General features: G+C 41.1%; 5 protein-coding genes and 1 long non-coding RNA gene across 10 annotated transcripts; 3 read left to right on the top strand and 3 right to left on the bottom strand.

Annotated features, from left to right (window-relative positions):
• The first annotated feature begins 623 nt into the window (after positions 1-623).
• On the top strand, positions 624-15,619 carry trmt1 (tRNA methyltransferase 1). 2 transcript variants are annotated; one of them, XM_088303271.1, is made up of 16 exons: positions 624-784; positions 1,927-2,235; positions 3,241-3,430; positions 3,715-3,902; positions 4,753-4,868; positions 4,944-5,056; positions 6,763-6,911; positions 10,377-10,460; positions 10,535-10,604; positions 11,537-11,671; positions 11,742-11,827; positions 12,734-12,842; positions 14,245-14,321; positions 14,388-14,507; positions 14,601-14,715; positions 15,254-15,619. In XM_088303271.1, exons 2-16 carry the CDS (start codon positions 1,940-1,942, stop codon positions 15,323-15,325), a joined length of 1,920 nt encoding a protein of 639 aa, XP_088159397.1. In that variant the 5' UTR covers positions 624-784; positions 1,927-1,939; the 3' UTR covers positions 15,326-15,619. The 2 variants fall into 2 exon arrangements, with proteins under 2 accessions (XP_088159397.1, XP_088159395.1); XM_088303269.1 differs by having other exon boundaries at positions 624-805; positions 15,254-15,617.
• On the bottom strand, positions 15,553-28,234 carry man2b1 (mannosidase, alpha, class 2B, member 1). Of its 2 annotated transcripts, none has more exons than XM_088303267.1 (22): positions 28,088-28,234; positions 27,202-27,304; positions 26,622-26,795; positions 26,340-26,533; positions 25,595-25,727; positions 25,204-25,349; positions 24,001-24,200; positions 23,816-23,936; positions 23,670-23,748; positions 23,501-23,610; positions 23,091-23,198; positions 22,731-23,030; positions 21,855-21,952; positions 21,654-21,774; positions 20,777-20,895; positions 20,610-20,711; positions 20,229-20,316; positions 18,278-18,358; positions 16,843-17,067; positions 16,518-16,667; positions 16,285-16,387; positions 15,553-16,118 (listed from the first exon to the last, which is right to left on the bottom strand). In XM_088303267.1, the coding sequence occupies exons 1-22, from the start codon at positions 28,199-28,201 to the stop codon at positions 16,015-16,017; spliced, it is 2,973 nt and encodes a 990-aa protein (XP_088159393.1). In that variant the 5' UTR covers positions 28,202-28,234; the 3' UTR covers positions 15,553-16,014. The 2 variants fall into 2 exon arrangements, with proteins under 2 accessions (XP_088159393.1, XP_088159394.1); XM_088303268.1 differs by having other exon boundaries at positions 16,285-16,366.
• A 1,619-nt stretch (positions 28,235-29,853) lies between these two features.
• LOC148331803 (E3 ubiquitin/ISG15 ligase TRIM25-like) lies at positions 29,854-41,631 on the bottom strand. The gene is made up of 10 exons (XM_088303803.1): positions 40,579-41,631; positions 39,576-39,671; positions 38,491-38,571; positions 37,960-38,112; positions 37,154-37,316; positions 36,505-36,543; positions 35,745-35,819; positions 35,551-35,628; positions 30,916-31,144; positions 29,854-30,823 (listed from the first exon to the last, which is right to left on the bottom strand). The coding sequence occupies exons 1-10, from the start codon at positions 41,203-41,205 to the stop codon at positions 30,502-30,504; spliced, it is 1,863 nt and encodes a 620-aa protein (XP_088159929.1). The 5' UTR covers positions 41,206-41,631; the 3' UTR covers positions 29,854-30,501.
• Positions 41,632-42,487: 856 nt separating this feature from the next.
• Positions 42,488-49,530, top strand: mfng (MFNG O-fucosylpeptide 3-beta-N-acetylglucosaminyltransferase). 3 transcript variants are annotated; one of them, XM_088303806.1, is made up of 8 exons: positions 42,488-43,219; positions 44,472-44,517; positions 46,663-46,732; positions 47,131-47,299; positions 48,104-48,189; positions 48,263-48,428; positions 49,113-49,198; positions 49,271-49,530. In XM_088303806.1, the coding sequence occupies exons 1-8, from the start codon at positions 42,887-42,889 to the stop codon at positions 49,320-49,322; spliced, it is 1,008 nt and encodes a 335-aa protein (XP_088159932.1). In that variant the 5' UTR covers positions 42,488-42,886; the 3' UTR covers positions 49,323-49,530. The 3 variants fall into 3 exon arrangements, with proteins under 3 accessions (XP_088159932.1, XP_088159930.1, XP_088159931.1); XM_088303804.1 differs by having other exon boundaries at positions 42,492-43,219; positions 46,630-46,732; XM_088303805.1 differs by having other exon boundaries at positions 42,575-43,219; positions 46,630-46,732; positions 47,131-47,284.
• Positions 49,531-50,489: 959 nt separating this feature from the next.
• LOC148331801 (uncharacterized) lies at positions 50,490-56,694 on the bottom strand. The gene is made up of 4 exons (XR_015844762.1): positions 56,284-56,694; positions 55,813-56,174; positions 54,094-54,175; positions 50,490-50,509 (listed from the first exon to the last, which is right to left on the bottom strand). It is a non-coding gene; the product is annotated as an uncharacterized LOC148331801 (long non-coding RNA).
• Positions 53,734-188,468, top strand: LOC148331800 (protein phosphatase 1 regulatory subunit 29-like). Its single transcript, XM_088303802.1, has 8 exons — positions 53,734-53,789; positions 58,356-58,495; positions 94,421-94,506; positions 126,843-126,896; positions 174,373-174,772; positions 175,429-175,578; positions 175,653-176,647; positions 176,755-188,468. The coding sequence occupies exons 5-8, from the start codon at positions 174,602-174,604 to the stop codon at positions 178,298-178,300; spliced, it is 2,862 nt and encodes a 953-aa protein (XP_088159928.1). The 5' UTR covers positions 53,734-53,789; positions 58,356-58,495; positions 94,421-94,506; positions 126,843-126,896; positions 174,373-174,601; the 3' UTR covers positions 178,301-188,468.
• Positions 188,469-223,354: the final 34,886 nt, after the last annotated feature.

Below are 223,354 nucleotides of genomic sequence, written 5' to 3'. Positions count from 1 at the left end.
CCTCGTGGTAATGAGCAGTATGGCCACTGCCTCCTCGCCTCCCTCACGACAGGGATCGATCACAATTTATCCATTCAAAGTCATTGTAAATACGTCTAATAATGTCAAAATAACAGGACCAGCCGGCCGCAAAATGTATGTGGACATCTCTAGTTAGGCCCACTTCAATTTCTAAAAACATCACAAAATGATTAGCCTTTCCATGGCTGATTTATGAGCAAGAAATGAGCAGCCTATCTGCAGCTTTGGTGCAGTTTTTGTCACACTGTGTTCCGAATGGTTTTTACGTGAGCTGAATTGCTGATAGGTCGTTATATATTGTATTTAAGTCTGTGTTAGCTTGACTTACTTTTCCCCTATGTCCACCTCTGTCTTTGAGGTACTCCCTTTTTTTGCATTGTTTGATGGGCTAAATTTTGAACGACTAGCCCCCCCCCAATATTTGCACCTTCCCTCTCCAATTCAATCGAGGTTAATTCCAACTATACACTCTATTTAAACGTTAATCCGCCTGTTTTTTTGCCGATACGACTTTTGATAATTCATTGTAGAAGGTTGATAAAATTTCCAGGCTTTTTACGGTGACAGAATGCCGGAGGTAAGGAAGAGAAGAGTAAGGAGACTGCGCTCCTCCTCCCGCTGCGCGGGCTTCCGTAGGCCAGCCCACTAACATGGCGGCGCCCTTATGCTAACGCGAGAGCACTTTCTGCTGCATCGAGGAGGCAAAACGGTGGGGGGGAAAGAAATCCCCGCTTGCGTTCAGAGTATCACGAAAGTCTTATCGGTAGGAGAAGCACGTTCTTTGGTGAGATTTATTCGGCGACGGCAACCAGACAATGTGGCGGTGGCATTTTGTGGCCATAATGATGACATGTTGACAAGTTAACCAGGTGTCAAGAAACACGTGAAAATTGGTCCAAATTGTGACATTTAGAAGGAACATCTACCAACACCTCGCTAATTCTGCATTTTCTTAGCGTTTTAACTGGCGCGTGGAATGCTTTTCACCGAACAATGTTGACAAGATTTTTGTCAGGGTCATTTATTTTCACATCCAGGAATGTGTTTTGGCGTAAACATTAGTTGTCTTTATCTAAACGTGCTCAATCCTTCAGGTATGTTCGGTAGTGTCCGAGTTTGTACTTGAACTGTCACCTAATACATCTTGATTGTGTCCTCCATTTTTTTTAAGTCTCAATGGGAAATGTAACCCTAAAAACCATGGCGCCAAAACAATCTAATATCATTTTAAAAATATTACACAAGATGATACTTACAAATGAATGACTTAAAGATGATTTTGATATAAAAAATGCACAGAAGGTGCAAAGTCACTAAGCAACCTGTATAAAATAACAGTTACTACTTTACTATTACACATTTAGAACTACATATATGGTAAATAACTCACTAGTCCATGTTTAGTTGTTAACTGCTGTTAACTTCCACCCCTGCCAATTGTGATCCAGGCCTTTCGTTTCTTTGCATTGTCTTGAGAAGTTTACCTCTCTGATTTTTCCAGTGGGCCCACTTCACTTTGGGCTTATAAAAGATGCTAAAACTAATTCAATATGCTTGAGGTCCTAATACAGTAACACATATTTCAAGTAGGCGGCACGGTGGTCTCCTGGTTAGTACAGCCTGTGTGGAGTTTGCATGTTCTCCCTTTGCCTGTGTGGATTTTCTCCCAGCACTCCAGTTTCCTCATGCATGGTAGGTTGTTTGAACACTCTAAATTGTCCCTAGGTGTGATTGAGGAGCACGGATGGTTGTTTGTCTTTGTGTGCCCTGTGATGGGCTGACAACCAGTCCAGGGTGTACTCTGACTACTGCCGGAAGACAGCTGGGATATGCTCCAGCACGCCCGCAAGTTTGTCTGGATTCAGTGTACCTATGTTCTAGTGTTTTGTTTTTTCACCTCCCCAGGTGTTATATCTCTATGCTGGTGCGGGCTGCCCGGCTGTTCCTGATCAAGATAACCAATCATCGCAAGCACCCGCCCCCAGCAGCGTGTCGGTGGTGTGCGGGTTGTACTATGGAACCCCCAAAAACTGCCAATCCAGACCTTGCTGTGACCGCCGCCGAGCCAACGGCGGTGAAGAAGCAGGAGGAGTCACCTCTTGTTGGCCTTCTACCGGGAGAGACGGTGGTGAAGGAGGGCAAGGCGTCCATCTTGTTTCCCAGTGCCAATGAGGTGTTTTACAACCCGGTCCAGGAGTTTAATAGGGATTTAACGTAAGTATAAGTAGGTGATATTTTTATGAGCCTACATCCATCTTCGATGTTGCTTATACACTCATTTCCGCAACTATAATGACTCAAGTCAGCTGCAGTATTATTTTGAATTTGAAAAGCGAACAAACTCAAAATAAAATAACTGATTACTCATTATTTATTTTGTAAAGACACTAGAGCCACAGCACATGAATTGAAGAATCACTTGCGGCCCTTTGCTGAAATTGTTATCGCGGATGCAACTTTAAGGCCCAATTTGTTAGCCTGTTAGTCTGTGGCATTTGCACTTTGTATTAGTATTAAGATAGCAGACTTTCGCAAGTAATGTAGTTTAAGTAAACTCATTCGTTATCAGACTTTTTAGAGCATTTTGACATTTTCAAGACCCACAAGATATTGTTTTCAGTTATAAAATAATAGATTATCTCTATTTACCAGAAAAAAAGTATAATTACCAGTAGAATCAAAGATGCAGCTGTTTCTCCCAGTTGACTCACAAACTCTTCTGATCTCATATCTAAAATGGGCCGTCGATGTCATCTATTAGTGGTTGTTCATCAGTTTAGATGTTCCAAGTTTTACATTTGTAGCATCAGACACTTCCACATCCGTCCCCGTTCCAAAAACAATTGACAATGGCAGTGAATTGAATGACATTATCTGTAGTTAAACTCACTGGAAGTGGCAATAAACAGTGTGAAGCACTTCAGCAAACATATGCCACATTTTGTAAAAATGAAAGACAATTTAGTCTTCATTATACCTAACATACACATTTCTGTAAAAATCACTAACACTTTTTGTATTAATTTTTAACAAGCATGTTTTTGTTCAAAGACAATTAAGGGTCTTTAATTAACCTAACAAATTATGATGTAAATGTCAAAGATAATTTAATCTTCAATGAACTGAAGGTGGATGGTTTAAAAAAAAAAATATAAATATTTTTTTTTTCTTCTTTTTTTTGTAAAAATCACAGACAATTCATCTTCTTTTCTTCTCCAGATGTGCAGTAATCACTCAGTTCTCTAGAGAAGTGCTGGCTCAGCGCGGCGTTAAGGTTCTGGTGCCCGGTGAGAAAGAGCGAGTTGTGGTGTCGCTGTCAGACGAACCCAGCGAAGCTGACACGCAAGACAGGAAGAGCAACGTCCAGGGGGACATAGTTGTCACAGCGACAGCAGGGCAGAAATGCGAGGTAATTGCAATCAACCCACTCTAAAGACCTGCCATGAATAGACGATGCCTCCTGTAAAAATGTTTCTAATTGCTTTTATTAATTATTTAAACACCAAATTGTATGATGTTCGTTTGTGTCATGCAGACTCAACCTGACTTGCTTGATTTTTGCCGCAATCACTTGGAACTTGCTTGAAACGCGAACATTTAAGACTCGAGACTTCAGACTTGCATGTTTGTGAAATTGTCCCACTTCGGGTTTACTGTGTATGGGCTTTCGCCATTTTGGTGTTTTGTTTGCAGCACGGTCTTCGTATCCTAGAGGGTTTAGCTGCGTCAGGTCTGCGCTCGGTGCGTTTTGCACTGGAAGTGCCAGGCCTTCAGAGCATCACCGCCAACGACTTCTCCCAGAAAGCCGCCGCCCTCATTGCCAGAAATGCCGAGTACAACAAGGTGGGCGAACTCCTCCAAGCCAGCTGCAAGGACGCCAGGTAGGCTCGCCTGTTACTGACTCGGTCCTTTTGTTGGTCAGTTTTTAGGAACTATGTGATATTTATTTCACATTGTGTTCACATTATGTAGAAAGTTATGTGTTTCTGTTCCAGGTTTTCTTTCGGTCATTAAAAAGCATAAAAACTCATTACATGGGTTTTGGGGAAAATGAAGACCTTAAATTACATTAAAAGGCATACAATACAATACGACTATGATTTCCAGAAGCATCAACTAAATGAATACATCTTTGCTGGTTAGCAGGTAGCACCGGACTAGGTTGCTACAACTTTCAAAGGGGTCTGTATGAGCACTCCCAGACCCCTTTGGGAGACAAGAGCAGAGTGAACGACAACGCACGTCAGTATAAATCTTAAGTAAATAAAGGCATACAATTGAGTCACGATAACACAATTTACATATAATACATGTGCTTAAAATATGCATGTAATTTTAGAGTCTACTTTACAAAGGAATAAAACATTCATATTCCAATTAATTTGCTCTTAATTTGAAAAGAAAAATGCACTGTTCCTGTCACCAATGTCGAACATGAAATGCTGATGCCACGTAGTGGCATAAAAATGACCTAAAAAAATCTGACTCAATGCTTTACTGTCCTTTTTGCTTTTTTGTATATCCCTTTTAATTTCGAATAACTCAGTATAAATTACTGTAAGAATACTTAATTCATGAACTAAAAGATACAACCATACCTCTATTACAAACTACATCTAATTATCTCTTTGGTATTTTGTCTTCATGACATCATTACTCACCTGCCACACAGAATTTCTGATGGAAATAGCATTTATAGCTACTTTTTATTTCTTTCTCAATTGTATGCAGCATGCTTATGTATGAGATGCGAGGGAAAAATGATCGCTACGACGTCATCGATCTTGATCCTTATGGCAGCCCTGCTTCATTCCTGGACGCCGCAGTGCAGTCTGTCGGCGAGGGAGGTAGTGATCGTTTATTATTTGAATTCATGGTAATGATGAAGAATCATTATGTAAACAAATGATTTTGTCTGGCAGGCCTGTTATGCATCACTTGCACTGACATGGCCGTCTTAGCTGGGAACAGCAGCGAGACATGTTATAGCAAATATGGCTCAGTTTCCATCAAAGCCAAGTACTGTCATGAGCTGGTGAGTGTCAGTGTCAAAAAGTGAGTGTTGTTATTGTACTGAACGCTGAAAGTTTTTTTTCCGGGCAATTCCAGTGTTGTTTTCGTCGATGATGACGAAAATTTTCATTATAACCCCCTTTTTTTTCCATGACAATAACGAGACGATGACGAGCTCAGCGTGGCCCTTTGATGACGAAAACCTGACGAGACGTACATGAATTTTCGTTGACGAGACGAGACAGGACGAAATTGTCAGTGTGTGGTCCGTCAGACGTTCAAAATTGATGACATCCCTTTCTATTGTACTTGTAATCTGTCTTTCAAAAAATGCAATGCCGGTGCAACCTATTCTTCGTTTGGGCACGCCGACCAACACGCAAGGGCGCATGCGCCTCACAAACACCGGCGCTCTCACCGGCGCAAGAAAACACGAACACGTCTGCCGTTATTCGTCTCGGCTCACACACCGACACGCTTTACTTTGCCGGACCATGGCGACAATGACTCTCGGTAGGCAACTTGGTTCTGATAACAGCAAGCTGTTACAAGTAAAAAATACATATATTTTATATTATATTATTATTATTATTATTATATTATACATATTTATATTATATAACTTTGTGCTCGTGCTACTGTATTAGAATAAGTCTGTGATGTTAAAACATTTTTCTTTTATGTTGATTTAAGTGAAAAAAAAGCCACAACAGTTGCCAAATAAAATGTTTTGGTTCTCGGCTTATTTTGGAGCAATGAGCATTGATTCCACTGTTACCACTTTATCTGTTAGTAATGCATAATCCTTAGCAGTCAATCAAAAAGTCTTTGCTATTGGGTGGAAACCTTCTATGCCTATTTTTAACTGAAACGGTCTAAAACCTTTTTGTGTTTTCGTCGAATACATTTACGAAAAGTGGACGAAAACCTTTTTTGCTTTTGCGTCAACTAAAACTAGACTAAAACCTTTTTTGAGTTTTCGTCGACTAAAACTAGACTAAAACTGGATATCAAACCGTTTCCCAACATGATTTCTAACCTAAAATAAATTTATAAAATTTGACATAATTTCATCATTGCTCTCTTTTCTAGCCTTAAATGCATGTTTATTTTTTTAAATTGATTAAACATTTTTAATTGAATGTGTTTAATTCTGTATTTAAATATATCTATTTTTAATCTTGCAGTATTTTTTGTTGAAAATTGCATTTCTTTCAACACAGCAGACATAACACATTAATTTCAACCTTTCACTAAACCACATTTTAATTCACTGTACTTTTCTCTGACTTGAAGTTTTCGATATCTGTTTTATATTTCACAAGTGTTGTATTTTCGTGTGTTACGAATGTGGGTCTTTGAAGTCAGAAGTCTGCAAAATTTTGTAGTACATAATAATACCTCATAATGACAGAAAATATTCTTTTACATATAAAAGAAACCCCAAAGCATTTTGGTTCCGTAATTTTATTTACATTTATAAATTGGATTAATTTCCCAACTTACTTTTTAACCTAAAAGACATTTTGTGTGGTTATCCCCACCAACATATTCTATTATACAATATCAACTATTAATAAAGTATATTCTTATCTTGCACTGAGTGTTACAGTCCTTGACTGTAAGCCTACAGCCATTTTTCAAATTTTGTTTGAATTTGTGAAACAAAAATGATCACTTCACGTATGTCAGAACATAAACCATCCAAGAGCATCTTGTTTTCTGCAGGCTCTGCGGATCATCCTGCACAGTTTGGACCAGCGGGCCAACGTGTACCAGCGATACATTCAGCCGCTACTATCTGTCAGCGTGGACTTCTATATTCGGGTATTTGTACGCGTCTTCACCGGACAAGCTACTGTTAAGAACTCAGCCAGGTACGTATATTTCTGGTCCATTACACAATCAATATGAGGTGTACACTAATAAAATAAGCAATGTGGATAGCCCAAGTCAGTGCCGTTAATACGAGGCATGTTGCAGCTTTTGTAACCGCAGTTATCCTCTTGTGAAAGGCAAAGTCACTGGAAACAACTGAGACCTGCAAAATATCTGTCAAGTTTTGACTTAGTTAACAAAAACTATTGTAGTTGCTTAATTTATTTTGAACAGAGAAGTGTTATATGCTGATTTTTCAGTTTCGTAAGAACCTTTTGACATCTTCAAGACAAAAATTGTATATATATATATATATTTTTTTTTTTTAAATTTAATTTTATTTTTTTTAAGCATTTTTGAAGGTGCGCCACTACTTCGCACCTATATATATATATATATATATATATATAGGTGCGAAGTATATATATAAGTATTTTATTTATTTATTTATTTTTTTTTTGAAGGTGCGCCGCTACTTCGCGGATTTTCAGTTTTCGCGGGTGGTCTCGGTCCCCATTAACCGCGATAACCGTGGTATTACTGTATATATATATATATATATATATATGTATATATATATATATATATACGGGTAGAGAGAGAGAGAGTGAAATTCATGTTATAACAAAAAAAAAATTATGATTAAAACTTATTATTTTTTTATTCCCCAGCCATTATTTTTGTATTTATTCAATTATTTCTTTTTGTATTTATTTAATTACTTCGACTTTTACCTGCTGGTACGCCGTCCAGTGTGCCCTGTGAAATGAAAGGTGGCATTCTTCATTTATTTATTTATTCATTCATAACTGACAGCCTCACACTCCGCTCGTGCCCGGGCGGAAGAGGTGCTCCTCTTCGGCTTAATTGTCACGCACGCCGGACCTGCTCCCCCGAAGCGTGTCTCCGTTCGGTTGAACTCGGTTTCATTTCGCCCCGCCCGTGCCCCGGGGAAGGTGCTCCTATTCGGCTTAACTGTGACACACGCCCGCCCTCCTCCTCCGGAGCTTCCATTCGGTTAAACTTAGGGGCCGCTTGACACCGCCCGTGCCCGGGGAAGGTGCTCCTATTCGGCGTAACTGTCACGCACGCCGGCCGGCCTCCTCCGGAGCTCTCGTACGGTCCGAACCACGCGAAACGTTGCCCCAAATCGTGCCCGGGGGAACGTGCTCTTCTTCGTCCACTCCCCTCTTCGCCCACGCTCTTCTTCGGCGGACGCCGGCCGTCTAACCGCTCCAGCGCCCCGTCGTGCCGCTCGGCGAAACTACAATGCCCCCGAATATTTTTTAGACCCGCGAAGCACTGAACCCGCGAAAGGTGAACCGCGAAGTAGCGAGGGTTCACTGTACTGTAATGGTAAACAAAATACATCATTGGTCAACATTTAAGTACATCATTGGCTGAAAGTACAGTAGTAGTGTATATTGCATCCTAGGACTGCACAATTGGACAGAGACAGAGCTGGCCCTCCTCACTAGTTTGTCCAGTCTCTTTTTGTCCCGGCCCGAGATGCCTCCTGCCCAGGAGACCACTCCATAGAAGATGACTGAAACCACCGAGTCATAGAAGTTCCTGAGGAGTGTTCCCCGAACGCCAAAGGACCTCAGCCTCCTGAGTAGGAAGAGTCTGCTCTGACCCTTCCTATAGAGAGCGTCTGTGTTGTCGCTCCAGTCCAGTTTATTGTTCAGATGAACACCCAGGTACTTGTAAGTTGAGACCCTCTCAACGTCTGTTCCCTGGATATTCACTGGTGCAGGTGGAGAGTGCCGACGCTTGCGGAAATCCACCACCAGCTCTTTGGATTTCCCAGCGTTGATTTGGAGGCGGTTCTGCTGACACCAGTCCACGAAACCCTGCGTAACCCCTCTGTACTCCCGATCGTCATCGTCAGTGATGAGGCCGACAATCGCAGAGTCATCAGAGAACTTCTGCAGGTGACAGGTTGTGGAATTGTATTTGTAGTCCGAGGTGTAGAGGGTGAACAGGAAGGGAGCCAGCACAGTTCCCTGCGGCGCTCCCGTGCTGCAGAGGAGCACGTCAGACACACAGTCTTGTGTTCTCACGTACTGTGGCCGGTTTGTGAGGTAGTCGTGAATCCATGTGATGAGGTGGTGGGCCACTCCCGCCTGCTCCAGCTTGTCTCCCAATAAGGCGGGCTAGATGGTGTTGAAAGCACTTGAGAAATCAAACAACATGATCCTCACCGTGCCCCCCGCCTTCTCCAGGTGGGAGAGTGAAGTGTGGAGCAGGTAGATGATGGCATCATCCACACTGATGCCAGGCTGGTATGTAAACTGGAGTGGGTCCATTGAGGAGCTGACCAGGGGGCGCAGATGGACGAGGACCAGTCTCTCCAGGGTCTTCATCAGATGAGACGTCAGCGCCACTGGTCTGAAGTTGTTGAGCTCCTTCGGATGGGGTGTCTTTGGAACCGGAACCAGGCAGGATGTTTTCCACAGCTGGGGGACTCTGCCCAGCTTCAGGCTCAGGTTGAACATGTGCTGGACGATTCCACACAGCTGGTCTGCGCAGGATTTGAGGAGCTGGGAGCTAATCCCATCTGGGCCTGCTGCCTTCCTCGCCTTCATCTTCCTCAGCTGGTTCTTCACCTGAGATGTTGTGAGGAACAAGGCTGAGCAAGAGGAAGTGGTGGTTGTCTGATGAGGCTGGGAACTGGAGCCTGTGGAGAGAGAGGAGAGAAAGAGGGGAGAGAGAGGGGGAGAGAGGGTCTCGTTCGCAGTGGCAGGAGTGGTTGGTGGGGGCTGCAGCAGGGGAGCCTGAGCGGGGTCAGGCATTTGATCAAACCTATTGAAAAATAGGTTCAACTCATTTGCCCACTTAAGCCCCCCCTTCTTACCTGGTTGTCCGTGGCCTGAGATGGTCTTCAGGCCCCTCCAGACATCCCTGGCATTGTTCTGCTGCAGTTGTTCCTCCATCCGCATCCTGTAGGACTTTTTCCCCTCTCGGATCCTCCTTCTCAGCTGACGCTGCACTCTCTTCAGCTCGTCCTTGTCGCCTGACACAAAAGCCCTCTTTTTCTCCTTCAGGAGAGCTTTAATGTCCGGTGTGATCCAGGGTTTGTTGTTGGAGAAACATCTTACAGTCCTGGTGGGAATGGTGTTCTCCATGCAGAAGTTAATATAGTCTGTAATTGTGTCTGTTAGACCATTAATGTCCTCACCGTGGGCTTCGCTGAATACCTCCCACACAGTTGTGTTGAAACAATCCCCCGGCAGTGCCATTAATATGAAGTGTGACTCGATGTGGTTTGTTGCAAATGCAATTATCAATCTGTGGGAAAAAGATGTCGTCGTGAATGGCCAGTGTGTCGCCAATGGACGGCAGAGGTCCTTGAAAAATATTCAGAGGCTTTTCTCCTCTATGCACACACGCTGTCATGAAGTTCAAAGTGGAAAAAAGGGAAACTGAATGTCCAAGTTAAAAAGCAAACTGATGTGTTGCAGCAAACAGGCTCTGATCTACAACTGTGTCGGCTGCGGTTCGTTCCACTTGCAGAGGATGGGCAGGAGGACCAACAATGGCAAACAGTGAGACATCATGGAACTTTTGACTTGATCTTTTTGTCATGTTTCCTTGGCTGACTGTGATTTGTTGATTTCAGTATGAAGTATTCGGCAGCCACTGGCCCACCGGTGGGACCAACATGCGAGCACTGTGGGCAGAGACATCAGGTAAAGTTATTTATATATTAAAATCACTCATTTTTAAAAACAAGACTGCTTTTGTACACGTCACTCAAATGGATCATAATAGTGATCAGTGAATTGTGATACACATAACGAGAACAAATGAAATGTCACAGTCAGCATCTGCTGGAATGGGTGTTTGTGCAAATTTTATTCCAAATTGACTAAAAAAATGTCATTTGTCTTTTTGGGAATATTTTAGTTAATTTAAAAAGTTGTATAATTCCATTTTGTTATCCTCCAGTGTGATTTACCAAATGTGTTAGCTTAAAATTCATTTTGTTTTATGTAGTTTTGCATTTTGTGTAACTTTTTAATTTTTTTTTTATCTCCTTATCTAATCTTTACACTGTTTTCAAACAATTTCAGCGAAGTTTGGCATTTAGAAATTTGAAATTTTCAATGAAACATTTATTCAATCATCTCATTTGTAAAATGTACATATTTCATTTTCCCCAAAACATGATTTTTGTAAAAGCTTTTGACAAAAAAGGTTTTATAATGATTTACATACTTAGTTTTTCAATTTTGAGTACATTTTATTGAAATGTATTACTATTTTAATATTTTTTTACAAGATACAAAAATTTGTATTTTTCCAAAAACAATTTTTAACCAAAAATTAATTTAGCGCAATGTCTTTTTACATTTTGTTATTAATTGTGATTTTTTTTTTGTTGTCTGCAACCCAAAATAGATTTTCTGTGGTTAATTTTTCAAATCTAATTTTACTTATTTGGATTGATTTGCTTAATTTTATTAATGCATTTCTTATTTTGCCGCGCGATAGAAAAATATTTTTGGATTTGATTTCCATACTTATTTTTTATCATTATTCTTAATATTTTGGATGAAATTATGGAACTACATCATATACCCACACTTGGTTCTTCATCTTGTGCGTGTGGTCTTCTCAGATGGGCGGTCCAATCTGGGCAGAAGCAATCCACGACCGGGCCTTTGTCCAGAAAGTTCTGAGCGCCGTTTCTGGCAACCCGTCTCGCTTTGGGACGTCCAAGCGCATTGAGGGTATTCTGAGTATGGTGACTGAGGTAAGATTTACCTTCCTTAGTTCTCAACCCTCTGTTGGGGTGATGCTACATGGTTGTTTGTTGTACACAGGAACTGGAGGACACGCCCCTTTACTACACAGTGGACAGTTTGAGTAGCACCATCCACTGCAATACACCACCGCTGCTACAGTTCAGGTACGCATGTCTCCCAAGATTTGGCTTACCCGTGTGATGGAGTGTCAATCTACCTGAGGTATATGAGTATGGAAGTAATTGCTTACTTGTCAAAATCATTCCAGCAAGATTTAAAAATGGTCAATGATAATGATTAAAGCCCTAGTGTGAATTAAGTTCGGTAAATGCTAAATTAAATCTTTTTGTATCACAAGTAATTACACTTACTGTAATAAAAATAATAAAGAATGAAAAAAATTATTTTTATTTGTTATATAAGACAAAATAATTGTTTTCCCCAAGATAGATTCTGCCGAGCAACAAACCTGGAAGTGTGACGTTATTTCGAGACAACTATGGCAGAGCTCAACATAGAAAGTGTATTAAACGAGTCAGAAATTGACTCACATAGCGAAATCTCAAACGTATCTGAAGTAATCAAGGGACCGTATTTTCACGACCATTAGACACACTTTAAAGTCCCAAATATTCCCCAAACCTGACGAGGCGCCCTGTGCGCCCTGTAATGAGAAACGCCTTGTGTATAGACTGTGACCCATAGATATGTATACGTGTTATTCTCTCGAGTAACGGGTCTGATCCCCCGAGACTTCAGTGCGCAGAATTGACTGTGATAAATAAATTCTGTGAACACTATTGTTGGTGATGGTTTAAGACAATCAGTTAGGACAGACCAGTATGTACGTGCAGGAGAAAGCTGGACAAAAGGGCAGCTGTCCACGATGTCGTAGTCTGTCTCATCATTTATGTTATTGCCAGTAAAATTATATTTGAAATTAAAGGTAATACTAAACTAAAACATAGGATCTTCCCCCCAAAAAACAAATAAAAGTGAAAAGATATGTAAAAACTAAGTTTAAAAAAACAATAGTCAAAATGACATAAAAACTAACTTCTTGTGTTCAGGTCTGCTCTGCTGCACGCTGGTCATAGAGTTTCCCAATCGCATGCCTGCAAAAACGCCATCAAGACGGACGCGCCTCCCGCCGCCATCTGGGACATTATGCGCTGCTGGGTGAGGTGCTCTCTAGTGTACTTCCATTTAAACTTTACTGAGCCATAGCACATAGTTTACATTAGAAAAGTCTCACAGCACGCAACCATTCACCTGTTAGTGTTTTTGGGGGGGTTATCTTATCCTCTTTTATCCGTTGAATAATTAAAATATTCTCAACTTTGAGGTGTTATTTTTTTACATTCTTCATAATGCCCAAAGTTCCTACAAGACGGCGCCTGGATAATAGGAACAATGTAATTGGTGTCAAGGATGTACTGTTCTTTGTATGTGAGAAGACGACAAGTTAAGCTCCAGTTGTTATTCTGAGTCTTCAACACGTTTGTTTGTTTTTTTGCTCCACTGAAATCAAATCATCCATAAGCCATCCATTTTTAAGAGTAATGTATGATATGGGTGAAATGATATTAAAGAGTTTTGGAATCAGTTTTTGTCAGGGTCAGCAAACATTTTAAAGCTCAGAGCTACGTCTTGGCTAACTGATTAGTTTGATGGGCTACCATTTTGATACACACTTCTGAAATAACGAACATGCTCAAATTGTTTAATCAAATGTTATTACTACTATATGTTGTTATCTAGACTGGGAAGAAAACCATCTAACTCTACTAAGGCGACTCGTGAAAAAAATTCCTGCCCAAAAGGTTGAGCAGTGCGATTAACCAAGTAATAGATGGAATAATAATAAATAATCCATTTTAATAAGATTTGTATAGTGACGCTCTAGTTATTATTAATAATAATAGCAATCATTTATGTGAAGACACTTATCTTGTTAATGTTTTACCTCAATAATTAGGAAACATTTTTTTTTTCGATAAATCTCTTTCGTTGATTACATTTTCAAATAATTATTTTTTCAACATTCCTCGAAAATCACAATGCCCTTCATTGGTGTGCTGTATTGGCCACAAGGCCACTCATGTGGTCCCCGGTCCCACGTTGGTGTCCCCTTATTTGTGGTACAGTACCGTATATACGCCTTGTTTATTTTTTATCATAACTATTGATAGAAGCAATTTTAAACAACTTTGAAGGGGGCGCCAATTAATCACGATTTTGAGTTCCTTTCAGAGGTTTCCTGTGCTGAAATAATAATGGTCTCGTGAAATCTAGGCATGGATCCTGTTGTATGAACGACAAAAGGTGGATGCGCGGGTCAATGGTACGTTTTGCCATCTAACTGAAGAGCATTAAATTCTTCCGCCTAGTCACCATACCTAGCTGGCACAGATAGTTGGATGAACAAAGATACATTAGTAGGAAATAATAATTGGGAGAAAATTTAAATAGAATCTTTTTCCATATAGTGGTTGGAAATCATTTCTCTAGTCTCCCTTGAGGCTTAAGCTTTGGCAGAGGACTTTTTCTTTTTTTTAGTTAACTTGCTCCCTACCTACAGGAGAAGAGCAACCCGGTGAAGCGGGAGAAACTCTCGGAAATGACGCCCGCCTTTAAGATCCTTTCCACCGAGCCTAGGTGAGATGAACTTCCCTTCGCTTTTGCTTTATCTGTCATTTTGTTTACTGTGTTTTTTGTTTCTAGCTTTGAAGCTTGTTTCACCGTGCGGGACGACGCCAACCCTCAGTCCCGTCAGCGCCACCTGACTCGCTTCCAGGAGAACCCGCAGGCCTTCTGGGGACCCAAATCCAGAGCAAAAGCCAGGTTAGAAAACAATTCTTATCCACTATATTAGTATTACAAGGTGTACCCAAAAAGTAGAATCTTTATACATTGCTTTATATTTGCGCCCCCTAGTGGTGGCATCTCTGACAACCTGCAGCAGAAGCGCATGAAGAACCAGAACAAACGCAAGGGCCAGATCACAGACTCGTCTCAGGTCAAGAGCTTCCCCTGCAAAAAGTTCAAACAGGTCGGTACTCCTGTCTCCAAGATTGATTTGCCTGTGCCTTTCACACAGAACCCGGCCAAGGGGGTGTTGTGTGCCACATCATAAAGTGACACGACATCCTGCACTCAGATAATGCGGCTCTGATACTACCTCCAAAGTCGGAAAATTGTCAGATCGACTTTAGTGCAGCGGTGTAAAACATACGGCCTGCAGCATAATTTTGAAGGGCAAAAAATGCATTTGGAGTTTGGCAAAATGTTGGGAATTGTTATACTAATGTAGAAAATGGAGTGAAAATAATTCCTAGATCCTCAGTCACTATTACTGCAATATAGAATGACATTTATATGTTATATAATGTGGTGGTGGTGGTGGTGGTGGGGGAGGGGGGATAGCTCATTGCATAATTTGTAAAATACTCGATTCGAAAAAATATTCAATGATAATGAAAAAGCTGTTGCATAGTGGCAGTCATCGCTGGGTTCTGTTCGAAAGCAATAGTCGAATCCACTTTTAAGAGCGCTGCTATTAAAACGTCTTGTTTTCTCTTTGGTTCCAGGGCACGTGCACATACGGCGACAAATGCTCATACTCGCACGACCCCGACTGCACCACTGAGGAAATGGAATAAATTAACCCTTTTTTTTGTTGTTGTTGTATTTTAGTTATTTTAGAGGAGCGGCTAAGTCAGCTGTGTTTCACAATCTAGTTTTTCTTTAAGTTACTATTGCTTAGTGGGGGGGGGCTTTGACTGTTGTAGCGGTCCAATATAAATATAAACATATAACACAAAATAATTTCTGTGTGGTAATTTGGGGGATACTGCATTGGGTAACATTGCACAAGCAAATACAAAAATCATGCCATTGCAAAAATGTTATTTCTCAGTTTACATTTACATAGAGGTACAGATTAAAATATTATTTTTAAATTTAAGTACACAGTAAAATAAAGGTAAACTTTTTGGTTCTCATTTAATTGTGCAGATGTTTCTAAATAGTTTCCCGTGAGTATGATGTACATCTTCCATCTAATCCGTTTTCAAATGTGTAATTAAAAAAAGTGCAATGTTAGACAGCTAACAAGAAAGAATGATTGACTTTTTTTGCCACATTGCATTTTTTGATCAATATAAAAATCAATATAAAAGTATATATCACATCAAGTGAAAAATTCTTTTTTAGCTCATGTCACTTTCATTCAAGTGTCCCAAGTGGTTTTGTGGTGGTGGATTTTTTTCCTAGCTTCAAGGCTCCGGAGTTGCTGGAAAATAGCCGCCACTTCTTCATCTTGACCAAAGCAAAGCTGGAGTGTGATTGGCTATTTGAGGTTCACTCTGAGCAGGAAGGTTCGGATTTGCATCGGGCGTAAGGTGACCTCCCACGCAGAGGGGTCCTTCAAATTCTTTTTCTGCTGCCTTTCAACTAGAAGGGGAAAAAAAAACTTGGTCTCCGGTATTTTATAATGTTTTAATGTCAATTTTTGGACCTTGACTTGGAAGCAAAAATATTAAATTTGAGTGTCGTATGATAGAAGTGAACTGAAGGCTTCAAAGAGGCTAAGATTGACTCAAGTCATGCTGCTGCGTACCAGTCTGCGGTGTCCAATCAAAACGCTTCATCTCTTCTTTCCACTGATTGGCCGACAGGTTGAGTTCCGACACGCCCAGCACCTCCAGGGTGGAAAACAGCTTCTGCACGAAACAAAATCACTAAATGGTCCTATAAAATTGGGCTTTCAGAATTCAGAGTTTCCGAACATAAATGGTGTTCATTGTTTCAATGTTGAAAATTAATGTCAGATTTTGTGAAGTGGTAAATAACCTGCAGGTCCACCGTGACTGGCTGTGAGTTGGTTTTACTTTCCCAGCTCTGGAACTGATGCTCTAACCTGAGCAGAACCAACTCGTCGTCCCACTGGCTTAGTGTCAGCAGGTGAACAGCAGGGGGCAGCACAGCCTGTAGTCCTGAGAACTATAGAGTAGATTTTTGAGACCCCCCCAACCTTTTTTTTTTTTTTTTTTTACTTTTAGTTGAAATAAAAGTGAAAAGGGGGTGGGGTCTAAAATCACACTTATGTTTAAAAACTAATAAATCTGTGACTCCATGGACGATTTTACATGTGACATGCAACAATTCTATCACTCACCTCCAGTCTAGTATTTGGGTGCAGGTGGCCCTGAGTGAATGTGAGCAGCGGTTGCAGTACCACCTCCTCCGCTAGGGGGCGGTGCATGTCTGCGGCGCGGGCCGGGCGGTCCAGCGAGAGCAGCAGGCAGCCGCGGACAACAAGACCGTCTGGGAAGACGTTGGAGGTCTCGTTAAGGGGTTCGGCCACTCCGCGGACGTCGTCGTACAGCAGCCGGCGGTGAAGCTGTTGTTGGGGGAACACGAGTAAATGTACGGAACGTGTGCGATTGTCTTTATTTATTTTCTTTTAATTGGATGATTTATTTTTTTTGGGGTGGGGGGGGTTGAGTGTTTATTTTGCGTGCATGTGATTTTGTTTACAAGTGTCTTTAATTACTTACGTATTTACATGTGTTTTTGATTGCACTTCTGTGTTTGTTTTTGTGTGTAATGCGTGTTTTTGTATGCGTGTGCTTGTGCTTGTATCTTGTTAACGCGCCTGTTTACGTTAGTCTTTGTGTCTGTTTACTGTGTATGTCTGTTTCATTTTCTGTGGTTACAGGTGTGTGTTTGATTACGTGAGTGTTTTCTTGTTTCCCCCCCCCCCCATTTACTTACATGAAATACATTTGCTTACATGTTTGTTTTTGTTCTAATGCAGGTGTGGGCAAACTACGGCCCGGGGGCCACATGCGGCCCGTTAAACGTTTTAAGTCGGCCCGCTGAATTTGAACGAAATTAAATGAATAAACCCCGTTTATTTTCTAAATACTGTGGTTTTTCAAAGACCTATATATTGTTGTAATGCTTTTATTCAGCGGCACGGTGGCCGACTGGTTAGCACGATGGCCTCACAGTGAGAGACAGCATCGGGCGTGGGTTCGATCCCGGCGCCGGCCATCCTGTGTGGAGTTTGCATGTTCTCCCCGTGCTTGCGTGGGTTTCCTCCGGGTACTCCGGTTTCCTCCCACATTCCAAAAACATGCATGGCAGCTTGATTGGACACTCTAAATTGCCCCTAGGTATGAGTGTGAGCGCGGATGGTTGTTTGTCTCTGTGTGCCCTGCAATTGGCTGGCAACCAGTTCAGGGTCTCCAGCACCCCCCGCGACCCTTGTGAGGAGAAGCGGTACAGAAGATGGATGGATGGATGCTTTTGTTCACTTTTATTTCAAATTAAATGTATTTTTTTTTTCTCCGATGAGGTGAGGTTACCAAAACACTCCATCCATCTGCTACTGGTCCCACCCCTCTGTCAAATTTTCAAACCCATTGTGGCCCGCGAGTCAAAAAGTTTGCCCACCCCTGTTCTAAATTGTATCAGTTTTTTTTAGGTGTGTTACATGCCTATTCATCCGAGTCTTTGTCTAAGTGGTCTTGGATGTTTGTCTTTGTGGTAGTGTTTGAGTATCTACATGTTTTTAGTAATGTGTTAATGCGTGTGTTGAATCCGACCATGATCTCCAGGGAGCCGTTTTGGATGCTGCCTCCACCTTGAGAGCGATCTGTCACCACAGTGAATTGGTCATTGTCGTCCTGGCAACACACACATATGCACATACACGTTTATACAAAGTTTTCCAAACTATTGTGCCTGAACTATCCGCACGCCTCATAAGAAAACGTTATCTTGAGTTCAGGTCAGCTCCGCTTTCTTTAAAGCGATTTTCACATTGGCACTTATATAATAGGTATACACGTAAAAATTACGTCAGAGCGAAAATTCACCCACCTAAAAGACTCTGTAGTGATTTAAGTTTTTGCTTTTTGTGATGAGAGCTATAATAAATTGACACACCCGCTTTTGGAGCTCGGCATGTTATTTTTATCTGTCGCAGCTGACAACGGCACTGCAGGGAGGCAAGTGAGGTAATATTCAGAATCAGAATCATTATGACCATTATTGTCATTGTACACAGTGTACAACGAGATTGGAGAACTCCCCTCTCCAGTGCAATATAACAAATAATTGAATTAAACATATCAATTGAATTCATTAAAGATTAAATAATAAATACATATGAAATAAAATAATCTAAACACATTATGCTGCAGTTCTACATCTACTAATATTGCTCGCTTTGTCAGTTCCGCCTAAAACGGCAAACGATCGTCACCAAAATGCAAACGCACATTACTACTCTTGCCCACTTCAACCTGTGAAAGTAGAAAAGCGTTCCACACAACAGTTTGGATTTATTGACATCAAACATGAGCTCATGTGATCACGTCCACAAAATCAAAAATACCATGCTGATCGCTTCTCCAGTTACACAAGCTGAAGCGGACAAGAACATGAACCCCAGTCGGTAGCCAGGCATGGATGTTTACACCCCACCTCCCGTAACAAACTGTAGGTGCTGCTTTTGGCCACTAAACAGATGACGTTAGCACAACAAAGTTGTTGATTTTAGGCTTGAAATGCATGCTTTTACAAAAAGCTCACTAGCTCGGGTTATTTCCCCCAGTAATTAAAATGTTGATGAAATGTAGACATTTTCTAATGCTGATCGCTGAAGAATGGAAAAAGTCTAATCTTTCTTCTGGTACGCGCCATGATTTTATAGTGTTCGAACACAATATTCTGTGGGCTTTGAAAATTCAGTCCAAATCCAGAAAAACTCTGGAATTGAGGGGGCTGCGCCAGTGAAACTGGCTGGGATTGTATGAGTTAAATCAGCCATGGAAAGGCAAATCATTTTGTGATGTTCACAGAGAATGAAGTGGGCCGAAATAGAACTATCAGCAAACATTTTGGGGCCGGTTGGTCCCGTAATTTTTTACAAATTTAAGTTGTAATTATTAGCGACGTATTTACACTGATTTGTAATGGCAAAATTGTGATCGGTCCCTCCCGAGACTCCCAACGAAGGGAGGAGGGAGCAGATGGGGCGTGGCCATATCATATCCATCCATCCATTATCTATACCGCTCGCTCCACACTAGGGTTGCGGGGGGCGCTGGAGCCTATCCCAGCTATCTTTGGGCAGTAGGCAGGGGACACCTTGAATTAGTTGCCAGCCAATCGCAGGGTACACAGAGACGAACAACCATCCGCGCTCACACTCATACCTAGGGGCAATTTAGAGTGTTCAATCGGCCTGCCATGCATGTTTTTTGGAATGTGGGAGGAAACCGGAGTACCCGGAGGAAACCCACGCAGGCACGGGGAGAACATGCAAACTCTACACAGGATAGCCGGAGCCGGGATTGAACCCGCGCCCGATGCTGTCTCTCACTGTGAGGCTATCATGCTAACCAGTCTGCCACCATGCCGCCGCCATATCAGATGTCAGGTTTTACTTAGTCACTGATAAATTGATGAAATAGAAAAGGCATATATTGAGCTTGTTATTGAAAAATGGATCATCTAGCCCTTTAACATTCTGAAACACATGCAAAGCACCTTGATGAAAGCACGGGAGTTTACAGGGTAGTAGTTCCCAGCGATGGGCTCTGATTGCTTCAGGTTCCAAGTGGGTCGGAGGTCTTTCCTGCGGGTACACAACAGGAGTCACGGTTAGCAGAATTGAACTTGTTTGCTTTGACGCGTTTACATGTAGTCTGGCGGTTGCTTGAAAATGACAGTTGTTTACACCCAACCTGGTTGCCTCATCATGCGCAGCAAAACTGTCGGAGAGGTTTTAAGTAATTTCAGCACCAGGTGTGATTCATAGACATTCATCAAATATCATTCAGCATTTGTAGAACATGTATTTACGAAATCTGTAAGGAACTAGAAATGCTTAAAAATATGAAATATATTGTTTTCAATGTAACTACATACTTCCTCTGTAGAACTTCTCTCCCATTAGAGTCGGTGTAGAATATTCCTGAAGACTTGATGTCAGTGTCCAATCGAGTGATCACCTCCTTGCCCAAATCGTCACTGATGGAAAGATGATGACGTGATTTACTGGATGATCCAACGGTCCCAAATTCAGGCACACTCACTCGATGGGAATTGGGCCCACGGTCCACTCCAGCTCCAGAACCCGACTGTTGCTATGGAGACGAACCACTTGAGATGCCCACGGTGCGAACCACTGCCTCACTTCTTGCATTACCGACGTCTGAGAAGAGGACAGACCACGCCATTAAAACTTGAGCTAAACTACGTTGCTGTTATTTTATTTTATTTTTTTCGCCATGTGTTCCAGAGACTCTTTATGGGACTGTTCTTGATTGAGATGCCTACCAAACAGCAGTGATGCCAGTAACGTATTACTAAGTAACTAGTTTTGGTGGTTTCATTTTCCCCAAAAGACTCATATGGGAATGTCTAAAAATACAAATATCAAGTTTCACCAAATTGAACCTTCAAACCACAAAGCCAGACTCCTTTTTTTTTTTTTCAGTGATCGCTTGTTGAGACTTTTTTGTAGGTCTACTCATAACAGATAGGCCTACGAACTATTATGTTGCTAAGTGAAACTGGCTTTAGGGGCTATATTTTCCAAAATGTGCCAGCAAGACCTTTTGTGGAATTCTGTATTTTATTTCAAGTCATTGAACTTTGCTGCCAGGCTCCACCCACACGCAATGACAAAAATAATTATTACCTAATCTAGTATTACCAATAGGGTATGTACATTTGGTGACTATTCTGGTGGCCGTTTAAAAAGAAAAAAATCCCAACAAGTTCAAATTTGAGGTGAGCCTGGAAAAATGGCTAAATTTGCTTTTTAAAATTGTTGATTCAAATCAAAATGTCAGACTTCCTGTGTCTTTTCTTGAGACTTTGCTGTGGGTCTAATCATAGCAAGCGTGTCCACCACATTTCGTGTCGCTGCACAAAACTGGTTTCAGAGGCTGAATTTTCAATCCGTGCCTGTATTGTCTCCGTCTTGGCTATCTCGCTGATGACAAACGGCGTGGACGAGTTGGGTCGGAAGATGTACGCCCCGGAGGGCTGCTTGCTATTTAAGTTGTTGCCGTCACTGGCGTTGTACCTAAAAGCATTAAAGTGACACAAATATTAATAATTCGGTCAATTGATGATGATGATGATGATGAGCTTTCAGAGACTAACCAGTAGAAGTTCTGTTTCAGGCTGATGCTCTGCTTGGTCTCCAAGTTTTCCAGGCCGCTCAGGAGGCCTGTCTCTGGGTCAAAGGTCACTCGTAGATACTGTCAATAATCAGAGAACGTGTTGTTTTGGCTGGCCTATATCAACATCCTGCACTCAAGTTCATGATAGGTGGCCCGCAAAACTAAAATGATAAATGAAAAAAATGCGGGTTAGAATTGACCCCTTTTGGCATTCAGGTGGTCCTGGTACTGGTTTGGAGCTCCAGCCAAAATGAGCACCTGTTTTCTTCATGTACATTAAAAACTAAGGCAACAACCATTTCCACGCACGGTAAAAAAAAAAAATAAATAAGCATGAAGCACATCAAAAACCAATACAAGTTGAAAATCAGGCCAAGAAAAAACAAGAACCAAGTAAAAAAAGAGACGCATATTAAATAAAAAAACAAAGACCACATTAAAAAATCCATATCAAGAGCTAGGCTCTTTAAAAGATGGCAAAAAACAAGTAAAGAACGGTTCAAAACCAAATATTAAAATTTAAGTTAATACCAATCAAAAATCTAATCAAAGACCAAGTCAAGAAGCAATTTAAAAAGTGTTGAAAACCAAATAAAACAACAAACCACAACCAAGAACCACATTAAGAATCAAGTCAAGAACCAAGTCACAGCTACTGTAGGTCTCCACACGGAGCAGGTGTCAGTGCCGGTTGCGAGCCGGACGCTAAATTTGCAGTGGCTCTTTCGAGTTCCTGTCGTTTACATTCTGTGATAGGACTGTAGGGCATTATTGTGGGGCAGTTACGGTATTGAAGATTTATGGGCTGGATGTTGAAAAAAAAAAATCCATGCAGGACTCTAGTGTGACCTCATACCTCGTTCCAGATGGATTTGGGCACATGGTAGTGCGTGGAGGCCAAAGGAGGCCCATCCTGGATCTGGGACACTGAGTAGGTGCTGAAGCCCAGTGGCGGGGCCCGGGCGTGGAAGAGGAGCTCGTTGACAGCATAGCCACGGTTCCTCCTCACGTCCCGCGTGGTCAGTGAGACTGGAACCACCTCGCAGTCCACAGACTTGCCATTAGCGTCAGAAACCAAGTACGCTGTGCCGTTGACCGGAAGCCTGACGGGCCACGAGACGGGCCGAGCGAGGGGGTTGAAGACATTAACAGAGAACTGGAGGAGGAGAAGTTGTGCATCAATGTGATGGCAAGATCTTTAATGGATGCTTTTTACCTTTGTGCTGGATTCGGTGATCGGACACACGCTAATGTTTAGGCTGTCGCAGTACACTCGCTCGGCGCTGGAGCCACTCAAAGCAGCGAGACTGTTGCTGACCACAACCTGGAGACAGGAAAAACTGTCAAGTCACTTTCCGCAAAATTGACGCAACAGAGAATATAACTGTAGTTACAGCACATAAAGTAGACAGAACCTGAAGCCTGAAATCCACAGCTTCACTGGTTCAAGATGCACAAAACCTCACTCAGATATACTACGCCAGCGCCTTTCGGACTGAACAGCGAAACAGGCAAAAGCTGGAGAATTTACAGCTTTACTGCATATGATACACTTGACTTCTCACAGACATGATTGGTAACGATGGAAGGTCGGCATACATTCCTGCTATGTGAAGTTTACCGTACCTGGCAATGTTGCCAGCCCTTGGCAAGTCTGCGGGCGTAGTCGTTGGCGACATGCTGCTTTTCGGTGCCTGACACGGCGTCGTGGTGCTGAGCAACCGCCATGGCTCTTTCTGGACCAGGAAGAATGAGTGTCGATTCGGTGGAGGGGGAAGAAATCATTTTAACTTACTCAAGGTGAGACTGTCGCCCTCGCCGAAGGGTCCACTTGTAGAAGCCCGGCCGCCAAGAACCTCCAGCTGTTTACACGTCTATAACACACACACACATTTTAGTGGTTAACAGTTTACCGCATCTGGATTTGATCCAGGAACCTACCTGCAGGTTGCTGTTGCTGAGCCTCTCGTAGCGTTTCAGTGCTGGTCTGCTGCTGAAGTAGCCCGTCCAGAAATCGTGGGCGTCGTCCGCATACGGGAAGAAGTCATCAGTCTTGAGGGCCCTGTTGTGGAAATCCAGAAGGGTTCTACTTGGTCCCTGCCTGTGGACTTGTCTTTGGATCCTACCAGGAGAGGTTGGCTCGGTGAAGCTCTTGGAGGTAACAGGAGGGAGTGGAGTAGAGGACGTTGACCAAGCTTCCGTTGGACTGCCGGGCGTTGACGTAACGGATCAGCTTGTCCAAGTTCTTGTACCACAAGTTGGCGTTTTCGTACTGGAAGTCCGAGCCCATGGTCATAATGATGTGATTGGATTTGTACACCAGAGACTGAAGCGGAAGAAAGACAAAATCAGTCAAAAGAGGTCTCCACACGTGTGTAAGGCAGAGGTTCTCACACTGGAGTCTGCAAGCTGCAGCTTGAGGATCCGTCAAAAAAAAATTATTTGAAAAAGCGGCAGCCTCCGTAGAGCCAATAAAACTAACTTATTAAACCAAGTACACCTCCCTACTGGAGCTTTTAGCCAATTAAAAGCCATTTTACAGCCAGAACAAAAGGCATAATATAACGATAATACTTCCGAATATATATATATTTTTTAAAATCACTCGTTAAAATTTGACATATTGAGAGTTCACTATGAACTCCTTGAGAATCGAAAATCCACAAGTACTTGACGCCGCCACTAAAAAGGTTTGTAATTGCCAATAGAAGCCACAAGGTGGCATCACAGCGCTTTAGTTGCGGTGGAGAATGGGTGGTGGGGTGGGGGGCGCGAATTGTTTTCTTGCTAGGGGGTGCAGAAAATAATTGAGAAGCAGTTTGTCTCAACAAAGCTCCTCAACCAACTGCATAATTTCTTGTCACTATACCAACAAAGCCATATTGGTCCTGCTTTAGCCTACGCACAAGTGGGAGTTTTGCAGAAAAGAACTGAGGATGGGTTGCCCAAAGTCCTAATTTTTTAAAAAAGTAAAAGGAGGAATATCACAACAATAATGTTGTATTTTTTAAATTAACTTGTAAAATATGACTTCCTTCCTTCATTTATCATATTACAAGTTTACCTTTCTGAAAATGGCTTTACTTGTCGACATTCTTGTAAAGCTTTTTTTCCTTAAAAAATACGACTTTAAAATCTAAGACTAAAAAAAAAAGGGGCGGGGATTTGTTATCGTAACATTGCTCTTTTTATCCAAAATAAGCAACTTTTGCATTCCTGCGTCATCCAGTAGTAGTAGCTTTGACTGGCATTAAGAATTATGAGAGAGCCCTTCAAAAAAATTCCTCCGATGCAGGAAGTTTGTGAAGCCCTGCTTCAACTGATCTCACCTGACTATTTGCGATGTTGAGAAAGCGTTCCACCACATCATTCACGTTGTAGTCCTCCAGGTCTGGATCATCCCTGATGGGGGGGTCGTCGCAAGACTGGTCCCAGCAGAAGCCCTTGGGGGGGTTGTACCCATTGGGAAGGATTCCTGTCAGGAATGGGGTGGGGGGAGGCAGTGGAAGACCAGGAGTGACAAACTAGTTATGGTTGTCCTCAGATCAGTTATAAAGGTCAAACCACATAATTGTAGCATCTTAAATCACAGTTCAGTACGTACACTCCCTCTGATTTATGCTCATAGTTCAAGTCTCATTGGGCACAGTAAGGAAACAAAATGCCTGGCGTTTGATTGTTATTATTTGAAAGCTGTGGAGGGCGAGTTTGTTCCATTACCGGTGAAGAGGTCAGCCATTGGTGGAGTGAGGCTGTCAGACGCCCTCCACAGCAGTTCCTGCTCCTTGGCCTGCATCCGCCTGGACCGGTCCTGGTAGTCCACTCGGCCAAAGAAAAAGCCATCGTAGCCCATCTGGAGTAGGACACGCTCGACTTTGTGAGGTTGACTTTTGGTTTGATCTCAAATTGAGGTAGAGATGGTACCATTTTCATTGGCCACTTGTTATTGCATTTTTCGATTGCTATTGGTATTGCCGTCATCTCAAGACACTTTAAAGGTAGAGTTTGCTATGTTTTATATAAAAAAGAACTTGCTGCATATAGATGCAACCTTTAAGTTAAGTTGATCATGTCATGATTTAATAGATTGATTGGACATTTAGAAAAAACACATCAAACTGGTAACATTTCGTTTTTGGCACAAGACGATCATGTAGTCAAGTCAGGGTAGCGACGTAGCTATCTGCCTTGGTGTTTCTTGTTTCGCTCAGCAGAAACACGGGAGGAGTGAAGTGAGGCTACATCAACACCGCATACTCGATCTTCAAGATATGTGATGTTATTATTTTTTTTTTTTAAACTGCAAACTCGCTTGAAAAAAGTTTCAAAATGATTTTGCTTGGTGTATTTTTTTTAATATCACAAAACCTTGGTATTTCAACAGGGGTGTGTAGACTTTTTAGATCCACTGGATGTGGTTTTTTTTTTTTTTTATATGTTGAATTCAGTATTTTGGTAAATCTACCTGTGCAAACATGGAGGCGTGTTCACGGGCGTGCCCAAACGGATCAATGTGCCAGGCCACCCGAGGCCGGCCGCAAGGCCCAAAGGTCTGGTTGAGGAACCGAAGGCCCATGGTCATCTGGTCCAGAACGGCGCTGTAGTGGGTGGTGGCCTCGTCGCTCATGCACCAGCCGCCGTTGACAAATTCTAGCCGGCCTGGGATGAGGGAGAGCCCACAAAGTGGGACAGGGCAAGAGGTGGTTCACATGGTTCACCAGTTGAGGGAATCCAAGCAGGGACACACCTTGGTTGACCAGCTGCTTGACCGTCTGCTGCATGTCGGAGCTCTGGCGGCGCCACCATCGGTAGAAGAAGGCCGTCTCCACATAGATGAACCTGCGGTCGGGGTTCTGCAGAAGCTGCTCCACCACAGAGTCCAGAATGTACTGCACGCCAGCGTGCTGGATGTCGTTACGGTCTACACAAGGACATCACTCTATTGGGAACAACTTTCAAATTAAAGTTGAAGAAAACACATTTTTTTTCCACTTTTCCAATTATAGTGTCAATACGATACAATGCTGCCACACAGATGCTGTTTTCGACATTTGTTCATTTTTAAAATGTATTTTTTTTAACATTCCACATGGAGGTGGCGGACAACGAGCTTGGTGTGCACATCTATACACTGTGTAATGCAAAGTTGTGTAAGTGTACTTATCTGAGGACTAACGTTCTGCTGATGTAGCAGAAACGATACAAATGCAAAACAATACGACGGTCACATGACGGTGAGACATTACCTGTTACGCACACAATAACGACCGTTTTATTGTTTTGTTTTGCCTTTTAAAACAAGGGTGAGCTCGTGTGCGGGTTCAGACCTCCATAGTAGTACTGGTCCACGGTCTTGAGCCAGCCCACGTCGTCGTGCGTGTGCGGAACCAGATGGACATTCAGCATGGCCGCCTTTGTAGCGTGACATGACTACAAACAAACACACGTATAACATAAATGGTAATACTACCCAAACAACTAGTTGAGTGAAACCCCTGAATTAAAACACCTCTTCACAACATTGCTTGTTTTTATTAGCTCCCAAAGGGTGAATCTTAACTTATGTTTACACTTGTACACTAATCATCTGTACTGACGAACAAGGACTTTGTCCCTACAGTTGGAGTGACTCTACAATATCAACAAACATCCAAATTGAGCAACATGATTGGTTTATTTATCTCATGTAATGCTAGAGGGACAGGGTTTATTAAGTTTGACTTTTTTTTTTTCTCCTTTTCAGACTGACACGGCGTGGTGTTTTATGGGATATTTAAATGTTGCACATTTTATTTATGTATATTTTACTGCATGTTTGAAACAATGTATGTAATCAATCAATCAATATAATGTATGCAATAGTGCAGTCATAGTGATCAATAACAGAATTATGCAAATGATAACGAGTGAAGGTTGTGTTCGAGGTTCCCACTTTTTCTATTCAATTTAAAAATGTAACTCAAAATTAAAAAAAAAATCGGGTTTACATAAAAATATCATCCACGATACCTTACAATATGGTGTAAATAAAATCGTTAGAACTAATAGGGACAAAATTTAATTGTGCGTCTAATTAATCAATAGTTATTATTCAGAATGCTTGAACGGCTGTTTTGAATCAGACTTAAACGTCGATTCTTTTCTGTTTCCTTTCAAACACGTGGGCCTTGGACGCGACATGACGTGAGGAAAAAGCGTCCAGATATGACTGACCTGATAGCCACACTGGTCGTCTTGTTGTTCCTCGAGGCGGTCGACTGGCAAACTTAAACAAGTTTCACTGAGGAGGAAGACGAGTAAAAGGAGCCAACACCAGCCCGCCGCCATGTTGGCAAATAAAAGTGAAAGTCATGTGACGCGTGTTTACTTCACAAGCGTCATGTGATTCACAAGCGTCATGTGATCCACAATGTTTGCCCCTCAATACTATCTGACAGGCTCAAGTCGGTCCATTATTGACGGCAATTCATTGATTTTTTTTAAATACACTTTCTACATTTGAATTTCACGTACATATTATATGTGGCTCAGATAATATGAATAGATGGTTTCACGTTCATTGATGTTTAATAATATGAATAGTGTAATTCACACGAGTTATATTTTTTAAAACGAAAAGTCGGAATTGTAACAATAAAAACGTTGGAAATAATGGATAAACGTGAATTTATTAAATAATTAAGAATTATCTCAGTATTTAATAAGAAAACGTTCTATTTTTCAAGAAACAGGTGTACTGTAAATTACAAGGCAGAAATTGTACTTTTTAGGTAAAATGTGTTATCACAATTTTTTGAGAAAACAAGAACAAAGTTGAGCGGTTCATTTTCTTTTTATCTACAGAAAAAAAACCATACCTCGATAAAATCCAACTTTATTTATGTAATATCGGTACTTTGTTCAAGAAAAAAGCCTGTATTCTCGTGGTAGTCTCGTATTTTACTTGAAAACTTTCAATAACAGATATCAGCCAACATATACTAACATAAGGAGTATAACTGAATAATTGCTTGATAGTGTGTATAACTATCGCACTTAAAATAACGTCAAGTTTTATAATGTTACTTGGACCATCAATAAACATTAAGAATTAACAAAAGTTACATTTGAGGCATCTGTGGATCTTTTTATTAGTATAAGTTGTCAACAACATTAAAACATACAACAAACTTTCCATCCAAAATATGACACTTTAGTGCAAGTAAGCCGAAAAAAGGTAGTTTAGGAAAGCTAAAGTAATGCACTTGACGGCGTGTTTTAAGCGTTGCTGACTTTGGCTTCCAGTTCACATGAGCAAAATAAATATCTAATAAGCAACATGCTGTACAATGAATACAAATCCATTTGGAATAATGTGTCACATAGCTCCCGTATTAGATCTCAAAGTGGCTAGTAAACGTAAATGCTACGGATGAATGTGGAATAATTGCATATTTTCTGGATTTTGACATGCATATATAGATTTCATAGACCGTTTAAGCGCCATTTTTATCGTTCAAAGGCATCACTCAGTGCTCAGACATGCCATCTCAGTCTCCGGAGCGTTACATGTACCTGAGCATTTAAATTTTTTTTTTTGTCAAAATACATCAAAACACTTAAAAATAAATCTTCTGGAATGAAAAATAATTTGAGATTATAATAAATAGAAACGTCAGAATTTCTTGAGAAAAAAAAAGATTTTAGCGCGGACAAGTTGTTTTCTAATTTTTTTTTTAAGGGACAAAATTGTAACAAAGGTTAAATGCAACTCATATTTTTTTAGAAGAAACAGTGGATTGTTTTAATTGTTATAAATCATAACCTCGTGAGAATAAATTTGCGCATTAAATCAATATTGTAATTTACCATAATTTTTTCCCCAGAAAAAAAAGTCGGAATATTTAGAGAACTAAAATAATACTTAAAGGTGTAATTTGTCTATCAAGTCAGACACGTATGATAAAAAAAAATGTTTTTTTTGTTGTTTTTTTGTGGAGGGGGGGGGGGGGTTTAGCCTATTCCCCGAATAATTTCCATCACTTTTTTCCCTTAAAAAGAAATTACAAGATTAAAGTCATACTTTTTTGACAAATTGCTAATGCGAATGGTGATAGTTGGCTTTAGCGGTGAACGCGAGTACGATTCTTTTGCAATAAAAGTCGCAAAAATAAGAAAAGGAAAAAAGTTCAAGAAGGACATATTAACGGAAAAAGGCATATTTTTTATTTGTTCTTATTAGCGGAAGAAAATAGTCAGAATTTTGTCTGACCTCAGCATTGGATTCAGAGGTTCCACTGAACTCGGCAGATGAATAGACATGTTTTGGGTTTTAATTTGAAGTGACCCCTTGCTATTTGGGGGACCGAGCTCACGGTGAAAAGCAAAAAACACGCAAGTAATTGACGCCTACCTAAAAAGGTTTGTAATGGTCTATAAATACCACAATATGGCAGCAAAGCATTTGTCTCTATTAGACAAGGCTAAGTGAAACTCCTCCTCCTCGGGTCAATAGTTGCTTTGCACCAAGTTGCCACCAGATAGGGCCAAAGAATTTCTTTTGTAATATATGACATGCCAAACTGCAACTGTGGGGCTTTACCGTATTTTAAAAAATAAAAATTTGCGAGAGAGAACGTCATTGCCGTTTAGTGCACCGGAGAAGGAGCACCCTGAGAGCAGAGGAGGAGAGTGGAGTCCAGGTCGAGGCGGAAGGCTGGGTAGATGGGTTGCGAGAAGGCACATCTGAAGGTGTGCAGGAGCACCATGCTGTCGGACACGCTGTAAAAGGACAGCGCCCCCTTGTGGCGTTCCAGGAAGACGCCGATGCGGGGGCACGGCGGCGCGGCCACGGTGGTCTTGCGGTTGTCGTGCCAGGCGGCATAACCGGTATGCGTGCAGCGAAGTCGCCACGAGTTCTCATTGCGACCCAGCAGGCACGGTTTTCCACCCCCTTTGCGCCCGATTCGCCTGGAAATAAGGTTGCAAAATTCCACATCTTAACCTCCAATGGAAATTTACCGGAGACTTTCTGGAAATATTCCACCCCTTAACAAGCCTACCTGTAGGTGGCGCCGATGTCGATCCATCCGCCGCCCCGCCACTCAACCTCCCAGTAGCTGGCGTCCCCAAATTGACCCTGTTGGCACAGGACCTGAGCCACTGAGTCAAAGCGCTGGGGGTGCGTCGGGTACAACTGAAGCTCCTCGCCGCAGTGAGCACCCTGGCCACCGTCGAACAGGACTAGGGTGGGATGGGCCGTGTCCGGGTCCAACGACAGGTGACAGGATACTGAGATAACCAACAAACGAAATGATCAAACAGGAAGTAACCACAACAAGAACCCGACCCATTTAATGCAAAAACAACCCAAAAGCAAAACATCAACTAACCTAGACCCAAGAACCTTAACGCCAACACTAACGCAAAGCCTAACAAGACTCCAACAAGAACTCTACCCCAAAAAGTTCCATAGCCTTGACAAGAAGCCTAAAACCAAGCCTAACTCAAAGTTAAAACTTAAGGAGAACGGCAAAAAAACAACTTTAACAAACTCCAACAAGAACCCAAACCCTGACAGCAAACATTGAGTTAACTCAGTGCTTCTCAAATAGTGTGGCGCACCCCACTGTTAGGACAAGAACGCCCGCTGGGCGTTTCTGTCAGAGTTTAGTCGACCAATGAAAAGGATCCAGTTAGAACTGGGGTGTTCCCAATACGACAGTGTCGCGCAGTGGGCCTTGGTGATATGATCGACCTATTTTATGGCGTTAGACTTATGCCACAACTACGTAAGCACAATGTCAAATTCTGTGTACAAAAACATGTTTTGTGCATTCAAAAATGTGTTTTGCGTGTAAAAGACCCTCCAAGTGTCCGTACAAAATACGTTTTATGCTTACGGCTTCTCTCTCCTCTATGCATACAACACGCTGATTCACGCTTGCAATGCAGGCGTGACAATTGTGCCACAATTCTTCAATCAGGAGTCGGACACTAGAGCAGTTTCTGATTGGCTGTTACAGTCCAACCGTAACCCAGAGGTGGGGTAAAAAAATACAATCAAACTTTATTCATATAGCGCATTTCACAACAGCTGGAGCTGTAACAAAGCGCTTTCCATGTGGTCAAATATAAATGTGAATAGAACGGCGTGGCGCTATTGCAAAAACAACTACCATGGCGACATCTAATGAAGATGCAAATGGAGAACTCAGAGAGGTGATTTGTGATTATAAAAACAAAGACAAATAAAACGAACAGAAAAACGTTTATAGAAGAACATAGAACTAAAGGGCAATAAGGTTAAGCCAATCAAAGATATTTGAAAAAAAAAGAATTATTACCAAAACAACAAGAACAGCGTGTTAGAATGCGACTGTTTGTGTTTGAGGTATTTGACGCTTACGTAATTGTGGCATAAATCTAACGCCATAGAGAATAGCCGACACCGGACGTGGGCCTTGGTGTGAGGGGGCGTTCCCGTTGTCAGAACGGGACATTCCCGGTAAAAAACGGGAACACCCATTTGCGGCTGCAGCTGGACCATATTGCTAGTTCACGCAGTAGGTCTCGCAGTACTGATTTAAAAAAAAAAAAAAGTGTTGCCCTGTCGCTCGTTGTCCCAGGAGTAATTTCTTTTGCCGCTACTTGAATGATAGCCGCCAAGCTATCAGCAGTATGAGCTTTATTTGTACTATTTCTAAGTCCGTCCACAGCAGCAGCAACGAGCTGCGCGATGACAAATAAACGACCCCACTATCAAGTAGCCTTCTAAACGAGGAGGCAAACGAGGGGGCGCTAAGTGTGCTAATTACTGAGTAATAAGTGCTTCGATGTACGCTCGACTTTTAACTCATTCACGACCAGTCGAGTAAAAAAAAAAAATCTTTGACGTCTTTTGCCGTCAATGGTAGTCAATGAGTAAAGAAGTCTGACTTGAACTGCTTTTGTACAGAGAGCCAGCAGCTATGAACAGAAATGTTGTATTGCAACCATTACGTATCGAAACATAAAATAAGACAAGGGCAACGTTAGCAATTCATCAGACGCTCTCAAACCGGAACACGGAAACGGATGACATCACAACAAAGAGGTTCAATGTCAAACGTTTATTAAATATTTAGCATGTCATCAATAATATTTGTACCACAGAGTACTGAGTTTCGAGATCCTCACAATAATAGTTCTCAAAATTGTATTTCTTATCAATTTGGCTTTGCTGAGGGAGATTTTATTGACATAATCTAACATCAATATAAAAAGAAAATGTACATGAGTACAAAATGTAAAAAAATTGGTGGTGGGGGGGTGCAAATTGTTTTCTTCATGGTAGGGGGGAATGACAGAAAATAAATGAGAAGCACTGAGTTAACTCAAACAACAACTCTGACTCTAAACCAGGAATATCCAGATCCGGTCTTGTACTGCGTGTTCAATGTCTCCCTACTCCAACGCACCGGATTAAAATTATCAGATCATCAGCAAGCGCTGAGAAAGCTGATAACAATCCGGATCACTTGAATCAGGTGTGTTGGAAGAAAAACAAAGGGATTGAGGCTCTCAAGCATGGAACTCGGGCAACCCCTGCCCTAAAACATGAAACAAGAACCCTCTCCCCTAATTTAACAATCCTAACCCAGACACTATCAAGATACCAAATCCTAACCTAACCATAGGGAAGACTAGTTTTGATTTGATTTGAAAAAAAGTTGCAAAAGTTTGACTTGACAACTGAACTTCTGAGCATCAAGATGTAAATTTAGTCTCGTTCTCAGAGACTCAGTGACTATGGTTTTAAAATATTGTGTCAAAGCACCCGGGTCAATTTAACTCTGGCCATATCACGAGGTCCAAACAATGCAGTGAGGGGGCGGCGTGCATTTCACACCCGGGCCTTCAGGGAAGTCCGACTTAGTCCGACTTAAAATGAATCCCCCTCATAATAGCATCATTTATGACACCATGGCTGGACAAATGATCGACAGAAACACACTTACACAGTATTGAGTGAGTGTTGGACGACCTAACTTCTCTTGAAAGGTCTGTCTTGAAAATGGCCTCGCAAGTGCATTAAATCCACACTTTTCCCCCCTTTGGCAAATTGTGGTTTAAAAAAGCAAGAATATATTTTAGATTTTTGAACGGTCGCCAGCTACGACTTCCAGTGTGTTGATTCCACATAGCGCAGCCCCCTCACGAGTGAGTATCCAATCACAAAATGCATTCATCACCTTCAGCGCAAGGCCAGCAAGAAGGCTCACTGTAACAACTCGCGATCTGATTGGCTATCACAACTGTCTATCAACAGTAAAAGGCCCCTTGAGACACAGAACAAATGCCCGCACGGTTTTATCTGATGGCCTCAGACGAATAGTGCGTGCTACTGGTATTGTGAAATCTGCCTGGCACCAAGAGCTAGCAGAATTCTGATTGGATTAAGAACTCACCTAAAATTACAACACTAGAATATAATATGACATGACATCAATGTGAAGAATATGATCACGATTTCTTGATTATGTTAGAGAAGGCCTTGACCGCCCACCATTGAAACAACGTGCCCTCAGTCTTTTTACCATATAAAAGCAAATGATTTAAATACATCCTTTGTCTGTCCAAAACATTCAAGCTGTTCTAAACATTTTGTCGTGCGAGTACATTTGCGTATAACTAGAAATAAGATGTTTTCATAAGACTACAAAGAAAATCATAGGCCCAAGATTGAAGCCTTGTGGCACTTCAGAACTTTGAGGGGCGGCATCGGAATCAGCAGCCTCAACACAAACACCACATTTTGTACGGGTGAGGTAAGGCTAAAACCACTGCCTTGAATATGCACGCAGATCTCCAGCTCACACAGGAGAATCTGATGCCTCACTCTGACCTTTAAGAACAAGCCTGACCACAACAATAACAGGAACCCTAACCCAAACAACAACCGTAACGGCAACCTGAGAAACCTAACCCCAACTCCCACAAGTTCATCAACAACAACACGAAGCCCAAACCTGAAAAAAATCCCAACCCTGAACCTTTAAAGAAGCCAAACCCATACCAAGTGGTCAATCCTCCGTCTGGTGACCAGACAAGACGGCATAACCCTAAAAATACGGATTGGCAAATCTTTTTTTATTCCCAAACCTTATGAGGACCCAATGAGGTGAGAACCTGTGGCATTGAGGGGGACAAATGACACCAGCTCTGTAATCAATTATTGATGAGCAACAAGGTGTTGGATGTTGTCATCCTATCAGCACAAATGCTGAGTGACATTCATTAATCCAGACAAGCCATTCTCGGGTTTCCTGCGCTATGTTCAGTGTGGTTAACTACTGGATAGTTTCTCTTTCCAGTGGCAGGCATCCTACAAAAGGAGGCCACAGACAACCTTTAAAAATAATTAGCGGTGTATTAGTGATACACAAAGCAAAGTAATATTGAGTTATAAACACGCTATAAACAGGCGTTTTAAACAAACTGTCGGAAAGAGTCGGCTAGTCTTAAACCAGCACACAATGCAAACCGCGATAGATTAGCAAACCAAACTAGCAACCTTCCTCTGCTAGCTATAGCATTTAAGCAACAGATATTTGTCCACAAACAGTGCAGCAACACATGTAGAAAGACAGTACAACAATAAAATAATAATCACAGTCTTTCATTATTTCTGTGTGATGAAAAAGAGGACAACTTACACCTGAGGAAGACAGCTCTCATTCTTTGGTCAGCTGGCTGCAGAGGCAGCGAAGACGGAGAGAACAAAGACGTGAATGCTAAACACACACAGACACGCACACCCCCACACACCCCCACACACACACATGAGGAAAAGTTATGCGGTTTTTGAAAAAAATAAAATGCTAATGTTAGAGCGCACAGCAGCACTCACCCTGTGTCTCATCTTGTCGTGAATGTCGAGGGGAATATTGAGGCTTCAAGTTCTCGGCAGCCGTATTTTCCGTGCCTTTAAAACACACGAACGACATTTTCAGTCAGTGCTCATTTCAACCCTTAATTTGAAACTCCAGCCTTTGTTTAAAGCCCTAATTCAAGTTTCAAAAGCTAACTGGAAATTTGAAACATGGTGCAAAACTCCAATGTTAAACCTGAACCCTTGTGTGAACCCCTAACCCTGGCTAGAAACCCTAATTTGATAAGCTAACAGGAATCCTTCATTAACGTTTTAAATCGGAACCCAGTCTTGAAACCGCAACCCTAGGATGAAACCACAATTCTAAGACCTAAACGTTTGAAATAAGAAAATGAGGCTTGAAACAGTACTTTGAAACTCTCTTTAAAACCCTTACCCAAATTTGAGAAAATGGAAATGTATTTTTATTTTAATTTATGCATTGTAACCGTGACGTTAAACCTTTACTCTATTTTGAAATCCAAACATGAAATGCTACCCGTTTGAAACTCTAACCCAAGTTTGGAACCATTATTCAAACTCCAACTCCAAACTTGAAACAGGTTGTTGAAACCCTAACCTATGTTTAAAAAACCTAATTTGAAAAGCAACTCTAATTTGAAATGCCAATCAAGGCTCCCAAACCAAATTTGAAACCCTCACCCTTGTTTGAAATGCTAACAGCGGCTTGACACCCTATTTGAAACCTTAACCCACACTGTCCAAAAAGTGAGCTCACCTTTCACGACTTCGCCACCTGAAGTGTTGTTCTCGTTCACTGCAAGACAAACACAATCAAAGTGTGTGAGTGTATTTCATGGGTTGCCCTACAACATTTTTCTTTGTTTTTGTCGTGGACACTGAGAGGATGAAGGCCGAGAGAATGTCACAAGCTCACTTTCCCCACCATCCAACCCGCTCATCCAATCACTTTCAGACACCATTCACTGTCTCGCAGAGAGTCGGAACTTCTCAAACTGGAGCACCAATTCATATAACACAACTCCAAGAGCACTACTTGCTTCAATACTATAACAAAAGAAATCCCAGGAAGAGAGCTGTTATTAGAGGGCAATTGCGACTATTTGCAAGGAAGTGAATGTGTCTCGTTTTCAGTTAAATATGTCCACACGCTTGAAACTTCGCAGCAAGTTTGCTGTGCTGGTCGACCACCTGTTGACTGACACATGTTTCCGACTGTCTTTGCAACAGTGAAGGTGTCCAAAGTGTGGTTTAATTTTCAGTAAAATATTTCCAAATGCTTCAGACTGCAAATGACCACATGTTGATTTCTGTGAGGCGTCCGTGTTATTAACATCAAAACAAATGAATCTCTAACTGTAATTGTGAAGTGGTAAAGTCAACTAGTTGGTTGGCCATGTTTTTACCCGCCCTGCTGATGGAGTCCACTTCCTCTCTGCAGACTTCCTCCAGGCGGCTGCGTAGTCTGCCCAGGGCCCTTCTTGCCCCACTGAATGCCTCAGCGGGGGGGCCGGACGTCACCGAGGGTCTAGCAGCAACCGGGACAGGAAGGCACAGCAGCGGCGCCGCCTAGTGGAGACAGTGCGACACTTGCATGGAGATACAACAACAGCTGACTTGACTGTGTGGGATGGGGTTAGGGTCTCGAGGGTCCGGGTGATACAGTAGGGAAAAATGTTCGTGCTCAGGGACCACATTTGAATTTTTTCTCTTTGAAGGGTTTTATTTGGCCAGTCATTTGTAGATAAATAAATACAATTGAAAATGTACATTATTATTATTATTATTATTATTTTAATTATTTAAAAAACTTACGTTTATCATATTATTTATTATTCACATATAATTAATTTGAACACTCATAACTAATAAAACAAATATGTAAAGTAAAATAATTAGAAAGTTCATGGGAAAATCATATTTATAATAAAATAAACTTGTAATCAACAATTAATGCCATAAAATAAATAATATGTATATGCAAAATCTGCATAAACATGCATTTTTATTATCAGAAATAGGCACTTTGGCCTATTTTGCCTGTCCGGCCTTGACCCGAGCACTCTTCCGTCATTGTCCCTCTGTCCTTATCCTTAAAATAATCCTCCTGCATCCCTGTGTGTCCTCGTCCTTTTCAAGTACATCAGTCCTTACATGTCTCTCCCACTGGCCCAAATAATAATAATAAAAAAAGTGAGGGCTATGACGTCACCTGCAGAAAGTGTCCGTTGTCCTGGGTCTGAAGAAGTTGTCCAATCTCCTGGTTTCGCCTCCGAAGTTCTTCAAGATCTTTCTCCAGCGTCTCAGCGTCCCGCTCAGCGCGACACACCAATGCTCGCTCACGAGCCTCCACACAAGCTCGCACCTTTGGCCATCAGGCAAGGATGTCACTGTGACAAACCCTACTTGGAAACCCTAACCCTTGTTATAAAACCGTAAACTAGCCTTGAATACCTAATTTGAAACCATTATGGCAGGTCCTAATCCTTAATTTGAAACCCAAGCCCTAGTTAACAGTAATTTAAAATCCTAACCCAAGATTCATACCGGAGCTACCGTGATTTGAAAACCTACTTTAAAAGTTCAACCCTTGTTTGTAACCATATCCAACACTTGAAACACCACTTTAAAAGCATATGCTCTTTGTTGAACTCCAAACCGAGGCTTCGTTACAACTAATTTGAAAGCCAAATTTGGATTCCGAACGTTGCTTTTTTTTTCGCACGTATTTCTGACAATTCACCTCAGCCTTGGTCTTCTCCAGTCGTATCGCCATGTCAGCAAAAAGCGCCTCACTGTCCTCCAAAACAGCCGATGCCGACACCTGACATGTACACGCACACACAGGTACAATAATTAGTAACACTTCAGGATAAGTACATACTAATAAGCATTAGCTACGCATTTGTGAATACTGAAGTTATCATTTATGACAAGTTTCTGACATTTTCTTTTTTATCTGGACAGCAAAGAAACACCGTGATGGTGCATTCGGTAGACTGATTAGAGACTTTTCGAAAAAGTACAAATAGTCATATGCAGTCACTGTAACCAGTGTTGGCAAGAATTACCATCTCTGTGAGAGATGGCTAAATTCCAATTAGTCTGTTTTCGCAGTCATGATATTGCATTTAATGTACTATTTTATAATGACTACATTTATCGTATCTGTCGCAAATAATGTTGAGTTTTCTTTCCGTTTAATCATAACTGCAATAGTTTAAAAAAAATTATGTTGAAAATTTTTTTCATCAAATATTTTATTGATGTTTTATTTGTACTTGGTGTTGGTGAGTTTTTATGTGGCCATACCCTTGTTCATACTATAAATATAATAAATAAATAAATAAATAAATAAAATGATGTTCTGCACCCCTTCGTGTTGTGTCTTTCGTTTGTTTGTCTGTTAAGATAACAAATTTAAGTGAGTCTTTCGTCTTTGTCAACCTTTAAATGCCATTTAAAAATCCTAAATGTAAATGGCTAGTGATGCAATACATTATCTAGTAATGTTGACTCTGACAATTATAGTATGGAAATGCAATCATTAAGCATGTTGGGGATTATATTATTAATAATTAATAAACCATTTGTAACTGTTTATTAACTACATACTAATGATTATTCATGTCAGAATCATGTTTTCAAAATGATGACTTCAATATTTACAAATGCTTATCTAATGCTTATTAGTCTGTACTTATTGTAAAGAGTTACCCAATAATTTACTACTTTAAGGGCCGGGGCACTGCAGCACTGCATGAGAAAACCTCACTGTAACGTTTTTTTTTTCCCCCTAAAAAAATTTCAAAGTTCTAAAATACGCACCTTGAGGGACTCCAAACTCTGCTGGAACTCCTCCAGGTCTCGCTCGCAACTTCGGATTTTGCTCTGAACCGTCCTCTGGGACTCCTGAAGCTGAACCTGGATGCCACACGGACAATTTGGTGGCTCATTCAAATTATCTTGGATACTAATTTCAACCTGGCAAGAATTGCCACATTTTAAAACAAGAATTATTGTTTTTTCCACAACAAAATGATCACATCAAGATATATAACACATATAACACATTATTTCTTCCTTTTTCCTTGTTTCAATTCAAACCATTCTAACATCAAAATATTCAGCTCATTCAATACATCTTGGGAACAACTATACTATTCCTAATTTTTAAAACTTCCGGGTTATATTTGCCTCCAACCTGTTAAAAAACACAATTCCAGGGACGCTCATTGTAGTGATATCGGCATTAAGCGTTTTCCATGAAACATGGGAGTCAGCTTCTAAGAAAAAAAATAAAAATAAATTATAGGCAGGGGAAACTTAAAGGGTATTTAATTGACCAAAATCAAAAAAGGCAAACAAGGAACTTGGGGGGAAAAAAAACAAAAATACCAAAAAGAGCAAGACAACAGGGACCAACGAAAAATAATGACTTGACGAGACAGGCAGGAAGAAAGCGGACTTGGACACTGACAGGGACATCTGACACGGACAAAAACAAGGGCAATGCACTGACAAGAACTGAAAGAAAACAGGGTACTGAATACAAACAAACTGACCAGACAACGAAGAGCACCTGGACAAGACACAAAGGGGTGGAAGGACCTGAGTGGTTAACTCTTGGGCTTGGATGGACAAACACAGGAGGAAACAACCAACACACAAACAACGACTATACGGGGGTCAACTGTATTCACGTCAGCTGAAATTGCAATATAGATTTTCATAATTTATTGTCATTCCAGCACCCAGCAGCTTTTAGTATTCACGCATTTTTATTTGATTCAATTGCATTTTTTCTTGTATTGTGGTCCGGCAAACGTACCTGTCTCCGCGCCCTCTGAGCCTCCCCGGGATGCACCTCCTCCCGGTCGGCCTCGCACAGCAGACAGTCACCGCTCCACTCCACCGCGGCCTCGTCCGGCTCGTCGTCCCCGCCGGCTAACGGCTGCAGTCCGAGGCGGTGCTGCGCGCACAGCCGCTCGGCCGGACACTCCACGGCGGCCACCAGCTTGTGACGCCGCAAGGTGCCCACTTCCCGGTGGGGCAGCACATGAGCTTCGCAGAAGGAGGCCAGGCACACCAGGCACGACTTGGCCGCTGCCAGCTTGCTTTCTGGCGGGCAGAAGTCGCACGGCACCTGCCCTCCGACGCCCAGGAAGAGCTCCGGTGCCGCAGAGAGGTCCGACGCAGAGGCTTCTCTCGGCTTGAGCTTTGCCACCACCTCGGCCAGCACGGTGTTCCGGCGGAGCACCGGCCGGGGGCTGAACGCCTCACGGCACTGCGGGCAGCTGAAGTGCGCCGGCGGCTCGGCCCGGTCCCAGTAGCCGTCAATGCACGCCATGCAGTAGGTGTGTCCGCACGGAATGGACACCGGGTCTTGTAGGACGTCCAGGCAGATGGGACAGCGGAACTGGCTCTCCGTCACCGAGATGTTGGCGTGGTGGGCCATCGCCGCCAGACCGGGGCGGCTTGCTAGTTGGAGTCCGACTTTCGGTCACGCTCTCCGGGTTTGTTTTGACCTAACTGGAGGGGTCGGACTAGCCCATTTGGATCAGCTATTGTCCTAAAATAACTCTTCCGGTCTGTCATCCAGTCAGTGAAATATGAGACTAAATTCGTCCCCATTGTTGACTGGCAGGTACGTGATTATGAATTGGCATTTTTAACAGCCAGAACCAATTCATTTTTAAATGTTTCTTTTTTGTATTAGACTTATTATCTATAAATAAGATGCGAAATGTCACAATGAGCGTTTACACGCTTGAGTCATCAGGTGCATCACGTCATTTGAGGTCATGTTGCCATCTGGTGTCGACGCTCTTGAGAGCGCACTTGATGAATTTCGTTATTTGCCCGCATTTTTTATTGGATTATTTCCAATCTTTGTGTTTTTGTTGTATTTCTGTTGTGCAAGGTGACAGTTGTGATTAATACTACAGTAAGGAGATGTCATACCATTAATTGAACATAGACTGCCCACACTTTACTACATTGTACAAAAATAATTAAATGCGAAAGTTGTTTTTAAATTTGGCCAAAAAATAGGCCATTTTCTGCGAATTTTTCTCTGTGCTGTAAAGTTAAATACTAAAAGACCAAGTATTGTAAAGCAGTTACATGTTTCGCATGTAATTCATATCTATAGTTTAAGCATTAAAAGGGACAGAGACCAAGTTATTTTATTCAATATGTATTTTTAAGTTGAATCGGCTGATGAATCAGTTATCGGAACTTTATTGTGGTAAATATCGGAATCGGCATCAGCCTTAAAAATGCCATCAGGGTCGGACCGTGTTTTATTAATTTTTTTACTTTGTGGATTATTTTGAGTCACCATTAGATTTATTTCTGCCCTAATCATCACCTAACTTTTTTTCATGCCATTGTTCTATAAAAAACACTTTTTTCAACTTTATGGAACTAATAGTTGTAGACCAATGGTGTAGCAACACATGTTGACAGACCGATTTTCCGTACTCGCAGGCATGTATTTTTTATTATCTGAAAAAAAAATGATTACTATTATATCGGCTTGCTGGATCACTTACCTTAGTTTAATTCTCCATGACTGTGTTTATACTGCGCCCAGTGGCCAAGTTGCAAGTTGTTGTTTTTTAAGGGCAGGCTGGAACATGAAAAGCTGTCAGTGCTCCAGCAAAAGCACAAATATTAAACACATTGTTGAATGTGTACTCTTCAATCTTTTTTTCCTGCGGCAGATGAAGCGAGTCACTTCCTGTCTGCAATGATTTGACACGGAGTATGTCACAAAGACAAACTTTTCCGATTTAGTTTTGTGACGTAAATGACATTTTAATTTGATTTCCATTAATGTATTTATAGCTTACACTTATTGACTTATTACTGGGCGCCCACTCTACGCCTTTGTAGTTTGACTTTTAGTCCACGTTCAGGAAATTGAAAATGCACACGCACACTCACTCACAAACACGCGCACACTCACAATATTTTTTACTCTTAGTATAATTTGGTCAAGAAGCGCGTGTGATGACGTCACCGACGAAGAACGCAAGCTGAAAGAGGAAGGCGATGAAATGATACCACTTGTCACAATGGTTCATTCGAATTCTTTGTGATTGATTTTTCTTCTTTTGACTTGAAACTGTGCCATGAAGAAGCGATGGCTTAGTCGCAGGTTGCCACTCTTCATCCTCGCCCTCTTCGTGGTTCTTTACGCCGACTTTGAGTGGGACGCCAGCCGCCTCTGCAAGCTCTTTCCAGCGGCAGGTAATCCTCGCCCCGCTCCGGTGTTCGAAGCCCTCCGGCGGACACCCCAATCCGCCACCCGCGACGCAGGACCCGCTGCCGCCGGACCGGGGAACCGCCGAGGATCCGGGCTGCAGCTGGAGGACATCTTCATCGCGGTCAAGACCACTGGAAGGTTCCATGCGACGCGCCTGGCCCTCCTTTTAGAGACCTGGATCTCCACAACCAAGTCGCACGTGAGTTTTATTAGAGCTAAAGTATGTATTAAAAATACATGTGCAGCGCCTGACTTATGTGGAAGCGATCTATCCCGCATACCATCAACAAAGATTGCATCATTTGCTTGAGAGAAGTAAACAAATCCAACAAGATCAACTATTGATTTGAATAAATACCTATTATATATTAATATATAATACATTTACGCTTATTCATATATGTCACAAAATGTAATTCATACAATTTCTAAAAGTAATTAATGTAAGTCCTATATACAGGGTTTGAGCTGGCATGTATGCCAATATGTTTGTCACAAATTGAAAATGACAATTTTGAAAAAAATAAAAAAATAAGGCAAGACCATATTAAAAACATTTTACTATTCATTCGTGATACATTTTCTGAATTCAATTTAATTTCAACTTTAAAACTTAATAACTCTCAAAGTTGTAAAATTGGATGTATCCAAACGTTCAATTCATTAAATGAAATACTCACAGCCTTAAATGAAACAAAACAACTCAATAGAAAAGTTGAAAAAATGACTATAGTAAAAATAACTGTTATCTACCATATATTAATCATACATAATTCTGTTTTGTTTTAAGTAAAGTAGAAGGTAGGTTTCTAATTGGCAATGTCGTAAAATGCAAATGTACTGATAGTCATTCAAATAAATAATTACTAATAGCCTCAAACTACATAAATGAGCATCATTAGAAAGCGTGAAATAAGTTAATATGCATCATTTTTCACAATAAGTCTTGTCAGAGGTGTTTGTCAACAGCTAAAAATGTCAGTTTCCAAGTATTCATTCAAATGAAATGAATAGACTGTGAAGACAAAAATAATAAGAATTTAAAATATTAGTGAAGTAATCAGCTTCCTCTCAAATTTGTCACGTTGATTTGAGAACACTGTCACAAGACCATGTTAGCTGACTCGCGCACACACACACACACACACACACACACCCCATACACGGATACACACACATACACACCCCCACACACCCTTACACACACACACACACACACACACACCTACACCCCCCCGCCCCCCACACACACACACACAGGAAGTGGTGTCCGGGCTTCACAGGAAGCAGAGCCTCTTAACAATATGTGAAGCGGAAGTGCAGAACAGGAAGTTAAGAAGCAGATTACACAAGTGAACACACTCTTCTCAATCATTTCACATGGAGCGGCATCATATAATATGCAATATTCATTCCATATGGCATCATATTTTCTCCTTTTCCTCTTGCAGACGTTCATTTTTACAGACACGGATGATGACCACCTCAAGGCTGAAGGTACGAGAGGGAGCTAGAAAGAGTAGCTTCTGTCAAAAAGTGACACATTTGTGTGGGGGATTTATGATATCCACCACCGCTACCCCAATAAACTCATAAACCTGTCAGACATCGAAGAATAAATTATGGAAAAATATAAACCAAAAAAGCACATCCGTAAGCAATAAGATTCACATCAGAGATTTTACGCCATCTTGTAAATAATAAAAAATACACCTGCAGTCAATCAAATCCATACCAGGTTTTTTGAAGACGGCGGCACAGTGGCCGACTGGTTAGCACGATGGCCTCACGATGAGAGACAGCATCGGGCGCGGGTTCGATCCCGGCTCCGGCCATCCTGTGTGGAGTTTGCATGTTCTCCCCATGCTTGCGTGGTTTTCCTCCAGGTACTCCGGTTTCCTCCCACATTCCAAAAACATGCATGGCAGGCCGATTGAACACTCTAAATTGCCCCTAGGTATGAGTGTGAGTGCGGATGGTTGTTCGTCTCTGTGTGCCCTGCAATTGGCTGGCAGCCAGTTCAGGGTGTCCCCCGCCTACTGCCCGAAGATAGCTGGGATAGGCTCCAGCACCCCCTGTGACCCTAGTGAGGCGAAGCGGTATAGAAGATGGATGGATGGATGGAATTTTGAAGACATCGGATGTCGACATCAAAGGGAATTTTTTTTATCAAACATCGTAAAACAATAAAAAAAAAGCACAACAACAAGCACTGAAATTGTTTTGTGATATAGAAGCATAAAGTTTATCGTACGTCTAATAGTTGGTGAATTTATGACCCCTACTACACCTTCTCCTCACCATCTCCTACCACTTCTCCAATAAAGTACAGTAAAGCACTTGGAAGTCATTTGCAAAAAACACAGCAGTTCCTTAAAGGGGTAGTCAAGGCAAAAGTTTTGTTTGAAAGAATTTGTTCTATCTGCCCTCATTAATCTGAACACGCTATTCTGATTAATGTTGTGGTCATGGAATAAGAATTAAACATATTAATATATCCATTTACACCAATCTTAGGTGGCTACCACTTTGACCTAATACTTCTCTCTGCTGTTGACTGAAGTCGATGTCAACATGCCCTCTGGCTCATATCACAAGACCAAACCCAGAAAACATGTTCGCTGTGCTGTTGGCAATGTGAGCAAGAGTGAAGAGCTTCTTAATAAAGTCATAAAACTGTTAAGATGAAAGGATAGCTTTATAAAGGGCGTATTACAATTAAAAAAAAAAAGCAGAAAAAAAAAGCAGACAACGAACGCAAAGTGTACATTTGGTGATGTGACAATATCCTGGAACTAAATCCTGGCATAGAATGAATAACTGTCATGAAATAAGGAATAAAATGTAGGAGTTTGGAACATCCTTTAAGGTTTAGTCAAAAATCTTTGTACAAAATATGTATTCCAAAAAAAGTAGACTCAGGTAAATTGACAATAAAGATTTATTTAACAAAGATTTGTTAAAAATGAGCCAGGACTGAAATGAAAAAAAACAAAAACGCTTGCAAAAGGCAAGGATGACAAAAACAAAAATTGCTTGTTACAAAAGGACACAGATATCTAAAACACGTTCATACGAACCAAAATTATGACTATGAAAAATGACAAGCAAATAAGATTACCGAGGCAAAAGTATGTGAAACAAGAATACGGAATACAAACATGAACATCAAGTCATGTGAACACTTGGGAGTCGTGAGCAAGGCAAATAATCCGACAATGTGCTGTCGGCTTGGCGGCATATGGAAAGCGCTTTGTTACAGTTCCAGCTGGTGGAAAATGCGCTATATAAATAAAATTGTATTGTATTGTATTTTATAAAACAAAAACGCAAACCTGAAAGCAATGCAGTGTCCAACTGTTACTTTATTACAACCTGTATCTGTCAGAGATCAAATATGCTTTTTTAAAGTCATATGACTAAAAAAAGCATATCCGCAAAAAATATAATTTTTAATTTTTATTCTGTAATCAAAAGATTAAAGGGCAGAATGAGCAAAGCAAGTATATATATATATATATAAACCTTTAGAACTTGTATCATAAATCATTCTTGAGTCAAAAGCACAATAACACTCATTGTTGATATGAATGTGATGACGTACTTTAGGCTACAACATGGTAGTGACAAGTTGCCCTTCAGATCACAGTCAGCAGGCTCTGGCATGCAAGATGGCCGCCGAGTACAACGGCTTCCTGGCATCCGACAAGAGGTGAGGCATGATCTGGATTTTCCTTGGCGTAACTTCAGGGAGGCGGGTTGGACCTAGTGTTGGTAATTTTGCAGATGTGCACAGCCAAGTGGATCTACCAGTTGGAGGGCTTCGCCACTGTGGATGTGGTCACAGTCAACTTCAGTAATGGCGAATCAAAGTCGCTCCTTTCGTTGCCTTAAATGCGAGTCTCATGGTGGCTCTTTGAGAATGACATGTGAAGAAGATTGGACATTTTTGTCACTTGGAATAAACAGCCAGTATTTTCAAGAAATCCCTGCAGCGTATTCAATTTCACTCTCAGCTGCTGCCTGACCAGTCATGTTTTTGTCTTTTTATTGGGTGGCGTGGAAAGTTTTTATATCGACCGTAAAAGTATGTTTGTGTACGCTCCTCAGGTGGTTTTGTCACGTGGATGACGACAACTATGTGAACGGCGAGGCTCTCGTTGCCACGCTTGCTGGTTTCCCGCAAGATGGTGACATCTACGTGGGAAGGGCCAGCCTGGACAAACCAATCACGGCGTACGAGCTCATGGCGGGGAACCAGACGGTAACCTTTCTATATGTATGTAAGAATGTGTGTTTGTGTGTGCGTGTGTGCGTGCGTGTATATGTATGTGTCTAGTTAGTCGAATAGCCAAATATAATACGGTCATTATGCCAATATATATTTATGATCATTTTCATTTAATTTACTTTTAAGAGTGACATTGCATCATCTGAGTTTTTTTTCATTACGTTTTTCAAGCAATTAAATGAAAACAAACGTAATAATTGAGTGAAGCAATTCTCTTTAACCACACGGCTTTGCCGTAGGAAAGTCTGCTTAACTGAAAGCGAATAAACAACGCGCAACTCAATTGACATGCTACTGTTTAGCATCACTAGTTGTGATTTTAGAAGCAACGGATATTTGAATACAAATTTCGGAGCAACGTAATTTCATATAATGGAACAATACTCACAGGCATATATTCTTGATCCCCTTCGAATATCACAGTATATTAGTCACTTGTAGTAACTTCATTCGTGTTCGCATTAACTGCACTCTAATGCAATCCTGTGGCCAAGGTGGGCACACCACAAAAAGCAGTGCAATGAATTTAATTGCAACGTTAAATCATGATGCATAAACTGTTTAATTCTTGAAAATAGATTGAATTTACTTGTCTATGTTTTTAGAAAATACAATGTTATTAAGTGTTGTTTTTCTTTACACATTCACAAAACTTTTCATTTTTTCGGCTGGAGGAAAGGCATCACTGTATTTAGAATTCAATCTCTGTATTCACCTTGCAGCACTTTAAGGCCACTTACGGTAGTTTGTGTGTGAGTGCGTGTGGGGGTGTGTGTGTGTGTGTGTGTGCAGAGAGAAGTGAAGTTCTGGTTCGCCACCGGAGGAGCTGGTTTCTGTTTGACTCGCCGTCTGGCCCACAAGATGTCTCCCTGGGCCCGGTACTTGTGGACTCTTCCATCATGTTTCACTATCGGAACCCGCCTTCAATAAAACCTGTGTGCGCGTGTGCAGTGGCCCCCGCTTCCAGGAGACATCAGCCAAGATTCGTCTGCCTGACGATTGCACGGTGGGCTTCATTGTGGAGAAGCGAGTGGGGGTGTCCATGGTCCACTGCCCCTTGTTCCACTCGCACTTTGAGAACCTCATGCTGCTTCACCGCGCCAGCATCCCGCACCAGGTATTTGCGTCCCTCTAGTGGACCCACATAAAACTGCAACAAGTATAATTTAAGGACCTTAAAAACACAGAAGTGTACAAATAAACACACAATTACACACAATGAAAAAATACATTGTGTTTCAAATAATTATGCAAATTACATTTTACTCAGATTTTCATGAATAATTGATACAAATGTCAGTCACTAGAATTTTCAAGTCATCAGCCGTTCAAATTCCAATTTCATTGAACAAATCTCAAAATGATGACAATATTTTTACAATAAATAACTCAAAGTCTGCTGTTCCAAATTATTACGCACAACAGCATTTGGACATAATTTATAGGCTGTAAAGAACTCAAAATGGCCAAATGTTAAATTTGTAGCATTATAAGACCTTATGAAATATTTTTTATTGAAATAACTTTTGAATAAACAGGCCTAGTTACATGTTAATAAAGGACCCCTTGCTTGATATCACTTAAATAAGCCTTACATCCATTGAACTTGTGACGTCTTGGACAGTTTCAGGTTTTATTGCTTTGCAGGATGTTAGAATAGCGTCCCAAAGCTGCTGCTTGCCTATGAACCGTCTCCCACCCTCAAAGAAAATTTTCTTGATGAGACTCCAAAGGTTTGGTTACAGTGTTAATTGAATCGACTCTGACGCCACCTGTGTGTGTGCATCTGCGTGTGTGTCAGGTGACTCTGAGTTACGGCCTGTTAGAGGACAAGATGAACAGTGTGGAGCTGAAAGGAAGTTTCTCCAAAGAAGAAGATCCATCCAGGTCAGCCAATCAGTCACTGAGCAATAATGAATAAGTAATGATGAATAAATAAATGTTGTACTTCTGAATCAGGTTTAAGAGCTTGCATTGCTTGCTGTACCCGCTGACCAGTTGGTGTCCCTGAACCATCTTCAAGAAAAACCAAGATCACGACTTCGGAACCGACAGAACAATCTGCCTTGACTTTGAATTAGTTAAACTCCAACAGGTGTTTTGCTCAGCAAATGGACATTGATGAATTGTACATATATTTGTAGAATAACTCATTTTAATAACTCTGAATAATTATGACATTTCAGAAGAACCAGAAAAGAAACTCTAGAAACGCAAAATTGTGTTTGTGTTATTTTTCATGGGAAAAAGAAAAAGAGGCTAAACAACGCAATTTTTGTTTTAATGGAAACAAAATTATGTAAAATATTTCCTTAGAAATTAACTTTTCCTCAAAACAATGCTAACATTTTGAATGATAACAACTGACAAGAATTTTAATACTTATAAAAGTAAAAAAAATCAGTTGATTTTCAAGATGAAATTGACCACATATGATCTCGATTTTCAACTGTTAACTGCTTAAAAGCAAAAAAAAAGATTTGAGTGAAAAAAACTACACATTTTCAACGTAAACTGATGTTTTCAACAAAACAAACCACATCGAATTAATATTATTAAGGGGAAGTCAAATCAGAAGTCATTTTTTGATTAGCTGCTCAAAAATATCCACCTTGACAATTGTTTTTCTCAACTCGTCGACGTTTTTAAATTGTGCTGTATTTGTGTTTGGAAAATGAGATATTTGAGTCATTTTCAGCAGGGAACAGAGTCGTGGAAGGGTGCTGGAGCCTATCTCAGCTGACTTTGAGCGAAAGGCAGACTACACTTTCAACTGGTTACTATAATTGGGAAAGTCTTTTGTAGAGCCACAAGCAGCCACTAGATGGCGGCAGCATCCCATGTAGCGCCTCCTATCGAAGGCAGGCAACGTGTGCGTGCGTTTTGGGTATTTATGCCCAAGCTCATGCATTTTTTGTGCTCGTGCATAAATTGACAACATGAATTTGTATTGTGCTCAATACAGTGTGTGTGTTTGAGTCCACATGTGTTTGTGCATGCGTGTCATTTTTTTAATACAAAAAAATAAATAAAACAAAATTTATAACAACTTGATTTTGTGTGCGTGTGTGTGGTTCAAGTGGTCTTCTGCAGGATTCCTCATGGGTTCATCAGAATAAATGCACACACAACGCACACACACACACACACATACTGTTGCAAACAAGCAGGCAGGTGATGAATCAGCAAGCTGGTGAGCTGTGAACACACAAACAAAATCTCAGACAAATCCATCTACATGCACACACACAAAAGATACAAACAGGCCTACACTCAGACACTCATGTACACACGTGATACATGCAAAGACACACACTACACACACTAACACATGCATAAACACCCCAATACATGAATGTACGCAAGCGCGTAGACGCATGAACATGCGAACACACACACACGCATACAAATGATACACAAAAAGATACACGTACACTAAAACATGCATGTCGCAAACGACACACACACGCTCACGCACAAACAGATTCTTACTTCAAAGTGCTAGTACAAATGCACTGAAATGCAAAAAAAGTTCCTTGAGGGATGAACTGACGTGTTCTTGTGGCGTGCAGAAAACCTGCAAGTGTGTGAAAGGGCAGCAGTGGTGTTGATGTATTTGTGTAGCCGAGATGGCAGCGGCGGCAGCGGCAGCCGTGTTTTATGTGAGTGATAGACTTGAAGTGAAGCAAGATGGTTGGCAATAACACCAAATGACTCCATAACTCGCTTGTCTCTCTTCATGGAGCCTTCAAACACATCTCAACAGCTGACGACTTGCTCTTATTTGAGATCTTGGTTGAGTCCATTATTAGCCTTTTTTTTTTTAAATCAGATGTATGTACATTTTGGGATATTTAAAGGGTCAGTCAAGCATTTTCTCAACAAGAATTTGTTCTATGCGGCCCCACTCGTTCGAAACACAGCATTCTGATTAATAGTGCCTTTGTGGAATATGAGCAGCAAAAGTCACCCGTTATGATCCATCTCAGAGGGCGGACGTTTTACCACTTGCTGTCGACTGGAAATGACATCAAGCTTGCTTAGGGCTCAGCTTGCGAACGTCAAATGACCAAACCCAGAAAACAGTTCAGCTGTGATTGGACAAAAGGGTACACCACAAGGGCGGCACGGTGGACAACTGGTTAGCACGATGGCCTCACAGTGAGAGACAGCATCGGGCGCGGGTTCGATCCCGACTCCGGCCATCCTGTATGTAGTTTGCATGTTCTCCACGTGCTTGTGTAGGTTACTCACACTTACTCACACACGCATTCGTACACGTTTTCTAAAAGCGACACGCGCACACGCGCGCGTAGTCATACGGGCGCGCTCACATTCACGCGCACGCGCACATGCGCACACACTGTGGAATATGAGCACATACATCTGGTCCACAACAAGCCGGACTGGCGACAGCAGCAGCCATCAATCATTGCTGGGCAACACTTGCACCCCTCTGTCATCATCCAATTACCGGCCAGCAAAGCCATGAATCAAGCAATCAGCACGGGCCGAGGGGGCTGTCTAAATATTGCCCCACTGTGGCTGACACGAAAGGTAAGAAAAAAAAAGTGGGCCTGGGAAAACTAATAATGTTGGGAAGTAGGTTTGCTGTAAAGTTCGCCAAAGCAGCAGGACATTTTTTCAAAAGGGCGGAGCTAAACACACCGCAATGCGCCGATTGGTGGATGCATAGAATGATGACATGCGTTATGACGTCATTCAAGATGTCACGCTATGATGTCATTTCCAAAGATAAAGACGAAGTTGCGGAAGAAGGAGTCAAGGAATGATGAAGATGGAGAGTTGAAAGGAGGTAACGGAGAAGGTCCGCTGAGGGGGGAGAAAGGAGGAGTGGCTGGAGGGCGCGAGAGAGGCTGAGAGGTTGGAACACGCATGCAGAGAATCTCAAGAGCCGCACTGGTTGTGGTCGTCATGGTAACAGCAGGGAGGCAAGCACCTGATACATGACGCGTGTGACTGCGCGTACGTGTTCGTGAACGTGTGTGTGTTCACAAAATATGTCGAACTTTTTCCATTCTCACCAGACACTTCATTAGGTACATCACTAGATCACATTCAAAGCAAAATGCACAGCGTGTTGATTATCATGCTTGTTCAAGCGTACTTATAATTGGCACTTGTTCTTAAGATTTCAAACTCAACAATTTGTATTTTCTTTAGTAAGGAATTACATTTTTTTTGGGTTGAAATGTAAATTCAACCATTTTGTACATAAAAACAGATTGAACAGATTTGAAATTCAACCAGGCTAGGACTATTCTGAGCACAAATGAGTGGTCATTTAGTTGGATTTCTTACAGAAAACACTGTGCAGCAATCAGTCCAAAATACAGTGCAATTGTGTATTCCAGTGCAAAACTAAATACAGCAAGCATATCAAATAAATTAATCAAATACAAACTGAGTGGTTAACCTCTCAATATTTTTTATGATAGCCAATAAAAATCCTGGATCGAAACACAAACAGTTTACTGCTATAGAAATACATCTAACATGCAGTCCTTTTTAAAATAAGACAAAGACAAAACAGGACAAGCCAATAAAAAGTAAAAAAAAAAAAATAAAATAACGCCATTTGTAAATCACATTTTAAAATCTCAAATTTAAATATGAATTTAATGTTGAATATTTAGTCGGATCTTTTTTTTTCTTTTCTTAAGACCACAAGGCTCATATTTACTACTTTACTACTTTTCAACGTTCTCTGCAGCCTTCCTCATAAGTTTACAATGCACAAAACAAACAAGAACTATGATGTTTCAAAATTGTTTTTTTTTTTATTTGTTCATCACCCAAAACAAAAGCATTTTATGCATTTTCCTCACCATCCTTTTCGGTTTTATAAACAGAATTTTAGCAGCAAATCTGACAAAATATTCAGCTTTAGTCTTTTTTTTTTATGCAGAAGACACATTTGAGATCCATCCTGAGCCATGCTGGTGCCTATCCCAGCCATCTTCGGGTAGTAAGCGAGGTACGCCCTCAACTGGTTGCTAGCCAATCGCAGGGCACACATAGACAAACAACCACTCACGCTCACAATCACACCAATTTAGAGTACTCTTCAATCCTGTTCCTCAAGGGCCGGTGTCCTGCCTGTTTTCCATCTCTCCCTGCTGCCACACAATTGATTCAAATGATTCAGATCGTTATCGAGCCTCTGTACACCTTGCTGATTATCTGATCATTTGAATCAGGAGTGTTGCAGCAAGGAGTGAAGGAAGACAGGCAGGTTGAGGACCCCTTATTTAGAGTGTCCTACCGGAGTACCCAGAGAAAACCCACGCAAGCACAGCGAGAACATGCAAACTCCACACAGGAAGATTCGAACCCTCGACCTCTGTGCTGTTAGGCGAAACGTGCTCACCAGTCAACTATCGTGCCACCCCACGTTTCAGCTATTATACAGAATTTGAAGAGAACATCCAATTGTTTTCATCGCAGCCCATATAAGGTACGATGCAGTATTTTGTTGGTAAGAAATCCTATTAAATATTCAGCAGTGGATTAACGGGACTGCGTGAGGATTTCTGCTGTTAATTTCTGATGTTGAATGAGATTCCAAAATGTACCTAATGAAGTGACCTTTAAGTGTGGACGCTTATGCTTGTGATGTGTTAACATCAAGGATAGGGCTTCTGACAAACAGGTGACCGTGGCTATAAATAACTCAAGCAGATGCATGCATGTTAATTATTATGGTGAAAGCGAGCGGGAATGAGAGAGCGAGAGAGAAGAAAAAAACAGGCTTTACTCACAACTCCCAGCAGAGATGACTTCAGCGGGGCCTGCACGAGTGTCAGTGGTTTTGCTGTTGAAAATCCATACACAGCGACGACACTGCAACCAAAGAGTCAATTTAGATGAACGCCGAAATCTGATTAGATTTAAATGTTAAAAATGTAAAAAAAAAATACATAAAAAATATTTCACATTTTAAAGTGTCTTTGATGTCATAAAAAACATCTAAATTTAATTAGATTTAATGTGTGATTGGCTGACAACCAGTTCAGGGTGTCCCCCGCCTACTGCCCAAAGATAGCTGGGATAGGCTCCAGCACCCTTGCAACCCTTGTCAGGTTTGCGCGAGACTCAAACTATTGTCATTGATTTTTGCATAAACATATGTTCCAATTTTGTAAAAAACTCAAATTGGTGTTGCAGAATTTTTTTTGTCCTCAACTCTTAAGTCTCTTTGCTTACAAAAACGTCAATGTTGCGTCTGTTGAAGTCTAAATCATCTTTGATGTCAACAAAAAATGTGTGTTAGACTGATTGGGGAATCACAATGTTCTCTGATTTTTGCGAGACAAAAAAAACGTACGTCAGATTCACGAGGACAAAAGTATCTTAGATGTTCGCAAAAACACGAACATTCGGTTCACGGAATTATTTTTATTTTTTTAATGAAAACAATTGATTTACAGATCTTTCAAAATCGTGGTTCCTCGATTCTGTTCTTTCTTCTGTCATCACATTTTATTCATTAGATCCTTTTGTCATCATCTCTTCCTTATTTTGAGCATTCCCTTCTTTCCATTTCCCAAACTTCACTCATCACTCCTTCCTTGCTTCCTGATAATAATTCTTAAGTTTATATAATATAATTTTTATTGACTGATATGATCATTATCGCTCCTCGCCCTCATCTTCGTGGCTAAGTGACGATGTTCCTGCCACTTTCCTTATCTTTCCACATCCCGTCTGCCTTTTTCCTTCTCAGTGACTTTGGCGCCGTGGAAGTTCGTCCTTGCAAATCTGTTTTTTGTCAAGCGTGTCTAAGAGCTGGAGCTCTGGGTGGTAGGAATAAAATGCTACAAAGGGGAGATGACAGCGATCTTGTTTCATTTTTTTTTCTCTACACTTCATGTTTTTTTTGTTCTTGCTTTATGGACTTGATGGAGAGTTACAACCAAAAATTGGAGGAAGAAGCGCTGCATGGAAACAAGGAACGTGCAATGAAAAAAAGATAAAAGTGTATAAGGGGAGACAACGAAATGGGAGTTAGCCCCAAAAGGATGTAATTGATGAAGAAGGCAGGATGGAAGTGAGGAAGAAGGGAAGATCAAATGGGAATGATGAAGCGGTGACAGACGAATAATGCAGATGAGGAAGAGGCGATGATGGATGGATGAGGAAGTGGTGATGGCAAATGGATGAAAACGAGGAAGTGGTGATGATGGAAGGATGGATGTATGGATATGAGGGAGTAGTGATGAGGGAGAGGGGGTGAAAGGATGGAAACAATGAAGCGACGATGAAGGATGGAAATGAGGACGAGGTGGCGATGGAAGAATAGAAATGAGGATGAGGTGATGGCTGAAGAATGAAAACGAGGTAGAAGTGACAACCAAAGGATCCGAACTGAAAAGACGTGACGCTCAAATGTAACAGAGGAAGCGTTTCAAACAAGGATGCAAACAAGGAAGCGGAGATGACGGAAGAGTGGAAACGAGGATGCAGTGTGCTTGTGTTGCCTGAACGTGACTCCTCATTCCTCTTGTCAGTCTGACTCGCTGGCACTTGTCGAATTCGAGAGGATGCAAAGATGCCGAGTCAGAGCGGCTTGCCAGCGGTGCTTCATTACGATGCCTGTGTGTGTGCTGGGGGCGGGGCATCTGAGGGGACACCGACACCATGCAGCAACTGCATGGCAACAAATAGCTGGCCTTCATCTTGACGTCTGCTGCCCACTTGGATCTCCCTGCTTACACTGCTCTTGCGTGCGTGTGCTCAGATTGTCAATCAGCTGTGCGATGAATGCAAGTACAGTCCAGTATTGAGCTGAGCCCCGTTTTAGTGAGCCAATCAGAGGCCAGGATGTGACTCTGCTGAACCACTAGGAGGAAGCAGAGCAGAATCAACCTTAACAACGCCACAGGTGTCCAACTCCTGTCCTTGAGGACCACCATCCAGCCTGTTGTAGATGTTTCTCTCCCCCAACACACCTGATTCAAATGAGCAGCTCTTCTGGAAGCTCCGCAGGAGGCTGCTAATGATCCAAAGCATTTGAATTGGGTCTGTTGGAGGAGGGAATGTCACGGTCCGGGTTGATGTTGGTGAGGACCCAAACGCAGGGAAGCCAGGCAGGGGTAACTTAAAGGGCATTTAATGAACAGAAAACAAAAGGCAAACAAGGAACCTGGAAAAACTGGACAACAACAGGAAACCAACGACAGGGACAGGGACAAGCGACAGGGACAATGACAGTGAAAATGACAATGGACCAACAAGAACTGAAAGCAACCAGGGAACTAAATACACACAAATTGACGAGACAACGAGGAGCACCTGGACAAGACACGGAGGGTTGGAAGGACCGGATTGGTTAACACAAGGGCTTGGGTAAACGAACACAGGTGGACACAATCGACAAGACGAGACAAGACACAGGAACAAGGCCAAAACATGAAACCAAATACTAAACCAAAAACAACAAATACAAATCATGACAGGGAAATAACTAAAACAGGTTGGATAGTGGCCCTCGAGGACCGGAGTTGGACATTTGAGGTTTACAATGTCAAATTTGTAATTTTGTCATCACTTCTTCCTCATTTCCATCCTTTCTATCCTCACCTCTTTCTCATTTACATTCTTATGTCATCAGCTGTTTCTTGTTTCCGTCTGTCTGACGTCAACTCTTCCGTGTTTTCCATCCTTCAGTTGTCACGACATCACATCTTTCGATTCTGTTCTTGTATCTTCACTGCTTCAACAGTCACGTGTTGACCCTACTTTGCACTGGAGGTCTTTCTTGTTTTAACAACACCTCTTTTTTTTTCATTTTCATACACAGTTTCTGATGATTTTATTTTGTGCAACCACTTGATGAAAAAAAATAAATGAAATAAAATGTATTAAAAATTTATTATTAAAAGTTTATTTAACCTAAACTATTTACAGTGTACATTTGATATTTTTAGATTTATATACCATTTTTGAATGACCATAACCACCCAAATTGCTTCATTATCCCTTTTTAGTTTACATTTTAATAAAAAATAAAATGGATGAAGATCCCTTTCATTATAATTTTCATTTGTTTTAAAACTTTTAGAGTGGATGCAGATTCTATTATTATATTGAATATGATGTTATAACGGATATTTATTTTAATTATTTTATCTCTCCCATTTTACATCTCACTTGAACAATGCATGAATTGGATTATTATTGGGTTTTTTTTAATCCAGAGAAGTTTTAATGAATTCCACATGATTCAGTTTATCATCTTTATTTCATTTTCTTTTAATTTCCTTTATCTATCTATCTATCTATCTATCTATATATATATAATTAAAGCATTAACTCAGGTGATTAATCCAATTTTTTTAACTCAGTTTGATTTACTTAAAAAATAATTTGCATACTTTGCCAATATTGTGCCATATTAGCTGTACATCTTTAGAACGTCTCAGAACAAAACACTGTGTTCAAGTTACCTCTGGGCCTTGCAAACCAACGCTGCTGGAGTGAGGCGCTTGTGGGCAGTTTTGAGAAATGCCTGTAAAGATGTCTCCATTTAAATCGTATTCAAGACTCAAAGAAAGCTATTAGAACAGTCTTTGAATTAAATGTATGATTTTGCATCAATTCCAAGATGTTATTCAAGTGAGTAAATATCTTTTACAAGCTTCGCAAAAAATAGTAGCTGAAAAATGTGATTAATCGCAATTAATTATGGAATTTTTTTGTGATTAATTAGTTGAAAAAATTAATCACTTGACAGCACTAATATATATATATATCTATATCTATATCTCTCTCTCTCTCTCTCTCTCTATATATATATATATATATAAATATAGATAGATAGATAGATAGATAGATAGATATACAGATAGATAGATAGATAGATAGATAGATAGATAGATAGATAGATAGATAGATATAGAGATAGATAGATAGATCAATGATGCCGAGTTCGCCAAGAGGCTGCAGCCCCAATTCACCAGCAGCCTCCATCCATAAGCCAGCGACCCCCCTCACCCCCGCCCCTCCTCCCACCTTCCAGCAGCAGCACACCGCCTCTCCCATCACTCCTCCTTCCTTCACTCTCGCCTTCCTCCTCTGCTGGAACGCACCGAACCTCATCCTCCGCTGTGGATCCTACGCCGGCCGCCTGCAGCCTCAACGCACGACGTACTTGCGGACGAGGTAAAACCGCGCTCACCTTCTCATTTGGAGAATTTCTGCACTTTTGGACTGCTGGAGCATGTGGTGTGTGATGTGGATCGGACCGCTTCTTTAGCGGGGAGGTGGTGGTGTTGCTTCAGTGCTTGGTGACGGCGGTGGTGTGTGTTTGTGGGTCTGTGCGTGTGTGTTGCATGGGTGTGCGTGCGCGATGAAGACGCGCGCCAAGAAAGAAGAGGAAACACGTGCATTTCCATATTGCACCATTGGTCAAGGGGAGGCGTGCATGCGTGTGCACCTGTGACATGTGTGTGCGTGCTTTTGATTGACAGCTGAAGGAGGGAGGGGAAGGATGGGAGGGGGGGGGGGTGACTGTGGGTGGGGGTGTGTCCCCCCCCAACTGACTTGACTGATTGGTTTCCGTGCACCCTCCTCTTTCTCAATGCTGGTCACAATACCGTCGAGCCGCCACAGGCTGGATGTCCGATGACTGATGGATTGAGTTTTTCACATTTGGCCGGTGAAGTTGTTTCGCTGAAAGGACGGGCATAGCCGCGACGTGCAGGGGGTGGGGGGGGGGGGGGGGGGGGGGGGGGGGGGTTGTGGTGGTTGATGAAAGAGTCGGTAGTTGAAGAGTAGAGTGGAGATGGTGTCAGATCAGGGTGGTTGTCGGTTTATCTTGACTTTCCACCCGGTGGAGAAGTGACTCAACTCACAAGGTGATAAATTTGAGTCCTATATTGGTCACAAATGGGTCTGACAAAAAGTACCTTATTTCCCCAACACAATTTGAAATTTGTTTTTGGTGTGAATTTTAAAAGATTACTATTTAAATACATTTCTTATTTATTTGCACATGCAATTTTTTTTTATATTAATAACTTAATAACTTTTCATTAAAATTGTTTATGTCTCATAGAAAAAGTTGAAAACCCATTTTTGTATTTTTTTTTAAAAACGCCACATTTTTGAATGGATGTATATATATATATATATATATATATATATATATATATATATATATATATATATATATATATATATACACATATTAGAGCTGTCAAAATTAAAGCATTAACTCTGGTCATTAATCCAATTTTTTTTAACTCAGTTAAATATTTTAATTCAGTTAACTCAGTTTGATTTACTTCAAAAAGCATATTTAGCATATTTTGCAAATATTATGCCATATTAGCTTTACATCTTTAGCGCGTCTCAGAACAAAACATCGTGTTCAAGTTACCACTGGGCCGTGCAAACCAACACTGCTGGAGTGTGGAACTTTTGGGCAATTTTGAGAAATGCTTCAAAGAAAAATGCCTGTAAAGATGGCTCCATTTAGATTGTATTCAAAAAGCAAAAAAAGCTATTATAACAGTCTTTGAATGAAATATACTTCATATTTCGTGATTTTGCATCAATTCCAAGATATTATTCAAGTAAATATCCATTACAAGCTTTGCAAAAATAGTCGTTGGAAAATGCGATTTATTAGTTGGAAAATTAATAAAACTTAACCCCCCTTTGTTAAATCACCAAGCAACTGTGACTCATGACAGTTTTGGCAAAGCTGACTTCAAATGACTTCAAGGCAACACCCAACCACCACTTTTGTTGACTCAAGAAGAAACTTCTATAGAAACATTTAGACAAAGTAAAGGAGACAACAAAATTTCCAACAACAAATCCATCATGTCATGGTGGTGGCAATGTGATGTTCTGTGGCTGCTTTGCTTCTTCAGGACCAGGGCAACTTGCAGCAATTTTTGGGAAAAAAATTAATCTGTTGTTTACCAGAATATCTTGAAGGAGAATGTTAAACGCTCTTGGATCATGCAGCAGGACAAAGATCCAAAGCAGCCAAATAAGCCCATCCCAGAAGGTCTCAAAAAGAACTAAATTAACATTTTAAAGTGCGGATTTAAATCCAATTGAGATGTTGTAGTGTGATATTCAACGGGCAGGTTAAGGTTGAAAACCCTCCAATACGGCAGTGCTAAACAATTTCTGTGAAGAAGACTGGTCCAAAATTACTCCACAGCGGCGTGAAAGACGCTTCACCAATTATTGCAAACGTTTGATTTCAGTTATTGCTGCCAAATGTGGCATAACTCGAGGGGGCAATTACTTTTTTCACAGATACGGGCCGGATAGGTTTGTATTGTTTTCCTCCCTTGGTTAATGAAATCATCATTTAGAAACTGCATTTTATATATCCTTGGGTTGTTTCTGTATGATGTTAAAATTGGTTGGATGAAATGACGGGTGGAACGGTGTTTGACTTGTGCGATGGCCTCACAAATTAGCGGTGTACGGTTCGATTCCGGCTCCGGCCTTCCTGTGTGGCGTTTGCATGTTCCCCCCGTGCCTGTTTGGGTTTTCTCCGGGTACTCCGGTTTCCTCCCACATTCTAAAAACATGCGTGGCACGTTGATTAGATTCTCTGAATTGCCGTTAGGTATGAGTGTGCATGCGATTGTTGGTCATTGTGTGCCCTGTGATTAGCTGGCAACTAGGATAATGGATGAGTGTGTGGATGTGTGTGTATATATATATATATATATATACTCTTAAAAATGCTGGGTCAAATTTGCAACTCAACTGTTGGGTCAGAGGTTGGGTCAGGTTCATGAAACATTTGATTAAAATTGGGCTAAAATGTGAAACCGTCTGTTGGGTAAGAGATGGTCCACCCACAATTTAAAACCAAATGCATCAATTTCTTAACCCAGCTGTTGGGTATGGAATTGATCAGCAATATTGGTTTACAGGCAGCTGCCCATACGCCAATTACGCAGTCGCGTAGCGCCCCGACTTGTCCAAAGGGCCCCGATCTGGCAACCCATTGCCAACACGTCCTTTCACTAATGCGCATACGTAACTTGCGCTCCCAGGCAACGTGCAATTGTGTGTAAGCAAGGGCACCAACCAAAATGTCAAAATGACCATCCATCGGTTGCGGAAAAAAACAAAATAAAAAAAACAGAAAAGGTGGATAACAGAAACGACAATCTCGAGGTAAGTGCGGAGGATGTTAAGGTCTTGTATTTGAATTGAGAATAGCAACTTATGTTGTTTACGTCGTCGTGTGACCCACTACCTCTGCATAAACATGCGACAGAACTTTATTTATTTTAAATGATATTTTAAAACAAAAATATGCTTAAATTGTATCTGTGCGCTGTGCCTATTCATTTTATTTTCGGGAACGTTAGAGTTGGCTAGCATTAACTAAAGATGCTCTGCACTCAACGTTAGAGCATGCATTAGGCCTTTTTTTTCGTCATGTTTGAGGTATTTAATTATGCATTTGTTTGATTTAAAATTGGGTTGTCACCAATGTGTTTACAATATTATGCATTTAGTAATTTGGCAGCAACAATTATACTAATACTACTACTACTACTACTAATAATAATAATACAACCCCAATGATACATGGTACATTTGATCTCATACCATGAAGAAAGAAAGAAAAAAAATATGTATGTAATTAGGTACTCATTATGGTACTTTAATACAAATTTATCTCAGATACTTTCCTTGGGCTTGTTTATCATATAACTCATAAATGCATTCATTCTTCTTATCTGATATTCGGTTAAAACTATTTTGTTTGTGAATAAATATTAATCATGAGTTTATTGCATTGAAGTGTAAATTCAATGACTAAACTCAACTGGACTAAATTGCATTCGGAGGAAGGAAAATGTCAAATTTTCTGGGGTGTAGTCCTCACTTGACTTGTACAGTGGTACCTGATTAGAAAGGATCCAATGCTTCAGTGCTGCTGTTTTTGCAATGACAAAAAGTAGAAATGAAGAGACTGCTGCAGTCACATAGCGGCACAGTTGGTGCTGCTGATCAGTTCGAGGGCCCACAAAGGAAACTTTGCTTAGGGCCCCAAGAAGACCACCCTGTTTACAGGTAAACCGCTTGTTGAAGTGACAAGACCCTGCATTCAAGGCCTGCATTTTATGGAGTTGCCATTTTGTCACCTGCTTTTCTCGGACTTGCCGGCTGGTGACGTGAAACAGTAAGTACAAGGGTGTAGTTACACCACATTTTACATAATATAATATAATGTCATTTTTTTTTTTTTTTTTTTGCAAAACTCCTTTTATGTTATTTCCCTTACACAAACGCAGTGTAGACTGGAATGGTGCCAAATGTGGCTAACAGCCGAGTAGAGTAAGTCGAGCGGGGTTTCACACTCTTCAGCCCGCCCAGAATCCTCGCTAGTCTGCCACGGTGACAGCGAACGTCGCAGCCATGGAACTTATGGTAAAAATGCTAACACTATTAGAATGAGTGAGATTAACCAAAGTTCATGAACTCGTTCATAGTTTGGGTGAACAGGTACAAAACTTTCTACTGTTTTAACAATTTTGTGAACGCGCACATTTGCACTTCTCGACTGTTGACTCGACAGTTCCCGCCTGGAAGTGAGAAAAAAAGAGAGAGAGTCTGTAGGGGTTACTGTGGAGTCCAGATAGCTGTCATCTCCAAGAATCTGTGGTGGTGGGCATCAAATTTGTCATTTACTGGAACGTTTATTGTTTCTCAAAAAGTGTAATGCAAACCTAACTGTAGTTTGGTTTGTTTCAATGCAAGAAGAAAATTAGTATTTATTAAAAAAAAAAAAAATGCCAGTGAATCAGACCAAACAGCCCAAAGTGATTCTGCCAAGTTAAAGCAGGATGTGTTGGATGAAGTCGAATGGACAAATTGAACTTCCATCTCAATTCAACTCACTCTCTGTTCATTGCAACACATCTAATTGTTCTTCGTTGAACTGTACATTGCTTTTATCTATTACCTTTTCTGTTGAACACCAAATCAGATGTCACAGCAGAGCAAGCCATGTTTATTGTACAGTGGCTAAAAGCATCGAAGCATAAACGGAAACCTCTAGTGGACATTCCAAGAATGGTGAGTTTACATTTTATGGAAGTTTTGACCAAATAAACGAATTGCGCTAATACATTTTGTTTGTCTCTTATGCAGCGGATTCCTTAGGATTTGTCAGTGTTACATCCTACGATCCAAGATTTAGCGAATACTGCAAGTGGGCGCTCCAAACATATTGAGTTCAAATTTGATGGAATATTTTTGAATAAGTAAATTGATTCTTACTTGTTCTTTATACATTTGTCTTATTTCTTAGGAATCCCCAGTGTTGTACTTTTACTGTACTGCAAAATGTCCTCAAAACTGGAACCACCAAGTTGTCTGCGTTGATCAACACTCCCTGTGCTCGTGTGGGTATTCTCCGGGTACTCTGTTTTCCTCCCGCATTCTAAAGACATGCATGGTAGGTTGATTGAACACTCTAAATTGCCCCTTGGTATGAGTGTGAGCGCGGATGGTTGTTCGTCTTGGCGAGCCCTGCGATTGGCTGGCAACCAGGTCAGAGTGTAGCCCGCCTACTGCCCGAAGACAGCTGGGATAGGCTCCAGCACGCCCACTGACGTTAACCTTTGAGCAAATGTTTTCAAATTTTATCCCGGTATTCCACTTCCAATGTATTGGTTGTCGCTGGATGATTTGAAAAGCGCGAAGAAACGCATCACACACATGAAATTGTGTGTTTGTGCGTATGAGCATTTGTGTTATTGCCAGCGGGGAAGAATCGAGGTTTCCGGGCTCCGAGTTTCCAAACCGTCTGCGGGGAATCCATGACACGTTTTGTGTGTCGTGTGTTGTTGTGGCTCCAGGACTACACACGCACACCAGACACACACTCACACACACAACATATCATCATGTTGTGAGTGTGCGAGTGGGCGTACACAAAACAGGAAAAAAAAAAAAGATTTTGTCCCTGTTCACTCGATGATTTTTTTGTCTCTCGGATGATTCTGGCGACTTTTTGTGATGAATAATTCCTCTTGTAGACAAAAGAAAATGAGCGCCGAGTAGTTCAGCGCGAGTGTGGCGGCATTTTATTTTCCCCAGACACGTTTGGCTTTTGTGTTCAAATCCCTGCGTGGGGTTGATTATCCAACATTTCACTTGTCTTTGCCCCGCAGTGGTTTTCCCGCCGTCCTGTTTCCTGAACTCAACTTTAGGACAACCTTCCTTGTTAATCGCAATTTCATCGTCGCCTTCCCAACTTCCTTGTTTTCTTCTCAACTTCCTAATGTTCTTCCTTCCCTATTTACCTGTTTTCTGTCTCCGCTTCCTTGCTATCATCTCAACTTTCTTGGTATCCTCACGACTTTCTTTTGCTCCTCTCAACTTCCTTGATATCGTCGGAACTTCTTTGTTTGCTTTCAACTTTGTTTTGCTTTCAAATTTTTAGGTTTTCGCTGGATTTTGTCTTCCTTGTTTTACTTAACACTTGATTTAGTTCCTTTCAAAATTGTTTGTATTTCGGTTGACTTCCTTGTAATTCCTTTCAATATCCTTGTATCCTATTGACTGCCTTGCGCTCCTATCAAGTTATTTATGTTCGTCTTGGCTTCTTCCTAATCTTCCTTTTCAACTTCCTTCCATTCCTCTTGACTCCCTTGTCCTTCCTTCAAATTTGTTTTCTTACATTGTGTCATTCTCAACTTCCTTGTGTGCCTTTCAGCTTTATTGCAATCCTCTGAAAACTTCTTTAGCTGCATCCTTCTCAACTTCCTGGTGTTCCTATCAAATTCTTTCTTTTGTTGTTGAGATCCTCCAACTTCCTTGTGTCCCTCCTGACTTCCTCTGGGAGGAGATTGAAAAGGATTGTCTTTGAGTATTAACAGCGACTTATTTTTACACTCATTGAGACAATTAATCCCTAAAATAACACAGGTGAAGCGCATCTTGGATGGGAACACCCTTTCACACATCAAACAATAAAGCAAATTGTGCAAAGTCGTTAATGGTAATGTAATCTTGTGGGCTGTTTTCCATGGACAATTTCAATTTACTCTCCGGCTTCTTTTTCTCCTCCCTCGGTAGCCGTGGCCCAATTTCTCCAACGGGGACCATAAAACTTTCATTTCATCTAATCTAAGAAGCTTGTAAATGGAAATCGGACATTTTCCCCCTTCTGCCAAAACGTCGAAATTATTTAAGGTGTGCACTTCCTCGGGACGCATGCAGGGTCATGTATTGGACCTGTGGACCAGTAGGTGTCTATGTAAAACAACACATACAAAAAAATAAATATATAAACAAACAAACAAATAAATAAATGTGTGTATATATATATATATATATATATATATATATATATATATATATATATACATACACACACACACCCCCACACACACACACATATTATCTGCAAAACCAGATAAGATACTTAGATACATTCAGCTCATAGATATTGGGACGTAGACCTAATTGTCATCTTTACACCAACACATTGGATTTGGTTTATATACTGCACTTAACATCGCTCACACGTTTTAAGGGACCAGAAATAATGGGACATCAACAATGATAATTCAGACTTTCACCTTTCAATTTTGGGTTGCAAATCCTTTGCAATCATTGACAATTGCCTGATTTGTGGAGCATATCAAGGAAATCACCAGATGGTGGACTTCACCCACAGTCTTCATCTACTAATGTTTTTTTGCTAATGGCATATTCTCTTCAGTTTTGTCTTTGGCAAGTGAAATGCATGCTCAATTGGATTCAGATCAGGTGAGTGACTGGGCCTTCACATAACAATCCACGCTTTGGTTTCTTTCACTATGTGCTTCGGGTCATTGTCCATCTGCACTGTAGTGCGCTGACCGAAGACTTGTGAAGCATTTGGCTGAATATGAATGGAAAATACTGTCTGAAATGTCAATAGGAAATGGAAATCATTGCGGTGGTGTTTCGAGCCCAAAGGATGAGAATTGTGTCCATGACCCAATATTGATCAATCTGAGCCCGCCAGTCTTGTAGTTGCACGTCTGCTACTTAGGGTTGAAAACTGGTCATCATTCAATTTAAGACAAAGAACCGCATTTATTTGTGACAGACAATCTGAGACAGAATGTGTCGAGTTAGTTGATGTCAAATGAGAACATGTTGGTAGTAATCCCGTTACCAGTCACAGCTCAGCATCTTTTCAGACTTGTCTTCAAACTTTTCCATGTCCTCTCAGCTTTCCCTTGACTTCCTTGTGTTCCCGTCAACCTTATTGTGTTCAAGTCAACTATCTTGTTTTCTCCTCAACTTCTTTGTTTTCCTCTCAGTGTTCTCGTTTTCCACTTGACTTCCTTGTGTCCCTTGTGTCTTCCTTGTTTTCCTCGTGGCTTTCTTGTTTACTTTTAGATTCACTCTTCCTCCCAACTTCCTTGTCTTCTTCTCATTCTTGTATTTTGCTCGACTTCCTTGGGTCAACCTCATTGTGCTCCTGGCAACTTCCCTGTATTTCCTTTCTTCATACTTTTGTTTCGCCTCAAATTGCTCGCTTCCCGTTCCGGTCCCTGTGTTCCTCTCAACTTCATTTTCTTTCTCTCAATTGGATCTTTTTGTGTTCTTCACAAACTGACCCAACATTTGGCTTAGAAAAGGGGTAAGAGGTCTTATTCGAATACGACCATATTTGGGGTTTTCAGTGCATTTACATGGCCTTTAAAAATCCAAATACTGCCAATATCCAGCTTTTAAAATTTTTATTGGCTGCATGTAAACGTAGTTCGTATTTACTTTAAGAGCAAGGACCACAATGATTTTTAGAGAAATCGCTGAGGCCGAATTCATGCTTTCCTTGACACCATTGCACCAGTCACAAGTGATATTCTACAAAGTCGTCGGGATAATTTATCCAAACTACAACCGGATTGATTTTGAATGACGTTTGACCAAAGTTAGCATGGACTTCAAGTAAATATGAATGCGGCACTGGTTTCTGTAAATCGTGACTCAAAAACAATGAGTCTGGCATTATTCTACCCGATAGATATTTAATTGAGTTTATAGATTTTGCGACTTTGTTCCCTCTATCCGAGACACAATTCAGAGCCAATTTTCCTGAAATCTTTCAGAGAGTGTTTTTCAAAACAAGAACTTGATTGATTGCAGGGAGAGCAAAACAAATCCAAGATGCATTTGATAGCTGAGGCGTAAGCATGTGAGCAACCGTGTTCTGTGTCACCGCAAAAACGTCGTTGACAGTGTGGAGATGAGATTTGCGTGTAGGAGGGCGAGCGTTTATGACCTCGGCGCGGTCTGATAATCACGGGCTCCCAATGGTCGCCGCCGCGCGATGGCTCGCTCAATCTGCAGATAGTAAATAAGCAGACAGGGCACGCCGTGTATCGCCTCTCGCTCTTTATTCATGAACGGCATCATGTTGAATGTGCTCCATGTTGATGCTGAATGCAAATAATGGGAAAAGAAAGAAAGAAGTCTGTTCGCCGTCATAAAATATGTATTAGCTGTACAGGCCAGGCTGTAAGTAACATTTTATCATTGGACAACGAAATTGAAAGACTAGAAGATGAAAATGAAGACGATTCTGTGGCGTGAGTTGTGTTTTTGCGAACAATCGTGAGACGTTGACCTTTGGTCTCTGGTTAAAAAAAGAGCAATTTCTAAAAATGTCTTAATATTAGATGTAGTAACTTTGATTTTTTTTTTTTCCGTTGTGTATTACAGCCAGCATCTGAATTGTGATCTCGAGTTGAACAGTCCAATAAACTCACTAAAGCCAAAACAATCCATAAAAAAAATTAAAACAATCTCATTGAGCACAACTTAGGTATTGGGTATAAAGTATTGATTAGAATGTGTGTGCTCAGCTGCTAATTTATCGATAATTTAAGATAATTTTGGGTTGTTCTGTCATTCTGTGGCATCACAATAACTTTCCCTAAAGGTTTGGGTGAAAATGAACTATGTGATTACTGCCTGCAGGAGCCTCAAGAAAAAAGCCAAGGTATTGATTTTAATGTTTGTCTTCAATCTTGTCGTTGAGTGACATAACAATAAAAAATTCTAAATGTTTGGTTGAAAATCAACAATCTCATTGTCATCGCTGCTGGAAAGGTCAATGTGGTGATTTCAATATTTGAATTTTGCTACAGAGACAGTCATGAGTTTTGTTGTCATTCCAAATAAATTGGGCTCTTGCCATGACAGTACAATAACAATCCCTAAAAGTTTGATTGACAATTTTTATCTGCGTTCAAGTTCTGTTTCAATGAAAACAAACAAATTGGATGTCAAACTCAACATATTCAGGAACAAATGCTCCATTTTGTCATGTTTTTGTTATTTGTCTCCGCATTGTTTGCTGCGACCAAAACGTTCTCCCGTCACGTACTTGAAAGGCACATCCGTCATCCCAAAAATAGTCGTGTTGCCGTCCGCTGGGAGCTGAATGATGAAGTTTTGATCTGGGAGTTGACGAGCGAGCGCCCAAGATGCGCTCAACTTTATTGAGAGATTAAATACTCCCCCCCCCAAAAAAGCGATGACGTTATTAAAAACAATAGTGAAAAAAACACGTCATGATAAAATCAGTCTTTTTGCAGGAAAGTAATGCTTTCCTGGCCAGAGGCAGTTTCACTAAGCAATGAAAAATTCATTAGGCACATTTATCATGAGTAGAGCCACAAAAAAGTCTCAAAAATCTATACCAAAAAGTATGCCATTTTTGCTTTATTTCCCGTGGGCCTTCAAATACAAAATTATTGTAGAAATGTTGTCTGATGTCTACCAAATTTAAATCATGCACAATAGACTGACGGGTGACACAAAAATTGTAAAAATATGGAGACTGTCAATTTGTGCGGAGTACGGCAGCAAAGTTTTACTCGCCACAAAACAGGAAACTCAATAAGTCAACTCCACAAGGTTAGAGCTCGGCCAAACATTACTTCACTAAAATAATACATTAATATTGACATATATTCTATTCAATTTCCGCTCAAAAAGCTCACAATGCTGTCTGCTGTGTTCGTATTGTGCTCAGACTACAGCAGATTGATGAGCAGAATCCAGACAGACGTACGCTTTCATGGCCACTTTCCACCGACATTCACTTTAAATGGCGCTTCAATTATTCAGGCGGCTGCGTGGGAAGATGACGTGCGTGTGTGTGTGTTTTTCTCATGCATTTGGGATGAAGAGAACAGAAGTTTTGCCCAAGTCTTCTCACCTCTTTGTGGCCAGACTCTATGAACCACCCACGTTAACCGCAAGCAAGACGTGTGTGTTCTGTGTGCGTGCGTGTGGGAAACAATAATAATCATAACAAAAGAAACATTATTTCGCAAAGTCACATTAGCCAAAAGCAGCATGCAGACGGTCCGAGTGTGAGCTCGCATCACGTTTGCGGATCAGCTCATCCGGAAAGCTCGCGCCTCCTGCATGCTGATGTGTGTGTGCGTGTGCGCCGAAATTACATTCCCAGCAGGATTTTGTGGCAATAAAATGAATTTACTTGGCTTTTATCGACAGCATGATACTGGTGATCATCTTTCTGCACCCCTACCTGACCCCTAATGCCCAAATTTATCATCAATAGGGTTCGGTCTTTGACATCAAACATTGATTGTGTGCGCAAGATAAAAGTTGTCATGTCACGCTCATAAATTATATGGCCCGATTCTGAGTATTCTGAGTAATATTGTCTCAGAGGAATAAAAATGAACCTTTCTTTATCAATCTCAGGTTGCTGCCATTTTGTCCCGTACTGTCCTGAAATTTATGTCTAGGTACCTTAGGGCTCGCATTGCAAATGTCACTGCTCACCAGTTTCAGTTTGTTCATGTGACAAAATGACAGCAACCGCAGATGTATCTAAATGGTTGGATTCATCTGCTTAATTCTTATTCCATAAAGCAATATTAATCACAATGTGGTGTTTAGACTAGTGGTGTCACATAGAACGTGTTAAATGTAGCACATAACCGATCCACTTCTCCTCATGAGGGTCCTGGGTATCCAGGAGCCTATCCCAACTGTCTTCGGGTAGTTGGCCCAGTACACCCTGAACTGGTTGCCAGCCAATCGCAGACCACACAAAGACAAACAACCATTCCCACTCCCACTCATCCTTCGTGAAAAATTTAGAGCGTCCAATCAACCTACCATGCATGTCTTTGGAGCATATCCTTCAGGTAGACTTTCCCTGGCTTGAACAAACGGCTGCTCGAGGAGTTCGTCTTTTTCGTCAGTGGTGGTGGGTACAGGCTTTGCGCTGCATGGTTTGTCAAGCATCCTATTTCCAGACATTTCCCATGGGGAGCGTAAATGGTGCTACGTGTGACGGCCAAAAAGCATGCCAGTCTGGCAGTGAACTGCAGTTGGGGACAGAAAAAGTTCTTGCCAGGGGGCAATTTTGCGGCGTTGCTCCAATGTCAATTAGCAAGCCATGGGCACTGCAATGAAATGCTTACAAAAACTACAAAGTCCAAGCTGTCCAATGATGATGGCCTCACGTCTGTTCGAATGATAGCTGAAACAAAACTGAAAACAATACTTTTGGGACTCTCTGTGTTGTGTATTATAAAATATGACAGGTTTGATATTGGGTGATACTTCTCCATATTAGAACACATACGTTTGCATATTTGTATTTAACTGATTATGAAATGATTAGATTTGAGGTGATATGAAAATATATATATTTTAATATAAATGTTATTCATTTTAAAGTTTGATACAATGCGATGCTCATACTGCTGTACTGTAGCTTACGGTCATTGCTAATACTTATACTTATTTCTTCAACCAGTGCCACATCAGCGTCATTTTTCTCTCGCTGACTTTGACTTCATTTAATTTTCTGCGCCATTAAAACCGGGCCGAGGTGCTGTGGGCCTGATTTGCCAGCCTTCTTTTTCCAGTCTTTTCTTTAAATCACAGCAGTAGCGGCAGCAGGTTGACGGGAGGAGAAGCTGATGGATGTCAGCCCAGATGGAAAAATGGGCAAAAATGAGCTTGGCCTTAAGGAAGGCACATACACACACAAACACACACACACGCACACACACTGGTTGGCAGATTCAGCCAAGCGGGATTCTGGCTGAGTAGAGATTCTGGTAATTGACAGTCCAGGGTGCAGCGTCCATCCTTGCATGAAGTGCAGCTTGTCTTCAACAAGCTCTGCTGGGCTCAGATAGTGTCACACACACACACACACACCCCAAAAAACAGCAAAAAATAACAAAACATGTCAACTATCAGACGCACAGATTTTAATGCGCTTTGGAATGGATACAAAGCAACACTTCAGATGCTTTGTCTCTGAAATTTGCAACCAATGGTTGGAGTTTCAAGTTTAAGTTAAGGTTTCCAACTGAGGTTGGGGTTTCAAATTAGGATTTGAAGTATTTGTTAGGTATTCAAATTTGTGTAGGGTTACAAACCCAAATTAGGGTTCCAAATTAGGACCTTCAGTTGCAGATTAGGGTTTTCAAGAAGGGTTAGCCTTTCATGTTTGTCCTTCAATCATGGGTTCAGTTTCAAAGTCGGTTTTAAAGCCAAGTTTGAAATTTGAGTTTCAAAGTAAGTTTTGAAGCCAAAGGTCGGGCTCGAAATTAAGATCTGGTTAGGGTTTTAAATTAGAATTTGCCATGGTTTGGGATTTCATGGGTTACGGTTATAAGGGAGGGTTAACAAGTCAAACCAGTCTTTCAAATTAGCCTCAACAACATTTGTTAGGGCTCTCAAATTAGGGTTCAAGACAAAGTAAGTGGTTCAATTAGTGCTTGCAGACAGGCTGACGTCGTTAACGTTAGGCTAGGATCGAGTTCTGAAGAAGCATTTGGGTTTCCACTGTAAGGGTTTCAGACATGCGTTTGGATTTCAAATTAGGTTTTGAAGTCAAGGTCAGGGTTTCAAGTCAGTTAACAAGCTTTTTGGGCTTGCTGTGGTAGTGAAAAAGTATTCCTCACACTCTTTTAATGGAGAAAGAGAGAGAAATGTCCTCCGATTTTCTCACGGGCACAGCAGAATGAGTCCACGTTTTAATCCATTAGCTCACAATCGATGCGCTAATTGCGGCAGCGGCATTCGTCTGAATGCACTTCAATAAGAAGTGACCCGAGAAATCTCCCTAGCTGCTAAGACCAAAACTAAGTTAAGATAAGTGAGCTAACACAACACAAGTGCCATCAATGTGTCCAAAAGTTCATTCAAGTGAAGTCAAGCCCGGTTAGCAGTAGCACCCGTGGCACATTAGCGTTAGCATTCACGCTGTCCGCAATACATTTGCATTAAAGGCGACTGCTTTGAAGTGCTTCGCGATTGGTCGACTGGTGAGCTCAAAGATGGAAAAAAGGCATTAATCCTAGGTGATATTATTAACATGTTTCATGTGTGTGTGAGTGCATATGTGTGTGTGTGGCTCGTTAGGCTCGAGGCGAGAGTGGCTAATTGGACGTGGATTACTCACGCTTGGGAACGCAGGCTCCAAGGGCGCAGAGGGAGAGCGCGGCAAGCTACAGCAATCGTGTGACTTGCTGAGGATATAAATATACAATAATAACAAACAATAATAATAATAGTTATATTATTATTGTTGTGACAATAATGATTTATAATGTGTAAGAATGCCAAGGACAAGCAAGCAAGCATAGGGGACTGTTAATAAAGGAAAAAAGAACCCTGTTGAATATTAAGATGGCAACCACCTACCCAACCATACCTACCTACCCGTGTAGCTGCATATCCTCAACTATCAATACTGAACCACTCAACCAATGGACCAACAGATATTTTTCCCAATCTACCAATTTACACCCTAATCTTACTTACACCGCTCAACTACCCATCGAGTGAAAGACTCACTGACCTATTGTCCCCCCATCTTCCAACCTACACAACTATCCACCCATTTGCCCCTCTACATATTTACCTACATGTCTGCCTATCGAGAGCCGACCCACCAATTTGCCCGCTACCCACATTCTCCCACCTACCAACTGAACGACATACTCACTGACCTACCTTAAACCTCAACACCAATCAACTAACCGAACAACCTAACTAATTGTTTCCATCCCATCTACTACTTACTCACCTACCTTTCTACCTAAGCACTTAACCACCTACCCCAACCTCTCGAGCATCTCTTTGATGTGACACATTAAGTTACCGTTTGATTTGCTCCCCCCCATAAAAATCTATTAAATACTAAACTCATGATGTTTAATTGCTGTAACACAATACTTTCACCTTAACATTCATTAACTCTAAACTAATACTCTCACTAGTACATCAACTCAAAACAAATTCACTGAGACCACCCAGTACGCATGTGCGAAATAATACGCTCTCAAACTATTGACAATTCCAAACATGCAACACGTCTTAGTCGGGGAAAACAATCTACTGTATTGTATTGCTTTTGACTTTATCGAACATATAAAGCTCGCAGAAAATAATGCCCAGAAATTGTTATACTAAGACCGCAGTGCTTTGTAGTGAACATTCCTTAAGTGGTAAGAATTGTTCTCGATTGTGTGCATCGTTTTCTTTTCTACATATTATAGGCTTTAAACATCTCGCATTATTATCTACACAAATGGAGTAAAAATAAAAACAACTTGTTTTTCTCAACCAAGAGGGCAAACACAACAGAAGCAAAGGAGAAAATGGAACAGTAATCGTCCATATCTGTAAATTGGGAATTCTAACTCAACCCGAGACAAACCCATCACAACTTGTGCAAAGCTAAACTGATAGAATTTGATAGTCTTGACATCTTTGAAACGTTGGAATTTTCTGTGCATCTTGCAGCATATTGTGAGCTATTTAGATGTCCTCAGCATTGTAAATGATATACATACATGGTTTGGATGCTTTCATTTCTATTGCAAATTGTTTAAACTGAGACTCTGGCCAAGGACAAGACTGAATTTTTACAGCGAGATGCTCTTTTTTGCCTTTACGTTTAAAAGTTCAGCATTCATCAAAAGAATCATCATTCCATCCATAATCTCTACCGCTTCTCCTCACGAGGGTCGCAGGGGGTGCTGGGGCCTATCCCAGCTATCTTCGGGCAGTAGGCGGGGTACACCCTGAACTGGTTGCCAGCCAATCGCAGGGCACATGTAGACAAACAAGAATTCCGCGCACACACCCATACCTAGGGGCAATTTAGAGTGTTCAATCGACCTGCCATGCATGTTTTTGGAATGTGGGAGGAAACTGGAGTACCTGGAGGAAACCCACACAGGTACGGGGAGATCATGCAAACTCCACACAATAAGGCTGGAGACCTCTGCACTGTGAGACCAGTCAGGCCACTGTGCCGTTCCTAAATAATCACTTGAACTGTAATCTATTACGAGCATGTAAAATAATGTAATCTGTTGTCTATTAATATCTAGCTTGATTAATTTACTTTCAATTGCTTTCTCTTATCTGTGATACCCATCCTGACCTCATTCTCTCCATCTTCAAGCATACTCAAACTGACTGCGAGTCATCAGTGTCAAAACTCGGAGAGATTCGCTGCTGCCGAAAGGAGAACATTTTTGATTCCTACACAAACTCTGTGGAAAAAAAGGGGACATCAAGACGCTCTTCAGACACCAACAGTAGTGTAAGACAGCCTTCACACACCTTTTTTTTGGCACCCTTGGTGACAGCATTGTGTGTCAGGAGTAAAAGAATGTTGATGGAAAATTGTATTGCTCAATAATATCTATCCTTGCATTTAGTTCATTTGGTGTGTTATTATAGGCAGCATGAGCTATCAAACGTTCATTTTGTGACGTCATTGAAATTGAAGAGAAAATTAAAAATGCGTCTTTATTTCCATATCATATTACAACATGAGATGATAAATGGAAACAAAGTTGAACAATAAGCGTCAATATTTAGATGATGAAGTCATGTAAAGCACTTTGAGTTGCATATTGTCACCCTCTTAAAATAATGGCGGAAGTCTTTTGTTTTTCTTTCAGAAAACAAAAAAAAATTGGAACCAAATTTTGATGTCCTTATATGTATCAATAATTGGAATTGAAATAATTTGTTTAACTAAGGATGCAGCTTTTTAAGACAAAACAATAAATATATAATGCACACTTGTCAAAATATGTCTTTGGCCTTTATTTTAAGGTGGCTGGCGATATCTTGCCTAAAAAGTGCTACATAAGAAAAGATTGATTGGTTGATTGATTGATTCTGAAGATAATTAGTTAATAGCTTTTGATGTTATTTGTTGACTGTGATAATTTTACATTGGCATGGAGCAAAATGTATGTTAGTGGGCTGCGGCGAGATTAGACGTTCTCCACCCATCCACGTTGGAAGTACAAGTAGCCTTGCAGATCTCATTTATCAAATAAAACCAAAACTAGAATGGTGATCTAGTGAAACAAATAATTGTTACATTTTGTCTTGTATGTAGCTATGTTGTTTTAAACTATGAATTTGTATTTTGTATCGGATTTTTCAGTTTGTTTAGTGTTTTAATTCAACTTTTATTTTTCTGTTTTGGTTAGTCCTCTGCAGCTACTGGAGTCATCGGGGTTTACACGATCCGAATAGATGGACACGTGCAGTTAGAGGATGTGAGAGTTGCAATTAGGGGCATTAAAGTCCTCAACATTGTCACTATGGGGTCGATCATGCTGTTTGGGATCATTTATGCCCTTGATCTAGCCTTTCCTGAAAACCTCAACGATGCGAGTTTTTCCAGAAGGTCATAATGAACTTGGATGGACACAAGCTGAATACAAAGGGACAGAAGCTGAATGTGAAGCTTTTTTTTTTAATAACGTGCTAATACTGTGTGCACACAATCAGAGACGGTCAACAATGATGTTTTATATTTAAAACTATGTAAACCACTTGTGTAGCGCATCTTAAAGTGTCTTATTATAGACTGAGGCTGGACTCAACTGTGTATGTGTGTGTGTGTGTGTATATTTAGCTGTATATTCAAATGAATTTGTGTTTGTTTTAAATAAAAACACAAATATGATTTTGTGTAATTTGTGTCTGTTTGGGGGTCGAATTAAAGAAGGAAATTAAAGAATTTTCCTTCAGACCAAATTTATGAGTTTGAATTGAACAAATACAATTCAGTTTAGGCCAGTTACAGTACTTATTATATTTTAGCCTTATTTGATTAAGATGAGTTTGACCAACAAAATTAAATCATAACAAGGTGGTATTTTTTATTTTTATTATTATTTTGGCCGTATTTGATAAAGATGAGTTCAAACCAACTCAATTAAATCATATTACTAGGAGTTGTTTTTTTTGGCTGCATTTGGTAAAGATGAGTTTGACCAACTCAATTAAGTCATATTACAAGAAGTTCTTTAGTTTGAGTTGGGGCTACATAAATTTAAAGGATGGAAATCCTGCCCACAATTTATTTGTGTTCATCCAATGAGTTATTTTTTTTGAGGTATGTAGGTAGGTACACCTACCTTCATACCTACCTACCCAACAACCCACCACCTACCGATCAACCTAGCTGTTTCCATCCTACCTATTTGACCACCTACCTATCTACCCACCCATTTGTCTGTCTGCCTGCCTACACTGTAAAATGGGGAGTGATATTTCATTTAAAAAATCTAGTCGAGTTTTTTTCACTCAGACATTCTAAGTTAATTTTACAAGAAAACCTTTGGAGTAAATTTCACTAGTTGAATTGAAGAAAAGCCACTGGGGGGGGAAGTTAGCTTTTACTTCTTCATATACCTCATTTCATACACTAGGTTACTCAATGTGATTGAGGTTTGAACTGACAATCTCAAGATTTGGAGACGGCTGCTCTGCACCAGAGCCATCGCTCTATAATGTGGCGTGAGTATGGTGCTGGTATCTCCAAAAGGAGGCCAAAAACCTGAGGTAGGATTCTGAGGTTTGCACCAGACACCAATACTATGCTAATGGACCATGTGAGTGGCATGGTTCTAGTGTAGAGTGGCCGCCTCCCAACTTTGAGGGAATAGGTTCAATCCTTTGCCACATTGAGCTCTGTTGTGTACAAAAACATGAAGTGGGGTTGGCCTTGGCGTGACTTTTCGAATTTAATGAACTCAAAAACTATTCTAGTAAAATGTACTTAAAATATCTGAGTGAAAAAACTTTTCTCTGATTTTTCAAGTAAATACCAGTCCCCATATTTTACAGGACACGTACTTACTTACCTAAGTACCAACCTAGTTAGGCATTTTCCTCTCTGCATGCCTACCTACCTACCTGTTTGGATCCCAGCTACCGAACCACTTACCCACCAACCACTACTCACCGACTCGTCCATTTGCCTGACTTCCTACCGACCTACCTCCCCACACATTAGTCTGCCTTCCTGGCTACCTACCAAACTCCAACCTAGCCAGCCATTTTTCTGCCTGCCCACCTATTTGTTTTCACCCCGCCTAAACATACCAGCAACCCACCCACCTACCAACCTACCTACCTGTTTCCATCCTACCTACTTATTTACCTAGCAACCTACCTACCAACTCACCGATTTGCCTCTACCTATCTACTAACCCATCCCCCCCAACCAATTTACATGTTTGCCTGCTTGTCCTCCAGCTACCTGCCTATTTACCTGCATACTTACCTACCGACGACCTACCTACCTACCTACCCCATTCACCACACCAAAACAGGACCTGCCTATCTACCTACTTGGAATGTTGTGACTAAGTTAGCCTCGTTTGTCACCCTACTTCTTAACGACCCATCAAGATGCCTGCCAGAGGGTTGTTTCGACCGGTCGCTGTGCTTCCATTTGTTCAATGTCTGACTTCATTGTTTCACATGAGTGAATAATACCTGCCTTGTGCTTTTTCCTCCTCCGCTCTATTGTTCATTGTTACGTGCTGAAGCATGGCGCGGGACTCTAACGCCATTCATCTTCATTTGTTTGACACACACACACTCTCACACACGCACGCACACGTTAGCAGCCTTTGGGATTTCTGGGATCCCCGCAAAGCCCCTGGAGCCGATAAGGAATCACTTCCCTGACAATTAGGAGAGGAAGTTAAAAAATGCGACCTATCAATTTATGAGTTCGTCGTGGGGGAGGATATGGAGCGCAATCCCAGTGAGAGCTGCTATATGTACTAGTTAGCAGCTTTGCATTTGGTGCTTAATGTTGATGAGCAAAAACACATTTGTATTATTTAATTCAAGTTGTTGTATGTGCAGGCTAGATACCCTACTTGCATTTTACTAGTTTATCTTTCTGCATTTTAGCATTTGATGCTGTCTAAAAGAAAAGCTGGAATTAATTTATAACTCAAGTGTCTGTGTTATCTCCGCTAATTATTCTGGTAACATATGGTGCTTTATGTGTGTGATGCGAACCGTGCGGCAAATGTCGGGCAGAAAAGCAAGATTTCGTGTTCAACTCAAGTGGTTGTGTTATCTGTATGAATTTGCCTCCTAACATTTGGTGTTTTGTTATCGGCGCTAACAATGTTATTTAGCAAAGAAAAGGTTCATTGGGAAATTCACTCTGACACCCCAACATGACTCTGAGAGCAGGAATATTTTGAGAGGCAGAGCGCAATGTCCTTCGATGAATTAACAAATGCAGCCGTGTTTTTGTAGTTGTGACTAGCGAGTCCACTATAGTCAGTCTACTTTCAGTAACGCCACTAAACAACCCACATACTTCAGAAAAGTCACAGATCTAGCGCCGCTAAACAAAGTTAATAATTTACCACTTTGAGTTATATTCATGAATGATGAATCAGGTTGTTTACTTCCCCTGTCAGCATTTAACCCTCCCATGTCACTTGTGCAATTGTACTAACTGATGCTCTGCCAATTAGCATTTTTTTGTAATTAATTTATGAATCAGAATTTCCATCAGAATCTAAATTTCCATCCCTTTATTTACAAAAACAGGACATTATTTCAAATAGACTGGGCATAAAATGCAGAAGCATATTTTGATTCAATTACTGGTTTGATCTAGTCGATGCAGCGTTAAGGAAAGGGGGGGGGACGCTACACTCCAAACAGGCTGGTCTGAAGTTGGCTGCAAAATCCAAACTATTTGTGTATTTTGTGATCGACAATGAAAGGAATTGATCGGCAAATGCTGACCACATACTTTTCCAAGGAAATCGGCCTATCACGATTGGTGGTCGATTGATCGGAGCCCTGCTAGTTAGCAGACTAGAATCGGTGCAAAATGTCATAAAGAAAAGCATGTTGTCAGCTTTGACCCAAGCGACTCTTCTGTGATAGCCGACCTACTGTCGTGTTGTGATTTATGCCACTGCAATTAACCATACCAGTTTGCCTACTGTTCCAAAGAATAAAAAAAAATCACGTTTTCCACTTTTACAAATCCACGCTATTAATGTTAACTATCTTAATATTAGGTGCTCACCAAAATAGACAACTTCTTTACCTGAAAAGATTGTGCTATCTTTGATAACTAGCCTACTAACATGTAAGTTATTTATATTGCTCAATAAGCAAACATACTGTGTTACATGTTTTGAATAATAGCATCATCATCCTTTCATGTGGTGAGCTCATAATGCATGGTGGTGCAACGTGCATAGACAAGTAGAACAAAGGGGCAGTCAAACTTTAACCCACTTTGGTTTGACGAAAAACTTACCACCATAAAAAGCCCATAATAAGGTAAGCGGATTGGAATAGTAAATTAGCCAGCTAAGGATTGTTATAGGGATTGTTGTATTGCCCCTCTTCTTGTAATGGTATGCCCCAGTACCAGGTTACGTAATATCAAAATAAGGTAATACAGGCCCGCTGCTGTCTCACGTCTCTTCTTACATAAACAATGATCTTTAAATATACCTCTGCTGTTAGCATCTTTCCTGTGGCGGCGTCATGCGTCACTTTTTTGGGGTGTGTGGGGGGGGGTGGTGAGTAACGGGGTCGGGGGCTAACCACTTTTTATGAATAAGGCCAGAGGGTTGAGGCCGGATGGATACCGAAATAACGGCCGTAGAGCGGGGAACTGACCGGCAAAAAAGGGTCAAGTGCCCAGCTCTGCTAATTAGCATTCTAGGTTATTTTTACACTGTGTAACCGTCAGCCATTGTAGATTTGCGATCTTGTGGCGGCTCATAACACCTAGTCAGCTGCCCTCCGTGCATCTGCTCTTTCCAACCTCTCCTCTTTCTGTGTATTTTTTAATCCTTTTGTTTATCCCCTCAGTTTTTCATCTTCCCTGTGAGTGGTGTGTCTTGTTATTGCTTTGATTTCCCGCAGCCTGGCACTCACTCACACATTCTGTCTCTTCCCGGATGCCTCCATCAATATTTCACAATGTTTGGCCACGACCGTTGGTCCAGCGTCACCACAGGGGTTCCACCGCCTTCCTGCTTTTATGTCAAAACTTCACGCATTCCTCATGCAACAAGTCACCACAGAGAACCCCAAAAGCTACCACACAATCTTGTACCCACACTCTCAAACACAATTAAACCTTTATTGATGTGGGGCTATTCGCACAGAAAAAGCAACACAAATGCTTCAGAAAACAGGTGAGGAAAGTAAAAAATAAAAATCCCATCGCCAATAAAGAAAATTAGAATGAACTATAATATAACATATATAAAAAAATTTTTTTTACATACGGTAGTAAATTAGATCACTGGTACCAAAACATTAACACCAAATAAATAAAGTTTCATCTCGGAATAATTTATCCCCCCCCCCCAAAAAAACAAAGATTCAACTGCATTAAAATTAATTTGTGATGGAATAAAAGTTTTATTTTTTTATTTTTGGGAGCTAAAATAAAATTGCATCTTGCATATATACACAGAGACTCACAATCGTGCACATGACGCAGAGATCTTTGATGAGTTGCCAGGCAACCAGACTTTATTGCCCGTCAAGATGCTCTGATGTGCACTACATGCTGTGTGTTGTTATTGTGAATTGGAGGGAAGCCAGTGGGCGCAATAATTGTTAGCATGATAGCACACAGTGCTAGCTTTGACTCGCTACCAAGTGAGGCGCATATGGAGAATTATAGAGCGCTATAGGTGTGTGAGGGTTAGTGTTCTGGCACCATTGAAACAAAAAGTACAGAGCTGCAAACTTTTTTTTATCATCCCTTGCTACTTTATTGTCTGGTGTCGAAGGTTCCTCCGGGTTATTGGCGGGTAATATGTTCCACATCAGCTTACGCTAACGCCGTCCACCATGGCGCCACCCAAGCCACGATTTATTTGACGTGACGGCTAAAAGAAACGCGGGTCTTATTGGAACACGCTGGGCGGACCGAGGCGCCATGAGTTTGGTTTTTACGGTCTCACTGCTCCTTCGTAGCTCAGCACAAACTGTGAAGAAAATAAATGGACGCCATAAATCCAATGAGAAATGTGTGATAGCACCAAAATAGCATGTGAAACTCTGAGGAATGATGTTGTAGTAACAAGAAAAAAAAAACACGAGAAATGAATGTGGGCTAATATGTCACGACATAGCAGTGACTTAAAGACTGTAAAACTTGCTAGCCCGCGAGACGCCAACGTTATATGGATCCAATTTCCAATCCAATTCGAAGTTCAATCCAATAAAAAAATTGTATCCATTCAAATGTGTCAGGTTCATTAACTACACTATTGTTTTGGGGTATTAAAAAATATTTTGTAATTTCATTTTTATTTTACAGTGACTTAAAATCCCAGACACTAATAGGCTAATTAAGAAATTTGCGCCATTTAGCATCATATTCTCGTGCTCTGACAGGCATGATCAACACCAGCGGCATAAAGTCCTGATTCTCATTCGGTATTTAGCATGGATAACATGGTCATTTGCGTGAAAGCTGAAAACGTGTTTGTCTTTGAGACATTTAGCATCAAATTCTAGTGCGCTATCGAGCATGGTAAGCATCAGTAACATACAGTCCCGGTGGTAGGGGGCTATTTAGCATGGCAAGCAGAGCCATTTGAGTGCAAGATGAAAACATATTTGTCTTTAAGACAATTAGCATCAAATGCCTGGTGCTAACCTGCATGCTTAGCGCTAGTGAAATATAGCAGCAATGCTAGTATGCATTTGCGCTGCTAACATGTTTGAGTGAAGGCAGAAGATATGTTTTTCCTTTAACTTTTAGCCTCAAACGTGAGTGTGCTAACTAGCACAGTCACCCCCAGTGACTTAAAACACCTGATGCTAGCTGGCTAGTTAGCACAGATAGCGACACCAAACAGAGGAGAGCAACAAGGGAAAGGAGGGCCCACACTCAGCTGCATGTGTGTGTATTGAAAGTGTGTGTACTTGTGAAAGTCACAGTAAATGCAAGAATCAGCAGAATGCAAATGAGTTGTTTGTACTTCGGTGTCGCGTCAGCACATCTCGTGTGCGTTCAGGCATTGCTTATGTATATTTGTGCTTTTGTGTGTTGCGAGTGCGTGAACAAAAGAAAGCCAGCTACGGTTCTCCGCATGCACAAGTGTGTTTCTGTGTGTACACTGAACACTTTTGATATTTTTTGTTTGATTGGAGTGACAACTAGTTTAAACACTATACAGATGGTGATTGCTGCCCCAGCGCTGAAGAAAAGTCTTGTTTCTCAAAGATGCTCCATGTTTGACTCATTGGACAGATGTCCTATAATAGTCCCACAATGGGGAAATTTGCAACACTAGGTTGCAATAGGTACAACAATATAAAACACCAGCACATCAGATGTGTTTTTTCTGTTCAGTGCTTGGGCAGCATTCTTAACTCTGCTTTCTGGGTTTGTTTCGTTTTTGACAGAGAAAGAATCCTTTGGATTTTGAAGGCTCTCAAACACAAGGTGGCTAGGGGAGTTGAGATCGGCTTTCTTTTCTGCGCCTGAGCAGCAGTCTCAACTGTCTTTTCTGGATTTCTTTGGCTTTTGCTAGAGGAAGGTTGTTTTGATTTTGAAGGCTGTCAAATGAAAGGCGGCTCAGGGGTAGAAAGGTTTTTGTTGTCAGCGCTTGGGCAGCAGTTACAAATAATTTTCCTACGTTTGTTTCCTTATTGGTTCAGAGAAGGAAAACTTTAGATTTTAAAGGCTGTCAAACAAAGATGTGTTCTTTCTTTTCAGGGCTTTTGCGGCAGTCTCAACAACGTTTTTCTGACTTACTTTAGTTTTTGATGAAGGAAGAATTCTTTCAATTTTGAAGGCTGACAGCCGGTTGGGGGATCGAGAAGTCATTTCTTTTTTACGCTAGGGCAGCAATAGCAACCATTTCTGATAGATTTGTGTCCTGTTCTGGTCAGAGCAAAAATCCTTTCACTTTAAAAGGCTGTCAAACACAAGGTGGCGACGGTGGTCAAAAGGTCCTTTTTTTTGGCACTTGGTTAGCAGGATCCTTCTAAGTTTGTTTCATTTAGACGGAGGAAGAATGCTTTGAATTTTGAAGGCTCTCAAACACGAGGTGGCTGTGGGAGAACAGAGCTCCTTTCTTTTCGGCGCTCAAGCAGCAGTCTCCACCTTTCTGCATTTGTTTTGATTTTGACAGAGAAAGATTGTTTTAGATTTTGAAGGCTGTCAAACGCGTGGCTCAGGGGTACAACATTTGATTTTTTTTTTGCTTTCCGGGCTTGGGCCGCAACTATTTTTGCTCGGTTTGTTTCCTTTTCCTTTTTGGATTTTAAAGGGTGTCAACAAGATGGCTACTAGAGTAGAAAGCCACTTTGGTTTCAGCGCTTGGGCAGCAGTGTCAACTATCTTGTCTGGATTTCTTTCTCTTTTGACAGAGGAAGAATTTGTTCGATTTTGAAGACAGTCAAACGTAAGGCAGCTGAGTGATAGGAAAGTCATTTGTTTTCGTCACTCAGGCAGCAGTAGTAATTGTCTGATATGTTTGTGTCCTATTTTGGTCAGAGCAAGAATCCTTTCATTTTTAAAGGCAGTCAAACACAAAGGTGCTACAGTGGTTGAGAGGTCCTTTGTATTCGGTGTTTAGGCAGCCGTCACAATCATCCTTGTGGGTCTGTTTGTGTTTGTGTTAGAGCTCTCGCTGAGTGCTCTTGTTTACCTCAATCTTGTGCTTGCTAATACGCTAATATTCAGAGATTTTTTCATCCCAGGGACGGAACTTAATTTGGGAGGGGGGGTGCAGGATGGAGATCAAAAACTTTCTAAAAAAGGACAGACAAAGCACGGATGGAAGTGAGTTTTCGTCCATCCCTTTAATCGATCCGAACCAGGTCAAGTACCACGTGTATAGAATTCAAATATTTGCTCTCGGAGCCGAATGAAATCTCGAAATGCTGTTGCGTTTACTGCCCCTTTGAGCGAGGGAGCGAAAGAGAGAGAGAGCGACAGCAGGTGCGAAAAACCCCGGAAGTGATACGATTGATTGTTACGTTTAATTTGAGCTAGGGGATGAAATGCAAAAAATGCAGCCATCTTTACAGTGAGACCCCGGTATTGTTTGACAAGAAGAGTCTGAGAAAGAGTCCAGTCCGCTCTGCAACTATGGCTATGTTGAGCATTGTTTGGTAGTATAAAGCCTCTCCCGGTGTTTGTAACATACATAATACCTCATTTAATAACGTGGAGACCCGCAGCTATTCATCCGAAGCAGCAAATTTGTGTACAAAACCGTATTTATGACTAACTTCAGTTACTGTGGCTTTTAATCAGGTGTGACAGATGAAATAATTGGACGGAAGCGTTTTTAAAGGACAAAGACAGATGCGGACAAAGGACTGACAAAATATGGTTATGTGTCCATCAATGCTAATATTGGATATTAATCATTGTATTGTTTTACTCGCGACTGTAATAGCACACAACCTATGCATGAGTGTGCGCGTGTGTGTGTGTGTTTAAGTCACACGCTGGCGATTGAAGTGTGAAAAGAGCAAATTACGATACACCCACTCATACTCTCGCTGCGCCAGGTCTCACACACACGCACCCACGCACGCCCACACACACACACACAGTGTTAGCGTTAAAGACTCGTGCATGCTCGTGGCCACCGCTCACGTTAGATTGACCGGCGACAGGAAGTCGGATTTCAAAGCTTTCAAATGTCAGAATGCTGACCTCGTGGTATTTGTTGGGCATCGCTCTGAGGTTTCTCGCCCACTTGTCGCCACCGCTCTCTGTTGTTGTTGTTGTTGTTTTTGGGGCACCCCACGGCCGCCGGCCACCACATCCGCCACCCAAGCCGACGCCCCCTGCCAGTGCTTTGGCTGGTGGCGCGGTGTTCGCGTGCCAACACGCTTGGCCGGCGACCATTTCACAGCGATTGGAGAGACGCAGGAAGGCGGCTTGGAACAACAACAACAACAGAGGCAACAAGATATTTCTTATTTTCTGCAACGTTGCTCGAGTTGATCACAACACATTTTGACCTCCTCAAGCAAACCTTCCTTCATAATTGTCTTTTTTTGTCCAAAAACTCAAGACTTGAAAAAGAGAAATGAATTCAACTAAAATAAAAGCAAAAAATGAATATCCATCCATCCATTATTTGTTCCACTTTTCCTCACTAGGGTCGCGGGGGGTGCTGGAGCCTATCCCAGCTATCTTCGGGCAGTAGGCGGAGTACACCCTGAACTGGTTGCCAGCCAATCACGGGGCACACACAGTCAACCAACCATCGGCGCTCACACGCAATTTAGAGTGTCCAACCAACCTGCCATGCATGTTTGTGGAATGTGGGAGGAGATATCCATCAGCAAAATTTGGTTTACAAAAACGTTTTAGAATGAGGGCAAGAAAACTGCACAAATGGGAGAAAAAGGATGAAAAAAATTACCAAAATATAAAATCACCGTTTACATACCAAAAAACAAACCAAAAAAAGATTTCAAAACATAAAAAAAAAATTGACAGGACAAACCAGTAAAAATTAAACCAACTGCCAAAAAGAGAAAATGAAATAAAATTAATAAAATCTGATTTTTTTTTTTTAAAGACAAAAAAAATCTGAAAAGCCAGAAAAATGAGGAAAAAAATATTATTAAAAAAATAATGTTAACGGTGCTGTTTAGTTGTAATACGTCGGAAGTGCGAGATGAGGCCTTGAATGCAGTCGACATATAACACAAAGACTCTTTCTGGCCACTTCCTTAGGAACACCATCGAATATGTTTATGGATACAACTCTCACTTGTGCTGCAGCAACTGTTGCTAAAATTAGCACGTGTGCTACGTACAGTCACTGGTGGCTAAAGCCAACAATGCGTGTTTGTCACTGTCACATAGATCACGCTCATAGAGTAACCATATTGCAATGCCAGGGCCAATGAGACGAGGCAGGCATCGAGTCATGAGATCATGTTCTCGCCTGTCTACATGGACACACACGTACACCCACACACCCTCTTTGTTGAGCTTTGTTTCATCCTCATTCACCTTTAAAGTTTCTGCAACCTCCTCAACTTGTTAACCGTCACTGCTGGCCTCCTTTCTCACCTGTGTGTGTGTGTTTTGTGCGTGTGTGCGTGCGTGTCTGCGTGTGTGAGACTTCCTTCCTGCTCACGGTGGAAATGGGTTTTCTGAGACATCAAGGACATTTTCAGAACAAAGTTAAAGTATGTCAAAACCTGTTTAGTCAGTAAAATACACCAAAGACAATTTGGTGTCTTCCATGAACCGAAACTTGCTTCAAAGGCAGTTAAGAAGCTTCAGTCCACCTCTTGGATGTGTTTTGTTAAACATCAAAGTCAATTTAAAGTCATTATCCAACCTTGCGTAGTTTTTGTCAACATGGAAACAATTCTTTGATGAACCTAGAATACATTTTATTTGGAATACTTTGTAAAATACATTTATGTTATTGCAAGCAAGAAACGTCCCAGGTTTAGACAACAGACTGCAAAAAGCCCAAAGCACAACAGCACATCTCTCTAAACAGCCATGTGATTGGCTGAGTCTGAGTGGCTCCCAAGAAGCCATTGCTGTAATTGGCTAAGGCTGAGTGGCTCCCAAGAAACCATTGCTATAATCTTTTTGTGTTATTTTTATTTATTTTGGGTATATAGATGGCATGAGAGATAAATGTTTTGAGTTAATCTTATTTCTTTGTTTCATTGTTTGCTTATATGCTGATTCTTTTGGGGGTTTTGATTTGAAACCGTGACTCTAAGGAGTGTGGTGACCAGTGAAGTCCCTCCCCTGACTTTGGCGAGTAGACTATTGCCAAGACACATTTTAATGGTTAGAGTCATTGTTATTAGCAGTGATTCCTAAGAGTTTCATGACATCTGTCATTAAGACAGGTTGATATCTCTGGCAACTATCTCTTGATAGAGGCCTGTTGAGCTGGCATCAGCTGAGTTGGCATCAGCTGAGCTAGCGCGAGCGAGCTGTTGAGCTAGCGCTTTGTAGTGCGGCGTGCCTAGTATATGCATTAAATACGGAAATAGCGCCCTCAACTGGTGTTGCGCCCTTTGATGCAGTGCGTATTATGGCCGTAAAAATACGGTAATTGAATCTTTGTCAAAGCGGCCGTGAATGTTTTGTTTTACATCAAATACAATTTCAACGGTTTTTTTTTCAACTTCAGAGCCTTATTGACAAACCTGCTCTTTAAACATCAAAGACACTGTGGTATTATTGATGAACATTCACTCTAAAAACACTCCCGTCAAAATCTTTGACAGACCCACCTTTCTGGGTGATGTATCTAACATGAAAAGTTGGTTTCAACTAATACACTGCAAATCAACCCAATTTTGAGGATATTTTCCACAAAATAACCCCTTCTTGTTTTTGCACAAAGCAACCTAATTTTTGGGTTGTTTTTTGGGGTTATTCATCTGACCCAATTTTCTGGCGTTAAAAGACTACCCCCTAAAGTCGGGTCACTTTCTTTACCCAATTTTTGACCCAAAGTTTGAGTCTGTGACAAACCTGAAAATTTGTTTTTGTAAACATCAAAGACAATTGCATTCTGTGACAAACATTTGCAGTTATGTTAATGCCGAGTGTTAAAAAAAAATCTACTGTAATTTAAACATTAAAGACAATTTTGTGTAGTCAACAAACCTAACTTGCTTGTTCTGGAAATATCAAATAGAATTTCCAGTCTTTGACAAACCTACCGCGTATTTGAGCAAGAAGGCCCTTTAAACTTTTAATAAAATACCTTTGAACGATGGAGGACTGAAAGTGACAAAATTAAATAAATAAATAAGCCATGGAATGTTAAATTAAAATGGTCATTAATGAATGAAATGTTTCATGTAATAATTAAATATGGAATTAAATAAATAAATGTGTACAGACCAAAGCAACGGTTTAGACAAGATTTTAGTTCATCAAAGTTTAGCCCCACCCACTAACTTTGATGGGCGGGTTTGACAGATAAAATTAATACCTGATACACTGCAACGCGGGACCATGAAATAATTAAATACAGAAATAATTAATTAACTACAGAAATATTGAATTACATACACAAATAATTAATTAAATGCAGAAATAATTATATAGATTCTTTTACATATAATCATTGAAAAATTAATTAATGACACATTTATTTATTTAATTCCACATTTAATTAATAAATAAAACATTTAATTAATTAATGCCAATTTTAATTCAATGTTTCATGGTGTATTTATTTATATAATTTTGGCACGTTTAGTCCTCCTTATTGAACAATCCAATATAAACAGGAATTTAGTTTTCAATAAACCTTAACAAATATAACATGAACATTAAAGGTACCATACAGCCAAATTGGCCCATTTTTCACAAACAAGTTCAGTTTCTATATTTTTTTGACCAGGAAACTGAAATTAGTGATCATTTTCTTTTTTTTTACTAATTTTGGAGAAATTAGGAAATAAATGACAACTGGAAAAACGGCTACTTTTAATGAAGAATATGGCCACGCCCCCCTCCGCTCTTTCCACCTCTCCGCTTCTGTGAGAGTCACTAAGAGTCACTAAAGGTACCGTTTGCAAACTCTCCATTGGAAATCATTGAACTTTCATTGCTTATAACGTCCAAAAACGGTGATTACTTGGCACCAAAATTCATGTGGACATCCCTACCTATGACCACTTCAACATATCAAAAGGATTAAACTCTCTGTGGCTGATTTATTTGAAAATGAGGAACTGTGGAAGTGAGCAGATGCACCGGTAGAGCTACATATATTTAGGTTGGTACGACGCGCACACACACACACACATTGCTTCTTTGCTGTCTGTGGTTGAGGACGTGCGTATCATAAAGCACCAGTCGGGATATCTTCAGAGACTAAAGTGGGAATATGTAGATTGAAAAAAACTGGTCCTCCATGTGTTAAACATAAAAGAAAATATTGCATATTGCTACACCTAGCGTAGCAAATGAAATGTCCGGTACACTGAGGAAACATAAAATAAAAACTTGGTATCATAACTTTTTTGCAAAGACAATAAGACCACCCAGCCAGATAAAAACAGATGTTTGTCTTCTTGGACCACTGTTGCGCTAAACATTTACATCCATTTTGTGGCATGTTAATTAACATACTGGAATAGGGACTTTTAAGTTGCTGTAAACTTCTACTCCTACAAATGACAAAAAATTGAGTTAAAGCACTTTAATTCTCAATCACTAAACTGTTCTCTGACAAAGTTAATACGTTAGCATGAGAGCATACACACATCGTTTTCGAGTCCAAACTGCCTCAGAATGTTCTTCCCCTTGACCCCATGAGATTCCTTGAGCCACGACATGGCGAAGAACATGGCGAAGTTGCAGACTCCAACTCGTGCTCGGCCGTCGCCGCGCTGCTTTGGCTTAAATGTGACAAGCTGTGCTGAGTCACGACCTAGACAAACCGCTTCTGGACCAAGGCCAAAGCACCATGACAACCAGAATGACAGTGAGAGTGAGATACTTTTTCCTCAAGTGTCTGTTACGCTCCGAGAGGTGTGAAAATGGCCAAAAAATGGGCAATGCACAAAAGAAAAGAACGAGGAAACGACATAACTGGAGGAAATGCAACTGCTGAAGGCTGTAAAGTGGAAAGGAAGCAAAATGTCAGGACAGACATCTGCCAAAGCCACATGACTCTTATGGAAATCAACAAATATGTTTAGGTGCTGTTTCGTTTTGCTTACAAGTTGATAAAATATGGGACCGGCCTGATAACCAGAAGTTAGTGGACTCATGGAAGCCGTGCAGATTCAGATGAGTCAGTTAAATCAGGTGAGATAGTTGGACTCAGATGATTTGGTTCACTGCCTCGGTGGACTCACCAGAAACAACTGGGACTAAGATTATTCAGTTGAATTCACTGACTTAATGTAGTGGCTCTAGCTAAATCTGTTGATGGACTTGAGTCAGCAAACTCCCCGGAAACATTGTGGACTGAGATGATTTGGCTCACTGACTCAGCCACGGGACTCACAGAAGCCACACTGATGCAGAATGATTCAGTTCAATCAGGTGACTGATCAGTTAGCGGACGAATGTAAACTCTGCAGAGCATGCTAATATTTTTCACTGGCTATAAAAAGTGAGACACTGCTGACTTGGTGGATTCAGTTCAATCGGTGACTGACCCTCGTTGGTGGAAAATCTGCAGAATCAGAATGAGTTTGTCACTGGGCTCATTGGAAACACCACATGCTCAGAACATTCTGTTAAAATCATTGACTTGAACGGATTCACTTCAATTTACTCAAGTCAGCAGGCTCCCGGAAAATACCGTGGTCCAGAATGATTTTGTTTACTGATTCAAGTTACGGCGGCACAGTGGACGACTAGTTCGCACAATGGCCTCACAGTGCAGAGGTTGTGGGTTAGATTCTGGCGCCGGCCTTCCTGTGTGGAGTTTGCATGTTCTCTCCGTGCCTGCGTGGGTTCCCTCTGAGTACTCCGGTTTCCGCCCACATTCCAAAAACATGCATGGCAGGTTGATTGGACACGCTAAATTGCCCCTAGGTATGAGTGTGAGCACGGATGGTTGTTCGTCTTTGTGGCTGGCAACCAGTTCAGGGTGTCCCCCGCCTACTCCCCGCAGATAGCTGGGATAGGCTCCAGCACCCCTGCGACCCTTGTGAGGAGAAGTGGTACAGAAATTGGATGGATGGATTCAAGCCACAGGACTCAAAAGAAAAACTCAAAGTGATTTAGTTGAATGAGGTGACTGACACGTTAGCAGATTCAACAAAGCACCCCGGAGTCAATTGGCCATTTCCCTGACGAGCGGCACACCCCAGACTCAAGGATTCAGTTAAATCAGTTGACTGAGCAAAAGTTGAGGACTCACCTGAAACACTCCCTAGAAGTGGGCTTACCAGAAACACTGCAGACTGATGCTTCCGTTGCATTAATTAATTAACTGACTGGAGTTAGCGGATTCAGATGATTTGGCTCATCGACTCAACTTAGCAGCTACCAGTTTATTAGAAGACTTTGAGATTTGGAAAAGACCCAGGTTTATAGCAGGGAGACATCTAAAACATGCTGGATAAACCTAAACGACTCCAGTAAAACTCAAAAACTTTCTTCTGACTTTCAGTTTTTAGTTTGAGACTGAGTAACTCATTAGGTCACAGCAAATTGGTGTCTGACTTAAGTCAGCAGACTCACTGTGGACTTTGGGTCACTGGCTTATGTTACTAAACTCATGGAAAAACTTAAATGGAGAATGATTCAGCTGAATAGTGTGATTGACCTAAATTTGCATACTCACCAAAAAACTGATGATTCATTCATTCAGGGTCAATGACTCCGCAGAATCATTATGAAGAATGTTGAATTGGCTGATTGACTCGAGTCAGCGGACTCACCTGAATACACTGTGAGCTTGATACAAGGAACACAAGAGTCTCAAGTTGATACTACAATTGTATGCAATTTATTGTTCTTTTATAATTGCTTATATTATGTACCGAGTGGCACAAATGTATATTATTGCCCTGAATCCTTTTTCTTGGACATACTGTTTCGCAAGCCAAGTTGGATCAGGTGGTTTCCCTTATTAAAGGAGCAGTGGGTGGTGGCAAAAAAAAACAGAAACACTTGGCCTATTGAAACAACAATAAGTGCATATTATTTGGCGGCAGCATGCGGCTGAGCTGTCATCTCGGGTGAGCGCCTTTAACAAAACTGCAACATAAAGGCACTTAATTGGACCAAAAGGGATTTGAATGGTTGCATTTAGGCTGCATGAGCGCATAATAACAACGCGTCACTCGCATTTACCTCTCGTTTGTTGGTTTCCAAAAGTGACAATCAAATGTTGCAGTTTTGTTTAAACATTCTAGACAATTGTGAGTATTTCGCGGACCGAAAATATGACTTTGTTAACATCAAAGACAATTTAGAATCTTTCACAAACCTCCTATCTTGTTGTACACTAAATAATAAAGGACATTCTGATTCTGATTCTTGAGCGTTTTTAGAAACATCAAAGACAAATTAGTTTTGGATAAACTTCACAACCATGTTTTGTAAACATCAAAGACAGTCTGACAAACAATTGAGGCTTCGCCCCAACCAAAATATACATTTTTTCAAACATCAAAAACTATTTAAATGTTTTGTAAACATCAGACAAGTTAGTCCTAATCGCAAATTTTTCAGATCACCAAAATTTGACGGCTTCTTGTTCAGATTTTGTAAAGACAGTTCAAAGTCTTTCACAAACGCAACATGTATCTATTTGCCAAATCCAACACACATTTTTTGTTAGGATAATGTAAACAACAGACAATTTATTCTTCTATGACACACATCTGTTTTATTGTGAAAATCAAAACCAAATCAAAGAGTCCTGCAAAATGTAATGCACGAGTTTATAAAAAATGAAAGGCTTTTCCTCTTTGACAACTGAAAGGCAGTCTTTGAAAAACCTTGGATTGTGAACATCAAAGACAAACTAGTAGTAACACACCAGTAAATAAGGATTTGACACTTTTCAGCCGCAAATTGTTTCCCTCGTTCATCTTGAGATATTTTTTGTAATATATTTTTTTGGAGGGCGCCTTTTCCGCCCCCCTGCCTCCATCCCATAATATCCATCTCGGGCCCGGCCGGTGATGGATGTTGGCCTCCAGCTGACTGCCGAGCGCAGCACTAGATCAAAACATCATTTTCACTCATTTGTTTTGGCCCCGATCTAAGCGTCTCTCTCTCTCTCTTTCTTTCCCCGTCCGTCATTTGTTCGCTTGATCGCACACAAGCCTGTTTAGTGTTCTTGGATTGGGAGCAGGGGAGGGGGGTGGTCGTAGTGTGGTTTTAATACTCATCATGCACCTGACAGCTGGCTTTTTGATGTCCTCCCGTTTGGCTTGTGGAGAGGAAATCTGCTCTGTTGTTAATGTTAATTGCGCAAGGTGGCACTTTTCATCAATAACTGAGGAGAGGAGCAAATTCAGTTGAATGCAGGACGTGCAGTTTTTAAATGTTTTTATTTATGAATTATTTTTGGCTGTTTTGTTTATTTGTTTTGTGCATGGTGGAAGTTATTACGTATACCTGACGACAGAAGCAATCGCTTTGATTATATGACATGTACTGGCGGAGCTAGCCGCCGATGATACGTACATTGCACGTGCGACGATGTGTAACATCCATTTTATTGTCAATTATTTCTAGTCTTTATGTTTATTTCAACTGTATAGGGTGCCAGTTATCGATATCACATGAATTCTGATCATTATAATTATCGGGATGTATGCTGCAAGACCACACGTGAGCAAGCATGACACCATTTTACGACGCATTGAATTATTTCTGGTCTTTTCCATTTTTTCCATTGTGTACAGCTATAACAGATGACATCCATGTGGAAACGTTAAAACAGGTTGAGGAACGTCAGTTTGAACACCGTCGTGTAGCAGCACATGTAGACCGACAGCATATTTACACTCACAGGCACATGTTCGTTATCCTCTGCAAAGAAATGACTATAACTGTAGAATACTGAGTCACAGATGCTTAGAAATACTCTGTCTGCATTACGTTATATAATATGGAGAAAGATGATTTGCGATTACAAGTGCTTTGAATTATGTCGTGGGAAAATTAATTACAATGGGCATGTGCCATTGACTTTATGCCTCACTGCACATGTTTTCTTTTATTTGACACTGCGGTTCATTTCTCTTGTCATTGTGTATATTTTTATTGTGCAGGCTGGAGATATTCCCTGTTCTTCTCTGCCTTGGGGTGCTTTTCTGTGGCCACGTCCTCCTGACCGCCGCCCCGGAGTGTTTTTGTGGTCAGTAATCTGACATTTACTCTCGATTGTGGTCCTGCCTTCCTTTATACCCACTCTTTGTCACGCTAACGCTCCCGGCCACCCTAACCTTTACGTTAAGGATCTAAATGCAGATGGCGTAGGAAAAAAAGGAGGAGGGGGGGGGGGGGGGAAAGCGGAGGCTGCCCGTGTCGCTGCTGACCTTCGTACGTGCCGCCGCTGACATTCTCCCGAGCGGGAGAGAAACTATTTCCGGCCTTTTTTCTGCCGGTGGGAAAATGTTTGCACGGATCAGCTGCCGTCGCGAGGTTAGCGTGAGATGACAGACGGGATGACAGGAAGGAGCGGAAAGGTTGTGAGGAGTAAAAAACACTGTCAAAAAATCTAGATGATAGGCTGTGTTATTACATCAGTAAAAGGTGAGTTGACGAGGGCGTTTTATTTCCATAGTGCAAGGTGGCCATTATGGCGGACCAGAGACGCAATCACATGAATTATATGCATGACCGTGTGGTGTGCCGAAGACTTTTTCTTTTTTTTTCGCTTTGTATATTATTTCTAGCAGTCCTGTTTATTTCTATTGTGCAAAGTGGCGCCGGAAATGTGTTGGGACTGAGAACTATATTATGCTCAGTTGCAGGTACGTGCACACATAAACGGCAAGTTTTGTCGGGAGACTTAAAAAATAGCCATTTTTGAAGTAGGCCACTATTTGTAAAATGCATTTATATATGTAAAAAAAAAAAAATGAATAAACATTGCACCCTCTGTCATCAATTCCACCGAAAGTGTTTTGATATTTGAGGGGTATTTGAGTGCTTGAGGGAATTCTACATAAGATCCCATCTTAATTTATTTGGGGTTAATCCAAGGCACCTGCCATTTGAACAGGGGTGTGGAGACTTATTTTCACAATAGCTGCTATTCACACCCTTGTTAACTGTGTTGATTATGTCAACAGAAAAAAAATCCATCCAACCATCCATCCATTATCTGCGCCGGGGGTTGCTGGAGCCTATTCCAGCTGTCTTTGGGCAGTAGGAGGTCTACACCCCAAATTAGTTGCAATTTAGAGTGTTTGATCAACCACAGTCTCAGTTAACAGAGACTTGCTCGTGGGAGCTATGGATGCCAGGGAAGAGTGCCCTTCTGCAAAATCTCAAAGCAGCCGAGTACGCCAAGTCAGGTACAGAATCCGGTACATCTTTAATTTTCAATCTGCCAATTTTCAAATTTAACTACAACTAATAGTGAAAAGCGTCCTTTTGACCCAACACTCGTACGGTCTCATACCGAAAATACTTAGTAGTCTGGTACCAACAATCACAGTCACAGCAGAAAATTTTAACTCACCCTTGGAGAAGGTGTCGTCCCCTTTGGCTCGGATGGGCCTCGTCCCGGGGTGCCTCAGTGAGATCGGCCTCTGGACTGACACTGACACCATCCAGCTCGAAGGACCAATTTAAAATGTCAAGGGAGAAACCCGCCTGCAGGGAGAAAGGAATCTCAACATGACAAGTAGGAAATAAGGAGACAAAACAACACAAACACCAAGGATAAATTTTACTGTCCAGGAGAGATGAACGACAACAATCGGGTTCCGATCTGTGCCGTTCCTCTCTTATAGTGAATTACAGTGTCAATAACATAATCAATACACGATAACTCAGCATTAGTAAACAAGAACGTGTGAGACTGTTTGATATTTATTTGCGATGCTTGTTTGTCTGACCAAATGCTGTCCTTGCCTTCACTCGCTTATTCCGTTGGAATATATGTAAGATGAAATGAATATATGGACGAGAACATAATTCCCTTCTCATATGTATACTCCTGTTTTTTCTTAATATTCTGAATAATTTTGCCGATGAGTGCTAGAGCATCCGCCTCCGACAATGGCGGGGTACATGCCTGCTCAGTGGCTTTCTTTTCAGCATTTCACTTTTTCGTGGCTTCCATAGTAGAACGATTGTGATGTGCGTTTAGCTAGCTAGGTGTGACTCCACCACTGGTGCGAGTTACGAATCACAGAGGAGTAATCACATGGTAATTGTTTGAATGTGTCTACAAGACTAGATTCTTTTTAGTTGCTGGGGTTTTCTATTGTGCAAGGTGGCGATTATAAGTGGGAAGTAATGATTGTTTTATAGATTTGTCTAATATGTCCTAATTACACAGGTGCCCATGGTTTATAAGATGCGATATCTGTTTTATACTGCCCCCCGGTGGCCATGGTGTGTGCACTCCAAGGAACAGCGCAATGTCCTTTGAATTGGAGCAAAAACATTCTATTTAAACATTTCATTACTGTATGTTTTTTGTGAAATGCAATATGATTGAGTGTTTTTTTAAATATATATCTACATGCTCAAAACTTTTCTTGTTTTTTGTCAGAATTAATTAAAAATGTGTAAATGGTTTCCAGTTGACAGTACTTATTCAAAATTGATAAAACAAGTAATCAAAATGTAATCAGATGTAAATTAAGTTATACTACTTTGCAATTGAAATAGAAAGGTTGCTGCCATTTTTTCAACAGGTAACTATCCGTAACCAATTACACTACTAAAGTAATCTGTCTAACACTGATTTTTGATGTACTCTATGAAAGACAATTGTATGATTCAGGATTCTAAGTATGTATTATCAGTATAATTTGGAATCTTTCGGGATACTTGAATGAGTTTTGACAGTAGGTTTGTTAGTTTATTTTTTCAGAAAACGCATGTTTTTTTGTTATTTTTATTAGCTTTAATAATAGTTTTGGTCTTCTTTTAATGTACAAAATATTTGTCAAGTGTAAGACAAACACAAAAAGGTCACTAAGTATTGTCTAATAAAGTGAATTACATTTGTCAAACAACTGTTTGCACCGAAATAAATGTATGAACCCCAAAAGCTTATGTATAATATAAACCGACTATGATGAAAACAAAATACATTTCACGATAATTCTGTTAATTTTAGTTAGTTTGAAAACGAAAGATGCGGTTTCAGTTAGTTTTTATTTTTTAGAAAGCATTTGCGTTTTTATTTTATTTCATAAACCAAGATGTTTGTTTTTCAATTTAGTTATCCGTTTAGTTATTTACAGAGATGGACACTTTAGCCGCGTTTACAGTTCTATCATCTGTCCTCCATCCACTAGCTGGGCATGCTTGCATCCTCGTCCCTCAATCCTTACTCTTCAAAAAAAATAATCATCCTTTGTTCCCATCCGTCCTCGTACTTTTAAAGCACTTTTGTTCTCACTCTTCAGCAATCCTGTACACCCACATCTTCTCACAAAAAATAAAAAATAAAAGACACCGTGGGAGAGAGGCTAATGCCAGAGGTTTCCTAATTCCTGCCTTGGAGGCAGACACATCACCAGAGCCCAGCACTTACTTTCCTCCATTCACATAGCACTGCTGCTCCCTGTCAATACTCTTGAATGGCACTCTTTGCGACTACTGCAAGTGTGATCATAGACATTTACAAAACATAATCATCAAAGACACATTCTGAAGTACATTTATGCCGCTGCCGTATTGGATGTGGCAAAATAAAGCAAGTTGTGAAGATGCCTCGTTCACTTATTCCTTGGAGAGTTATCATCAAGCAAGAAGTCATTCGACTAATACCAAACGATTACTTTTGACTACATTATGTCATTTGAACTCAATTATCTGAATATTATTTGCCGATTTGAATAGAATACCCACATCCAATATCACAGACGCACCTACATAACGCTTCGACCAGGTCACCCGATTCAACTTAGGTATCATAGAAAAAAGGAAAAGAGAAATTATCTTCGTTGTAGTTTGCGGCTCCTGTTGAATCATTTATGATTCACACTTTGAAAAACATGCACGACTCTCGCATGCAACCCTTGATGTGTTCGTCGCGAATATGCCTGCATACCAGAAATAATTTTCTGTTTCTTTACGTATTTTATGTCTTAGTGATTATGATAAGCGACTCATTTGTAACTCACAACACAAAATAGCTTATATGATAAACTAAAATAAATAAAAAGTTATTTGTTTAGAAATCTTTGCCCCAAGCGTCTTGGTAGGCTGATGGCTCCTCCTCATGTCGGCCTGAAGTAAAGTGAAGTCACTTCCTCCTGCATATAAACACAGTGGCATGTCATGATATTTCATATTTGGTCTGAAGTAGTGTATTGGCGGATTAGACACACAAAACAGGCTCGGCGTGATTCTGTCCGTGAAATGGACGTCCGTGGGCACTTAAGGACGATTAAAGGGACAGACAAAAACCCACTTCCGTCCTTGCTTAGTCCGTCCTCTTTTAAAAACTTTACATCCTCCGTCCCCAAAATGGGCGCCCGTCCGGGACGGATCTCTTCGCCCCTGGGACGGAATTCCCAGCTGTTGTTATTTTCTTACTTTTCATTATCTATAAAAACAAATTACATACTTTTTTTGTTTGTTTTTTACTCTGCCGATCTTTTCTAGTCATTCTGTTTAATTCTCTTCAACAGTTGTGGAATTTCTGCCGTGTACAGGCCTTGAATTAACATCCGCTCCTCTGCTCAATCAAATCACGTTGACATGTTTTACACGGGTAGACAAAATTCAACACAGGAGGGAGTCAAAGGAGCTCTACCAGTAAGCGCAACTTTTATCTCTTCCTCCTCAGCGAGGTGGACCCACATGTTCTCTCATCAGTTAGCGACTAATTTGCCGTCGCTAATCTGCTTTTTGGAGTTCCTGGATGAATATTAGGACCTATTTGACCAGCAGCCTCTTTTCAATTAGGTGCGGGTCGCCCGCACTGTCTGCTTAATTTCACTCCAGCATTGATTTGATTTTTATCTTCAGCTGCCAGCCTCCTGCCTTTCTGGCTCGGCTGTCATCAAACTTTTATTAATAACTACTCCTCTGTCTCGCTCGCTCCCGCTCTCTCGCTTCTCCATCAGCTCCGGGGACTTCCTGCTCTCATTCTTGCTTTCTCTTGGAAAACGCCAATACATTTTGGGACCTTGTAGAAGGGGAAAATCTTGCTTAAAGAGGTTTCGTTGCGGTCGAAAGAGTCCTCGTGAAGATTGGCTTCATCCAGCAAAAAGAGGTGGGTGGTTGAGAAGCGATATCAAAAGCCAGAATGTGGATTTACCAAACCTAAGATTGGTATTGGACCTCAACTGAGTCCAAATCAAAAAGGGTTCTTGCTATGATGTGGATTCACCAACGCTGAAAATGTTAAGATGATTTTGAAACTATCTTGAAAGTTTGGTTTCATTGTGACAGTGCACTCAAGGAACATGCATTGGATCGAATAGTTGAGTAATCGAGAATCCTTGTAAAAATTCTTTAAAATAATCGAGTTTTGGTTTAAAATGCATTTCTGGTTGGTTAAATAATAATTATGAACACACACACACACAAAAAGCAATTAAACTCGTAATGGGCAACTTATTTATTTCCTTTTTTTGGTTTAGATAATAAACAGTTTTTGTTTCTTGAATTCAAATTGTCCATTCAGGAAGATGATGCACGCCCGTGAATGCTCTCAAGGAACATGCAGTGCTTGACTTGTTACTTTTTATGTCCATTGCATCGGCTGAGTTGCTGTCAATCGATCAAAAAATGGCCCAGAAAGTTTTGAAGATGGTTTGACAATTGGAACTGGTAGAGTACAGTAAAGGGACATGCTGGTTTGGTTTTTGATGTCAGATAAAGCAGATCAGGTATTGTTGAAAATAAATAGGGTTCTTTCTGAGACATATCCAAAGAACCACAGAATTAAAAATCAATTGGTTCTTTTCACTCTGAAAATAACTTTTTCCCATTGTCACTGTTCACACACTGAGACAGCTTATCACTGACAAACTTTTGTCAGCGTTGACTTGGCTCTTTCACTGTCGCTAATGAAAGCTGAGCTAATTTGGGAGTTTAAAAACTCATTAAGATCAAACGAGCAACTATAAAGAGGCAAATTCTGTATTATTAGACGGACAGCAGTGGGTGCTTTTTATTTTTTTGAAGTATTTCTCCGTTGCTCTTCGCCACCTGTCAGATAAAATGCTTTTGGGATTATTTGTGTCAAGTTCTTTGAATGGAGAAAATGTCTCAGGATAATGGATATTTAAATCAAACTCTCTCTTCAGGCATTGGCAGAACAAAGGGCTGCAGTATCTTATTAAATTTTTTTCCCTCCAAAGTTTGCTTTACGATCCTGGAGACTAACTGTAGCACATCTTCAGAAGCAATCAGCGGAGAATGTAGTTAATTCAGTTTTAATGTAGTTTGCCGCCTAGAAGAGCTGTTTTGAAATAAAAAAGCTGTTGTGTCAATCCGATGAACACCTTTGCTGCATCAGAAGCGACCAACATAGTACACAGTTAATTCGGGCCGAGGTTGCTGCCTAAATGGGCTGCTGCAGGCATCAGAGGAGGCGACAAACATATTTTGCATTTGGTTGTGATACCTTGGCTTCATTAGTAGCGGCCTGCAGAGTGTGTGGTTTATTCAGGCCCTACTAGTTTAGCCGCCTTGCCGGAATGCGTTATTTATGAAAACTGGAAGGACACTTTAGAGTGTATGTGATGATTGGTTGAAATCCAATACTTTGTATGCATAAACGTCGGAGCACAATTGATTCAGGCTAACATTGTTGCCTAGATGGGGTGCTCTATATATGAGAGAGGAACGAAATAGCTGTTCATTCGATGTGATGGTTGATGAAGAGAACCATCACAGCGTCCGAAACAACTGGTATATACAGAACAGCAATTTCAGGCCCAACTGTTTTGCTCTCTCGACAGGCTACTTTAAACATCAAAACAGGAATAAACAGGAAGAGAATGATGAGTGATTCGGAGCCATCAATCACCCTAAAGTTAAAAGTCCAACACAGAGAGAAGTGTGCATTTTTTTCAACTTGTTTGATGCTTAGACAGGCTGCGGTTGCCATTGAAACCATTAGTAAGCGTGAAGAGAGAAAAAAAACATTTTGGGCCGTCTAAACTACCTAAAGTGAAAAATCAACAATTCCCCAAAAGCAATGAGCAGGGGAAGCCAGTAATTCAGGCCCGTTGAGTTTTGTTACCTAGACAGCCTGCAGTAAATGTTGTAAGAATAAGTAAACAGGAAGCATTTGCTTCGGACGTTAACGTTGTAATTGTAAAAACATGCATGTTAAACTCAGGCCCGTCTAGTTTGCTGCAAAAATAGGTTGCTATTCCTCTGAGGATGAGGTCATTGATGATGAAGAAAATGAAGCAGATACTTAGACGTGACTCGCATCATTAATAAATAGATGCAGAGGTCAGTTCACCTTCAACACCACACTCACACACCGCCACCTGTCGAAGTGTGCCCTTTTTTTGTTTTCCTTAATTAGCCATTTTGATTGTCATGATATTTATATTTGTGTTTCAATTAATATCTATTAATTTCCACTGTTCCCTGAGTAAACCTTTCATCTGAGCATCGTTACCCTATTTTGTATTTAGTTTGATGACTTATGCTAATATTATGCAAAGCGGGTCATGAATATTCAATGCCTGCGTGATTTGCATATCCCCTCCAAAATAGTTACAGTAAATGATAGTTGCCGTAATGTGATTCAACAACTGGAAATATCTGTTATCATAATGTTTATGATGATTACATATTTAACTTGTGGTAATATATTCCAACAGATCGCACAAGCATGCTTAATCAAAGCCAAGCTATTTTGCTCATGTCAAAAAAGGAGGTAAACAGGAAGTCAGAAAAGTTTGTTTTAGGACCGTTTCCAACTAACTCAAGCAGCAGAGGGCACAGATAATTAAGGCTCGGCTATTTACCGGCCTCGACAGGGCATCTGGCATTGTTCCGGACTTGAACAGGAGCATTGCTCGAAGTTTAAATACTAGTGTCAGCATTCTTGTGAAATTAGCTTTGAATTGTTCAGGACTCTTTTTCGCAAGAGATTTCTCTTTTCATAATGAACCATAACTAAGCATGTTAGCATTTGATTTAAAACAGTTGAGTTTTTTGTTTTTTTCTGAAGCTACAGCTTTTTCTCAAGAGGTTTTTTCATACATACAGCAGTAGATAAGGATAACTTAGGTGTGATGTATGCTAGCATTTATTAGCTCCTTTGCTTCCCCAATAAATTGACAAATGGTCCGGTTTAACAAGTCAAATTAATCAAATCTTGCTTGTAGGAGAGGACGGCGTCATGCCGGCTGCTCTCCGCTTCCTCGTGTTAGTTACCCGCGCTAATGCTCACAGCGAGGGGGCGGGGCTAAGGGTGAGGGTACTCCTCCGTCCCGCGGCGAGAGAGCGAGCTAGCGAGGAGAGGCATTAGCCATGCTAATCTCATTAAAGCGGACCCATGAGTGAATCCTGCGGGAGTGTGCCAGAGACGGATGAGCCGCTTTATTATTAAAAAGGTTCTGGGATGCGGCGGTTAGGATGGAGAGAAGAAAAAGATGACGCAGACAAAAAGGAGACGGATGGCCATGGAGATGATGGGGAAAAGGATGAGGTTGGAAATATGAAGATGGACAGACAGGCAGTCAAGATAGGCAAAGAGGATTCTAGTGACATCATCACTGAGGCTGATGATATCGGACTGTAAATTCACCAAACCATTTGTGGTCCTCCAGTTAGAATACAATAAAATCCATTCCTGTTAGGATACCATGCGATTCAAGTACTGTGCGCTTTTATTTATTCCCAATGCAATATGATTCACTCCAGCTATACTGTTAAACACATTTCTACATTTTTTTGCATCCATCCCAATTCTACCCTCGTTTTTTCTCTAGCACAGTGGTCCCCAACTGTTTTGGACCAGGCTGCGCAGTTGAAAGATTAAAAAAAATCAAATTCTGGGTTTATTTATTTTCTGAGGGTGAAATATATTTTATTTTGAAAAATGAGCGGATTCTCAGCATTACGCATGTCAGGATGCTAATTGTCTCTGTCGCGTAATGTTAGTATTCAGAGCTGGGAACTTGACCCTTCTTTGCCAGTCAGTCCCCCGCCCTTCGGCTGCGATCTGGAGAGCTGGAACTTTATATTTGTTCTATGGTGCCTTGTTATGTTGCCGCATTGCAGGATAACACGGTTAATATAGTTGATAGATTCCAACGAATAAAAATAAAACTGTAGCTTCACGTTTTCGGTTATAGCAACAAAAGCCCAGTTTTTAGGTGACTTGTATCATTCATGATAAGCGTTATCATAGTGAGCATATTTAAGTGTTAACACTGTTGTGCCGTTTATGCTGCTAGTACAGCTACATGAAAATACACGGTGATTTATTTCTTGTTGTAGTATTTGTTCTCATATTATAGTATAGTAATAGTATTGTCGTTTATTTTTTTTTCACAAATTTTGGCGACCTTTTTGTTTCATTTTGTACTGGAATGCTGCATAAAAAAAGAAGCCAAAAATAAAGAAAAACGTAGCAATTTAAACAAACAAACAAAAAAAAAATTATCAAAATGAAATAAAAGCCAACTACAGTATAGTGAAAAATCCCAAAACTTTCTAACCCTGATTCTGATACAATACAAAAGCTTTTTCAAGTAATCCTTTACTATTCTATTTTTCAGACAACAATCGAACAATCATTAAACGCAAACAAGTCTGGCTGCTTCTCATCTTTTAAGCCCTCATGTCCATTCGAGTCCCAATTCAAACCTTTTTTTTTCTGTTATCCTTCACAAATCTCTTGTGTGGTTGACACTTTCTGTCTCCTTCTTTCTTTGTCTGCTTTATCTTTTTGACATTGTCTGTCTGTGCGAGTCCCAAGTGTGTTTCCTTATCTTCACGACCTCCTCAAGCGACACCTTCAAAGACAAGAATTCCTTTTCCCTCCTCGTTCGCCAGCGTGTCGACTTTTTGCCGATGTCTGATGGCATTTCGAAGGCTCGCTTGGAGACTAGCGCGAATCTAGACGCTCTGTTATTTTAAGGAGCATAGAATGAAGATGGAGTCTGCTGCTTTCGCCAATGCGCGACTATTTCAACTTCAAATACAGCCCACAGTGTTGAACATACCGCCTCGTATTACATGAAGAAAAAGGCTTCGGCATTGCCCCAGCAGTGCGATTTATCGTTTGGAACCTTTGGTGTGAACATGGCGATGTTCCCCATAAATATAAAATGAAGGAATTAATAGAGATGCATGTGGCTAGCACGTTCTGCCTCATGTTCAGAGGTTGAATGTCAATTTTCTCTGGGCTAAATTGACAACAGTTTGATAAGAGGATTCTTTTCCGCACGCAGCTGACGTCACATCTGAGACAGCAGAGCTGAAATGCAAGGATGCCGGTCTATATTTAACAATGTAAGTCAAAGGTTAGCCTCACAGAGGTTGACATTTGTCCAATATGTCTCTCTTGGATTGATGCTTTAATCTGTATGGGATGCTAAAAAGCAAGCTCGCTAACTGCAAGAGGAAGGACCCTGAATGTGACGTGTGTTCGTTAGTGTCAGTACACTGGTTGTATTCCGATCCAATATTAGCACAACAATTTTCCAATGATAGTATCACGAAATGATTGGTTTTAAATGGTAGCTGCTAGAGCTCACAAGATTAGCCGGTCAAGTCAACTAGTCACATGAATTTTGACGGCCAAATTCGTTGACAGCTAGTTTGACATAATCAGTATTAATTTTGCACTTTAGTTTTTCCTCTCGAAGCATCCTCCCTCTGTTCCTCTCGGTGTGTGGCGCACATGCATGCTTGTGGTGATCTGGGTAGTCCGTGACGTAAACAGAAGCTCTGTGGCAGTGTCATGGGTAACCGGCGAGGCTCAAAATAAACGTTTTTGCATAGCAGTTTGCAAGACAAAATTAGCATTTTGCCCCTCACCAAAACACATTGAATAGCAAAACTGGGACTCCACTGCCGAGACATCCCCAAAAGCTTTCTTTGTAATTTTCACATACCCGAAAGAATTCAGGTTGTACTCGTGGACTGCGATTCACATATGATCCAATTAGTCGTAACAGTGACTATTATTTGTGATCGTCGACTAGTAAACATTTATGGCAGCACTAGTAGCTGCACCCTACTGCTTTTGAAGCATATCCACTGTAGCAGAGTTGCCCAGCCACTCTTTATCTCATTTTTTCCCATCCCGTTTCTCTCGGGGCCTCACAGACTGTGAGTTTAGTGTAGCAGCAAGAGATAACAACACACACACACAAACACGTGTGCGCACCGCAGTGTTTGTTATGTGGCAGCTGATAGGGAAAAGCTTAGTGAGCCTCACAGTCCACATGAGATCAGTATGGATGATGCACTGCAGCCCATTCGGGTACTCACACACATGTGCACGCGCATCAACACACACATTCTTCACAACATTTATCAGAACTTGTTGGATCTAGCAGCTTGCTACAATACACATTCTTTGATGGTTAGCATTGTTAGTGCTTGCCTTTAAAAAAAAACAAAAACAATCCTGAGCTCATTTTTACTTTTCTTAGTCTGAAGTGGTGGATTTTGGTGCGGTCTGGATATTGTTGACTTTTCCGGAAAGCTGATTGTGTACTTAGGCTGCAGGTATTAATTATTTTGGTTCTCAGATGTCTTACTGAAAAAAAAAACCAAAATGATCAAGCGTTTTGATAAAAATTCAAAACATATATGTTTTGCTCAGTTAATGAACTGTTATAAATTTCCACTTAATAATAAACAACCAGCTGGTTTTCATTTTTTGATTATCTGTATTTTTTACTTAAATTCAAACTGCACTTGATGGCATGTTATTTTCCCCTGGAGGAACATTAGTGAGATTTTAGACAAATCTCTTCCCAGAGTTAGTTTTATCTCAGACAGGTAAAATAAAAAATGAGTTTAATTATAATTATGAGATAGAATGAAAACATTTCACTTTGTTAAAAAGCGCTCAGGTGGAACGACAACCGCGTCAGCTCGTTACCATCAAAGTGTGCAGTCATTTTCACAATTTGATGGCTCTCACCATCTAACGCGCTAAAGCTGCCGCTAAATGCTGGCTACAGGCGCCATACAATTTCAGTGTTATTAAGTTGTTTATTAAGCATCCTTAATTAGGGATTGAACTTAATTTCTGGACAATGTGTTGTTGATGTAGGTGGTACCAGTTTATGATGGCATTTCTAGTGTTTACTGTGTTTTTGTAGCTTAAAGATTTGGTTTTGATCTGGAAATATTGGACTTTCTTCGCGATAATGTCAAATCTGACACCATGTACATTGTCAGGATTCATGAATCATCATCATTGGCCTTTTATGGTACGGCGTGAGCCCGAGGACACATGCTAAGCAAACGTATACTCTGACCCGCTGGTCTATATAATGAAGCTCTGAGTGGGTGAGGGTAGTAAAATGACGAAATGATAATGAAGGGCCCATAAACCAATAGTGTGCTGAGTGTTGAATAATTCATCAAGCCACAGGCGTGCCTATATTTACACACGTGGGTTAATCAAGCGGGCAGGGGCTTGATTAACACCTCTTTAAGGACTCACGTTATTGTTGCTTATTACCTTGATGGGAACTGATGCTAATGTAGGCTAATTTATGTTATAAAGTGGCTTTCGTCCGTTGTGGCTAATATCCGCTCATGGTAATCAAAGTCAAAATCAACGTCAGAAGTGGATTTATGATTTGGATATCATTGTCACACGCTTTAATATTAGTGTGATATTTTACGACATAGAATCAAGCAATATCTTTACAAGGATAATAATAGTATCATGATACTGTACAATATATTTAGATTTTTCCAATGGTAGCGATAACATCACGATATAGTAGTGTTACGATATGTCTCCATTTTTACAAATAGCATCATAATACAAAATTAACATGACGTTCTGATTTCCTGCAGTAGCAATACAATATAATATTGTTACAATATATTTCTGATCATAATTGATTATAGAATATTAGCATTTTTTTTTTTACAAAGACAATAAAGTGCATTATGATTCTGATATTGTCTCAACAATACAGATTTTATCATGCTACAAAAATAGGGGAATGGCTTTTTCAATGGAACAGACAATAAAATAGCATTATGATTTTACCATACTATACTATACCAAAAGTTTTATGATACAATAGCATCACAATATTTTTCAAACGATGATTTAATTTTGTGTTGTATTCCTATGTGCAGTGTCACAAAGTATTAATGGGAAATTCTCCATTTCAAAGTATAATTTTATTGTGATACTTTTACACTGTGAAACAAAAATCACAATTCTACCCAGTATAATTGATAGTTTTACAAAACAAACAATATTATCGCCAAACAATATTTTCCAACAATGCTGTTTGCACAATGTGACAATACAGTACAACATTTTTTTTTTTATAACGCATTTCACAACAGCTGGAGCTGTAACAAAGCGCTTTCCATAAGGTGTATTATAAATTAGAGGGAAAATAGAACAGAAATTCGCTCTCATCTCGTTGCACACTTGAGTACAATGACAATAAAGGGATTTCTGATTCTGATTCTATATTTTTCCAACAATGCTGATAACATCACGATACAATTTAAATGTGATATTTTTTAATCCCAGTTGAGTATTAACGCATTATTTTTCTTATGTTAATGATATTAGTTACAGAATCATCGGGAGAGATTTATTTTCATTGTTACAAAATGACGGTATATTTTCCCATTGATACCAGTTGCATCTCGATGTAATATTGCAATATTTTTCCAACGCTAGCATATCGTCATAAAAAATATTCGCACATGAATTTTCGAACAGTACTAATATTGTCCTGAGATAATAGCGCATTTTATAACGATACCAATAGGATTATGACACATTATTACTGTTATGGCCTTTGGCCAGGCCCCACCTACTTGGCCACAGCCCTCCTTTCTGTGTTGACTCTTACACCTTTTGTACAAAAGTAAATGGACAAGTTTCCCGCTCGTTACTCGTTGGTGGACTGGTTTCTTGCTCGTTCCCAATGGACAGCCCTATCAACGCGCTCCACCTGTTGCAGCTGGGACCAATAAAAGGGCCTCGGATCTGCTGCTCAGGGCGGCTGGGGAGTTCGCCTTGCTTGCGTTATTTGTGTCTCTTGCGTTGTGTGAACTTAGGTTAATTTTGAGACACTTTCTGTTGTATACCTCTATACATTTGTGAACTTGGTTAATACTAGTGATGGGTAGACGAGGCATCCTGTATCGTTTCGACACAGTGACACAATGTATTGACACTGTGTTGACACTGTGTTGCTGAATACTGACACCTGGTGGACTTGCAGGAAATATTTGACAGGGTCATCTGACACTGATCTGTCAAATTAATTTTATCCAATTCCATTGATTAGCGACGTGATGTGTTTTTATATATCCTATTTCGTATTACTTTCCATCGCACTAATTATTCTCTTATCTAATTTATATATTTAACTGAAGTATTGCAATGGAGAGGGGAGCTCTCTAATCTCGTTGCACACTTGAGTACAATGACAAAGGGATTTCTGATTCTGATTTGGCATTTGCTTTCACATTATTTTTACATACACGCAATTTCCTAAAAAAAATCTTTGATATTCGAGACGCAGTTGATAAATTAAGAGAACATCTGTCTGAATGCCCAAGTAAAAGTGTTGTGAATGACAATGGACTCATTGTAATTAAAGATTTTTATTCCAAAAAATTAGTTTCTCCAGCGTTTTGTTATTCAGTCTATTTCTTTTTTTGAGGCAATTTCCCCCGCCTTTGAGAAGATCCTCTCACAAGGCACTGAAGAGGCCGGTGTGCACAACGCCTGTGTGGCTAATATAAATAGGTGAGGGAACGTTGCCTCCATGGACTTCCAGTATAAGAGCGAGTCTTCCGTACGTGCAACGTGTCCTGCTGACATATAGCGCTGCACCTCTTAGTGCGCATCAACAGTGACGTCTTCCATCTTGCGGATATTTAATGCAAAGTAACGCGCCAATAATCGATGCTTGTTTTGAGCGTCCATCCTGTTGACATCTGCGCTTCCTTATGAACACAGTTTGGCGCGCGACCGCTGTGTCGACACGATTCTGGTAGTGGTCACGTGACTTTCTCAAAGCAGTACGCGCACCGACACGGGGTTTGCCCTGGAAGATCGGCGCGCGCATCGACGCCTCGGTGTCGTTGGAGCCATCACTAATAAATTGTCAACTCTACTTCCAAACCATTTTACAACATGGTCTGCGTTACTTCCCTCCTTCCCTCGCAGAGCTGGTCGTAACAATTACTCAATAATTTTCCAACAATACTCATAGTCTCACAGTGTAATATAAGTTTTTCTAACACTGTCTGTAGTATCGTCATACAATGCTAAAGACTGCATTTTTTCCATGTATTTTGAACATTTTTCGACTCGAGAAAATCCGGACGAGCAATTCTCTGCCCTCTCAGCAGCAGTGCTTTTGTAATCGTACTTAAAGATAATTTGGGGGAAAAGCGCTTATTATCTCCATCAGCGAGACCAAAAGAAGTGCGCCCGACAATTTTTTATAACGAGCCATCATAGGCTGTTAGAGCTCTTCTTTTTCTTTCTGTCCAATTTAATCAGCAGCCCACTCCCTGAAGGCCGTGGCCTCCTCTGTCATCTCCTTCTGTTTATCCTCCGTACTCGCCCGTCTGCCGCCCTTAGGGAGGACCCCAAATCTATCTCCCTCATCTTGTCATCTAAGACGCCCCCAACATGCCGCCCAACCCAGCCAACCCCCTTTTTTTCCATCTTGCTTTTCCTCCAAAGACCAGACCCATTTAGGCGCTCTGCCGCAAACTTCGGATGGAACTTCTTCATTTCAGTGCTTGCAAACATGCTGCGAATATTACATGAGAGCCGCCATGCATGATTGATTGTTATTCATATTGTTATGCGAGTCAGTGAAAATTGCCCTTTCTTAGACCTAAGTTTGAGTTTTGGTTTGGTAATTGTGGACCTGCTGAGAAAATCAGAGTTGACATCATACACATTTAAGCCATCATGCATGAATCATTGCTGTTATTCTTAGCCTGAGTCATTGTGCATAAGCAGACTTTTTTTCTCTTTTTTTTTGCTCAAAGAGTTTGTTCTGGTTCCGAAATATTGCAATTTTCAGGTAAGAGCAGCATAACCAAAATCATGTGCATTTAAGCTATAATGATTTAATTCTTTTTGTAATTATGATTCTTTGGCTCATTTTATTGTGCTTCAAAACAATTTGAAACATTTCCTTGGCCAGATTTGGTCTTGGTTCTGAAATATTGGCCTTCTCTGGCAGGAACATCAACGTTGATATGTTGCACAATCGTTGCTTTTATTCTTGGGCTCTTTTTTACTGTGCGTAAAACCAAACTTAGCCACCATAGCCAAAAGCATGTGAATAAAGCCATAATGCAGCAGTTATTGTTATGAATAGTATTATTGGGCTCATAATTAATGCGTAAACATTTACAAACATTTTCTTGGCCAGAGGATATTGGATTTTCCTTGCAGGAAGATCGGGGTTGATATCATGCACATTGAAGAAATCCCTCAAGCATAAATCATCATTATTCTTTGCCTCATTTTTACTGTGTTACTTTTGCTTCTGGTGTTTGATTTTTCCAAGAAAAGTATAAATCATGAGCATTTAAGCCACAATTAAATAATTATTGAGATAAATATTATTTCCGGGCTCATTGGTTTTACATTACATTTCCAAACCTTTTGTTTGGTGTAGTTTAGGAAATATTTGATTTCACTAGCAGGAACATCAAAACCCTCCTCATGCAACTTAAAGCCCCAATGCGTATAAAAGACAATTTTTATTTGCGGTCTTATTTTATTGTGCATAAAAATGCAGATTTTTCTGGATTATTTAAGACTTTTCTGACATGATTACTCAACTGAAATATGACTTTTCTCAGACTCGCGTTTATTACTCTACTGAGTCTTAACATTTGGTTTTGGTTGGGAAATAGAAAACTCATCGAGTTAAAACATAAAATACAACATCATGTATATTATAGCCATGATTTGTTGTTATACTACACGATATTACACTTTAATGTTATGGCAACTGAGACTTGCTTACTTGTATCTCAACACTGTTAATCAAAACTCAGCATTGTTGTCCTTTTGGAAGCTGAATTTTAGTATAAGTTCTCATTTGATTGAGTACCTAATGAAGAGTCCAATGCGACTACACGATGCACTTTTCATTTGCCTTTGAGCAGCGGGGCGCCGTGCACTTTTAAGCGTGCGTGCACGCGTGTGCGCGTGTAAAAGAGTGCCGTCACAAAGCTAGTGCAATTAAATCCAGACAGGCACATATGTTTTCTCCATTAAAATGTGTGCGTGCGAACTGCAGATAGGGAGCTTCATTAATACTCGTCATTAACAAGCCCGGAGGACACACATGCACACACACGCACGCGTACACGCACAAAGCGCGCACAGCTAAATGAGACACCGAATGCACTGTTTCTTATTTGGTTGTAATGTCTCTGCCCCATTGGAGTGCGTTCATCCACATCCTTCGCATCATTGTCCTTGTGTTGCATTCAAGATCGCACAATAGAAAGCGGAGATTTTGACCGAGAAGTAAAATAAAAATGGTGAAAAAAGATGGACTAAAACTAGTTTCCTATTTTTGAAAATTTTTAATTTTGAAAATAAATAAGACATTTAAATATTAATGAATGACAGGAAAATGAAAATTCAAATTTGCTTCATGACCCAGTATTTTTGACTCCTCTCGATGGCACTGTTGTATGGGGCCATTGTTGGAGCAAAACCATTGACAAATGCATATGTCAATCAACAAATGTGTAAAAATAATCTGCATCTGTAACGACAGTCACAAATGTGTAACGAGAATATACAAATGAATGATTGAAGTCACAAACATGTAACGAGAATCTGCAAATGTGAACATTGATTTGTATGCGCAAACACATGGTTAAATGCGTACAGAAATCCGTAAGCGCGCGATCTGTAAACACTGGTCCTCTTGATTGGCTGCGTTCTTACATGTGACTTTTGCTACAGTCCTGCCGTGGACGACTCACAAATGCGTGTGGTGATTTGCAAATGCGTATCTGGAGACATGTGCGGCTCCGTAGTTACACATTCAGACCCCAAGGGGACGCTCTCCCAGTGCCTGTGTGGATTTCCTCCGGTTTCCTCCCACATTCCAAAAACATGCATGACAGGTGGATTGGACACCCTGAATTGCCTCTGGGTGTGTTTGTGAGTGCGGATGGTTGTTCGTCTTTGTGTGCCCTGCGATCGGCTGGCAACCAGTCCAGGATGTACCCCGCCTACTGCCCATTTTTAATGACTCTTTTTGTCAAGAATAAACATGGAACGGTTACAAATCACAATCGCCATCTTGGACAATAGGAGAAAAAAGAATCCTAGCCAAAGCCTGTAGTCAGATTTGAAACTGTCCTGTTATTGAATCATTTCCAAGAATTAAATGCCAGAAAAAAGTCAAATAATTAGTTTCATTTTTGTATTTTTTATCAATTTCCTTCTGGCCATGAGGGAGGTACCAATATATCACAAGTGTACAAATATGTGAACCTTCTGACATTTGAGAAGGATTTGAATGTTTTTTCTTTTAGTTGGGAGGAAGAAAAAGTTGTTTCTTTGTCTTTGTGTGTGTTTTACACCCACACGCAGACACAAGCTCACACGCACACACACATTGCTTGTGATTTAAACGTCCGTCCGAGTGGGTCATATTGGGTTTTTTGTGTTGTCATGGCGACAGATGCTACGTAAGATGCTGGTTTCCATGGCGCCCAGCGCTGCCTGCTTTCCTTCCAGTGTGCTTTGACGCCGGCGGGCCAATTTTCACGTGTTGATGAGAACAACAAAGTCCACCGAGAATGTGAATAACAACGTGACGTGTTTAGCCAAAATTAGCACAAGAAAATGCGAAGCCAGGGTGAGGGTTTCAATTTCGGTGTTTCAAATGACATTTATGAGAAAGGGTTAAGGGTTCGAGATAAGGTTTAAAATGAAGGTTATTAAATCTAAGATGGGGTTTCTATTCAGGATTTCAAGATAGGTTATCAAGACAGGGTTAGGGTACAAGGTAGGGTTTCAAGTTATGGTTTCAAAACCGGGTTATAGATTCAAATTAGGATTTGAAGCCAAGTTTAAGGTTTTATTTTAGGGTTTCAAGTTAGGTTTTCAAGATTAATTTAAGGTTTGGAGGTAGGGTTTCAAATTTGGTTTCAAAGCCAAAGTTAGGTTTTAATTAGTAGATAATTAAACAAGTAAATATTAGATGTTTGAAGTCAATTTTAAGGTTTTTATTCAAAGATTGCAATTATTGTTAGGATTCCAAATTAGTGTTTGAAACCTGGGTTATGCTTTCAAGTTAGTTTTTTTTTGACACGGTTGGTTTTCAATTTACGGTTTCAAGACAGGATTCAGGTTTCTGGTTTGGGTCGAAAATGTGTGTTTGAAGCCAATTTTAGGGGTTCAATTCAGGACTTCTAGTTAGGGTCTTAAGACAATGTTCGGCTTTTATGCATGTGTTAATTTGTAAAATGGTGTATCAAGCTTTCAACTCCTAGCTGGGAAACTTTTTCCACACCCTTAAAACTGCTTGGTTGAAAAAAAATAATAATAATAATTTGGGCCAAAAAGAATTGACCCAAGTAACAAGGGGGTCAATTTTGTTCTACCCAAATTGGGTTTTTCTTGACCCAACAGGTTTGTGTTTTGTAGAAGACAACCCACAAAATTGTGTTTTGTTGTTTATTCATTTGACCCATCTTTTTGGGTTTAATAAATAACCCCAAACAATGAGTTGAATGAGTTACTCACAACGCAAAAAGTGTACAAAACATGTGGTTTATTCATTTGACCCCAAACGTTGGGTGAAGGTTAAAATCCAAATCGGAAACCATAAGCATACCCTAAGAACTGCTGGCTCAAAAAAGAATACAGATATATTTGGGGTGATAAAATGGACCCACTCGCCACAAGAGTTAATTTGACATTTCAACTATTTTTTGGCTTGTTTTCTACGCAAAAGAAAGGTTGGGTCACATTGAACCAAGTAGCTGGTGGGTCCATATATATTTCCCCAAATTGGGTTATTTTTGACCCAACAGTTTGAAGAGTGCAGCCTTGAATCCCTTAACGTTGTTTATTGTCTAATTTGAAGCCATATAATTCGGTACTATAATTTGAACGTCATATGTTGAAATGATGCCACTGTCGTCCCCTGAGGCCTGTTACAGCGCTTCTGCTTAATCCCAGTCATTATTCCCACATTCCCACACATTACGCTGCAGACAGAGAGAGAGATAGAAACCCGCCCCACACAAGCGCCTCCGTCACTTGCGTACCGCCCACCTCCACCTTCCCCACCGCTTCCTCTACACCGCCACGACCCCATTCCCCACGAGGCCAGCACACTCAGATGGGGTCACCTCTTTCGGGCCGACTAATTGGCCGCTTGGCATGGCAGATGACTTTTAATTTATTTGGACGAGGCGCTAATTGGAAGTCGTCGGAACGCCGCCGATTCTTAGCAGTGGCTCGGGCAGGGTAAAAAAAAAGATTAAAAAAGAAAGAGAGGAAAAGAAGAGTCAGGTGACATTTGACTCTCGAAAGACCAGCGGTTTGTTATTCCGGCCAATTAGTTGGCTTCAACTATTGAATACGCAAGACAACAGTACCGGTACACAACTTTTCAAGTTCAAGAGGATTCAAACCCCGGGTTAGGGTTCTAAAAGTCACAGTTAATGTTTCAATTAAGGTTTTCAAATAAAGGTTACGGTTTCAAATTAGTATATTAAACCCTAGTTACTGTTTCAAATGAGGATTTCAAGGGAGTGTCAGAGTTTTAAACAAATGTTAGTGTTCCAATTAGAATTAGAAATCCCTTTATTGTCATTGTACTCAAGTGTGCAACGAGATTAGAGGGCTCCCCTCTCCAGTGCAATACAACAATAATACAGACAAATATATAAATTAGATAAATAAATAAGAGAGTGCAATGGAATTTAGTACTGAATAGTGTATATAAAAACACATCACGATGCTGTTCTGCAAGGTAATGGTGTTCTCGTGTGTGTGTGAGAGTTCAGAATGGAGATGGCTCTCGGAAAGAAACTGTTTCTCAGTCTATTGGTCCTCGATTTGATGCATCTGTAGCGCCTGCCAGAGGGCAACAGGTCGAACAGGTGTGAGTTTGGGTGGGTATTGTCTTTGACGATGTTGAGAGCCCTTCTGAGGCTCCGGGTGGTGTAGATGTCCGACAGTGACGGGAGAGGGCAGCCAATAATCCTTACAGTACTAAGCCACAGTTGGTGTTTTTCAATTAGGGTTTCAATACAGGGTTAGGGTTTGAAACAAAAGCCAGGGTCCTTGTTAATGTTTCAAACAACCTTGACAACTTGACACATCATTGATTGTCTCTAGTTGAAAACAAATAGTGTTCTTGAGCTGACACGGTGTACTACATCGGGTCAAGTCTTTACAGAGCCGCACGTCAAAGTTCAGGGTAGGGCGTGTAAACACTTCAGGTTTCGGGGATTGGGTGGTCAGGTATTTAATGCAAATGAGGCTGTCTGCATGCATAATAGCTGCTGAACAATGAAGAGAACAGCAACAAGCCAACGTGTGGGGAAGCTTGTGCTGTTTATGCATGATGTGCTTTGAATGAAGATTGCGTGTGTGTGTCTGTGTGCATGCGCGTGTGTGGGGGTGTGTGTGTGTGAGTGTGCGTGTATCGACCTCATTGCATTCGCCGCCAATAATGATCTCCTGACAAAGCAAAGTGCCATCTTGAAGCAGGTTATAAATGAAGACACTGAAAGACAACACCGGACTCCCTACATTTGCATCCTAACAACCAATCGATTTTTGTTTTATTATTGGTGGTCTTCTTAACAAGTATGACAAGCATCTCCATTTGCTGCCACAACTGTCCATCAAAGTCAGACAGAAACACAGGCAATCGATCAAGCGACTTAATTTTTAAGACATGCAAATTGTACAAGGTGCTTTGGGCTGAATTAGTCAGTATGTGTTTCATATTAGGGTTTCAAACAAGGGGTAAGGTTGAAGTCGAGGTTCAGAGTTCAAATTTCAGGTTCAAGGATGTGTTAGTGTTTCAAAATAGATTTACAGTTAGCGTTTCAAGCCCATGTCAGGGTTTCATATTCGGCCTGAAGCCAAATTCAAGGTTTCAAATTGCAGTTTTACGCCTGGGTTAGAGTTTAAAAGAAAACATTTTTTCATAAAAGCCACAATGAATCTCAAGTGTCTGACTACTTTCCACAAATGTGCCCAAATGACAGAGTAAGGCTTTCAAAGTTATGGTTTAAAGTTAAGGTTTTCCAGCCAGCGTACGGTTTTCACGTCAGGGTTTGAAGTTAGGCTGTCATACCTGGAGTAGGATTTCAAATTTGTGTTTCTCACCAGGGTAAATTAGGTTTTTAAATATATATATAATTTTCAACTGACTTGTGTGCGGGCAGCGTGGGATCGGTTCCCACTCGGTGACAGTGTCTATGTCTGCCCTGTGACTGGCTGGCGACCAGTTGAGGGTGTAGTGTGCCTTTTGCCCGTAGTCAGCTGGGATAGGCTCCAGCACCCTCCCGCGACCCTATACAGGATAAGCGGTGTGGATAATGACATAATTTTCCAGATCGGGTTAGGGTTTCAATGTATTATTTCAAGACACACTTAAGGCTGGGTTAGGGTTTCAAAGTTGAGTTATAGTTTGGGCTTTAAATTAGGGTTTCAAGCACATGTTGGGGTTTTAAAGTAGGGTTTAAGCCAATGTCAAAATTTCAAATGAGCCTGGGTTAGAGTTTTAAATATGTATTCCAAGTGCGAGTAAGTGTCACGATCCGTGCCTCTTCGTTGCTGCAGAGTGGGCGTGGTCGGCGGCGCGTTGCCTCTCGGGATGCGCTCACGAGACTCACAGCTGCAACCGATCATCACCCTGATTAAGGACTACTTAAGCCTTAATCACATGCGCGTCGGATTATTGACCAAACTTGCTCTCGTCTATGTGCCTTCGCTATAGCCTTTGCCCAACTTGCTTCGTGTATAGTTCTTGATTGATTGTTGATTTACTTTGTTCTACAGCTACGTTTAGGCTCGCTTTCTGTTTTTGCTTCGATGTTTGGATTTAACCTTACCCTTTGGAGGAAGGACATTCTCGTTTTCGGTTTTCTTGCGTTGCAAGCATTTTCTGTTCCTCGTTTTGGTTTCCCTGGGGTGAGTCTGTTCCCCCAGCGTTTTTCGTTCTCGTCTCCCGACGACAGTAATTATAGAACCCCTATTGTTGATGATAGCAACCTATTTTGCCTATCGCCTGTCCATTGCCATTTGCCGGTCACAATAAATCCTGTTTCCACCTCATTTTCTCTTGTCCGCGATTTAAGAATCCACCCACACCGCTTTCCAGCCTCGGCTGGGAAGCGGTCCTCACAGTAAGAGTTTCAAGGTCTGGGTTCAAACGCCTGTTAGGATTAGTTTTTTTGAAGACAAGGTTTCTAATTAGTAATTGAAGACACAATTAGTGTTTTAAGCCCGGGTTAGGCTCGTCAACCTAACTGTTTTAAGACAGAGTTTAAAGTAGGGTTTCAATCTTTTTTTTCTTTTTTTAATTTTTAAAATTAAGCTTCCAAGTCAGGGAAAAGGATCAAAACCTTCGAGTTTCAAACAAAGGTTGGGGTTCCAAACAAAAATTAGGTTCTGAAAATTAGACTTTTAAGGTAAGGTAGCGTTATAAAGTAAGGTTTCAAATAGTGTTTCATGCACGGGGTAGGAGTTTCAAATTGGCTCCGTTCAGGCCTCACAGCTGTGCCATACTTTTACTTTCATCCCGACTTAATGGACAGGAAGTGAGACTAACAGGGTGAGACCAGACCAAAAGAAATGTTGATGAGATTTAAGATCAGGCAGGATGTTGCAAAAGAAAGGGATAACGGGTGATGCGAGAGGACAATTGCAAGAGTGAAGCGACGCAACTGAAGATGAAAGGAAAATAATCATTGATAGACACATACAGATGGTGGGTCAGTGGCTCTCATCTGGCCTTCGGTCCCATCAAGGTTCAGTCACATTGCGTTAGTCACAATGGCTCTCTGGCTGAACCTCAATCACGCCGTGAGACGCTTTTGTGGCTTCCAAGTCTTTTACTCGCCCGAGCTCTAATTAACCTGTTGGAGGTGAGGGGACGAAAGGGACCGTGTTGCCTTCAGGTTAAACCGTTGGAGTACTCTTTAAAACACTTGGTCTTGTATTTGAGTCTTCAGGTTGACAGCTCTACGTCTTTTCAAAAACAACAGGACCATAAACGGAACGTGTTGAAACAGTTTTGTCTTTAACAAACATAGTGGACGACATAGTGGAAACATCAAAGACAATTTCATGAACGTAACTTGTCAAAAATGGTTTTGTCTTCAATGAACTTAGTGTATGTTTTTGTATATTTCAAAGATAATTAACAAGACAAGTCTTCGATAAACATTGTTTGTGTTTTTATAAAAACCAGAGAAACTCTTCATTTAACTTCATTTACTAGTTTACAAAAACATCAAAGACAATTTAGCATCATCATTAAAATAACTGTCAAAAACGGTTCAGTCTTCATTGAACTTAGCATACGTGTTTTTTGTGGACAATTTAGTCTTCTATTAACCTCACTTATGTGTTCTTTAGGAACATCAAAGACAGTCTTCAATGAACCCAACATGTTAGTTCCAAAAACTTCAAAAAACATTTAGAATAATCATGAACGTAAAGTTTGCCACAAATGATTTAGTCTTAAATGAAATTAGCGTATGTGTTTTTTGTAAACATTAAAGACAATTTACAGTCTTCAACTAACCTCACATCTTTTTATAAACACCAGACAGTGCTATTCATAAAACTAACATATGTATTAACAAAATATCAGACATTTTTGAGTCTTCACGATCATAACATAACTGTTTGTCCAATATGGTGAAAGACGTAGTGTAAAGTAAGTTCAGAAAATGGCAAATCAAATATTTTATGTCAAAAGTAAAGTAATTACACATTAATACGCGAATAATAAAGCATTAAAAACATTTTTGGGTATATTTGACAAAATGATCATTTTCCCGTGTGAGATTAATGCAAGGGACAAACCTGAAAGTGTGACGTCATACCAAATGGGGAACTATGGCAGAGCTCAACATAGAATGTGTATTAAGCCAGTCGGAAATTGACTCATAAAGTGAAATCTCAAACGTACCTGAGGGGATCCAGGTATGTGAAGTGTTGGAGGAAGAGGAGCTTGTTGGCATTATGTTCGCTGGACCATCCATGTACGAGCCAGATGCTCAGGAGACCGAGAATATTGTGCGGCAGTCAAATCAGCCGCTGGTAGGACAATTCGCACGGGTAAGACATTTTGGCACAACACAGGACATGGAGTGGAGACTAGACTCATAGACACTGGAAGAATTGTAAGATATATAGGCTGGGGTTATTAGCTTTGCATAATCATTTTAAATTTGATGCTCTGACGTGCTGTACGCACGGTGAGATTAGGTCCATTTATTCTGCTAGTACTGAGACCACAGGTTATAGTGGGTTGGTTTCCTTCGTTGTTATTAGTACGGTATTTAAGGTACAGATACACACTTGCTGGTCAACTCTCTACTTAACACCCGCACACTCGTTCTCCTCGGCTCCTTGTTCACACAGAGTCCTCATTGAGCAAATGGGCATTCCACATACATACATCACAGTCGTTATTCACACACAAGCTGACACAATAAATGCAACACACCAGACATTTCTCAAAATGGATTGTAATCACACCTACCTTTTTGCGAACCCTCAATCATAAGCAAAACGCTTGAGAAAACAGATCTTCACAGTGCTTGAACACTCGTCAACACTGGTTTGAAATTCCCTCTTTTTGCCAGAATGAAATCGCTCCATTTAGGTGCCCTATTTTTGGGTTTTGGCCACTCAAACAGATGCTTCTCAGAAAGCGAACAATGCACCGCCACACAGCGCCGAGGCAAAAAACAATGGCAATTGCGCAGCACACCGGTCTATTAACAATGCAATACAATGGCGACAGGTGACTCGTTCTGCGAATGACATCATTCCCGAAGAATACCTTAGATGGACGAACAAAAGCACTTCTGTTGTTAGGGCGTTGGTATGGGTTTAACTATGACTCTTGAACGTTTGCGTTAAAAAAACTAACGCGAGTATTCATAAAATAGATTTATTACTCAAAATACGGTGGGTCAAGCGCACATCACACTTGATTTAAGTCTTCATTGAATTTTGCGTACTTAATTTTGTAAACATCAAATGTAATTTTGTGTTTAATTATCCTCACGTGACTATGAACACCAAAAAAAGTCTGCAATGAACATGCTAGTTTTCAAAACATCAAAACCCTTTTTGAGTCTTCATGAACGTTGCAAGTTTGTCATTAGCATACATGTTCTTATAAGCATCCAAGACAATTTAGAGTCTTCAAAAGAGCTAACGTGTTTTCGGAAACCGCAGACAAGTGAATCTTCAACAGACTTGTGTTTTTGCAATTTTCAAGGCTAGTTCACCAAAGCTACTTTGTAACCAATAACAACACAATTTAGCCTTCAACATACCTGGTGCATGTGTTTTAGAAACATCAAAGACAATTTAGATTCGAGCCTAACATGTTTTTAAGACAAATTGGAGTATTGGAATACTGTTTACTATTTTGTTCTGCCTCCCCTTTATGTTGTCTGTCATTCCACTGTCAACCACAAGATGGCAGCACTGTTTTGTTTGAGAATGTGACAGAAAAAGACAGAAAACAGGAAGTATTTGAACTTGTCGTAGTCTTTGCTTCCGGTGTGATCGTACTTTTAACCTGCTTCTTACCTAATTTTGAAAACAGGAAACTGTTAAGGTATTTTCCAGGGACCACTGGAAAATAGTAGCGGGACTCTTTAAGCGCAGACACAGAGAGATATAATTTAACAGAGGTATTTATTATTACAAAGGAAAGCACAGTTAATCTATATGTCTATATCAATAATCAAACGCGACACCGGCAAAGATCAAAACGAAAATCGCTGGTGGACAAACTCACACCAGGGAACCAAAATAAACTGACGGCGGAACAAAAAGCGCTTGCAGAAGGCAAGGGATACAACAAACATAAATTGCTTACCGCAGAAGGGCAAGAAAAAAAACAATTGGGATGAACGAGAACCAAAACGAGCAGAACCTTAGCAGAAATGGAGAAACATGAACCAAAACACCATACGCAGAATGCAGTACGAGAAGACTATAATTCACCACTTGGATCATGAACATGAGCAATGCAGGAGAATATTCCGACGCAGAGTAGACATAATCAGCGAGTTGACAAGAGACAGGTGCGGGGCTGGTGGGCGCGTCTCTGCGGCCATGACGACACCAACCAGGAACGAGCGCTGGAGGAAACGCCCCCACTCAGCTGGGAAAACACAGTTAGCATGGCATGACAGAAACGGATCGACTCTGACATCTTTTTTGAAATTCAAGAGCCTAAAGTGAACTTAATGTTGGTGTTTTTAGGATGAGGGATGCAAATCCCTAAATGGTATGTGCATGTCTGTGTTGTCAAGGTTCATCATCGCAGATGTCACTCCAGATGCTCCTCATACGCTCACCATCAAAAAGAAGATTTTTTAATTTTTTTTTTTTTTTTTTGCCGCTTTTGCATTTTTCATGGCCGCCCCTGATTGGCTGCCTTTTAAGCAAAGCCCTTGTCGTCTCTGCTGACTGGACGTGACCTGATTGTTGAAATCCTGTTCTTCTACTGTCGCTGGCTATTTGTTGCACATCACTAAAGCGCTTCGAGCATTAATGAAAGAGATCATCATAACTTTTGGCACTGCTCCTCTTTTCTTTGTCTTTTTTTTTTTTTTTTTTTGCGAATTCAAGCGCAAGCAGATGGCGGCGGGTGAAGGTGTCGCTTCGCATCTCGGGGTAGCCAACTTGCAACTTTTTTCAATTTTTTTTTTTTTCAAGGTGGGAAGAGGGTGGGGTTAGGGGTTTATTTTCCATCTGCTCCAACAAAGTAACACATTACGTTGTTGTCCAGATGTGGGCGAGAAGACGGTAGACAGAAGAAAATCCTCCAGCTCAAGCTATTCCAATATGTTCATTCAGTCATCTGTTTTTGTATTTTGGTCACTCCCAATACTTTCCGCTTGCTTCACTGGGAATCCACTCCAGGAACCAAACATTTTCTTATTTTATGTCCTACAAGGACCCTGGTAGTGACAGTTTGCACAAAATCACCCCATTCTATACCATGAGACATTTTGGGGCAAGCCGTCCACCGTTGTTGCGCAATGTTGACACCAAACTGAAAAAAAAAGCTTGTGAATAGCATTTTCCACTGATTTGAATTTCAACAAAACAACGAAAGCCTCCTTTTATTTGTTTCTCCTCTTTTATCACTCCATCTTTGTAATCGGTTCCATTAGGATTCAATCCCTGTAATCCCAAACTACAGGTGGATGTTTGCCTTTCTGATTTTTTTTCCCACTGAGATGGGAAAAAAAGATAAGAAGTTTGTCTGCTTTCAAACTCCCTCCTACAGTGAACAATCAAGATGTGGCTGGGATAGCGTCAGTGGCGCGCTTATCGCCCTCCCGATCAATCTTTGATTACCATCTCAAAGCTTGTCGCCCTAATGGGAATTCATTTGGTATCCAGACTCCTTCTCGCTCCCCGAGCCGGTTGGCTGCCGGAGAAAGTCTGCCAGGACTCCAAAAACGGCAGAAGGGGATGCAAGAAGAAAGTATTGTCGATCAGAGAAAAGATCAGAGGCCTGCCATTCTTTCTTTTTGTGCCTTACTTTCTCTTTTTTCTTTCTTTCTTTCTTTTTCTCCAAAAACAAATCTCCGGAACGATCTCGCCTTTCACATGAAGGCTCCTTTGATCCGATCGGTCGCTGACAACCAGCCAGCTGCGCCCTGCGTGTTCTCTTTCAGGCCTCCCAGGTTAGCTTTTAATGAAGTGACTGTTTGATGCGTGGTGCTGCAGAATCAAACCAAATAAGGACATAATGAACTGCCATTACACTTTGTGTGCATCTGTGTGTGCGTGTGTTTGGTCGATGTCCTTTAACACTTCCATACATAAATTATGACAACCTCCCAGAGGAAAGTTTTTCTTGGTTTTTAGTGTGAAATAAAATCAACTTGAACTTCACATTTGATACGCCTGATGTCATAGTTACATATAAGGCACTCGGGTGCACGGCATATGAAAAACACAACACAATGCCACCGTTGTGCATCGGTTACTAAAGTGTAGGAAACACAAAGTGTTGAAAATGGCTTGAACTCTTCGAAGATGTAATGTTGTAATGTAATGTTCATGGTTGAACCAACATGTCATTTTGGGTGTCTCCTGAAAATTTATGATTTTGGAGGTACAACGATTTTGCCCGACGCCAGCCATATACTTGACTGAAGAGCAATCCCTAAATTGTCAAACATTTGAATTTTCATTGCATGTGAGCGGCACATGGCAGGATTGATGACTTGCCATGAACTCCACTGAAAGTGTTAAGGATTTTGTTGATTTCTTTTAGGGAAAAAAAATCATTTCTTATCCATTTGGATCACAGATTCAACTGCAAAAAAAAAAGTCTCAAGAAGCCATGCCAGAAAATGCAAAAGAGATCTGCCATTTTGTTTTGAAGCCGTCATTTTTAGGGTGAGTTCCAGGGCTTCTTCAATGCTCGCACCGCCTTCCTGCCCTGGAATTATTCTAAATTCTGCCCCCTGAAAGCAGTTTCATTAAGCAGCAATTCAGTAGTCTTACAGATCATGAGTAGACCTCCAAAAAAGTCTGAAGAAGTCATGCGTGAACAGACACAGGAAGTCAGCTCTTTTGGTTTGAGGTGGTCAATTTTGAATCCCTTTGGTCATTTTTTTTTCTAAGGACCCGTCAAAGACTCAACTTCTATTGAGTATCTCAGATTGCGACCAATTTCATAGGTTCAGTCCCTGAAGTACCGTATTTTCACGCAGTTGAGGGTGCTATTTCTGTGTTTAATACTTAGACTGGGCGCACCTAGTGTTAGCTCGCTCGCGCATGCTAGCTCGCGCATGCTAGCTCACACATGCAACATGCTGATAGCTGTTAGTAGCAGCACTTCAGGTCAGACCAGTCAGAGATGTCATGGCAGCGCATCCAATTGATTAGTCAGGGGATGGATGTCACTGGTCACCACACTCCTTAGAGTCATGGTTTCAAATCCCTTTCGTTCAGCTTTCCCTTGCAGAGAGAGAGAGAGAGAGAGAGAGAGAGAGCGATGCCATATGGACGTGTTGCACTACAAGGCGCCACATTTGTTTTGGGGAAGATTTGGGACTTTTAAGAGCGCCCTATATGGTAAATTTTACTAATCTACATGTATGTTAGTAGGCATGCCTGTCATAAGTAGACCCACACAAAAGTGTCGTAAGGTCATACCCGAAAAGAAAGAGGATGTGTGTCATTTTACTTTTAATTGCCCATTTCAGACCCATTTTGGCCATCCCCCCCCACGTGTCCTTCAAAGACAAACTCCTCAAAGATTTTTTTATCCAGTTGCTACCAAATATGAACCACATTCAGTAAACGAGACAGGTGCCTGATGCTATATTGCCAACATTTTGAGTTTTCATTCTTGTGTTTTAGCGCAACATATCAGTAATTTTATATGACTTACCATAAAATCTTTGTTGTGATAAAATGATATTCCAGCTGAATAAAACAAGCTACAATCTGCGCTAACACGGGACCCACATCAGTTATTTCTGCAATGTGTCATTACAATGTGACTCTTCCTGCTACCCAGCCTGTCAGCTCAACTTATCCTTGGCTAGCATGTGAAACGGTGATCTAAGAGGCTCCGTCCGTGTTCTGAGCACCAGCTGGGAAAAAAAAATAAATAAAAAGGTCAGATTTAACTCGTGAGTCACCCCGTTTTATTGGACGGACCTTTGTTAACTTGTCATCTTTGACATTCCGCCACTTAAAAGGGAAGAGTCAAATGTAATCAGATTGGCTGTCTTGTAACTCTTAAACGGGTTTGATGTACGACAGTCCCCGGAGTGTTCAATTGGCTACAAATGTGGGAGAGAGTCAGGTTTTAACATCAGTTGGCAACACAATTGTCAGCTGTCCTTTGGGAGTCTCGTCCTTACATCTTAATGCTAGGATGGATTATTTTGGAGTGACCGTGTGAAAAATAACATGTAGCTCAGTAGGCTAATTTTCATCTGTAGTACAGATGCCAGTAAAAATGCACAAAAGTAAGTAAAAAAATCTTTTAAACAATTGAATGTTTGTTCTAATAAAGTGGCTTACCATTTAATGTGAGTTTGACAGTAATTATGCTAGTTGGAAGACCTTGACCACATTTCGTAGTCTCAAGTTGGACACGTCCAAGTTCCAAATTTTACAGAACACCGTGTGAAATGTAATTGATTTTAGTCAAGCCGTTAATGTAATAGTCTCATGTTGAGTCGAAAGCTAAAGAGAAAAATGTGTTTTCAAACGGGTTTTAAAAATGGACAGAGAGGGGGCTTGCCTAACATGTAATGGGAGGTCATTCCATAAAGAAGGACCAGGCAACAGAAAAGGCAGGATCCCTCGTGAGGCTGCGCTTAGTCCTCGGTACGTCCAGCAGCATGTGGTCCGCAGACCTGCAATATTTAACACAATGCCCAAGTTTGTTTTTAATGTCCTGTTCCGAGTAAATGATTCATCGTTTTGTGATCACAAGGTAGCTCTTCAGGAGAGCATTCATCTCGGAACACCCTCATGAAACAGCATGCTGCTAATCACCCAAGGTTATTTTTTTTAAATGTCCTGTTCTCCGAGTACCAGTAAACAATTATTTATTTTTTGATCACCCCACCCGGCAGGTCAGTGTTTATAGGTGTGACAGTAGCTGTTAGGTTCGGTGAAGCAGCCTGTTGTTTATTGCCCGAGGTTGTGTCAAGCGTCCACTTCTGAGTAAACAACTGCAACTTTGTGATTAAGACTTCAAAATGGGAACACGGGGGTTAGTGGACGAGCGTCTCGGAACACTGAAGGTAGTCTGAGGACAAAGCACATATTTGGACGTTAAAAGCAACACTTAATTAGGGGAATGTATACAACGTGCGACACGGGCTGGCCGTCTGTCATTAGCTTAACCGCGTTCTGGAAGAGAGGACGATGGCTGGATGCGGACTTGAAGGCCGGGCGGCGGGCCAGGGTGCCATCGTAAAGATGCCGGCACTAACAAGCTGGGATAAATAAGACAATAAAGCACCGTCTTGATCACAGGCGACACTCTGCTGCAAAATCACTGTAAAAATAGAATATGCCAAAATGTGGCATTCTCTTGATTTTTCTCCTTTCTCCCACAGGTGTTAGTCACGTCCTGGCTGGCGTGGACGCGAGCTTCACGTGTCGTCTACAAGGTAAGAGGCCAAAATCACGGTTTGCTGTTTAATTCATGTCCTGTAGGTGTCAGTAGTTGAGGACGCTGTTTCGGTCTTTCAAGGTAAAGAAGGAGCTGAGACATGTGATAAAGTCCTTCAAAGACTAACTTGAATATTAATTCTGTGATTGAAACAAAGGCCACGACAAATTGTCTTGTTTTATACATAGTTTGTCTGCAGTAGAAGGTCAAGTGAGTTAAATTTATTGTAATTCTACCTTCTTTTTTCCCCGGGAGTATATGCTATCTGAGCAGGCTTGTGGAGGAGTGCTCAAGTCTTTTTCTTCCCAGCTAAATACATGAGCAAAGCAAGCCTTCGTTACTGCAATTAAGCAGCAGCGAGGTAAGGCGGGTAAACACTGATCTGCTATTCAAGCGCAAAGCTATCAAACTCCCACAGAGGGAACACACACAAGAACACTCTGTGCATATGTGTGTGTTGCTAATATCCGGTGAATGTTGGGTTCGGGCACTCGGCCGTATAATTAGGCAAAGCCAAAAGGGATGACATTACCAATCATCGTCATCCTCTTAGCTGATGCGGCGGGATGGGGGGGAGGCTTAAAAAGACTGGTTGACAAACATGTCAGGTATCATCTTTGTGTAAAAGATCACTCGTAGCAGTCAAATGCAGTGAATAAGTTTGTCATTTTACAGTGCCAAGATATTGCTGTTGTTCAGCTTGTTATATGTGTGCGCCACAGTGTGTGTGTGTCTGCATTACTCCCGCTCGCCTCTAGGGGCACCACGTCAAATAATGGTATATAGAGGATAATTGGCGAAAAATCTCGTTAAATCAGCCTTTAAATCTGAAGGCGGTAACAATAAAATAAGTGGCGAGTTCTCTTTTTCCAAAATAGAGGACTGTACGTAGTTCCAAACACATCCAATTCACGCTTGACTTCTGTATATGGACAATGTTTGTTAAAACAAAAATCGGAAATGAATAAGCGGTGAAGGACAAAATGCACATATAATAGATGAGCGTAAGAAAGTGTAGTGATGACAATAGTGACGGTGTGTGACTTTTTGGAATGCACAAAGTTTGCTAGTGTTCAATTACAAATTTGTATGCACCAACTAAAAGCCAAGGGAGTAGCCCATATGTCGTCACTTACGTCTGTTGAGCAGGGTCTCGTGTGTTGAAAAAGAGAGCAACCAAAGAAGAACAAACTTGGCAGTTGGACAGGAAAAGCTTGGTGGGGTTTCACGTGACTTTGTGCGATCAAGGATGGAGCGGTGCGGGCTTGTGGCCTCAGCGTGCACCCACAAAAGCCGATTTTCACGGCTTCACCTGCCATGTGCGTGATTGTGGGTGAGGAACCAGTACTCAAGCTAGTTGCCACTCCACGGTCAGAGCTATTGGGAAAATCCCAAAACACCAAAAGTTCACAAAAATGAAATTTGGGAGCCAAAACGCCCTCCAGAGTTTGTTCTCTGGGGCGATCTTGAAGAGTTGGAGAGAGAGAGTTTGGGGTGAAGACAGCGAGTCTTATGTTGAAGAGAGCGAGCGTCATGAGTGAAGAGAGAGAGAGTCAAAGACAAAGGCGAGGCCTTTTATCTGCTGGGGACAGGTCGAGGTATGAACTATCCGCTCCCCTCAGCTTCAGATTTCAAGTGAAAATTTGATTTTATTGAATTATTCTTTTCAACCTTTATGCATTTCACAATTTCTAACTTGCATCAAATCTCATATTGAACCAAGTCCGAAGTCTAGGCAATTAAGACAATTAGGACAACTTCTATCCTGTTACATCACAACATGACCAGAAAAATACTTTCATTACCTAACAGATTTATCAATGTGGAGTGAGCAGGATAAACAGAGTAACTGATACACAGGCATCCATTCAAATATACAGTGAACCCTCGGTTATCGCGGTTAATGGGGACCGAGACCACCCGCGAAAACTGAAAATCCGCGAAGTAGCGGCGCACCTTCAAAAATGCTTAAAAAAAAAAAATAAAAAAATATGTTCCTCTACGGCTTAACTGCCACGCACGCCGGCCAGCCTCCTCCGGAGCTCTGGTACGGTCCGAACCGCGCGAAACGTCGCCCCAAATCGTGCCCGGGGGAACGTGCTCTTCTTCGTCCACTCTCTTCTTCGTCCACTCTCCTCCTCGGCGCACGCCGGCCGTCTAACCGCTCCAGCGCCCCCTCGTGCCGCTCGGCGAAACTACAATGCCCCGAATATTTTTTAGATCCGCGAAGCACTGAAGCCGCGAAAGGTGAAGCGCGAAGTAGCGAGGGTTCACTGTATTTCATTTCAATGTGGTTTTGGGAGATAATCCTGCACAAGAACCTGTAGCTGCAGTTTTTATGTAGACCTCTTGGGATCAGTCTTTGGCCAGCCTGCCAAGTTGGTGGAAGCTGACCCCCCACTGTCACCGCTTTGGCAGATGCCAAACTGTCTACGTTGACGGCATCTTGAATACACAACCCGTGTCTGCTGAAGGTGACGAAGCGTGTCCCTTATCAGAAGTCTGTTGATAAATTTAGGGTCTGGAAAGTCATTGCCAAGTCACTTTGTAGGGACCCCCATCTGATCTGCTCTATACTGAGCAGACATGGTGAGGCGGTCTGGCTGGTTCTTGTTTCTGAGACGTGGATCTGTGGTCCACATGTGGCATATACGCAACAATATATACGCACAATACATACACACACACACACATACATGTATATATATATACATATATATATATATATATATATATATATATATATATATATATATATATATATATATATATATATATATATATATATATATATATATATATACATATATATTAAGCCAGCAGAGAAGGCCTTGAAGGCTGTTTGATGTTCGTTTTACGCAGCTGTTTTATGCTACATTGTTGTACTCAGTGTTGTTTTACGCGGTGTTGCTTTTTACGCTGCATTTTACTCAGCGTTGTTTTACGCGGTGTTGTTTTATCCCGTTTTTCATGTTATGTTGTTTTCGATTTCTAATGTCGCTGTTTCATGTTTTGGTCTGTCTGTCTGCCAGTCTTTACAATCCGTCTGCCATTCTGTCACGCTATCTATATACGTATCTATTACCTACTACCTATTTGATGTTCAATGTTTTGATGTTTTGTCTTTTTAAGTTTTGCTGTTTCACTGTTGTCTGTTTTTCACATTTTGCTGTTTCACGTTTAATTTTTTCGTTTTGTTTTGCTGTTTCAAATTAATTGTGTTTTACTTTCCCCCATTTTCTGTTTGTTTTTAATCACTCATGTTTGAACATTTTTTATGTTTTGCATTTCATGATTTCAGTTTTGTGCTTCATTGTTTCATTTCTAGCTGTTTTTCATGAACAATCTTCTGTTATTCTTTTGAATGGTATTTTTCATTTTGTGATTTTGGTTTGTTGCACCATTCATTATTTAGTTTTTGTCATCTATCCCAATTGTTGAGCTCAGCTAAATGCTTCTTTGCTTAGTGGCTTCTGCTTCCCATACCATCACATGTAGCTTGTCTGTCACTGTCAAATTTTCCCCCCAAAAGATTGGTCAGACTCAAGGCGACTGAGGTGCGCTTGCTTAACTTCAGTGACTTCAGTGGCAGCAAAACGGTGGAGCTGGTTTTGTTTGAGTGCGTGGAGTGACGGCTGAGCTAACAGCAGAGATAGATGGCAGTAAAGCGCGAGATTAGGGAGGCTGAGATGGAGACGACAGAGAGAGGGGAAAGGCGAGAGATAGCAGCACCGTGAAAGATACTATACACTGAGGCTGACTTGAAAGAGACGGCGAATAAACATGAGGGATTTCGAGAGGCGGCGTAGGATATGTTCGGCGAAAAAAAGTACAATGAGTCGTGAAAAGCTGCTGGAAAGTGATGCAAAGTTGTGACATTTTCTTCATGGAGAAAATGTCCAAATTGGACACATGTTCAGCACACCCCTAATGCGAAAGATAAAATGATATTAAGGTTGAGACATAATCGATTTTTTTCCCTCAGTACTAGTGCTCTGAGGCTGATTTCATTTTATGTAGTGTGTTAGTGTAGTGTAGTGTTATTGTGTTAGTTAAAAAAATGTTTTCTATGTATTACTGTCCCATGTTCAATTGTGTTTTGCACTCCCACCTGTTTTGCTGTCACGTGTCCCATTGTGGGACTAATAAAGGACATCTTATCTTATCTTATCTTATCTTAACCATTTTTGTCTTAGTTGTTTCTGTTTCATTGCCGGTTTTCAGCCCATTGTCCCATTTTCTGTTTTTGTAGGTTTTGTCATTTTTCATCCTTTTGGAAAGACAAACTTTAATACCAATTTTAGCAAGGTAGCATTGTATTGCTCAAAATCAACCAAAGTAGATAAAATGCCAAACACAAACTGCTAATATTGTAAACATGCAATTAGGGTGATGACGTATATGCTTACTACTAGATAACAATGCTAAGAAGATAAAAGGGGGCTTGCTAACATCTGGTGTGTCAGATTGTTGCTTGTTGCATAAGGTTTTACATACCTGATGAAAATGTCTCACAAAGTCATTTCTGATGAACGTGTACTATTTCAAAAACAGAATGAGTGGATGAAATGCTAACATGCTGTCATGTGAGAGCTCTCTCGGCGGTCTCATGAGGGTTACTGCGTCCAGGGGAGTAGAGCAGCGCTTCCCCGGAAAGCCGATGCGCTCTAATGGGTTCCCGCAAGGAGCGCTGCCAACTCGCCCATTTTTTAATGACTCGCCCACATCAAAGATGGACGCTGCCCAAAAAGGCAACGCGCATATATTATCTCCCTTTTCCTCCATCTTGTCATCCTCCCCTTCCTTCTCAGGAGCCAAAGCCGTTTTTAATGAAAGCTCATTTCATCACTCATTTGCCCACTTTAATTCGTACTCTTTCTTGTGGAGATATTCAGGAGAGGAAACAGACTGCGAATGGCACAAAATCTCAGCTCGCAGAACTTTTGCTCAGATTGAAAAGTGGATTTCATTTCTATTTTGAATTTTACTCGCTCCCGGTATGAGCATACTTTTTGCAAATATGTCCATCTGCCTCGAGCGGCCCGCCATAAAAATGCTGCGGCTGTCTGGCATTGGACTGGCGAGCGCTTCTTATTAAAGTCGCAAGTTGTTATGTCAATAGTAAGGTCGGAAGCGTCATCTTTTGAAAAACAGCTGTTCTTTTGTGAAAATGTAATCAGTGTCCTTGTGAGTAAACAAGAAAAAATCTAACCGATTTAAAATGGAAATAAAATACATGACTGATATTTTCCATGGCGTTGATTCCTTGCATCTCCGTCCACTGGGACTCTCCATTGTCCGTCACTGGCTGATCTCATTACTTATTCTCTTTTTTTCCCCACTTCCTCTCTCAGCCGGCACCTGAACTGTACATAACCTCGCTATATGTGACTTGCCTGCAAATTTTGGATGTTTCCTGCTCTATGTTGCATCCTCTTTTGGAGAATTTCTATTACACACACTATAATGTACAAGGTGAGAAATCAAAATGTATTTTGCGTAAGTAACAAGACTGGGGGAAAACCAAGTTGCCCTTTAAAAAGTAAAAAATTCATCATGTTCCATAATGAAACTTTTCTCCGAATAGCTTGGAAGTTTTATTTAAATTGCCATACAAACTGGTTTTGTGGACTTCATAATTCTTTCATGAATTAAATCACCAGTAAAGATTAATCAGACCATTCCAGAAGTAGCCATGCAAGCCCGAGCCATGACATGACCTCCAACATGCTTCACAGATGAGCTTCGGTGATTTGGATCAGATTGGACTTTGCAAAGAAGTTTTATGGACTGATGAAACCAATGTGATGGAATGACGGATGTCTGGGGAAAGAAAGGATCTGCTTATGATACAAAACACACAAACAAACATGGTGGAGGTATGCGGTTCCAGTTGAATTCATAGTATAATAATAATAGTAATAAGATTGTCATTCTGTTTCTTTTTTTTTAGATGCCACTAGTTCTACTTTGGTGTTTCCCATCCTCTCTGTACGATATTGTACTGTATTTGCGACGCTATGGTGGGTTGTGTGGAATATGTGCCTCGATTCTCACATTGTACTGCCGTGCAATTATCAGCATCATCGTCTTTTCGTGGTCTTTTGCCTCGCCGACAGCCTCTCTCTTTGCATTCTAAGCCAATTAGTGTGTCGTTAAGGACGGTATTTAGCACGGAAGATGTACGGGGTTCCGATCCGGTGGCATGTGGCCCCGCCGCCACCGGTGATGAGTCAGGTACGACAGAAAGAAAGGTCACGCAGCTGTCGGCCCATCAGCGTGTGATGGATTTCACCGGGACACATCTTTGTTCAACGAGCCTTGGGTGGCACTCGCCTAATCTTCTTAGCCTTGGCTAGCGCACTCATTTCACCAGTAATTCTTCCCTGAGGAAATCACAGAAATGGAAATAATCTTTCACCGTCGTAAAAACTTTATTAACTGTGCAGGTGATTTTTTTAAAGAAATATTTTGACAAGGATGGCAAAAAAAACTAAAAGGTATCACATGAAAAGTATTGTTTGACGGGGGGTCAGTCATTTAAGCAAAAATAGGCCCGTTTTCGTGGTAGAATATTTGACAAGAGGAATTAGTTTTGATTGAATCTAATGTCTTTGTAGCGTGTTTCTTTTTGGGAGAAATATTTCTTTTCACAGCAGCAGTTGTGTAACGGGGTCTCTCTGGTCAAAAGTTCCTTGAAAACATCAAAACCTTCGAGCCTGGCTGCTGAGCTCTTTTCCTTTAGTGCCTAATGGGCCGATCGCTAATCCACGCTTCACTCTGCTTGTTAGACTTGAGCAGCGATCCGTCAGCTTTACACATCCGATTTTCTTTCCTCGTCGTCTCGCATCACCACCTCGGCTTTGAACACCAGGCTGTCTAAAAACTTGGTCTAATGGGCATGAAACACGCACCTTTTAAAAATTGAGCCCCCGAAGCAGCTTTCACTTAGCAACATGAAATTTGGCAGGCATGCCTATCATGAGGAGACCCATGAAAAAGTCTCACTAAATTAAACCTGAAAAGACACAGGAAGTCTGCCATTCAGGTTAATTTTCAACATTTGTTTCCTCAAAGGCAGACTTCAATGACCACTAAATTTGAAACACAAAAGGTGGATAACAAAAACATTGTGATACATTTGAGTTTTTGCCATTGCAAGGTGGATGGAGCAGAACAGTTAAAATGAAGTCTATTGGTCCCTATTTATTTATTTTTTTAAATTCACTCCCCAAAGCCAGTTTTACTTGGCAGCATAAAATTTGGCAAGCATGTCATGATTAGACACACAAAAAACTCTTGAGATGCCCTTCCATTGAGTGAAGTCTGCCATTTTGGCCATTTTCGGGTTACATTTTTCGAGGTGTCCTTCAGAATAAAACTCCTAGAGATATTGGCTGATTGTTGTCTAATTTCAAGCATTTCTGCCAAACAGTCATGCCAAACATTTGAATTTTTATCAAATTTGATAATGCGTCTTTCAACTCTTGTGTTGGCCGCTTTCTACCAACACCGCTCTGGGGCAACAACCAGACTGAAAGGTTTGACTTCCCCCGACCATCACTCATAACTGGAGGTGGGACATGATTATTTAATAGCTCCTTTTGGGAAGCACTTTCTGATCATTTGGATTGAATGCACTTTAGCATTTACTTATCTTTTTGTGCTATGTGATTTCTTTTTTCTTTTGCTGTGTATGTTTATTAGACTAAGTTTGTAATTTAGTTTTTTTGTTATACCTCCATTTTAGTGCACCCCTATATAGGCAGAGTGAGGTTTTTTTTTTGTCTGGAGGTGAGTTCTGTTGGAGTTTTGTTATTTTTAAGTTGACCTATGTTAAGATGGGCCCAAGGCTTTATAGATCACTTGACATTTGAGCCTTTGTTAAATGCACATTTTTGTACCATTTTTCATTTTCATTCAACACATTTGCCCTTGCCAATGTGTGGTCCACAACCAGTTGGGCAAGTTACTTCCAAAATGTAATATATTACATGTTACATGTAACTTACAGGCGGCACGGTGGACAACTGCTTAGCACGATGGCCTCACAGTGCAGAGGTTGTGGGTTCAATTCTGGCTCCAATCTTGCTGTGTGGAGTTTGCAAGTTCTCCCCGTGCCTTTGTGGGTTTCCTCCGGGTACTCCGGTTTTTTCCCACATTCCAAAAACATGCTTGGCAGGTTGATTGAACACTCTAAATTGCCCCAAGATATGAGTGTGAGCGCGGATGTTTGTTGATGTGTGCCCTGTGATTGGCTGGAAACCAGTTCGGGGAGTACCCCACCTACTGCCCAGAATGATGCAAGTGATGGCGCAAAATTAATTGAAATCACATCTAAAAAGCATGACTCAATGCTTCGCATTTTATTCTGTTTTTTACTTCTATTTTGAGTCTATGTTTTGCTTTTTATTTTATGAAACATGACTGTGATTGGTGTCACAAACAATAACTTCTCAGCCATTAATGAAGGGGACCATCTTGAACTGTAAATTAATTCGAATCACTTCAGAGAGAGTACGAATGGACAACCTGTTCAACTTTGCTGCATTACGTTTGCAGTGAGTCAAGGAACTCCGATTGTGACGATTGCTTCACTTGGTAGCTTACACAGCAAGTGAGGATTAAGCTTCACTTCCGTTCAAAATATTCATAAATTCGTGCTAAGGTCCCAAAATGCACGTGCTACCAGACTTAGTTGACCCAAACGCTGTCCACTACATAGCCACTCAAGTGTTTTCTTGAAAAATTCTACCCCATGAAGCCAATTTGACATAGCAACATGGAATTTTGTAGGCATGTCCATCACAAGTAGACCCACAATAAAGTATCATGACGTCATGCTTGAAAAGTCACTGGTTAGCTGCCGTTTTGATTAAAAACTGTCTTTTTTGTTCGACTTTGGCCATTTACCGGGGTCTTTCAAAGACAATTTCCGAGAGATTTCGTCTGCATGATACTAAATTTTACCTATGTATACTTGACACTTGGCTGAACTTTTATTGCGTGTGAGCGGCAGCAAAGTTTAATGAAGCATGTTTATTAAACAGGTGGAAGTTATTTTATCTGAAACTTCAACACCTGAAGCCAGTTTCATATGGCAATATGAAATTTGGAAGGGATTTTTGTAATGAATAGATCCCCCAAAAAAATCACACGAAGCCATGCCTGAAAAGACAGAAGCTAGTTTGTCTTGAAGCTGCCATTTAAGAGTCATTTAGGCTACATTTATATATATTTACATATTTATTTATATATTCTCCGAATACCTGTGATTTTTTTCCTATAAGTGCCAAATTTGATTCGCATATACAAACCAAACGGGCATAGTAAAATTATGAAATAATTTAGATTTCGTCATTGCATGTATGCGTAGCGTGGTGACACAATTTAACGAGTCGCCATAAAACAGGTAACTCCAAGTCAGCTCCACAAGGTCAGAGCTTAAGTAAACGACTGTATTATACTTCATGAAAAGCTTGTCGAGCTTCATCTTTTTGTTCATTTTTCCATTGTCGTCACGGAGCGAGAGTTAGTTTGCGATAGTAAGTCACCACGTATATTTTTCCCGACTTGACTGTACCGTTATCTCTTGAGAGGAGGATAAAACAAGCTGAGAGAGTTGCTCAGAAGTGGCGGAAAAACAACAGAGTGCTCCAGGATAATTGCCATCTCCAGCTGTCTCTCTGCGGACTGAAACAAACTGTTATTCCGTCTATTGATTTGCTGGGAGAACAGAAACCTTCTGTCCAACCTTGCGGCGCAAACGAAGGCCGTTTAGTCAGAGTGGGACATTTTGGATGTCATACAACACTGCATGCAAATAAAACAAAAGCCATTCGCAGTGTGAAAAAAGCGATGAATTTTCTATCATCGATATAAAAGACACAAATATTCTGATAAACTATTAGATGTAGAAGGAAAATAACAAAAAATACAAGATGGAAAAATTGTGATTTTTTTCTTTTCTTTATATATATATATATATATGTATATATATATATATATATATATATATATATATATATAATTTTAGACTAAACATACAAAACAGCAAACAAAAACTACAACTATAACTACAACTATATTAGATGAATGAATAAAAATAGACAACAACAAAAAATAATTCGATGTCTTGATAACAGATACATGGGTATAAGACAATAAATATGAAATAAATGGAAAAATATTCAGAGAAAAAGATGCAGACATCAGAAATACCTTTTAAATGACAAATTATTGCAGCCCCAAAAAAACTATTTTAGGAAAACATAATTATGAGCCAAAATCTAGATTGTAGGGGTATATGATGAATAGAAATATTATATTAAATGTATTAAACAACACATTTTAGATTGCAAGTTCACAAATATTAGAAAAAAACAAGGTATTAGACAAATGGGTTTACAAAGTAGCATGCTATACGGTATTTTACCTTATAAAAACAGAATAATAATATAATTAAGCAGAGTGCACCGAATGAACACTTTGTGTGACCTGAATTAATGCTGCGAGTCAAACTGAAGAGGAAAGAGAGGGAATTACACTTTCTAAATGTTAAACCGAGACATGGTGTTGCTCTGCATTTGGAGAATCCGGTTGGCTTCATGCTAAGATATAGATTAGAAAACACCTTTTACATGCTAACATTAACATCACTAGCTGCAGTTTTAAAAGCAACAGATATTTGAACACAATCGTTGAATCAACACATTTCCACAGGCAATATGAAAAAAAAAATCCTTGAAGGTATAGAATCTTTATCCACGACAAAAAAACAACCATTAGTTCAGCATCTTACTAACCCAGGACTATTCCACTTCACTTTATGTTTAGTTTAACTTTAAGCTTCAATTGGGACTGGAAATGAACAACTTCAAGCCTTTTTTATTATAATTTATTTGTTTTTGATATATTTTTTAATTGAAATTAATTTGCTATTTCGTGGATTTTCTATTTTTGTTGTTGTAAAATTTATGTTTCTACTGCTTATTTTAGGTGTTATTCTACTGTGGACCACTAGATGAAGGCACATTTAGTTTGACATGGGTGAATTTCAATGTTTAAGAATGAAAAAAAGGAGTATTTCAGCCCAGCCTAATTTTTGCGGAAGAGCTTTGAATGTCAAAACCTCTTTAGTACAGAAAAAAGTGTTCTTCAAGTCACTATCCAGTCTTCTTGATAGTGTCCTTATCAGCTGAATATTTTATGAGTGTGATGGCTACCTTGAACTCGTCTTCTCTCAGGACAGCCTCTGGAAGGAACTGGTGCTCTCGTCTGGCAGTCCCTCCAAGCCCATCTTCTTCATGAGATGGTCCTCCTGATGCACAATATGGGAGAAATAAGATTTTGAATGCATATAGACCTAACGATAGGGGGGGGTCCCGATACATTTTCCACCAAAAATGTGAAAGAGAATTACTGACGAACACTTGTGGACCATATAGCAGAAACAGACAGACAGGCAGATCGCTAACGAGTGAGCGTATGTCGATTTGGCAGCTTCATAAATGTGTTCAAACCTCCAGATGATCAGGTTAATTTGTAAAAGAAAAAAGTTTGCTTCAGTACCAACACCCCCCACCCCCATCTCATACAACATGCACTCACCCACGCACATGCACGCAAACATACACGGACACACCCCCACACGCACGCACACACACAGGGATTTTGGTATTGCCACCCCACTTGTAACGGTATGCCCCTGTTGGGAGGTGCGGGTTCCGTGATATCAGAATAAGGAAATACAGGCACACTTTAACACACACTGCTGTCATGCACACTGTTTTGACGCATTCTGAGGCCATTTTTGTCGTTTGCCCATTTCGCGAGTAGGTTCATCAAATGCACGAGGGCCAATTCGTTAAAATCAACCTCCGGCATTTGTTAATTGGACCCTTTTTTAAAAATGTCTCCAATATTATTAAAGCATCACATTCGAATGACGATCGTCTATCTCCAGCACGGGATGCCTGAATAGTTTTCATCCGACAGGTCGAGTACCCCGTGCCACTCTCGCCGTCATAATAATGTTCCTTGCGTGGTGAAGAGATAACAAAAACAGACACGCCATTAATGAGATTTTCAAGTAAAGGTGCTCCAGAATAATGATTGACAATAAACAAAAAGTGAGATTTTAAGCGCATCGGATGAGTTCAGAGAGCAGGAAGAACCTCTACCATTCAGCTATATTACATTGTGTTTAATGAGTAGCTCACATCTATGCCCCACAGATCTCGAAACTACAAGCATTATTAATTTAAGTGAACATGCCTGTTCGTAAAACTGCAGTCATTATTGTGATTGGTGTATCTGACAAAATACTGAACTATCCCTTAAACGTTTTCAGAGCCATTATTGTGTGTGACTTACATAACCGTTCTGGGACAATAGATCACTGAGGTCGGGGAATAAGTTCACCATTCCTCGAGTATACATTTCTTTAACCGGTGATGAAATGAAAGATTAAAAAAAAAAAAAAAAAACAATTTAATTGTAAGCAATGGATTATTAAGGTTTGACTTTATCTAAAAGTCGACTAAAAACTAGTTACAAATTACCCATTCTTCTCAGTTATGTATCTTCCCCATTTTCCTTCTGGTCCCATCTGTCAACGACTTGCTCCGGTTATATTAATTTAATATGAGTTCCCCACCAGGTTTCTTGGTAAGAATGGATTCCACCAACTTCAAGCAATAAGTTAAATAATTGAGAAAGTTAAGAATACATCGTAGCTATACATTTGCTATTGTTAGTGACAACATTAGGTACTCTTCTGAAAAATTGATTTGTTTTCTTTTTTTTTAAAGTATCTCAAAAACAAATGGTTAACAAGTCAACACTTTAATTCCTTGGGGCCTAATAAAAAAATCATTCCTGTTTTGCTCTGGTAATTATGTGATAATTCTCACATTCTGTTTACTACAAGGACTCTCTGAAAAGAGGACTGTTTTTTTGAGAATCAGATGAAGGGCTAGTGGTCCAAAGTGCTCAATGGAGACAGAGTCTGAAGATTATAGGTGAGGCAGATAGAAGGAAAACATTAACAACAAGGAGGTTTATGTCCATCAAATAACATAACATAAATGATATAGGTAACTGATACAAACCAGTCTCATAAATGACAGGTTACACTCCGCATGCGGGATGCCTAACTACCTCCTCAAAAACCTCATCATACAACTCTGTCCCTGAACTATCAAGAGCCTTCACAACTTGTTTCACAGTTTTGCTGCAGAAAAAAGATAAATGCACGTTTAAACCAGAATGACAATGTCATGTTGTCCATTAAATCGGTAAATAATTGGCAAAAATAAAAATACTTGTTTTTAGTGAATCGTGTGTTCAAAGTTGCTCGATTTAATTTGAGATGGTGACATTTGAATGCTGAAATCCCTTTTCCAGTTATTATTATCTCCTCAATGAGCAATGAGACCTGAACATAGTAGCTTAGTTTCTTGTGACATGTTCGGATGATTGTATCACAACTTGCAGTAATGATCTTGCATACTGTTCGCACAGCTAAGTGCAATGCTTTTTATATTCATCTTAGCTGTATTCAAAAACTCTTTCAGACCCAGCTTTGTTATTCTAACAAATTATTGGACAAGTCTGGCCTTCATCAACATGCTGCCTGCAACACAATTGTTCTGTGATTTATGCGTATAATGATTAATGCAGTGCTTAGGTTGTGACCCGCAATTCGCCACCGAGCGTTATTTTGCTGTAAATCGCGCGAGAACTTGCCCTGTGAACTTGGTTGAGACAGCGGTAATCAACGCCATATTTACATAGAGAACTAGAAGAGCCCCCCTCCATGAGCCGCCACCTCATTGTGGTGGAGGGGTTTGCTTGTCCCAATGATCCCAGGAGTTAAGTTGTCTGGGGTTTTTGCTCCTGGTAGGGTCACCCATGACAATCATTTCAGAGGTGAGGTTCCAGTCAAAGCACAGCTCACAAGACTCCTTATGAACAATAAGGAATCAGTTTTCACCGGGGCCCCCCTCTGGAGCCAGGCCTGGCGGTGGAGCTCGTTGACAAGCGCCTGGTGGGGTCGGGTTGCGGGGGCAGCAACTTCCGCAGGGAAGTCCAGACTTCCCTCTCCCCAGCCACGTCTTCTTGCTCCGATCCCTCGGCGTTCCCAGGCCTGCCGGGAGACAAAGTCTCTCCAGCGTGATCTGGGTCATCCTCGGGGCCTCCTGCCGGTGGGACATGCCCGGAACACCTCATCACGGAGGCGTCCAGGAAGCATCCTAATCAGATGCCCGAGCTTCCTCATTTGGCTCCTCTCCATGCGGAGAAGCAGCGGTTTGAGTCCCCCTCGGATGACCAAGCTTCTCACCCTATCTCTAAGGGAGAGCCCGGATACCCTGAGGAGATAACTCATTTCGGCTGCTTGTAACCAAGATGTGGTTCTTTTGTTCACAACCCACAGCTCATGACCATAGGTCATCGAGAGCTTTGCCTTTTGGCTTAGCTCCTTCTCCACCACGATAGACCAATACAGGGTCCACATTCCAGCAGACTCTGCACCAATCTGTATGTTGATCTCACACTCGATCCTCCCCTCACTCGTGAACAAGACCCCAAGAAACTTGAACTCTTCCACTTGGGGCAGGATCTCTTCCCTGACCTGGAGAGGGCACGCATACCCTCAAGGACCATTATACCGCGGCCGGGACAAAAGCCACACTTCCAATGTAATTGGAACACACCTTCTGGTCCCACTTCTTAAAAAGGGGGACCACCACTCCGGTCTGCCAATCAAGAGGCACTCCCCCCGATGTCCATGCAACGTAAACCAAGACAGCCCCACAACATCCAGAGCATTTAGGAACTCCCGGCAGATCTCATCCACCCCCGGGACCTTGCCACAGAGGAGCTTGTTTAACAACCTCGTATACTTCAACCCCAGAGAATGGAATGGAAGGCGTGCCGGCGGAATTGAGGAGGTCTTCGAAGTATTCTCCCCACCGACTCACAATATCCCGAGTCGAGGTTTGCAGCACCCCATCCATATTATAAACAGTATTAATGGTGCACTACTTGCCTCTTCTGAGACGCCGGATGGTGGACCAATATTTCCTCAAAGCAATCTGGAAGTCATTTTCCTTGGCCTCAGCAAACCCCTCCCATGCCCAATTTTCCAATCTTCTGCCACCGCCAAAGCTGCATTCCGCTTGGCCAGCTGGTACCTGTCAGCTGCTTCCCACAGGCCAATAAGGCCACCAACCATGTTACGGCCGCAGGTCCGATCGGCTGCCTCAACAATGGAAGCGCGAAACATGGTCCACTCTAACTCAATGTCCGCTGCCTCCCCCAGAGCGTGGGAAAAGGTCTCCCAGAGTAGGGTGTTCTGTCAGCGGGACTTTGTTGGACGTTCCCAGCAAACCCTCACAATACGTTTTGGTTTGATGGGTAGAACCAGCATCATCCCCCACCATCGGAGCCAACACACCACCAGGTGGTGATCAGTTGACAGCTTCGGCCCTCTCTTCACTCGAGTGAGTTCCAATCATGCCCTTCCAGGTCATGCTGTCATTGAAGTCCCCCAGTAGAGCAAGAGAGTCCCCAGGGGGAGCGCTCTCCAGCACACCCTCCAGGGACTCTAAAAGGGTGGGTAATGTGAACTTTTGTTTAGTATATAAGCACAAACAACAGTCAGGACTTGTACCCCCACCCTAAGGCGGAGGGAGGCTACCATCTCATCCACTGGGGTAAACACCAATGCACAGGTGCCCAGCCCGGGGGCAATAAGTATGCCCACACCTGCTCGGCGCCTCTCACCTTCGGCAACTCCAGAGTGGAAGAATGTCCAACCCCTCTCAAGAGGACTGTTACAACAGCCCAGAGTGTGTAGCGGTGAGCCCGACTATAGCTTGTTGGAACTCCCAAGAGCTAGTTTCTGTAGCCGGGGATCGGAGCGCCAAGGTCCCTGGCTCTTGGCGCCACCCAGCTCACAGGGCACCTGATCACTTTGGCCCCTCCCACAGGTGGTGAGCCAATGGGAAGGGGGTCCCACATTGTCATTTCGGGCTAAGCCCGACAAGGCCTCATGGGCGTAGGCACGGCCACTTGGCACTTGCCAACGAGCCCCATGCACCTACAGGCCTGGCTCCGGAGGGAGGCCCCGGAGACCCGCATCCGGGCAAGGGAAAACTGAGTCCAATAATTTTATTCTTTATGAGGGCGGTGTCTTGTGAGCTGTGCTGTGTCTAACTAGGACAGGGGTCCTCAATCCTGTTCCTCGAGGGCCGGTGTCCTGCAGGTTTTCCATCTCTCCCTGCTGCAACACAGCTGATTCAAATGATCAGATAATCAGCAAGGTCTGCAGAAGCGAGATAACGAACGCTCAGGTGTGTTGCACCATGGAGAGGAGGAAAACGGGCAGGACACCGGCCCTCGAGGAACAGGATTGAAGACCCCTGGTCTAGGACCTGTTTGCCATGGGTGACCAGAGGCAAAAATCCCCAGACACCTTCGCTCCTGGGATCATTGAGACACGTAAACGCCTCCACCATGGTAAGGCTCATGGAGGGTTTTATTATTAATATTTTATTTTTAGCTCGTTTACAGGAATGGTTGTTTTTATCACGGGAGTTATACACGCTCGCTCGACAATGCTGGATATGAGACCAGGAGCAGATTCTCGAATGGACTGCTTGTCTATGAGTGCTGATATTGGAGATTTTAGACGTAGTCCAATAAAATCCGATGCTGTATTTTGGATGATATTGGCACTAGATCCGCTCCAAATATCGGATAGGGAAACAACTAGTTTGGATAATCCAAATCAGCATAATTTTTCATGGTAAAGAGCGCGTTGCCACAGCAACAATCTTTAATGAAGTAAAAAGCTTGACTTTTTTATTTCATCTTGAACATCTTTGAATGAAACACATAGTTTCAAGACAATTACATAAAATCTCAAGGACGGTTGACAAGCGTTTATATTGATTTTGAATTAAAACCATATGTTTCTGTAGAAAACATACAATATAGTCCAAAAAAAGGCCCAAAGTGGTGCCAAATATGAAAAAAAATTCAAAATGATGGACTGCAAGTCAAAGCAAAAAAAAAAAATCATATGTGATCTCTAATACCACTGCAAATCATTTTCAATAGATCAACTTTCACCTGTTGTGCATAATTTTGGAGCCAATCTGGTCTTTTGCACGGGGTTCTTAAATTTTCTCATGGTCAACTGAATCCATTCTGAACAACTGCAGCTCATTTCTTGGACATTAAAAATCGTTTCAGGGCTCTAATTGTCTTGAGTTGCTCACACTTGTTGTGACAGGTCACTCAGTGGTGTTGCCACTCGATTTACCCGCTGACAGAATGACGGACACGCTACACCACCTGACCACGACTAAGTAGAGGTGCTCCTTTGTGGCCACTGATTACTGCTGCTGTCACAGGGAACAATTATTGGTTTAAAGACACACAAACCCCAAAAATTGGCGAACGCATAATTACCGACAGCTGAAAAGCACCCAGAAGTGTGCTGTTGGAGTATGTAACCAAATCAATGCATTTCATTTTGTGGATCGATAAGTGTTGACGATGCATCTCTCGAGACTTATGGAAGCGTGTCAGTGCACTTCCGGAAACCACAACTTTTAAGATGCTTTAAATGTCATCACTGACTCGCTTCAGCCTGGCAAACCAATTATATTTAGATTGGTGGAGTTGAGGGGGAATACCAAAAGTCATAAGATTTAACCACAACAACAAAAATAGTAGAAAATGGACAATTTATACCCAATATTACAAATGAAAATGAAATGCAAAAATATACACAATATAACTATAAAAGATAAAATTTTGTCATCTAATATTTTTGTATTTTACATTTTTGCTACATTCTTTGAATGGGGAAAACATTGCAATATTTTAGACTTTTTAATATTCTGGTTTGAATACAGAGGACCCTCGCATACTCGAGGTTTGCATATCCACATAATTGTGGATTTTTTCCCCCACAAATATATATATATATATATATATATACATATATATATATATATACATTGGCCGTGGGTTCAATCCCGGCTCCGGCCATCCTGTGTGGAGTTTGCATGTTCTCCCCGTGCCAGCGTGGGTTTCCTCCGGGTACTCCGGTTTCCTCCCACATTCCAAAAACATGCATGGCAGGCCGATTCAACACTCTAAATTGCCCCTTGGTATGAGTGTGAGCGCGGCTGGTTGTTCGTCTCTGTGTGCCCTGCAATTGGCTGGCAACCAGTTTAGGGTGTCCCCCGCCTACTGCCCGCAGATAGCTGGGATAGGCTCCAGCACCCCCGCGACCCTAGTGAGGAGAAGCGGTACAGAAAATGGATGGATATATGTATACTTTATTCCTAGATTTTTTAATGCAGACATTTTTTCATCCATTCCCTTCCCATTTTTTGTAGAAAACCTGTTGGGTTGGTGGTGGATTTTTTTGGCAATATATGTAATTATTATATTTATAATTTTTATATTTTTATTTTTAGAAAACTAATGTGAATGAATGTTGACCTTTTTTGTGGGGGGGTAAAAAAAAAATTCAGTTCCTACCCACCACAAGTAACACTAATCAATTTGGTCCAATGTTTACATAATGTTTGTCATGGAATATTTTTTTATTTGTGTCATTTTTGCTGCATACTTGGAATGAGGAAAATGTAGAAATAATTAATACTTTCTAAAAATCTGGTTGAGATGCTTTTGTATTTGTTAATCATTTGTCAATCTGAGCTAATGTTGGTATGATGGTCATCTAATAGTTTTCTATTTGTGAGATTTGCTGCATGCTTTGATTTGGCAAGACGAAGCGCCACAGGGTCTTCTCTTCTTCTTCTGGTGCCATGGCTGAAACAGCCCTTGACGACTCATGATGGGTATTCTCATATGAATTGCTTTGATCGAGCCCCTAATCAATGGTGAGTTTGACAGACAAGCCTTTCGAACTGCAATCAAGCACTGAGCCGTTGACAGCAAAGTCAAGGTGAGGAAGCTATTTTTAGCCCACCGTTGTTGTTTATCCTGCTGCCAGTGGAAACCAAACCGCCGCCTTCCCCGGTTCGACCGGCCGCCCCTGTCGAGCTGTCTTGTGGCTTCCCCAACACTACAGGTTTTATCTTGACGTCTGAGTGAAGGACGACGGCCTAACACCCGCCTCGCACCTTCTTCCACGTGACGCCGTCAACGTAAATCAGAAAAGGGGGGCTGTTAGCCAGCTAGTTGTTAGCGACACGACCTTGTGTATCAGGGTCGTGTGAGTGCGTGCTAACAGACGCTGGCCGCCGTGACCTGAGTGCCTTCCTGTCATTTTTCTTTCGTTTTCAGCAGGGTTAATGAAGCTCAGCCTTGAAGAAGTGATAACACAGTCATGTGACACTCGAAGTGGACATTGTTGTACTGATGTTGAGCACTTTAGGCTAGGCGAGGCAAGGCAAGACAGTTTTAGATGTATTTCAGACACAAGGTAAAACAATGTGCTTAAAGCAATTTAATGTACATTTATAAACAAAAGATTATGACATTTAAAAGGAAAGAAATAAAACACAGCTCACCTAAATTACTAAAATAACATACAGTGCAAGAAAAAGATTGTGGAAAGTAGATTTTAAAAATAATCTCAATCATAACTGTCGGGAGCAAAACCTGGATTTAAAAACATTTGCACTTGCGGCCGACTTCATCTTATTCCATTTGTGTACAGCATAACAGCTAAATGCTGCTTCCCCATGTTTCTTTAAAATCTGGGCTTCTCTTATTGACTCGAGTCTGCAGACCTCAGAGCACTACTTCGTTTAGAAGGTCTTTCATCAATGACCCTACAGCTGTGACTTTCTGTATGCGTAAAAAGCAGGATGAGAGCATATGCCATTAAGTAGTCTGGAGCAAAAAAAAAGGCTGAGCTTGAAATATTTCATGTTTTCACTCTTTAAAATTTTGTGTCAAATGAACTAGTGCTGTTTGAAATCTAGTGGTTGAAAATGGAATTACACCTGAAATACACGGGAGGCATGAACATGACTAGCATAATTTCCAGTACTCTATGTATAGCACAACTATGACAAATATTGAATAGTATAAATAAAATTGTATTTTACTACTACATTTTGTACTATAGCATATTGAAGTAAACGACAGTCATACAAATATTTAGATATAACGGTAGCGGGCATTTCACATGTAGGCCTTCAGTGAAGACCTGCTTAGTCCGACTTGAATTAATAATCCTCATAAAACCATCATTTATGACAACACGGCTGTAGAAATAATATACATTTACACACTTACGCACTACTGGATGTTGGATGACCCCAGCTCACGAGACCTAGCTTTTCTAGTGAAAGGTCCATCTTGGAAATGGCCTGGAAAGTGTATCTGCAATCAAATCCACACTTTTCCCTCCTTCGGCCATTGTGGATTAAAAAAAGCAAGAATAAATTTTAGATTTTCAAACGGTCGCTGGGCAAGACTCTCTGGTATCCATTTCTGCATAGCACTGCCCCTCTCACAAGTGACTATTGAATCGCAAGATGCGTTCATCTTCAATGTGAGGCCTGGAAGAAGGCTCACTGTAACAAACTTGTGATCTGATTGGCTCTTGCAACTGTCTATCAACTCTAAGAGCCTGTTCACTCACACAGAACAAACGCCCGCACAATTGTATTTGAAGGCCTCGGACGAATAGTAATAATATTTCCTTTATTAGTCCCACAATGGGGAAATTCGAGATTCGAACCCAGGCCTCCTGGGGAGACTGGGTCCTGAACGCGGCGCCTTAGACCACTCGGCCATCCTGGCAGCCAAGTACATGCCACAAGTATTATGAAATCTGCCTGGTAACACAAGCGAGCTAAATGAATTCTAATTCTAAAAACTCTCACCTAAAAGATAACACTTGGATATAATATGACATGAATCATAAATATGATCATGATTTCTTGAATTTTGGTTTTCTTAGTCCACTAGAGAAGGCCTTGACCACCCACCACTGAGTTATGACACACTCCTTTTCAGATGCACACCTTCGGCGATGCTAAGCTAACGTCCATGCGTTCCATCGCCTTTGATGGAAACGTCACCCCTGTCAACATGGCCTGATTTAGTTAATGCTGCATATCTGTGACAACAGCGGCAAAACCTAGAAAGGCGTGTACACGCCCATTTGGGATGGAGGACGCAGAACGAAAGGTTTTATAAAAAGGACGGATTAAGCGAGTCCGGAAGTGGGTTTTCTGGCCACCCCTTAAGTAACACATGCATAGAATTGAAATATTTGCACTGGGAGCATGAAATCTTGTAAGAATCTGGTCATCTCTGTTCAGAGTGTGTGTTCGTAGCAAGGTGGACCCTACAAAACTGACAGAGGCAGAGATCAAACAAAATAGAGATTTATTTAACTAAGGGAGCACGTCAGACGTGATTAAGAAAAATAAAACAAAAAAAAATAACTAAACGAGCCACGGTACGCCGAATAAACTAAGGAGAATGGGTGGAACAAAAGGAGCTAGCCGACAAAAACAGGACTAACCAAAACAGAGAAAAACAAAGCAAATACTTATAAGACAAAAAGAAAAAACTCAGGCACACGGGAACACTAATAGTACTAAAATGAGAACTAACCTACACATGGTCAGAAAACTATACCAAATAACAAAGCCACGATTAACTTGCGTGAAAACTATTGACGCGAAACAGGGATAACAAGAGGCACAAATGTGCAGTGGGAAATGGCAACAAGTAGCGATGGGCTCTCTGAAACCAAAGCTTCGACGCATGTTTCAAACCCGGAAATAAAATTGCTTTGGAACAATATTCCGACACGCCGTTCAGTCTGGAGAAAAACACGTGACCTGTGACGTCTGAAGCAATAAGTGTTTCATTTTCGAAATGAACTTTAGTAAACCCTAAAAAGAAACAGTCTAAATCCAAAGACTGTGGAAAAAAAATGTAAAATGACATCCCCTACATTTCTTAGCTTGACATTAAACAATCTATGGGCCATTTGTTTGATTTTTTTTTTATTTACCCAAAAACTGCCTCAAGACACAAAAACAACTTTTTTAGTATCAAGAACTTGGTATCCAATCATTGTTTCTGTGTGTTTTACTGTCTAAAAGCTAGTGATGGGTCCAGCGACACTGAGGCGTCGATGCGCGCGCCGAGCTTCCAGGGCAAATCCCGTGTCGGTGCGCGTACCACTTTAAGAAAGTCACGTGACCACTACCAGAACTGTGTCGACACAGCGGTCGCGCGCCAAACTGTGTTCATAAGGAAGCGCATCTGTCAACAGGATGGACGCTCAAAACAAGGATCGAGTTATTGGCGCGTGACTTTGCATTAAATATCCGCAAAATGGAAGACGTCACTGTTGATGCTGACTCAGAGGTGCAGCGCTATATGTCAGCAGGACACGTTGCACGTACGGAAGACTCGCTCTTATACTGGAAGTCCATGGAGGCAACGTTCCCTCACCTATTTATATTAGCCACACAGGCGTTGTGCACACCGGCCTCTTCAGTGCCTTGTGAGAGGATCTTCTCAAAGGCGGGGGAAATTGCCTCAAAAAAAGAAATGGACTGAATAACAAAACGCTGGAGAAACTAATTTTTTTAAATAAAAATCTTTAATTACAATGAGTCCATTGTCATTCACAACACTTTTACTTGGGCATTCAGACAGATTCACTTCATTTATAAACTGCGTCTCGAATATCAAAGATTTTTTTTATGAAATTGCGTGTATGTAAAAATAATGTGAAAGCAAATGCCTAATCAGAATCAGAAATCCCTTTGTCATTGTACTCAAGTGTGCAACGAGATTAGAGAGCTCCCCTCTCCAGTGCAATACAACAATAATTTAGTTAAATATATAAATTAGATAAGAGAATAATTAGTGCCATGGAAAGTAATACGAAATAGGATATATAAAAACACCTCACGTCGCTAATCAATGGAATTGGATAAAATTAGTTTGACAGAGCAGTGTCAGGTGACACTGTCAAATGTATCCTGCAAGTCCACCAGGTGTCAGTATTGAGCAACACAGTGGCAACACAGTGTCAATACATTGTGTCACTGTGTCGAAACGAGACAGGATGCCTCATCTACCCATCACTACTAAAAGCCTCTATAGTATTTGATTGCAGTTCTAGTTTTGCGCCAGCAGATGTCATTATCGCTGAAGCTTCGAAGCTTCAAACCATTTTGAAACGATTGCTTCAAATGGTTCAGTGGTTCATAAAAGCTCCATTTGCCCATCACTAGCAACAAGACACAATATTCCAGTGACTAGCTCCTCTGTCTCCAGCGCTTAAGAAGCCAACTAACGACGATGACCATCAGGTGTGCGCTGGAGACTCCACCCATTCCAAAGATTGAAAGAAAAAAACAAACAGATCTAAAAACAAGCTGGATCACAACAAACTCTCTCTCTCTCTCTCTTTCTCTCTCTCTCTCTCTCTCTCTCTCTCTCTCTCGTATGCGGGCTCCAGCGAGCAAGCTAGGAGGAGAGGGGCTGTGCGAAGAAGCAACTGAGAGGCAAAAAGAGCATTTTTAGTTGCATTTATTTGAGCAAATGGATAAAGTTCAATAAATACAGCCATCTCTGCAGTGCGACCCCAGTCTGAGCTCATCAGTGAATTTGCCTCATGTGACAAGAGTGTAGGAAGGTACAATGCACTTCCAGCATTCTTTGCGGCACTAAGGAGTGAACATAGCCTTTAAAATGCATGTTTTGTGTTTATTATACTTCTACAATTTTTATTTTGTTGTTTCATTCTTTGAATATTCTATTCAGTTTGCTGTTGTGTAATTTTCTTTTTGCAATAATATAATGTTATGACCAGTATTATGTGTACTAATTATAACTTCTCCTAATTATGAGGACTCTCACAAAATGATGTGTCATTCCAAACAGACCGTATGCAGTGACAAAAGCTGACATTTTCCCCGTGCTGTCGTTTCAATGCTTGATTGTCCTGGTGCGCATCATAAATCATAAGCGACGTCCAAATGTCAGCGACAAAAAGCAATTGAGTCGCGAGCGGCCATCCGATGCCAACGTCCAATTGAAATGTCTTAAACGCGGCAGGCCGGATCCCGAATTATGACGCCAATGACCGACGTTCCTCACTTAAAATAAAGGAACGTTCCATCATGTGATGTAAGCTCCTTCAACATAGAGAATGATTTATGACTGGATGCCACCTGCTGTGAAATATGATGCAGGTGTCCTGGAGAGAGGCTGCGGGGAGGCCGGTTTAATGAGCATTGAAAGCTAATAATGAGCTCTGGTATGCAGGAAAACCAGACAAGGGTGAGAAAAGGAAAATAACAGAATACATGAACGACAAATGCAAAAAACAAAACAAAAAACACAATTTTGTGGAAAAGAATTTGTATGCTACATCTAATATAGATATATTTACATCTGCACATTCATCCATTATCTGAAAAGCTTCTCTTTCTCAAGGGTCGCGGGGGTGCTGGGGCCTATTCCAGCTGTCTTCGGGCTCTAGGTGTTGTACACGCCAATCGGAGGTCACATACACACACACACACGCACCCCCCCCCCACACACACACACATATATACATATATATATATATATATAGTCCTAGCCCTGTCAAATGAAAGCGTTAACTCAGGAAAGATTAAAAAAGCAAACAATTTTAACTTGGTTAACTCAGTTTGATTTACTTTCAAAAGTTATTTGCATATTTTGCCAATATTGGACCATTTAAGCACATAATCTCAGAGCAAAAAACCCTGCTCAAGTTACCACTGAGCCTTGCAATCCAACTCTGCTCGAGTGTGGTGCTTGTGGGCAGTTTTGAGGAATGCTGTAAAGATGTCTCTGATTTGATTGTATTCATGAATCAGAATAGTCTTTGAATTAAATATACTTCATGTTTTGGGTTCTCTGAAGCCATATTGATTTTGACCTAAAACCATATGTTTCTGAAGAAAACATACGATCCATCCATCCATTATCTGTATCGCTTGTCCTCACAAGGGTCGCGGGGGTGCTGGAGCCTATCCCAGCTGTCTTCGGGCAGTAGGCGGGTTACACCCTGAATTGGTTGCCAGCCAATCAATTGTAGGGCACACAAAGACGAACACACTCGCGCTCACGCTCATACCTTTGAGTGTCCGATTAACCTGCCATGCATGTTTTTGGAATGTGGGAGGAAACCGGAGTACCCGAAGGAATCCCACGCAGGCACGGGGAGAACATGCAAACTCCACACAGGAAGGCCGGAGCTGGAATTGAACCCACAAATTCTACACTGTTCGGCCATCGTGCTAACCAGCCGTCCACCGTGCCACCCAAAAACATACAATATAGTGCAAAAATATTTTACGCGCTTCAAAAGTATCATTTTGTTGCAATATTATTTGTGGAAAAAGCCAATACATCAATTTGTTACAATAGGTAGACTTAAAGAATATCAAACAAAAAAAGGTTGAGCATGAAAAAAAATACTAAAAGACAAAATATTTTGCAAGTCTGTCGCTTTTGTGTATCCCTGCAAACATGCAAATGGCGAACATGCATTTACTCAAGGTCAAGATGAAGCTTTTTGGATCTTCTATTATGTCAGAAATCGCACAAATTTTCATAACGAGGACTCCAAAAGCTACATAATGTAGTACCACCTGAACTGACCCTCTTTTTATTTGTTTGACTTCTGATAAATTTCCTCATTGCAAAGCGACGGGTCGTTCTTCATCTTGGAATGATTAATGCCGCCTGCCGCTGGGGGAAAATGACACTTTTTGCTTTTTGCCTTGTCCTTTACAATGACAAAGATAACAACTTAAAGGTAGCGAAATTGCCTTGAAAACGGCCTGAGGCTTTCTGGGCTAATGCGCTACCACTGCAAGTCCTGGAAGGAGAGAATTGAAAAATAACATTGCATCATGAGCCACATGCTGCTTCACCAGGTTTAGATCAACCGGACATCTCCAAAAGTATTGGAGAGTTCATAGATTCAGAGCTCAGACGAAAGAGCAGTAAAATATTCTTGGAATTTGTTGGATGTCCCTTTTTGTTTGTTGGTAGACGACTTCCTGGTTCGTAGAGGATACAGTAGGAAGGTGTCATTTTTAACCTGGGTGGACTGTACTATTTTTATTTCCAGCCTTTACAGTCCTCTTATGAATTTTATATGCAATCATTGTAAAAGCGAAGCAACCAAACAAAAGTGGAAAAAAGTTCCAAAAGTTGCGGAATTTGCTGTATTCAAATATTTGCCAGCAGTTTATTTCCTGGTTCATCGCGAATGCAAATAGTCTGAAGCGGTTCAAGACGGTGAACTGTACCAGTATCATTTCTGGCCTTAATACATCTTTCCCCACACAAATGTCCGATTACCACTACCCTTTCAAGTGCTACTATCACCTGTAGATTTACTTCTACTACTAATTCTGCTACAGCCCTCTACCAGTACCCCAACAAATACCACCTCCCTACAAATACAACCACTACTGCTATAATCACCACCACTGCTGCGACCTCAAACACCAATACTACCATTACTGCCACTCTTACTACCATACCAAAACTACTTCTACAGCTATTACCGCTACTATTACTCTGAATATCAGCAAACCTAACACTAACACCACTACTATTGTTACTACTTCTACAATCACCACCACTGCTACTACCCCTAGCACCAGGAGTACAATTAACTACTACTACTTCTTCTACAACTGCGACTATCACACCTACCAGTACTAAGACCACCCACACCTGTACTACTACTCTTTTACTACTGCTGCGACGACTGTCACCACCACTACCACCACTACTACTATTATCACTAGCACCAGGAGTCTTACCACTCCGACTACCACTACTATTACAACAATGCCTACTTCTACTACTACTACTATCAAACATACCAGTACAAATTACCACCCACACCTGTGCTACTACTAGTACCCGACTATGCCAATCACTACTACTACTACTACTACTACGGCGGCAGCATGACTCAGTGGTCGTTTCACAACCGCGAGGTTGCAGGGTCAATCCGTGGCCATTGTTACCACGTTGAAGTATCCTCGCGCAAGATACTGAACCCCCATTTGCTGCTCGTATGTCATCAGTCGGTAGATGAGGTAATAGTGCAGGGGTGCTCACACTTTTTCAGCATGCGAGCTACTTATATATATATATATATATATATATATATATATATATATATATATATATATATATATATATATATATATATATGGAGAGAGAGAGATAGAGAGGATTTTTTGTTTTTTGTACAATGTATGTAGATGTAGCCAATCTCTTTTTAATTCCTTCACCTTTCTCTTTCCTCAGCTCGCTTTTCGGCGGAAAGTCGGTATAATTTTCCATAACAGTCCGAAAATCCCGCTCCACATTTCCCTTCTTTGGTATTGCGATGGTAGACTGGCAGATGAGGCAAACGCACTTCGAAAATGTCATGGTGAAAAACAACTCCACCTCGCATTCCGTATTAAAGTGAGACGTTTTTGTCTTCTTACTTGGTCCAGCACCCCCACTCATGTTTATACCCCCCTTGAGTTCAAGAGAATAAAACGAGGGCATAAAATTGGAGGTAACCAACTCGCTAGCTTGTTAGTTGTGCTGCACTTAGCACCGTTGTTTGTGCATGCGTGGTGACCTATGTGTCACAAAAAAAAAAAAAATCAGGTGTCATCTGACTGGGTGCCCTGTATCAATCACATGATGGATAATGATAAGCTGACTATTTTTTAATGTCATGCGATCTACCCGCACTACCTTTGCCATCGACTGGTCGATCGCGATTGACCTAATGAGCACCCCTGTGATAGTGTGAAGCGCTTTGAGTACTGTAGGTAGAAAAGCACTCTATAATTGACAGCCCATTTTACTACTACTATCACCGCCACAATCATTAAAGTTACAAATACCGCCACGCAACAACAACTACTTCTGCTGCTTCAACTGTTACTATAACTACCATTGCCACCAAAAGTATTTGGACAAACCTACTACTTCCAGTAAATGGGTGTGTCCCAATGCTTATGTCTCTAGAAATTAGCATTAACATATTATCCATCCATTATCTGAACCACTTCTCCTCACAAGGGTCGTGTGGGTGCTGGAGCCCATGCCAACTATCTTTGGGCATTAGGCGAGGTTCACCCTGAACTGGTTGCCAGCCAATTGCAGGGCACACATGGACGAACAACCAACCGTGCTCACACTCAGACTCCCACCTAGGAGCAATTCACAGTGTCCAACTAACCTGCCATGCATGTCTTTGGAATGTGGGAGGCACACAGGCACAGGGAGAACATACAAACACCACATAGGAAGGCCAGAGCCGGAATTTAACCTTCCACCTCTGCACTATGAGGCCATCGTGCAAACCAGTCTCCCACCGCGCCGCTCATTTACATGTTAAAGTGAAAAAGCCTTCACCATGTTGGTAAAGCAACATTTGGCTCATTATCCTAGTCACTCAACAATTGTTTGTACTGTATGTCATCCAATGTTTAGTACACATGTGACAGCAGCGAAGACCCTTGGGTGCCGCATTGCCTATGCTGCACCATGCAATGTCTCCCCTTTCCTTGCCAGAGTTTATAGAGAAATATTGCCGCAGTATTTTTTTCCCCCTCTATATGCGAATGATAGAACAGGAGGTAAAAAAAATTGTCTATTTTTAGCTCCCACGCATATGTGATCAAAACGGTGTGGTCAGCCATATTTGTACGCACACGCACACTCACGCACACATTTGGAGCAGCTGGTTGTTGACAGGTCTGAAGTGACTGTGGCTCATTAGGTAAGGTTGCAGATTGGTTGCTATTTTTATCCCCGGCAACATGGCCGCGTTTGAAGCTTCTCCAGCCAGCCGCGCTAACGAGATGCTCGGCGGGAGCGTGCCGGCGGGGCAGAAGGCGGGGGAGGGGGGCGGAGAGGCTGGAGGGGGGTGTCGGGCAGACCGGGTAAAACGGACACCTCGGAGATTGTCGCACACATCACATCCGATGCGTACGCGAAACCTGCGTGAAGTTGGCCCCCCATTTCTTGCAAAAATAGGGGGAAATAGTTTGTTTCGTGTGTGCTCGTTTGTGCTGTTAAAATTTTCGTTTGTGCTGCTTCGGTTCCAGAGATATTACACTTTTTTATTTCGAGTGGTGACGTCACCCAGCCCCCCATTTTCATCCAAATGGGTCGGGAATGGTGCCATTCGTTTGTGCTACGTTTGAACGGTAGCACGATACCTAGCTCCTTGTTCGACAGCATCCAAAACAAATTAGACTGACGCCGGAGCGTTAGTGTTTGTGACGTCACCGCGTGAATTAAAACGTAGAATATCTATCGAACCGGAGCAGCACAAACGAAACTTTTAACAGCACAAACGAGCACAAACGAATGGCACCATTCCCGACCCATTTGGATGAAAATGGGGGGCTGGGTGACGTCACCACTCGAAATAAAAAAGTGTAATATCTCTGGAACCGAAGCAGCACAAACGAAACTTTTAACAGCACAAACGAATGGCACCATTCCCGACTCATTTGGATGAAAATGGGGGGCTGGGTGACGTCATCACTCGAAATAAAACAAAGTGTAATATCTCTGGAACCGTAGCAGCACAAACGAAAATTTTAACAGCACAAACGAGCACAAACGCAGCACAAACGAAACAAACTATTTCCCCCTATTTTTGCAAGAAATGGGGGGCCAACTTCACGCAGGTGTACGCGAATGGTAAATGTTGCCGTCGATGTAGGAAACGGCATGAAACATGCACTGCTTTTTATTTATTTATATATTTTTTTACCATAGTGTTATAGTTAATGAAAACTATTGAAACAACAAAAACTAAAATTGTAAAAAAGGATAAAGTAAAAAAAGAAAAAAACAAAAGAAATTCATAAGCACTGACTGATATTGCATCTTGTGTTTAAAAAACTAACTAAAACTCACTACCGAAATTATTTTTGTCTGATTGTTTGAGAAATGTTGTTTACATTGCTTGATTAGCCAATACATAGTGGCCTTTTTTTTTTATCTTGCACTCGACTAATTCTCTATATATTAAAAAAGCCCAATTAAAATTAAACTAAACCAAACCAAAGAATTAAAAAAAATAAACACAAATAAACTCAAATAAACACGATGTAAAACTTACCGAACAAAAGTCAAAACAAAATAAAAACTATCGTGAAACATCCCAAACAACAACATCAACATTGCTACCGCTACTTGGACCATAACTATCACAACTTCTACTGCGACTTTCTTCAACTTCTGCTAGACACACTTATTGTGCCAAACACTGCCATTACTGCGACTACTTCTACGACCACCACGTCTGCACACCAACCCTGACCCCTATTGCTGCAGGATTAACAGTACATTAGATGCAAAAGTATACTTCAGCAAGAATGGTTGGTGGCAGTATTGATATCTAGCAGAAATACATGCATGTATCAATGTGCAATTATTAGATGCTACATACACCAAGATCAGCAACATTTTAAAAAATAAACATGAACAATGAACAGCGGCATTATTATCAAAAGTACAATACCACTACTGCAACTACTGCCACCACTACTACAAATACTTTGCATAAGATAGAAGTAAATGCAATTAGCAGCATTGTATGTACGGTAATAAACTGTATGTAGAAATGTTTTTATTAACAGACTATCTACATAATGTAAAATGTTGGCACCAGCTATTCAGACGGCAGATGGATGAAAATTTGAATTTGACTAATTAAAAAGAATAAATTAAATTAAAAAAAAACATGCTACCCGCTTCAGGACCATGGGAAAAAGAAATGATCAAACACTTTCTTGTGATGACTTTTGCAAGTGGAAATTTATTTGATATTATATATTATATTATATTATTATTTTGTGTCAAATCTGTCCAGTGATTGAATGTTGACAGCGTGAAATTGAAGGCTGCCTCACAATTTACTTTGTCGTGAAAATAAAATAAAATAATTCCGACGTGTTACGCAGTGAACATAAATTAGCTGCTGACACAAAATAATCCCAGATAGGAGCGAGTTGAGCAGCTTCATTTTGACAAAAAAGTGCTTCCCCACCATCTTGTGGAATCTGGATGTCAAGGAACTACCGTTTGTTGAAGTGAGATGAGAGAGTCATTTGGACAGAAATAGTGCTCTGACGCAGTCTGCTGGCATGATGGAAGGAACAATGTTGGGGAGGTACATTCAAACTATAGTGCTTTGCCACCATCTTGTGGTATCTTGATGTCAAGAAACCCCTGTTTGTTAAAGTGAGTTGAGAGTCATTTGGACAAAAATAGTTCTCTGACACAGATATGACGGAGGGAACAATGTTGAGAAGGTTCATTCAAACTATATATAGTGCTTTGCCACCATCTTGTTACATCTTGATGTCAAGAAACCACGGTATGTTGACGTGAGTTGTCTTCTTGCTATATCTTGTGTCAATGTTGAAATAAGTTGAGGAGTTTTATTTTGACAAATACAGTATAGTGCTTTGCCACTATCTTGTGGCATCTTAATGGCAAGGACTTATGTTGAAGTGAGTCAAGAAAAATAGTGCTTTACTCCAATTTTGTGGCAACTTGATATACAGGAACTACTGTATGTTGAAGTGAGTTGTGGTGTTTCGTTTGGACAAAAATAGTGCTTTGCTGCCATCCTCAAGCATGTCAAGGAACTATGTTGAAATAAAGTGTTGCGTTTTATTAGACAAAAGTAGGGCTTTACCATCATCTTGTGGGAAGGCGCACCCCCTGGGTGTACACAAAATTCTATGTTTTTGTGTAATCAATTTTATTTCACAGCAAAAGGTATTAGCTGTAACCTTATTTGTTGAAAATACCAGCTAATCAATTTTTAATGTTGCGCACCCCCATTTTTGGGGTTAACATTTTCTTTTACAGAGGACAAAGTGAGCAGTAACCTTATTTTGTGAAAATACCAATAACCATTAATCTTTTAATGAGTCACACTCATTGTGGTGCAACAGATGTCTGGCATGTGGACAGAAAATTTTATTTTCAAGCTTTACCATTTGCTTTGCTGGATGGTTTCGTATGAAAATTGGCAGATACTGTAAGCAGCTTTCGGCCAACCGGCCTGACGACCACGCACAGTCCATTCCTACCGTCTTGGCTCGCACATCCTTCCGCCCGAGCGGCGCCCGTGGCCACGCGTTGGCCTACTTTGCGTACATGCGCCGCCGTGTTCCGGGAACCCCCTGTGGTATTTCGGCTTAGCATTGTTTAGACAAGGAGTCAGGCGGAAAAAGGACCACCGTTGACTTTGTAAACGTGCCTCTGGTCTTCTTGTAGGGTGAGCAGATGCTTCTCAGCATGCATGACAGCTGCACTCCGCCAAGTAAAAGGTGGAGATGCGCGCCGCGCACCTCTGGGAATTCCAAGGATGCTCGTTTCCCGTCCCTGTCCCCTCTTGGCTCACTCGAGGTTGACGTGTTGAAACGCATTCAATCAGCGTCTTAGCACTTCATCCCGCTGGAATAGATTCAATTAAGGGTACCTCATCTGGACCACGAGAATGAAAAAATAACTGCAACTGAAATTGAAAATCTTTGGTAATAATCTGGAATAAAAATAAGATTTAAGGTAACATTTATATATAATTTAACACGTCATCTTTGACAGTTGAAATTGAAATAAATTATATGCAGGGAAAGCGTTCACCTGAAACGTCCCCTTTTGTCCTTATTCATAAAAATAATCGTCCTCCCTCCCGTCCTTTTAAAGAACCGATTTTAATGACCTGTATGGATTTTTGGAGTTCGATTATGAAATTTGGCAGAAAAACAAAGATAATTGATTAACCAATAGATTTTTGCTGGTTTTAAAAGCGTTAGTAACAGCTGATAGTGGGAGTAATTAGTGGGGCCCTAAGTATTATTTTGAGAAGGCCTTTAAACGGCCAATATAATCAGCTGGCCGGTTAATCGGTTGGGCACAAATTAAAACTATAGAAAGTTATACATTTAGTCTAATGTGCACCTGAGCATGCGCGTTTTTCCGTTGAAATGTTTTATTGCATTGAGAAAATGTTTAACCGCACAAGGGTGTGAGCTATTTTTTTCTTTTTTGAAAGACCTTGCTTCCTGAATTCTGTGCAAGAGGCTAGAACGTCCAAATTCTTCCCCCCTGACACACACACACACACCCACGCACACACGCGCACACACGCACACCCCCTTCGCCCCAAGCCTGACTTAGTACTGGCACGCCGTTTGATCAGCGTAGTGCAGCAACGGCATGGCGGCCGCACAACGTCGACTGGCTTCCAGCAGCTCGTTAGCGTCCTGCACGCTCATTAGCGGGACGGCAGTGAGTGCAGCGTCAAACACAACATCCGTTCCGTTTTCTTTTAGCCTCATTACAGCAAAAAGACCCGTTTGTTGTGATTAGCGCAACGGGGCCTCTTGATTGCCAATTTCGGTGATGTGCCGAGAACAAATAAGTTTGATTTTTGTTGTTTATTTTGCAGTTCTTTCAATAACTGCACACACACAACAAACGCTAATTTGAAACCCAACGATTGGCTTGTCACCATAATTTTAAGCCCTTTCCCTGGTTTGAACCTGGAACCCTTGTTTAAAACCCCAATACAGTCTCAAAACCCTAATTTGAAATTCTTACTCGGTTGAAGTGCTAATCCTTGTTTGAAACCCGGACACTGGCTTAAAATAGTAGGTTGAAAGTTCACAGCACGGGGCGTCGTATTGGAACTGACTTAATTTTAACAACTGTTATTCTGAGTGGACGTGCGTTGACGTCTGGCACTGGAGCGCTTCCATTGGTCTACCTTCCTGGTTGCTGATTGCTGGTTGTGCTCTGCTTCCCGGGCATGGAGTGGTGGGGATACAAACCGCACAGGACACTCAAAGTGAAAAAAAATACACCTGTGCTATATTATCAATGCTACGGCAAATCTTAGCAGTAATTGTATTGAACACAACCTGGCACAATAGAAATTAATGAAAATTTCTGGAATGGACCACAACATTTATGGTAAATGTGTCACAACATGTGAGCTGCAGCTGTGTCATGGTTTACGCCAGGGGTCCTCAATCCTGTTCCTCGAGTGCCGGTGTCCTGCCTGTTTTCCAGGTCTCTCTGCGTCAACACACACACCGGATTCAAATGATCAGCAATGTCTGCAGAAGCTACATAACGAATAAAATTTGAATCAGGTGTGCTACAGCAAGGAGAGATGGAAAACAGGCAAAAACACCGGCGCTCAAGGAACAGGTTTGAATACCCCTGGTTTACGCGATAGCTTCTCTTGCTAGGTATTCATTATACCTTGCACAATAGAAATTAAAGGGAAAAAAAAAATAGGAAAAACTGAAAATGAACCTCAAAGTTCACAGCACGCGTGAGAACATACAAAAAAATAGTGGTATCATACGGTTAATGCTTTTGTTCCACTTACCTGTTAAGCACCACCTTACACAATAGGAATAAATAAAAAAAATAAATAAAAAAAATGAGCCACCAAGTTAAAGCACAGGGCAACACTCATCTTCTTCTTCTGGATGGCGCGGCGAGTGCATGTGAAGTTGAGATGTCGCGTCCGATTACTGGGATGACTGTTGACGCGAGGCCACTTAAGATGGACTTTTCTTGACGTGTGTATGTTTGTCGTCACATAACTTCGATCACTGACCGATAAAAAGAATCCATAACATGAAACAGTAAATTAGACTTTTTTTTTTTCTTTTGTCAGCAACGTGAGAGAGATTTTGTTTAATTGATCTTAATTTTATTGTGCTAACCTGACTCTATTTTATTTGTATTTTTATTGATCTTAATTTGACTTGACTTTTGATTTTATGCAATTATATTTTATCAATCTATTTGTGAATTTATTTTTATTTTCAAATTAAATTGATGGGGCGGTAGACTGTTTAGCATGTCCGCCTCAATGAGGTCGAAGGTTCAAGTCTGACATTTGAGTTATTTTTCCTGCTTGACTACTGGAGGTGTCAGCGAGTCATGTGATTGCCCTTAACAACAAGCAGAATGCGGACAAATCCACTCGGCAGATGAGATCCTCATCGCTTTGCACCGATGCCTGCTGCTCGTTACACAAGTAGACTGTGTGTGCGTGGGGGTGTGTGTGTGTGTGCGTGTGCAGTAGCAAACCCGCTTCCCATTTTTTAAACAATATGTACTCCTCCAGGGAAATTAAAAGGAAAGGGAACATACGACTTCGTCATGCTCACCTCTTTGTAAGAATAGAAATAGAAATCCCTTTATTGTCATATTGTCATAAGGACCGGAATCCACAAAACATGTTACCACGGCAACCATGGTTGATACCGCCATACAGCTTTCTGCAATGAATAGCAATCAATATTTACATAGAAAATGCAGAATCTGCTCCATATCTAATCAAGTACTTTGTCAATCGGTCAGCCAACCACCAGGGGGAGAAGACACGTCTAAGATGAACTGAGGAGAGCCAGTCAAGAAATGAAAGTAGTGCAAAACATTCGCTGTAAATTGGAGAGTTACTTTTCTTCTAAAATGGTTATCATTATCATAAGGTCGTTCTAAATCACTTGTCCTCTTGTGCGGATGCAGGAAAAGAGACCCCCTAAAAGCCTGAAAATTTAGTACACAACTTTACACTCTCAACTGGGTTTCACCCAAAAATTGGGGTTGTTCTTTTTTTTTTTTATACAAAGAAAAATGTTGTTTTGTGGGTTATTCATTCCACCCAACTTTTGGGGTTGAATAAATAACCGTAAAAGTTGAGTCAGTATTTTGTTTTTTTCTACTTTTTTAAATGTTTTTGACCGAATTTGGGTTATTTTTGACCCAGGAGTGCATCCCATCTGAAATGTAGCATAGCAAAACCAATCCCATTCTTGAGACCGACTGTGGGATGTTGTTCAGAACCAATGGGGTTCTTGCCATCTTTCTTTCTTTAATCCTCTTGCACATAACGCATAGAGCCAACCGTGGCAACCAGGTCTCTCCATCTTGGTCTATTTGGGCAAGGTGTTGTGCTTGTGCCAGGGTCACATTGCAGGCCTTACGATCCTGGGCTATTGCGTCCAGCCAGCTTGAGCCAGGGGCACCCCTAGGCTGTCTCCCGCCAGTTTGATGGGGATTGAAGGCCAGGATGGTGTTTGTTGCTGCTCTTCTGGCAGGCCATACCAGCGTACTCGCCGTATTGCTGCGAGGCGGGATGCTGGCTGTTTTCTCCCTTTGCGTTCAGTTTGTGATGCGCATACGCCACGTGATGCCTTCTATCCTCCTGAGGGCACGGGTGTCGAAGCCCTCGACCCTGGATGCTGGAGGTGTGGCTGCTTAAACCTACCCAGTGCTTGCCTGGGCTCGGTGCAGGGGGAGCCTCACAGCGCTAGGATGGCATGAATGAGCAGTTCCGCTCCAAGTTCCTGATGTATGTCAGGCCTTCGCAGCATGTCACCATGCTGTAAGGTGACATCCCCCACCAGCTGATTAGCCATCACGGGGCTAACTAGCCAGCATGGTGAAATGACTCAGGTATGAAACCAAGCAAAGCAACCAGATTCGATCGTTCTTGCCATCACACGGTGCATATTGCATCGTTTTAGTCGACAAATGAGTTTCTGACAGATCGACTCAGGTTGGCGCTGGTTCTTATTTCGGTGCCACTGCCGGCGTGTAATTGGTTCCCCTGAGGCACTGCACCTTTTTTTTTTTTTTTTATCTAGCTTGCAACAAAACCTTGAATGAGTGGAAAAACGTTTTTTTTAATTGCAGGTCAGAGTCATTTTTTATTTTTGTCATTTTGTCCACCTGTTGCCTCGGGCGTTGTGTTCACCGTCACTTGCACTCCATTGCAAGTTGAAATGCTTCACAGGAACAGCTAAGTCCTTCATTGAACTTTCCAAGCGTGTGCATACATGTGTTTTTGTGTGAGAAATATGCATAAGTGTGCATATGCGTGTGTGTGTGCGTGCGGGGGATGGGGGGGAGGGTGCGGGGGTGGGTGTGGGTGTGTGTGTGTGTGTGTGTGTGTGTGTGTGAGATGACAGGTCAAGGGAAAGATCCAAAAGACAGAAACTTTTAGTAGAGCGTGCCTCAACTTCCAAGTTTTTGTCACTTGAGATTTTTCGTTTTTGGTTTCTTCAGTTGCAAGAAAAATTGGAGTCACCAGTGCCAAATGGTCAACCAAAGCATCAAACTGACAAAAAAACTGCCATATTTCATCCATCCACCCATTATTCGAGCCGCTTCTCCTCACAAAGGTCGTGGGCGTGCTGCAGCCTATCAGCTGTCTTCAGGCAGTAGGCGGGTTACACCCTGGACTGGTTGCCAGCCAATCGCAGGGCACACAAAGACAAACAGGCCGGAGCCCAGGATATATATATATATATATATATATACACATATATCCATTCTGAACGGGGCTGGCAACCAGTTCAGGGTGTCGCCCCGCCTACTGCCTGAAGATAGCTGGGATAGGCTCCAGCACCCCCCGCAACCCGAGTGAGGAGAAGCAGTACGGAAAATGGATGGATATATATATATACATATATATAAATATATATATATGTATATATATATACACATCCATCCATCTTCTGTACCGTGGGGGGTGCTGGAGCCTATCCCAGCTATCTTCGGGGAGTAGGCAAGGGACACCCTGAACTGGTTGCCAGCCAATTGCAGGGCACACAGAGACGAACAACCATCCGCGCTCACACTCATACCTCGGGGCAATTTAGAGTGTTCAATCGGCCTGCCATGCATTTTTTTTGGGGAATGCGGGAGGAAACCGGAGTACCCGGAGGAAACCCACGCAAGCACGGGGAGAACATGCAAACTCCACACAGGATGGCCGGAGCCGGGATCAAACCCACGCCCGATGCTGTCTCTCACTGTGAGGCCATCGTGCTAACCAGTCGTCCACCGTGCTGCCTCTCTCTCTCTCTCTCTCTCTCTCATATATATGTATATATATATATATATATATATATATCTTCTCTCTCTCTCTCTGGAGAGAGAGAGAGCGAGAGAGAGACAGTGAAGTTGAACTGGGAAAAAAGACAGTAAAGTTGAGTAACAAGTGTTTTGGATGGCCATCAAGAAGCACTCGAGCGCCTTGGAAGGGATATAAAATGGCCGACTTGAAAGCCCCGGCCTTTGTTCTTTAGAATGTGAGCGCTACTTTGATGTCGTCCAATGGGAGATGACGACATAACATGCAAACAAGAGATGGAAACAGTCCCGACCTCTTGTTTCAGTCACTGTTAAAGGATAAGTGTGCCTTGCGTACTGGAGGAAACGTAGTCAGTATATCACAGTATGGTGTGCAAATATGCGGCCCTCAACCCGCCTTGTGTGATTATTTCATATTGATATAGCTATTTTGCAGACCAAATAAAAACGTTAAAATGGTATTTGCATGTGCTTTTAAAATTGTATACTTGCCCATTTTTAAAAATTAAAAATTGGATTATAGGTTCACATTGTATAGTACATCATTTCAGTTATTTTAATATTTCTATGTCTTGCACCGATGTGATTTTGTTTTTATTTAAATGCTTTTTCTCTTACATATTCTGTTCATTTATTTTTAGTACGAAATAATTTACAATTTTATTCCATATCTTTACATATGTTCATCCCCTCATGCTTGTTAAACTTAACGTTTTTGTACAACTTGAGATTTGGTTAGTGGACTTTAGCACTGCAATATTGGTAATATTCCTAACTATATGGATGAAATTTGCACCGAATGCTTCACTGCATTTCAACTTTCATTATGGAGCCAGCCACTCTGGTGCTTCTCCTCCTTCTTCATTCTTCTTTTGCTAGCCTGTTTAAAGATTAAAGCGGAGTTCATTCCTCAGCTCCTCTTCATCATCCCCTTCACTCTCATTTCCATGCAAAGGTCAATCTCAAAAAGAAATTCAAAGCCCGCTGGTGGTGCCGTCGAGACGGAGAGGAGTAATTAAAACCGATAAATTAAGGCTGCATCCCCGCCCCTACATCACCCTCGCACTCCTTCTCGCTCGTTTGATCGCCGCCACTTGCTTTCGGCGTCCTCTGGCGAGAGATATCTGCGCCTCGCCACAAGGACTGAATACCTACAGTATATAATAACCAAATCTCAAAATCCCACGGAAACACGCCTCTTGGATGGGAGCAGTATTGGAATGAACTCAGGATAATTTGAGCTTGGCAAAGCGTCCGACACTTTGGAACAACTGTCATTTCTCAATTGCTTCCAACAGACAAGGAGAAGCTTATCCAGCCTTTTATCTCCAGTTGACTCGATTATTGCCCCGGTCTTCGGACCGAACTGCCTCAAACGAGCATCTTACAGCTACCACTCATTCAGATCGCCGCAGCTGTGGTTCGCCATGACTCCAGTCCTAAAGGCGCCACACTGGCTCCCAGTCAGCTGCAGAATAGATTTCCCAAGAGAGAGAGAGAGAGAGAGAGAGAGAGAGAGAGAGAGAGAGAGAGAGAGAGAGAGAGAGAGAGAGAGAGAGAGAGAGAGAGAGAGAGAGAGAGAGAGAGAGAGAGAGAGAGAGAGAGAGAGAGAGAGAGAGAGAGAGAGAGAGAGAGAGAGAGAGAGAGAGAGAGAGAGAGAGAGAGAGAGAGAGAGAGAGAGCACGGTGGACAACTGGTTAGCACGATGGCCTCACAGTGACAGACAGCATCGGGCGTGGGTTCAATCCCGGCTCCGGCCATCCTGTGTGGAGTTTGCATGCTCTCCCCGTGCTTGCGTGGGTTTCCTCCGGGTACTCCGGTTTCCTCCCGCATTCCAAAAAAAACGTGCATGGCAGGCCGATTGAACACTCTAAATTGCCCCTAGGTATGAGTGTGAGCGCGGATGGTTGTTCGTCTCTGTGTGCCCTGCAATTGGCTGGAAACCAGTTCAGGGTGTCCCCCGCCTATTGCCCAAAGATGGCTGGGATAGGCTCCAGCACCCCCCACAACACCTAGTGAGGAGAAGTGGAACAGATGATGTATGGATGGATGGATAATGACATTCAAAAATTCTGACCAGGGACCCTGCGGGTGTAAATATACATATCATTTTACCAGTTCATTCATGTGGTTGCTCTTGCTTTTGACCCTTCACATTGCTGCCTACATTAGCGACAAAAGCGATTATATCGATTAGGAAGCGCACATGTGAGGCAGTGGTAAGAAAACAAGTCACAACATCCTCCTTCTGTGATTAACGGCTGCTCGTATGCTTGTTGTGTGACTAACAGCATGGCACAGCTTGACTCCCTTTGCGGTTAATTTCCGAGCTCGGCCTCATTGCAAATAACACTCTACAGTCCCGAACTGGTAGGAGGAGTATCATGCCACATATCGGGACAGGGTACGCATCGTGAACTTTTACAAGACGTGGATACTCGGGGAGGCTGAGCCAGATGGGTGACCTAGAACGCCAAGTGAACCGGCAACCATCAAACAGAAACCCTAAAATACGGCTCAGTCGACTTGACTTATAACATCTGAATTGATTTATTTTTTTGTAAACATGAGAGACTCCTTTTATTGTAGTATGTGGCAGTGTCATTTGGTACCATGCCTTCAAGGGGATTTACCTTACTTTATGCACTTCTTTATACAACCTCTGTTTCAATTATAGAAACCCACTTCACAAGCAATATTTATCCAAGAACAAAACAAAATTATATTTAAATCAAATGTATCATACTCACCAGTGAACGCAACAGACATGTTTTGGTAGTCGAAATTGCCTCTAACATGTTTTGCTCAGACCTACCTATTTAGGATGGAAAAAAAATGTTGACGACATTTGTCGGCCATGCAGAGGCAAATTTTAAAATCTTATTGGTTCAAGAAACAGTTATATTAGCCTGCCTACTGGGCAGATTATATTGCTATGGTAACTCACAGAGGCTGGAATCTGGAAAAAAAGTCGAATATTCATATGCACATAATGGAAGCCAAGAAAATAAACTGAGTTGTTGGGAAAAAAGTAATACAACTGAATATTTGTATGTGGTGTACCCAGATGAACAACACAGCACAGATGATAGATGCTAATGCCATGTGATTACCCGTATGCTTGTACCCCACTTTAGGACACTTGTAGCAGTTTAGTAGAAACTGTATTGGCTCGAAAACACTTGATGGCTTGTAAACAATCTCCCTCTTTGTGTTGACATTGTAAGGAAAAGTCAGTCTTCGTTTTAGCTTGTTAGCGGTATGTGCTTAATATTTGACCATTTGATTTGATTGCGATTCATTATGGTTTTGGAGTGTGAATACAAACTTAACCAGAGGCCGCCCTTATTGATAACCAGTTCGACAACGACGACTGGTGACAACAACAGGAAGCTGCTTAAATCGTAGCCCGTTAGTGCTAGTTGCGGCACAATCCTCTCCTTCAAAAATCTGCCACACTGTACCTCCAAATCCAATTTTGTGCTGCTTTCTCACCTCTTTTTCTGCTTTCAAGCCTCCCTGGAGCGTTCCTAGTCCTCGACGTGTCGCTTACAGCTTGTGTACGCTTTACTTTGAACAGCGCGGTTGGAAGTAACTGGGAACGCGGCAGAATTCTCATATGGGATCTCCTGGGATTGTATACCTTTCGAAGTGGAGAGCTTCTCAGTCTCAATAAAGGGAAAACAAAAAGTAGCAAAGAAATCTCATTGTGTCAATGTAAATTGAGTTTGATGTTTTGTAGAAGCTTTGATATACAGTACGTGGCTGATCTTGTAGAAAAAGCCTGATATTTCAACAGTGGTAAAAGTTTGGGGGGTGAAAAATAATAGAACACTTCATAAAATAAGTGCACAATCGGCTTTTAATTACGTTTGCTTCTGAAAAACGGCGTTACAAGTCATCTATTGCGCAATGCTTACAATTGCATGTTTCCATATTTAAATGCCAAAAATAGAAGAATTGAGGACTGTACTTTTTAATACACCACAGCCTACTGCGTGTCTCCCCGGAGATCATGCAATTATGCTCATCAGACATTCAGTAATTGCTATGACATTGTAGCGAACATTTTGCCTTTTTGAACCTGTTGAAAAATACCAACAGAGGATGACGGGGCCATTCTATTTGTGTTGTTGAAGTAACTGATGCGGATCAGAAACTGAGTCAATTAATTGCCCCACGGGAATAAATGAAATTTCCCAAATCAGTATCTACAACTCCATATCAACATATATTATTCTATATACGTTTATTTGTATCTGAGACAGTGTACATAATGAAATGATGAGTAAATCTCAACAAAGAACATTTTTGTTTTGTTAGTGCCACTTTGGGCAACTTGTCATTTGCTTGAGCGAGAAAGAGAAAACCCTGACAACTTTTAATTAAAGCACTGCTGTGACAGACAATAATTAAACACAAAGAGAAGCTCATTTAGAGAAGAAAACGCAGCGAAATAAGCCAGTCGCACGCTTCCTGTCAAAATAAAAGCAGCGATAATAAAAGAGCAGCGGGGGAGCGACAAAAGGTGTCAGGTTGTGATTTGGTGACAGGGCGCCCTATAAGTTGCATTACATCAATGCAGAGCGGCACAAAGGCGAGCATCTGCAATAAAAAACACCCCGAACAATACAGTCAGCATTATTACAGCAGAATGAATCTGATATAAAACTAAACTAATGACCGTCACGGTGCGCGGGCGTCAGTCAGTAAACAAGTGAGCGCCTAATGGACTCATCGTTCACGGTGGCCAGGCGGAATAAATGTTACTCTTGTCATATCGAGGGGAAAAGAAAACAACTCACGCGGTGTACTCACATGCCTGTTATTTTCCGCTTGACACTTGATTGTTCCATGCAGTCACCATGCAAGTTGATACACTGATGACAGGGTTGAGACGAGGGTTGGGCTGAAAGATTTGATTATCCCAAAGCGGACCTGTCACATTTGTAGATGAGGTCAAAAAATTATGTTAAATCACGCAATTTAACTGAATCATCTGAGCTGCTGCTGTTTCTGATGCATCCTCAGACTTGAGTCAGTCACCAGTTTCAACTGAATCATCTGAGTCCATGGTGTTTGTGGTGCGTTTGCCGACTCAATTCAGTGAACCCAGTAATCAGAATCTGCAATTTTTCCAGTGTCTTCCAACTCAATCATTTCATTCTTCAATGTTTCTAGTGTATCTGTTGAACTATCTGAGTTTGTAGTTTTCCAATGAGTCTGCTGACTCAAGCGACATAGATTCCCAGTTAGATGGAATCAGTTTAGTTTGTGGTGTTTCCTCCTATTGACTCAAGCCAATGAATAACCTCATCCAAGTCTGATATGTTTCTGGTGCTTCTGCTAACTGAAGTCAGTCACCGAGTTTTTTAGTTTCGTTTTTTAAGTTTGATGATGATATGACAGTGGTCGATCTGATCTGAAAAGGAGACGAGACCGCATACAGGGAGGAGGTCCAGACACTAACGGCTTGGTTTGCGAACAACAAACAAAGCTGAACACTGCAAAAACGAAGGAGATCGTCATCGATTTCAGGAGGAACAAGACCCCACGCCCCTCCATCAAAGGCGAGTGTGTGGAGAGGGTCCAAACATTGACGTTCCTGAGAGTACAGATCGCTGATGACCTCTCCTGGACACACCACAGCATATAAAGAAGGTCCATCAGTGTCTGCACTTCTGGAGGGTCCTCAAGAAATTCAACCTGGACAGTAAGATGCAGCAGACCTTCTACCACTCGTCCATTGAGAGCCTGCTGACTCACTGTGTCTCCACCTGGTACGGCAGCTGCACTGAGGCAGACAGAGTGAGGCTCCAGAGGACAGTTAAAACAGCGCAGAGGATTATACAGGCTACAGGTGCATCAAAACCAGGACTAACAGAATGAAAAACTGATTTTTCTCGAGAGCCATCTCCATGCTGAACGCTCACACACAACTACACTTACCTTGTAGAACTGTAACATAATATCTATCCATCCATTATCTTAGCCGCTTCTCCTCACAGGGTCGCGGGGTGTGCTGGAGCTTATTCCAGCTATCTTATCGTACACCCCGAACTGGTTGCCAGCCAATCGCAGGGCACAAAAAAGAAAAACATCCGCGCTCACACTCATACCTAGAGGCAATTTAGAACGTCCAATCAACCTACGATGCATGTTTTTGGAATGTGGGAAGAAAACCGGAGTACTCGGAGGACACCCTTTGCAGGCACGGGGAGAAAATGCAAACTCCACACAGGAAGGACGGAGCCAGAATCGAACGCACAACCTCTGCACTGAGAGGCCATCGTGCTAACCAGTCGGCCTCTGTGCCGCTACAAGTGTATTTACTTGGGTAATTTTTTTGGGGGGGGAATATAGTCCTGTAGGCAATATTTCTTTTCAAGAAACAAGTCATTCTTCTTAGGAGAGTCCGATAAATCAGTTGAATTGGTTAAATGACTTGGCAGACTTACCAGACGTCCTTCAGACTGAGTTGATTTGGTTTGTTGACTCGAGTGAGAGAAGTCCGGCATGTTTCTAGAAATTCAACTGACTCAAGTCAGATACCTAATTCAACTGAATTATCCGAGTCTGAGCGCGCGAACTAAAGTCATTCACCTGATTTAACTGAATCACAAGTCATAATATCTGGTTCTGGTGACTTGAGTTAGGAGACACAAGATTATTGAATCAGGTAACTGACTCAAATTAATGGACTCACTGGAAACCCTGTAGACAGTTTATCTGGTTTTCCACTTGAGTCAGAGAAGGTGTTTTTGTCTTCTAACTCGACCCCTTCACCCAATTCAAATAAATAATCTACATCTGCCAACGGGAGTCAGTGAAGCAAATCGTCTGAACTTGCTGTGTTTTCACTTTCATTTGAGTCTGTGATAGTTGAGTGTTCTCGTTGACTCAAATCTCCCAAGTCAAGTGAATCCTCCATGTTTTCAGTTTCTGTCATGTTCTGTCAAGGTTGAGTTTGATATTGGATAAGTGTATTTCGTTTCATAGTTTCCTGATGTTCCTTTGTCTGTTTATCTCATTAGGTTATTGGGTCCACCTGCACTTGTCATCCCAGTCCCTATATGGGAAGCCTCCAACCCTTTGTGTCTTGTCCAGGTGTTCCTCATTGTCGCGTCAATCTGTCTGTATTTAGGTCCCTGCTTTCTTTCAGTCCTTGTTGGTTCATTGTCATATGTCCTTCGTCCATGCCATGCCATGTCATGTTGCTTTTGTATATTTGCAGTCATTCTTAAGTCCAAACTATTTTTCCGAGTTTTTGTTTAGTGCTTAGTTTCTGTGTTATGGCTTCAGTATTTATTTATCACAGTACCTTGTTTGGCTTTTTGTTTTCTTTCAGTTAAATTATTCCAACCTGCAGTGCTGCTTCGTTGCACTTGGGTCCACAACCTCATGCTCAACTCGACAGTTTTTGGTGATTCCAGTGACTTGAGTTGTGAATGAAATTGAATCACTGCAAACCTCAAGTGTTTACTGTCTTTATTTTGAGTTACTTTCTGGAGACAGTGTTCAAATTCAACTGTCGAGGTTGTTTCCCAGAGTCTGCATACTCACCTTCGTGTAGTCAGCATCAGTCCGCCAGATGAATTGTATGATGCCAAGTTAATCGCGACCTCAGACTAATTCACCTGGGTAAATTAGAATCGAACGAGCTCGATTGAACATTCAATCCTTGTTTTACCCCAGGGTCAAAGTGTGGGGTGACCATCAGCCTGGACCAACTCAGAGGATAGTGATGTGGTTGAAAAGAAAGATCTACAAAGGTATCAATCAGAGCGGGGCACTTGACCCATATTTGCCGGTCAGTCCGACGCCCCCCAGCCGGGAAATCTATATGGTTCTGGCCTCGACCCTTTGGCCTTATTCATAAAAATTATTGGCCCGACCCTATTCCGGCCTGCAAAACCACCCCAACCAAAAAAAAAAGAAAAGAAAATCATCTGTGCATGCCGCCGACGCAGGAGCGATGCTAACGGCAGAGGTTTATTTAAACATCATTAGCTGGATAATTTACAATTCAAATCTGCTTACTTTATTATGGGCTTATTATGGTTTAATTCATCTCCTTATTCTTCTTTCATCTTCTCCACAAACGTGCCCAAAAGTAAGTACGCACTGTTGGTGTTAGAGGGATTTTTGTATTGCCCTCCACCTTGCGCTGGTATGCCCCAGTAGCAGGTGGGAGGCGCCAGTAACATGATGTCACAATAAGGAAATACAAGTACGCTTAAATGCACACAGTTGGTAGTGGCGCTTTTGATGCATTCTGAGGTAATTTTTGTCGTTTGCCCATTTCGCCTGTTGGTTCATCACACGCACTAGGGCCAATTCATGGGCCGGACTAAAATCAACCTCCGGCCTTTGTTAATCAAACTTAAAAAAATGTCAACCCCCTTCCCCAAAAATGGGTGTCCGGCCGGGCCGGACCGTTCCACCCCCGGAAAGGACTGCCCAGCCCAATGTCAGAGGAGAATGAATGTCATTTTTTTTTGTTTCTGGAGTGTTCTTGATAGATCTTTCATCATCTCGTCCTCCCGTCATTCAACTTAGCAGCGGGAGGCAATCTAAACTATTAAAAGAGTCTGCATCGCTGCGCTGAGTCTCATCATATTTTATGGCGGATTAGCGGCTAATCCGCGGTTAATCCTGCAAGGAAGGTAAACAGCTAAATGTCAGCAAGCGTCCTGTTAAAACATGCAAATTACACGAATCTTTCAGAGTTTGCCATTTAGCAAGTCCTCCCCGTTCTTGAATTTTTTTTCTTAAAGAAAAAAAAAATATTCTTCGTGGTGGCCACTGTTTGTTATTATTATCATGGCACGGTATGTAAGCATGTGTGTTTGCTTGCTTCAATTTGATGGCACAATTTTAGCCGCTAATGGATTTAGCATTACCTAGAAGGGATTGACTCGCCAGTTTTTTTTTCATCCTTTATTTACCCACTTGTCACTTGACACGATTCCGAAACACAATTAATTTGAACATCACGCAATGCTGATTAATTTAAAACACTTCCCAGGTGTCTCAATAAAAACTCTCTGCCAATCTTGGAGGAAAGTCCACAAAGGTTAAACAGTTACAGCACACTTAACATATTGTGTGTGTCTTGTTAAGATTAATCTGTTTTGTGAGTTGTGACTACAAGAGAGGGAAATTGTGGTGTCTCACATCAAAGCTGAGTACAGCTTTGATTATCGAGACAACCGGGGGCAGAGCTAGCGTGTTGCAACTAAGTGCAGGCTGTGCACTGTTGATGATTTAGTGAGCTGTCCAACTTCTCCAGTGACAGTTTAACTAGAAAGTGACAAATCTAGTGACTTTTTGGGGTGTTATTTGAAATGAATAGCACTTGCACAAAGCTTTGGCTGTTTAAATTCACAATTAAATGGTGGAAAATAAACTATTATGTGCAAGTCAATAAAATTCTATCTCCTGGAAAAAAGTTTTAAATATATTTTGTCAAATTTTCTCTGTTGTCTTAGACCTGCTGTGGACTCTCTGGGTTGGTTGGGACGTGGCCTAGTCCGGGGCCATGAGTAGCAGCTGGCGGGACCGTCTTCAGAACCTTTGCATGTGGAACACCTAAAATGGGGACCATGCTGGAAGCTGGTTTCTAATTGTTGCCAAGACCACCATCATTACTTGTGCCTCATCGTAGCCCCTTTGAGGTCCTCCAAGCATCGTCTTTTTTTCCAACTTGCAGTCCCGACAATGGCTCTCCTCTATCTCCTGCTCCTACCCGCGTTACTGTTCCTGCGACTGCCCACTGTAGTCAGCGGAGACTGCTGGCTAATCGAGGGGGATAAAGGCTACGTTTGGCTGGCAATTTGCAGTCAGAACCAGCCCCCATACGAAACCATACCCCAGCACATCAACAGCACGGTCAGTAGCAGTCTCTCCTTTTATGACTCCTTAAACTCTCATTTTCTTGGAATTAGTTACTATTCTGTATCATTGGGTAAGAGTCTGTTGTCTGCTTTACGAACACCACCAATGACTAAAAAGAATTCAGGGTGGTTGGCCATACTAGCCAGAGAACTAGTCTGATCTTGGTCGGTTGCAAAGCAATAATCAGCTAAGATAGTCTCCAGCCTGAATGTTTAACAAGCTATACAACTCTGAGGACACACATTCTTATATGATCTTGGGGGCTAACCATGGTTGGGAGTACTACTTGAATGAGAGACTGTCAGACTGTCAGAGACCTAAAATTGGCTGATGAACAAATTCAAGACTAACCAGCCTCTTCCCCCAAGTCAGCTGGAATAGGCTCCAACCCAAACATGGTAATAGTTACTCTTCCTTGCAAAGACCCCAAAAGTCAGATATCCTTCAGGGCACCCTGCTGAATATGAGTATAATTTGTGGTTCAGGCTTTGGTTAGGCCGGGGTTCAAGTCACCCATTAGCCAATTCCCCTCCAAACATACACAAAGAGCTAAATAAACCGCCTAACTTAAAGGTCACTGTAGGTGGTTGATTACTGAAAATGTTGAAGGAGAACACAACACAAGGGATTTGATCGGGTTTGTCTTACAGGTTCATGACCTGAGACTGAACGAGAACAAGTTGAAGGCTGTACTCCTCACATCCATGTACCGCTTCACCAACCTTACTGACCTCAACCTCACCAAAAACGAGATCAGCTACATTGAAGACGGGGCTTTTGCCGGACAGGCCAACCTTCAGGTTTTGCACTGCTCATCTATATTGTGTTGTTGTAAGAAATATTGTTAGAGACTTTGATTTTGTGTTTTTATTAGGTTCTCCAGCTGGGTTACAACAAGCTGACCAACCTGACGGAGGGCATGCTACGAGGGCTGGGTCGGATGCAGTGCCTCTTCCTTCAGCACAACCTCATTGAGGTCATCGCCGCCAATGCCTTCTGGGAGAGCCCCAGCCTCAGTAGCTTGGATCTGTCATCCAACAAACTTGCCCGCCTCGAACCGTCCACCTTCACAGTCCTCAACCGGCTACTTGTGTGTGAGCTGGCTGGGAACCCTTTTCACTGCGGCTGTGAGCTGTACAGCTTCCTCACCTGGCTGGAAGCCTTCAACAATGTCACGCACACTTACGACCGTCTGCAGTGTGAGACCCCCCGCGAACTCAATGGTTACCCCCTTCTGGGCCCCTCACCAGGACATGGGAGGAACGCTCGAGTCATCCTTTCCTCCAGGTGTCAAGACGGCGTGATCATTCCGGGAATCTCTGCGACTGGGCCAGAGCTGGAAGGCTCCGGCATGGGTTTGGACAACCCTGACCCTGGTCTGTACCACCAGCCAAGCTTTTCATCCACCCCTAATCCTACCTATAACCACCAGATCTCGATGAAACTCCAGACCGTGTCACTCTTCAGCGCCTCCGTGGTGGTGCAGATACCTCGACCGTACAGCAAGATGTATGTCATGTCGCAGTACAACCACACCTTCGTGGCAGACATTATGCCCCTGAAGAACAAAAGGGAGGTGGTAACGTTGGACAAACTCCGGCCACACACCAATTATACCTACTGCGTTGCCTCTGTTGGAAAATCCCAGCGCTACAACCACACTTGCTTGTCCTTCACCACGCGGGCTGTGGGACCTGCGGACCCCCGCAGCAATCCATCCACCACCACACACTATATCATGACCATTCTGGGATGTCTCTTTGGTATGGTCATCGTACTGGGCTTTGTCTACTATTGCCTCCGACGCCGACGTATCCAGGAAGAGAAGGAGAAAGCTTTGAGCGTGAAGAAAACCATTCTGGAGATGAGGTATGTGTGCTCTTACACCAGTCTGTTCTACATATAGGGTCAGAGTCCAAAAGTGGTTACCAGCTGTTGTTTAACACATAATGAAATAGGATATCGTCACCCCTCAGGTATGGCCCAGAAGCGGCAGCGGCAGTGGCCAATGACCCAGCCGCCATGCAGCGCCTCCAAGATCAGGCTCACCATCAGCACCACCATGGAGGAGCGGCAGGCAGCAAGCTGCCCCCGTCGGCTTCCTCGAGCACAGGCATGCTCCACGGCTCGGCCAACACCACTTCTTCCCGCCTCTCCAGTTTACCACAGGTGGAGAAGATGGCTAGCGCCTTTTCTGACACCATGGGCACCAAGGGGAGCTACATGGACGTGAGGACTGTAGGAGGGGCCGGGGAGGGCAGAGATGGGGAGATGGTAGCGGTGAGTGCAGTTGGAGAGGTTGTTTTGGATATGCGAGGTGCTGTAGCTGAAAACGGGGTGGACGTCGCGGAGGATTCCGATGATGATGGCCGCGGCTCAGCGTCTGAGATCTCCACCATTGCCATGGAGGTCGACAAGGTAAACCAGATAATTAACAACTGCATTGACGCCCTCAAATTGGATGCCTCCTCTAATGCTGTGGAGAATACAAATGCCGCACAGCAACCTCCAGTTTGTATGGCCTCCCATCCGCGGAACCTCCTGCCCCTCGCTTCAGGAGATCAAGTAATGGCCTCTTCCCCGAAGGTGCACCCCAAGTGTCATCCTCAAGCTCAAGCCCCTCCACACCCTCAGGTTCATCCCCAGCTGCACCAGAAACCTCTTCCTCCCTCCATGGCTCCAGTGCCCCTGGTGATGCCCCTGTCAGAACGACCGGGTATAAGCGGCGGGGGGTTCCTCTCCCCGCCGTACCGTGACCCACCCCCAGCCAATGCAGTGAGGCCCCTACAGAGGCAGTTGAGTGCAGACACTGCCGTGACCAAGAACCGTTGTGGAGCTGCTGCCACCGGTGGTCCAGTCAAGAGTGGCCGGGTGTTCAGCGTGGATGTTCCTGAGAAGCGTAGCGACCCTCCCAAATACCCGTCAGAAAAAAGCAGCCCAGTGCGTAGTGGAGTAGGGGGTTGCAATGGAATGGGGAACGTCAACGGGGGCGGCGGGGTAAACATGAATGGCGGTGGCATGGCTTGTAGTAATGGAAGTGGAGGTCGAGGTGGGTCATCTGGTTCTGGTCCTGGTCCTGCTCTGCACCAGCAGCAGCATCAGCAGCTCCACCACCACCTGGAGGTTCAGCCCGATTACCACAGTTCGGAACACCGCCATTCCTTTCCCGCGCTCTACTACGAGGGTGGCAGCGAATCGCCCTCGCCGGCCCAGAAGGCGTCCTTCCTTAAACCACTCGGCCGCTCCAAGAGGGATGCCACGGCCGCCTACTCGCAGCTGTCGCCCACTCGCCACCACCACCACCACTACAACTCGGGCTACTCTTCCAGTCCAGAGTACACGTCAGAGAGCACACTGCGGATCTGGGAGCGATTTCGCCCATATAAGAAGAACCCCCGGGAGGAGGCATCTTACATCGCAGCGGGCCACGCTCTGCGCAAGAAGGTGCAGTTTGCCAAGGACGAGGACCTTCATGACATTTTAGACTACTGGAAGGGAGTTTCAGCACAGCAGAAGCTGTAAGCCAAGTCGAATAATATCGAAGGAATGTTGAATGCCAACAGCAGACTAAAACATGTGGGTGATGATGTAGCAGGACTCATTTCCTCTAAGTTACCCCATTGGAGGGAAGGTTAAGGGTGTATATTTTATTTGTAAAATGTTTTCATGTTAATTCGACTGCCTCCCACTGGGCACTTTGGTCCTCGCAGGTGCCCAACACTTCTGAGCTAAATCAGGATGGTAAAAGTCATTTCTGTCATAGGCCACATCGTAGTTCAGGGGCCAATACTACTGTGAAAACCATTTAATATTGAGCCACCTCATCAAATTACAATGAACCACCACATATTTACTATTCCACATTGTCAAATGAACCTATTCGCAGGGGTACATACCCCACTTTACCCGCTGAAGCACTCGGCTAGCCTCTGTTTTTGTCTCATATTGTTGAAAAAAAAAAGACCAACTGCAGCGGGGTGGATCTGGTTCTTGAGTTGGACACCTTTGAGCAAAACAAAGGTATTTTTTTTTTCTTTTACAAACTACCTCATTAGCAGGGGAACGTTGAAGCCGAGCTATCTTTTCGCCAGCAGCCGCCCTTTTCTTGGCTTAAGTCGGCATGCTTGCTCTCGCTTCCCCTCTAATTCCATCAAACCGACATTCGCCCAAGAATCATTCTGCCGCACCGCCAACACCTGCTCCTCCTACACAAGCACCATTTAGTGAGATAATGAGCAAGCAGGATGAGGAATTAGGCGTCTTTGTTGGAGAATAGTCGGTCGCTCTTGTGCGGCGGCTAAAGGACAGCAGGCGATAGTTATCGGGCTAATTGTTCTCCTGGCAATTAGGCCACATATCGATTCGGGAAACATACCCGACTGCATGTGTTGGGCATGTCGACACTGTCTATGTTGGGGTGTGTGTGCGTGTGTGTGTGTGTGTGTGTGTTGGGGGTGGGGATCCAGAAAGCAGGATTGAGTTGTCTGTTGCTAGCACTTTCATAGCTTGGTAGAGCTGCTTTGCATTTCAACAGCAAACACTTTCTATTACAATCTATTAATCAAAAATTAAAACAAAAAAAATTAAACTTGGATGTTATGCGCCACTCACAGAGATCCATTTGTTATCTATGAGGGCAGATTTTTTTTTCATTTCCTGGGCACTCCTATTTATTTTTTATGGAACCCACTCGGAATAATCACCGACCTTTGACGCCACACTGCCACATTAGATGGTGTAGTCCAAAAAAAATTTATTCCCAGTTCAACACACACATCTGAATAGGATCTACCTGTTGCAGATTGGAACTGATTAAAATGCTGTTAGGAGCATATTTAGTTTTTAGTTCTTTTTCTTTTTTTTTTACCTTTTGGTCTGTGTTTTAATGGTGAATCCTCAAAATGTTAAATGGTCGCAAAATGCTCTGCCTGCATTTAACAAGAGAGGCAAAATCTTAATTCACCATCAACATGTGTCTCAGACATCTCATTTAGATTGGTGTTCATTTGGGCAAATTTCCTAGTAGGATTTGTTTGAAGCACTGGAATTTGCCCAAAATGGATGCTTCAACCAAAATGGCTGACTTTATAATAGACACGCCTTCCAAATTTCGGGTCGATCTGAAATTTGCGTCAGCCTAAAAAAAAAAAAAAAAAAAAAAGATGCATTTTCCACCTTGAGATGGATTGCCTCTGCAAAAAGAAAACCTGTCAAGTTGAAGCACAGTTGGGTCAAAATGGAGCGTAAGTGTAGCGAAGGCCCAAGTGTCACTCTACCTCCAACACACCACAAAACTGCTGCGGACCAAAGTGCTCTCAGGGATGCTTTGATTTCACTTTGGCTTTCTGGGGGATTGTCACTTTTTCTCAGACTGCTCCAGTTGTTGTTGCTATGCTGAATTCAGGGCATCATCATGTTTGCCCCTTAAAAAAATGATCTGCCAATCAGCTCAGCTGAATGACACACTCGGGGGGGAGATGGCACTGCGCCCGGAGAACAAGAAGGAAGATACAAAAAAGAAATTACTACACAAGTGTAACTACTGAATTACTTCTATATAAAATACAGAATATGTGCCCCATCTGCTCCCTCTTGTAGGGCACTGCAATATGTGCCTCTAACCTGATCTTTCTTGACTAAGAGTGAAACAAGTAAGTCGAGTTCTTATGTTATTTATTTGGTTTGGTGCACCATCGGGAGGACAAGTCAAGCTCGCCGCAGCAACAGTTGTTCTTTCTGTGCATGTAGGCAACACGCTGACAACGTGGTGAGAAGCTGTCAAACGCCTGAACATAATTAACTACTAGAGGGTGGGGGGATTTTTGGGCGGGGGGTTCTTATGGCGCACATAACATCACAAAAGTTAATTGAGGGCAGAGGCTGGCCGTCATGTGGGTTCAACTTGCCTGGAAATAGGTCAGCCATTCAGGAAAAGAAACATTTTCCTGAAATTCTGGATTACCCTGAACGTGTCACCCATGAAAAGTGAGGGAACACGGTATGACACAAGAAAAGAATTCCCCATCTGATGCATTTGGTGGGGCCCTGCACCACCTGTCCTAATTACTACTCTGTATTGAATATAACATATACAAATGAAAATCAAGTGGGACACTGCACTCCTCATGTCTCTAATTGCTACCCTATATTAAATAGAAAATTCATGTTGGGGGGCATGCCCCATCTGGTGACGAACTTTAGCTATAGCTCTTTATTGTTTTTGTTTCTCCATTGATTTAATTTGAAAAAGGCTTCTCTGGAAAAAGTGACATCCCTCCAGGTTGTGTGAACTGCGTCTTTCAAGAAATGGTAGCAAAATTGCCTTCATTTCATTCTGTCACAAATTGAGTCATTCTCGTTTTTTGTTTAGCTTTTTGTTTTTATTTTGCATGCATACTTTGACACACAAGAGGTCCAAATGCTGAAAATTCTTGAATGTTATGTACTCGAGGTTGGCCAGGGGGTCCTCACTGGTGTCGACATGGGAGCCCCTCCTGACCCCCACCGCACTGACCCTTTTCTGAAGCCCCCTATTTGCCTCCCCGTCGCCGATAGCCATGGCCAAAGTCACCCTCACCTTCCAGCAAATGTGGTCGCTCGTTCATCACGGCACGACATACAATATGTAACGTCGCCATCGAATCTGAGGCAGACCTCCTCCAAGGCCGATAGCTCGCTCGCCACACAGCCCACAGGAGAGTCGTAAATGCCCTCGCACTAATAGATTTATTATCTTGGGAAAATACACTATTTTCACATCATTTATGAATATGTGGGAAAAAATATAGCTTATCTCTGCTGTGAAAGGTAAATGCCCCTCCTTGTTAATGTAATGCAAACTGAATCAGTCTTACGCCCTCCCTCAAATGACCCGTTTAAATCATGTTCACATATTGCCAAGCGTTTATTCTTAAAAATCCAAACTATGTTTTCAGGATTTTTCTACAATGAGTCAATTTGACTCATTTTAAAATCCTCAACATTTGTGTCTCTTACACTGCAGGGGCTCAATTTGACCCTTTTTATTTTCAAATCCTCGCAAGGCATCTTGATTTTACTAGAATGGGTCTATTTGGCTCATATTGAAATACTTGCAATTCTTGTTGAGTTTACAACAACGGCCAAATTTTAACCATTTTCAAATTGTCACAATTAATTTTGATTTCACGAGAATGGGTCAATTTGACCCAGTTTTAAATCCTCTCAATTCATTTTGATTTTAATGGAACCCATTTCAAAATCTTCAATGGCCATTTTAAATGTATTACAATTTGTCTCGACTTTTCTACAACAGGTCAATTTGGTCCATCAAGATATGTCTTGATGTTACCACAGTATAGCGGGTTAAGTTGACTCATTTCTTAATTCGCACAATGAATTAAGATTTTACTAATACGGGTTGATGTGACCCATTTCAAAGCCCTCACGATTTGTCTGGCTTCAACGATAGCAGCTCATATTGGCCTGTTTAAGAATGCTCACTATTCATCTTGATTTGACGGCAGAGGGTCAATTTGATCCTTTTTTTTAAATCCTCCTGTTTCATCTCGTGTTTTCTACAGCAGCTGGCATGAATTCCCTCGATTCTACTTTACTTACAATATGTCATAGATTTGACCATGTGAATTAATTTGCAGCATTTTTAAATCGTTTAGTTTTGTCTGGACCTGATCACAATGGGTCCGTTTGACCCTTTTCAACATCCCCATGAGTTGAGTTGAGTCTTGATTTTGCTCAATCCATGTCAATTTGATACTGAACAAATGTCTGCAGAGGTTCCACTCTACAACAACTTGGGTAAAAAATAACTCAATTAAAAAAAAAAAAAGGTTTTGGGTTGTTTTGTACATCGATCCAACTGATCTTAGAGTGTGCCATTAATATTATGTTAATTTCTTGCATTGAAAGATAATGTTGACTGGTCACTTTGACTTGCATTTTGTTGAGTCATCGAAAAAAAAATGAGGCACAGCAAAATAAGTCCAAATCTATATTTGTAGGCTAGATTTGCAAAGTGGGTCAATTTGACCCAGAACCTTACTGGAAGGTTAAAGGAGGCTCCTTAAGCCTCCTGTTATGTTTTTCTTTTGTATGCAGACAATGTTTATGAGTCATTTTGACCCGGTCTATGTTTAATCAGCCAAAAATGGATAAAGGAGAAAAAAAGCAGTGCAAATTCATGTTATGCCTAGATTTTCAAATTCGGGTCAATATGACCTGCAACATAATTGGAGTGTTAATAGTGATAAAACAGTGATAGTGCTTGTTGATGATGATGAGGAATGCCTGTTATTTTATTCGAATGTGTAATTAATCCTTCCCGTGTGTTTGTAATTTTCACCAGCCGTCATCATTAGCGAGCAATTTTATCGAGGCCAACGTTGTTCCATCGCGTGAGGTTAGACGTGATTAACTGGGAAATTAATGGTGCCTGTTTCTCTTGCCCGCCTCATTAGATGTTCTCACCGCTGCGAGTGAGTGGACCTTCAAGGCTGTCTTTGACTTGATTATGACATGCTTAGAGGCCCTGGGGGAGGTAATAATGCAACCTTAATGTGTTAACCCCAAAGTCGGCAAGACAGCACGTGTGAAATGAAAATAGATTAGTGTGACCGGACCTGGCTGTTATTGCTATCCGTGTCGGAAAATTGACTTGCTGTGTTCATTCACACAGTGAAAACCTACAAAGTCACTCAGATGTTGAAAAATGTGGAATTAGACAAAAATTGATGGCAAACATTATAAATATAAAAACTGTTTTTTTTTAGTCAAGATCAGCAGTTAACATCAAACAGGGATTATTTTATATTATATTATATTTTTATTAGGGATTATATTATTATTTTCTCTATACAAAAATGTGTTACTCGGAATCTTAACATTTCATGATGTTATTTCTTCAACATGATCAAGAATTATCACTAAATCTATTATTGAACTTGCTGAAATTGAGTTATAGTTAACACTGGACTAAGCGCCTCTTTGTTACCATGCCAACCGGGAGGACGGGGGTAGTCAAAAGTATTCAAATTTATTTATATAGCCCTTAATCACCAAAGAGCCTTAAAGGGCTTCACAAGCCCTCAGTTGACAAATATTAACGTGTAAATAGAGTGTTGCAACTAGGCGAGCTACGACTAATTACAAAAGCGGTGCCCTGTATGGGGGAAAATAAGAAGCAAACGCTCGTAAAAACGAATATTTCTTCACTATTAGAAGCAGCACTTCATATACTAAATCTTCTACACCGCCACAATAAATGTAGCTGGTAGTGGCACTTTGACAAATTGTCAAACACAATTCCCAAACCCAGCAAGTATGAGCTGTTTCTCAGAACGTAGCGCTCTGCTTACCTCTTGGCTTGTGTCAGGGGATGAAGATGAGTCTTTCCTTGAAAGTGTCTCTAGATCTTCCATCCACAGAGGTGCCAAGGGTTGGGTTGCATATGTAACTTTGCCCACTGTTTGCCTAAATTTAATCAAGGAGCCGAGATGATATTTCAACTAAAATGTTTAACAGTCTGACTAAAAGACAATTGCGATGGATGGTTGACTTTAGATCTTCCACTGCATTATAGCATTTCCCAACAGATTATATCAAATCCACAATGTTTTCATTAAGCTTGCAATTTTTTTACATTTATTCCTTGATTAGCTTTTTTTTTTTACCCCATTGATCTTTCGACACTAATCCACTAAGCCCGCTAGCATTTTTGAGGTTCCCGTCAAAGGCATCACTACAAAGCCATCGAATCAATTCCGGATGGGTGGGAGTTTGTCAAAAGTGGTTGAATATTCCCCGCGTTGGCCTTTTGTGCTGTACCAGCAATCAATTAGCTTTTAGATTAGCACCGTGGGCGCCACATAAATGGAGCCTTCCATAAATAATGGATTCATGAGCAAGGAGGTGCTGGTGGAGTTACCTGCATACGCAGCCAAGGAATTTTAGTCTCAATTTTACATTATTTTGGTGAATTCCGATAGGGCCGTGTCGCAACATTATTGACGGTACTCATAACAGCAGGGTGTTTTCAACGTCTTCATTTAAAGCAATACACTTCATATTTAATGCAGTCACTCTAACGTTTTATGGTGCGCGAACACAAACCACCGTTAAGGTTTATTTTGTTGCTGTGTTCAACTCTCAGTCGTACTTAAGCAGAGGTGTAATGGTATGGCAAAAAAAATAAATAACAGGGTGGGGTGCGTACCTTGGTATTATTCGGTTCACATTCGATTCAGTCAGGGAGGAAAACGTTTAACTTCTTTTGTCTAGTTTTTCGGAAATTAAGTGAATTAATGCTATTATTTATTTGTCTTAATTTGTTATATTCTGTTTGTTTCACATTTGATAGAGCAAGGGAAGAAAATGCGTCATCTTCAAATCGCTTATCCTGTACTAAACCTGCATTGCTTGGTTCAATGTGACGGAAAAAAAAGAATTATCCTTAAAGAGTATAACGACTTGAAACCTTTCGTTTTGGAAGGCAAAACATCAATATAAAGTCTTCTTTTTGGGAAACTAACAATACTAGAACAGCTTGAATTATTATGCAATAAAATTAGCTTGTCAAATTTATTGGGCTCGCCGCCCCATAGCCCAACTACACCCCCCCACCCCAGTATAATTGGCGTCAACCTTGAGTCAACATTATTTTCATTGTACTTTTATTAGTGGTTGCTTTGGTCAGGGAACCTCTGGGCAGTTTTATTATTGGAAAAAAAACTATCATATCGTTTTCTACGCTAGACGAGCTAACGCCCAAAACTACATTTTGCACAGTTTTTAAACTTTCCACTTATTGAAAACACAAATCACCCAAGTCCTGCCAAGATCCAGGAACACTCAATTCCCCCCTTGAGGGTTGTTGTCGCGGACCCTCGATGGCTCCCTGGAAACGTCAGTGAGGCTTCCTCGCCCCTCGTTTTAATTGAACCACAAGGTTTACTGGGAATGCTGACTTGTTTTGTTTGGAAGCTGTAAAACATTGACCCAAGATGGCTTAGTACCACTTTGAGGACCACTCCAGCCTGGGAAGATGACCGTTGCTTTTTTCCACCCTTTCACCCTGAATAGGTTTTAATGGATCACAAGAAACCCAACGCTGTGAATACGACTGAGACAATGGAACTGACTGGATGTGATTGGTATCACCCTGACTACATTGTCAGTTTCTTTTGTAAACATGTAAAATACAATGTTTTCTTTCCAGAGGTGGTGCAATTTTACGGATTTTTGTGCTGCAGTGTAACAGGGTGGAACAGGAGCCTCTCAAAAGGAAGGTTTGGAAACCCAACTAAAACTAACCAGGGCTTTGGCTGACATGAGTCTGCTGTGGCTATTTTGGGAATGTTTCTCGGATAATTTAACATGGATTTTTAATCTGATGACACAATTGGTTCATAAGTATTGGGGCACAACTCTTAATCAATTTAAGAATCAATCTCATATTGGCCAAAGGACATTTAAAAGCGTGACAAATTCTTCCCCCAGACTCAAACCTGTTCCCAGTAAATTGGAACCGGTTTGGTTTACACTTCGCGTAGGTGTCCCAATACTTTTGCATTTATATTGAGACTCATTGGCATAAAGTATTTTTAAGCCTTAGCCCAGAATGTGCTGCATATTTCTTTAAATGTTGCCTTTAATCTGGACAGGCGGAATCAATCATCTAGGAGCACATAAAAAAAAAAAACAAGCTCATCTCGCTCTGGTCTTGGATCAGTGAGCAATTTGTCATTTCGGTTCGTTTACCATCTGGTTCACAACCTAAAAAAAAATAAGCCAATCAAATTTAACTGCATCGAACCAATCTTCTATTAGTTGCAAGACTGTTGAAGCAAAATGGTCCTTAGTTGAATATTTAGGATGTGGCAGTGGTTGTTTAAGATCTTGGAAACGAGCTTTTGATTGATGGTTTTGGTTTATGACCGTAATGGATGGTTCCGTCCCCTGGGACGAAATACCCATCTCTGTTAATGATCATTGGTATAAGACCTTTTGTTGAGATGGTCTTTGGTTTAAGACCACTGAAACTACCTAATAAAAGTGATCACTGGTTTAGACCCCAGAACCTGGCTTTTTGAGGGTCTTTAATTTAAAACCATTAAAGTTGGAGTATCACGTTGACACCTTCCCAAACAAATTTCCATTTTGAAGAGCTTCAATAGGAGGTATAATGAGGTACCGTTACTTGTGCCTTACTTCACTTTTAGGTTGTTGCCAGATTAACTCTGCCTGTCCAGAAAGGGCTTGAGTGAGAGACTACTAAAAAATGAGTCGCGAGCCTGCCCTGGGTAGTAGCGCTGTCCCTCCTGAAGGTAGATGATGGATTTTGGTTAGTTTGCTGTTGAGGTCGAATGACTATGGATTATTTTTTTTGCGAAATGACGACAAAATCTACAAACAAAACCGGATGAATTTGCACCGGACTTAAACTGTGACACACATTCGCAGACATGCACACACACACACACACATGCAGGTAGAGAAACAACTGTTTGTGCTTGACTAGATTGTAGTTGCACTGTAACAACACTATGACGACGAGGTGTGACATCACACACAATTGCACCTCATTCACACCTGCCTATATCCAATACGCCCTGCATATTTGTATTCACGTTTACAGACACTTATGGTCTTAAAGTGCCAAAACTGGAGTTTTGCTGAGGCGGCGTTTTTGCCAAACGTCTGTAGAAATTCCATTTTTGGTCCCCCCTTTTGTTGATTGTTACCTCCCTTTGTTTGTATTCTCTGCTGTCGTACATCTCAGATACATGAATGTTGACACATGGGCTTCTCGTGACTGCTCTCTGATCTACCCCAAGTTGAATACTTAAAATATTTGTCAGTTTGTCAGCCGCCAGATGATCATTAAATATGGGTATCTAGGTTGCTGGTCTTTGGTTTAGGACAGAAAAATAGCTTCTGTATAAATAGTGTTTTATACCACAAAAAGTAGCTTGCGTTTTGATGGTACCGTATTTAATTTTATGATGCTGAAACAAGCTTTGCTGTTCGATGCTTTTAGACTTTACAAACTAACTTTGGATGCTCTTAGGATCATGACTAAAATTGGCTTGATCGTTGGTTTAAGACAGGGGTGCTCATTACGTCAATCGCGATCGACCAGTCGATCGCAAAGGTAGTATGGGTAGATTGCATGACATTAAAAAATAGACGTCAGCCTATCATTATACGTCATGTGATTGATACAGGGCACTCAGTCGTCAGATGGCACCTGATTTTTTTGTGATACAGATGTCACCACGCATGCGCAAACAACGGTGCTAAGTGCAGCACAACTAACAAGCTAGCGAGTTGGTTACTTGGCTGGACCAAGTAAGAAGACAAAAATGTATCACTTTAATACGGAATGGGAGTCGGAGTTGTTTTTCACAATGACATTTTCGAAGTGCGTTTGCCTCATCTGCCAGTCTACCATTGGAATACCAAAGAAGGGAAATGTGGAGCGGGAATTTTGGACTGATCAAGGAAAATATGATACCGACTTTCCGCTGAAAAGCGAGCTGAGGAAGTGAAAGGTGAAGGAATTAAAAAGCCAGTTGTCAGGACAGCAGTCATTTTTCAGACAACTGACTTGAAAAGCGAAAGCCGCCACCGAGATTGGCTACATCTACATACATTGTACAAAAAAAATCCTCTCTCTCTCTTTCTCGCTCTCTCTCTCTCTATATATATATATATATATATACATATATATATATTGTATATATATAAATATAAATAAATAAATAACAACTAGCGATGTTCAACTCGCAGGAAGGCTAGAACCAAACCCTGCACCTCTGCACTGGGAGGCCATCATGCAAACTACTTGCCCATGTACCGGCACTGTAGGAATTTTTAACTTTAAATGTACCAAACGTTTACCAAAGTGTTCGAATTAGTTATCTGACTCCAATTAAATTCATCAAACACGACCTACATTCATCCAACAATTGTGCGCGCTCGTTTTGAGAGAGAAATGACCAGAAAGCCGGCGATTTCACACGGGAGTGGATTTATTCCTAACAGGAGATCTAATACAAATCTGGGGCTCGGGTCCCTACCATTACAGCTCTGCGCGACCCTGTACCCAACAGAGGACGACGCCCCCCCGAGTTGCCCAGGATCATTTATACATTTCAGCAAACAAAGCAAAGATATCCTACTATTCTACTATTGGCTATGTGTCATCTGCAGTTAACTTTAGCTTTCTCTTAGTGGACGTCTTCTGCCCGCAGGATGACGTGTCGGCTCGTCCAATCTCACACAGCAGCGCCTTGATGTCGGGGAGGCCCTGCGTCAGTACCCCTGTTATCAGAAGTGCGACTCGTCCTGTACAAAAAATATCTGCCACCTACGCATTTCACACAGCCTGCCCTGACCTTCCACTGCACATCGAATCAAAGCACAATCAGCAAATATCTTTATTGCATTAAACTGAATCCATGTAACTTGTAGTCAATCGTATAAAATCCTTTATAGTCAAATGTATAAAATCCTTTAGCACTTAGAAACAAGGTTTTTATTCATGAGATTCTATATCAGTGGTCATTAGCTGAGGACCAGAGAATTGGTGGGTGAAATACTGACGGGAGCCCATAGACGAACTAACGCAAATTCCCACCTTTGGTCTTATGTGTCAATGGTCATTGGTTGAAATTATTTATGGGGTTTGGTTGGGACTATACCAACTAGATGGCCATGCTCGACCACATAAACTAGATTTTCTATAAGGGGTCATTGCTCTAAGACCTTAGAAACGAGATTTTAGCAATAGCCGTGGTCACTAGTTCAAGACCCAAGAACCTATCTTTTGATTGAAGGTCTTTGATTTATGACTATAAAAACTAGCAAATATATCAAAGGTCAATCTTTAATGGTATTAGAAAGTAGCTTATGGTGGATGGTCTTTGGATTCGCACATTAGAAACCAAGATGATTACGATCTCGCAGTGTTTATTGTTGACGAAACTGTGAATGTTGATATATGGGCTCGTCATAGTGCCTTGTTGATGTGCCCAAACGACTCATTCAGTTTTAAGTATGTGTTGTATACACGTAATATGCTGCCAAGTCATACTGCTCGTCGGAAGTGGGTTGTGCAATTTGGTTCGGGCGGCGTGATGACTGAAGGGGAGCATATTAATTAATCTGCCCTTCAGTCAGAAGGGCTTTTCAAATCGACTCACTTTCATACACACACAACTCACACACTTACACATATTAAGATGTAATTGCATGCTGCCAGTTCACATCCACACTGCAAATGCAAACACAATCAGTTCGGTGACGGCGGCACCAGTGTCACATTTCAAAAGACAATACGTAATGATTGCAATGCAACATTTCTGTTCAGAGCTGCTGGCTCTCCGCCCAAACGCGATTCGAGTCAAACTTCTGTTAAAAGTCGAGTGTACATCAAAGCACTTGTTACTCTGTAATTCATTTTAGTGATTGCGTTGACTATCTCAAAGTTGCGTTGCGGTCCCAAAACGATCGTTTAGCTGTACTGTAGTACGGCGGAATAAAAGCATGTACCCTAGGGTCACACGCGCTCTCCTCAGCATCGCACCGAGCCCCCCCAGTGGGGGGCGCGCCCCACTATTTGATAATCACTGGTTTAAGACCACATAAACGAGCTTCTTCTCTTTTGTTTAGAAACTATACAAACTAGCTTCTAGCACTGTTCTTTGCTTTTTTAGACATTAGAAAATAGCTTTTGATAGATTCAGGTCTATGGTTTTTAACTCTAAAATGTCGTTTCTATTTATGATGGTCATGGCTATAAGACCGTAAAAAGTAGGTTCTTGTGGATTGTCTGTGGTTTAAAACCACTGAGACGAAATTGCAGATCAATGGTTTAGGGCACATAAACTTTCTGTTAGTTGTTGTTGGTATAAGACCACATAAACAAGCTTCTGATTGATGCGCTTTGATTGATTGCAATAAAATCTGGATTCTAACATTGGTCTTTGGTATCCAGACATTCGAAACCAGCTTTTAATTGATTACTTTTGTTTTATGTCTATTGAAAAAAAAATGATCTGTGGAAATTAGCTTTTGATCAGTGGTCTTTGGTTTAAAGACTTTGAAAAGTAGCTTCTATGTTGATGTCCGTGGTATAAAGACGTTAGAAACTTCAGTAGCTCCTTGTTGATTGTCTTATGTTTATGGACCTTGGAAACCAAGATGATATAAATTGTCAGTCTGTCTTCTTGTGGCGTTATCCAGCCAGCACGAATAAATGAATGAATGGGAGCATAGCATTTCTTGCCATTTCCCTTCAGAAATGTGTTATCAAGTCAATCAATTTAGCAGCGTGAGTAAAACGGTGTGTAGGAGATGTTATACTTGCTACTCTCGCTGTCAATTAGCTCATTTTACTCCACGGTGTTTCTTATTTCATTGTCATTTCAGAGACTTAATGTAAAACACTTCTGGAATGCCTTGCTGCAATCGCACACGTACATTCCCAGCAGCAGATCGATTGATTACAGGCAGTGGCAGCAGTTGCTTGAGGCGACGGTGAGTAAGAGTCAAGGTTGCTAGGCAGCAGATAAGAACATAAGATCTCATTAATTGCCTCTTGTGGCGGGCGAGAGTACACGATGGCGGATATTGCTGCGGGATACACACACATCCATTTGGTGTGGGTGCGTGAGTGTGTGTGTTTTTTGTAAATCAGCAGGGAGACGAAGTGCTCTGTTTTTTGTTTTTTTTAAAATGGCGACAAACTCGGATCATTTCTAAGGCTGATTTGTAATTAAAGGGATTTAATTGCACAAGGCTAGTTCAGTGTAAATTGTAAGACTCCAAAGCTCCACCAGCACCAGTGATTTTGTTATTTTTCAAGAAAGCTTTTGTGGACAAAAAAAAGCCCAACATCAGAGCTACAAAGAGTATGCAATTCAGTCAATTTACTCAAAAGTGTTCAAGTGCTAGCCAGCTGCTCGAAATCATCAGTAAATGCCCTCCTGTGGCTCGTAATAACTGCACGAAACAGCCCACAGTTCCGGTAGTCAAGGGTCAAATTATTCCCATGGAGAAAAAAAAAATCCATTTAAGTCTTGTGACATATGGAAGTGTGCCGGACAGAAAACACCATAACTTAAATTTTGGACCAGTATTAATTAATTCATGCAAGTTTTTGGTCTTCAGTTTTACAGCTAAATGGAATTCATCGACCCCCCCCCACCCCCAGAAAGCTGGTCCCGTCATCTCATTTTGACGCTGACCCACTTCGACAAATCGGACCAAGTAAGTCGGGTGTGGCTTACTGGGAAAGCATTGAATGCTTCCTAGGTCAAAACATTTACATTTTGAGGGCTTTTACATTTTTTACAAAAGCCAAGTCTGAGAAGATACAGAAAGTCTGCCATTTTGGGTTGAAACAGACATTTGCAGGCCATTTTCCCAAGGAAACTTCAAAGACTACGTCACTACGTCAAAGAACAATTTTGTCAGACTGATATTAGATATATATATATTTTTTTTAGGCATTGTGAGGGGGTGCAACCCAGTAATGATTATGTTTGTCCTGGTGAACGTTTAGATTTAATCCCAAAGCTCACACAAGATCTTGTTTGAAAATTCAGCCCCAGAAGCCAGTCTCATTTAGCATCATTGGTAGGCATGTCAATCATGACTAGATGCACAAAAAAAAAATCTCAAGAAGCCATTCCTTAAAACACACCGGAAGCCTGCCATTTTGTTTCAAAACAGTTGCTGAAGGGCCTTTTAGGCTTTTCAGTCGAGGGTCCTTCAAAGACTGACTTCTCCCTAGAAATTCTGTTCTGTTGCTCCCAAACTGAAACAAACCACTTCACTTAGCACAAACGCTAAACCTTTGAAGAGCTACCCTTTCATTTCTCGATGATTTGCTCTCCAAATAATCCTGCTTGCTTAAAGATTCTTGGTGTCCAATTGGGGGGACCGCCGCTTCACATCACCGACATCTTAAAATGCGAGCCTCATTAATAATGACTCCTGCTATCTTACAATGAATTGCTAATCCATTTATCTGCTAATCTTCCAGCCGCACGCATGTAAGTGTATAAGCCTAATGAGTTGGTTTTAGCCGTGCACCACTGCACAGCTGCCACCATGACAACGCTCCCTGGTGACGTAGTTTCTCACGCTGGCTGAAGTTATTGCCCTCGTCCAAATGAACCACAATATTATATTTTTTCCTTTAAAATATTTTCCTTAAAAAGAAAGTCCTCGTCTTTATAAGATTAAAAATTTTTTCCCACTCCGGTAGCTACTTTTTTCTTAGAATAATCTTGAAAAAATTACTGAAAATATAAAATAGAATATAATGAAAAAATATGAATTAATTCTCACAATAATTTACGAAGAATTTTTGGAACTCTGTTGGATTCATCAAAATCAAATTTTAGCAAAACGTGATCAATTTCCAAAATGTACATCACTGGGTAATTTCAGGCGTGTTAGCTTGGATGCTGAAAGTCTGTCTGATTTTTTGGCTTTGTCCATATAAAGGCTCAACAGGATCGAGGTTGGATTTTATTTTATTTTTGCCTTAATGAAGATCAATAGTGATTACATGCTGCTGCATTACATTAATGGCATCTGTGTTTGCTTTAATGACTTCTAATAAATATAAATTGTATGCATAGTCATTGTGTGTATGCCATTGATGGATTATATAGTCACATGCACTTCTAATCTACTAATGTGCTCATTAAATGACAAACCAAGGCAGGAGATAACGACACCATGCAGCAAAGCGTTGCTTATTTTTTTTTCTCACTGGAATCCTCCTGGTGTAGTCAGGCATGACTAAAACTGGTGAATGTATGAAAAAATAAGAACCCTATCATGTGTTATAACTTTGTCGTATTTTTACATTTTCCGTCCTATTTTGTTCCGCCTTCTAAGAACATGTGGACTACTTCATTAGAGCCACTACAATTTGCTTTGACGAAGCACTCCTCTGCGTTGCAGTTGGTAGTTCCAGGATTTCCGTTAGCGTTCATCGCTAGCTATATTATCATAACTAACGAACTATCATAGCTAGCTTCCATCACTATCGTCCATTACTAGCTTCTATCGCTAGCCATCATTGCTAGCTTCCATTGCTAGCTATTGTTGCTAGCTTCCATTGCTAGCTCTCACTCTTAGCTTCCATCGCTAGCTTCCATCACTAATTTCCATTGCTAGCTCTTATTTATCAGATCAGAGTGCAGCCACGGCAATCGTGCTCATTAGTGGCTAATTTAGAAAACGCCCAAATTTCTACAGAAGTTTGGCGGCCGCCTCCTCTTGAAATCTGTGAATTTTGTACAAAAAGAAAATGTAGGACATGTTTAGCGTTTTTTTTTTTCTACCGAGCCTGTTGTGTAGCTCTCTGTATTTGTTTGGCAGAGTGCAGCAGGAAACGTGGCGTTCATTTTTCACTGTACATGGTGGTCGGGGATTGTGCAATGGCCAATTGTAATTATTGTTCTTATTCTGATTATTATGAAGAGAATTAGAGGTGGAGAAATCAAATAAAATGTTATATTTGCATGATTTCCTGTATTTTCACCAAATATGTATATAAATATATATATATAAATATATATATATATATATATATAGATATATATATGTACAGTATTTACAGTACTGTATATGGTTGTGTATTCTGAGTGGTAATGTACCCCACATCAATGAGATACTGTGATTTTCTTCTGTCAATATAAAGATGCAGTTTTCTACAGTTTTTTTGTAAACACGTGGAATGCGGTGTGCAGTGTTTCTCTGGCATCACCACAATCAAAACGAGAGCCCACATCTGACTCGAGCAACTGGCGTATTGCATTTACAGTGAAGTCACTGGTGTAACTCTGAATTTAAAATTCAACTTAAAATCTAAAAATCTTAGAAGAGAACCCGCATGAGTTTTTTTCCATTATTTATTATTATTCATCATCATTTTACCTTGAAAAAAAACACCATAGTTTTGGGTTTTTTTCCCTCGTAAAATCTAAACTAGATGACTACTTTTCCCTCTCAAAAATATACAACTTTTTAGTTTTTTTTCTTTGTTGAAAATTTAATATTGAGATTCTTGTAATATTTTCCAAAAACAGGACTAGATTTGGACATTTTTCAAAGAACATTTTTTTTTCTGTCAAATCTGAAATTTTTCACATTCCAAAATATGCAATGAAATATCTTGGTTAAATTTTTTTTTCGAAAAAGCTAAATTTTATTTGGGGAAAAAAGACTTGTTTGAGAAACCACAGCAAAAGGAAGCTGATATTTGATATAAAATATTTTTCTCATTTATTACTTTTTTCTTTTTCTCTCCAACAGTCAAAGAAAACTTTGATCCCCAAACATTTTTTCAGTTTTGAAATAATACTTCTAAAATACATCAGAGGACTGCATTTTATGCACACAAACTACACTACTAAAATTCTGCATTCCTAAGTGTTGGACCACCTCAGCTGACGCGAGAAATTCTCTTGAAAGGTCCATCTTGAAAATGGCCATACAAGTATATCGGCAATCAAATCTACACTTTTCCCCTCCTTCGGCCACTGTGGGTTAAAAAGCAAAAATATATTTTAGATTTTCGAATAAGACTGTCTGGCCTGGACCTGACCTGTCACAAATGATTATCAAATCGCCGGACACGTTTGCGCCTTCAATTTAAGGCCTGTAAGAAGGCTCACTGTAACCAACTCGTGATCTGATTGGCTATCGCAATTGTCTATCAACTCTAAGAGCTCGTTAACTCACACAGCATTGACGCCCACAGGGAAGAATTAGAAGGCTCACAGAAAAAGAATATGCCACTGGTATTATGAAATCTGCTTGGCAATACAAGCTAGCTAAATTCTGATTGGATAAAATCTCTAACCTAAAAATACTATATATAATATGACGTGAATGTGAATAATAATTCTATGTTGACATAACATTATATAATTTTTACAATTCTGATCATAAATATGATCATGATTTCTTGATTATGTTCGGCCAGCAGAGAAGGCCTTGATCAACCACCACTGGTGTTTTTGTTTTTTTTTACACGAATTTTTGTTATCCACAGGCCTAATTTCCACTGCAGTCACTATTTTATGTTTATTTATTTTGGAGCATTTTTGCATTGCTCACAGTGTCGATTCCCACTGGTGGTCCAGCCCGCAGCATCCATCAGCGATGCAAACACTTGACTCCTCGTGACCTTTCGATTTCCCTGACAGCGGCCCTCTCACCTCGCATCTCCCGCTATCGCTTCACAGTCGGCGTTTTGTATAATGAGTCCACCTCTTCTACCGTTTGACTTTGTCTGTTTATTTAAAAAAATATTTCTGGCTTGTCTTAATCTGAATGAGGTTCCAGTCCACGAATAAGTATGCAGGCTATGCCCCCCAGAACCCAACAATGACAGCTGCCGCCGGCCGCTTGGAGTCAGTGGGGAATACGTTGCAAAGAACAAGTCGTGCCACTTCAGTGCATTTTTTTTATCTTCTCCAGAGCGGCACAATTATTGAATGTTATTCTTTCACCGTGCACCGGTAGGGAACTGATGTCACTTGCCACAAATTGGTGTGGAATAAATTGTATTTGTTTAAATATGACATTAAATAATTAATTATACCATGAAATATACAATATACACAACACTAAATGAATTTAAATTCCACTCAAATAAATACAAATTCCTTGAAATAAAAAACACAATATAATTTCTTGAAATTAAAAAAATATCTGAAATAAAAATACCAGCGACTAAATAAATTTCAAAAGCCAATAAAAAATAATTTTTCAAGTCATAAAAGTGTAATAAAAAAAACAAAAACAAAATATTATCGAATTGATATTAGTTTTCTTAATTTCTTAAAATTAATTACAAAATAATGCTATTCCAAATTTAAATATCAATCAATTTGTTGATTTGATACAAAGTACAATAGATTAAATAATATATAACTAAAATACAATATTCTCGAAATAAATAAATATTACATTAAATATGTTTAATTCTCTGAAAGAAAAATTAAATAATATTCTTTAAAAAAATGAGACTCAACTAAATTAGTTTCTTTACTTTAGTTAATCAAAATATGTTTTTAAAAGTCATGAACAATGTCAGGGTGAGTTGTTCTCAGCGTTAAATTAAGATGCAAAGTGACTTGAAATTGCAAATGAGCACACTTTGAGTGCTTCATTTTGCGCCTCACCTGACACTTCAGCGCGAACACCACACAAGGACCCTGGCGGGGACTTGGACCATCTGGTGCGTGTCGCCCGTACCCGAGGACGGGCCACTATGGGACTACACTATTTTTCGCCTCAAATGTGATGTGGAGCCCTGACAAGCACCCGAAATCCCACAAGCCATCGATGTCTTCCTTCAAATGACACTTATATATCACATTTCAAATGACACTAATATATCCAGCTTTCCTGGATATATTTTTAATAAGGTAATGTTGAAAAGTGTAGTTTGAAAATAGAAGATGTCATTCACGTGCACACATAGATGGTGGTGCTCAAGCACCTGCCCTTTTGCACCTGCCCGTTTTTTTTTGCTTCATTAATCACTTTTCACCCTCTAAATTCATCGAAAATTAGACAGTACTCTGCTGTAAATATTTTTTTTCACCATAGTACCCGCTACTGAATCCGGTGGGGCACTGCCCACATTTTCTATCGGTGCAAAATTTAAATTAAAATTAAAGTATTTATTGCATAATTTAAAATGGGAATGATTTTTTTAAGTCTCGACATTAAATAAAAATATCCAATGAATAAATGCTGGTGTTATTATATGAACACTTTTTTTTAATTAAAATGGCAACATAATATACAAGACAAAAAAATAAAAATGCCATTGAGTGATTTCAAATGCCATGAATTCAAAAACTGAAAAGATAAATAAGAAGTGAAAATGTCAGTAGTTAAACAAAAATTAAAAATATGACTAAAATGCTGTTAAACTACTGAAGAAATCATTTTATAAATACATTAATTTAATAAATACAAATACCATTAAAAAAACAGAGAATGCCACGTAACGTTTATTTTTTTCAAAAACTGTTTTAGTTTACTTTTAGTTTTAGTATCAGTTTTTGTTTCTAAAGAAATTGGTGGCTTAATTGTGTGCAAGAATAAAAAAAAACATGGTGAGTATTCTATAATGGAAATTCACAAAAATATTATTTTTAAAACATTATGATTATACAGGGTACAGTTTAACTGTCTGCAAACATTGAATTACAGTAAGTGCAGCGCATGATACTGATTTTGAAATTAGATGCATAAATGTATGCACCCTAATTAAATGAAGCTAGGACGCCGTGTTTGCAAAGTTGCCAACTTCTATTCAATTCCTGTTGAGAAGTATGTTTCATGGTCCAGAATATTAATTACACAAAGAAATTCCCAAAACAGGTGACTCGAATGGAGAATTCGAACAAAAATGTATCTTACCAAAAAAAGAGACCGACAAAGTTCAACAAATACCGCTGTAAAAAAACAACCAGGAAAACGAGGTAAACCAAAAACGCTTGCAAAAGGCAAGAATAACAAAAATGAAAATAACTTGGGGTTTAAAGGAAAGATGGCCAATACAACAACAAAACCAAAAACACGGGAGAATACACAGCAAAAAGTACTTCTTAATAAAAGTGTGAGAAACAAGATCAAAATGTGGCGGTAATGAATATTCTTTACAATTCAATACTTGAGCAAAAGTCATGAGCACAGGAACAATCCAGCCAAAACTTGACAGCATGGCAGTCCATTTATACTCTACAAATTGAAAGGAAAGACAGGTGTGCTGCTGGAGGTAACACCTTACACTCCAGCTGGTACAGACCAAAACAGAACCGAGTCATGACAGCATTAAACCCAGTTGCACAGTTTTCTATTTTTTTTTTTTGGTTTGTCATTCGAGACAAAGCCATACAAAGCAAACTTTTCCCCTCAAAGTGACGTCATCTGCTGGCTCTTTTTTTTTCATTGGCTGCTGCTTGAAGAAGTGCGACTCATTACAATGACGACAACTCCCAGAAGAATGTTCAACCTTCTCTTTTTCCAGCTAACGGCCCTGCAGTAATATCTTAATAAATAATAAATACTTTTGAAATCAACCCCAAAGGCTTGTGTATTCAATTTATCACCAATGCCAAAAACAAAGGACATTTTTGCTATAATTATAGTTTTATAAATGGAAAATATAGTTTCAGCTGTTTTAGTTTTTTTGAAAAGCATTTTCGTTTTTATTTTAATTTGTTAACGAAAATGCTTTTGCTCGTTAGTTTGCGTTGCTTAAATAACCCTGGTTGTCAGTGAAATGGGTGTCCGGGGGTACTTGACCGGGTTAGGGACGATTACAGGGACAGGCAAAGATGCACTTCCGTCTTTGCTTTGATTCTTCGTTTAAAAAAAAAAGAAATTCTCATTCTCCCTCACGAACATGGATCGTTCTGTCCCTGGGATGGAATTCCCATTTCTGTGAATATAAAATAAAATGATAAATACAATCATTTAAAATTCAAATCATTTGACAACTGACCTTGCCCTTAATATTATTCACTCACCGAAACGCATATGCATACTCGCAGAGACACGTTGGTTTGGATTGGCACTAAAGGTCAGTATTAATTGTTAATCTATTAGCTCCTTTGTCATTCATCACCTGGAGGGATGCCTCTGCGTGTGCGTACGTATGCGCATGCGTGTGTTTGTATGGATGTATCCCTTTTAATGAATAATTGACATCCATACTTGGGCGGGGGGGGGGCTGACAGAGATCTGATTGGCTGTGGCAGTGATGCTTTCATGATGACATCGTCGTTCTTCTTTTCTTGATTGGAAAATGCATTTTGTTTATATTGTTTTTGTCTAAAATTGTTAAATGTGCTATATTGGTTACTGTAATTAACATGTTAAATAAAGATTATTCTAAAAAAAAATAAAATAAAACAATACATTTTTGTTGCACAAGAAGACCAAGTGAACAAAACAACAACATCCGTTGGCACCTGGATAGTCATGAAAAAATGTTGCAATTAATAAAAACAAACAAAAAAAAAACATTCAAAACGTTCAAAAATTTGATCGGTCGAACTTTGGTCAATTATTTCGAAACTCAAATCAGTAAATTCATTGATTTTCCAAAATGAAATTAATTTTAGCAATATGGATCAAATTATATGCAAATCACTCATTTGTGTGTTATGAATAGAGTACGTACAATCACTCATCAGTGGATGAGCATATTTGATGATTTATTCATTTTTTACACATTTTTATTCAAGATTTTCAAAAATAGTTTTCAACGTTTTTTTTTTTTGTTGTCACACAAATTTTCTCCTTGTTTTCGTACCACTCTCTTCTCATTTTCTAAGGAAAAGCATTTTTGTCAGTGTTTTCAGGAAAAATTTAGGGTTTTTTAAAATAAATGACTAAATAAACAAAATTCCTACTGCATTTCTAAATCTTTAAAAAACTTTGAGCAGTTTGGTCTGCTTTTATTGATGTACAGTGTCCTTGAGGGTTTTGAAAGGCGCTTGCAAATTGAATGTATTATTATTATTATTATCATTATTTCATCCATCCATTATCAGTACCACTTCTCCTCACAAGGGCTGCAGAGGGTTTTGGAGCCCCAGCTATCTTCTGGCAGTAGGTGGGGTACACCCTGAACTGGTTGCCAGCCAATCGCATGGCACACATAGACGAACAACCATTTGCGCTCACACTCATACCTAGGGGCAATTTAGAGTGTTCAATCACCCTACAATCAACATGCTAACTCCACACAGGAAGGCCGGAGCCGGAATCGTGCCCACGCTCCCTGCACTGTGAGGCCTAACAAGTTGCCCTCCGTCGCAATGTGTGTAGACGCCATTTGGATTAAGTGAATGAGGCAACAACATCATTTTCCAGCCACCTCACATCCCGCCAAAGGCCACCACATGCTCTCACTTCCGCAGTATTCCATAATATTCCAGCTCCACCGTCAGGAAGTCAGCAAATTGGGTGATTAACACCAGTGATTTGCGGTTTTTTTTGTTTTGTTTTTTTTTTTGCTTCAAGACTTAATTTGTATTTGTAAATTACGTTTGCAGCAAAGTCCAACTTTATTTCTCAAATTAATACATTAGTGTCATATACTGTATGAATATATAAATATATATATATTTATTTATATATATATATATGTGAAAAAGGATGTTCATGAATAAAATGTTCTCCGGAGATTTTTTTTTCTTGATCTTGATTGATTTTTTTCTTTCTCTGCGCCTCAGTCAACCACACACACACGCGCACATTTATCACCTTACCATCCCTGCAGACATGTGTTAACACACCCTTACCAACCTCCTGAGCACGTAGCTCAGCCATGAGGACTCACTGCAGGAAATAGCAGCAGCCAGACAGCGCTTTAATTAATGACTCTTCAAATATTTAGCAGGAGATATTCCCAATTGGAATCAACGCCTTTAAGACCCTGTACGCATGTGTGTGTGTGTGTGGGGGTGTGTGTGCGCCTTTCGAAATGGTGCAACTTGAAAACGTACTATATTTGGGCCTGATTTACTAAAAGTTTGCGGGCTCAAAAAACAGGCGCAAACTTTATAATCAATTGCACATGAATAAAACGTGTTCAACTGCCGTTGAATTTTTTGATAATCATATAATATATGTTCATTGAGCACATTTTAATCAAGTTTAAATAATAAATATGTTCAAATAAAGTTAATACAATTTAATTTTTTCCAATGTTGACTGGCTCATAAAAGGGTATAAGAACATAAAGCGGCAACTTGTCTCTACACTTCCTGTTTCTTCTTCTGAGTGCGCTTTTTTTTTTTTTAACACAAGCGGCAATTCAAATAACTTCAACCAACATTGATGCCCGACATGCTAATGAAAGGCTACATGAAGAGCTAGCAGCTTCATCATGTCCCTGTACTTCCTGTTTCTTCTTCTTTTTCCTCTTTTTTTCTTCTTATTCATTTTTTTCGTACTTTACCACAAAGCGTCAATTCAAACGCAAATGAAAGGCGACAGCCATGAACAGCCAGCCGCATTTTGTTGTTTCAATACTTCCTGTTTCTTTTTCTTCATCTTTGTCTTTTTTCACTTTTATTTTTTTTTTAACCACAAACTGTCAATTCAAATGCTAAAGAAGGGCTACACGAAGATCGAGCAGTATCTTGACGTACTGTTTCTTGGTCTTCTTCATTCACAAAGCAAGCCAACACTTGTCCAGATGTAAGCATCAACGGCACAGCTTTAACATTTTTTTTCTGGACTGCCCGAGGCCTTTGAGCCGCCTTGTCATTTTGAATGGCTGCCGCCATCAAAGACGCCTTCAGATGTACGACCAATCGACCGGTCGCCGCTTATCCAGTCGACCATTAAAGAGCCTCGCCGATCAATGTCACGCGTGTATGAGCCACACATTTAAAGGTAAATAATTGGTGTGTGTGTGTGAAACTTGCTCAAGGACGATCCATAGTAGGAAAAAAAGTGGAGTGCAGAAAATGGATTTTCCAGACCCAGTTCCACTTGCAAAGCTTGACTTAGATGTTCGTGTGGGCTTTTCTTGACATGACGCCATAAAGTTCAACTGTGGACTTGATGTACGTGGAAATGTATACTAAACATATTTCATTTCTGATGATGAAACGATAGCATTGCGTGTTGTTTTCAAGGCAGCAGTGCAGTCGGAATTTGCTGAAGATTTTATTCTCTTATCATTCTATTTTTTAACATCGGCTCAAAACCGTAGTCATATTCAAACAGTAACCCCTACCCCTAACCTTAACCCTAAACCCTATCTCTAAACCATAGGCTGATAGCTGTGATGGTCTGCACACTGCTTCGTGTGCAGACGACCTGGGTTTGATTCTTACATGAATTGATTTTTTTTAGAGACCTCCTCACCTAACCCAAACTAACCACTAAAGCCTTAACCCTAACTCAAACCCTAACGCTAACCCTAATCCTAACCGTAACCCTAACACTAAAACCGACCTTAAGACGAACCTTAAACCTAAAACCTAACTCTAGACCTTGGTGGGTTTGCCAGCTGTGATGGTCGAATGGTTAATGACACTACTTGGTGTGCAGGCGACCCGGGTTTGATTTTTACACAAATTTATTTTTTTTATAGACCTCCTAACTAGGGGTGCAAAGATACGTGTATCTGTATTGAATCGTTCGATACAGTGGTCATGGTTCGGTGCGCACTGGATCGAACAATACGCAAAATGTTCTGACGATGAGGAGCAACACTGCCTACTCCGCCTTTTATATGCTCGATTGGCAAGCGCAGACCCATTCACTGTACGTTACTGCCCCTCCCACATTCATTTTGGCTCAAGCTGCACGAGAAGCTCGCTAGCGGTTGCAACGTGACTATAGAGCATGTCTGATGTGGAAGAAGCTCCACCAAACTTCACGTCTAGCGTTTGGAAGTAATTTAGTTTTCAAGTATGCACCAGACGGAAAGCGTGTCGTGGACTACAACTTCAACAGTAGGTCGCAAGTGTCACACAATGCTAACTACGTCGGTGGAAGTACAACAAACATGGTCACATTTACGCTGAAATCACTTCAATGTGAAAATGAGTGGAACGTTCTAAGGTTCCTGCGCGGACCTATTTCACCAATACTGCAATTCCTGATTTGTACAAAAATACGAGAGTCAAAATAGCAGCGGCTTTGTCAGCATCTGTTGCTTTGAATGCACCACAGAAGATGGGTCATTTCTCAGGTAATTTATTTTTTATTCATACAGTATTCTTGTTTTTTTTTCATGGTGCTGTTTTTTTTTTAATATGTCGCTAAGTACACGGAGCAGGAAAGTTGCTAAAATCGAGTCAGTTGCTAAAATCGATTTAATTAGATGAAAAAATGTGTGCTTTTGAGTTTAAACAAATGTAAGTAGCTTCAATAAACTATAAATTAAAAAAAATGTATCGAAAAAATATTGAACCGTGACACTAATGTATTGAATCGAACCGAACTGTGAATTTTGTGTATCGTTACACCCGTACTCCTAACCCAACCCAAACTCTAACCACTAAAGCCTAACCCTAACCCAAGCCCTAACTCTAACCCAAACCCTAAAACCCAACTTAACACTAACCTTAAACCTAAACCCTAACTCTAGACTCTATTGTGTTAGCCAGCAGTCATGGTCGAACAGTTAATAACACTACTTTGGGTGCAGGCGACCCCGGTTTGAATCTTACTCTTTTGGTTTTTATAGCCCTCCTAACTTAACCCTAACCCTAACCCCTAAACCTAACCCTAAACCCTAACCCTTGCTCTGCAGGTGGCCCTGGTGCGAATCTTACCCTAATGGTTTTTTTAAATAGACCTCCTAACCTAACCACTAACCCAAACCCTAACCACCAAATTCTAACCCTAACCCAAACATAAATTTTAACCCTAACCCAAACCCTGACTCTATCCCTAACCCTAAAATCGAATTTAAGACTAACCTTAAACCTAAACCCTAACTCTAGACCCTTGTGTGTTAGCCACCTATAATGGTCAAATGGTTAATTACAGTACTTGGTGTACAGGCGACGTGCGCTCTGAAAACACGAACAGGCGACATGGACGAGACGAGGACGGCAGTAGATTTAGTCCCCAAAATAAAGTCGATATCTGAAATATGGAAGTATTTCGGCTATAAATGGGAAGATTCAGAACAAAAAAACATCCTTTGCCGACAGTGCCTCACCATTGTTGCTGCAACTCGAGGTAACGCTACAAACCTGTCCGAAGATTTGAAACCCCATCACAAGACATTGTACGACAAGTTCAAATTAAGAAGTGGGACCCGAGGTGAAACTTCATCCACTCCAAGAATAATTACAGACGCATTTGCCAGCATTACACCATACGATAAGCAAACAGCATCGACAAATTACGGACACAATAACTTTTCACCTGGCAAAAGCCATGGCGCCACTCAACACTGTCACAAAAAAGGGGTTTAAAAAATGGTCCAGACGCTCGACAAACGGTTATGAAATGTCATTTCGCACCTATCTTTCTCAAGTCCATCACAGAGCTGTCTAATCAACAGAAGGTACGCATTAAAGATGAGCTGTTGCAAGCAGATAATGTTGCCGTTACAACAGACTTGTGGTCTAGCCGGACAACAGCCCCATACATCAGTCTGATCTACACTACATTAATAAAAATTTTGAACTCAAAAGTCGCTGTTTGCAAACTCAATTTTTCCCGGATGCTCATGCAAGTGAGAATATTGCAGCGGGACTGAGAGAGGCTGTGTCTGCTTGGAACCTGAACCAGGAACGTCTAGTCTGTATGACGACAGACAATGCTGCAAACATGGTGAGGGCAACTGCCTTAAACGAGTGGATTAGGTTGCAGCGCTATGGGCACAGGCTGCATCTTGCAGTTGGTAAGTTGATATCAATCATTGAATGGTAAGTAGAACAATATTTATTTAATAATTATAATAATAAAAGTCATTTATGAGCCAAACAAATCTCACTACATTTATGATAAGACTTATCACCTAAAAAGTAACTTGTTTTTAGAAATTTTTAATTTATGGTAATGATAATAATAATTTTATTAGAAATGAGACAACTATTTGTGATAAGAGTTTTTTGCAGTGGGATAAAACAAAGGAGTAGTTCAGCATCAAAATGACTTTTTTCTATTGATTACTCATGCTATGGAAACTTGAGTACAGTACAATATTTTTTTGTGTGTTTGTGACATGCCTGAGACAAAAACAAAAGTGCTAGCAGTAGATCTATCTCCATCCATGACAGTGGATACCAAATGTGCATTGCATTTGGTCTCCATTGTCACGAATGGGGGTATTTTATTTTTTCCCAATCATCATTTTGTCTTAGGAAATGACAAATACAAAAATATATTGTACTGTACTCATGTCTCCATGGCATGAGTAATCAATAGAAAAAAAGTCATTTTGAGGCAAAACTACTCCTTTGATGTATATGCATAATCCTAAAGAAGATAATCATGATGATGATAAGTCAGTGAATTTATAGATAAACTAATCCATCTTCTGTACCGCTTCTCCTCACTAGGGTCGCGGGGGGTGCTGGAGCCTATCCCAGCTATCTTCGGGCAGTAGGCGGGGGACACCCTGAACTGGTAGCCAGCCAATTGCAGGGCACACAGAGACGAACAACCATCCGCGCTCACACTCATATCTAGGGGCAATTTAGAGTGTTCGATCGGCCTGCCATGCATGTTTTTGGAATGTGGGAGGAAACCGGAGTACCCGGAGGAAACCCACGCAAGCACGGGGAGAACATGCAAACTCCACACAGGATGGCCGGAGCGGGGATCGAACCCACGCCCGATGCTTTTTTCCCCTTTAAAAATATGCAGTAAAAAATAATAACAAGATTGACCATGCTCCAGGTGTCTGCAAGAAGCTGGTGGGTCACTTCTTGCACAGTTGGAAGGCCAGAGCTGCTCTTGAAAATGCCCAAAAGGAACTCAATCTACCTTTATATTCCCTCATAACACAATGCCCAACACTCGTGAGCAGCTTGATATTGCATCTTGTTCGGACCCCTGGTTCAAGATGGACTTCGTTGATGCAGACAAAAAGACTCAAATCAAGACCAGAATGACCACACAGCTTATTGCCCAGGAGACATCAAGCTGCAGCACTGAAGAGGATCCCACAGTGGCTGAACCATCTCAAGCAAAGAAAGCCAAGAAGTCCTTTGGAAGTTTATTCAAGTCATTAGAGAGCAGAGCTGAAACAACAGGTGCCTCCTCTCTGACCCCAAGGGAGGCAGTGGAAGCAGAGTTCAACAACTACCTGCTAACACCTTGCATAGACAAAGATGAAGATGCCCTTGCATGGTGGAAAATTTACCAAATAAACTTTCCACGAGTTGCCAAGCTTGCCCGCAAGTACCTATGCATTTCTACCACTAGCTCCCCATCAGAAAGGCTTTTTAGTACAAGTGGGAACATTGTCACTTGCCAACGTTCTTGTCTCCAGCCTGCAATGGTGGATAAGCTGGTATTCTTGGCCCAAAACCTGTGAGACTGAGATGGGAATTGCTGAAGTCGGAAGGCGGGTGCAGAATCGCAGACAGGTACACAACACAGCTGCAGGAATAGCTTTCCTCCTCCTCCTGTGACAGCTCTGCTCTGACTTTGATATGCTGTCAGAAAAGCAGATAATTTTGTGAGTCTAAACGATTCGGGTATAGAACAGCTGCTCATATTTTTATTCTTCATATTTAATATTTTATTTACAACGTTGCTGCTGTTTTACAGAGTTTTGTTCACTGTTCTAGTTTTTGTGAACAACTCAGGGGACTAATGCACCAGCTCTTTTATCTTTTTTTAATACTTTTGTTCTAATTATTTAGAATTTTTCTAATTTACAACTTTGCTGCAGTTTTACAGAGGTTTTTATCTTAGTGTTATATTTCTAAACAACTCAGGCGCTAGTACACCTATTTAGTATTTTTTTTAAATATTTTATAAATGTTTAAATGTTTATAACTCTGCTGCTGCTTTAGAGGTTTTATTGTCAGGGTTTGCCGGAAGGCGAGTTGGAGGAAGGACCCAAGATGCGAGGAAGCGGGGAAAAAGGTAACTTAAAGGGAATTTATTAACTCAATCAACAAAGACAAACAACGTGGCAGGGTGCAAAAAATAACAAAGGCAAACTAAAACGTGACTAAACCGGATCAAGGACGAGGAACAAAGATAGTGACAAATACTGAGGGACATGAACATGAACGAGAGCAAGAACGAGATCGGGGAGCGGCCGTGACAGTCCTGAATGGAGCAGCGGGAGCGAGAACGAGAACGAGAACGAGAACGAGAACGAGAACGAGATCGGGGGGGGGGGGGGCGTGACAGTCCTGGTATGGAGCAGTGATGTCGGGAATGAAGGGCATGGCGGGAGAAATGCACCGACAATGGGTTGTCGGAGTGAGGGGTTTAAATAGTCCAGTCATTAGGGGAGCAGATGGGAATCAGGTGTGTGAGGCTAACGGGCAACAGGTGCGTGGCTGGTGGGGAACGAGTGCTGAAGGGAACGCCCCACTCCGCTGACCAAATAAACAAAGGAGCACATGGCAGGAAGGTGAAGAAAATAACAAAAACACGGAACATGACCGACACGGATCATGACATTTATATTACCTTATATTTTTTCAAATGACACAAACGACTAGTGCACCTGCTCTTTTATTTATTTTTTGTAAAAAGTCTGGTTCGTTTGCTGCTGTTTACATTGATGTGTGAAACACAATGTTAAATAAATAATCTATTATGTGACAGAGACATAGGCTCCGTTATCCCTTTCATTGAGAGCAATAATCATTCACAGATCAACCCCTTAGTCTGGATTACACAATATATGAATTAGGCCTGCACAATATGCTGTTTGAACATCACGATTGCGATGCGCGCACGTACGGAAATTTTGGGTTTTGTTTCATAAAAGCAGCACGCTACACTGCTCTACAGTGTAAAGAATACACTGACGGTCTTGCGCACCACCCTGCTAATTAATCAACGCCGCCCGCCTCCACTCTCACAGCCACTGCAGTCTGCCCTGAAAACAGGAGGAGATGACGGCAGCAGAAGCGGAGGTAGATTTAGTCCCCCCAAAAAAGTCAACATCCGAAATATGGAATTATTTCGGCCATATAAAGGAATATACAACACACAAAAAATCCTCTGCCGACAGTGCCTCGCCGTTGTTGCTGCAACACGAGGTAATACAACAAACCTGTCCGAGCATTTGAATCGCTATTATGAACCCCCGTAAAACCAGTTCAGACTCATTAGTGGGACCCGATGTAAACGCATCCACTCAAAAAACAATGACAGACGCCTTTATTATAACACCTTATGATAACAGTCCAAACAGCATCGACAAATCACGAATGCAAAAACTTTTCACTGGGCGAAAGTGAAGGCAACTCAACGGCGTCACTAAAGAGAGGTTTAAAACAATGATCCGCATGCTCAACAAAAGGTATAAAATCCCGTGGCGCACGTATTTCTCTCAAGTGGCCATCACAGAGCTGTATAATAAACAACCCTAACCCAACAAAAGACGCTCCTTTGGATGCAGGCGACCCAGGTTTGAATCTTACTCTTTATCTTAGTGTTATATTTCTGGTGTTTTTATAGCCCTCCTAACCTTGACCTAACCCCTAACCTTAACCCTATATATATATATATATATATAAATGTGTAAATACTTTTTTACAGCTGCTTTCAAGACACGGTTACAGTTTCAAATTAGCATTACAGCTTCAAACGGAGAGCCAGGGTTGCATTCACTTGAGGCCGTGACAAGAATGCTGTCTTGGTGATTTTCAGTCCTGTGTCCAATGTGACTTCCAATTTTCCATATTCCATACAAAAAAACAAGAGCAATGTGTGTCGACTATTCTCTGTGTGTCGTATTTCCATAAAGTCTTCAAGTTCATCCTTGGTGTTAATCAATCATCTTCCTGTGCAGCTGACAGACTTGATGAAGATGAGGAGCGTGCGCACACACGCTTTGGAGTATGGCGAGTGAGGCTCTCCCGGGAATTCCGTCCATACGCACGTCCATCCGTATGGCCGCATGCTGCTTGATGCAAATTCCTCACTCGCCATCATTCAATCTCCATTCATAATATGACGCAAAAACAAAATCGTCAGACTCAGAAGTGGCACAAATCAGAATTAGAAAAGGGAAAAGATGTAGAAAGGCCTCACATTGGGGTTTCAAGACAGGTTTAAGCTTTCAAATCAAGGCTAATGTGTTGAATGTATGGTTTTAACTTGGGCTTTTGAGCAAGAGTTAGGGTTTCAAGAGAGGACTACGGCTTCAGTTTAGATTTGTAATCAGAGGTTTCCAGACAGAATTAGGGTTTCAAACAATTTTTGGGTTTCAATTTGGGATTTAAAGACAGTGTTAGGGTTTCAAATTATGGCGAGGGAGCTGAACATTTGATTTCCAATTTGGGGTTTGAGTCAGATTTATGGTTTGGAATTTTTCTTTCAAATTAGGTTGTTTTTTTTAAACAAGACAAGCTTAGGGTTTTTAACCAACTTTGGGGTTTTGAACCACGTTTAGGTTTTCAAATCGACTTTAGGGTTTCAATTTAGGGTTTACAAGCCAGGGTTATGGTTTCAAATCCAGGTTAGGGTTTCAAATTGGGAATTTGGTTTGAAATTAGGGTTTTAAACCAGGGTAATTTACCAGAAAAAAATCCCTTGTAAGTACTTTTTGACATAGTTGGCCAATAAAGATGAATTTGGAGTTTGATTACTGCTGTCGGAAGGGAATGAAGGAGTGCCAGCAGATGACAGCAACCGTTTGTGCACGAGCACGTTAGCCAAGGCGCTAACCCTCAAGAGGTCTCGCCGATGAGCACAGAAATATCTAAGCCGTGAACATTAAATATACATGAAACACGTTCCGATTGGGCTTGTGCGTGATTATTTCATGAAGACTTTGATAAAAAAAACAACGGCATTGGGAAATGACAACGACAACAGCACAGAGGTTAAATGTTTATTAGGTACCCAAAAAGTGGGAGGGTGTCGGTTTCAGGATTAACGAGAGCGGGTTTGTCTCGACGTAAGCCTCTTAAGGAAAACCCTGCAGGCCACCGAGCGGTGAGAACGCCACTTTAGCCGCGTTCTCTGTCCGCTAATTATGCGCTATCTGCCTGCTAGCAGCTCATTTGCATGCACACGAACAAGGAAAAAGAAGGTAATTAGGGAAGGGAATACGGCACAAAGTCTTAATGGTTCAAAGATTCCGGAAGATCTTCAAGATTAAAAAACAATCCCCTCTGCTACGTGTTCTTTGCGTTCGCTAATTCCTTTCATGTGCCAACAATGAATAAGAATAAAAACACAAAAGAAGTATCTTACATAGAGGTAAAATTGGTTGTCATTGATCTAAGACTACTTTTCCAGGAGGCATCTTCAACCGATGGAAATGAACGCACACAAAAGAACAGAGGCCAAGTATGAGTATTAGAGTAACATCAGCAAGTCATGCTGAGAAGTGACGACACAAACCAATTCGGCAAAGTGATGCTGTAAAATAATACGGCAACAACATGATGTAATGTCCAGAAAGAAACAACACAAAGTCATGTATGAGCTGATATTTGTGCCACTAGAAACTGAATCTGAATATCATCGATTTGAATGTGAATTGCTTAACTTGAATATTTGAATCGAAAACTGAATATTTTAATTGAAAATTGAATTATTGTATTTAAAACGGAATTATTGAATTACATAAATTGCAAAATTGTTTAATTTGAATCTGAAGTTTTCCATTTACAATGTATGGAATTCAATAATTCAGTTTTTGATTCAAATATTCAGTTTTCAATTTAAATATTCAAGTTAAGCAATTCACATTCAAATTGATAAGATTCAGACTCACTTTCTAGTGGCACAAATATCAGTCCTTAGGGGTGCCTCTAGGATGAGCAATGGATTCCAAGTATACAGATCTCCTCGTCGGCCAATCAGCCCCTTCGTTTTGAAGGCTGTAAACTACGTCATTAGTATTGCCAGCCGCCATCCACAACCATGTGTTACTTTGATTGTGCTTTTGCAGGACCGAAAGAGACCTCTGCAGGGCGCAAAGCGTCGGACACTTGCAAGGCTGGTTGCTGATTTGTTCGCCCCAGATTTCTCTGGTGTAGCTTATATATATATAATATATATATATCTTATCTTATATCTTATATTCCGTGCAACGGCGGCTGGCAGTACGAATGAAAAACTTTACAGCCTTAAAAACGAAGGTGCTGTTTTATGGGCGGATATTTGTTCCAGATTGGCCGACGAGGAGATCTATGTATCTGGAATCCATTGCTCATTCATCCTAGAGGCACCCCTGTGGCCTGATATTTGTGCCACTAGAAACTGAATCTGAATATCGATTTGAATGTGAATTGCTTAACTTGAATATTTGAATCTAAAACAGAATTATTGGATTGAAAACTGAATTATTGAATTACCTAAATTGTAGATGGAAAAAAACAGATTCAAATTAAACAATTATGCAAATTACATAATTCAATAATTCAGTTTTAAATTCAATAATTGATTTTTCAATTCAAATATTCAGTTTTCAATTCAAATATTCAAGTTAAGCAATTCACATTCAAATCGATATTCAGATTCAGTTTCTAGTAGCACGAATATCAACCCATAGTAATGTCACAAAGTAAAGACATGAAGTCACGACCGGTGGCATCTGATCAATAGAGGGCGCTGCCTCTCCACCACTGGTCACTCATCCCCACATTACTTTTCTTGAAGATAAAATATAGAAATAATAATATTCGGAAGTATGTATAAATCTATTTTTAAATAAGCCAGAAAAAATAAATGATAAATAAATAAAGTTGTTTCCTTCATCTTTGTTTTGGACTGAAATGTTGCACATATCTTTATCCGATTACATGTTAAAAGTTTGACACGTGCAGTCTCCTTTTTAATGCAATAGATTGGTCCAAGGTGGGCCGCTGTATTCCAATACCCAGAAGTGACCTATGTCATATCCAAGCTTGACCTCTGCGCATTCAGCACTTAACGCGTTGCATGTTCACTGGCATGTCAACATCTCCCAGTTGTCAGAGTCTGCTGATGGAATTAATACTTATTTAAGTTTTAATTCTCATTGTAGCTGTGCAATTTCCCAACTGTGCAGATCCAAACATTAAAAAGTCAATTATCCATAACGTGTTACTTTAACTGCATGTTTGGCATTGTGGTAGTCAAGTAGTTTGCAGTGCACCGACCTCATCATACTAAGAGCTGCTCCTGTGCCACAACACTTACGGAAGGCAACAGGGCATAGTTAAAACCCCGCATCCTTTTATAAATGAGGCACTCAGTGTGTTCTCGTGTCGTCGAGCCCACGGCGCTGCGGAGAACTCATCCATTTTTCAGGCTTGAACAAACCAAGTTGTGTCTCGTAAATATTTCACGGCTCCCTGGCGGCGGCGTCTCTCGGGGTGTCTTCCTTCCTCCGCCACCGTCTTCTCGCTTTCACCGCCGCCGCTCCCCGACCGTGTTGGACAACGGCATTGGCGGGCCCCACTGGAACGTCCGTCTCACATTTATCCCGACACGACTTGGGCGGCAGTGGTGTGTTTTTAAGACGTGCTGATTTATTGATGGGTTTCCAGCAGGTGGCTGGAATGCAACACAAGGCAAGCTTCTCTTTGCCAATTATATCATTGTCGAATGGATTAGGTTGGCCGCTGCTCAACCTACTGACCAATTAACCCAGCAAACAAAATCAAGTCAAACCAATCTGTCTACCAACCAACTAACCAAATCAACCGGCCGTTAAATCAAATCAACAAACCTACTGACTGAGCCACTACTAACCTATCTACGCTCCCAACCTTGTTACCGAGATACAACTTGCTAGCCTCTAAACTACCTATCCACCTACCTTTCCATCCTGCCTACCTGTCTATTTCACCAAATAACATACCTACCTACAGTGTCTTCTGGACCGAAATATACCCAACTCCCCATTTGTCTGACATTTGCTACCTTTGTGGTTGTCAATCAACCACGTCCCTCCTACCTGGTCACCTACGACCAACCCCCAACCCACACACTCTTAAAAATGTTGGGTCAAAAGTAACCCAAAATGAGTGAAATAGCTCATCCAACGCATTGGAATGAGGATTTGAACCAGCATGTTGGGTCCAAATTTTGTCAGCAGTGGAACCCACTAAGACATACAGCCACTGCCATAAATGTTGCATTAATTCAACGTCAATACACAATGTCCAACACCAGCTCTACGACACAATCTAATGGGTCAAAATAATTAAGTAATCCAATCTTGCTCAAAATCCACAACGACCCAGTGAGTGGGTTTCATGTATACCTACAGTACCACCCATTGTCTGCCAGACAACCAAACTTAATACCATCAAACCCAAACCTCATGTCGCTAATGATAAACAAAATCAACAATAAACAAACACAATTCTAATGAAACACACCACATGTATCTCTTCGCCATGCTTGTGTAATAAGGTCTAGTTGTTGTTGTTGTTGTGATGTATCATGTCACTCTGATGCCAGGCCATCGTGGCGACTCCTCTCCTCATTTGCATGTTGCTGCTAGCGCTCCAGGCAGGCGTGCTCCATGTGTCAGCTCCTTGAACACACTTAAAGACGCAAGCGAAGCGTCAACGTGTTGATGACCAGCAGAAGACAGACCGTGGCCATTGAGTGGATGAATTAAGGGTGAGAGAGAACAGAACAAGGGGAGAGAACAAAGTAACGTTGCAAACGGGTCAAACAAATGGCTCAAAGTAACAAAAGAAAGTAACAACGCCAAGTAACAACACTAACTGACTGAGTGAATGAAGGACAATAAGTAACAACCCAAAGTAATCGAACGCAAGGTAACAAATGACAAGAAGTAAAAACACAAAGAAACATCAAAAAGTAACTAATTTAAGTAACATCACTAAGTAACACAACAACTTAACAAGTTAACAAGACAGACAAACACAAATAAGTAACAAAAAGACTTCCTCAACGACACAACACCCCCCCCAGACAAACAACACAAGGTAATGGCTCAAAGTAAATTCACTTACCAATTACAAGAAGTAACAACCCCAAGTAACGGCCAAAAGTAATAACACTAACGAACCGCATTAAAAAACAACATTTACAAAAAACTCAAAGTAACAACCCCAACACACGGCAGGAAGTAACGACTGGGGTAGCGCCACACCATAATGACACCTGGCCGACAAAATGAACAACAACAAACAATGGAGATAAGTCCGGAGTTAGGACACAAATGAACTGGCCCCTCTCGCCTCATTTGCATATCGCATTGGCATCCCCAGTGACGATCCGTCATGGAAATAACACAAGTTCGCACCAAAGATATGTTGTTTTCCAGAATATGGCTTTTGGAGAGGAAGGAGGAGGAGGAGGAAGAAGAAGAGGTTATTTTAATGTTTGCATTTAGATTAGTGTGGTGGTGGCACGGTCTGCCGCATTGTGACAGTGATGCTAGTCAACAGTGTCTTTTGCCTTGGGCGATAGAGGTCCGTGTGCGTGCGCAAAATTTCTATTCTTGTTTGACTCTTTAACAAGGCGTATTCATGTACTACAAATGGTGGTGTCAAGTCTGAATGTAGGCTCGTCACACTCACCCCGCTCATTTTCAATTTCAAGCTAAAAAATGACATGAAATGTGGAATCGGTGCAGGTATTCTCACCTGTTGGGATGCTGTACCAGTCACATTATCCTTAAAGGGAACTGAAATCCAACAAGCCGAATGATTTTTAAAACGATCAAGACGGCCAGGGTAGTTTTAGTAAAAAAAAATGGTATTGATTCTAAATGACAAGATGTCCAAAAAGAACTGAGGTTGTTTACATGAATGTCCAATGTTCCCTCACCTGGTGTACACAAACACAGATAAAATGTCCCAAATCTAATTATCTACAACACAAGTCTATTGATTTTTGGAAAAAACAAAAGCCTTGGACAAGATCACATAGGTCCGCATCACCTTTTACGACTCTCTTGCCGTCACGACTTCCATATAAACTTCTTTAAGCTTTCAATACAATTCAGAAGCCTATTGGAAAAATATCAAAATGGCCAAAACAAGCACAAGATCCTTGTCATTTCTCTGGCAGACTCTCAAGTTTCGACTTTTTGTTTGTTGTTCTGTGACAGCAAAACAAGAACATTATTGATTTCTCAATGCTGACCAAGAAAGCTTTGATCAGTGCTTAACAATGTTTGAATTGGCAGAGTAATGGATGATGCAACGATACAATGTAACGGCACAATAGTGATGTAACAGCTCAAAGTAATGACATGATGTAACAACATAAAGTAATGTCACAGTAACTCCATGATGTGATGACAAGATGTGACAGTGTAACGGAATTACATAATGATGGGATGTCAGGACATGATGTAATGACACATAGTACCAACACAATTATAAAACACGCTAATAATTAACGACACAAGTAACGACATGATTAAAGCTCAATCCCAATCGCACTCCTTACCCCTCATCTTGTACCTCCCCCCTTGAAACGTGTGTTCACAACAAACAAGACGTGTCCCAATTTTCTGTAAACGAAGTCAGACCCCAAACTTCCTAGTTTCTACACACGCCCCCTCATCAACAAATACAATGTCTGCAGAAATGACATCAACTGATGAGAAGAAGCAGGAAACACATACATGTAATTAAAATATTTGTGTTACATAGGAGTGACATGCATGGTTTTATTAGATGTTCTCTACTTTGCTACAATGACGTGTTTTGAGTTGTACGCTTTCTGTATGTTACGAATGTGTTTGTAGCAAGGTGGACCCAACAAGACGGACAGAGGCAGAGATCAAACAAAATAGAAATGTATTTAACAAAGGGAGCACATGGGACGTGATTAAGAAAAACAAACAAAAAAAAACTACACTTGACGAAATGAGGCGCACTACGCCGAATAAACTAAGGTGAATAGGTGGAACAAGAGGAGCTAGCCACCAAAAACAAGACTAACCAAAACGGAGAAAAACAAAGCGAATACTCAAAAGACAAAAAGAAAAACTCAGACGCATGGGAACACGAATAGTACTAAACTGAGAACTAACCTACACAAAGATAAATGCTTAAAGGGGAAATAATGGGGTAAAATAATGACACAAAGTGAGGTCAGAAAGTAGCGACAGAAAGCAGCGAGGCAAAGTAGCGGCGTGAAGTGGTGACACAAAGTGACCAGAAGAAGTAGCGATGTGAAGTAAAGACGTAAAGTAGCGACTCTAAGTAGCAACTCTAAGTAGCGACGCAAAGTACCATTGTGAAATACACCCACAAACTACAGACACAAAGTACCGTAAATTCCAGTGACTAATCCACAATTTTTATCAAAAAGTAAGTAACAATACCAATTTAAAAAAAAAACGGTAACAATGCTAAGTAACAGCAAAAGTAACAGCGGAAAGTAACCACATAAAGCGACAAGGTGAATTAGTGAAGCAATGTCCACGACATAAAGATACGTCAAGTATGCAGAATTGCTGCTGGTGCTGCCTCTTCCTCTTTGGCAAGTCTCACACATCAAGGGGTCGCTACGCCGATCACACAAAATGAAATGGTGGCATTTGGACATGCCATGATGTCAGTAACGAGGAGTCTGAAGTGGGAAACGAAGCAGGGTAAAAACAAAACAAAACATTAAATGACACGGCAGGAAGGGAAATGGCGGCAGCCACGTACTCGCAATTGCGTTAAAACTCCTGAAAAGCGCCACAATCTAATTAAGCATGTTGCTTTCCTCTGGACTTGTTTATTTGTGTGGTGGATTGCTTTCATTTGCACTCAATGGGAAAGTAATCACACACACTTATCACCTAGATGCTCTACAATATTTTATTTGATTTAAAAAAAACTAAATAAAAAGGTTTCCGTCTTCAGGTATTAAATGGCTGTGAAAAGTCGCGTCCTTTTATCCTTTGGCCAACTCGACTCTCGAAATCCAACACATTTTGTCATGTGTGCGCGCCTGTGTGCTTGCGTGCATGTGTGCCTATTAGCGCTAACTTGGCACTACTGCTCTGCTTGAGTTCAAAGTTGGTTTAAACATGTTCACCTCCAAAATGTGACAAATATTTGCAATGCCCATTGTCGTTTAAACATGCAAAAGCCACAATTTTAGGTAGTATACTTCAACTACAAGGTCAAGCTCAGTTCAATTGGGGCCAAAATCAAAATGTCTTTTTTTACTTGACTTTACATTAAGGGGCACTTAAAGCCAGCTCTGATTAAAGTGTTCTGTTGACCAGTGTTATTTTTGATATAGTGTTATTAATTGATCAATCGTTAAGTTATAGTAACGTTTTACATTTTGAATTTTCCAAATACTCCGAATTATATTTTTTTCAGTTTCTCAGCTGTAAACAAGATCTGACAATTATTATCTTGCGTTGAATCAAAATAAAATAATTGCTTTTACTTTGGACAATGGAGATCAACATTTTTCCCCATTTTCTGAGATGTTACGGACCAAAACAGTGATGGAATCATAATTCGTTTGCATTTTCTGCACTGTCAATTTGAAATAGTCTATTTTTTAATAAAGGATGTAAACACTCTGTTGCCTTGGAGTCGGTCTTTCTACCTCTTAGCGCTGTTTGAAAGTGCCCTAAAAACCGACTCAGATGTCAGGATGCCGCCTGGTGGCTAACAGGCGCTAGGAGCCGCCACAGTGTCGTACGTTGGCAGGCTCGCTAACACGCTAATGGCATGATTAGCTCTTTGTGAGTTCATTAACTTTACGAGGGATGGCACAGTGACAGGAGATAAACGTCAGAGCGCTTACCAGTCGATTGAGACTGCAAGCTGTCGCGTTTTTCTGCTCCAACAATGAACCACCTGCTCTCCTTCTGTTGGGTGCTAGCGTGAGTGTTTGTGCACACGTGTGTACATGTGTGTTAGTTTGTGTGTGTAACTGGGCACTCGCAATCAAAACCTAATTGTCTACATGGGGAGAGAACATCACCTTTGGATGGTGGCTTGGGCGCTAATGCCAATGCTAATGTTCCGCTAATGCTCATTGTGTCCGAACTGCCCTAGCATCAAAATCCCTGTAGCATGCTTGTCCAAAAAACAGAAACTAACACACTGGGCAAGTAAGTGTACGCCTAGGAAGTGGCGCAAAACCTCCAAACTGGAATCCTGTGAAACTTTTGGTGTATCTTTCTAGGGCTCAATCAAAGTTGAAGAAACACGCTTTGCTATTCAATGTCTAAATATCGAATGATTATCGTTAAATTGCTTTCACACTGTCTGTCTAAGCCTAGATTTTCCTGGCTGCTGTGTGAAATGGATCAACATTTGGCCCAGGTCAGTATACATTTCTCATTTTGCTTTATTTTCTGGACGGCATGAAAGGCACCTGGAATAGAGAAGTGGCAGTGGCGCGGACACCAGCAAATGTCACACCTTCAGTTGGAACGACAGCAATTTGAAAGGGGATATTGGAAATCTAAGGTTTAACTTTCTCTTACAGGTTTCGAGGCTTCCTTTGAATGTGTGCATTGCTTTTTTCGTTAGCTTTCCTGGATGGCGTGAAAAGGACTGACACAGGATCAAATTGCATGAAGGCGATGCCCAGATTGACTAGCAGTTTTGTGAAAAATAATTGTGGAAATCTGGGGCATAGTTGGCAGTCTGTGCTACTTTACCGCAATAATTTTCAAACATGAATAGTGTATTTCGTAACAAATCCACCATTTCACATTTGACACTTTGCTTTTTTGTGGGGGACTTTTCTGGACTGTGTAACGAGACCCAATACGTAATGTAGGGCCATGAAGGTGACTTGGGAATTTTGTGCCTTTGCAGGTGAAATGGTAACTGTCTGAAAATCACGTAAAGTAAGGACTGGGGATTAACAAGCACTGAGAAGTAGGTTTCCCCCTGGTGGCCATTACCAACCGTGCGGGCAGGACAAATGGGCGAATGAAGACAAACATGAACATGCTCGTCTTTTGTCCCAAAGCCCATTTGGCCTTTTTGTTATTCACGTTTGAATGAGTCCCCAAAGCCATGTTTGTTTGAAGCGTTAATTAGCGAGCCCACAAAACGCCTTTCAAGAGCGACGGCAGGCGAAATAAAAGATGACTTCAAAACAGCTGTCCTCCTCTGCACCGGAACAATCGTTCCAATTACGCCACCTTTTGTCTTTTGCCGCGAGGACGCTGAGGCTGTTGCCATGGAGACACACCATGTTCTCATTGCCGTAGGAAAGCCAGTGATGGGGAGGTTGGAGAGAATAACAGCGCCATTCTTAGATGAATGATCACTTTGAAGGCTTTTACAAAATTCATTCTACAGATATGCTCATTCTGATGGAAATTTTGCTCGAAAATATTACCCAGAAAGGTTCAAACATTCAGTCCCAAAGCCAGTGGTGAACAATTTTGCTTGGTACAAACACATTCCCTGGAATGTTTAAAAAAATGCAACCCCCAAAGCCAATTTCCTAACCACATAAAGTTTTGTACGCATGTCTTTCACCAGTATACCCACAACATTTTCTAAATAACCAAAGTCCACAAAGATGCAAAACATCTGCTATTTTGGAATAAAATTTACATATTGGGCTATCGGTCAGTTTTTCCAGAGGTCCTTGATGAACAAAATTGACTCCGAGATTTTGTCCAAATGTTACCACATTTAAATTATTGATGCGTTGGAGTCTTTTGTAATTGCTTGATGGCGTAAACATTTAAAAAGGCTTGCTCATTTCCATTAGCATTTCTCTAAAAGTGAACTCCAATGCCAGGTTCCCATATCAAGATAAACTTTGGTATACCCACAAAAAAAACAAATAAAAATAAATTCAAGAAGACATGCTTGAAAAGACACTGGAAGTCTGTAATTTTGGAGTAAAGTTGTCATTTTCATCAAAAAGGTTATTTTTCAATCTTTTTTAAAAATTCGATATACAGTCATTTTAATAACTGCGGTAGTGCATGAAATAAATCGATCAAATTGAGCTCATTTGGGTGTCCGTGAACACGCAATGATCCCCCCAAGCACAACCATACCATATCGAAAGCACGTATACTGAACAGATTGGTAAAAAACAACTTGCAAACAATTTGAATTTTCATCATCGCATTGGGGCAGAGGGCGGCAGCTCAGTTTAATGTCTCGCCATGAGGCAAAATTGTGAGGATGTGACAGTGGGATTGTTTCCATTTCGACAAGCTGCCATGTAAGAGCGCTTTCACACGTGCAAAGCGGCTGCTGCGCGTTGCTGAGATTTCCATTTCAATGTGTCGTGAGTTGTCTCAGCACGTCGGCTGTAAACACGTGCGGCCCTGCTGGCGGCTCGTGTGAGGTCAGTGCCGCTTTAATGACCTCGCCGCACGGAGGCAAGCATCAGCGCAGTGTGGAGCACGCCGCTTTCTGTGTGGACGTGTACTTATGTTGATGTAACCACAAACCGCCAGCATTCTCTAAGGAACCCGAGCATCAAAACATGCCCACGGAAAATAAGTTTGAGATTCGAGTGTTTAGCCCACAAATTGGCAAGCTTTATTTGAAGGTCACACTGCAAAATGGCTCAAGATTATTTTATCATTATCATGTTTAAATGTTATCCGTGACCGCCAGACACAGTTGCCATTCCGAGTGATCACTTTTTATTAAACCAAATTTACTCAAGTGTGTTCTTTGAGCCTACAAAATCGTTACTGTGCTTTTGATGTCTCAAGGGGAGAAATTTAGCTCTAAACTATTGCTTATTTGAAAGTTCATATACTCAAATTTTTAAGTGGAAATAAAGCAGGTCTTAATTTGCAGTGACACTATATTAATCCACTCTTACAACGTTTTATATTGTGACCCTTTTTAAATTTTATATGGTGACACCGTATAATAACTGCATTCTTACACTGTGAATTCAAAAGATATTACTGACACTAAAATCAGTAAATGCAAATGATGAACAAGCCACTAAGTAGTGCATTGTGATTCCAACAAGGCGATCTTAAAGAAAAGGTGTTGACAAGAGAGTTAGTTGACTTTATTGTTTACTTCTGCTGGATTTATCATTTTTATTATTTTTCAAGCAATTCACCGGCAGGCTAATGAGGCTGGAAATTGCTTTTACCTTTTAATGAGATACCGTTGCCAGTCATCCTCCTCGACGTGTCCAACTTGGAGGCGGTGGGGTGGAAAAAAAAGAATACAACAACAACTAATCGTTTCATTTAATCGGACCAAACAGGCAGCTTCAGCATGTGCTGCAAGAAGTGACTTGCCGTCAAACAGCACTCGTTACCGGTCCAAATTTAGCAGCTAAGCAACACGCCGCTGAAATAATTGGATTAGATCAAGCACCGCTGGTTCTTCACATTTATTAAACATGTTTGACGTTTACTACTCAGAAACAGCCACGCTCATCAGATTTGTGTACATTCAACTTACACACGTAGACAAAAAGTAAACCTACAGCAGTCACGGAAAATAACTTGAATCTGACAAACTGATGACAAACAAAAATTTAATGAAAATTAACCATTGACAATCTGACTTTGCTTTTGAATTGTGATTCTACAGAATTATTTTAATAAACAAACTCGTGAAACAGGTCGGGGCAAAAATTATGGTACCCTTAACTTAATATTTAGTTGCATAACCTTTTGGGGCAATCACTAAAATCAAATGTTTTTTGTAACGACTCCAGTTTTTTCAGGTTTGAAGCGTGCTTATCTCCAGAAGGCATGTTTCAGCTCTTTCCACAAACAATCAATAGGATTTAGATCAGGCCTTTTTGAAGAATAGTATAGCGCTCTTATTTTATGGGGTGATTTTAGCTCGGTTAATTATCCTGTTGTGAAACCTGGGACCGTGACCTGCGACTGAAACTAAGCTTCCTGACACTGGTCAGCACATTTCTCTCGACAATACAGAGATAGTGTTGAGACATCATTGTTCTGTGCAGATTCAAAACAACCTGTGCTGGACGTACAAAGCAGCCTCAGAACATAACTGAGCCTTATCCCTGCTGCACAGTAGAGACAGTGTTCTTTTCTTGGTATGCTTCATTTTTGTATCTCTGCACACAGAGCTCATTGATGTGCATTGCCAAAACATTCCAGTTTTGTCTGGTCAGCGCATATGTCGATTCACAAATTCCAGCCGGGATTTTCATCTTTTGTTGTTGTCGTTGTTCCATTTTCTTTTCAACAGTGGTGTCCTCCTTAATCATCACCCATAAAGTACACTTTGGCTCAAACGACATGGTGCTATCTGACACTGATGTTCCTTGACCCTTTAATTTCTTTAGAGGTTGTTTTGGGCTCTTTTGTATTGTCCCCTTTTTCAGTTTGCCATCAATTTTCCTCTTGCGGCCACATCCAGGAAGGTTGGCTACCGTCATGAGGATCTTATTTTTGTGAATATGTGCAACTGTTGTTGCTGTTGACAAGAACAACGAACTGCTTGGAGATAAGTCTTCTATCCTTTACAGTGTGCATGTTGTTGGAATTTATCTTTATATCAATGTTAGAATTTAACTTTAACCCAATGTAAACTCAAATAAGTAATCTGACTCCAATTTGCGACCTTACCCAACTCTCACACATCCAACAATATGCGCGCTCGTTCTGCAATAGAAAGGTATCAGGAAGCCGGCATTTTCACGCACGAATGGATTTATTCCCAATACACAGATTTCTACATGGCACCTGGATCCCGAATCCCTCTCAATACAAGTCTACACCTCTCTTGCCACCAGCGAATGTGTTCTACCCCCGAGTTGCCCAGTCCTGATTCATACTATACAACATGCAAAATGGCACAGACAAAAGCATCCTGGCATGATTCTATTGGCTATGTGTATTGCAGTTAACTTTAGCTCGCTCTCATTGGTCTTTCTCCTCCCGCCGAATCCCGTGGCTCCTCCTGCGTGCGATCCCCCGATGGCCGCTCCTTCCCGGAGTCATCTCGTCTCGCTCAG

This window comes from Idiotropiscis lumnitzeri, chromosome 8 (genome assembly GCF_059441095.1).
Source record: "Idiotropiscis lumnitzeri isolate Australia: NSW breed Sydney's pygmy pipehorse chromosome 8, RoL_Ilum_1.0, whole genome shotgun sequence".
NCBI lineage: Eukaryota > Metazoa > Chordata > Actinopteri > Syngnathiformes > Syngnathidae > Idiotropiscis > Idiotropiscis lumnitzeri.
This window is presented reverse-complemented; position numbering and strand designations above follow the sequence as displayed.

Excerpts from the sequence above, each read along its gene's own strand:
- LOC148331800 (XM_088303802.1), top strand. The coding sequence starts at position 174,602 with ATGGCTCTCCTCTATCTCCTGCTCCTACCCGCGTTACTGTTCCTGCGA. Across the intron at positions 174,773-175,428 it reads CCCAGCACATCAACAGCACG|GTTCATGACCTGAGACTGAA; the intron begins GTCAGTAGCAGT and ends TTTGTCTTACAG. Across the intron at positions 176,648-176,754 it reads AAAACCATTCTGGAGATGAG|GTATGGCCCAGAAGCGGCAG; the intron begins GTATGTGTGCTC and ends GTCACCCCTCAG.
- man2b1 (XM_088303267.1), bottom strand. The coding sequence starts at position 28,201 with ATGGCGGCGGGCTGGTGTTGGCTCCTTTTACTCGTCTTCCTCCTCAGT. Across the intron at positions 27,305-28,087 it reads ACGACCAGTGTGGCTATCAG|TCATGTCACGCTACAAAGGC; the intron begins GTCAGTCATATC and ends GTTTGTTTGTAG. Across the intron at positions 23,199-23,500 it reads AGGGCTGGCAACATTGCCAG|GTTGTGGTCAGCAACAGTCT; the intron begins GTACGGTAAACT and ends TCCTGTCTCCAG.
- LOC148331803 (XM_088303803.1), bottom strand. The coding sequence starts at position 41,205 with ATGGCCCACCACGCCAACATCTCGGTGACGGAGAGCCAGTTCCGCTGT. Across the intron at positions 38,113-38,490 it reads TGGAGAAGACCAAGGCTGAG|GTGCGAGCTTGTGTGGAGGC; the intron begins GTGAATTGTCAG and ends TGATGGCCAAAG. Across the intron at positions 31,145-35,550 it reads GAGAGCTGTCTTCCTCAGGT|TATCCTGTCACCTGTCGTTG; the intron begins GTAAGTTGTCCT and ends TGGTTATCTCAG.
- mfng (XM_088303804.1), top strand. The coding sequence starts at position 42,887 with ATGAAGAAGCGATGGCTTAGTCGCAGGTTGCCACTCTTCATCCTCGCC. Across the intron at positions 43,220-44,471 it reads TCTCCACAACCAAGTCGCAC|ACGTTCATTTTTACAGACAC; the intron begins GTGAGTTTTATT and ends TTCCTCTTGCAG. Across the intron at positions 48,429-49,112 it reads GCGCCAGCATCCCGCACCAG|GTGACTCTGAGTTACGGCCT; the intron begins GTATTTGCGTCC and ends CGTGTGTGTCAG.
- trmt1 (XM_088303271.1), top strand. The coding sequence starts at position 1,940 with ATGCTGGTGCGGGCTGCCCGGCTGTTCCTGATCAAGATAACCAATCAT. Across the intron at positions 5,057-6,762 it reads CCAAGTACTGTCATGAGCTG|GCTCTGCGGATCATCCTGCA; the intron begins GTGAGTGTCAGT and ends TGTTTTCTGCAG. Across the intron at positions 14,716-15,253 it reads CCTGCAAAAAGTTCAAACAG|GGCACGTGCACATACGGCGA; the intron begins GTCGGTACTCCT and ends CTTTGGTTCCAG.